Source organism: Anastrepha ludens, chromosome 2 (genome assembly GCF_028408465.1).
Source record: "Anastrepha ludens isolate Willacy chromosome 2, idAnaLude1.1, whole genome shotgun sequence".
Lineage (NCBI taxonomy): Eukaryota > Metazoa > Arthropoda > Insecta > Diptera > Tephritidae > Anastrepha > Anastrepha ludens.
The window spans coordinates 6,040,428-6,328,785 of record NC_071498.1 but is presented as its reverse complement, the minus strand read 5'-3'; the positions used below and the strand labels follow the sequence as shown (position 1 = coordinate 6,328,785).

Sequence of the window (288,358 nt, the reverse complement as noted above, 5' to 3'; positions counted from 1 at the left end):
TTAGTATCTTGTCGAGATGCATTTTCAGTGGTTATCTGACTGATTGCATGCATCATGAGATTCAGGTATAAATAACTTCAGACACTATGATTAGAAATAGATTTCAGAAAATTCAACGCATGGCACTTATATGTATCAGCGGCGCTCTTAGAACTACACCGGCGCTCTGACGCTCTGAGTACTCTTTTCATTTTGGTTGGTCACGCTGCTGCTCGGCTTGCACAACTAATCAAAGACGCGATTTAGGTTTTAGGTACTTGGCCATTATACTTGGTCTTGATCTAACAGTGCAATCTTGTTAACTATTGCTTGACTGAACTATTTTTAGTAGGTTATTTAGCACTAGAATTCCAGCTAGACGTGCCTGGGTTGGCAATACATCTGTCGGAAAAACTGCTTATGGTTCTATACTGGTGTCTAAAAGCTTGACGATGAAATCTCTTCTCGCCAACTTAACCACTTTTGGAGCAGAATCAACTTTACTTGGCTTTTGGTTAATCCAAATTCATCCCCTTTCACAAAAATTAATTCAGTTTTCTTTTGATGCACACTCTTCATTCCACGTTCAGATATACCTTCACCTGGGTTGGGTCGTTCAACACTCAAATCCAATGGAACCTTAGCAGAATCTTCTGAGGAAATTATTTCTCTTGGTAGGCTACAATAATTCTTTGCTTACTGAAGGATGGAGAAGCCTCATCGTTTTTATTTCATTATCATCATTCATTGTGTGTTTATGCTTGAGTTTTTTGTTGCATGGTGTTGTTTGTACTGAGCCAAGTCATATGAACCAAAGAGATGTTCGAGCATCTTACTTTCATCAACTGGAAAGAGACCAGTTGACTTCAAGCCTTGAACAATGTTGCCCACTTTCCAAACCTGTCCCAGTACTGCTGAACATTTTTTTTTCAAAAGAGAAGACTCCCATCCCATTTTCGTTTTACCAAGAGTTTGTCCCACTCTGTCCTCATTGCGCCACCCACACACCACCACGAGTTCATCGGTAAGGTGGGAAGGAAAAGGTAGGAAATTTAAGGAACTCCACATTGTTCAAGGTTGCTTGCTCAATGACTCGAGTACTCATGTGGCTCACATGTCCCTCAAGAAATGCTCTGAAACAAATGTTCATAATCACCAGTGAGATCGATATCTGCCTAAATTGATCGAAACCTTGATAAGGTATTAATAACTCAATGACAGATGGTTGAGAACATCATCTTGCTTGAATTTCCTGTGATGACGCAGTCACAAAATTGTACAGACAACCGAATTGAATTTTACTTTCCGTAGATATGAACTTTGATAATAAGTGGAATAGCGTAATTAGTGTTGTCAAACTGGCGGAACATAGCTGATTGTTATTAGTGCAGGGATGTGCCATTACAGGGTTGCCAATATTCGACGGACCCATCTGGCAACCCTGTATCTTTTGACAGAGACGTCAGATCGCTTAATGACATACCGCGTCTAGCAGATTTTCATCATGGAACAGTACACGCCACGCGAGCCCTCCCAAATTGTTGAAATTTACATTCAACAAAAGAAATCAATTGTGAAAACTCAACGTGCGTATAAAAAATTAAACAATGTGAAAAGTGCGCCTTCTAAGAACACCATTCAACGTTTGTACGAAAGGTTTTCGACTGGTGATGCTCTTTCTAATCCAAAGAGGCCAAATCAAGACCGACCAAGGCGTCGCCAAGGACATCCCCAAATCGCCGCTCTCAGCAGTTGGGCATTGTTCGGACCACTTTACAACGAATTATCCGCATTGACTTGCATTTATTCCCGTATAAGATTCAATTGACGCAAAGATTGTTGCCTGCGGACAAGCCTCGTCGATTGGAATGGGCACAAAATGCCATTGAAATCCGTCGGGTCCGTCGAATATGGGTAACCCTATACATTTGAATACTTTTTGGTTCCCACACTGCTCATAGGAGCGTTTATTCGAAATTACCCTATGTTCGTATTTACCTAATTGAAGAAAAAAAATTAAATCTGTTATAATACTCAAAACAAATTACTTAAAAAAACAAAAACAGATATATTTTTGTGTATCAAATTTAATATGTTTGGTTTCAGCTCTACGTAGTGGTCAAATATCTTTGCCTTTCCTTTTTATGTGGTCAGTGGGTGCGTATGTACACTTATTAATTGCAGTTAAAAATATTAACATGAAAAACGAAATTTTTATATTACTCATCGTCTTTTAAAAGTACTTAAAAATAAAATAAATAAAAATATAATTCAGCCGCTAAATAGTCATAGCAACTTTCTCAAGAGCGCCATCGCTTCAAAACAATTCGGCTACCGCCCATTTTTATACCTTTGTACGAGGTATGGCTGATAAGCTTGCGGCCTAAATTACTTCATGAATGAAAAGTTTGATTTCTTATTTTATATTTTTAAATATGAATATGCGTTTAAAAATAAGTTTACAGATTTTTTTTTAATGGTTTTCTACGGCCTCCTTCACTTATCTGTCGCTCGAAAATCTTCGAACCAGTAACACTTTACATAAATGTAAGAAACAGAAAAATGCCTTCACACCATATGGTAAACGTAATTGGCTCCACTAAAAGCATGCTTCCTCCTCTCTTGGACTCTTGATTTTCAACCCCAGGACTGCTTCCACATTGCTTCGAGGTAGAGCTCCAAGATGGCGACTTCAGTAGGACACATTCGCTTATATACCCCGCGTCTAGGGTCACCTGTTTTGAAAAACATACAGTTAATGCTCTTCGCTTCTTTTTCGGATAATATCCTGAACAAAATTTGCAACGGCCAATCATCATTTCCTCGATTATTTTTTCAGGTGTACATACACCAACAGTTCGTTGAATAGCTGTTCTATCTGTGTACCACTTCTTGCATTTGAAGGAGATAAGCTCCGCGTTACCGTACTCAATACCTAAATAAATGCATTTTGGTAGATTCACCATTCCCCTTCCCCACAAGTACTAGCGAAAGAACCCGTGTCCGGACGAAAACTGTGTGAGTTAATAGCTAATTTCCCCGTGCTCTCTTTTTACCCACTTTTTTAAATCGGATATTAGTCTTGCTGTTCATCTATCGTACCGTTCAGAGTTCCATCTCGCCTACCAAAGTTTGAACATTTGAATTCTAATGCCAGGGTAGCATGATCCTGGAATTCCTGAGATTTTTGCCTCACATATTCGCTTGCTCTCTTTTGCTAGATCTGTAGGGATGGTTCCGCTGATAACTAAAACCGCTGCTTCTGATACTGTTCTGTCTGAAGAAGCCCGAGAGCGCCGGCATATCACTCTTAGCGCATCTGCCATATTTCGCAACCGAATAGAAAATCGAGTTGTGCCCAGTAAGTTTGTCTTGAGCCTAGTTGAATTTCTAAATATTTAGCCACTCTTTTTGTTGATAAAGTGGCACCAAGTACTTGCATATCAATTTGTAATGGAATACGTCTGTTGGTTAGAAGGACTATTCCTATTTGAATCGTGGTCGGTTTTAATTTGTAGTTCCATAGGCATATCCGTACTCGTTACCTCATTTAACTTTCTTTTGGCTTCCGCATCATTTTGGATGATTATTACAGCTGCAATGATGTCTGCATATCCAAATAGATGGTATCTTTATTTGAAGAATTGCATCGCAGCTTATGTTCCAAACTTCAAGTCCAAGTATTGATCCTTGGTCTGCAGCCACTGCTATTTGTTTCGTCTTGTATATTTCGCGGGTTTCATATAAGAGCACGCAACTGCTTAGATAGGTGCGAGTAATCTTCAATAGATTATTTGGGATGTTGAATTTTGTCTTTAATGCTTCAATTATGCCGCCCCATCTTGAACTGTTTAAAGCATTTCTAATTTCCAGTGTGGCTAGTAATGCTAAACGTTTGGGGTATCGATTACCTGCGTGAGTATGTTCTACGCTAGCTATTATGTCTAGCTATGCCTGTCAAACAGACCACCACTGTTCTCTACTGATTCTCTAAGCCTACGATTTATCAGTGTCACAAGGAGCTTTCCTGCGTTATCCAGCTTACATAGCGGCCTACAAGTGGACGCTAATGTTGCAGTTGTAATTACGCTAATAAAGTAGTAGCAGCTTATCAAGCCAACGCTTTGGTCTTATTTTTACAGTCAGGTCTGAAGATCACGCAGTACGTTTCCGATTTTGGTTGACATTTTCAAACAGCCCGGGCGTATGCGCAACGGAAATCTCTTCGATGTTCAATGCTTGAAAATGTTCCTGCTTGAGCTTGAGTTCATCGAGCCAATTTAAGTAATACAATGCTTCAGTTATTTTGGCATTTTTGTTAGTACATTTGATCTATTGAGAAACTAACAAATTTCTAGTAAGTATGGATTAGCAAACCCAGTATCCCTAGCGCTCTATCTCGTAGGCTCTATGATATTCATGTGACCTTGCAGAAACAGCACTTCGCTAGACAACTGGCCACTTGTCTTCTGTACTACGCCTGTCTTACATATCTGAGCCATTAGCCTCTTGCGCTTGATACTAACTTCCAAAAGCCGATGAGTGTATCGTCTAACGAGCTCTTGCTTGGAATAATTTCTATTAAAGCTTTTAGCAGAGTGTGTTTCCTAAATGGAAATAGTCGCAATATTTAAATGAATATAAATAAAATTAATAATATTTTAAAGAACTAATAATTTTTTATAGTAATTGTAAGAATTAATTTTTTAAAACAACCAAGAATGTACAATGCAAAATATTTCTTACATTCCCATACAGCTTCACTGTGTTCTTTTTCCGTTTCGCGCATACCTGTCATTTCGTTGAGGCCACTGTTTTGTCTGCTAACGTTGGTGTGTTAGCTAAGGCAGTCCTTCCGCTTGTTGGGTATTGAGAGATATTATTATAATATTTTGTAGAATTTCTTCTGCAATGCCCAGCCGAAATTTTCAAAATGAATAATTCGTAGAATTTGGAATTCGTTTTGCTCTTCGAAAAGCAAAAACAAGATGTTTTTACACTTAATTCACCAGGCCTACATTGTACGTTATTGTTAGTCTAGAGCAGATAACAAGTCAGCTTGCATTGCACGCCTTTCCAGAGCAAGAACTTAAATTAGCAAAGTATTTGCCATGCAATGTAATTTATTTAGACAAGCAGTCAGTAAATAAAAATTTGTCGTTATCTTAGAAAGTGTCAATTAAACAGGGTTCGGCACTTGCAGAGTAACCAATTAAAAGGCCATAAATTTAGTTTGGAAAATTACTTTTCTTAACTATGACCTTGAGGCGATCCAGAAACGAGTCGCAAGCTGCCCGAGTGTGACTTGGAGGTATTTTCGCCCACTCGCGGACAATGGTTTTTTTCAGCGCCTCGAGACTGGTGAATCTTTTAGTTTGGACTTTACTCTCCAAAATTGTCCATAGAGAATAATTCGTCGGATTCACGTCTGGTGAATTTGACAGCCATTGTGTGGACATCATGAAGTTCGGAACGTTGTTTTTTAGCTATTCTGGGTTCTCTCGAGCTGCGTGAGACGTTGCCGAGCCTTGTCGAAACGTCCGTGGTCTGCCACCGAAATATTTGTCTGCCCACGGCTTCAAAGCAACCTCCAGAATACTTTCCCGATAATATTTCGCATTTGCCTTGACGCCAGGCCCGATGAAAACGATTGGAGAGCGCCCATCTACGGTTACAGCGGAATAAACCATTACCTGTGGCGGGTGCTGCCTCCTGGTGGCCAATCGATGACTCAAATTCTCGTATGAATGATCGGTCAAATAAACCCTATCGTTGTGGGAGTTTAAAAATTGCGAATGCTACGGTCAGATAGTTTCAGTTCTTTCGCCATGTGATTGTCACTTCGTCGGGGATTTCGCTCAAGTCGCTTCTTTGATGACCATATCCCTGACGTTTCGGAATGCTACCAGTGTCATTGTCACGAGTAATGGTTAGGTAAACAAAAATGTTATTTACTTTAAGGTACTCGAACTCACGAATAATCGCTGGGTGTGATTTTCCACTATTACATTTGAAATCCATTACTGATTTTTTGTCTTTCGCCTTTACTCTCGGCAAAATGCTTCCGGGTGCTTGTGAACAATACTCTAGGCTGTCAATTAGTCTACTAACAGACATCTTATGCCCGTGCAGAAGCTGTGCAAGTGGTCTGAAGTTGATAATACTTCGAGTGCCGAACCCTGTAATATTTGACGCCGACTTTTTCACTTTTTTCCTGGGTAACCTTTTTCCCCTCTCTGTTCAGTGCATCGAGTCCTTCGTGAGCTGCGTGTTAAACTTACGAAAAAGGCGTTTCGTAACTGGTTCCAATGGGATTGAAAATTTTTTCTAGTCACTTTAACACAACACTTTCAAAACTCTTCAATCATCGCAACTTGTCAAGCAGTGTGAGCATTCAGGGTGCCCATAGTACAATCATTTTTTGTAGTTTTTTTTTAAATATCTTCCGTTCATTGTTTGCTAGTTTGTGGTTCTTACGCTATCTGCCACAATTTCATTCTTCGATCGGCTAGTCCTAATTTTTCGACATTTTTGAGTTTTATCTACCGACACGGTTGGGGATAATCTCCATAGGCCTCTCTTCTTAATATAAAGTAGCAGAGCCCACTTTTTTACGAACTGCAAATAGAGGTACAGTAATAAAGGTCTTCAAGCACCGTTCATATTTGTGCAAACAATTTTTCGAGCATATCTCCCTTCACAACGAGGAAGTTATTTACTGCGCGACTGCTCCAAATTGCGTGCACTTCCGGTTTTCAATTCTATAGTTTTGTTGTTTGTTCTAGAAGTATTTTATTAATACTTGGGATGAGTAACGCGCATTCAGTGTTATTAGTAACGCTAGGCACCTTAAATTGTGGACTTATCGTGCGCTCCTCGTCCATACAGGCTTAATTACTTTTGCATTTAACCGCAAGCAACAAAAAATTTATATTACATACAATTTTTATTTCGCTTCACAACATTCACCGCTGTACGCACACATATTTATATTTTTCTTGAACAACTTTAGCGCCATTATTTCTTCTGTAATTTTTGCGTGCGCAACAATCCGAGGCACACAAAATTACGAAAAAGTAGAAAAAGGGAACGTAGAAAAGTAAAAAAAAAAACAGCGTACGCGTTTGGAGGGTACCATTTATCATGGCGCTGTTTTAATTCAATATTTTCTGCGGTTGGTCTAAACTCTGTACCCCCTTGCCGCCTGCATTACTCTCTCTTCAGCATAGCAGCTTATATGACCGCTTTTAATTTTTCTGCAATTTATCCCGCCACATTTTTTCCACCTCACTTTCCTCTTTTTATGCTGCGTGTTTGCTTTTTGCGTTTAAATTTAAAATAGTCCAAGTCGTTAAGGTTTACTCGCAGGCGAGAGTGCGAAGAAAGCAGCGCAACAACAGCAATCATAAAAACACCTAAATAAGGAATAAACGCTCACAATTTATTTCCTCATGACCGCCCGCTGGTCCGTAAGTCAGTTGCAGCTGCAACATTAACTGCGCCGAAGGTGGAGTGAAAATAATAAGAATAAAAGTATAAAAATTAAAAGAAAAAAAAAATGTGGGAAAGTGTAAGCACAGAAACGCAGCAGCGTAAAAGCGAAAAGCGGAAAGGCAAAGTACGCGTAGAAGTGAACATTTAATGATTTTTTAAGTGGTATTGATATTAACAGGACCCCGGCGTAGCTGCCGCGCCCCTGTGTAAATAAAACCTTACAGGTAAACGCACCGTAAACGAGTAACGGTAATAATAAAAAGTGTTGCCAACAATAGCAAACAGCCCCGTGAGCTGCAACTTATCAAATAGCAACAACAAAATTTATGTATTTAACTTTTATCGCGTAGTTGATACTTACAAAGCGGTACACCCTTTTGTCTACAAATTTATATGGCTCTCACTATTTTTGTTGTTGCTGGTAATCATACTATATTGTGTTAACATATTGTGGGGTCGTAAATGCTATTGAGGTGTTGCATAAAAAATTTAATGAACACAACTGGACGTGCGTGCCCGCAATGGTAGTAAAATTCTTTGGGAATTTGCGATCAAGTTTCGCTTGTGAGTCAGTGAAAGTATATATAATTTTAAAGTAACATGGGTTAAAGCAACAAAGGGTTCTAAACAAATTAAAAACTTTTGAGTAATGGTCTTTGCTTTTATACATTTTCATATTTTTTTCGTAGCTGGTAGGGGGCGTATGAGTGACTTCTACTTCAAAACGTGCACATTCAGCTTGCACTTCATGCTAAGCGTTAAATGGAACGCTTGCATGGAGCTCCAGATTTATTGAAGACAATGCGAGCAATAAATGTTGGGCCTGAAATTTCCGGATATTATAATAATAATATAGGACTATGAATAAGTTCGTGCGGTTTTTTTTCGAAATTTGAAACTTTATTGACGTAAAATGGTTACAAATTTAATATTCAAAATATTGTCCATCGCTTACTACTACTTTTTCCCATCTTTCTGGCAATTCACGGATTCCCTTTGTGAAAAATTCGGTCGGTTTTGCCGCAATCCACGAATCGATCCATTTTTTGACTTCATCGTAATTACGGAAGTGCTGGTCAGCCAGGCCATGTTGCATCGATCGGAAGAGATAGTAATCGGATGGCGCAAGGTCTGGACTATACGGCGGGTGGGGTAGGACATCCCATTTGAGCGTTTCTAAGTATGTTTTGACCACTTGTGCAACATGTGGCCGAGCATTGTCATGTTGCAAAATAACTTTGTCGTGTCTATCGGCGTATTGCGGCCGTTTTTCTCGCAGTGCTCGGCTCAAACGCATCAATTGTCGTCGGTAGACATCCCCCGTAATCGTTTCATTCGGTTTCAGTAGCTCATAATACACAACACCCAGCTGGTCCCACCAGATACACAGCATAACCTTCAGGCCATGAATATTCTGCGCCGACGTCGATGTTGAAGCATGGCCAGGGTATCCATACGTTGCCCGACGTTTTGGATTGTCGTAATGGACCCACTTTTCATCGCCAGTCACAATTCGATGCAAAAAACCCTTTCTTTTGTGCCGTTGAAGCAGTTGTTCGCATGCCATAAAACGGCGTTCAACGTCTCTTGGCTTCAATTCATACGGCACCCAATGGCCTACCTTTCGGATCATTCCCATGGCTTTTAAACGTTTGGAAATGGTTGATTGATCAACTCCCAAAGTTTTTGCAACCTCTTCTTGCGTTTGAGCCGGATCTTGATCGAGCAGTTCCTCCAATTCGGTATCCATGAACTTTGGCGGCGCACCCTCGCGTTCTTCGTCTTCCAAGCCAAAATCACCACTTTTAAAGCGTGCAAACCACTTCTGGCACGTTCGCTCAGATAGAGCATGCTCACCATAAACTTCCACCAAGATACGATGACTTTCGGCTGCTTTTTTCTTCATATTAAAATAATGAAGAAGAATTCCCCGCAAAAACACATTATTTGGCACGAAATTCGACATTTTCAAGTGTGGTAAAAATATTGTTGTTTACGCTTCAAATAAAAAACTTATACTGACGTTTGTGCCTTACGACAGTAGCTCTCCAATGAATGTTTGGAAATGTGGATCGATGGAATAATAATCAAGTTACGCCATCTGTTGTAAAACCGCACGAACTTATTCATAGTCCTAGATAGTAGTACCGGGATTATTTTAATGTAGTTTCGGGATATTTTTAAGGCAGTCTCGGAATGTTTTGTATGTAGTTTCAGAATATTTTTTATGTAGTCTTCGGTAATTTTAAGTATGGTCTTGGGATATATTATTCCCGGCACATTTTTAATAAGAACCCGACATTTCGGGATTCTCACGCAAAATATTAGGTGGGCAACTAAGTTCTCGCTGTTTTTTTGATGAAAATACAACTTTTTTCTGAAAAAATGGTTACAAGTGAGTCATTGAAAGTTTTGCCCATCGCTGGCTACAATTTTTCCCATCTTTCTGGTACATCGCGTATACCGTCGCGCTAAAACTGTTCATCTTTTGAGGTTATCCACGGATCAAGATGTTCTGATGTCTTCATACGAACTGAACTTCTGGTCAGCTAGACCATGTGCCATCGATGGGAATAGATGATAATCGGGCGGCGCAATATCTGGAGAATATGGCGAGTGGGGTAGGATTTCCATTTCAGTGTTTCCAGGTAGATTTTAACAGGTTTGGCAACGTGAGGCCGAGCGTTGTCATGCTGTAGAATAACTTGTTCATGTCTCAACGCGTGTTGCGGCCGCTTCTCGCACAGCGCTCGGCTCAATCGCATCAATTGAAGTCAATACCGATCCCCAGTGATGGTTTCGCCCGACTTTAACAGTTCATAACAAACAACGCCAACTTGGTCCCACCAAATACATAGCATAACCTTCGCAGCGTAAATATTCGACCGAGGCGACGATGTAGAAGCATGACCGGGCAGTCCCCATGACTGTTTCTCTTTTAATTGGTGTAATGAATCCATTTTTCATCACCCGTCAAGATGCAATGAAGTAGTTGTTCACAGGCAAGGAAACGACGTTTCACATCCCTTGGTTTTAACTCATAAGGAACCTCAGTCCGCTGTTTCTGAATCATTCCCAAAGCAAGCAATTGCTTGGAAATGGATGACCGGGTAACTCCTAATACTGAAGCAAGCTCTTCTTGCGTTTGACCTAGATTCTCATTGAGCAATGCCTCCAATTCAGTGTCTTCGAAGGTTTTTTGCCTTCCTTCACGCGGACGGTCGTCAACATTAAAATCACCGTTTTTGAAGCGACGGAACAGATCACGGAACGTTGTTTCACTTAAAGCAGCATCTCCATAAACTGTTTGTAGCTCTCGATGCGCTTCAGCCGCCGTTTTTTTCAAATGGAAGAGGAAAATAAACACTTCCCGCAAATGACGATTATTCGGCACAAAATTAGACATTTTCACAAAGCCAAAAGTATATGACACCAAAATAAAATCACTAATGTGTCGAAGCAGTTTGTTTACCATATGCCTAAGCTTGGTTTATGACGTTTAGGTTATGTTAGAATCAGCGGGAACTTTGTTGCACACCTAATATATGAAAAACAAACCTAAAGAGCTTTCGCCAAACAAAAGTTTTAAATCAGCGCGATTTTTAACCACTGGAAGTTTTAACTTAATTATGCCAAATCGCAATGGGCTAGAAAACTGCATATTTAATTTTGTTGTAATTCATTATTAATAAATTCACACTTTAGACAGGAACTGGCGAAATTTTAGTTTTTGAAAATAAGGAATGACCTTTTTTATTAAAATTGAAAAGTTCAATGGGTTATAAAACTGCATATTTGATTTTGTTTTGGTTGTTTTTTAATTAAGATTAAAAAATTCAAAATTTAGACGAGAAGCTGCGGAATTTAAGGTTTTATTAGTGAATGAAAGTAAAGAACGACATTTTTTTAATTCAAATTAAATAATTCAATGGGTTGTGAGACTGCATATTAGATTTTGTTTTGTTTTTTAATTCAAATTAGATAATTCACTATTTTGACCAGAAGTGACGAAATTGTGAACCATAGTGAAAGAAAAAAAGTCTAAGAACAAAATTTTAGTTCGAAAAAATTGTTCTATTAAAAATAATCATCATTCGCTCAGTTATATTCGACACTATATTGAAGTACTGAAATGTATAGAAACGGATACTCACCTGCCCCACTTCATCACTTCCGTTTGGGGGGAATATTTATTACTACCTCTCCTGTGAGAAAATTCCCCTACTGAATATTACAACAGGCAGGCTTTGTATCATCCTTTTCGTGTAAATGTTTATGCATGTGGCAATTTCGGCCCACATTGTCATACGCCATAAAATCTCATTATATTTCCGCTCAACAGTAAGACCCTCAACATTTACTTTTTAGTTAATACTTTGCGTTTCTCAATGCCAGTAAAAATGTGAGTTTGTTATTTTTATCCGAAAGTTAGCAAACAAAGCTCTTCCGTAATATGGGATGTTTCCAGCAAACGAACAAATCGTCAGAGAAATCATAAATACTTTAATTTAATTTTTTTTTTTTTATTTATTCACAACTGAACTTTCTTAACTTACAGTTCCTTTAGAGATTATGGAATTAGAAAGTCAATAAAACATATCATCTTTCGCTCACATGCAAACTCACACCAAACACCTAACCGCGCTTACGAATCCCCAGCGATTTCTTTCACTTGACATTCCCCTTTCCCAGCGCCATCCTCCTTGCACCGCTGCCACTTGAAATCGCGTGCTAAGCCAATAATAATTAAAACCAATGCAATGGTTGTTGAAAACTTTGCCAAGTTTGTGTCTTCGCATGCGCCACTGGTTTTGTTGTACACATTGTCCTGTACATACGTACATACTTATTTATATAGTCGGCGTTCGAAATCTCTGCGTTGTGGGCGCGCGAAAATTGAAATGAATTAGAAACACTTCTGGTGAACATTTGCCAACGGCTTCGTCAGCAATCGCCCGCGTACCAAAAAGTAAATTGCCAGCAATCAAGCACAATCATCATCATCATCGCCACCAACACCACCAACGCGACCAGCACAATTACAATCATCATTATTATCATCACTATCTACATCAACGTTACAGATGGTTTTCGTAAATTACGTAGCGTGGGCGCTGAAGTACCGGGTCACTTGTACACAGCCACGTATACGAACGACATTCAACTGCATTGTGTAGAGTTGCCACAATGTACCAAAAACAAAAAACAAAAATTAAAAATGTTAGTGTGTACGCAAAACTTTTCTTCAAAAACAACTTTTCCAATATACGTACATACATACATTCATACATACATACACACACATTTTTTTACTTTTACGCTTGCCTTTTGCTTTTTCCTCTGTCATTGCTCTTTTTATTAGAACGTGATATTTACTCACTAGCCGATTTTATACTGTACGCGAAAGTTCGTCCTGCAGGACAATCCATGCACATTCAGCTGCTACAAGACGAGTTAGTCTGATGTCGGATGTGTAGTGAAAAGTTTTTGCTGCAACCTTGTTAGTTGCAGAGTTTGTGAAAATGTATTTATGTTTGGAACCGTGAGACTTTGCAGAAGGCGAGCAAGTAAGTAGAAGTATTTTTTGCAATAATTAACAATATTAAGTCAATAAGAGATTTGATATTTGTATTCAGTAGGATAACATAACTTGAACAATGATATTATTTACTTTGTGTGACGGCTACACGTACGATTAGATAAGAGAAAGAAGATAGCTCCATCACTATGCACTACTATTTTTTTAGACTAATAAAAATGTTCAGGAAAACAAGTAAACTATTAGCAGTAAATATAAATAAATACAATATATCATGTATATATTTTTCTGTGGTTCCAAAGTGTAACATAGGCCCCTCAATACGCACCTCCGTGAGCACTCGCTTGAAAAAGTCCTTTGAAAAAATGTAATATACAATAATTTTTTAATTGAAAAATTAAACAAAAAATAAAAACTTGTCCGTCTTATTCTTACAAACCTTATTGAGCTTTATTTTATGATCAGAATTTAGTCCAGATAACACGGAGAATTGAAATAGGCATCCCAATGATCTTTCGGCTTTTACGAGTATGACCAGCCATCGCCGCTTCAGTTTAATTGCCCTACTTCTATTACGCAATGACCACACCAACTTTTGCCAATGTGAAGTGAATTATATTATTGTTATATATGTATAAGTAGTAATAGTAGTAGTAATAATTCTTTATTTATTTATAAATATTTCATCTTACATTACAATAATTTTTACAATAATTCGTTTAAATATATATATACATAAAGAAAAAAATAATAAATTTGTGGTAATAACAATGTTGTCTGTCACAACTCAAAAATTAATCAAAAATTGAACTCTGCAGTAAGAAAATTTCTATAGCGTAAGGCTGAGTATATAAAGCAAGTTAGTCTTTTCCAATTGTGGCCATTAAGTATATCTATTAGTTCTGCTTCATTTAGCTTCGCTGCGTTTAGGTATTTTATTCTGATCTCCTTCAGTACCGGACATCTTCCTAAGAAGTGCTGCATATTTTCTTCCTCGTTTAAATTGCAGAGGGTGCATATTTTCTGAGCATTTCCATACGTAGTTGCATTTAGCTTCAGCAAACCACATCTTGCTTTGAAAATTGTCGTAATATCAGCTAGCCGCATATCTTCTTTAATATATGATTCCCCTTTTGAGTAGTCTAAATGTTTATAAATTCGCTTCGCGCTTGATTGTGCTTTTTGCCTTGCCATGTTGATATCTTTTACTTTCATTATGGTAAGAAATTGCACACAGCGATCTTGCCAGTCTATAGAGGTGATGTTTTCTTCAAACTTCAGACCGAACTCCATTCCCATGTCGTTCAGATGCTTAAGCCAAAACACATTTTTATTTAAGATGCCTTGTGTTAGTTTGTGTGGGAGTCTGTTGCAATTATATTTATAAATAGTTTTCCAGATATACTTCATGTGTAACTCTAAAGAATACATGTGGCTATCTTCTATATTAGTTTCTAATGTTATTGCATAATTTGGAGTGAACTCGGGTAGTTTGAGGATTCTTTTAATAAAGGAACGTTGAAGTTTATTTACCTCATCGAATAAGGCATATATCCAAACTAGCGCTGCGTAGGTTTAGATCGCTCTGCATACCGCTTGGAACAGCTTCCATTTTGATTTTAATGAAATGAATGGCTTCGCTAAAAAATCGTTCCATGTGCAATTAATACTAGCTTTTGCTGAAGTATTTCTGGCTTCTAAGTGTTTGCCGAATGCCATTTTGGGTGTGAGAATGACACCAAGATATTTATATTCGGCCACCAATTTAATTTCTTTACCTTGGTACCACCATTTTTCAGCCTGGGAAAGTCGTCCACCTCTTCTAAAGACCATCATCTCCGATTTATTTGGGTTTACTTCCATATTCCATTAAGCGCAGTATTTCTCCAGGTTATTAATCATGGATTGCATGACTTTAGGGTTATCCGCTAGGAGAACAATATCATCGGCATAAAGGAGAAGACGTATATTCATGCCCTCAACCAATAGTCCACCTTCTAAATAGTCGAGCAAATCGTTTAGATATAAAATGAACAATAATGGCGACAACAGACATCCTTGTTTCACACCAGTGCAGGTTTCAAAATAGTCGGATACTTCTTTTCCCGTCCAAACCGCACATCTAGTATTACCGTAAATATTTTCTATGAGGTTCGTTATTTTGCTAGATATTCCCATCTGTCGAAGTTTATAAATCATCGGTCTCCTCGGCACCCTGTCGAACGCCGCCTTGAAATCAATAAAATATGCGTAAACTTTTTGATTTTCATGAAACTTTAGATGTACAATAGACACAAGATTATAAATGTTATCTACAGTTGAATATTTTCTTCTAAAGCCGGCTTGGAATTCTGTGAGCACGTTGTTTTTTTCTACCCAATTTGCAAGTCTTGCGTTTATCAATCCCATTAACACCTTTGCGATAGAATTCATAAACGATATTCCCCGATAGTTACTGGCTGCATTTACATCTCCCTTCTTAAAAATTGGGAAAATTATCGTTTTTTCAAAAGTTTCATCGATTCTTCCGATCTCAAAAATTATGTTGTATACCTTTGTTAACTCCAACTTAAATTCTGGCGAAGCAAACTTTAGCAGCTCATAAGGTATTCTATCTTCTCCTGGCGCTTTATTGATTTTAGCATTTTCAATGGTTTTTTCAACTTCCATAAATGTTATATCTTTATCGAGATATTCATCTTTACATAGCGCAGCTGCGTAACAAATGTCTTTTGTTAATTGCGGTTGGTTTAGTAGACTTTGAAAATAGTATTTAAAATCGTTCGCAGTGATATTTGTACCAACTTGAAATTACTTTCCTCTTATATCCTTCGCTAAACTCCACCATTCTTTTGCATTTGCAGTTTTGTTGATTCGTTTTTCAATTTTTTCGTAATATTCTTTCTTTGCTTTTTCACACGCATTTCTATAAAATTTATTTGCTTGTAGATATTTTTGCTTATCGTCTTCAATGTTAGATTTTCTAAAGTCATTCAGATATTTGAAGGATAGCTCCCTAGCCTTAAAACATTTGAAATTGAACCATGCTTTTTTAAAAGTGATTTTAATATTTCTGGCAGGTGACTGTGGCACTGACATTTTTATTACGTTGGCAAGCTTCTTCAGATCCATTATTTCTCCTCCATTTTTAAACTTATTTAGGTATTGGTTTAGTTTTAATTGATAATTTATCTTATCTTTTCCTTTAAGCACTACTTTCGGCAATAAGTTGATGTTTTCCAATTCGTTTAGTACCATATTTGTTTTTAATATTAATTTAATTGGCATGTGGTCAGACCATACCTTTGATTCAACTTCGAATCTTTCAATGTATTTCAACCCTTCTTGGGAAACTGCGCGTATATCGTTTACGGAATTACCAACTGCACTTATGTAAGTCAAATTACCTTCCTCATCACCAGCTGTTCTGCCATTCAATATAATTAGACCATAGTCTTCACAGAAATCCATAAAATTTTTGCCTCTATTATTTAATACCGCGTCTCTTGAGCTCCTTTTCCCAGTATCTGCTGAGAATGTAGCTGTGTACAAGTCTTCGATATTTTGTTGTATATTTTCAACTCTAACATTTAGATCTCCCATAACGACTGATATCTTCTCTGTGTTTTCCTTGAAAAATTCCTTAACAACCTCAATTTCTTCGTGCCAAGCTGCTCCTCTTATATAGAGTTGTATAAATGTGATTATGCCATCCTTTACGTGGAATCTTATCACATCTACTCCATTTTCGGCTTTGAAACTATGTCGTATGCCCTTTTTTTGCAACTCTTTTTTGACTCCATACACGCAACCTCCAGACGCTCTTCCAAATTTGCTGCTACGACTTGCTGGTTTCCAGTAAGTGTCAAAATATGGGAAATATTTCTTTGCTTGATTTATTTTCTCTTCGGTTAGGTGGGTCTCTATAAGTTCAAAAACGTCATGCTTTTTAACGTAGTCGAAAAACGCAGGGAAGATATATTTGTTTTCAAGGCCATTGCCATTAAAGGAAATAATACAATATTAATTTTAATTTGTGCACATTTTAAATTATTTTCAATTCTAATACTTTTAAGGTTATTTTTGTTAATCATTTTGCTATGACAGACGTTTTCTAATTTTTTGAAATAATTTTACTTAACAATATATTATAATCTATTTTAACGTTCTGAAGTCTGTTTTCATATAGAAGTTGCAATGTAATATTTGCATCTTCCATGCCACATACCAGCTTTTTATCTTTATTCCATCTCAACCATTTGTTTGCTACTTTCATCCTATCATCTCGGACGCCAATTTGATGTTTAGAGGAAATCGCCATAATATCCTTTTTCAACTGCATCATAACTTTCTTGTCTTGTTGCCGCTCTAAATTAAGATCTCTTTCTACATAGATTGTTGTACCCGCAAGCTTACTTGATTTTTTGAAAATATCTCCGATATCCTTTTCTGGTCCGATTTCTGCCAGCACCGTCATTTTTCCATTTCGCTCGTAGATTTTCTTTGTCGATTTGACAATTGATGCGTCGTTTATCTGTAGTACTTCCTTGCACACTTTATCAACTCCCTCCTTGGTCGATGTACTTACAGTTAGGCCTTTGAAAATTAAATTTTGTTTTTTGATATGGTCTTCCAACTGGGCGAGTCTTATTTTATCCATATTCTTTTCAGCTTTAATTTTTTCGATCTCCTGCGATAAATATTCATTTTGTTTATTCAGCTCCGCAACATCACTACTTAATTCATTTAATTTTTCAAGCATCTCATTGTTACTCTCTTTGATTATAAGCTTAAGAGTTTCTACATCCAAATCACCAACTTTTTGGGTACTCATTTTGTGCATTTTAGGGGTTTGGTTTTTAGTGTCCATTGGGGACAGCTGGTCAGCTTTTCTTTTCTCCAGGATGCTAAGTTGCGCCTTCTACCTTTATAGGATGGTATTTCACCTCCTTTAGCTAATACACCAACCAAGAAATAGTTTTGGGGTGATGTCCTTCCGCCAGATGTCGCTTCACCTTCCAATTGTCTGAACACTCATTTATCTAATGCACTAACCAAAAAATTGTTTCAGTATTTGATCCTTCCGCTAGACGTCGCTTCTCCTTCCAGTTACTAGGACACTGATCCGCGCGAAGAAGTGAACAAAAGGAACACCAAAAGAAACACCACCAGGCTAATCTGCTTATTTCCCAATTCCAACTCAGTCGTACAAACGTTTCGCCTTACAACTGCAATCACCAACAGTACTACTTCCGCTAAAATGCCAACGCTTCTTTATATCTCAGAATATCCGTGGTAAATCAAGTCTTTTAAAAGAGCGCACAAGTTACACGACTGTCACCATGCAGAGTTGCCAAACTTTATATAATATATATATATACTAGGTTGTTCAATAAGTTTTGTGGTTCGATAAGAAAAACTCAATTATATGGTTTGAAAAATTCTTTAGTATTCAGTATAGTCTCCCTGAACATTAACACACTTCTTCCAACGAGATTCGAATTTATGAATTACATCCCTGAGATGAGAGTCTAGAAGGGCTGCAAAATACGCTTCAGCAGCTATTAGGACCTCATCATTTGACGAAAAACGCTTCCGATGCATGAATTCTTTTTAGCCATTATCAAAATGCTCTTGTGACACAGTGCATTGTCCTGATTAAAAAAATTGTTTTCTCTTACAAACTGAGTCTTTTTGACGAATTTTTTCCTTCACCTTGTCTAAAGGGTTGCAAGAATATTCAACATTTATCGTTTTGCTAAAACTCCTTCTGCGTCCCAAAAAACTGATGTTAACACCTTTTTGGCCGATTTCTGTACATAACTTCGTGCCGCATCACTCTTTAGCCTCTAGTATTGATTTAGGATCATGGTGGTAGACCCAAGTCTCATCCGTAGTGATGAATTGACGCACAAAATCGACTTTATCCATTCCAAAGTGCACTAAATACTGCTGCAAAAGTCGAATATGAATGCGTTTTTGTCCCACTATTAGTAAATACGGCACTCACTGTGCACCCAAATATCTGAAGCCCAATACTTCAGTCAAAATATTGCTTGCATCACAAACGATAGATTTAATTAAAGAAGTGCAAACGTCTTGAATATTCTAGTATATCAAACCATTTTCTTGACAAACTATAGGTATGTATATGAGCTCGGAAAATCAAACACAATATTCAACTGCTTAGCAAAGCACTTCAAAGAAAATGATAACCTTTTCCTTTCTGCCCACTCATAGGTTGTTTTTGAAGATGTGCAATTGACTCAATCTGTGTATTTCCAACTGACAAAATAGCGGTATCGTCTGAAAACGTTGCTGTGATGCAGTTCTGATGTATAGGCAAATCGCTTGTGAAAATTAGGTAAAGGGTGGGGCCCCAAAACACTACCCTGTGGGTTACCAAGTTTAATTTCTTTCACATCAAAATACGTGTCATCGTGAATCGGATTCGCTCAATGCTAGCCCAAAAATTAGTCACGGTGCGAGCGGAGCAGGATTTGCTGGTGCCATCCGGCGTTAATAGAGGTTGCCCCCAAGGCGGTGTGGTGTCTCCATAGCTTTAATGCATGGTGACTGATCCTCTACTCACCACCTTAGATGATGCTGGAGTCTATACACAAGCATATGTGGACGACGTTGCTTGTTTGTTAACGGGCCCTTCGCTTATGAACATCTGAAGAAAAGTTCAGAAAACTCTGGATATGATTGACACTTGGTGATGTGCTAATGGTCTATCGGCAAAACCCACCAAGACTAGTATTGTCCTCTTTACCAGAAGGAGGAAGCTGGATGAACTCGTTCTGCCTAAGCTAAAAGGAGTCACAATCCAGCTATCTAAAAAAATCAAATATCTTGGAGTAATCCACTTTCTCTGTGAATGCACTGCCCTATGGAAGGACAAAATGTTAACCCTGGGCAAACCGCTGTTCGAGAGTATCGATGTGAACAACCTAATAGGTTCTTAAACCGGACAGACTGAATACAGTCATCCCGTAAGTAACTGGTAAACAAGTTGGTAACGAGGATGTGGCAACAAAATGGTCCGGAAGCGCTAGTTGGAAGAATCACCACACAAACCAACCAACCAATCCTGGATAGTAAACTTCATACGTTGAAACAAAGACATCCAAAGCACTGACAGCCTTCTGGCGGTGCAAGGGTGTCTTTGGAAAAACGTGGGTGAGCTTTGTTGTGAAAAACAGGTGGAGAGGCAGAGTCAAATTGCGCTCCTGGCCTTAGACAGCCCTCCAACCACTTCAAGGGTAGTCGAGTCCTGTAAATCCAGGCTAAACTATTGTATATCGGTAGATATAATAACCGGATGCTAACAGGGGTTCCGGGATAGGTGGGTATCGTGGGAACGCGACCTCTAACTCCTTAGCTAGGATGGGCTTTGAGGCCAACTTCTACAAGCGAGCTTGGCAGGCTGACAGAGTCTGCAGATGGTCTAAACTGATGTTACCTGTCATGTCCGACCGACTGTCGCAAACCCTCCTGTCATTAAGCAGAAAGGACTGCAAGCAACGGGTTGGACTGATGACGGGCGGGAAATAGACGGGAAAAGGTATGCATCTCAGACAGTGTACTCTGCGCCCAGCTTGTGAAGAAGAGGATGAGACAGCAGACCAATTTCTGTGCATCTGCCTGGCCTTCGCTCAAATCGGGCTTGAGGTCTTTGGCACGGATGTGTTAAGAAGGACCAACTTAGCTCCTTGGCACCACAAGATCAACTCAGATTTCTTCGGTAATGGTTTTGATAAAATGGGTATCAGTGATATATGTAGGCAGATTAAGTGAAGAAGAAAAAAATCGAACTATTGATTTAAGCATCTGCAATTAACCAAAAATAAGATTTGTGACGAACGCTCTTAGCAACTGAAGAGGTTTTTGAAATATTCAAAATTTGTGTGCTTGAGTTGTTACTAGTTCCTGCGTATGCAAAAGTGCTTAGATTTTCAAGACGAATATTTCAAAAGGCAACAAAGCGGGAACTTTTTTGGTTACCCACACATATGCGATACATATGTACTCTACGTTGCTATACAAATATACGCTCATATATATCTAGGCATTAGTAAATTTTTGTCACACCTGAAACCTTAATTTCAACAAATGTCCTTGCTGGTACAAAAGCATAAGTCCCAAAGTGGGAAAATTGATTAATGTAGGCAGATTTCTGCGCCAGAATATTAAAAACACTTACAAATAAATTCATATTTGTAAACCCGCACTCGTTTGTGGGTATTTATAGCTTTCATAATAAGTGTGAATGATTGCGCTACTTGAAAGCACGAAGGTATGAGTTTGCCAAGAGACACAAAGCCCGGCAAACGTACGCTAACACCATGAAGACTGAGTGAAAGGAGGCTGAACTTTCCTTCCAATGACTTTAATTTTAGCTGCAGCGGGTAGATTGGGAAGTAGAGAGTGTTGAACGCTCATTTTGATATTGTCACAGTATGGCTAAGACGCTATATGTAATTATCTTCATATAAAGGGTGATTAATTTAGAGCTATCGGATTTTAAATAGAAATAAAGCAATGAAAATTCAAAGTGTTTGAGTAATCTTTATTATTTTTATGGGTAATCTGTAATATTTATTTATTAAAGATAATTCCTTTGAAATGTTGGCCGTAACTGCGCCGTAATTCGGTCATTCCTAAACACAAATTTTCAATGACTCGCTGGAGGACTTCGGTCGGTATCTCGTGAACAACTTTAGTAATACCTTAATCGAAGTTGGTTTATCCAAGAAGCATATGAAATTTCCATATGCCCACATACAAAGGTGTGTTATCACGTGATTTTGGTGGCCAACCTACCAGTTCAAGATGAGAGATGAATTGCTCACCAAAACCATGATGCAAACAAATATTGTCGAGATCAAAACGGCGCAATAGTGTTCGTCATTTACTGCTACATTGGCGCTAGCCTCGTTTTTGAAGAAATATGGGCCGATGATTCCTCCAGTCCATGGGCCACACCAAACGATTGTTTTCAATGGATGTACTGGTTATTCTTGAATAGCTTAGGGTTGCTCTTCAGCCCGAATATGGCAATATTTGCTTATTGACGTGACCCCTAAGCCAAAAATGGGCCTCATAAATATATAAAGTTCAAGTCCCGGAATGCGGATCTTCATCAAGTTTTTCAAGAGCCCAACGACCGAAATTATGACGCTTTAGAAGAACGGCTGGCTTCAAGTCTTTGACTAGCTGTATTTTATACGCTTTCAAACCGCGATTATTATGTAAAATCTCCCAAGTAGTATCAAAAGACACGCCAAGTTATTGAGATCGGCGCCGATCCATGATTCGCGGCCTTAAGCAAACTCTCCTTTACAGCCACAATATTCTCTTCACTTCGGGATGTACGAGCTGTAGTCGGTTGTGTATCCTCCAATTATGTAAAATTCTTCTCAATTTTGCCGATAATTAGCCGAGTAGTGCGGTAGGACGGTTATGCACCTATACACCATAAGTTGGCCTGAGCGCGCGATTAACACTTTTCATAGAGCGTCGAGTTTCGTAATACAATTATACGATTTTTAAAAGTTGTTGAGATGAAAATCTTTCGATGATTAAATGAAAAGACTTACGTATTTAATTTGAAAGTAGTCACACTGTGCTTATGCTTACACACTTCTTAGTGTGCCTGGCGGATCACAAAATTTTCAACTTAAGGTGAAAGTAAAAGAAGGGCGAAGCAGCTGTTCTATCTTATGTGGTAGTATCACAATGGGTCCGCAGGCTGCCCATATTCAGCATGTAGATCAGCAGTGCACTTAACTTAACCTAATGCAATACAAGGTAACCGCAGCTGAGTTCCACCTTCACATGAAAGAAATTTCCGTGGGAAATTTGATGGATGCGTAATAGCTCTGATAACTCAATTCGAGACTACCTACAGAAGCACACAAAGTTACACTCATACGTAGCAAATATTATATTTATTATTCACCACTTATGTGTATGTATATGTGTGCATGCATGTAGCTTGGACTGGAAAATACGACTACGTACGATGCCCACGACATAGAAGCGAAAACGCAATTCATTTACCTTTAGAACTTAATTACAAATAGAATTGCGCTGAAAAGGTGTACACATGTACATGTGTATGTATGTATAAAAACAAAAAAATATAATCCTTACTTAAAATTCTAAATTTTCATTCTGCTTTTCTCGTTCACCTGCTTTTTTGTTTTTTTTGTGTTTTCCACAAATTTTATGTGAAAATGTCCTCCAGAAAATGTCATAATAAATAAAATATAAGCCAAGGCATAGACAAAGCCAATGCGACAGTAACTAAGGCTGTAAAGTATGCACATTCATGCATACACACATTCGTGTATAGATATACATACACACATACATATATACATATATATACAAAAACATTCTTAGCTATGCAAGAAGACACAGACGACAAAGCCGATTCACTTTTGGCCCGAGGTCCGATTTCGAAACTGCTCGGCTGAGTGAAGCTTTCATCGCCGAACCAGACACACCAGCAACGTACAGTGTGGAGGAGGATCAAAAGCGAGCAAATGCTTACACGTTCATGGGACAGCATGTAAGTATGTATGTAACAAGCAACTGGCCCACATGAAGGTGTACTTCTTCAGAGCTGAAATGTGGTGTACTAAAAACCATAAGTTGTAAATTATAAATATAAATGCCCAAGTCTCAAGCACACCCCTCCAGGCGCTCAGTGACTTACACACAAATACCATACCAAAAGTGCTCCCATCAAGTGGCATGAAGTGTGAGTCATTAGGAAACATACGCCATTAGCTTTGACAGCACAGGCTTAGTGTGTCATTGAAAAGATGTTGAAAGCAAGAAACGTTGCGAATACTTCGCTGTCCCTCTTCCTTAATCTCACTCACTCACCGCATATCCCAAGCGTATGCATTACCTGAGGTTGCTGAAACCTACTGCAGAAAGGGACTTTTTTGGTTACTTTTATTATTATTGTTGTTTGTTTAATGTGCTTTTTGGCAGGTCGTTGCGGTTGAGGTAAGTTTGTTGGACGATGTGATATAATGACTTTGAGGTATTTTGAACCATTTAAGCAGTCTGTAAATAACTTTTGAGGTTAGCGGTTAGTTAGTAAAACCTAGGTAAATAAATAAATCGGATCATGAACTAAAAGTAATATTTTATTTGACATTTTTTTAAGAGTGCAGCAAAATTAGTTATTAAGTATATAGTAGGACTATGAATAAGTTCGTTACGGTTTTACAACAGATGGCGTAACTTGATTATTATTCCATCGATCCACATTTCCAAACATTCATTGGAGAGCTACTGTCGTAAGGCACAAACGTCAGTATACGTTTTTTATTTGAAGCGTAAACAACAATATTTTTACCACACTTGAAAATGTCGAATTTCGTGCCAAATAATGTGTTTTTGCGGGGAATTCTTCTTCATTATTTTAATATGAAGAAAAAAGCAGCCGAAAGTCATCGTATCTTGGTGGAAGTTTATGGTGAGCATGCTCTATCTGAGCGAACGTGCCAGAAGTGGTTTGCACGCTTTAAAAGTGGTGATTTTGGCTTGGAAGACGAAGAACGCGAGGGTGCGCCGCCAAAGTTCATGGATACCGAATTGGAGGAATTGCTCGATCAAGATCCGGCTCAAACGCAAGAAGAGGTTGCAAAAACTTTGGGAGTTGATCAATCAACCATTTCCAAACGTTTAAAAGCCATGGGAATGATCCGAAAGGTAGGCCATTGGGTGCCGTATGAATTGAAGCCAAGAGACGTTGAACGCCGTTTTATGGCATGCGAACAACTGCTTCAACGGCACAAAAGAAAGGGTTTTTTGCATCGAATTGTGACTGGCGATGAAAAGTGGGTCCATTACGACAATCCAAAACGTCGGGCAACGTATGGATACCCTGGCCATGCTTCAACATCGACGTCGGCGCAGAATATTCATGGCCTGAAGGTTATGCTGTGTATCTGGTGGGACCAGCTGGGTGTTGTGTATTATGAGCTACTGAAACCGAATGAAACGATTACGGGGGATGTCTACCGACGACAATTGATGCGTTTGAGCCGAGCACTGCGAGAAAAACGGCCGCAATACGCCGATAGACACGACAAAGTTATTTTGCAACATGACAATGCTCGGCCACATGTTGCACAAGTGGTCAAAACATACTTAGAAACGCTCAAATGGGATGTCCTACCCCACCCGCCGTATAGTCCAGACCTTGCGCCATCCGATTACTATCTCTTCCGATCGATGCAACATGGCCTGGCTGACCAGCACTTCCGTAATTACGATGAAGTCAAAAAATGGATCGATTCGTGGATTGCGGCAAAACCGATCGAATTTTTCACAAAGGGAATCCGTGAATTGCCAGAAAGATGGGAAAAAGTAGTAGTAAGCGATGGACAATATTTTGAATATTAAATTTGTAACCATTTTACGTCAATAAAGTTTCAAATTTCGAAAAAAAACCGCACGAACTTATTCATAGTCCTATTATTATCTACTATCTATCATCTATTGCATAGGACTATAGATTTTATAAAATATGTGACCTGCATAAATGATAGTAAATAGTTATCTATTATCTATCATCTATTATCTATAGGGCAATGGGGGGTGGGCACAAAACAAGAGGTCATGATGGAAAAAGAATAATGAGATGGCGCCTATCGTGGTGCCATCGCTTTGCGCTCAGCGAATTTGACAATGAGTTACGTCGTTTAAACACCAGTATGGCCAGATGGCCATTTTCGTAACTTGATTTAGGATTTCTTTTTTGTTATTTAGTCTCGGAGTTTTAGCTCTTTCTTCATGATATTTTTCTAGCCTGTTCTAATTAAAAGTAATGTTTATAATTTTGTAAAATACACCTTTTTTTTAATTAGTTCAATAATTCACTCAGTTTTATTTCGCTTTACTTTTTTTAACATCTGGTCACATTGCCCGCAATTGCAGTTGTTGTTGGTGTTCTTCTGCTTTCAGATCTGTCTCTGTCTACTGCAGTGTTGCCTAGCTTTCGATATAAAAACGCACTAAAATGCCCATGAAAATGAAACACCTAATTTTTTATGAATTACTTAAAGAACTTTGTATGCGTGACAAATTGTCTATAAAATGTGCGTTTTTTAAAATAAATGTGTTATAGTTATGTACAATTTAATTTATGATTTTTTTTGTTCACAGAACGACTTTTTTGCTATATTTGAGGTTAACCCTCTAGTACCCAAATTTTATTTTTGAATGAAAAAAATTGCTTTGGGTGGGGATTATGGTAAAATTATAGGTTCTTTATCAAGAAAGTGAAATTTTGTTCCTTGATCCGATTATATAGGGATAAAACCTTACCCCGCCTGCAGGCGGCTTTGGGAAAGAACGCCAAAAAAAATCTAAATGAAAAACTTGCAAATTCAGTGTATTACGTACTTTTATTGAACAAAACAGAAAGTTTTTAACAGAAATCAATACAAAACAAACAGTCGGTCTTATTTCAAATAGTTTTAGAAAAATGTCTACAAAAGAAAGGCATGCTTTTGGGCATAAATAGTCAGTTGGTGCAAATTATTTATGGTAAAAATTGTGAAAGCAGTCCTTTTGCTGGGAAAAACAAAGATTCCGATTCCATTTTCGGCACACGATTTGAGTTTCGGAGGTGCAGCCAGGATATTCACACCTTTTTTTACCGGTGCGTGATAAAAACTTTGCAAAATGTCCAACTCCGTCGTAGCGAACGTCGTCAGGAGGTAAGTAAGCTTTTCTTCCAGTAAATTTTACTTGAGGAGTTTGTCATGGACGACCTGGAGCTCTTGGTATTGAAGAATATTGTTGTTTGCATAGTACGTATGCGATCTCTGCCCGGAAGTTCGGCAGTTGGTACTGCCTAGCATGCGTGTCAATCTTGTTAATTCTTCTGAACAAAACATAAGCGTTTATCATGGCCATATCAAGCAGGTGATTAAAAAGTCGGTTTGTGTACTTATTGCTCTTTACCGGAATCTTATATCGCCCAATTAGTCCATCCATGAGGTCGACGCCCCCCATATATGACTATTATATTCACGGACTACATTGGGGCAATCGACATCAACAAATTTTTTTCCTGAGCGGACGAACCGCGACACCTTATTTATAACATTTGTTTCATTCTGGAAGGGCTTTTCGCCTGCGTAACTCGATGCGAGTCACACTATTTTATTGTCCTTCCAAACTGATAAAGAAATGTTAATATAACTCCTAAAGCAGATCCACAAAATTCAGTTGAATATCCACGGGGTTGTTTCCTGAGATCAAGATCTGTCGGAAGTTTGCAATTCGGAATTCGATTTGAACGAATAGTTCCCAGCGAATGTATTCCGCGTGATTTTAGATAAACCAGAAGTGGCAGTGACGTGTAATAGTTGTCGAAATATGTTATATGGTTTTTAAAATGTGGAATATTACGGGAAAATCGGACCACCACATTCGCTGATGCCCCAAGATCTGGTGTATCAGTCAGAACAGCATTGTCTCCTGCGCCGCAATATATTTCGAAGTTATAACAAAATCCGAAGGAGTCACACAAAACGAAAGTTTTATACCCCATTTATGTGGTTTATCTGGCAGATATTGTCGAAGGAAAGTCCTCATCTTCGGTGCGCACATTTGTTCATCGTCACATAAACGTTGAGTCATCGGAATGGACTGAAACCTGTTATTGAAATGATCAACGAGACATAAATTGACAACATGTACATAAATTGACACACACTTCTGATTCCAGCATAGAATCTGACAAATTTACCGCCCTGTTAATCACTTCGTCAATTCCAGTGTCGATAGGTAATTTTGCATCGTCCACATTTTCGTATAAAAGATCTTCGAAATCTTCTTCGAAAACAGACGTGGACTGTATCATCGTCGATTTCTAGTAAATCCAAAAATGTTGCAATATCTTCATCATTGAGGGATGATAATTTAGACTTTTGTCGTTGATCCATTTCTAAAAAACCAAAACTTTAAGCTTAGCCCCCTCTAAAAATATCAAAATTTCAAACTTACCGCATAATGTTATTTATTCCGAGTTATCCCAGGACCGCCTCTAGACGGGCTGTCTTCAAAGGTTTATAAAATACAGGAAACACTTTTTTTTTTGTTATTATTTTTAACGTTCGTATTTTGAACACAACCAGCAACACTATGATAATTTTTATTATAAGCTAAATACACTTCTAATATTTTTATTTAATTTTTAAAATACACCACTTTTGCAGAATAATTAATTTGACCGCTTTTCACTATTTTCCGACTTCAAATGACTATGACGGCTGATTAAAAAACAAGACGCTGCTGCAAATGCACCAGCAATAATTTTGGGACTTTCTGGAATTAGAAAGAGTTTAAAAAGTAACGAAATGGTATTTTAAAAGGGAATAAGCGTGAAATAAACTTAGACCGTCTACAGGCGGTCTTGGGTACTAGAGGGTTAAGTAACAAGATAAGGTACTCTTTTTGTAAAAATGTCGTTATGGTTTCTTCAATATTTTCTGGTATTTTGTTGTTTATTTTAACTATGAATATACCTCTTGATGCCCTATGCCCCACTAAGAATTGATGACCGGAAGAAACGATTACACCTCTCTGGTTTTAATTCGCATTCAGTAAATCCAAACGCTTTTTAAAATGTGTCAAACGGTTTTCAATGTTAAGCAGAGTTGAGAGAGGGACATTTAATATTCTTGCATAACCTTAAAACAAACAAAGAATTAAATTTGCACTTTCAAAATATCAAATTTTGTAAGAACCAACAAATTTTCAATAGCTTTTAAATCTTCACAAAGTGAACTTTTTTAACATTCTTTTGTTTAATAATAAAGTTTTTTTAACTTTTAGTTTCGGTAGCTTTAAATTAAAAATAAGAAACAAACACCAAATTAAAGATTTTTGCAATAAAAAAGCACTAAATTTATTGCGAAGAGCAAGTGCTTGGCTCTACTGCACTACTTGGTAAAAGTGACGTCACGCACTCTCTGATGGGCACAATCTTGTTTCTATCATTCTTGACAAAAGGTCTTGTAAGTGACACGCGGCCACAGTGAACACTGAAGCATTTCTAGCTCTCTTTGATGCTGATTCAATGCCGCACATTAGTGGTGACGCTGGCTCCCTTGCCAGGACCATGATGCAGCGTATTGCCAAAAGCTGTGACGCATCGGCGCCCCGTGTAGGCTACGCTTAAGACAATGACCTGTATGTTGGTGGATAACAGAAATCCCAGAGCTCAGACAAACCTGCTTCCGAAATAGAAGAAGATACACTAGGAGCCAGGCTAAACACAGAAGCAGAACCCGAAGCTGATGACTTCAGCCAATTCCGAAAGGCGCTGAAACAAGTAATCATCGCTAGTAAAAACGCAAAATGGGAGGAACTTTGAAGGGATCTAAATAGCAATCCTTAGGGACTGGGCTATAAAATTGTAATGGGGAAACTAAACGGCAAATCTTCACAGCCTCACGTCTAAACAGTGACGTTATCAGCAAAATAGTAGATAGACTGATTCCCACATACCTTTTGCTGTATGCGGACCGAGACCCCAAGGTGACAAGATGCTGCTACCCTTCACCGAGGAAGAGCGTAAAATCGCAGTAAGAAGCCGTAAAAGCTCCAGGCTCAAACAGTATCCCAGCTGAAGTTCTTAAGCTTGTGTGTGAGAGCCGACCAAACGTAATGCAATGCTCAAAGCATCTTCTCCAGGCTATAGGAAATACAGGAGCTGACGTTGATCAGTAAGAATAAAGGCGACCCAACGCAACCGTCAGCCTGGAGTACGCTTTGTGTGCTGGACAGCGCCGGGAAATTGCTTGAGAATGTCATACAGCGCAGGCTTGCCGATTGGACGATTGTCAGCAAAGCAATACAACTTCCGACGCGATAAATCAACGCTTGACGCAAGATAGAAGGTGATAAGCAGCGCAGACTGTGCTGATCGCAGGCGCCACTACCCGAACCGCATCACCGTTCTGGCAACGCTTGACATGCAAAACTCCTTTAACAGCTTACGTTTGTTAAACATTATGAAAGCACTATGAGAAAGGTATCAAATACCTGCATACGTACTAAGAATTCTCCAGAACTATCTGAGTGCGCGTGAGCTGCTGTAGGACAGAACAGATGTTCAGGAAATAAAAGCGTTAGTGTCTGGCGCAGCCCAAGAATCTATTCTCGGCCCTGATCTCTGAAGTCTAAGCTACGACGAAATCTTCAGGTATAGCGGACGATATAGCGGCGGTCATACCAGCACGGCACACTGAGGATACTATTAACTATTACTTATGTAAGTGTAAACAGGTCACCGTAAATTGTTACCATTTTACAATTACTATTTTACATTTAAGATAAATGGTTTCAGATTTCTGCGATTCGAGTTCTAAAGTATTTATCTTTAAGCCTCGTTTGAGTTTGGTTAGCTTCCAAGCTACGATATAAAATGTAGGAAGATAGGACACGTTTGGTGGCGCTATAATTGTGACTTATAATAAAATTGTTTTTGTGAAATTATAGAGGTCCACATATTATTTTGGTGGTGTAGAAAAATTAAGAAAAATATTTTTTTCGTACAAACATTTTTTGACATTTAATTAAAAATTATTACTTCTTGCTAATATAAAAATGCATTAAAGTTTCCTGTCCTCAGTAATATAGTATATCTATGAGTAATGAATAATCTTACATCTTGAGTACTCAACTTTCCATTAAACTTTGGTTTTCTCCTTTCTTTCGGTTGAAAAAAGATTTTGCTTAAGTGGTCAAAGATGTGTTGTACGGTGTAACAGCATTTGTAGTTTATTAACTTCCCAGATTCACTGGGCGTTTATGCGCTAAAAAAGTTTCTATTTGTTTGTAGATGTGCATAAAAAACGTCCTTTGATAGCAAAAAATAAATTCATTTTGACTTGTGAAAGACTGAAGAGTAACGAAAAGTATATTTCTTATATCTCAATTGCAACATTTTTAATACAAAATACATTAGTCAATCATAACCCACCCACTTTCATATAAGTTTTAAAACATACTTAAATATTTATTAATAAACTCAAATTCGTTCTATGTCAATAAATGTCTCTTCATGCACTGACAGGCATTCACAGAGTCTGTGAGCTGCCATGCGGGAAACTTTGCCGATATCAAATTAATATACGACGCGAGTCTCTTATTTCGCATATTGTTGTTGGTATAGTAACGTAAATAGCCTGTGTTGGTCGTCATCCTCTAATTCAAAGCCTCTTCTTTCTTGTCAGGTTCTTTTCCTTCTACTTCTCCTTCCCCGCCTTGCGTGGTATCACATCGGAAGATTTTTAAATATTTGTCCAAGTGGGCCGCTCACAAGGACAGGCACTTATCCTAACCTAACCTGGCGTACCCATTCAGCAGCTAATCTCAACAACAGCTTCTCGGTAAACAAAATTAGTTCATGATTTCCCTGCAGGGTCTGACTTAATTTCAATTTACAACAATAATAAATAACAAGCAGCAAATGTAGCAATTTGATACCAAGAAATACTTACCAATACTTAAGATTCTCTATAAATTCAAAGACGGCTTGACGATCACACACACACTACCACGCCTATAAACATACATAGATGCATTGTTGTGTATGTGTTGGTGTGCTTAACTTTTGTGGGCTGTTTCAGTGTGGTTTTGTCGTTAAGTAGTTTTCGTTGAATAGTTTAATGGTTTTGAAAATGCTCTCGAAATGTTATACGCTCCGTTTACGCTGCAACGCCCACAAAGCAGACCCTCTTCAGGCCATATCCTTTCCTACGAGTGTTTTTGCTGTTAGTGTGATTGTTTTCATAGCTATTTATTGTTGTTGTATTTGTATTTGCGCTTGTTTTCCGAAAATTGAATAACATTTGTGGCAAACAAGTTTGCCAGCGGCAGAGGCGGCGGTTAGACGGGACGTATGCTGCCAATTTGGACGCCGGTACGACTTAAGTAAGTAAGTTCAGTTCGTAAACGGTAGGCGCCTAGAAACAAATATGTGTAGGTATTTATTGAAGTGTGTGCGTGTATGTGTGTTGGCATGTGGTTACTTTCGGGGCGCCGAAAACTTTCGATAATCACCGGTTTTTTATAAATGAATGAGTGCGTGTAGGTGGCTGCCGATGAGCTGGGCCTATTCATTTATTTGATTGAATTTAATGAGAAAGTTTAAAAGTAAAACTTTTTAATGGTTTTGTAAAATTATAAATACTTGAACGTTTACATGCGAAAGTTTGTGTGCGGAAGTGAGTTAGTGCAAAGTAAATGTTTCAAATGGGCAAAATCTAACTTTTTTCATATGCTTTTACTTTTGTGTTCCTTGTTTTGTGCAACCAAACCCAAAAAACGAAAGAAAAAAAAACCGGAAAATATTCTACGTTACTGTCAGTCAATTTTCTTGCTACTCCATATACCATTCCTATTCGTGTTCATTAACCACTTAACTTAAAGTTTTAGGCCTAAACACAATTAGTTACAATACATAAATACGTGAAGGAACCTACACAGCCACAAACTACTAATGCCGACATTGAGCCACTAACCAACAAATTTGCATAACCCTAAAGATCAATACAGTTAACCGAAGAAGCAAAGAATAACCGACTGTTCGGGGCAGTATGAGTGCAGTGTTCGGGCAGTTTTGCCTAAACTGGAGTAAATCCTAAACTAACCCTGCTATTCTTCACTAGTAGACTTGGCAATTTCAAGGCGAAAAAATGTTCAGCTCTTAGTTTTTTTCTGTTGTGTTAAACCACTTTATTGGCTGCACAAAGGCTTGCCTTGCATAAACTAAAGAGTTTAGTGGAGATATGCATGTATTTTTATGTGTAGTCATACATAGTCTCACTCGGCAGTGCCAACATTCATTTAGGCCCATAATCGATGCGGTAAACTCAATGAAAAACGCATGAAATGCGCACACAAAGAAAGAAAACGCACACAAAAAAAAGACTCAGTGAGCGAAGATATCCAGAAGTAAGTTCCAGCACATAAAATGCCAAGTCAGCCAGTCAGCTTGAGAAAAAACGTGCTTCTGTGCTTTTGAAGAGTTCAGCAAATTAAATTGCATATCTATGTACATAATAGCACACATACACACGTACTCACACCAAAGCATAAAAAAGTGTGCATAGCTTCATGCATAGCACACGAGTGAATTTTCAGCCAGAGAATGTTGTACGCCCAACTGAAATATGTTGTATGGTGCAAGCGTGAAGGCGTGTAAGAGACAGTAAGCGTGCGTAATGGACAGAAGGAGTACAAAAGTAACAGGAGGAAGTTATTGGCATATTATCGTATAATTTGTTCACAGGTTTTCGCAAGGAGCTTCAAAGACTATACAGCTCTTCTTCACTCTACGTGCTAAGAAGAAGGCCTAAATTTCACGATTTGTAGAAATATAGAAATTTATCATAAGAAGGCTTATTTGATTTATATTGGTGTTTGCCAATATATATATATATATAATTAACGCGCACATCCGTTTTGGGTGTTTGGCCGATCTCCTCCTCCTGTTTGCGGCGTGCGTCTTGATGTTGTTCCACAAATGGAGAGACATACAGTTTTAAGCCGACCCTGAATGGCAAATATTTTTCATGAGGAGATTTTTCTTGGCAGAAATACACTCGGAGTTTGCCGTTGCCTGCCGAGGGGCGACCGCTATTGGAAAACACTTTTTCTTCATTTTGGTGTTTCACAGAGATTCGAACCTACGTTCTCTCCGAATTCCGAATGGTAGTCACACACCATTCGGCTACATAGACATAGTGCAGCGAATAAGCATCCATTGACTGGGTCATTACATCCGAATGGATACAAAGTTTCCGGCTCCGAAAGTATTCGATTCGGTACCAGCTGCTGATAGCAGAGGAAGAAGAAGACCTCCTCTTTGTTGGAAAGATCAAGCGGAGAAGGACTTGGCTTCACTTGGAGTTTCCAACTGGCATCGGTTTGCACAAGAAAGAAACGACCAAACTCGACCAAAATCGCGTAAGAGGTTATCGCGCCAATTAAGAAGCAGAAGATACCAAAAGGAAGGAGAATATGAGATCTGGGTGAACTCATTACGAATGCTTAGCGAGTTTCGGCCGTAATTTGTTCTATTGTTATTTCCACCAAAACGGGTAGGAATTGCGAAGTTATCTTCTTGGAACATTACAGTTAAATTTTTCCAAAAGGGCAGCACAGTCCCTTTATAATGCCATAGACAAACGAGAAGCGAGGTTCTAGAGGTTTGAGGTTTAAAAGAAGTGAACGAGCATACTCGAGATGAGATTAGATAAGATTAGATTATATTTGTGGGCGGTTGGACAAGTCCAAGCACACAGTCAAGAGATCATTGTACTACACTCGGATAGAACTCAGTAGAAAGAATAAAGATAGGAAAGATAAAATATGGCTGGTAAGACGGAAAAATTTGCTTGAAGTCACTTTTCCACAAATCTCTTAGATTGATTAATGAATCTTAAGAGATCCGGAAGAGGAAGAGTATGAACTTTATCCACACTCAGTATATCGCAATCCAGTATCCTAAGTCTGATTCGTGAAAACGCCGGACAGCTACGGAGAAAATGCTCTACCTACCAACGTCCTCCATGGAAAGAATTAACACCTAGAAATGGTTCAGGGCCTAGTGGTATACTTGCAGAGCCTTGATTAGCCAATTTATCAGCTAACGCGTTTCCTGTAATACCACAATGTGCAGACACCCAAACAAGACTAAATTTGTTGTGTTTTGCAACACTGTTCAGTTTCGTCTTACATTCATCGACCAATTTCGAAGATCAGCGTGGGCTTTCAGTGCAGCTTGATTGTCGCTACAAATTCCAATACTGTTGCCCCACTACTTTTTTTCAATTAGCCAGTACGCCACATTCAAGATGGTATAGACTTCCGTAAGGAATACCGTGGCCATCTGTCCAGTGGCATAGGAGTTCTTAGTGTGTTCGTCTAAGTGCCATCCAGATCTGCTACCATCACTAGTTTTGGATCTGTCGGAAAGTGTGCTGATATTCCGTTAATAGGTTCTCTGGACTTAACCATTGTTCTATCGCCGGTCTTGGACCTCATGTCTTGCCAAAGGTTCTCTTACACTGCCAGAAGACTTTTAATGTTCGCGAGACCTTCTGCTCGCCGTGCCTCTTTCAGGTAAGCTTATTATCTAGTATAACTCCTAAGTATTTAACCTCAGCAGACAATTGCAGTGCTACCCCTTTCAATGTAGGTAGTAACATGCCTTCCATATTGCGTTTCCTAGATGACAACGTACAAAAGAGGTATAAAGCAATTTTAATGTGCATGAGTCTGAGAACTCCATGCTATTTTGTTGAAAGAAACTAATCATCGCTTAGGATTTAGAAACGATAATTTTTTTACTGGAAAGTGAAATTTACACCTGTTGGCCACTCTCTCGAATTTCTAGAACAAAATCGTAAGGCTTTTTCCGCTTAAGTCTCCAGCGTTGCTCATCTGGGTTGGCAAGTGGCCATGCCTCAGGGTTGGTATGTTTCTCGAGCCTCTTCGTATGAGCTGAAGCATTTTTTAACAGCTTCAGATACCAAAGAAATCATAATGAAATGAAAAAAAAAATAATATACTAAATATTTATACAAATTTAGTTCGCGAAATTAGACATTCACTTTCTCGATAATAAGTCGCAATAGCTTGTTATTGACGGCAGTCCTAGCATAAATATTGGCTATGCTTTTGTTTTTTTGATATATTTTTTATTTATTTGCCTATCTAATACATATAAGATTTGTACTAAGCGTTATGTGTTTTTATTTCATTATTAAACAGTTTTGTGTTTTCTAATTTATTTTATAAAAACAATTATTTAATATACATTTCCAGTCTCTCGCTGCATACTAAGAGCTTTTTGCAAGTGTTTTAAAGCAGTTATAAGCGCTTAGAATTTTATTCTTCGTTCGCAGTTTACAGTGCCCAACTAATGACCATACAAATTTCTATTAAATACCGATTACTTCCCCCAACTTATAGGATTATCATTCCCACTTCTGCAAAATAATATTAGAATTGAAATTGTAAGTCACGTAATTTTCTGCTTTATTTTTATTTATTTTTTAAAGAGGAGAAGGCAGCGAAAACTTGCTCCTCATTTGTGTGAGACGTGGGCCCGAGCTGAAAGCCCTGCCCATGTCGTCGGTAGCTGCAAAGTGTGTTTTATATGTGTATACATATGTGCTTTTTAAAGTACACACATATAATAGAACGCACACTTGCACTCACTATGTGTAGGTATATGTGTATACTTGTATTCCACACTTTCTATGTATTATTCATTTTCACATTTTTTCACACTTTCGCACGTTTCCATTATATGATTAACCCTGCAGCGAAAACTTTAACTATTGAAATGAATTTCTGCTTCAGAACTAGTATAATTTTGCCAATTTTGAACCACTTGACTACTCATGTGGCAAGTGGCGGTATTGGTCCTTAGAGTTTTGATAGTGTCAATGCAAAAGAGCGCACGTACGAGGATAGCTGAAAAATCGCACTACTCTCGCATGATGACTTTTGCGTCGTGTAAAGAATGCGTTGCTGACACAATCGGTTTATCATCGAAGTAGGTTTGCAATATCAAGAGCAGTTTTCAAGTGCATCTGAAATGAAAGCCCAAACTAAGCAGCTAATTTTGACTGAGATTTGTTGAGTTATTTTAGCATATCAGTCCGATTTTCTTTTGATTATTAAGGATAAGTAAGACTTTAACAACGATAAAAGACGGCAAATGAGCCTAATGGAATTCGCATTAAAGCGTTAAAGGAAACAATACGGTCAACTTCGAGCAATTTTTCGGACTTATATACAGCATGCCTTACCGAGGGAAAGTTCCCAGCGAGATGGAAAATGCAACGTCTGGTGCTCCTGCTTAAACCGAGTAAGCAACCCGACCTAGCTTTATCTAACGCATGCCGGACACAATGGGGAAGGCACTTGAACGCATTATCTGCATCGAGGGTGTCAGGTCCACCTACAAGGCTCGACAGGTCTCTCTGACAACCGATTCGGCTGCCGCAAAGCTAGATCTCCGGTCGATAAAATAAGAGCTGTGGTAGAAATAGCAGAAAGGGCTATAAGTGCGGGAAGATGTGCAAGAAAGTCTTGCGCTGTGGTTACCTTATGTGTTGAAAATGCTTCTAACCCGGCAAAATGGTATATCGTCGTCACTGCCCTTAAAGGCTTAAACGTACCAACCAACCTTGCCCGCTTATTCCGCATTATTATTTAGTACTACTTTTGAACTATCGGCTTGGGGGGGTTAGTAGACATTAACTAGAGCACAGTTGTGCAAAATTTACCAGCTGTTTATATAAAAGCTGAGAAATGCTAACCACTCATAGTACTAGCTGCACTAGAATCGCGCCAACTGGGTACTGGTAGCTTTCCCGGCGGGGATGTGCATGTGCGTGCGCGGCTGACAGTGTGACGATGGCTTAACATGGAAAGGCTCATAAAAAATATGCTCCTGTTTTTAACTTTTTTCGCGTCCCCCATGGCACATTTACGTGGCTTGCACATGTACATACACATGTAAAAAAATGTAAGTGTGTGTATGTGTAACCGTTCACTTACGCAGCTACGTAAAAATGCTGAAAAAGTTTGCGTTTTCGGGCGTAACACAAACTCAAATATTCGACATGGCGAACAGCAAAAAATCTCATGTCACTCACTTGTGCCTGGCGTATACATACGTACACATATGCATATGCGAGAATGTCACACACACACACAAGTGCGGGAGTGTATGCACGAGTATATAAGCAGATGTGTATGGTGAAAGTATGCGAAAGCTTGCATAGCAACGGAAGACTGTAAAGTAAAATGGCATAACTTTCGGCAACTGAAATAGGCAATTCGGGTATTTGGGTGCACTTTGTCAGCATAAAAGCCGGAAGGATGCGACTATGCAAAGTTGCACTTTGACGAGCTGTTGTTGACTAAATGTGCTCACACAATGAGTTTGAAAATGTTCATTTCTGCTACGAGGTATTCAAAAGTTTTTACTTCGCTCCGTTTGTTGTTGTTTTTGTATTTGGTTTCTTTGAAAGCGGCAAAGTTGTGCAATTTCCACCATTTTTCGCATTGATATCGCAATTGCCTTGAGCTATTCTTGCCTTGAATATATTTTGTTAATTTTCGAGGCTTGCAATTTCAGACTTGCTTACAAGAAGTTTGTTTATTTAAAACAACTGCTTGGTTAAGTGTGGAAATGAGAACGAAATTAGATACGCCCGCTGACGCTGATGATGCCGAAGTGGGCGTAGTAGCACTGACGGCTCCAAGATGGAATAGGGAGTCGGAGCAGGAGTTTTTAATAAATTAGCCAATTCATCTATTTTCTTAAAACTACCGAATACTGCTAGTGTTTTTCGGACAAAAGCCTTTGCGCCCCTGCATACATGCAAAATGCTGAGGAATCGTGGAGGCGCGGGAGGTATTACATTTTTGTTTTTGAGAGTCAAGCCGCGATCAATGCTCTGACGACGCCATGGTACGGATTCAGATCACGTCCTGTAAGGAGGAGATCAAGACTCTTGGGTGAGCAGGCAACATTTTTCTGATCTGGGTTCCAGGACATAGGAACATAGGGGGAAATTAGATTGCTGATGAGCTTGCCAAGAAAGACAGAATTGGCCTCAGAGGCCACCTACCCTGTCATCTGCATCCCCCTGACTGTTGTTAAAGGGGAATTGCGCGACTGATTTCTAAAGGAAGCGCAGAAAAGATAGAGCTGCATTATTTCGTGTGATATTTCGCAAGCCTTTTGGTCCCATTATAATAGACGTAAAACTCAGCAAGTCAGCAAGTCCTGGAGACCCCGTAACTGTGTTTACCGGTCATTGAACGGTGGTCACATGGAAAAGATTGGTTTACCATTTAACTCCCATTGCAGAAGTTGTGTGGACCTTTCAAAGAGGGTTCTTTTCTCTATAAATGCCCGGATTTGGCAGCTAGACGGTTAGGGTCACTGGGTGCTCTTTTCTCCGGCAGCCCGTGGCAAGGTACAAACATAAATCCAATCAATCTGTTGGAGGTCTTATAATGGCATCAAAACGACACTTAAGTGCTACTTGGGTAGTGCCAGAGTGGTACTTCAACCATTTCACCTACCTACCTGGTAATACTAGAGGAGAATTGAATGACCATCAAACCACTGTAGATGAATCCTCATGATGGAAGTAATCGCCATCAAACGTTTAACTGGCTCTCAGCGATTTTGAAGGAATCAAATGCTTTGCTGATGTAACCAGATTTATGACAGCAGTTGGTTTACAACAGAGGTCGGCAAAAACTGAAATTGTAATATTAATATTATTTGTTGAGATATTGGTGTGGTTAGGTAGTGAAATAAACATATAAATATAAACTATTAATTATATTTATTTATTAATATTAATAAAGAGCGCGTGCGGGCGCTTGCTCTTTACTAGCCGGGTGCTCGATCCAATCTAATCTGTCTCAACGGCAACGACAAGCGGGCAAGCAGAGTGACGCTATCCCCACTTACTCACTTCATACATATATACATATATAGATAGATAAGCGCAGAACGCAACTGCGCAACTTGTATGTATAACATATGATGTATCAATATAATATATAATATATACCGTATAATATAAATGTATATACCTTACACATTCTCGACAGTAGATATTGGTGATATAGAACGAAATCAACGCAGCCTTTGCTCGTGTTACTTCTGTCTGAACACCAACGACTTTTAGGACGAGCGTAAAAATGCGTGTGAAATGAGCGCTGAATTATGCTGCGGAATGACCAATGACATGGAGCCGAAGTTACTTTACAATTTTGCTACGGATGGCCAAATCTTGTAACTTATCAGCCTTTGACGAATCTAGGATTCTCGTCTCAATGAGCCTTCTTGTCCATGAGTTCAACTACCTAGCCTATCAATTTATCAAATTTATTTGTATTGCCGAAACTGCTTACAGCCTGCGACAAAAGATAGCGCACCAACATTTAGACTAATTTTGACATTTTTTCGTTCCCTTTTAATTTTCATTATTTTTTATATGCAAAAGTATAACTCACTGCACGCTAACAAAAACTATATAAATCCAATTTTCAAACTTTACGCAAAAATTAAAAAAAATCCAGAAACTTTTCATCCGGACTCCGCTGTTTTAATTGAATTTTGAACTGAAATTTTTAAAAAACATTTTTTGGGACACGGTTTTATAGGTCCTAATTTTTGTTTGTAATAATTTTTTTTATGGCACTGCATGCTGATGATGTCGCGCTGTTATCTGAGGAAGCGGGTGCCTTACAAAATGAGTTCTCACAGTTGGCTGAAGTCCTGAAATTAACTGGCTTATGCATAAGCAAAAATCAAACAGAGGACGTCATTTTCGCATTTAATAATTCAGATTTCATATTGTTACCGAAGAGGTAGCCGCAGCTGGAACTTCAAACATCTTGGATCCATTGTAAGCAATGATGGGTTGGGCTTCGGCCATAACAAAAATGAACAAAATAAGCAACAAACGCATCAGGAGAGAAATTGAAGGAAAATCGGAACTGGTATGTGCGCATCATGACAAGACCAGATCAGCATGCAACAAAGAAATTGGTAATTCAGCCTCTTTCATCAATGCGACGTGGCAGAGCCTTTACATCCAGGCTAAGCACTATTAAAAATTAATTCCAGCGGAATGAGTCAACGATGGGACAACTCAAGAACGTTCAACCTGGCGATTGCGTACGAGGAAGGCCAACCCTAAATAAGGGACCATGACGAGGAAAAAGAGAAAACGCCATGCATTAGTACGAAGGTTGCCTTTTGTATTTTGCGCCTTTGCAATACTACGGATAATAAGCTGTATTTCGATATTTTTATCGAAAAGTTTGGTATTTTTTGGTTTTATTATATTTAAACTTAGGGCGCCAAAAAGTTCATCTCGCCCTAACAATGAAATTCTTTTCTTCTTAATTGGCGCTATAACCGCTTACGCGATTTTGCCTGAGTTTAACAAAGCGCGCCAGTCGTTTCTTTCTCGTGCTAACCGACACCAATTGGACATACCAAGTGAACCCAAGTCCTTCTCCACCTGATCTTCCCAACACAGAGAAGGCCTTCCTCTTCCTCTGCTACCACCAGCTGGTACCGCATCGAATACTTTCAAAGCCGGAGCGTTGGGATCCATTCGGACGACATGACCTAGCCAACATAGCCGCTGGATCTTTATTCGCTGCGCTATGTCTATGTCATCGTAAAGCTCATACAGCTCATCGTTCCATCGTCTGCGATATTCGCCGTTGCCAAGGTGCAAAGGTCCAAAAATCTTACGCAGAATCTTTCTCTCGAACACTCCAAATGTCGCTTCATTGGATGTTGTCATCGTCCACGCTTCTGCGCCATACGTTAGGACGGGCGTGATGAGAGTCTTGTAGAGTGTTAGTTTTGTTCGTCGATAGAGGACTTTATTGCTCAGTTGCCTACTTAGTCCAAAGTAGGACTTGTTGGCAAGAAAGATTCTACGTTGGATTTCAAGGCTGACATTGTTATCGGTGTTAATGCTGGTTCCTAATAAACAAACCTCGTTTTGTCCCCGTTCACCACCAGACCTATTCGCTTTGCCTCTTTATCCAGTTTGGAAAAGGAAAAACTAGAAGCGCGGTTGATGTCCATATCATCGGCATACGCCAAACAATTTTAAGTTCTGCGGCTAGTACGATCCTCTCCAACAACAGGTTAAAGAATTCACACGACAGCGAGTCACCCTGTCTGAAACCTCGTTTGGTATCAAACGGCTCGGAGAGGTCCTTCCCAATTCTGACGGCGCTGCTGGTGCTGAGCAACGTAATCTTGCATAGCCGTATTAGTTTTGCGGGTATACAAAATTCGGACATCGCGGCATACAGGAAACTCCTTTTCGTTTCTGTCGAATGCAGCTTTGAAATCGACGAAAACATGGTGTGTGTCGATTCTCCGTAGGTCTTTTCTAAGATTTGGCGTATTGTAAATATTTGGTCGATGGTAGACTTTCCAGGTCTAAAGCCACACTGATAAGGTCCAATCAGTTGGTTGACACAATACGCTCGCTAGAACCTTATAGGCGATATTTAGAAGACTTATCCCGCGGTAATTGGCACAGATTGCAGGATCCCCCTTCTTATGGATTGGGCAGAACACACTTAAATTCCAATCGGCAGGCATGCTTTCATCCGACCATATTTTGCATAGGAGCTGATCCATGCACCCTACCAGCTCCTCGCCGCCATGTTTGAATAGCTCAGCCAGCAGTCCGTCGGCGCCCGCGGCTTTGTTGTTCTTTAGCCGCGTTATCGCTATTCTCACCTCGTCATGATCGGGTAGCGGAACGACAATTCCGTCGTCGTCGATTGGGGTATCGGGATCTTCACATTCTCTGTGACATGCGCAGCTATCACTGTTTAACAGGTTCGAGAAGTGTTGTCTCCATAATTTAAGATTGCTCTGAATGTCAGTCACCAGTTCGCCGTCTTTGTTCTTACAGGAAAAAATAAATGAAATTAACTCCTGAAAATTTGTGTTCGATGATTTATTACGCTTTTCGTATTTTGATATTACAGCTAGTCATCATGCATAGCACTACAGCTCAGCGTGACCCTTAACTTTCTTCACAATATTTATCCATGCATCCCGGTCCATCGCCATACTAGGGTAGTTGGTCGCATCTGTGCTTCTTAGATGGTCCTCAACGTCGCCTAACCATCTTTTTCGCGGTCGTCACCTTCTCTGTTCTCCATAAATACGTTCATAAAAAACGTTGCGAGGTATTTTTTATCTGACATTCTACAAACGGGTCCCAGCCATCGTGTGCTCTGTGATTTAACAAACCGCAAGACATTTTCCCCTTGTAGGCATTCCTCTTCCATTTTCTTTTCGAAATCGACCCAGTACTCTCCTTAGTATTCTTCTTTCCAATATCCTTAATTGATTAATTGTATTAGCTTTCAATGTCCACCTTTCACACGCATACGTTGCCTCTGATCGAATTCGTTTTCCTACAGCCCAACGTGGACAAACGGCCTGCATACGGTCTTGAATAGCAATCGCTATCTAGTAAGTAAACAAAGTTCATCTATGCCATCATAACAGATCACGAATCTTGAATATTTGCATACGAACCAGAGAAAACATCAATCGACATTATAGATATTTCAAACGAGTTTAGTCCAACAAAAGTTACTTGCGGAAGAAGCACCTCAAAAGAAATGTTCGCCTGTTTTTCAGGCAAATTTGGTTATGGGTTATCCAGAGAAACTTAAAATAGTCAGTTCTAAGTGATGCACAACCGTTTTCTGGCCAGTAGTTTTCGGAGAATTAAGGAAAACCAACCGCGGAACACGAAACATCCCTCACCAAGCCAATACGAGCTCTCACGTATCGGCTCCCACAAGAGAATTTGTGAACACTTAAAAATGTGGAATTAATAGGTCATCCGCCTTACAACCCTGAGGTGGCACCGAATGATTTCTTTTTGTCCACGAACATCAAAAGCAAAAAGCACTGTGAACATTTCTCAAGGCCTGAATGTGGTGTGTTAAAAATACGTACTCCAGCTTGCCTGTATGTATGTATGTGTGAAAATTCATACATATTTCATGTCGTGCTGGCATTTAAAGAGATACTTGCAGCGCCGACTACTTTTTGGCGGCAAGTAGACTAACACAAGTAAGTACTCGAAAGGGTAACCAAGATAAGTACCCTTAAAGTATACTTGCCAATTACACAGCATTAAAGCAAACAAAGTGCCAGCAGACGCACGTATGGAGCACGAATGTGAGCTGCTGAGCTACCCACGTGCAGCACCGGAGAGAGAGCGCAAAACGCAATTACAGCAACCATAATAACAAAGCTTGTTGATGACAATGTTGTTAGTGACTATACAATTTGTTGTTTTTGTGGATGCTATTGTTATTTGCGTTTTGCTTTTTCTTTTTTTTTTTTTTGTTTTTCGTAGTGAATGCTGATGGCGAGTGACGGCTAGTACTGTTGTGTTAATTGCCATTGGATGCTTGTATAGTGGCGAATGCTGCTGGAGAAATGGTGCAGAACATTGCTGGCAGCCTGAATGTATGCTAGCATATGCATATAACTGCATACCTGCCACACTGCCCTTCATGCATGCATACTCTCAGACATATGTACCATGTGTGTGTAGCATTGTGCGTGGCTACGTCAGCTTTCCTTATACCCAACTTGCATGCTTGTAGCTAATTGGATGCTCTTTTCTCTACTTTTTATCTTTTTTAATACTCTACAAATAGTCTGTTCCGAAATCTCGAACCAACACTTGTATCGTTGGCTACGTACATCCGATCTTGAGTGGAGAGCGAACAATGCATGCATGCGAATGGATGTGGGTATGTATGTATGTAGGTAGGCATGTAATTAGATTGGCTAGTGAGGCGCTCAACGGATATTAAGTCGATTTTACTTTGCACTCCAACTCCCAAAACTGGTTGAGGTACCTGGAATGCTTCGCACGGGCCTAATAGCTTGAGGGAATTTGATTGTGTTGCTCCTATTTATGCGAACGAAATTAAATATCTGAGGGTGTGTATGTGCGTACGTAATTCATTCATGCCCAGCAAGGAAAACTAGCGAACTAGTGAAACAAATGTCCGGTTCATACTATTCCACGAACTGCAAAAACACTGAATCTGCTAACTCCTGAATGGTACCTCAATAGGTGAGACCACGGTAATGGCTGGAAAATAAGCATATTTTCGAGCAAATTTGTCTAGCACGGCAATGAAATAAATACAAATTCTGATAAAACTTCCGCTTTGTGGGTGACTTTTTCCTTCATGGAAAGCATTTTGAGATTTTCATTCCATAAAGGTGAATTCATAGAAGAAGCTGAAGACGATTCCTAAATCGGTCGTGTATGGTAAAGGTGGTTTGAAGATCGGAAGGAGCACTGAAATATGCGTTTTAGTTACAATGGAGTCTCCACGAGGAAGATAATAAAATAGCCATTAATGAACAGTTGCTCTGTTTTCGCTTTATTGGAGAATTCTTTGCGTCTTTTTAAAAAGAAGTATGAAATTTAACTAGGGTTATCGCATGCACAGGGCGACGAGCAGGAATGAGATTTCAAAAAACTTGTCGGATTTCGATGAGATGTGACGAAAATCGCACAGTTGACGATAGAGTATATAAGAATATGTATGATTTAGGGTGGTTCGCAAAAAAATGAAGTAGTGAAGATCAAAAGAAAATTTAATTAAATATACCTAAATATCAGTTAGATTCTTAATGCTAAATGAAATACTGTAAAATTTGTATTAATCCAATTGAATTTAATATTTATTGTTTGTTATTTTAATTCAACGCCTGGGAGTGGAATGAAATATGTGATTTCCATTGAGGCAGCTCCAACCCAGTGAGTAAAAAACACACAAAATGTGACTCATAGAATTTTCCCTAAATATATGAGGGTTGTCACTTGAATTTCTGGCATAGTAATGGAAAAACGGCGCACTCGCGTATCGGCACCCACGTCACTGTTGACAGTTATAATTTTGAGGTTGTAAAAGACTTCGTCTATTTAGGAACCAGCATTAACACCGATAACAATGTCAGCCTTGAAATCCAACGTAGAATCTCTCTTGCCAACAAGTGCTACTTTGGACTAAGTAGGCAATTGAGTAGTAAAGTCCTCTCTCGACGAACAAAACTAACACTCTACAAGACTCTCATCATGCCCGTCCTAACGTATGGCGCAGAAGCGTGGGCGATGACAACATCCGATGAAGCGACGCTTGGAGTGTTCGAGAGAAAGATTCTGCGTAAGATTTTTGGACCTTTGCACGTTGGCAACAGCGAATATCGCAGACGATGGAACGATGAGCTGTATGAGCTTTACGACGGCATAGACATAGCGCAGCGAATAAAGATCCAGCGGCTACGTTGGCTAGGTCATGTCGTCCGAATGGATACAAACGCTCCGGCTTTGAAAGTATTCGATGCGGTACCAGCTGGTGGTAGCAGAGGAAGAGGGCGGCCTCCTCTGCGTTGGAAAGATCAGGTGGAGAAGGACTTGGCTTCACTTGGTGTGTCCAACTGGCGCCGGTTAGCACGAGAAAGAAACGACTGGCGCGCTTTGTTAAACTCGGCCAAAATCGCGTAAGCGGTTATAGCGCCAATTAAGAAGAAGAAGAATGGAAAAATGAAAATAAGTGGTTGAAAACGGTTTTGTTATTTTTCGTAATATTCTTTATGATGCTTAATGCACTTTTCCATTCATTCCCGTTGCATTTCCAGAGTATTTCTTAAAATATTTTTGAAGTGAAACTTCTTAAGCGTCGATGGGCGAGCGAGAATGGAGAGTAAAATTTCAAGGCCATGCAACGCTTTATATATATATTATATTATAGATACACTTTAGGCTATTTTTCCTGAGCTTTTCCTTGTGGTTGCTAATTTCTAGTGAGAAATAACATAGCCTACTTTTTGGCGCTTGTTTGTTGGTGCAAACTTGTAGGAAAATATTTTTGGTACCAACTTTTTCGCGTTTCCTGGCTGGTGCTTGTGCGTACTATAAAGTGCTATCCATTCCGGGGTCGGATTTATTGGTAATTTGTGGCGTGGCTGCGGTTCTGGAATCGCTGCGTTTGTGCGGGTGTAAAACGCTCGGAGTAGTGCGCGTTGTTGCCACGGTTTGTGTCCGGCGCTAACCTACACCGGTCAAAAAAAATTATAGAAATGTTCAAAAGAATCGAAGAACTCGAAAAACTCTACTATAATGTTCAAAGTTGAATAGAATCTCAAAATTAAAAAAATTTTTTGAAAGTTTTCCAAACTTACTTTTATTATACTCAAGCCTAGCAAAAATCACATTTTTAGAAAAATTGTTGACAACGTCCAAAATATTGGGTTTACTTCACATGAAATCACTGAAATGGATCAAGGATAAGGCCTCAATCTCACGGTACATAGCATGACGATCCGGTTCAATTATTTCGCGCAGAGCATTGATATTTTGTGGCACAGCAACTGGTTTTAGACGACCATTTCGGAATTCTTGTGTGAACGAACAACGACTATGAGAAAATTCATTGTACCAGTTTTTGCTAAATGATGGTGTCTGCTGTTGTAGTTGTTTTTGTTGTTTTATCAGCTTACTAAACCTTGTCAGTGAGAAGTACTCTCCGGTCGTCTTCGCCTAACTCATCTAGACCCGGAAAACGTGCTATTTCGACAGGTTTGGTTAAGAGCACGAGGAATATTAAGTGAGTAGGTTAGATGGGTCAAGTGGTGAATATCGTGCGGTGCTTGTTCGCCTTGCTTTGTGAATTCAGGTCCATAATTGGGAAAAATAATCGTGCGAAAAAGTAAATTCACAGTTGAACTCCATTTTTTACCAATTTTAATTTTTAAAGTCACTGTAAACTACTTGAATATGGCTCACACATCAAAACGTTCCGAGTGCGTTTATAGTAAAATATGTCGAACTTTAGGTGCCGCCTGACAAAGCTAAAAGTACCCAAGGCCAGAAATATGAATACCAATGCTTGTTTAATATGTCATTGGAAGAAAAGTAATTTTTATTGAAAATTTGGTAAAATTTTATAAACAGCATAAATATATTTTGATATTCATAACCACCATAATGTACTTTTATACGGAAACTAATATTTTTATTTCATACTAATGCGGTTTTATAAAAAAATTTAATTTTTTTTCAAAGTTAACAGGAACACTTAGTGGACCACCTAATGTGATTTTCTATATGACATAATTTTTTTTAAATTCACTGCTGACTTTCAAATATGGATGGGTTGTCTAATAAAAAATAAACTCAACTCAATGGGCTCTGCCATCGACTAAGGAGAAAACAATCTGCAGGCCCCTCAGTACATCCTACTCTTTGGTCCATGGTTGCTTTCTTGTCTATGTACGAGGTGTGTTCAAAAAGTATCGCGAATTTTGAATTTTCGCAGGTTACATACATTCGCAGGTTACGTATAGTCTCTCATTCATGCCGACGAGTTCAGCCATTTCGAATGTTCAGTTAATTGTTGACAGCTGCTTTGCTTGCACGTGTTTCGACTCGTCTTCGATTTTTACCTATTCAAAAAGATGGATCAAAGAGCCTGTATCAAATTTTGTGTGAAAAACGAAATTAAGTGCGCGGATGCATTCCGAATGTTGACTGTATCATACGGAGAAGCTACTTTGTACCAAAGCAATGTTTATCGGTGGTACAGAATGTTCTCGACGAAAAGCGTGCCGGACGTCCGAGCACTTCAACAACAGACGAAAAAATTGATGAAGTGAAGAAATTGGGATTGGAAATTGTTGAGGAATTAGATATATTGATTTGCTCGTGCCATACGATTTTTTTCAAGGATTTGGGCATGAGACGGGTCGCCGCAAAATTCGTACCAAAACTGCTCAAATTCGACCAAAAGCGATATCGCATGAACATTGCTAGTGAGATGTTGGACTCTGTCCGCGACGACCCAAATTTGCACCAGAGGGCCATAACTGGTGACGAATCGTGGGTTTTTGGTAAACCAAAGCTCAATCATCTCAACGGAAGTTGTCGTATGAACCAAGACCGAAAAAAGCGCGCCAAGTTCGGTCGAATGTAAAAAGTTTTGCTTACCGTTTTCTTCGATTGCAGGGGAGTTGTGCATCATGGGTTCTCGCCACAGAGTGAAACGGTCAATGAGGAATATTACCTGCAAGTTATGCGTAATTTCCGCGAAGCAATCCGCCATCCGCCAGAAGCGCCCGGATTTGTGGAAGAACAAAAATTGGCTCTTGCATCACGATAACCCTCCTGCTCACACATCGTTGCGTGTGCACGACTTTTTGGCTAAAAACAACACATTAATGATGCCACAGCCACCGTATTCCTCAGATCTGGGCCCCTGTGACTTTTTTTTGCTCTCGAAACTGAAGAGGCCCATGAAGGGACGACGCTACGGTACGATTGGCGAGATAAAGACGGCATCGAAGAAGGAGCTGAACAAGATTAAAAAAAAATGATTTTTGAAGTGCTTCGAAGATTTGAAAAAACGTTGGCACAAGTGTATAATATCTCAAGGGGATTACTTTGAAGGGGACAAAATAGATATTAATGAATAAATGAATAATTTTTTGAAAAAACACTAAATTCGCGATAATTTTTGAGCCCACCTCGTATGTATTATCTATCCCTGTTATGCGCCAGTCTATGGGCGTTCAGATTAGTGCAGAATTACAACGTTTAATTCCCTAGCAGAAGTAATTAGATTCGAGTAGCACAAAACTAAAAAGGAAAACAGAAACGAGAAGGATAATGAAGTCTAAACAAAAAGGCACAATAGAGCGGATTCTAACTACAAAAGTGAAGAACAAACTGAGCAAAATAAAAGCAAGGAAAGTGGAAAATGTGTGCATAAATACACACACACACACGCAAGCATGCATGCTTTCTATGTCTATAAGTACCATCTTAACTCAATTATTTTTTAACAGCCAACTGCCACTGCTTAACTGCCTACGACTCCTTTTCTGCACACGCCCACATACCGACATACTTACATCACCACTTTAAATTGTCTCGATTTAAGGTATAGGAAAGCCTGCTGAATTGAAGGCAAAGCATATGTGTAGTGAAGGGTACTTCCATATGTACATCACACCCACACATGTTAAAGGAGCAAGCAATCTGTGGGAGTGACTACAAACAACTACTGCTGTCTCTGTCCGGTGGCAAATCTAATTTTCATAACCGTATTTGATTTTTCTCTCAGCTTTAAAAAAATTTAAACGAATTTTGTCGTGACAAGCAGGCTAGTGAAAATCATTTTCTCTCTCAATTTTATACCTTTGTTCACCTTCAGTTTCATTAAATCTTTTAGTTGAGTTCAGGTACATCTTTTCTGCTTTATTTAGCTATGGTGTCATGGTATGTGTCTGTGTGTGGGTGCGCGTGTTGCTACCCATTTGACGCTGCGCTTTTTGTTCTAATTCTTTTTTTTTCAATTTTTTCTTCCTCAATTTTCCACTGCTGTGCTTTTCATTTCGCGCTTTTGAAGTTTTTGCATATTTTTGCTTTTACTTTCTTAGCTGATTTTGCTGCACAGTGACATAATTTGAATTAAATACTTAAGAGGAAATTATCTAGATAGTGTTGGGAGTGCAAAAAAAGACCTTGTATAGAGAGAGAGCCCGGAAAAGGTGAATGCGTACAGTTTAGTGACCACGAAGAAAATGTGGTTCAATACTCCATTTGTGGTAATGGTAGCATTCGCCGAAATTCTTCTTCTACTTGATTGGCACGATAACCACTTACGCAAGTGAAGCCAAGTCCTTCTCCATCTGATCTCCCCAACGCAAAGGAGGCTAACTCTTTCTCTGCTACCATGAGCTGCAACCGCATTGAATTCTTTCAGAGCCGGAGCGTTTGTAACCATTTGGACGACATGACCCAGCCAACGAGCCAGCCGCTGGATCTCTATTCGCTGCGCTATATCTATGTCGTCATGAAATTCATTCAGTTCATTGTTCCATCGCCGACGATACACGCCATCGCCAACGTAGACAGAAAAAAAATCTGCTGCAGAATCTGCGTCGAAATTATGTCTATGAAATTATTTATTACTATTTTTCGCAAACCTTAACTTTGCTGTTGTATTCCAAAATGTATTGGGTCGTAGTAGTGTTGAAGAATAAATCGAAGTTAGGGTGATTAATTTTGCGCCACTTTGTACGACCGGATGCGATGTACTTAACGTGAGGTATGGCTTATTACAGGCATCTGGCGGAAACGGTAGGCTCTTCTTATTTTACTCCATATTTCATACACGTACACTAGACCCTGTTTTTACCGTAAGAGCCATGGCATATTCAAAAACAGTACTAGGGATTTTCCCTTAGTTAAGCTTATTTACGGATATTCATAGTTCCGCGACAGGTACAAAATTCACTAAAACTTTTTGTATAAAAAAAATAATTGGTACTTACACTTCTGTAAGGTATTTGCCCGAGCTCCTCCTCCTATTTGTGGCGTGCGTCTTGATGTTGCTCTGAATGGCAAAGATGTTTTATGAGGAGCTTTTTCATCACAGAAATACATTCCGAGGCTTGCCATTACCTGACAAGGGGCGGAAAATTAGAAAAATCTTTTCTTCAATTTTGTTATTTCATATATGGTGATTCAAACCTACGTATTGTCGAATTGTAGTCACAAATATTATACAAATATTCAGGTAAATAGCAAATTTTTCCTTTTATTGCTTTCCCGGAAAATTTTGACAACCCTTCCGCCTGCAGATCAATGTTCAGAATAGCTGTTTCTACATTATTCCTTCTGGCCGTTGCATTTGTGTCCTGAAACCAATTGTTGTTCCAATTTCCTCTCTAACCTACTTTTCTATCAAAATTAAAAATGTATTATTATTTAAAAAGGAGCGAAAGTTTTCTCAATTTTTTGTAACTTTTTTATACCAAAAAGTACTTTAAAGTTTTGCCAATTATACCGCTCCGTTTTGAGATTAGGTATCGAGGTCTAAAACTGTTATTAAAGGCAATGCCAAAGTTAATGATTTCCAGTGCCCCTCAAGTAAAAGTAATTTATTACATTTTTCGCCACCACGCGTCACTGTCATTTCTCCACCGTGTTCGTCGCCACTTCTACTGTTGCGCTTTTCATAAATTTTGCATACGCTTGCATTATCTCGACAGCAGTGAATGTCAACTGCATAAATTCAGGCGCATTAATGTCACCGCCACTGAAACCAGTGGCCTAGTTTCCATCGCCAACGTCCCCGCTAACGCATTCGCTATTTATGTAGGTGAGCAAGAGCAGATGAAAGCGAGTGAGCTGCAGCGATGGCAAGAACGCCATACCAAATGTGGTCGTACCAGCTGGTACTGGCTAATGTAGGTGTGCGTATGTTCGTATTTGTGTGAATAAAGTGTAGGTATGGTTGTGTGTGTGTTGATTTGTGCAACTTCTTTGCCGTACCATGACATTTCGTTCACCATCAACGCAGCGAGGCATTGCTGCCATTGCCCTGATTTGAAGTTGAACACAAATATTAATAAAAACGCATACCGACACATATGTAAAATACCCTGCTGTAAAAAAATAACTATCGCTATAAAGGATGAAAAAACTGTTAACTAAGTACTGTAATTGTAAAAAAATAGCAAATTTTCATCAAATGCACACACCGACTATTTCATTACATTGTTAGTTGAGAGCAAAAATTCATAAGGGTGGGAAATATAATAAGCCTAGATCAAGATGTAGTAAAAATGGGTGACCACCTCCCTGACGCTGCCGTCTTTGCGCTCGTTTTAATAAAATATCATTTAATGCCATAAATCAATTATTAACGGTTTAGTAAGTAGTGGTGCGTGAGATCTGACACTCCCTCGCAAAAATTGCATTTAAGGAGAATGGAGAAACAAGAGAAAAATACGTTGTTCTGAGAACAAAGTACTTAAGAAGCACGAAAAGTAGTTAACTAAAAGTGGACTTTTTTAGTAAAAAAAAGAAAAAAAAATGACTAAGCGTATTTGCTGGTATTTCCCTATTTTATTTGAAATACTAAGTGCATAATTTATGTCACCCAAACCAACTATTAATATAAATAAAATCCAAAACCACTTATAAAATAAAAAACGCTCCACTGAATTCTTTAAACTAAAATTCAAAATTTCTAGTAAAGACGCGTAGGGCTTTTAATTGCAGTATTTCGAGATCGATTTTACGCTTTGCCTATTTTACGCGATGCTTCTGCTTTTTAGTTGACATCATTCGCTCTTGCACTACCTCCAGTCTGCCCAATTTTGAATACAAACTTTTCATATCAAAATTTGGTTGGGGGTACCCTTTTTTCCCCGCTGATCTACTTCGTGGAGCTATGGGCAACAGAAGTGTATGCTGACGTCGAAGAGCTATAACAAGAGTTTACTTCCTCGTCAGTGCCTCATTGCCACTTATATTATTTCCGTAGTTTTGTGTTTGCGTAGTTCAGGAACTTCCTGCTGGTACATTTTCAATTTCCTCTAGGCAAACTTCATGTCCAGCTGCCTCGATAATCATCTCTTCACTGCAGCCAAGTAGCAACTGTCATGGCTGCACCTCTGGTTGAAAAATGGAAAACGTGTTTCCCATTGCAATTGTTTTCTTGAAATATAGTCCAACAATTGCAGCCCGGCCCTGCCGACTCACATTTTGTACTTATCGGTAAACCACACATGAGCGCCCGGTTTCAAAAATATTCCATTATTTCTCCACGCTGAGCGGCCACTGATGACCACCTTGAAATTCCTCGAAAATTCTAGTTTCTTTTCATCCCGTCATAGGCCGTTAGGCGCGTAGACTTTAGGATTGAACTTAGAATGCTTTCCAGCCCTGCAAGGTTATCCTCTTTAAAATGAAATATATTAGGACGCACTAGCTGCCGACCGTTTAGCTATGAGGTGGAGTGGAAAGAGTCTAGTGACCATTCTTAAATACAGCGGCTGGTTCGCATTGCTCCCATTACATTCAGATAGGCTATTCTATACACATTGTTAAGTGTTATCTGAGTCTTAATTTGGTCTACTTTTGGCCACCGTACCAAAGAGGCGTAGATGATAATTAGCACTATTATTGTCTTGTAAGACCATGCCATCATCTTTGGCCGTAACCCCATATTTAACCGTAAAACTTTTGGCACGTGTATGTTGCTCTCAAAGCTTTATTTGTGATGTACGATGAAAGGTTTTTTCTAGGTCGAAGTTTTATCAAGGATTACTCCCAATACTTCATATCTCCAGATAGAGTAAAGTTTGTGTCCCTAGTTTTAAGGCCCCAAAACCTAGCCTCTTTAAAGGGTACCAAACATGTTTTGTTCGGATTTGTCGAATGTTTATCTATTATGTTCCTAAATCAAATAGCAAAATTTATCACCCATCGGACTTATTATTATACTTTTTGCAAACGGCGTCCACCCATAGCCATATTTGACACTTGTGAACTGGGCAGCTGGCGTACAAAACAGACAAGCGATGGAGCGCGAAAAGGTTTAAATAAATATTTCCATCACTCAAAATCATATTTTTTACATTTAGTAAAAAAGTTTTCAAAAACAAAATTGGATTATTAATTTTGCGCCACTTAGTAGTAACATTGATTGCCCTCTATTGTTGGAATTTATAAAATTGTATGTATCTGTAAAAAATCTTCGGCAGTACTTTGTACTTTCTGTCGATTTTTGTTAATTATGCTTGGAATGAAGCACTCAATAGATACTTAATTGAGTTTATTGCAACATAAAGGAATACCTGTACCCATTTTTCCTTAACCCTCGAGAACACGCGCCTCACTTCATGTAAGAATGTAACTTTTTAATGGATTACGATTTTTAAACATTTCCTTTTTAACATAGTTTTAATACCAAGTAATTTTTTTGCAATTATGTGTTTATTTAAGAAATTCACACTGTAAAATTATATAGATTCATTCAATCAGGACATAACCAAAAATTTTACATTCATACTTTAGTATATTAACAAAAAAACTCCTTGTAACAAAATAAATAAATAAAAGACAAGAATCAGTCTTCGGTAAGATTGACATTTACGTTGCTTTCGAAGCAAGATGGGCACATATACTTAACGTGTTCCGTGCGAAGTAAATTTCACATAAAGTGCAGCCTTTTTTCGAACGTCTGTTTTTACTCCTGGGGCAAAGCTCGCAAAAGCCCGGTTTTAGGTGTTGGCTTTCAGGTTCTTTTGCTAGTACAATGCGATCCATAGTATTTCTTAAATCACGAGGTAAAGTTTTTATGACCTGCCGATTAGAAATATGTGGCTTTATTAGCTCCAGGGCAATTTCCTTTAGAAACGTCCTCCTCTGGGTTAAATTGCCTGTATTTGATTTGTAAATTACTTGTGCGTTTATGGCAGTAATGTCAATAAGCGTGAGAAAGAGGCGCATTGGCCACCTGCAGGTTATTCTGGAAACTGAATATGTGCCTTTCATTTGATCAACAGTGTCTACACCCCCTTTCGTCTGGTTGTAAAAGGTTATTACTTCGGGTTTGTTCTCAGATGTTTCATCATTAGCTTGGCCATCGGCATGAAGTGATGATAGCATAAGTACAACTTTTTTCTTTTTTTTCACTGGAACGTAAGAGACAAGAACCTTGTTTTCGGCAAATGCAGTCATTGTATGTGGTTGCGGCCTTCCTTTTGCTGAAATAAATTGAGGTGGAATTTCCTTTTTATTTTTTCTTATTGTATCCCCAATGGTCGTTTCTATATTGTTTGTATAGTTCATCTGCTAAAGGTATTGAAGTAAAATAATTATCCATGGTAATATTTCTGCCACTATTCAGAATTGGGGCAGCAACCCTTTTCACAACCCGACGTTTTCAACAAAAAAGATAAATCAAGAAATACTTACATTGTTTCTCGCGCAATGAGCAAAATGCCGCTCTTAAAAATCAACCGTCTGCCTACACGTCCGATCGTGCACTAATCGAAAGAAATGCTCGTCAAAGTACGATGCACAACTACTAGCGAAGATACTCACCACAATTAGTGCCAGAATTACATAGAACATAAAAATTTCGCGAAATGAAAAATTGCTTGAGCAAAATGCTCATAGCGCGTCTTCTCGAGGGTTAAGGCTCTTCTGTTTTAAAAATCTATTATAAAAATCTAGTGTTTCTGATTTTTTAAATTTTTTTAATATAAAATGGAGGTAGTCATTAGAACTTATTGTTTCATTGACTTAATAAAGAAGGACATAGTTAGGCAGAGTTCGCCTACTACAGAACTTTCAATTATTGAATTATTAGAGCAACTTTTAAGAAATGGAAATTAAATGGTGCGCTAATCGTAGGCCTACTTACTAAAGGGATTAAAAAGGAAATAATGTCTAAACACTCTCTGAATTTTGCTGCTACGTCACTCAGTTTGCTGTATAACGTAATAAAACATTTTGATCCCTTTCTTCTCGAAGCCAAATTTTCCAAACCGACTTTGTTGAGTCAGATCTTCACCGGTTTACTTTACAATTTAGCTGTATTGTGACAACTGCTTTTTGCGCATGAATACGGAATTATAGTTTGTGTTTATAATAAATTTGTATTTTTTGTTCCGGAAGTTTTAAACTAAAGTTAGTAAGCACCCGTTTTGCAATATCAATATATCAAATCCAAACTTAGGGATGCGCTATGGAATAAAAGGATGGAATATATTATATATATTTACATGGAAAAGATAATACGTTTTTGTGAAAAATTACAGATCCGGCCGTGTACCCTTTTAATCCCTTTTACATTGCCGTGAAGAATATTATTTACACTTCTTCCGAACTTTTGTTTACTTCACTGTGCCGCTGAAAAAACTGAAATATGCTTATTTTTGACGCTGCTAGAAAACTGCTTGGCATTAATTTATTCACAGTTTAATTTCCTACTTGGTGCCGTGTGCGTATGTTTTTGTGTGTAGGGGACTATACATGCAGCCAAATCATATTAAAAATGAATCAGATTGTGGAGCAAGGGGCAGCAGCACCACTCCAACTCTCCGACTAACGAGAATCAGCAAATGCATTTGTTGTTGGTGTTCACTCAATCACTGAACAGCACTGACTGAGTGATTGGCTGCTTTTCGATGTGGTTGTTGTCGTTTTGCTCTCACTGCTGCAGCAGAAATACCCACTTTTCTTATTTTTGTTGTTACTTCTATTGGTATTATCACATGTACATGTTTTTGTAGTAGTCTGCAGTTGTGGACTGACTGACTGGTTGTTGGTTAAAGATTAAATTGGCGCTCCGTTGCTGCTCGAATGTAATCAAGCGAATATTGTTATTCTGACCCACAAATTGTGAATGGATAATTCTCTGCTGAATAAAGAGTAATGTCATTGTGTGCAAATTATATAATAGATATACAAATTGTATGTAGTTGCGGTGTGTGTGAATGCTCTTCACTGCACAGCTTTCTTAGTGTAGGTAAATGTGTATCTCGGTATCAATGGCAGCAAGAATTAGAGTTATATAGTAATAAGTTATCGACCGTGCATGAGTGGAATTATGTAGATAAATACACATACATACAAATGTACATACGCAAGAATGTTCGTAAATATGTGCAAGCGCAAGTAGATAAATATGTTTGAAATTAGACGAGTTAGAATTTGAATCAGAGATTCAATTACTCTTTATGAATATTTCAGTCTTAATTCATTTAAAATAGAATTCATGTTAAGGTCATTTCAGATACACATAGATATTTAGTGCGCATTAACCACATAAGTGAATGCATTTATTCCCAAACAGTGTCCCTTTTGTGAACTCGTAATCATAAGTAGTCAGAGCTGCTTCTCTTTGTTCCTTGCAGCATTCGGCAGTCCTTAAATTTTTCAAAAAACATACGCCGTTGAAATTGGTTCTCAAAAAGGTGGCATCGGCTCAGTACGGCAACAAACAGTCATATAAAATTATGAACATTGTTATTTGAAAAATTTAAAATAGCGCGTGATCAGTTAAATATCATTGAACCAAGTAAGATACCAAAAACGGTTGCTAGTACAACTGAGAAAATGTCTGGAGGTGGATGGCTTAGAAGCTAAAGCGAAGTTCGGTTTTGTGAATTTTAGTAAAAGTGATTCCGATAGGAATGTGATTTTCATTTTCAATTTTATTAAATACACTTCTCCCGAGGGACGACCGCTATTACAAACCACTTTTTCTTAATTTTGGTGTTTCACCGAGATTCGAGCCCACGTACTCTCCGAATTCTGAATGGTAGTCACGCACCAACTCATTGGGCTAAGGCGGTCGAATAGTGCTTGAAGAGCTTAAAAGAAATATGTGATATTATCAAGATACATCAGTGAATTTATCGAATTTAAGTACCTGCACCTACAATATTTCATATGATTTTATTTGGTGCAAATATATTTTGTGTCAAAAATAAATATTTTGTACATAAGCCAAAAAAAGCATTGCCACGTAGCAGAAGGCGATAGTTTTTACTAGAAGTTTTTTTATAATACATAGTTGAGTAATAATAGTTGGATTTCAAAAATGTTCCCTTTGTTTTTGGCACACTACACTAGTCAACATTCGAATGTTCTAATGAATTCCAAGAGCTAAGCAATTTTAATGAATTATTTCACCTCATTTACGGTAATTTATTCTAATCAAGAAAAAATTGTAACTGGGATTTTCGAAATATTAGTTGCAAAAAGTACATAGTATTAGCTGCTTTTTTTAGAAAAATTTCTCTTATTTTATTAGATTACACTAGTCAACCAAGAAAGTATGTTTATGTACCCAGAAGCTAAGAACTACTAGATGTTTTTTCACACAAAAATGGAAAGTTACACAAGTCAACCCAACATATTTTTCTTTGCCAATAGATTACACTAGTCAACCAAGGAATTAATTTTATTTACCAAGAAACTAAGAATTATTAGTTTTTTTTACTCCACCTTGTATTTGGTAGTTACACTAGTCAACGAAAAATATTTTTTTTTGCACATAGGTACTGTATGTACGTACCTCTTTTTATTAGATCATCTTTAATAATAACCACAAAAATTTTAACTGGGATTTCTGAAATATGAGTTGAAAAAAGTACATAGTATTAGTTGCTTTTAGAAAAATTCTCGTTTTTTTATTAGATTACACAAGTCAACCAAGAAATTATTTTTGGTACCCAAAAATTAAGATATATTAGATGTTTTTTCTTACACGAAAGTGGAAAGTAACACTAGTCAACCCAAATGTTTTTTGTTTGCACCTAGAAGCAAAGAAATAATATTTGCTTCTTGGTAATTCCTCCTTACTTTTTTATAAATTACCAAATTAAACATAAAAGGATTCATTTTTTGTGACTAGAAATTAAAAAATTCTATATTATTTGTAAAAGCTAAATATAAGTATTTTAGTTGCTTTAAGAAAGATTCCACATTTTTTTATTAGATAACGCTAGTCAACCAAGAAACTTTTTTTAAGCACCTATAAACTAAGAATTATTAGACGTTTTTTGTTTTATATCCACCTTGTATTTGGGAAGCAACACAAGTCAACCCAAAAAAAAAAATTGTTTGCGCTTAGGAATTCAGAAAGATTAGTTGTAAAAGGAAAACATTGTTATTTGCTTTTTGAAAATATTCTAGTAAATTACTAGAGTCAACCCTAAAATTTATTTTGTGTACCCATAAACTAAGAAATATACGATTTTTTTAAATTAGAATGGAAGTAAGAAATCTTAGTTGTAAATGGAAAACAGTATTAGTTGCTGTTACACTTACACTGCTTACTGTTACATTGGTTGCAATTACACTAGTAAACCTTAAAATTATTTTTTTAATCAGACACTAAGATATATTTCTTTTATATTCTACCTCGTACATGGAAAGTTACACTAACTTAACCTACACTAGTCAACCAAAATAATTTTTTTGCTAGGAAAAAAGAAACATCTGCTCTGAAACGAAATTTTGGTTGCCTTAAGAAAAATTCCATCTTCTTCTTAGAAATTACACTAATCAATCAGGAAACTATTTTTATGTGCCCAGAACTTAAAAGTTATTAGATTTTTTGTTTGAAATTCCACCCCGAAAGTCACATTAGTCAACTTATAATAGATATTTTTGTTTGCGCTTGGGAAATAAGAAAAAAAATTGCCTTTAGAAAATAACATCTTATTTGCTTTTTGCTTCCTGAAAGACTCCAATATGTTTTTGGTTATTTATTTTTAGTGAATTTTACTAGTCAACTAATAAAAAATTGTGTGTACTTATAAAATAAGAAGTATGGGAAATTCCGCTTTTTAAAAAGTTTCTGTCAATTGCACTAGTGAAAAATCTTTTTTATTTTTGTTTAAGAACTAAGAAAAGTTAGTTACTTCATAAAAAATGTCCACTTATTTTTGGGCAAATACACTTGTCTACAAAAGCTTTTTTTTGCTTATGGACTAGGAAAACTTAGTTCTTTGTACAAAGATTCCACCACAGTTTTGGTAAATTACACTTATAAAAAAAATATTTATTCATAATTTATTTATTTATCAAAAACAAATAAAAATATTCATTATTATTGAGTATTTCCTATGGCGGCCGCCGTAGCCGAATGGCTTGATGCGTGACTCCTATTCGGAACTCACAGAGACAATGTAGGTTCGAATCTCTATGAAACACCAAAATTAAGAAAAACATTTTTCTAATAGCGGTCACCCCTCGGCAGGCAATGGCAAACCTCCGAGCGTATTTTTGCCATGAAAAAGCTCCCCATAAAAATATCTGCCGTTCGGAGTCGGCTTGAAACTGTAGGTCCCTCCATTTGTGAAACAACATCAAGACGTACACCACAAATAGGAGGAGGAGCTCGGCCAAACACCCAAAAAGTGTGTACGTGCCAATTGTATATATATATATATATATATATATATAATATATATATATATATACATATATATCGCGTTTTGGTGTTTCATATATATATATATATATATATATATATATATATATATATATATATCTCCTATGGTTCAATGGAAGAACAAAAGGGCAGTATATAGCTATACATATTTGAGATAAATATACATATTTAAGATAAATACAATTTTTGCTACAATGCTACAGCTTCTTGTGAGCCTTGGCCTGCTGAACAGTACACCTCCATGCTGCTCTATCCATTGCCGCTTCCTTCCTGTTCCAGGTCTGCTTTCACTTCATCTATCCACCTCGATCTTGGTCTTCCTCTTGCTTTATTTGTGTCTGAATTCGTCTCCACAATTTTCCTTCGTGCTCTGGAACTGTCCACTCTCATAACGTGGCTTAGCCATTGTATTCGTTGCGCTTTAATGTAACGTAGAACATTTTCACCATTAGTAAATTCGTTCAGTTCATCAATCCATTGTATAAGCCATTCGCCTTGTGTAAATTTGACTGCGCCAAATAACGGGTTTTCCAATAAGAGGTGTTATTTTTATATTCAAAGAAAAATGTTATTTTTTATTGTAAATGACCGGATGTTTATTTCATTATAAAGAGGAAGGTGTCCCGCTAATAGTGGAAAATAACATCAGGCAAATGAGCAACACGACCATGGTCACGAAATTTTCTATAACGGAATTGCAAAGTGCGTCACGAATTCCATCTTTAAGGTCTTGAATCGACCCTTGGGTGATGGCGTAGACCTTCTCTTTCACGTGGCTCCAAAGAAAAAAGTCACAAGGTGTTAAATCACAAGATGTCGGTGACCAATTGTGATCACCTCTTCGAGAGATAACACGGTTCGGAAACTTTTCCCGTAAAAGATAAATGGTTTCGTTGCTTGTGTGGTACGTAGCGCCGTCTTGTTGAAAATAAACGTTGTCCAGATCAATACCATCCCATTCCGGTCATAAAAAATCGTTAACCATCTCTCGATAGCGCAATCCATTCACCTGTAACACTTGTTTTTAGAAAACCCATTATTTTGGTGAGAACTCTTCTTTCAAATGTTTCAGTCGAACTACGGTTTTATATATCTAGCTATAGTGTCAGCTTGCAGGATCTGTTAAGGAGTTTTGATCTGAAAATTTTTGTAAGTACGCTCTATTACCTGCTTAAATTCGTTGAACTTAAATTTGGAATTCGAATAACCCTACAAAAAAAAATTAAATCACTCTAATCAAAGTTCACGCTTTGTTCATTTTTGCCTCACTTGGAAAATTTGCAGCAATGCATTAATGCAGCTTCACTCCTATATAGAGATATGTTAAGTTTATTAAAATGTTTTGTGGAAAACTTTTACGACAAATCATTTACCGTAGCAATCCAAAGTGTCGTTGTTGTTTTCATACCAAATTCTGGCCATATTTATTTAGGTCAACATTTTAGTCTTCCCTTGAAAAGTTTTCTCATAATTTAATATGCGAATATACACATACGAATAAACTCATACTATAATGCCTTTTATATTAAATGTCATAAAAATTATCGTATTTGCTAGGACACGCTTTCTCTATTTACTGCGAATTTTCCACATTCAATATGTGTGCATGCATGTGCATATTTACATATGCGCCATATGTGTGTGTCAAGAGCAAATATTTGTGAAAATGCGCATTATCATAAAGACACTAAAGCATATAACAGAGTAATTAAATATTTAATCAAGTAATAAATTATTAAAAAGTGAAGAGCAAAAAAGTGTATAATAAATTCATGAGCACCATTACCAAGCATCGAGTTTCCTTACATACCTATCCATCCAGTTGTGTGCGAGGAGTATAGAGACGTATGGTTTACTGGCAAAGCTGAAAAATTTAAAATTCAGCATAATATTAAACACATAATCAACGTGCACAAAGCACTCCGGCTCAGAAATTCACCGATTTTGGATCGGTGCACCTCTCATGAATTACACACATATGTGAGGTACATACAAATGGCACGTATGAACGCGAGAGTTGCGCGAGAGGTACGTACGAGTAGTATTACAATAAAGGACGACTCATTGACAGGCAAAACTTAACATTCCTATTATTAAATTCTCCATATTTTAACTGTGTAATATTATCTTGAACAAAAGGTATTTTGAGAACTATTATAAGATATTGCAAAAGTCGTCCTAGATGGCTAAGCAGTGCTAAGTATGGAAAATGGGAAGAAAGTATAACAATCCCAATTCTTCTGTTTCGTAGATCTCACAAAAGCATGTGGCCTTAGGCAGACAAAAAGAGCACATCAGCATAATTGCAACTATCGCCGATCTGTATACAAACGATGCAACGTACATGAAATGAAATGGGCAATTAAGTACGAATCTACAAATTGCCACTGGTATTATTCGAGACGACTGTTTGAGTCCCAATTTGTGAATCAAACAGGGGAATAAACATAATTTGTTATGCAAACGACGCCTTGCTTATCTCAGATTGTGAAGATAATTTATCATACAAAGGCTACTTTTTGAATTTGGAAAAATATCAAGTAAGAACAATAAGATTGTTTGCGTATCAAAGACTAAATCACTGCCTATATCGCGTCATCCATTACGATGTAAGCTTGCTGCATATGACCAAAGTATTAAACAAAATATGGAGTTTAATTACTTGGGAGCAAAGATCACATCTTCAAAAATCGTGATTGATGAAGTTCAAAGTAAGGGCCACAAAGCAGCTCGAGTCTCTGGTTATTTACGAGTCGTCATATGGCGAAACAAAGTAATGAGGGCAAAAAGCTTAGTTAGGCTTTATAAAATTTCCGTTCGACAACTAATGACGTATGCTACTGAGACGCACGCAGTCATAACGGCTTCAGAACGTATTATCTTAACTACCGAAATGCAAACTCTTAGAGCTATAACCGGTCATACTCAACGAGATCCTATAAGAAATGAAAGCATAAGAGATATATATGTAGGTATATACTCGATATGATAAAACAGAGCCGCAAAAGCAGACAAGATTGGAAGCAACATGTCCTCAGTATGACAGACGATCGCATGGCAAAATTGATGATAACGGGGAAAACAAAATCTACACGTCCGCGAGGAAGACCACTAAAAATATGGAAAGAGTGCTGGGCATCGGCATCAACATCATTCATAACACTGATTTTTCTATTGCATATTAATATGTAATATGCCTGTAGGTAAGGCTGCGGAAATAGCATTCGCAAGGACATCAAGCAACTCCAAAATAACTATATACGTTGACAGCCAAGCTGCGATAAAGTATGATAATAAACTCAAAGGAATTTCATCTAAATATGTTCTAAAAGGCAGGGAAGCCATAGAGAGATTAGCCGCAGGCAGACGGTTGCATATCTATTGGGTACCCGGACATAAGGGCATAGCAGGAAACGAAATTGTAGATGAGATTGCCAAAAGCGTTGTTTACAGGCAATTCGAACAAGAAAACGACATACTGAAACCTTTGAATACGGTATACAAAGCCATCGCTGCGGACATGAAAACACGTATAGACAGAAGTTGGAATAATCTAGTCACTTGCAGAACCGCGAAAATCAGGTGCACACAGGATGCAGATAAATACGCTAGATTCGTACTCACCCTGTCTAGAAAGGAAAGCAGAACTATCGTAGGTATGCTGACTGGCCACAATTTGATAGCGGCGCACGCATACATGATCGGAATTACAAACAACGATAGCTGCAGATTTTGCAATGAACTAGAAGAGAGGGAAACTCTTGAACACCTTTTTTGTTCTTGATCTGCTAGAACCAGATTGAAATGCTTACGTATTACAAGATGTCTACTACAAAGAAACGTAAAGGTCTAGCTCCATCTGGGTGCACTAAGGATCAATAGGTCTATGTGATGGCTTTCAGCCAGCCAAGTCAACCTAACCTAACCTAATATGTACATATAAACGCTTTGTTAGAAACAGGATAATAATCCTAAATAAAGATGAAGAAGATGACTAGATTCCGAAGATTACTGAATCACTTAAACATAACTTGGACACTAAATTAAATAGACAGTTAAATTGATAAATAATAAAATTCAATGAGTTACTTATACAAATTGCTTGACTACGCAAACTCGAGAACAAGATTTACAGAAAACATGTTAAACCCTTCAAATGCTCTGTAAGAGGGGCGAAATTGAGGAAATTGGATCAGATAACTTCAATATTAAATGGATCATGAGAGAAAAGTACTCCATTATGGACATTGAAGCTTAATTGGCCGAGTAGATCTGAACAGACATTGGTCGCGGAAATTATATTTTGGTTATTTATTTACCCTATGAATAGAAAGTACCGGGAAAGTTCAAATAAAACAAAACAGGGTTAACTTTCAGGCAAATTTATTTTATCTCTTTTAGAATATGGCCCGTCTGAAGCAACACACATGTGCCAACGTTAAACCCAGTCCTCCATGCACCCCTGGTAGGCCGACGAAGGGATGCCCTTCAGCTCCTTCGTCGCATTCTCTTTGATCTCCTCTATCGGATGAGATCTCCTTCCACGAAGTGATAACTTCAACTTGGGAAACAAAAAGAAGTCGCACGGGGCCATATCAGGTGAACACGGTGCTTACACAATAGTATTTACTTGGTGTTTGGTTAAATAATCCAGCACAATTTGGGCTCGGTGCGATGACGCGTTATCATCATGCAAAATCCAAGAATTGTTTGCCCACATTTCCGGCCGTTTGCGACGCACAGCATCTCTCAAATGCTTCAAAATGGATAAGTAATATCCTTTATTGATTTTCTGACCCGATGGAAAGTACTCATGGTGCACTAAGCCTTGGCTATCAAAGAAAACTGTTTTCACGGTCAGCCCAGTACTTTTTGATCATAGGGTATTTATTTGTTTACGAGTATATCAGTAGTACAGGATAAGACTTAAATCTTTGTATACTACTTCAACATTATTTTATCCAACTTGAATGACTTTAACATGGAAATTTCTTAATACAACTGCTCATTAACAAATCAATCCAATACATGTAACTTAACAATATAATAATAAGATACGGCTTTGATGGTAGAAAAAAACAGTATAGATTAACCAAAAAAGCGTAGTTGCTGGAGAATAAAAGTAAAATTAAATTAAATTGAATATAAGCATTGAGATTTCAACGAGTCGTCTGGCTTCAAGTGATAAAACATTGATACGCATGCCCCGAGCCATATAGGGTGGCAAGTGACTATGAACATGAAGTTGTTGAAGATCAAAACGCACAAACTTGCGCTGAACTCCTTCACTTCTTAGATAATGGTATTCAAGAGGACGAAAGCATACTCCAACTCTGAATGGACTTGGTACATTCCTGGTTAATTTAGTATATGGCATGATGCCCAAAACTCTACAGTTTTCAAGATATTTGTTATTCGTACGTACGTCCACCCCTTTTTAGCGTTAGTTCAAAGGTCAAGTTTTTCTGATTTTTGTTAAGGGGTATGCCAATTAATAAAAATCATGAATAAAATTTTAAGTAAATCTGTACAGTTAAAAATAGCTGCTTGATAAAGTTTAGAATTTACGATGTTTCACTATTTCCTACTTCACATAATTAAAAAATTATTTTAGAAACTAGTACTAGGTTTCACAATAAGTTTTGCGGATCGATAAGAGACGACGTTGCTACTGGCCTAATTTTTTTTTGTCATTTTGGTACAATGTTCATATGAACGTAGGTGAAAGTTTCATTTCAATCTGTCAATGCATTCTTAGTTTACAAGCCATTTAGAAGCGACATGTCAGAGTATTTTCCAAAATGGAAAAAATTAAGTATCGCGCAGTGATTGAATTTTTTTTCTGGGAGGTATAAAAGTACGAACGAATGTGGAAAATTTATAGGCATTTTTCGGCATCAATTAGTACAGTAGAAAGATTGGTTGCTGAGAGTATTGGGTTTCAGCATTCGCTAACAATAGAACAAAAACGCATACAAATACTCAGCAACGACTTACTCAGCAACATCTAGAGCGTTTTCGAAAGGATAAAGTGGATTTTGTGCATCGATTCATTACTATGGATGAGACTTGCGTCTATCATCAAGATCCTTTATCAAAACTAGAGCCTGAAGAGTGATGCGAAACGAGTATCCGAAACGAGTATCCAGAATTTGGCTAAGAAGGTGTCAACGTCAGTTTTTTGGGATGCAAAAGAAACGCAAACTTGCAAATGAAGGAAAAAATTCGTAAGAAAAAACCCACTTTGCAAAAGAAAAAAATTACTTTTCATCAAGGCAATGCACCGTGTCTCAAGATCATTTTGGCGATAACTAAAATCCATTAAGTAAAGTTCGAATTATTGGAGCATCCACCGTATTTCCCAGATTTGGCCTCTAGGGACTTCCATATGTTTCCAGACGTAAAAAAGTGCAAGCGTGGAAAGCGGTTTTCTTCAAATGATGAGGTCATAATAGCTGTGAAAGCTGTGCAGCCCTATCAGATTCTTACTTTATGGATGGAGCTCATATGTTGGAATCTCGATGAAACAAGTGTATTGATGTTCAGAGGGACTATACTGAATAATAAAGTGTACATATTCCAAACCATAAAAATTTGTTTTTTTATCGAATCGCAAAACTTTTTGCACGTCCTAGTATGTCTATTTAGCCCACAATAATTTATTATATTCATTGGTTTAATAAATAAATCTAAAAAAATCTAGAAACAAAAGACAAAAATAGCACAGATCTTCTAGCTTCTAATGGCCTGAGATTAGTTACAAGTAAGCGACTACTGTAGGGTGGTATAGACTCCGAAAATTTTAATTGGTCTCAAGAAATTTGTCTGCTTATTAGTAACTTGGAAACTTAATGGCGAGGCCTCCAAATGTCGTAAAAATTAATAAATCATGTCGTTTGAACAGAAAAAGCTGAGATATTTTTTTCAACAAAATTATCTCCCTCAGTTGTGCTTCCACTGGTTGAATTTGTGTGGTCAAGTGACAAATGTGTAATAATGAATTCTTATGGCAGGTGTGAAGTTACTGCACCTCCCTCCTAACATATTTATATTTGTTAGCACCTACGTCAAATGTTGTTGTACAGGTTAACAAATGACATACAAATAAAGAGCAGCTACATAATAACAATTTGCTTTGCTTGTACTAAATGGAAATTTTCACCAGTGGAAGGCGAGTAAGTTGAGGCCGGCTGACGTACACCTAAACTCAAACATAGGCAGGCACACTTACACCTACATACATATATGCAACTACAAAAAGTTACGTTAGAAAATGCGTTTGTTCCAACAGACATGTAATCTGTTGTGTAATGTCTTTAGTTGTGTCAACTTTCGTTTAAGTAAAGACTAAATAATTCTACAAGTGAAAGTTTTGAAATAACATTAAGATAAATTTCCCCGGGGAAGCAGCGGAACAAAGCAAAGTTGCGGCACCGGCTGGTACACTCGTGGATACATATTTGTACAAAGTATTTATATAGCCCAAGGAAAACGTGACATATTCGTGAGAGGAATGTGGGTGAAAACGAGCGTATATAGGCTGAAATCTGCAGAGAAACAGTAGCAGTAACAAAAACAAAACCAAGCACGCAAAAGGATGTCAACACTTAACGTTATGGGAATTCGATGTACTTCTAAACGGAGAGTGTAGGGTGAAAAGTGAATGAAAGCAATGCTCAAGCCTATAGCCACATGCGGCTTAGAAACAAGCAGAGACAATCTTATCACTTCTAACTGCTTTCGTGCATACATATGTCTGCACAAATACACACTCGTACCTACTCAGTGATGACGAGTTGTAAATAAAATGTATGCAGTGTAAGTAGTGACAAATTCATATCTGAAACTGGTGCCTACTGAGATCTCATACTTGGCTTGGCGTAATTTTTGAAAATTTGTTCTACATAAATTAAATTTAAAATGAAAATTAAATGGAAAAATTTAAATTACTTAGAAAAGTTACACTCTAGTTCATCACTCTTTTTCTTTCACTGAACTTTGAAATCCCTTCGAAAGCTTGTAGCTGCTCACATTGTCAGTAGAAAAATCATATAAAACCAAGCAAGTTTGGTTGCTCTGCAGGCTATAGCTGTGAGTTGATAATGTCAGTGATTTTCAGTTCAATCCGTTTTACATTTGATTTCCTCAAACTGCTCTTATTTGCTTTTTCAATGCTAGCTAAAATATTTTCAAAGGATTTTTTGGTAGACAAGAATTTAAATTGGTCCAAAGAATTTGGTAAAAGATTATTGTTAGAGATCTGTGCTGCTTAATTACTTTGATTTGCTTGCGCAACTTTAAATTTAATGAAATAGTAAAAAATAGTAAAAATTCGAGCTTAAAAAGATCGGGCATAATAAACGTACATAAGTTAAGAGAAGTGAGAAGTTTGACATCTTATGCAATGCTAAGTTTCTTACAACATTTTATACTATGTTCTGTTAATTAGTGTGTTATGCATTATGTTATATTCACTTTTGCTTTGTTATATTAAGTTATGCTGCAGTAAGTTATGTTGTGCTATGTTGTATTATGCTATATTATGCTATGTTATGTTGCCATGTTATAATTTTTATATTATTTTAAGTTATTTTGCTATCAAATTCAACTTTGTTGTGTGTTCTGCTATGTAATGTTATGCTATGTTATGTTATGATATGTAATTTTATATAGCAATATGTTATGCTATGCTATGTTTCTTACAATACGTTATGTTATGTCAGCATATTTAATGTATAGTTATGTAATGTTATGTGCTGTTATATTATATTATCACTTATTGAAATCGAGCGTTTGCTCCTGCAAAAAAAAATTGAGGCAAATCACTTTATAAATTCTTCTACAACCAAAATTTCCTACTGGGTTTTACGGTTTTGTGTGCACTAATGCGTAAGTGTTGAAATAGTTGAAGCGCAAATGGGAGTATCAAAAATTTACAACGTCCCAAACCCTAAAAAGGTAGTAATAGTAGGGCAGCCGGAAGGAACTTGAAAGGATTAGTTATATTTTCATAGTATGATTTTAAATGGCCTGCGGTTATGGTTACTATGCGTTTTGCTACTTGGCACTTTATAACTTAATAAATATTTAGTGTTTATGCCAGTAAATTAAAATATCCGTAAATATTTATTTTTTGCTTACAACTATTTGTTAAATAGAATGGGTGAGGTGGAAGACATTAGCATTTTGTAAACATACATTTATTTATATTTCCAGCTTACTTTTTAATGGTTATACAAAATTTATGGGTACAACTAAATTTCTAGATATGCCATTTTTTATATCGTAGCCGAAAACAAAAAGATTGAGGGTTAGCCTGGTTTTAATGATCATTAAATATCTGCGAACTAAGCAGGAATTGGAATTGGACTTTCACGTTTTAAAAATATTTGAGTGCTTCAGCCTACTTCGCCCATTTTGCATTATTTATGTACTTTTTAAGTGTAGATTGGCGGAGGAGTCTTTTACGAGGAGCTCCCCATCAGACTCAAATTCAGGCTACCGGACCACTGCAGTGTGTTCCAGGCAGAGGTAGCCGCAATTAAGGAGGCAGCTGATTGGCTGCTCAAATGCGTATTAACGGTCAAGAAAGTAAATATTTACTCCGACAGCCAAGCGGCAATAAGGGCCCTCGGGTCTATGACGGTGCATTCGGAATCGGTCAAGGAATGCTTGACCTCGCTTTCGACTGCGTCCGAATTCTTTAACATCAGCCTCATCGGGGTTCCTGGTCACAGCGACATTGCTGGAAACTGTGAGGCAGATGAGCTGGCCAGACAAGGGACATGCGAAGTGATTTCCCCGCGAAGGGAGAGAATTGGGATCCCCCTGACTACCTGCGGTCTGCTTCTGGAAAGATGGGCATTGCACCAACTCAGCGAGCGCTGGGCAAGTACACAAACGTGTAAGGTCGCGAAATCCTTCTGGCCACGTGTGGACCGGAGGCGCTCGGGCGAGCTTCTGAGGCTGACAAAATCTCAGCTCTCTAATCTCGTGGGTTGTCTCACAGCACACAATGCGCGAGGAATGCATGCTGTGAGACTTTGAATCACCTCGAGTCCTTTTTGCGCTGGATGTATGGAGGATGAGGTGGAACCATCTCAGCACCTTCTCCTTAGCTGCCCTGCTCTGGCGGGTCTAAGATCTAGGCATCATGGCTCCTACTTCTTTGCCACGCCTGCTGATATAGCTGGCGCTGACATTAAAACCCTGATGAATTTCATCAGCAGCATAAAGCGATCGACGCAAACATAGTCATCGTTCGTAATCCGCACGGTCCTAACCATCCCAGCACCATCTCTCCCCGCCCTCTCCCTGTATCCCATCGGTCTTTCTCTCCCGCCTCGCCCCTTCATAATGGCATCTTCGTCCAAGTGTGCCCATTCCCTGGGCAACCATATCAACCTAACCTAACCTAAGTGTAGATTTAGCAGGCGTTTTGATTTTTCGAAAATAATTTTTTTTTACATTTTTTGGCAAGAAATGCTAGGATTGCAATTTTTATGTTCTATTTTAATATAATATTACCTCAATTTATTCCGACGAAAAGCGACTCATTATCATAACTTAATGAAAAAACTTCTGGCCTGCTACTGATGTCACTTTAGCTGTCAAAGTAATATGAAAGTTCAAATTCCAAAATGTAAGTTGAAATATTCTACACATCAACACACTAATACTGCCAAGAAGATTTAATTTCGGCTGATGGTAGCTGGTGTATGCATCGCTTAGCGGGGCAACGCGTAAAAAGTGTTTGATATAAAAAAAAAAATGTACAAAAAGACGAATAAACAAGTCTGTGATAGACCCATTTAGACGTGTAGTGCAGAGATGCAAGGTTAAGCTACAAAGAAGAAAATATAGGAGGTGTGTTCAAAAAGTCAATCGTAGCGTAGTGTCGTCCCTTCATGAACCTCTTTAGTTTCAGGAACAAGAAAAAGTCACAGGGGCCAGATCTAGGGAATACGGTGGCTGTGGCATCATTAGTGTGTTGTTTCTGGCCCAAAAGTCGCGCACAAGCAACAATGTGTGAGCAGGGGGGTTATCGTGATGCAAGAGCCAATTTTTGTTCTTCCACAAATCCGGGCGTTTGTGGCGGATTGTTTCGTGCGAATTGCGGGCAATATTCCTTATTGACCGTTTTACCCTGTGGCAAGAGCTCATGATGCACAACTCCCCTGCAATCGAAGAAAACGGTAAGCAAAACTTTTACATTCGACCGAACTTGGCGCGCTTTTTTTGGTCTTGGTTCGTGCGGCAACTTCCACTGAAATGATTGAACTTTGGTTTCCACGTCATAACCATAAACCCACGATTCGTCACGACTTGTCACCCTCTGCAGCAAATTTGGGTAGTGGCGGACAGAGTCAAACATCTCATTAGCAATGTTCAAGCGATGCTGCTTTTGGTCGAAATTGAGCAGTTTTGGTACGAATTTTGCGGCGATCCGTCTCATGCCCAAATCATTAAAAAAATCTAATGGTATGAGCCAATCGATACGTCTAGATCCTCAGCAACTTCTATAACGGTGATTCGACGATTGGCCAATACCATTTTCTTCACTTCATCAATTTTTTCGGCCGTTGTTGAAGTGCTCGGGCGTCCAGCACGTATTTCGTCGTTCAAACCTTCTCGGCCTTCCGAGAACATTTTGTACCATCGATAAACTTTGCTTTGTTTCAAAGTAGCTTCTCCGAAATGACACAATCAACATTCGGAATGCATCCGCGCACTTAATTTCGTTTTTCACACAAAATTTGAGCAGGTTCTCTTATCCATCTTTTTGAATAGGCAAAAATCGAAGACGAGCCAACACGCGTGCAAGCAAAGCAGCTGTCAACAATTACCTGAACTTTCGAAATGGCTGAACTCGTCGGCATGAGTGAGAGACATGAGTACCAACATATCGCCACAATAAAATCGAAATTTGAATATACGTAACCTGCGAAAAATTAAAATTCGCGATACTTTTTGAACACACCTCGTATGCTACGCACTTGAGAAATTAAAATTTTACGATCCATCGAAGAAAGAACTCGTCTAGATTGCCTAAGAAATGAGGCATTAAGGGAGGACACGAAACTCGAAAGGACCATGTAACAAGGGCACCCAGTGATCGAATGGGGATTGCTAAAAATTATATTATAAACTGAACGGAAGACGTACAACGGGAAAAAATCTAAAAGGATGGAAGTATAACTGAGTATCTACGTCAATTGAAGACACTCAAAGAAATTTTCTTTTTTTTATCTCATTTTTATTTTCTCGTGAAATGAAATGTAATTTATGATTGTCAGAAGAAAAATAGCCCAGGAGCCAATAATAAAAGACAAAGAAGAAGAAGAAAACTTTTTATTAAGATAAAACACACTTTCGACTGGTTTTTCAATTTTTGGTATTTTCTAAATAACTCCCTTTGCGCTTGAATGTAACAATCAAATACTCCAAACAAATTTTGTTGCCAAATATTTTAATACTTTAGTATTTAATTCTTAAAATATTTCCCTATTGAGCAAAAATTTATGCACTTAAAACCAGTGAACCTACAACATTTTGTGACTCCTAACAATGCAGTCACTTACCGCCTGAATAGGTTTAATAATAAATCACAAACAATTTATGATTTACAAAGATTTGCGAAGCCAACGCGTAATCAATCATAGAATCCCTTTAGGACCGCCATGTAAATAGGCAAGCAAATCCTGTTTACCTTGCGCAACAAAAGCACAACCATTTATTATTAAACAAACACTTAATGTTTATTCTTACCTTTCCATTTATTGAATGTTTCTTTTTTCCCTTCTTCTCTATCTCTTTGCAGATAAATTCGGTGCGCAAATAAGCAAATGAACCATAACAATAAATCGTAGCTCCTTAGAGAATGTTAACACGATAAACCAGAAGTAAAGTGAGTGCAGAAAAGAGGAGGGACGGCAGGAAAGAAGGCAGAACAAATAAAAATAGAAGTCGGCAAACAAAGTGAAACGCAACCAAGCGACAAAAAAGAATTGAAAATAAAGGGGAGATGACCGAAAAGTGCAAAGAAGGCAGGCTAGAAGAGGTAGTGTTGAAGGGGCAAAGTGCACATTAGGATGTTTGGAGAAAGCAGGAGTCACAGTCTAATCCTCGAGGGCCAAGAATATTTATCGATAATCGCAGCAAGAAAATCTACATTAGCTACGCAAATGAACTGGAAAGGGCAAAGAGTGCAGTAAAAGCAATAAAAACAAAAGCAGAAAACAAAAACGGTAGCTGAACTAGCAACAGCAAATAAAGTGTAACAAATCGGGACCAAAGGGCGGGAAACAAGCAGTAAAAATAAGCAACTGAAGTAAATAAAAGCCAACAATTTGAGCATTTGAAGCAAAACAAAAGACGAAGACAATAAAAGTGGCAAAGTGGCTATGCAAAAGCGGCAAAGTGGCAATCTAACCAGCTCGCAATACAACTTCAAGTCAGTTGTTTGTTGTACGAGCCAGTATTGAGTGTAGTTTCGCAAGGGGTGTGAATGCCAAATGGTTATAAACTGTTTTACTCAAACACACATAAATCGTTTTTCGAAAACAAAAACTTTTTCAAGCCTCTAAAGTGCCACTGAAAATTCATAAAACAATCGTAAAACAGACAGCCTTTAACGCCATTGAACCGAAAAGCGGAGCAGGTCTTACGGCCCATTCGGCTCAATAAAAACAAAAACAAAGAAATATTTATACAAAATATTTTATTTAAGTATTTTGTTATTATTTGCGCATACTTTAAATTTTTATTACATATTTTTTATGGGTGTCGCGGCGCGGACGCGGAGTCGCCATTTATGAAAGGAAGTGACACAAATTCAAAGTGACGCAAGTGAAATGAAAGCAAAAATGTGAGCACACACATACAAATAACGCAAGCACATATTCATACATATATAAGCGCAATACAGTTATAGTTATATGTAGCGTGTGCCATTACCATTGCGGGTGCGGCTGACTGCTAGAAAAATATCTAAACTGACACTGGCAGAATGACACGCCGAAGAAAGGCTGACAATCATTATTCTTTTCGTAAACCCGCCAACACCGCTCATACCCGTCAAACGCCAATGCATGCGCTTTGTCGCAATTATTGTTGTTGCAATAGCAGGGCGAATTTGTTGCGACGGCTGCAGTGAGCGCAAGGCGCCAAGTCAAATTGTAGTGAAGTGCGAGGAAGTGCCGAGATTTCCGCGTGCATAGACAACAGTTTTAGAGCAAAAATCCGCAATGCGAATAAAGCGAAATGCAATTGCCAAACACCCCAAATGGCGGCCAGTGAGTGCACTGCTGCTGAAGTAGAAAGTCCAAAAAGCGGTAACCAAAGGTGCGTTGAAGTTGACTGCATAAGTAATTGCGGTGTGACAGCCAGCGCTCTAGTGAGTGAGCGAGTGAGATCTTGAGTGACGGACAAAGTTTTTAAATTGCGAAAAGCGGTAATAGGAGCAATACTTGCCACACTCGCAATTCTACAGCAATATCATTTACCACAGTAACAAATCTTCGCAGCAACTTTTGTAGTTCAGCGCAAGCAGGTTAGTGGCAGTGCTAAGCCAGCGCCAACACAAACTGCAACGCCAGCAATAGCGACAGCAACAGCATGCATTCAAGACAGCCAGACGTACGCGCGCCAATGTGGCAACAGCTGCTGGCAGCTGTCATTTTCTCCCTGCTTAGCATAGTAGGTAAGTGAAAAGTGCATGAAGAATATATTAATGAATTTGTAATTTGCAAGTGGGAGTATGAAAGCTTTAGAAACCGGTGCAGCATCTGTGAAAGGTAGCTAACAACTCGAATGGCATTTAAATTCCTTGCTGTTTCATTGCTATACACACACACACTCACTAAGATATATACATATATACGCAGTAGTGAAAAGTGCAACTACTCAAAAAATATTCTACTTTATGAATTGGTAGCGAACTAGTTGTAAAATAACCAATTAGAGGTCTATGCAAAATAAACAGTATGAAATGAAACTACTCAGAAAACATTTTATTTCATAAACTGGTATTTTATAGAAGAATTCTTACTAGTTCGATTGTAACTAAATGCAGACTAGTTGGAAATGTCCAACGATACATTAAAAACATAGTAAAAGTCAAACTATTCAGCAAAAATTCTACTCTATGGTTAGGTATTTGATAGAAGATTTCATACTAGTTCGATTGTAACTAGAAGCGAACTAGTTGGCAAATAACCAATGACATAGGAAAACCATCAGTGAAAACTCAAACTATTCAGAAAAAACTGTTACTTTATAGAAGAATTCATAATAAATCGAAGGCAACTAGAATTCAACTATATTAGTTCAAAAGTAACTACAATGTAATTAGTTAACAAATTTCCAATTAGAGTTATATGCAGAATAAGTATTCTTCTACTATGCCCGTTGTTTTTGTTGTTGTTAAGTTTTTAGATAGTATTAATTTTATTTGAATTTGCTTTCAAAAGTTTCAAAATAAACGAAATTCTGAGATATGTGTAATTTTTAAAAACACAACCACTTTAAGCAGAAAAATGTAAATACAAGTAAACCTTATATACAATAAATTAAATCATGATAAAATATTTACTTACCTTTTCAACTCGTCTAAAAATGGTGAGTTCGGCTACAAATTAGACTAGAATCTTTTGTGTTTATTATAAACTAGTCAAGTAACTGGTATACGACTGATGCAGCGGTTTACTACTACGCTAATTGGTATAAAGCTGAAGCAGATGATCAGCATTTTATGAACTGGTATTATGATGGGCACAACATTTGTGGCACAACATCAAGACGCACACCACAAATAGGAGGAGGAGCTAGGCCAAACACCCAAAAAGGGTGTACGTGCCAATTATATATATACATATATTATATTATGATGGAAGAACTTAACCAGTTCGAAAGTGAATTGTACCAGTTGCATATGCACCAATTAGAGGTGTAGCCAAAAACTCAAATTTTCTTCTGTTATTTAATATCATTAGGAGTGCTCCGAACGTTGAAACCGTCAAAAATAAAGATTAGACGTAGCGAAATTTTGATGGAGTCAATCAGCACCTTCTTTCTCCCTTATCGCCTAATTCAGCAACGAGCGCAATATTGAGGCAGTGGCTAACTAGTTCGATAAATGGTGCGATGAGGTTGTATAGGTCACCAATTTTAAAAACAGTGAAAACAGAAAACTGGGAGTGAATTGATGGTAAAGTAGTTTGAAGTACTTCGAAAAGTAGTAGATTTCACTGTGGGGTAAGCACCAAAAGTTTGAAAAAACAGAATCTGCTAAGACAGCTGAGCTACTTTTTACGCTACTTTGCAGTGTCAAAATGGCATAAATTACAGAATAGATTTGAAGCGAAAAAAGTTTATGTTTATTTATGAGTGTGCAATGAAGCTGTCACTTTGTATTTCTTGGCAGGAAAAAAATCAGGCACAGGTATGAATATTACAGTTAGTTGTGAAGTAGTTGAGGCGATGATAAGACAAATTTTAAATGAGCAAACTTGGGATCAATTTAGTTCTGCAGTTCGGATGAGTTTTATTTTACTTCTAGAAAATGAAAAAAGTTTTGAAGAATTGGTTAAATTTATGTGCTGTATTTGATTTTTTTAATTGCATAATTTACACTGCCAGCTCATCATTCAATAGATGCCTTCACAAAACTACAATATAAAAACCAGATTTCAATTTGACGGATATTTTTAAAGTCTGACTTGTACGAGGTCACAAAATTCATCACCGACTTTGACAATTTTTTTTTTTTTGTTTTTTTTCTTTGAATTTTTTTTATAAAAGTATACCTTCAAAGTGTAACAAAAAGTGCAAAAATCGAATTTTATAATGAAATTTTATAATTTCCGTCGAAATATACTTTTATAAAACATGAAGGAAAATTCATAGAAACGAAAAAAAGGAGGAGGAAGATAGTCAAAATTGTTCAAATTGTTAATATAAAAAAAGTTATTGTTCAAAAAAAAAAAAAGTATTTTATATTCGAGTTTGTTGTATCGCCTTCAACTTGGCTCCCATATACCACATTTTATGGGGGCGCATTCAAAGATAAATATTACGCTAGCCCTTTGGAGGTGATTCAAAAGTTCAACCATATAGTCGAACTTGCCATTGATGAGAAAAGTGCCGAAACTAGCGAAAATACACCCAAAAATAGGTAGAAAAAATGGGTTACTGAAAAGCAAAAAAAAAACAAAAAACACAAAAAAAAAACACAAAAAAAACACACAAAAATAAAATAAAGCACTGTATATCAAGTGTACTCGTAATGGCAAGTTTTATTCCCTCATGATAGAAAAATCATTGAAATATATTTTGCTGGTTATATTATTTATAGGTAATGGTAATGGAATGTTTTTTTTTCCAAAGTACATATCGGACAATCACTATATGGAGAAAATGTACAAGACTCCCAAGAAAAAAAAACTGTCAAAAATCAACGCGAGTTTTGAGCCACTTATTATATCATGGATAGAAAAACTCAATTCACAAATTTATGTGCTATGGGCAACCCTTACTGCTCGAAACTTTTTTAAATTAATTTACACAAAGTCCAACACTTGCATTTATTTGGTTTTTATGGAAAGATTATTGAAATTAAATAGGAAGCAAATAAGTTGTCACAATTTGTCAATAAGTTTCTGTGCTATTTTAACGCACTGCTTGTAAGCGGGGTGCTTGCATATTTATAAGGCAGATGATCCTCTCTGGCTTCCTTGCACCGTATGCAAAAAATGGTTATATTAAAACATTTCAAAAGAAATTTTTTACAAACGTCAGTAAAAAATTTACGAGTTTGATTTTCTTGAGAAAGTATTTCCTTTAGACTTGATAATTTTGCTTGTTTTCTTTTTTGGTGGTGTATTTTTGAAATTCTCAAGCCTTTAAGATTCCATCCAAAAACATAAAATTTCACTTGAGTCGTAAAAGGTTTGGGAAAATGGAACGAATTTTTTTAAAGTAAAATGTAGAGCCCATATTATTTTTTCATATAATTTTTTTATGGAAATGTTAAAATACCAAATAGGTCCAGTGGTGTAATCTTCTTCGGTTTGCTGTAAAGGGTGGCTAAATTTCAAGGGCCGATGTTGAATGTGACCGCACTTACACGTCAACGACACCATTGGACTTATTTCTTTGAAGTTATTTGAAAGAACAGGTGTACGTTAATACGCCAGCAACAATTCAAGAGCTAAAGGATGAGATAATTCGGCACATTAACGGCATAGAACCTAAATTATGCCTCAGCGTCATCGAAAATTTGGACCATCGGATGGAGGTGTGCCGCCGAGGCCGCGGCGACTGTTTGGCCAATATTTTGTTCCATACGCAATTGAGCCATACCAGTATTATCATAATAAAGAGAAGTGACAAGACTAGAAGCTTTCTCCCATGAATATTGTAGAAGTTGCAAAGATCAGGACGAGGAAGAAACAGTTGAGCACTTCCTTTGTAATTTTCCAGCCTTAGCTAATATCAGAGCAAATTTTCTAGGTAGACAGTTTTTCAATTCTTTTACGGAACTGTTCGGCATGGTAATTGGACCAAACCTGCGCTTCATAAGAGCCACAAAATGGTTTCATGAAGAATAATCGATGAGGTTCCCGTTACGCACAGTGATATCACAGCGGTCCTGTAAATTCTAAGTGAGGTGGTGGTACACAGCGGCTGCGGCCATAACCTAATCAAACCTATTACCACAGCTGAGCTCTTTTGGTCCCCACTGGCTTAAGGGGTTGGTAAATATTTTTTTATTTTAAAAATTTACATGTATCTATTTAATTTTATTAACTCTTATATTCCAAGAAATGTTGAAGACAATCAAACTGTATGCCATTCTTACAAATCAGATTAGTATACACATGAGTGTCTCCTGTTAGGGACTTTTGGGATTCTCACCACATTTAAAAAATGACTAGTTTCTTTGAAGTCCATTCCAAAATTTAAGCAAAATCGGGGTTCCAAGGAATCATAACTTTTTGCTACATTTAATTCGAAATGGCTGTACAAAGCTTTCAAATTTTATATTGAGGTATTTCGAGGAATAGATCGCTGGTGCATTGTTCAACGGTATATGTCACCAAAAACAAAAAACAAAGTTCTGCGCGCACGATTTCACACAAAGTATACAGCCAACTTTTCATTTGTGACAATTCTTTCAAACTTCATTGACAAAGTTTCCCGAAGACCAGTATTCTAATAGACGCACTTTACAACAAATCCTCAAGAATAGTCCGCTAATGCAATTGTCGCCCAAATCAAAATATCAACAGCCACAGCCTTGGCCTCAGCTCCCCACTTATGAAGCCGCCATTGTAGTGGTAGTAAATGCATAAACATACGACTAAGTATTTATGTAATATTTCTGTCTGTGCAGTCCTCTCCCCGCCCACCACTACCTTTATGGTAAGCCAGCCAATGTAGCGCTAATTGCTGTTGCCCCGTTGGAGGAAAACACATAAAACAAAGTCAAAAGCGAATGCCCACACCACGTGTTCGACAGTGTTGACGCATTGTGGAATGCTAAATCGTGCACATTGTCGAGATTTATTGGCCGGACAAGCGAAAGTTGCACTGAGCACGGCTGAGCTGAGCCGAAAGGGACTGGTGGCAGCTTTGCTACAATGGACAATACGGCAGGAAATCGCTGTGCATACATAACCTTTAGCGTGTCAACATTTTTCACAATGGCCTGCCTCTTCGTTCTACATATTTTATGGGCTGTGAAGTGTTGCCGTCGAAGTGGATGTGGGGCAGCGGTTAGGGTTGTTGAAAAACGAAAACAGGCATTCGAATTTTTATGAGCGCTGTCAGAATAGCAATTTGGTGTTGTTGTGAGCAGTGCATTAGAAGTTCAGCCAAATGTGATTCTTTACAAAATTGCAAAACGTTTAAATGTTACTAATACGCCATGTGCGCCAATTTATTTTCTAAATACTCAAATGGGGAGTTTTATGAGCTGTCGGTGCACTTGTGGTGTTTCATTTATTTTTTGAGCTTACAATGATGGCAAATACTTGTTTGGTATTGGATTTAAATTTATTGCCGTAAATCCAAAGTAGAATGAATAACAGTGGGTTCTTTAATATTGCGACGTAAAAGAATTAGAGTAACGCCTGTGATAACATAAGTCTACTAAATGCGTTCCATTTTATTCAAAGTGCTTACTTTTTATTCTTATGTTTTTTGGAATTTGCATATTTGATTATTGTAGGCTTTAATTTGAGTATAAGTTGAATGCCATATTTTCGGGAAATGTTGGGGTGGGTAGGTAGAAATGTAGAAGTGGCAGTCGGTCTTCAAACCAACTCACTTAGACCGCTCTAATACTCCTCATTAAATCATTTTATCTTAAGTGCAAATCTATTCATCTGGCTGAAACTTATAGTCCTAAGCTCATCAATATTATTCAAGTATCCAATCCTAGTGGCGTGTCACATGAGCCCGTAAATGTTGGAGAGACGGCACCAAAATAAAATTTTATAAGCGCTTTTACACACATTTTTTATTATTTAATTTATGTCGTATGCCCTCTTGGCCACTTACAGTCTATTGACAATTCTGTGCCTAACTCCGAGAATCAATGTTAGACAAAAATTATTCTTACATAATTTAGAAGTAGAGGTAATTTTACAATTTTACAGTAAAAATAATTCAGGAATATTACAAATTTAGTGTAATATGAAAATATATCAAAGACAAAACATTTTTAGATGAAATTCTGTTCCCTTAAGACTCTATAAATTCGAGTATTTATGGCATAACCACTACTATTGTAACTTTAAAAAAAGAGGTTATCTATAAAGTCGGTTTACTGACGATAGTTTAACGTGACAACGTCATTAGAAAATACTGATGTAATGGTTGCAATTTTCAAAACAAAATTTTAATTTTATTTGTTTGATAGATATTTTGTATGGATATAGACAAGGAGGTAAATGGAATTGCAATGGAATAGGTCAAGTTTCATTTACACAAACGTGAAAAATGACGAAACATTTATCAAATTCATGAAATATATCTTCAATTTCCATTGTGCATCAGACGTTAATTAGTCAACAACACTAAGAGGCAACATTATCGATTTGCCTTTTTCAAGACACTTTACACTCGAAACACTCCCTTTCATTTCCTACTTTTTCTATCATCGTCATATTTTCAACAGAGAAATGGTTCATTACCATGCACACAGGAAGAAGGCATGTGCAAATATACAAATATGTGAATTTATATACAAATGCGCATATACATACATATATATGCGCACACAAGTAGGAGAGAGCCAGATGTCGAGCGTTGCCGAACGCGGGGGCCGATTGTGCCTCTCTTGCAGTTCAAGTAAGGTAACGACGCATTTCTTGGTGCGTGCAGCCGGCTACATCGAATTATAAGACGTTATCACGTCAAAAGTTAGAAAAAGTTTTTCAAATAGTGGCCGCTCCTCGACAGGCAATGACAACCCTTCGTGTGTATTCGCACTATTAAAAAGCTCTTCATAAAAAATCATTTACCATTCGGAGTTGGCTTAAACCTGTAGATCGCTCTATTTGTAGAACAACTTCGAGATGAACGCCACAAAGAGAAGAAAAAGCTTTGCTAAATACCTAGCAGAAGTGACGCAGCAATTATTTTTGTTTTATCAAATATAGGATAGACTTTTACAACTTTTATCGGTATGGCCACAGACCCGGTATATTGTATTGCCAGCGTCAAAAGAAGGTGTACGCCACATATTGACAAGTTTTGACTATTTGCTTATTCATTTTTCCATTTCTATTATTTTTTTTATAAAACTATAGTTTATACTACAGCAAAACCCATGTAACGTAAAGCTTCAAATTTTGTTCAAAATCTATAGAAATTCGACGAATTCTCATCAAAATATCAAATATTTTAATCAGACTTTGTGGAAACATTTCTAATAAGCAGCTTTGTAGTCCATTGAAATTGAAAATTACGTTGATTTTTGAATTCTTTATTTGTTTTGCTGACGGTGTTGGGTGTTTTCTCCTATATATAGAAAAAATCGAGCATTCTTCCATAAAAAACTGCTTACTACATTAGCAGCACAGCGTTGAAAATATGACGTCACTCCAGATTTTTCCGCAAATGCAATTACAAACAACAACTTTTTTCCTACTTCTTGATCCTTTTAAACTGGTTCATGGTCGAAGCACTTTTTCATACCTTTTCGCTTTATAGCCGGAGCTCACAACAGCACTCATCCATTCATCACTTCAAGTGCTATCCATATCACTCATACGCAGCGTACAACCATACAACTGAAAACAATCAGCAGCTAAAGTCATGCTTTAGAGCATTTGCGTGGAAAGAAAATGAAGCGTAATGAGTACAAATACTTAATTTTCGCCATAATTATATGGCACATGGCAAGGCAAACGAAAGAAGACATGCCCGTACGTAAATTGTGGGTAGCATGCAAAAAGTAAAGCGAATAAAAAACTACTTAGTTGTAGGTAGTTCTTCAAGCGCACCTCAACGTTGCCGGCAGTCTTGGTAATATAAATAAACGATTTAACTTAAATTTGCACAATTAACTGCAATTTATTTCAATTAGGTCAACAGGAAAGCCGTATTTGAAAAAAGAAAGAAAAAAAAACATTACAAACTGCGCATTCATACAAGCACAACACACACACACACACACACGTAAGTATGTAAGCTGGAAAATGGCTCAAAATAACCAAATAAAACCCCATAAAATAACACAAATGCAGATTCAAACGAAAGTAACTAAAAGCACATAAAAAAACGGTAAAGAATGGTTAAGAAATGAAGAAATATGTAATGGCGCGAGAGAGCGAGAAAGAACCAAAAAAAAAAAACAAAGGAATCAAATATGCGCCAATAAATCAATTTTGCAAGCAATTTCGAGTATTTTACATGGTTCAAGTGAATGCCAGCCCGAAAGAACGGAATATTGCAAAAGAGTCAGAGAGCAGTATTCAATATGACTAAGACAAAGTGGAAAAAAATACACGTACGTACATGAAAAAGAAGAACGCCGCGAAGGCAGCTGAAAGAGGCATGCCAGCCAACCGATAAGCCAATATGCTTAAATACATGTGCCTTAGCAGTTGTAGTACTTCATATTGTATGCTTCTACATATTTAGTGATACTATAAGCTTTGTATGTCAGGTGCGCCATGGCGTATGATTGGGCGCTGCCAATGCTAAGCAGGCGCTGCCATGCTTTTGTGCACGCTGCCTTATATGCACGTGTGTGTGAAAGGTAGGTGCACTGCCGAAGATATAGCTAACAAATTTGTTTGTAAAAACTCACATAAAAAGTCAAGCGCATATGCTTATTTTTGTATGCATATTTCTCCAAATCCTCTAGTTGAACATAAAATTCGACTGAATTCGTAATGGATTTTTGCTTACGAAAATATTTCGTACTTACTTTTATTTGATATAGCACATATCTGGTGCCTTGTAGCTATTTTTTCATAGTTTGCTTTATTCTTTTTATTTTTGATTCTGATGCCGAACTTTTATTATGCGAAGCATTGGTTGGCTTACCATTTGCCTTTTGTTGTTGTCATTCTTATGTGATTTATGTTTTACTTCATTTAGCATAGAAGCTAAGATGTTTATTTTGTTTTTGCTTTGCTTGCAAATAACAGTTTAGATGTGTATATTTGCTTGTTGGTAGTTGAGCAGAAATTCATGTGGTCAAATGTTGGTTTTCTCAAGACGAATTTTCATGTTGCAATAACTTATAATTTAGATGTATATGGCAGATAATTTTGTTTATTCACTGGTATCTTTTAAATACGGTACTTGAAGTTATTGCATATTTTAGAAACTCTCAACTGATGGCCGTCGCGAATCACATTTAGGTGAAAACGCCTGCTATGCATCACTTAATTATCTTTGGGTCTTCGTTTTCATTGCAATAGGCTATGTCAGTAACTTCAAGTCCCTACATATACCAAAGGATTTTCAGAAAAAAAATTTATTGCTAATATTAAAATTCGACATGGGTCTTTACTATATAACTAACCGCTCAACCACGTTCAGTCTTTCCAGAGAAAACTTTGAAGTTTTAAAACGGATGCTTCTACTTTTTGATTGGCGTGATAACCTCTTCCGCGATTTTGGCTTTGTTTAATAAAGCGCGTGAGTCGTTTCTTTCGTGTGCTTGTTCTTTCCAACGCAGAGGAGGGGTAGTCGAAATTTTCATAAAATTTAATTTTTTTTGCACTTTCTCAAAGTATAATGTCTTAAAAATATGGTGTGAAAGTTTGAAGTGAATCGGACAAATACTTTTCGAGTTATTCAACAATTAACAAGGGGCGCTCGGGCGCTCCGGAGCGTTCGAGATAAAGTAGCAAAATTGTAAATGCATTTTTTTTTAAAAGGTTTGGATCAGGCACTAGATTATCTATTATATATATATATATATATAATTGGCGCGTACACCTTTCTTGGGTGTTTGGCCGAGCTCCTCCTCCTATTTGTGGTGTACGTCTTGATGTTGTTTCACAAATGGAGGGACCTACAGTTTCAAGCCGATTCCGAACAGCAGATATTTTTATGAGGAGCTTTTTCATGGCAGAAATACACTCGGAGGTGCTATTGCCTGCCGAGGGGCGACCGCTATTAGAAAAATGTTTTTCTTAATTTTGGTATTTCACCGAGTTTCGAACCGATGTTCTCTATGTGAATTGCGAATGGTAGTCACGCACCAACCCATTCGGCTACGACGGCCGCCCATCTATTAATAAAACTAATTTCTCTTGTCCAATTGATTTAAGATGAATCTCTAAGGAAGTGAGGTACGAGGTACTTCTGGAGAAACGGGCTCCACACAAACAGGGATACTTTTTACAATTATTAATTTTTTTTTAAATTCAATTGAAGTCGAAACATGATGTATTAATGCTATGATTTTTTTTTGCAAAGTAAAGCAATTGATTTGAAATTATTCAAATCATCCTTCGGGCCTTTGATTACCCCTAACCCCTTAAGAAATAGTATTGCTGAAAACTTAAATGCCTCGAATAGCTGCCAACCTGAGCAAGTAAACATCAGGGTAAGCTCTCCAAAAGAGTATAGGATACAAGATCTTCAAATGTGTCCATTCAAATTATTCCATTCAATATTCCAAACACAGTCAAGTCACAACATTTTCACTACTGCCAAAAGTCGTAGCTGCTCTGCGTACATATGTACATTAATAGCTGAAGAGCTGCGCTCCCAAATTACTTTAAGCATTCGTCGACAAGCTTTTAAGCATTGCAACGGTAGGTAGGTGGGGTGGTTGTCATAAAGACTCACTTAGACCTTTCGCAGGTCCATTGTGATACCACTGGAGCTTATCCTTACTTTACGTGTTCCTTTTCAAACCATCCGGTAGCTTTAATAAACGGGCAGAGCTTCGTTAGTTTTAGATGGGCTATGTCCGCTACATCGGTTTGAAATGCTGTATCAAGAGTGCGCAGCCTTCTCATAGCTAGGCTTTCACACTCACATAAAAGGTGTCTGACTGTTTTTCTTCTTCTGTATTAAGACAGCTTCTACAGAAATCGAGGTACGGGAGTCTTAACCTTCTAGCGTGGCTGCCTATTAAACAATGACCAGTTAATACACCTATCATTTTTCTTATAGCTTCTCTGTTAAATCTTAGCAAGATCTTCGATCGACCGCTGTTCCAATTCGGCCATGTTTGTCTGCTTAGTTCGCATGTTGTGAGGTTTTGCCAGCTTGTATTTACCTTTTTGATGGTTTCTTTGTCTATAGGTAAGTAATTTACAAGTGGCTATGGGCATAGGTATCAGCGCCTTATCCGGTTCGAAATCCGCCTTGCAGTTTCCTGCAATATTCCTGTGGCCTGGCACCCAGATAAGGTGCACCTTGTAGCACTTAGATACGTCATTTAGTAGTTTAAAACATTCTAGAACTGTTTTTGACGAATGCGTTTTTGATTCAAGCGCTCTTATTGCCGCTTGACTGTCCGAGTAAATGAAGACTTCATTTGTGGATAATACTCTCGTTTTTATTTCTGTAAGTCCTTCTTTTATGGCAGTGACTTCCGCCTAAAATACACTGCAATGGTCAGGTAGGCGAAATGATTGGCATACTCCGAGTTTATCGGAGTAAACCCCTCCACCTACTTTGTTGTGCAGTTTTGAGCCATCTGTGTAAATGTTTAAATCATTTTTCTTAACAATAAGCCCGTTATCCCATTCCTCTTTGGAAGGAAATACTTTGACAAAGGATTTATTTAAATTGATGTTCTTGGTCTTACAGAAATCCGTTGTGCCAGGAATGCAGGGGAAATTTTTCTAAAATTGAATAGTGTCCTCTTTGGTTCGTTCTGAGTAGGTCGATTTCTCTTAGTCTGAGAGTTGCTTTGGCAGCTGTTTGCTTACCGAATTGCTCTAATATTAAAATATTAAGCACAATATTTAGTGCATCTGTGGGTGTGGTGCAAAGACTGGCCATTCTTTGAACATGTACCATGGTTCTTTTATATATATATATATATATATATATATATACAATATATATAAATATATATATTGTGATGTTCTACCGAGATTCGAACCAACGGTCTCTCTGTGAATTCCGAATGGTAGTCACGCACCAACCCATTCGGCTACGGCGGCCGCCCGTGGTTCTTTTAATGTATAATTTCTCTAAAGCCGGCCACCATACTAATATGCCGTATGTTAGGATTGGTCTGACAATTGCTGTGTTAAGCCAATATACGATAGATGAGGAGAGACCCCAACTTAGTCCTATTAGCTGTTTACAAGAGTATAGTGCTATTGTCGCCTTTTTTACTCTATCTTCGACATTTGCCTTCCAAATTAGTTTTCGGTCTAGTATTAGACCAAAGTAGCGGGTATCATCACTAAATGACGGTGCCGTTCCACCTAGAGTCGGGGGGGCTATATTTGGAATTTTATGTTTCCTGGTATATAGGATGAGTTCAGTTTTATTGGGGTTGACGCTTAGCACCTTTGCTTTTGATCAGTTTTCAACCAACATTTAGTAAATCGTGCGTGACTTCTCTAAGTGTATTGAGAAATTTCCCTCTTATTACCATTGCAACGACGTGTTGTCCTCTCTCCTTGTCTTCTGCTGTCATTTCTTAATGTAGTCAGGTCTTCTGACCACCAGGGCGACTTTTTCTTCCCCTTATACAATACTTAATTATAGGGCACGCCTTATTTAGCGCAGTTCTACAAACCTCCGTAAGGATTTGTACGTGTTCGTTCAGTGATTCTCTATCTTCAATAGTTATATTTCGGTACTTTGGAAGCCTTTCCTTAAGTTCCCGTTTATATATGTGCCAATTGGTCTTTTTCAAGTTCCTGTTGACAGGCAAATTTTAAATCTATATAGCGATGATCGGAGTAAGAGTGTTCGTTAAGAGCCCTCCACTGCGTCATGTTTCCGTAGAGGGTGTGACATGCTAGCGTATTATCAAGAACTTCTTGTCTACTGCGCGTAATAAATGTGGGTTCGTTGCCTTTGTTACACACTAAAAGCTTACTACATATAATATAATTAAAGAGAGACTCACCACGTTCGTTTGTATCCGAGCTCCCCCATACGGTATGGTGGGCATTGGCGTCACCTCCTAGAACTAGTTCGCGGTTGTGTGCTTTGCAGTCTTCCACAAGGTTTCTTATCAGCGGCGACGGCAGTGGACCTGTGTCGTTTCCGGCAAAATAAAACGAGGTTAGCCAGATGTTGCTTCCGCTCACTTCCCAGCTAACCATCGTAGTATCTGCGTTACTGAAATTTTGAATCATAAATATATTAAGATGTGTTTTTGCAATTATGCATGCTCTTTTAGTACCTTTACAATTGGTCTTATATACCTTGTGACCTGATGTCCTCAAGCCGCAGATTTCGCCATTCCGTACCCAGGGTTCCTGGGTGAGGACTACATCAGGCTGATCTTCTGCCAGACGATCCAGGAGGGCAAGGAAGGCTTCCTTACAGTGGTGTAGGTTTATCTGAACAAGATGTATCAGCTGTTAGCGTTATGTCTGGATCTTCTTTATTTTCGCATAAAAGTTCCCTTTCGGAATACGTACGCTGTTGTACGGAATACTTACTCTCCCGTTCGAAGTACAACCTGCCTAAGCCCATTTCTGAGCCTGAAGAGGCGTATTCCTCTTCGGTGGGATGGTCGTCTTCGCTCATTGGCTCTGTTTCGCTCATGGGCTCTAGTTCGCTCATGGGCTTTGTACTTCTATTCGTGGTGAGGAACTCTATTGCTTCCGTATCAGTTTTGTAGATGTGAAGATTTACTTTTACAAAACCGTATCTCAATTGCCCATCCCATTTCGCTAACGGTTCAATTGACTTTTCTGTCGAGAGCAGGAGAGCCTGCATGGGGGCGCGCTTCTGTTCTTACGATTCTTCCACGCTGTTCTTGTTGCTTAGTGTTTAACATACCTCCACTCCTGCGTTGGGATATCCGGATTGCAGACCCGAATGAGCTTCATTATCTCTACTGGGTCTCCGGCAGTTGAAGGTAATCAGACCCTTGGTCGCCACTAGCTTGGCATTTGGGTACACTTCGCCGACTTTGGAAATGGCCTCTTTGTGCAGCTGAACTCATCTCTCATCGTCGCACGCTATTATTTTTATCTGGCCTTGATGCCAGCCTAAATCTTCGCACGCAGGCGGGGGGCCGGGGTTCTCCAGAATAACCTTCAGTGGCCCTTTCGTTAGCTCGGCCTCGATCCATTTCCATTGGGCCTTGGGGATCATACCTTCATGATGGTTCTCGTCCAGAACTCCTATGATAATGCGGTCTTTTGCAACCTCCGCAAATGATCTTCAGGGCGTCACGCCCATTGTTTTATGCCTTTTTGCGCTTGGCTTATTTTATTCCAAGGACCGTTGTCGTTTTGGAGCAGATTGTACTGGTTTGAAGTCGGGGTTGAAATCAAGAATGATCGCTTTCGCTCTTCCAATCACTTCTTTCAACTCCTGTGACATTTTGCTTTCCTTTAGGTGAGTTTCGTACACCCTCCTTAGGGGCCTAGCTGCGTTTCTGCAATCCTGGTAGTTCGCTTTCGCTGGGTCTACCACCCTCACAAGCGGCCATCCTTCGGCACCGGAGCTAGCAGTAACAGTGCTTCCGGTCGGGACTGTTTTTGGGGGGCTGAATCGCAGTTGACTGCCGGGCTAGTGCACCTTTACTTGTACTTGGACCTGTGCCCAGTACTGATTGTGTAGCTCCTGGCGTCGCTTTCGCTGTGGCGGTCGCTATTTGCTTCGATCGACTTATTTATTAAGCGACCGTTGCTCTTATTGCGGAACTGATTGTTCCTATAGGTCTGTTAGAAGGAGGACCGATCTCCTTTTTTTTGTTTATTTTTGGATTGTCACTTTGCATTTTTGGACCCACGAGTGTCGGAGAAAGGATGTCCACCCGTGCATAGCTCCGAACTACACGGGTAAAGCTAGTTATTACGGAGGGCGCCAGGTATCCGTAAGCTCCGTTCGAGACTTGGTTATTTGTTGGAAGGGCCCCAAGCCTGACAGATTCTCGGCACGGGTCGCATCACACTTTAATCCAGCCCTTCACCCCCGACCACGTTAAGAGTACTTTGAGTAGTGCTGTACTATTGAGGAGTATCGAAACCAACCCATAGTACCCTTAACTTAGCTAAGTACCTCCTGAAAATAGGAAAACTGTGGTACTTATTACCAACCGGCACCCATTGCAACGGTAAATGAAAATAATTAAAACAAAAAGTTTAAAATGTAAACGCCATAATCTTTCTTTTCTCTCAGAGTTAATTGAAATAAAAAATAATAACTTTCTTCCTTTGTGTGTCGTACAAAGTAAAAAAAGGCAATAAAAAATATGAAAGATAATGTGAATAGTTTTTTGCTGCCGTTTTGAATTGGACTATTTTCATTTTTAGCATTTTGGCTTTCCACAACTGCTTCAAATTTGGTAAAACAAAGTGCAAGTTTTAAGTGGTTAAAGAAAGGAGTTGATTCGAAGGAATTGTCTTTGCCTACGTATCTTGTAGTCTTCTCCTATTTAAACGTTCAATTTTTAAAAACTGCAAACGGTCCACTAGGAATTCATTTTTATATGGAACTAGCGTACCCTCGTCCGCTTCGCTAGGCGATAAATTCAATGATTTGCTGAAAGAGAATAAAATTAATACGAAACAAAGCAAATTCTTTGATACAATTTCATTCGAACTTTATTGTAACACTTTTTCTTAGACAACGTTTTTGGTTTTTCCATCTTTCGCGTAAATGAATAATGACGATGGCTTGCCTACTCGTGAGCAAGCTACATATGTACATACAATTGTCCATGAGAAAAAATTGGGTATTCTAAATTAATACCGCACATTTGTAAAGACTGTCCTTTTGCCTTATTAATTGTCATAGCGAAGGCAAGGTGAATAGGGAACTGCAAACGTTTGAAATCCAATGGTAAATCCGTCGGAATCAGTGGAATTCTGGGTATCAAAACGCCTTCTCCTTTGTACTTCCTTTTCAAAATTGTTGCTTCGATAACGTTACCCATTAGCTTCTTCACAGCGAGTCTGGTACCGTTGCAACGTCGTGGCACATTAATGTTGCGCAATATAATAATCGGTGCTCCAATTTTTAATCCTAAATTATGAGGTGGTAGGCCTGGCAAATCGAGTGAGTTTAAGAATTCAGTTGGATAATTTACGACATCATCTTGATCAGTAATAGTGTCCATTGACTTACTTATATGCAACTATGTCACCAGGTATTTGATCCAAAATAACTACATTTATATCTTTCGCTGTGCCAATCATGGTTTTTGTAATGTTGAACTATGTTTGGAAATACACTCTGTATCAATGAATCTTTAGACTGTGCAAAAGTACAGAAATTGTTAGGCAACGTAATCATTCCTGTTAGATCGACAGACATTTGGCCATTTCCGATTTTCAGTAATTGGTGTGAAAATTCAGCAGCTGACGGATCGTTCTGTAATTGAACACGTACGTTTGTAGCAAGTGTAAGCGTGTTTACATGTCTCCATAAATACGATGATTTTATGCTTGCATTGATTTCATCTGCAGCCATAGATTTTGGGATCACAGGTAATGTTTGCCTGAAATCTCTAGCCAATAAAATCATGGTACCTCCAAAAACTGTTTGGCTTCCTCGTAGATCTTTCAAAGTTCTATCAAGTGCTTCCAATGGTTTCTTGTGTGCCATAGTACACTCGTCCCATACGATGAGCTTACATACTTTAAGAACTTTTGCCATTCAGCTCATACGACGACGTTGCACTGTGTGGTAGCAAAAACGGATGGCTTGTGACCTAGTAGAATAGCGCGGATGGCTATAAAAAGTGTTTTAGTCTTAGCTTAAATTTGTATCTAATTTACTGTTTTTATTTATTCTCATTCATTGGTAACTAGCAATGGGAAGATGTTGCTCATACGCCCCTTACCAGTAAGCCTCTTTATTTTGTGAAATATTGCAATTATCACTTACATACATTACTATTAATATAGAAATTTAATGGAAGAGTACTTGTGCATAGAATAATATAAGCTGTGGTCTGGGTACATAGATACGCATACACCTGCGCTCAAACAAATAGCAGTGCGTTCGACACATTGCAATATTTATATTTACTTTTTTATTTAATTTTTTTCTTTTTATATACAACAAAATCCCTACTGCCACTGCTCCAAAACTTAAAAAAATTCAGCAAGTTTTTATCAAAAATTTAAACTTTGTATTTAAAATTCCTAGTAATTTTGGGTATGCAATTTTGTAACCCATTAAATTTTGGTGAAGTGCAAGCTTAAAGTTGTTCAAAATTTGTGTGGATTTTTAGTTTTTAAATAATTTTGTTTTGTTGACAGAGTTATGCATTATACATAGGTATTCCATATAAGAAATCCTCGGAATTTTTTGTATGGGGAAAGTTTCCAAGACCGGGAGCAGAAGAATTAAAAAAAACAACACGATTTTTAAGCCATCTGAAACATTAACTTCATTATATTAAAATTCCATGAGCTATAAAACTGCAAGCTTAGATTTTTTCTAGAAATTTTGAAATAACAATTAAGGAATTTCAATGAAAATTTTTGGAATTTTATACTAAGTTTCAAACTTCAAACGCACAACTCCACAATAGCGGTACAGTCGAATTACAATAGCAGCGCGCTGACTGCATTACACACCTAGCGGTAGGGTATTTTCATTGTTCTCAATGTTCCGCAAATCAGTAGGCTATGCAAAAATGGGTGCATAAAAAATGTAAAAATGTGGCACAACAAATATCACGCCACCAGTCATAATGAGCGGCTGCGAAAGATCACAGCCTTGCTGTTCTTTTTTGTTTTCACCACTCAATTTTCTTCGTCATGGCTTATCTATTACAATGTTGATGACTGGAAATTAACTTCCCTTACGCCTATATTTAAGAGTGGAAATAAAAACTATGTTCGCAATTACAGACCGATTTCGAAGCTATCGTCTCTCTCAAAACTTTTTGAAATAACTGTGAATGATAAGTTATGCATGATTTCCTCGCAAGTCGCTCTACTGTCACTAATTTGTCTATTTTCAATGATAACTGCGTTTCAGCCTTCCAGAACTGATCTGAAGTTGACATAATTTGTCGAAGCTTGCGTCATGGGGTATACACTCCACGTGTTTGTCGTAGATCAAATCATATTTGTCCAGTAGGCACTGCGTTGTAGCCGTTGATAATTTGGCATCTCGTACATTTATTGCGTCCTCTGGTGTCCCGCAGTGAAGTAGTCTAGGACCTCGCCTCTTTATTTTCTTTATTAACGATATTTGTTCATGCTTTTCATTTCCTGATCGCTTGTTGTATCCTGATAATCTTAAAATATTTGCGGTGATTAACAGTGTTAGTGACTCTGAGAAGTTGCAATCCGACTTACACAATGTCCGGAACTGGTGCTATTTAAACCGTTTGTCACTAAATATTAGCCAATGCTTTCACGTAAAATATGCTAAATCAAACAATACTTTGCATACTTCGTATAATATTGCTGGCTTACCTTTGCAATCCGTTGAGGAAATTAAAGACTTAGGCGTTATTTTCGACTCTAAGCTGAATTTCACCAGCCATGTTAACCACGTCATAACACGATCATATGCGATGCTAGCATTCGTTCGCCGAAATTGTTCTGCATTTACCAACCCACACACTCTCAAAACATTGTATTGTGCTTTTGTTAGATCAAGATTAGAGTATGCCGCTATTATTTGGAGACCGTACCAAATAGGTCTGTCTAATCGGATTGAGAGAGTTCAGAAAGTCTTTCTTCGTTTTGCGCTCCGTTCTTTAAACTTTTCTGAACCTGTACCATCGTACCGCTCTCGATGTTTATTAATTGACTTAAAACCACTTGATAGCAGACGATCTATTCTATCGTGCTCATTTATTATTCGTATCATTTCTGGATCTATTGATTGCCCTTCCCTTTTAAGTAAAATTCAATTTGATATTCCTAGTAAGAAACTTCGAAACCTTTAAAATTGGCTTCTTGATAACCAACTACGGGGTGAATGCTCCGATTCCTAGGGCATGTGCATATTTAAATTTGTTTTTCAATTCTTCTGGAGCTGATTTGACATGACCGTATGTCATCTTTGTCAACCATCTTTAATCGGTTTTTCCTTAGTAATTACTAAACTATTGTACATTAGCTTAACATAGTCTGTAAGAATGTATCCATTCAAAGACAAATAAATAAACAAATAAATAAACTATTTCGAAAACATTCATTTTTCGCCTAATAACGTAACTCACCAGCGATTTCAAATTAATTTAGTGGTCCAGATTTTGTTATAATAGTATAGTATAGTATAATGTTATAATAGAGTTAAAATAAAACTTTTTTTTAAGTATCTAATATTTGTGGCTAGAAAAGGGCTCTAGCACTAATACTTTGAGTTATATGGTTTTTGTTGTTTTATAGGCTATAAAAAGTTAAAAATTGTCTAAATTTTGCAATTTATCGCGCTGTTATTATTGTGACCACATGTGTATGTACGTATATATTTCTTCTCTCACTACTCGCAAGTATCTCGAAGACTAGAACTGAATTTTACTTTTCAGTTTTGCTTCTGCTTTTACTCGGATTCTTGACTATGCTGACGCGGTTCGTTACCAAAATCGATAAACCATTTCGGCTACATAAAACCTATCTTAAATGCGCATACAAATTTTACAAATTCGCAGCTTTTGAGGCATAAAAGATTTTCACTAATACAGACATATGTACGTATGTAGAAAATAGTAGTTGCGTAGTTTTACACACTCGTGCGCTGTAAAATACTCCTAAAGCACTCTTATTTGCTAAGTGATTATGTTAAAATATGAACAGCGCAATCCTCGCATTCCACGCACAAAAGGAAAATAGTAGTAAAAGGGAAAGAGAAAACGGAAAATGAGTAAAGTAAATTTTAAATGAATTCTGGGGGAAATTCCTTCAAAAAACTCGATCAGCAAATTTCCTTTCATACACAAATATTTCCATTTTTATATACACAATGAATGCGTATTCGAAAAATAACGAAAAACGTGAACAACTAAAGGTTGGCGAGCAAAAAGGGGATACATTTGTACGTGTGTATGTATGTATGTGTTGTTGAAGGAAAAGAGTAGAGCAAATGTGAAGCAATGCAAAGTAAACAAACGAGGAATAACAATGGCATCAAAAATACATCTAGACTATGAAAGAAACAACAATTTGTATATCAATAAATAAAAACAATAAAAAACCAAACAAAAAACAATAAACTGCGATGGCCCATGTAGAGAAAATAGTACATTTTCGGAAAATATTCGAAAAATACAGAAAGCTTATTTGTATAACAGTATGTGAATACTAACACAAATATGATGCCATTCCAATTGTGCTGCGTATGTGTAGACACACATGCATATGCATGGGAATGTGTGTGCCATTTCGTAGATATGCAGAGTAGTGAAAATTGAATGGAAAAAGTCTGTATAAAATGGTGATTTTATTTTTATTACCATAATTTATATGGGCTGCCAATGTAGAAAATAAATACGTGAAAGACAAGTAAAAATAAAAGCAGGAAAATAGCTGGCGTTGCATTCGAAGCATTTTTACACATTGTAGTGCGGCAGTCGTGTGTGCCCCTTGCCATGCCAATGGAGGTAGGTGGAGCTTTAACGGTGTAACACATAATGCGCACTTTAAGAGCACTTAAGTGCTGCAATTGTGGAGATTTTTACGGTTTCCTCGACTACCAGTGCAGCTGGGAGCTGAGTGATGCCAAATAGAGCCACTTAAAGGAGCTGGCCATCGAAGAAGTGGCGCGATTTTAAGTTGATATTTTATTTACTTTTATTGGGTAATAAGTGCATTAGGTGAAGTGTTGATGTGATTCCTTTAAGGTGTTTGTGCAGCAGATTTAACTGCGCAATCTTAAAAGAAAATTAGTTTCAATAAATACTAAAACTATAGCATCGCAGTCTCGCTTTCTACTATAATGGAGGAAAAGTGCCGCCAACAGAAGCCGAATATTGTCAGAAGTGTATGAATGAAGAACTTCTTCCTTAAAAATGAGCTTGTTTTGCCTTTTTTACATAAGAGGAAAATTTTAAACAGAACACAAGAAATAGCTTGGCGAAGCAAAAAAGTTTGTAGATGAAGATTTAGAGGCATCACTCAGCAACTTTGGAGATTTTACTAGTACAACGCGCAAGAATAGCTTGCGTAAAGAACATAAGCAATGATTTTCAAGCCATTAAAAGTAGTCAGACTCAACTGATAACAAATTGAATGGGCGCATATAACTTGAGGAGAAAGAAAAATGCTTCTTGAACCTCGCCAAAAAGTAGTTTCTGCTTCGAGTGGTACCTGCATAGCAAAACCTTATGTATTACAACAACCTCAAGCTGTATGTGGCGCCCAACCAATCCAGCACAGGGACTATGAAGCGAAATATTTTTGGTCCGAAGGTGATTTTGTATATGTTTTAATCTATATATGGGCTCTTCAATCACTACCAGTGCGATATCATCGGCGTATCCCACTATGGTTGTATTAGCGGGCATTTCGATTTTAAGAATGCCATCATACATAGCATTCCATAGTGTTGGTCCACGAACAGATCCTTGCGGTACTCCACCTGACACGCTGTAGCTCTTTGGGCCCTCCTCTGTATCATACTGCAGTGCTCTCTAGTTTAAGAAGCTGCGGATGATTCTATTAAGATACTTTGGTACCGAGAAGCTGCAGGGTGCATTCAAAATATTTGCCCAATTGGTGGTAGAGATAGAGATAGAAATGGAGATAAAGATGGTGATAGAAATAGAAATGGAGATAGAGATGGAGACAGGGATAGAGATAGAGGTAGAGTTCTCTGTCTCACATCAAGCGAGCAAAATGTATAAGCACTTTGTCTCCGAATCCCATCAGCGACTGTCTTACAGTAAGTGGTTTTTGGGTCAACGTCTGACTCTGAATGAGCGTCTGTATATGCATGGGTTTGGTGAACTATACAAAAAGCCGATACAGTGATAGAGATACACATATAGACAGAGATAGAGATAGAGAGCAAAACAAATTCAAGGGCGCGCATAGCTGGACCCCAGATAACACTGACAACTTAGCATTTTCGACGTTTGGAGGAAATATGGATCAGAAAAAGAAGGCCCGAGTTGAACAAAGATTCACTTGGGTAAGGATAAAGGGAATTTACATATTCAGCGGCTATGACCCTTCCAGCCTGAGCGTCGAAGCAAGCGGAAAATACCCGTTGCTAAGAGCTGGTGACTTTTACGCATGGTCAACGTCTTCAGGTAGCGTTCGCAACAACAGAAAAATCCTTCTGCAAGGTCTGACACCACTCGACCTCGAGCTACTTAATGAATCGGGTCATACGAGTACACATACGAAAAGTGCAAAGTCAGATCAATCATTTATCTTAGCTCTGCACATAGGGAAATCGCACGTCCGACAAAGTGGTCTCTAAGCGATGCATGCATGCAAATTATGTTTTTCCTTACTGGAATAACATTTTTAAAAAAGACGTGCTTCAGTTGAAGACGGAGTAAAAACTAAACTTTATTCTATAAATTCCCTTATTTATATCTTTACAATTTGTTTACTTAAATCTATGTGTTTCACAATGATGGTTTGGCATTGCATCAGCCTGGTCAAAGAAGATATCAATTTCATTTTCAATTAATTTTTATTACGCAGCAGCATAATGCTGAGCTGGCGGATTTGTAATATGCAAAATATGTTTTCTCAATTGTGTTTACATTTAGCATTGTAATGGGGTAAGTGGTCTGCCGTTAACTCCCCCTTCTCTAAAATGAATCGCCCTCGATTCAACGATTTCTTTTGATAGAATATTTATTTTATTTTGCAACTCAAAATATAATTTTTCTTGATTTCTTTGGAACTTTTCTTGCTTTTTCATTTGTATAAACAATATCAATTTATGAACTGTATATGCTATTATTGCCAGTGACATGAAGGTCAATAATGACATTGATTTGGGATTTTCAATATACGAATTTCCAATTTTTTCTAAGAAATTTATGTTAGTGAACTTTCGTGTCGTCATTTGAGTTTACAAATTCAAGTATTTCATAATTTTTAAAATGATTTTGTTTTATAAATTTTACAATTTTTCCTGTGGGGTTTTCATATGTTTTGTTATCTATATTCACACTTGTATTAAAAGTTATTAAATATGTACCATTTATTACAATTTTATTAACTGTATGTTTCCCTGAAACTAATATAGCCCCATCTCTTATTTTATCTATTTGTTTATTATTTTCTTTGATTTTAGTGCAATTAGCTGGCTTTTTATTTAACAAATTTATAAAACATGTATTTTGTAATTTTTGCTTACAAAAAATATTACTTATTTCAATTTTACATTCTTCAATAGATATAAATGTGTTATTACATAATGCTACTTCATTCTCAATTATTAATTTCCCATCATTTTGTGATATTGGTCTGGTTTCAAATAACGTACAAATATTATTTATTTTGGGATATTTAATATACAATATAATTAGATCTGATTTTTGTATGATTTTAAATGTTGAAACGTCTAATAAGTCTGTCAAGGTTACTGCTTGTAATTCGTTCTGAATTATTTCTCTTGTTTCATCTGTATGAAGTATATGTGAGTTTAATATTCCTCCTTTTGCTAATGTAATAGTTTGCAAAATATTTTGTAGTTCATATATTATCATTTTAATTCTCTGTTTACGTATTATTCTTTCATGCGAAATTCCTGTGATACTGTTTACTAAATTCGTTAAACGTCGTATTTCCTTAAATATTTCAGAATTTGTCGTTAGTTGTTTATTGCTATTTTCAATTAAATCATTAATTTTATTTGAAATAAAAATGTAGTCGTCATGGTCAGGTGTGCCTGCTATCCACTTCCATACTGTACCTATTTCATTAATTCCTCTCTTTGTTCTAGTTTTTTCCAATTGAATTAAAGAAGATTCTATAATTTGGAGTTCTGATTCTATTTCTAGAAAGTCCGATGTAGAATAAGAATGTTTTTCTTTTTCTTGTAAAAAATATAATTTTTCTTCATTATATAAAGTTTCATAATATGTTAAATTTGTAACATGGAAAATGCTTCCAAACGATTCGTATAGCAATGCTTGTTCATTCTGTATTAAAATATATTCGTCGTTTGAGTAATTGATTATGTCCGCCTGGATGAGAGTAATAAAAGGTATGAAAAAATACCCCAAGTACATTTCCTATAAAATAGTATAAAAAAATTTTAACTTTTAATGTTATCCTTATGTATTATTCTGTTTCTGTTATTAATTACTACCTTATTTGCTAAGTTCTCTTTTACTTGTTGTCTCTTATATCTGGGCTTTAACTTATTTCTTTCACCTACAATTTTTTCATATATTACCTGACCAGAGTGGTATTCCTTATTTAATCTATTTTTGTTATGAATCGCAAGCATTTTCTTTTGCGCCTGCTCAAGAGTATCATGTAATTTTTCATGATCTATTTTATTATGAAAAATATCTGTTGGTCGGAATTTTGTAACGGAATGTATTATAATATTATATTGTTGTGCAGCTCTTAGAACTGTTTCTAAATCACTTACTATGTTGTATTCCTCTTTTATACATCTAGCTATCTCTATTATCGTAGAATGAACTCTTTCAATTTGTCCATTAGTAATACTATGCCTTGGATTGCAAAAATATATTTCAATATTTAATCTCTGCATTAACGATTTGAATTGAGGTGTTGTAAAACTTGGCTCATTATCTAACGTTATTCGTTTCACATCTGGGAAAGTTTGAAGAATTTCTAAAACCTTTTCCTCAATATTAGATTTGTCTTCTATATTTTTTAATATTAAAAATTTTGAATAAGCATCAATACATGTGATAAACTTCAACCCCTGAGCATAAAAAATATCTAGGTGAAGCTGCTCTCCCTCTTTTTCTGGAATTGGAGCCTCTTTTATTGGAATTTTTTTCGGATGTCGATCATATTTGTTCCTATTGCACGTTATGCAATTGCGTACATATTCCTTCATTTTCTTTCTCATTTCTGGCCAATAGTATAGTTTTTCTGTTATGGGTTTGCTCAATTATACCTGCTTGATCTTCCCTATTGGGAATGTCCATAGGAAATAGCTTAGTATATACAAATTTATTTTGAAATGTTTCTTTTAGAGGTCGCCGTATCTCATACAAATCCTCTACTGTGCAGTGTATTGCTGTTACCAATTTAGGTTTTATGTATTCTTTTAAAATAGTAAGTAGATTCTCAACTGTATCATATTCAATCAAATGTCTTTTTCTTCCAAAAATTTCTATCATTTCATGTATAGTGAACCTATTTTTACATAATATAATTTGTTGTTTAAATTGATTTACAGGTTTGTATGTTTCCTGTATTTGATCATTTTCGCTACTTTCCGCTGAATGTTCTGATTCACTTGACAAATTGTTTATTTCAAGGCGTGATAATGCATCAGCCACAACATTCGTTTTGCCTGGCCTATATACAAATTTTGGAGAAAACTCCTCAATTAAAGCATGCCATCTTTTCATTTTAGAATTCGGGTTGCGCGTAGATAATGCAAATGTTAACGGTTGATGATCCGTGTGAATTTCAAGATTAGTTACTCCATAAAGATAATTACGAAGATTCTTCAGTGCCCATACAATCGCAAACAACTCTTTTTCATTTGTAGCATAATTTCTTTCTGTCTTATTAAGAGTTTTGGAAACAAAAGTAATGGGTTTATTTTCTTGAGAAAGGACTGCGCCTATTGCAACATTCGATGCGTCAGTAGTTAACACAAACTTTTTTGAATAATCTGGTTGCGTCAATTCCATTGCTGATGCTAAACTTTTCTTTAGCTTTTTAAAAGAAGATATCCCTGCTTCATCAATTTTCACTCAGCCATTTTCTGCGGATAAGTATTTTGTCAATGGCTTTTCAATCGTTGCATAATCTTTAATGAATTTCCGGTAATAACCGGTAACACCTAAAAACCCCCTTAATTCCCGTAAACTTTTGGGTAGCGGGTAATTAAGCATTAATTCAATTTTATTTGGATCTGTTTTAATTGTATTTTGAGCTATAATGTAACCCAAAAATTCTATTTCAGTTCTGAAAAATTTAGATTTTTCAAGAGAAATTTTCATATTAGCGCTTCTTAGTATTTCAATTATCATTTGCAAATCCTTCATATGTTGCTCTAAACTTCCTGAGAAAATTATTATATCATTCATATATACATGACATGTTTTTCCTATTTGATCACGCAATATATTGTCCATTGCTCTTTGAAATATTCTGGGAGCATTTTTTAGACCGAAAGGCATTCTTAAAAATTCATATTTTCCGTTATTAACGGAAAAAGCTGTTTTTTCTATGTCATTTTCCGACATTAAAATCTGGTGAAAACCTGACTCCAAATCAATGCTTGAAAAGTATCTTGATTTCCCTAAATTTGACAAAATTATATTCGTATCCGGGATGGGATAGCGATCGGGAATAGTATGAGCATTCAATTTTTTGTAATCTATCACCATTCTAAATTTTGGTGAACCGTCGTCGTTAGTACCTTTTTTTGATACCACCCAAATGGGTGAATTATAAGGACTTTTACTAGGCCTTACAATATTTTCATTCAATAATCTTCCAATTTCTTTATTTACGAAAGAATTCACAGACAGAGGATATGGGTACTGTTTACTCCATATCGGCTTTTCATTTTCTGTTCGTATTTCCGCTCTTACATCTGTTCTAAACGGAAACCTTGTATCAATATTTGCGTGTTTTTCCACTATTCTCTGCTTTATTAAAATTCTAAATTCCTCAAGGTTTTTACCCTGATTTCTCCTTTCTGGAGTTTTATAAGCCCTTACTAAGTGAGAGTCTTCACTGTTTTCATCAAAACTTTCATTGACTGCCTGATCTGAACCTTTTTCAGTTTTCATGGAATAGTTATCCCTTATATTACCTGAATATTCATCAGCTATTGCTTTAGGATCTTCAGGTGCCAAAGACAAACATTTATATGGCATTCTTTTACCTGTAAATCCCTCGGTATATGCTGTAGAAATTTTCTGATCCACAGTGTTTATTTTATAATTAATTTTTTTATTATTTTTTCTTTTCTTATTGCCGGTATTTTCTTCGGCGGGCGCCTTAGGATCCTTTTGTCCCAAGGGGTTAAAATTTTCTTTTTTCTCATTTTTATTTTCATACTTTTCTTTTTTGTTGCAGGTACTATCATCTGCTGGCGCCTTAGGACCTTTTTGTCCCAAGGGGTTAACATTTTCTTTTTTCTCTGAGTTTACTCTTTCTTTATGGATGTTAATATTCATACTTTCATCCACCTTTTCGTTCTCATATTTTGTTTTGTAAATTATTTTGTTGCTACGTATATCGATACGTGCTTCTATTTTCTTTAAAAAATTATATCCTAAAAGGATGTCCGAATCCAAATTATCTATTTCATAGAATACTTGTCGAACTCCGAATAAATTTATTATATGGTAATATTTTATAATAGAATAACCATTTACAGTTCTCACTCTTTTATAAATGGCTAATTCATTTCTATTTTGATATACTCCCTGCTTAATATAACAAGAAGTTGCTCCGGTATCTACCAGTGCTTTCAATCCTTTATTGAGTTTTTTATCATAAACTATGATGTAGGGGAGGTCGTTCCCCTTTTCCCTAAAAAATGTTCTTCATTTAAATTGTTTATTTTAGGAGTTTTTCCTTGCGGTCGAAAGCTATTATTACTTTCTCTTCGTCTCTCGAAGCCTTGCATATGTTGGTTCTGAGGCCCTGAACTTTGTTGAGTAGTATTTAACCCATTGCCTGAACTACTTGTCTGGGGTTTGTTATTCTGATTAAAATATCTGCCACCTTGTTGACCAAAAGGGTTGTAATTCTTATTGTATGACCTGGAGACAGATGGATCTACGTCCATTGGTTCTGGTTTTGGTACGTTATTCCTTGTTGGGAACCTCAAATTATTATTGGGATAATTTGTTGTCCTAGCTCTGCTTCTTTCATTTGCAAAATTTTTAGCAAATAATGCCCTTTGGTTGTTTGATTCTAGTTCCTGTGCTTTTGCCAAAGCATCAGGCAAATCCTGAGGATTGAGAGAAAATATTATGTCTCTTAAAGGTGCATTGAGACCAGTTACAAATATTCTTAAGGCATGATCCCTATTATTTTTATTAAGTTCTTTGGCTATATCGGATGAGCTACTATGAGTCATTATTGTTTTATTTATGAGTAAGGTCAATTTTCTATTGACCAAATTATAATACTCGACAACTGTCATTGATCCCTGGCGTAAGACACTCAGTTCCTGTTCTATAATGTGTATCGGCCGTTTGTCTGAATAAGCAAAATCTAATCGCGCAATTATTGCATCAAAATTCAACACCGTACCATGATTGGTGAGCGTGTCATTCGCATCTTGTGTGATCTTGTTTCGCAAAATAGTAAGGGCTGCAAAGTATCTTCTACTTTTCCTTATATACAGGCTCATAGCATTATGTGCTGCCTCCCTCCAACTAACGTAAGAATTTAATTTCCCTGAAAAATCTGGAAGGCATTTAACAACATCAAGAGATTCTTGGCACTGTATATTTTCGTCAATAGACTCAGTCACATAATCCGTCACCCTACGAGTATCTATCTCAACTTGAGATCGTAATCGTTCAACTTCCTGCCTTAAATTTATTGTGCTCTCCGCAATCAATTTTGTAATTAAATCAACTGTTAAGTCAGCCATTTTTATATCTTATTCTTTTGTTCACTTTTCTTAAAATTTTTCTTAAATAATATAGGGCACTTTTCAATTTTATGATCCCCACTACATTAAATCAACTGTTATATTAAATCAGCCATTCCTATATTTTATTAATATATTTTGAATACTTTTTATTCTTTTGTTCACTTTTCTTAAAATTTTTCTTAAATAATATAGGGCACTTTTCAATTTTATGATCCCCACTACAATATTCACAATATAATAATTTTGAATATTTTATTTCACTGGGAGTATTCCCCATTTACTTATTATATGTATATGGTATAACTTACATATATCATTTTTTATCTTCGGTGCATTTGTGTCTCCTCTTCTGCGAAGAACGTGCTGCGCCAGGAAAATGCTCGCTACAAGGAGCGCTGCCAAATCGGGCAAAAATGTCTTGTCGTTTCTATCACGGGGAGTTGCTGCAAAAGCTGCAAGCCAAGCCGCTGCTGGTGTTAATGGCAAAATTGTTGCTGTTATTGTTCTTTGCTATTGAGTCGCTGTTGGTAACTTCGCTGAAGCTGCTTAGTTGAACCGGAGCTCGATGCCTGCACTGCGATCACTTTTAAACGCTCTGGAAGTGGAGAACAAGGCCCTTTACGTTGGGTGCCAATTATGTTTTTCCTTACTGGAATAACATTTTTAAAAAAGACGTGCTTCAGTTGAAGACGGAGTAAAAACTAAACTTTATTCTATAAATTCCCTTATTTATATCTTTACAATTTGTTTACTTAAATCTATGTATTTCACAATGATGGTTTGGCATTGTATCAGCCTGGTCAAAGAAGATATCAATTTCATTTTCAATTAATTTTTATTACGCAGCAGCATAATGCTGAGCTGGCGGATTTGTAAGATGCAAAATATGTTTTCTCAATTGTGTTTACATTTAGCATTGTAATGGGGTAAGTGGTCTGCCGTTAACTTGCATAGTGACCATCATGCCATCCTCCTTAACATTGTCGACCAGAGTAAGCCCCGTTCACAGACGATCCAGAAGGCCTAACAACGGGGATGGAGGAAACAGAAGACTAATGAATCCATCTTTAGTAAGGTATGGGACGAAGCGAAGTTAGCTCAAGCTACAGCTGCACCTTTGGCTGTCCAGATGATCGCGAAGGGATCGTTGGGCAAATCCAATCTGTCACTACTGGGAAACAGTATGCAAGCTGTCCGGTTTGTAAGGCAAAGAGTTTGTGTATTAAGGGTAGTAATAAGTAAAGAAGCCTTAACTCTAACTAAAATGTTTTACTGCGTGAGTTTGGTTACTTAATAATCACACCTCCTAAACAAATTTTTTGAGTTAGAACAAATACACGTACACACCAACATCCTTTACGCTGAGCTACAAAGGATTCCGTGGCTGTGAAAAATGGCGTCCGCCAATTTTTTGTGCGGAAGTAATGCAACATTAAAATAATAAAGAAAACGAGAAAACAAAAAAGTGCAATGAAAAAATATTCTGCAAACAGTTTTTTAAAAGAATAAAATTGAAGTTGAAAAAATTTAACAGGAAGTTGCGCGCAATAGAATAGGGTCTTCAGCACAGTGGAAATGCAAATAAGCAGCAATAAAAATACGAAGAGTAATTTGTATGCGCATTTACAAAACAAGAAAACGCAAAAAATAAATAAAATAAAGCAAGTGCTGATAAAAAAATACAACGAACAAATTCGCTTGCAGCGCACATAAAATGTTAGCGCCGGCCAAGGGTGTTCAGGGTGGACACAAGTTGGTATTTGTGCGACCAAACTGAAAAACTATTTTATCAGCACGCCAGACTCCCGCTACCACGCAGAAGTACGACACCAGCAGTTAGGAAGAGCGATACGAACGACATGAGCTTGACAGCTTTTATCCAACCCAAACCAGTTAAAAGTTATGCTTCCGCTGGCTTATCTGTCATAGCTGTCGTTTCAATAGGTATGACCACTTAAATTTATTCAACCACCACCCATTTGGCGCGTTTCGAATGGTCCGCTCATTGCAATCGATCATTTGGCGCTTACCTCACTCTCGGCTCTTGCAATACGTGCAACGTTTTTTTTTTATTGAATTGAAATGCCATTTGCAGATGCGAACCACTCACTGCCCTTCACTCGCTCTTTGTACATAGCCAGCGTGTCCGAAAAATCCATTTAAATCTTGTTTTTTACACTTCTCTCAATATCTCGCATTGCACTTCAAGTTTGGCGCTCCTTTGTTTGAAAGCGATTTTATGGACGTGAAACAAATTTCAATTTGCGCTTTCTCGCCACCAAGCGTGACTTATTCAGCCATCCAATTGCAGTGTACAATAGAAGCTCGAAGTAAGCGAATATTTTTATACCAAACACTCAAATGATGCCCTTCAACTACGAAGTACCTGTGTGGATGAACCATATATTGTTTACAATACATACAGTGTGCGATAAAATACGTGCGTATTTGTACTTTTTTTTATGGTTGGGAAAATTAATTATTTTTATTTGCTGTAAATTTTGGCCAGTGATTTGCGAATTTCGTAGCACCAGGAAGCAACACTAAACCATACGAGTTTGAGAGTACAAACATTTTTGTAGAACAAAAATATAGTCTAGTTTTTCTGAATATTTACAGCGCATCCAAATTTTCCAGTTTTGGCCATCGAAATTCTTGCTTTACATGCAAAAAGTGCTAGAAATACTATCGTCGATGTTTTATGATGGAATTTCACGAGAATATTTTGTCTGGAGTTTTTTAACGCAATAACTTCTAATATTTTAGAGACAAATTTAGCTCGTGTATTAAAAAAAATTTGATAAAGGACTTTTAAATAGGATTTAAATATGCTACGAAAACATTTGTTCGAAGATTACAGTGGGGGTTATTGAAAAAGCAGGAACCACCAATAGAAACAGTGACCATCAATTTGGGTTAGATACAAACATTCGACTGTCCAACAAATTCACCTAGTCACGCATAAAATATTATCTGACCTTGACAATAAGAAGTTTTGCATTGGAGTTTATCTTGACATAGAAAAGGCATTCGAAAAGGTCTGGCACAATGGTATTTTCTGGAAGTTAGAACGGGGACTGCAAAAATCTATTTTCAAATTGTAAAAAGTTATATTACTGAACAATACTTCTATGCCAAAGTCAATGGTAGTAGCTCAACACCAAGGAAGATATGAGCCAGAATTCCCAAAGACAGGGTACTAGGCCCACTGTTGTATGCAGTTTTTACACGTTATATCCCACCACCCGAAGGGAAACATGCGATGCTAGCTACTTTTGCTGACGACACAGTCCTGCTTACTTCCAGTAAAAGTATTTCCACTGGCGCAAATGATATACAAACGTCTCTAGACACTATTAGCACATATTTCAAGGAGTGGAATATTAAAATAAATGAACTTAAGACACAGCAAGTAATATATACAACAAGACGAAATTTTACTAGCCACAAAATTAAGATAAACGGTTCGGACATCCCCCGAAATAATACAGTAAACTATTTAGGTACGCAATTGGACGAAAAAATTACATAGAAGCAACACATAAAAAATAAAGAAAAGACACAAATGAACTTGAAATTGAAACAACTATATTCGTTGTTAAATAAAAATTCGAAATTATCAATAAACAACAAAATTGTTATGTTCTATCTCCAATATGGACATATGAACTACAACAGTGGGGTACAGCAAAAAAATACCAAGCTAAACACTATTCATGCATCAATCAAAAATACTACGGCTAATAGTAAATGCACCTTGTATATCACTAATAAAGACATTCACCAAGATTTCATGGTCCCAGCTGTTGAACGGCAAATAAAGACAACAACAAGAAACACACAATAACAATGAAATTAATTTGCTACCAAGAAAAGAACTGACATCAAAAAGGAGACTGCAAAGAAATTGACCTATCGACAAGTTATAAACATAGAAAATAAGTAAATAATATTCATATTTTTTTTCTTTTTATAGCCCTCATTTATTTTATACATCTGTCCATTGACATTAAGTATGTTGTTTAACAATTTGCTCAGGATTTATTTGTTTTTCAATTTGAAACGTTTATTAACAAAAAATGGTTACAATTTTTATCTTCAAAATAGTAGCCATCGCTAGTGACACATTTTTCCCATCTCTCAGGCAATTTCTGTATGCCGTGCCAAAAAAATTGGCTGTCTTTGGGAGCAAACAAATCATCGAGCCATTTTTTGGCTTCTTCGTGAGAATTGAAGCGCTGCTCGGAAAGTGCATGGCCCATCGATGCAAACAAGTGTTGATGGGAAGGTGCCAAGTCTGGTGAGTAAGCCGCATGAACCAGCGGTTCCCAATCGTACGCCTCCACCAATTCCCGGGTCGCTCTTATTCGATGTGGCGGTGCATTGTCATCAAGAAAAATTACTTTGTGACGCCTATCGGCATATTCTGGGCGTTTTCGGTGTATAGCGCCGTTAAAATCTGCCAATTGTTGTTGGTAGCGTACACCGTCAACTGTTTCACCTGTACCAAATCATACCACGCTGATCCCAGAAAACACACAGCATTGCCTTGCGACCGAAACGATTTGGTTTGGCAAATAAAGAAAACTGGAGAAATACACCCATTTTTCATCACCCGTAACGATTCGATGCAAAAATACTTCTTTTTGAACCGGGAAAGCAGCATTTCACAAGTGGTTTTTCGGTTCTCTTGCTGCCTTTCAGTCAGTTCATGCGGCACCCATCTTCCGACCTTTAAAATCATTCCCATGCCTTTCAAACGTTTGGATATGGTTTTTTTGGGTCACTACCAACTGCTCTGTCTTTATTTCTTGCGTTTGGCCATCATTTGCATCCAACAATGTTTGCAATTCGGCGTCCTCAAACTTTTTCGGTGGCCGGCCACGGTCCTCGTTCTCCACGCTAAAACCACCACTTCCGAATTTTTCAAACCACCTGAAGCACTGTGCCCTACTTAGAGCATGCCCACCATAAGCATTTGATGAGCTTGAGAAGCGTTTTTCTTCAGTTGGTAAAAGAAAATCAACGATGTCCGCAAATCGTAGTTTGAAGGCACGAAATTCGACATTTTCAAGAGCGACAAAAATGCATTGTTGTATGAAACGTAACTAACAATGAACTGAATATTGTCGACAGATGGCAGGCGAAAAAAAACAAGATATTTAGGAAGGTATAAAAATACTGCTAGCGACATCTATGGACTAATAGCTGAAAGTCATTTCATAGATATCTCAGGTAGATACATCGCTTAATGGCCAGTGTCAAAAGCGATACAATTAAAATAAACGAAATAATATAGAATTAATTAAAGTTTCACTTTACATGATTACAATTTCCATATACGCCATCTAATATAAATCGTTAGAGTGATAATGGTCTCCTAACAAAACTCAACCCTTCATCATTAATAAGAAGTATGGAAATCTTAGTTTTAAGATAAATATATAAATACACTGAAAAAAAAATTCAAGAAGGCAATAGTGCGAATTAAAAGAGCGTCTTAACAAAAGTGTCCTTGCCGACGCAATGATTTTAAAGATATGGTAAGTTATTCTTTTCTAAACTTTTGGTTATTACTATTATATTATTACAAACATGAATTTAGCATCCTCCATTTGCCGTATATTGGCTTCTGAGATATTGAATCTTTCAAGATATTCCATTGAAATAGGGCGCCAAAAAAATCCTCTTCATTCTATATTATCAATTGAAGTGGTTAGAATTTTATCAATGGCATTTTTTGGCATTCAACATTCTCTGATGACTTGCCAAACCTTAGTGAACAGGAATCAGAAATCAACACAGTGTGCCATTCTCAGCTGTCAAATCATAGTTATTGGTATCAATAGATCTCATGCAGCTAAAAAAACACCCGATGCATATCAGCATGCTCTCCGAATGCCTTACGAGCACAACGCGTTTTGACAAAGTCAGCAATTTTATTTGCTGTCACGCCTGTGAAGGTGTTTCTGACAGAATAGAGCGTATTTGCGTTTCCTCCGGCGACACCGCATGCCATTTACCGTCCACTATTCGCCACCCACCACCCATCACAATTCATCAATTGCAATTGAAAGCTGTACATATTTTTTAATTCTGCTTCTTCTGCGCTGTTATCGCTCTTGTCGCTCTTATCACTATTGTAGTTCTTCTGCTGCTGTTCCTGTTCCCGCCGTTGCCACTGCCGCTGCTGCTAGAGTCACTTAGTGTCCATATATCATCTCTGGAACTTTTTGACATTTACAGTGAATGCGCTCATGCGAGCAGCGTTCAGAGGTCGCCATGAGCTATGCGGAACACAACGTCTGCCCATTGACTTCTGCGTCGCTGCAGCACTCATCTGGTCTGCCATTCAACAACACCATTCATCTCTCCTACTAAATTATCATATTTTGCTCCTTTTGTTCTTGTTGCAAATATAACAAACACAACTTCCGACCAATGTCATATTTTATGCATGAAAATGTTTGACACAACTCTCAATACCTTCCCTTTTTATGTAGTTGCGAATATGCAACATACCAGAACCAGTACACATCATTCAAAATATATTATTTTCCACACCTTTTTGTGTGCTATTTATCCCGCCAAGAGATAATTCCAAAGGGTACATACATATGCACACACACATATTTTGTCTGGTGATAAATGGTTTTGATGGGTTTTCATTGCTGGCTGTCAATAGCTTTCTCTTTATACATTACATTGTTGCTCAAGCCATCCTCCGCTTAGACAACTCGACTCAATTTTTATATTCGCCTGCGTAGTTCATAAGCATCCGTGCGCTTCTCAAAACATACGAGTATCTGCTGATACAGCAGGTCTGACAGGTGTACAAAAGCAACCGTCACTCTTCTGGAAATAACTTCATTTATGTCGAAAGTTCGGTATGCGGGAGGCGGGTATGGACGGATGGCTTGACTTTGTGCTAGTACACCACGAGGTTCTGCTATTTTTCATGTTACATGTGCTGTCTTATTTACTGTCATATTTCATTTCGTATTTGAGTGATGACCAGTAAAGAGGTGGGTAAATGCAAAAGATTTGGGGTTGGGTGGTAAACGTTGGGTGACATTTTTCCCCTTAAATACGTTTGCCACGAAGGTTTTAATAAAAAAAAAAAATATATATATATATACGTTTACATATATACGATGTATACATATATACGATATATATATATATATATACGATAAATTTTGAATAAGTAAATTTTTATAAACAAAAATAGTATAATCGAGTTTCTTCAATATGTGTTTGTTTAGCACAGCCCCACAGCTGTATGACATAAGGTCAGATGTGAACAGCACAAAAAGTGTAGGTCCCAGAACCAGTTAGAACTTGCTCCGGTGCTGCCTGAATGTCGTTCTTCACTTACTTCCCATCAACTTCCCCGTTATTTCCACTGCTACTCAAACTGCAAAGAGGCTAAAGTAGGTTGGTCTTTGGAGACAGTTTCTCAAGGGAAATGGTAGCATTTTTAGGCAGTTAACACCGTATTTCTCTGAACTCCATCCAAAACCCCCAATCCACAATTTGGGCCTCCCTCTGGCAGGCCCTCGCAGGTCAATCCTTTTAAATAGACAGGACTGAAAGGAGGGAAAAATCTGTACCGAGGCTGTTACCTCTGCCTTCACTGACAGCTCCAAGCCAATTAATATATTTCCTTACTGCCGAATACTGCTAGTGTATTTCAGGCAGAAGTCTTTGTAATACTACAGGCATGCAAAATGCATAGGTTTACCATTTAATACCCATTGACCAATTCTAGAAGCTGTGGGAACCTTCCAGGTAAGCAGGCTGTTGAGCACTTCGTCTATAAATGCCTCAGCCAGTGCACTGCTAAATCTCATCAACCTTCTCCATTACATGAACAGCTCTGGTTTACTGTAGATATCTGCCTGTTAGAGGTCTCATAATGGTATCAAAACGGCGCTTCCGTGCTACTCGGGGAGTGCTAGACTGGTACTTAATCATTTCACCTACTTACCTATAACTCCAAAGACATTTCTTTGTGGACCCCAGCATTTATTGGCGTAAGGTTTGAATAAGTGCCATTGCGCTTGATCGTGAAGCTTTTAAGTTATTTATTGTTTAGATACGAAGTTATAATGTGTGTGGATATGGAGTAGGTAGTACACTATGACCAAAAAGTACAGGGAAGGTGATGTTAACTGTTTTTTTTTTCGATTGCCAAGACGTAGTGCACCAGAGAACCTTCCATCGGGCCATACAGTCAATAAAGAATATTATTCATCCATTTTGAAGCGTTTGAAAGATGTTCTACGTCGCAAACGGCCAACAATTCTTGGATTTTGCATGATAAAAACGCGCCATCGCACCGAGCCCAAATTGTGCTGGATTACTTGATCAAACACCCAGTAAATACCATCGAGCAAGCACCGTGTTCGCCTGACATGGCCTCATGCGACTTTTTTTTCTTTCCCAAGTTGAAGTTATCACTTCGTGGACGGAGATTCAAGGAGATCAAAGAGAATGCGTCGAAGGAGCTGAAGGCCATCCCTTCGTCGGCCTACCAGGGGTGCACGGAGGACTGGGTTTAACGTTGACACACGTGTGTTGCTTCAGACGGGCCATATTTTAAAGGAGATAAAATAAATTTGCCTGAAAGTTAACCCTGTTTTGTTTTATTTAAACTTTCCCGGTACTTTCTATTCATAGGGTATGTATAACTTTTAGGCTTCGACCGCCCCTTAGGTTATATAAATCCAGTAGTTTGTCCATTCCTCAATTACTACTACATTCATACTTTTACTTTCACTAGTAAATCCCATTTTCATCTGATTTTATAATCACCGGTTTGGGCCACTATTGTTGAAGTTTGTGCATTTTTGCATAATAAATTTTGTGTACTACTTCTCCAACTGTTGAACAGAAAAATGAGCCTGTTTCGTCAGTTGTAACAAACTTTGCTGAGTCTGGAATTCTATGCGTCCCTTTTCGGTAATTTGATTTGCGACTTTTATTTGCATTTCACATTTTGAATTCAGTTTTAATTTTCTATGTATTATAAAAAATGCTCACCCAAATCCCTTCGACACCTACGCCACACGCCCAAACTGCTGTCGTAACACTAGTGTACATATGTAAATTTTTACTCCTTTTGAAATTTGCAAAATGAATAAAGTTCTGTCCGCCCTAAAACCAAATTCTAATTCCCATCTCTTTCAACAAATTCCACACATATTTTCTCAAACATAAAATGCAAATGTAATTTCCAACTTCTATGAATTGTCGCTATTTTTACGCTACAATGCGGCCTGAAATCGCCTCTAGCCACTGACACATTTTTATTGTTGCAGGACGAGAGTGTCAAATGATGGAACAAACGTGTCCATCAAAAATCCACATGTCGGCCACATTACACAGCGGTTTCCAGATGTCGGTTGGGCTGTTGGTTTTAGGTTTTAGGTTTTTGGTTGTCGGTTGATGGTTTTGGGGTTTATAGTTGTAGATTTTCCGGCACTTCCTGCACGACTACCGACACACATACGTGCTCGTGTGCGAATATGTTCTTGTCCAGCCGTTCATTAAAGTTGTATGCGTCCACGTTTGCGTTGCTTTTGGATGATGGCTCGACATGTTGGTCAACAGCAGTGCCAAAAAACACCGAACTGCATAATGCCATCAATAGCCAGCGTATTTTAGCATTCCGCTGCAAACTACTACCACCAACTCACGTTTTTATTGCTTTGAGATTTTCGTACAACGCTCAGTTAACGAGATCCCACACACATTGGCGGAGGCGAAGGCATAGCGAGGGCGGTGAGTGCGTTGAAAGTTGCAATGCAGCGCAATTTCGGATGCAGATTATCCCTGGTCTGTTGGTGAAAATCCAATTAGCAACTGACAATGAACGGATGAAGTGTTATTGCAGCAAAGCTTCTGAACGGGTGATGTCATCAATTTGTGCGAATTGTGATTTTTATGCTATTCTTATGTAATCACTTAGCGCTGCATAAATCTCACTGTTAAATGCTGATTAATAACATGCGCAATTAAATGGAATACAATGAATTGTTGGAATGTTGGAATGTAGGAAAAGCTGATTATTTAATGGGAATAAACAGGGTTGCCGGGAGAGTCGTCCTAGTTACTTAAGGGCATTACTTAAGGACGTTACTTAAGGGAATTACTATTTAATTTGCTTATTTAACATGCATGCATATTCTGGTGATTACTTGCATATTATAAGACTAATGCAGTTGAATAGACACAGCAGTAGTCCGACATAAGGAAACATCCATTCCAAGCACTACCCGTTTGGTATTTGCCACAATTTAAACCATGGAAAGAAAACTCCTAAAATTGTAAATTAAAGAAAAAAATAAGAATGTGTAATATGAATAGGAGCGATCATGTAAATAACGAATTGTAATGACTAAACATTTTTAACTATGAATTTTTTTGTTTTAGTTACGTATTTTTTAATTTTTTCCTTCTTATAAAATTTTGCTCTATACTAGTTAAGCCCGCAATCTGCCTACGGATTACCACTTTAATTTAATTTTATTAATTTTATTTGAATAGCTTAAGGTGTTTTCAAAAGAGACGCCTAGGTGTCAGTAGTGAGTAATTCCTAGACGGTACCTTTTTTATATCATCTTCGACATTTCTCAAGTAGATAAATGTACAATTTCCATTTATTTATTTATTTAATGTCAAAATTCAGAACAGACATTTAAGATATACATTTCAGAACGAAAATACAAATTTACAATATTTAATATTAAACAGTGTAGAAAACTTAGACTAACAACATAAGAATCCATTAAATTGCTAAAAATATATAGAAGTTATTAAAAAAATTAATACTTAAGAAACTAAAATAACAAATATATATGTGATATTGTGACATTTTTCAATATTAAGAAATAGACGATTCATAAGGCACCAGGAAAATAAATTATTCAACTCGGACTGTAGGCGGCTGAATCACTAGAATTTCTTATTTCAGCGAACACTTGTAGATCATCAGTATAGGAGAAGGAAAAACACGAACAAATATCATTAATAAACAAAACAAATAACAAAGGTCCTACCCTGACGTACACCAGAGGGGGCAATGTACTGTTTCGAAGAAACTCCATCGATAACTACAGTGCAGCATCCCTTTATTAAATAGGACCGAATCCAATTGAGGATAGTATAATGAAAACCGAGACAAGCCAATTTAATTACTAAAATCGAATGGGAGATTTTATCAAAGGCTTTAGAGAAATCCGTGTATATCGCGTCAGTTTGGAAACCATTCTGGAAGCCTGCGTGGCAATCATCAGAAAAAACGGATAAGTTAGATAACGTAGACCATGCTGACGAGGACTAATTAGATGCTTAACGCTGAAATATAACTTGTCTTTAACAACGCATTCAAAAAGTTTAGATACAGCAGATAATTTTGAAATTGGTCTGTTATTTACAATATCGCTTTTATTACCGCTTTTGAAAGTAGGACTGACTGAAGTCAGCTTCCAATCAGCGATAAATATTCCTTCAGCCAAGGATTTGTTAAAAATTAGTTTAAGAGGTTGCACCAAAGAGCGACAATTTTTAAACAAAGTTACAGAAAGCCCATCTACATCCGAATGAGCAGAGTTTTTAATTTCCATTTCATTTCCATACAAAAATTTTGTTTTAATGTTGGGTAGTAGGAAACCCGCACCGAAGAGTCGTACAAGCTTTGGGGGGCTACTTTGGCATTTAAAGTTTAAAGACCTCCCGAAGTATGCAGCGTCTGTCTCAGAGGTATTGCTATTGAGTACTTGGTGACTTTATCTGTGGAGCTCACCAGATCTTCCTTAGGCTTGTAACTTATGGATGTGCTCAAAGTTCTTCGAGCTACAGATATAAAAACATGAATTTGAACCCGCGAGGACTTGAGTCTTCAACTAGTAACTACTGAAATTTAGAAAATCTACCTGTAGAATATTCTGGCCGAACACCATCAGCAACGCCGCGCTGAATGAATGAGGAACCCATCTTATAGCAAATCAAATGCGGAAAGTGCCACCAGATAGCATCACCAGAATGGCACTGCATTGGAGCCCGCAAGGAAGCAGCATGCACGTCGGATTTGGAGGTACATAATTTTTGTTTATAGGGAAAGAGTTTCACAAGTGAAACTTAAGAAGTCCTATGTTCCATTCGGAACAAAATGGATTGGTGATGATGATGATGAAATCTCTAAGAGCTACTTTGCCAAAGACAAATTTTGGGCAAAAGTACGATCAGTTGATTGAAAATATTGTAATATGGCGTATACCTCCTTCGTGTGGTATTCCTTCTACAATTTGTAGTGTGATGTTGTTCCACAAGTGGAGGGACTTACAGTTTTATCTAGCCTCCGAGCTGGAGATAATTTTTTTGCGGAGCTTTTTCTTGGCAGAAATACATTCGGATGTTTGCCAGTGCAACCAGGAGACGACCGATATTAGAAAAAACCTTTTTTATCATTTTGATGTTTCGTTACCACAGCAAACTTTGAACCCGGGCACTACCGAATATTAGTCAGACACAAATCCACTCGGTTACGGTGGGTGTGGTGGTACATATAAAAAACTTCAAATATAATTTCTGTTCTCTGACTTCTATAGTAGAATTTAGCGTGACATTTTTTTAATAGACTTTAACCCTCTAACTCGCACCTAAATGGGTGTCAGAAAACCTTAAAAGAGCTATAATGAAAATCAAAATATGTTAAAATATTCCATGAAAATTTTAAGCAGGGAACCTTTTGCAATTGCAGAAGATGATTATAATGGGTGGTTAAGTTTCAAGAGCCGGCGTTGATTTTAAATATATTAAAATACAATTTTTTAAAGAAATTATTATCATTTCTCTTTATTATAATAATACTGGTATAGCTCAATTACATATGAAATAAAATATTGGCCAAAAGCCGCCACGGCCTCGGCGGCACACCTCCATACGGTAGTTAAAATTTTCGATGACGCTGTGCCATAATTGAGGTTCTATGCCGTTAGTGTGCCGAATCATCTCATCCTTTAGCTCTTGAATTGTTGCTGGCTTATCGGCGTACACCTTTTCTTTCAAATAACCTCAAAGAAGATAGTAGTCTGAATCTTACTGAACCGTCTTAAAGATCACCACGAAACAACTATTAGGTCTTGTCAGGTAGACTTTCGTGGCGCCTTTTCATGCGCAGATTAATTTAAGTCTAAACTACACCTTTTGTTCGTTGACTTCGAAAAAGCCTTTATAGCGTCAAGCGTGAATGCTTATGGACAGCTTTGTGGAGAAGGGCTATCCCAGAAAAACTCGTAGCTCTTATTAAAGAAAACCAATATAACACAAACTGCCGCTCCCCAAAGGTGTGTTGTCAAAGACTCCTCGAGTTGACACTGGGATGCGCCAAGTGGGTATCCTATCCCTAATTCTTTTTCTTCTAGTTATCGGAGATGTCATGACCTCTACTTTTTCTGTTGGAGATCGACGAGACATTTAATGAAAGCTTGACAACACCATGCTGAGGTACCTGGCCTATGCCGATGACATCTGTTTACTGTCACTCAAGCTTTCTGATCTTAAAGCTATGACAAAGATCCTGCATTAGCAACTTCGTTCAACTTGACTAAAGATGAATGTCGCTGAAGCCAAAACCATGCATCTCAACAGTACCACCTCGAAGTCCCGGATGTTGACGAGAGCAGTTCGAGTGCGTGCAGAAGTTTTGTTACTTTGGGAGCACTGTTGACGCTAGTGGAGTCTCTGGTATAGATGATGACCAAAGAGTATGCAAATCAAAGCCTACATTCGATATTCTCGCCCCTCCATGACAAAACAACAGCTTAAGCGTTAATACCAAATTAAGAATATTCGATTAGTGCGTTAAAATCCCTCCAAACTTTCACCAACCGCTGCCTCTGTTGAATACTATGAGTCTTCTGGCTCCGAAAAATAAGCTACCCCCATTTGCTTAGAGTAACCGTTCAGGTCGAAATTGTCTATGAAGTGCCAAGAAGGAAATGGCGATAAATTAGCCACACATTTTGAAAGGATGAAGGCAACTTGGACAAACATTTGTTTAGGTGGAACTCGTTCCAAAGCGTAGAGCGCGATTTTGGACGATATAACCTGGCGAAGATCAACTGAATCCAAAATGGCAACTGTCGGCGTATCATGGAGAAAATTGAGGATCATAACGCAAAACCGCATCCGATGGGCGCCCTTTGCTCCACTAGGAGTTAAAGAAAAACATACGTATGTATATAATTCTAGCAATGGTATCCATTTTTTGAAACGTATTTAGGTCGAAATTATTTCTCTCATAACAACTTCCGACATTTGTTTCAATTTGCAACTTTTTTCGACAATTACATAATATGTGCCCTGTTTCGCATATGATGGCGGTGCACTTAGTACCTAATCATCGGATTGGTGACAACTATAAAATAAAAAGTAAATATGTTTAAGAAATTACGGATTAAAAATGTTTTTTAAACTTTTTAAGAAATAAAATAAACTCCAGGTAATCGAAATCTTATCCATTTCCATGACTTTCTTTAAAATACTTTCAATCTTCAAAGTTTTTACCAAACGAAATTTAGTCATAAATAAAATTTATTTCAAGTTGCACTCACCGCAATTGCTAAAACTCCATCTGAAATCACGCGTATCCCCACATCCAAGAGTTATAACAGTAACTATATAAACGACATTTCTGTTGACAAAAGGAGAATTGTAAACGAAGTAAAATTGCCATCTCACTTCCACCCGTAAGGCGATTAATGGCAAGAGCGTCAAAAACTGGTAATGATGGCGATGCAGTCGATTTTCGATTGTGACTGAAGCAACACTTAAACCGAAATGAGAGGCGCCGTGCTCAACATCATATACGCACCCACAAACACACATACAGATGTAGAGAGTCATTATCGGATAAAATGCGAGCACTCTACAATAAAACAAGCACGGCGACGGTGACGACCAGAGCAGAACAGCCATTACAATAATAATAACAGCAGCTGTAACAATAATCATAATGACTGCAAGACCATCAACGACGGCACTAACAACAATGTTGGTAAATAACAATAAGAACAATGACTTAATGGTAACAAGAATGGCCGTTGTAAAGCGATGCGGTATTGTATGCAAAAGAGAAAAAAATATTACTACTTTAACAAGAACGATGATTACTTAGTGGAATAATGAGAAATATATATCGAAATTCTGTTCTTTTCGATTTTAATTAAAAAAAAGTAATACTCATGTAAATCTTTTGAGAATTCGCAGAGGTTTGTAAAGAAGTAAGGATATTGGGGGAAATATTTGAAAGAGTCGTGTTCTATTCTAGAAGTGAAGGGCTTCATGAGGGCTACAAACTTAAGGGGTGATTCTGTTTGGTCCATTAAGCCCTTGTGTTCTTTGCGCTTCAATCTTTTTCTCTAATTAGTTGGATTAAGGCCCTCGACTCATTTGAAATGGATTTTTAGGTGTTTCTATAAAACGAAAAGAGATTTTTTACTTTCGTTTTAAAATTTTTTTTTGGCCATACGAGGTTCGTTCAAAAAGATGTCAGCGTTCCAAAAATGTTTAAATCGTTAAAGTAGAACAATTACTAAAATTTATTGAGGAAATTGGGCTTAGAAAAATACTCTGAATCTATAAGGGCGGCAAAACAGATAATTCAGGTCGCAGTGGTAAATCCGCTCATAATAATGAAAATAACAAAAATCGATTAGTCATGGAAATCAATAATTTCAGAATGAATTCTAAGATCATCTGTATATATCGGGTGCTTTTTTAAGAGCTTGAGAACTTAAACTGATAATACAAAACTGAAATATTCTTGGAATAATTTTTTAGTATAATGCGGCAGATAATTGTATGACATTTATTTTTTGAATATGACATCCCAAATATGTCCGCTAAGGCTACGAGTTCGATAGCCCATTCGATCAGTCCAATTTCCAACTACTTTTTTCAATAAATCTGAACAAAATTTTAATAAATCTAACTGAGTCCAATCAGCAAAAATGCGACACAAACAATGGTCATTTGGCTTTAATTCTTCCACCAGCTATATTTTATAGTCACCCAATCCAAGATTCGAAGGGCAAAGGCCAACAAGTTGAGTACGGTGACAAATTGATATCTCGGTCTCTTCTTCAACAGCTCTATGAACTTAGAGAAGATATTTATTTTTTTAAAATAAAATTTCACAATTTGGTGTTAAACGATTCATGATGACTTGCCAAACCTTATTGAACGAAAGTGTCAACAATTTGCCATTCTCAGCTGTCAATTTTTTTCGATATCAATAGTTCTGATACAGCTAAAAAACTGAAGATAGAAAAATACCGGCAAAAACAAAGCAGAAATGTCATGAAGAATAAAGGTCCCAAGATGTTGCCTTGAGGTGCTCCAGAACTACGAATAAATTGCTTCGAAAAACTGCATCCATAAAAAACATTCTGCTGCTCTTATACAACTTCGTGAAACCTGAAATATTAGACGCAATGGATCTTGCATCTACAAAATCGTGTTGATTTGAACAAATTAAATCTTTCACACTAAAATAAAGATTTTCTTTTATAATACAATCAAATAGCTTATTCACGCAATATAATATCGCGTTTCTTAAATCAACTGCGTTTCTGCGTTTCCAATCATCAGCGAAGATGCCTTTAGATAATGACTTATCAGGTCTAACAGGCCTCTGCTCCTACTGGCCTTCATTTTGTAATATGATTATTTATAATTATATTTTAAGTAAATAAATAAATAAACAAAAAAATAGCGTAAAATGCTTCACCAGCGAGGCACAACTTTTAATAGATTTATGGACAGCCCGAGATTATTAAATCAAAAATCTCTCGCACCTCTTTCCTTCAGACTCATGGGCCGGCCACAGTATAAAATATTGTAATAACAAAGATTACGCAATAAAAATGCATAAAATGGAGCACCTCAAGGCGCCAATGCATGTAAGACTTAATGTTGGGTATTTGGCAAAGATGGTTTAGCAAATTTCGTTCCGACGACCTGAGAGTCCAAGAAAGTGATCGATCTGGACGACCATCCAAGATCTACAATATAATGATGTTTTGCGATACATATTGAAAAATAAGCCATATTTAATTTAAGAAGAGTTTAACTGCCACAGCTTGGCGTCATCATACAACTTTTGGGGATCACAATAAAAAAAAAAGCTCGATGACTCACTAGCTAGATGTTTTTTTTTTAATATAATTAAAAGAAAACCAGAACTTTCCCTCCAACAAAATATAATTCATATGTGAATTCAAAGACTTCTTCAAAAACATTTTTTGAGATGTGTCGACTTGAAAAACATTTTCAAAAATTTACGCCTTCAGATCTTTTTTTTATGAAAATTTGTTTTTTTTTTATATGTGGAAAAGAGGGAGCTCTTATCCTGATATGGTTAAATACTGCTAAAGTCAATTATAATCCAAAAAAAAACAAGGAAATTAATTTTTTACATTCAAGTATTCCAGAGTTTCCATGTAAAGTTGCAGTTCCTCTGCTTATAAATGGGGATTAAAATTAAAATGAAGACCTCATTCCCGCTATCAACATTTTACGTTAACTTTTGTTCGCTTGTGAAAAGCCAAAATGCTAAAAGTGAAAATAATACCAACTCCAACTTTGAAACGGCGGTAAAAAAACACTCACCTTTTTTTCATTATTTTTACCTTTTGCGACATACAAACAAAGAAAGTTATTATTTTTTATTTCAATTAACTCTGAGAGAAAAGAAAGATTATGGCGTTTTCATTTAAATCACTTTGCTTCAATTAGTTTCATTTACCGTTGCAATGCTTAAAGACTTGACGGAAAATGCTTAAAGCAATTTGAAAGCTGCAAAACGTCAGAGGTAGTCGCGCAGTGAGGCAGCGCAGCCAGGATGAGGTCAGCTCATAGGTCAGAATACAGGATGCGACTTTTGGCAGCAATGAAAATGAAACTATGAAACTTGCACAACCAGAAAAATAAGCAAAAATTTAACGAATTGAAGGTGCCAAGGGAAATGAAAGAAGCTCACTTTCGCACAGGCAAAGGCGGAGGCAGAAGCAGAAGCTGTGGCTGTAGCTAAAGCAAAATTGTGCAGAAAAGTTGTGGCAAACTTTTGTGCAAACAAACGTAGCTGTGTTGTAAATTACAATTTAGGTCAGTTTTGGCAACAAAAAATATATTTCGTAGAAAAAATAATAGTAACAACAATTCAGAATTTATTATTATACAACGGAAGCCAAACAAAGCATGCCGCCAGGCAGTTAAGCAGGCAAGCAGGCAGGCAGACAAGCAAGCAGAAAGTTAAGTGAAGGAGCGCCAAAGGAGTGGTGGGCAAGTGGTGAAAGTGCAATAGCAGTAACATCAGTTTAGTGGACAATACGAGTAGCTGGGAATGTGAGTGCACAATAACTGGAAAGTAAGTGGGGAGATAAGAGGCTTTGGTTGTTTTTCTGTTGAAACTGTTGCTGCTGGCTGCCTGGACGACAGTTTAGTTGAGCTTGTGGTCGCTTTGCTGCTGCTACATGAAATAAATAAGTTCACAAGTTTAAATTTCCTTTAACATAATTTATTTATGATATTGTCATAGTCACCAGCGACACGCACTCAATGGATGCGGGGCTAGCAAAAGAGTGACCAACTGCGCGAACAAACAAAAAAAAAAAAACAAAAATTAAGTAAGAAAAACTAAGCACAAAATATTCAAAACATAAACTTTGTGTAGCAAACTTTATGCTGCCAGTTGGCTGTGGTGAGGCAGTTAACTTTTTAATTTCGAAAACAATGAAACAGTGTTAAAAATATTAACAAAAAAAAAATAATAACTTCTACTGCGATTTTTAAGCGTGGTAGCAGGCAGGCCAGCACAAGTCCTGAAAACAGCATCAGCTAACTACAAGTAATATTTTTCCTTCATATACTCGTATATTGTCTGTGTAAAAGGCTTGAAGCACGAAAGCTAACTCCGCAATCTTTCTTACATACATACAGTGGCGAGCACAATTGCGTGCCTTGTTGTTTTTTTTTTAATATTTAGGTATTAAAAACTAGTTTTATGATTAAAAATTCCAATCATTCTTTGACCAAAACCAAATACATCAAACTTTCAAACCTTATGTTGAGTGTTTTTTTACCTATGTACATCAGAACTATCGGTTTCGAAAACTATGGGTTGAGAGCTGAATGGCAAACTTTGTTCACATTTCTGTTCAGGCAGGTTTGTCAAGCACAAAAAAATCCTTTGTACTTCTTTGCAATTTGTACAAAATAATATTTTTTTTGTGCTTGCCAAACCTTCCTGAACAGAAATCTTTCCAATTTTTTGTACAAAAGGATGATTTTTGGTGCTTCTTGGGCTACCGAAAAGTTTTCGACGCAGTAAAACATGATAAGCTGTTTGAAATTTTCCAGACACTGGATAAGGGCAAAAAAGAAATCCATTGCACAAAAAATCTTTACTGGAATCTGGCAGCAGCAGTAAAAGGCATCAAGTTAAACGTGAGTAAAACTAAGTTCTTGGTATCAAAAGAGTAAGGGAGTTTAAGTATCTAAGTTGCCGATTAAATAAAAACAGGGATTTCTCCTCAGAAATTAAGACAAGGATAGAAATAGCACGGAGGTCGTTTTGTAAGTACAAAAAATCTTTGTCAGTCATGACTTTATCTTCAATCTTAAAATGCGCTTTGTCGAATGTTATGTTTGGTCAATAAAATAAAGGCCTCTGATATGAACAGGCAGGAAGCATTTGAAATGTGACTCTTCAGACGAATATTGAAAATTCCCTAGACTGTTCATGTTTTTAACAATGAAGTATTATTACGGATACAAAGAGACCGAGAGCTTCTAAAAAGTATTAAATAGAGAAAAACAGAGTACCTCGGCAAAATGAGAATCTGAAACATCACCTATTGCAACATTTTTTAGAAGAAAAAGACGTTGTCTGTAAAGTCGGTTTACTGACGATATTTTAACGTGATAACGTCATAAGAAAATACTAGAAATGGTTCATTACCATGCACACAGGAAGAAGGCATATGCAAATACAAATATGTGAATTTATATACATATGCTCACTCAAGTAGGAGAGAGCCAGATGTCGACCGTTGCCGAACGCGGGGGCCGATTGTGCCTCTTCGTCGTTCGTTCCGCGCTCTCGCTTGCAGTTCAAGCAAGGTAAGGTCGCATAAGCAAGATAACGACGCATTTTTTGGTGCGTGCAGCCGGCTAAATCGAATTAGAAGACGTTATCACGTCAAAAATAGAAGCTAAACGTAGCATTGGAAGAAAACAAATGGCTTGGAGGTGAAATTTATTGTATAATACGTCATTAAATAGGTATCGAGGGATTTGGAGAGCTATAAAATGCTGCAAGACAGGGAGATGCATAAAAATCATTGTAAGTTTGATTCACATAGTTTTGATTAAAAATAAGCAATGTTAAAAAAACTGTGTTTAAATTGAACTTGAAAAACATTGCAAACTACAACGCAATAAGAAAAAAAAATCATCATTCACTCACTTATGCACACCACTGTACATACTTTTTGAGCAGTTGCTGGCGTAAAAATCTGCGCCACTAACCAGCAGTTAGATCAGACAATTACATATTTGTAGTAGTTACGTGCAATTGTGCATAGGTATGTGTGCGCTGTCTGTGTGATTCAGGCATGCTGCCAGTCGGCGTGTCAGCTACTGCAACTCTGTTTTCGCTTTAACTTCACGTCACTTTCCCCAGCCACTTCATTCGTTTGCGGCAAAACTTGGTATGGACCCCAATGCATCAGCTCCAATCAACTCAAAGGCAATGGAGACGAGTTTGTTTCTCTCCATTTTTAGTTGATTTCTAGTTGTCTGCCAAGTGGCGTGGTAAATTTATGGTCTGCTTGAACCTGGACGACTGGGAGCCTGAGTGCATAAGTACTTGTGAAATATTGTATTTGCTCGCTCAGTCTTTCAGTCATTTGTTTCTACTCAGTGGTACACAATTCCAATTTATTTTCGCTGCAGTGTCAGTTTCCTATATACGAAATGCATTTTTTGCAAAAGAGTATAAATAAGTTCTTTGTTTTTTTTTAACTACTACTCGTATATAAGACACTGATTAATTTTTCTTTCATGCAAAATAGCCCGTGGGTGGCTAATATTTAATGCTTAAAAAATTAGAGCGACTGAGGGCCTGTTGTAGAGAAAAGAAGTAGACGCGTGGATAATTTCTTTGAAATTTGGAGGGAGCTTGATTTATTAAATATTTATTTGCATGAATGACTTATTCAGTGATTGTTTTTATAGGCAGGTTGTGCAATAAGTTTCGCGGTTCGATAAGAGAGGGCGTTGCTAGTAACCATAATTTTTGTTTGTTATGTTGTTTCACCCTTAAGTGAAGTTTCATTTCAATCTGGCAATTCATTCTTTCTTTACAAAACATTTAGTATAGGCATTTCACAGTATTTTCTACAATGGAAAAAATCAAGTGTTGTGCAATAATTGAGCTTTTATTTTTGGAAGGTTTAAAGGCGAAGGAAATTTATGAACGAATGTTGAAGGTGTATAAGGACTTTTTGCCATCAATAGAAAGATGGGTTGCTGAATTTAAAAGTGGTTATATAAGCCTTGAAAACGATCCACGTCAAATATGTCTAAAAACAGCAACAACACCAGAAATCGTGGAAGAAATGGAGGATATCGTATTGGAGAATCATCGAGTGACTGGAAGAGATTTAGTAGAAGCACGAGGCATCTCATTGGGCGGTGTAAGTAACATTTTCACTGAAGTATTGCGTATCAGAAAGCGGTGTGCCGCAGTAGATGGGTGCAGCATTTGGTAACAATGGAGCAAAAACACATTCAAAAGCGACCATCTCAGGAGCATTTTGTGGGTTTTCGAAAGGATAAAGTGGATTTTGTGCATCGATTCATTACTATCAATGAGATTTGGGTCTATCACCATGATGTCAAATCCAAACAAGAAGCTAAAGAGTGGTGGAAGCCTGGTCCCTCAACTCCGAAACTAGTTCGTGCCCATAAATCGGCCAAGAAAGTGCTAGTGGCAGTTTTTGGGATGCGAAAGGAATTTTGTTTGTGGATTACTTGCAAACTGGTAAAATAATAAATTCTGAATATTATTGCAACCTTTTAGAGCAGCTGAAGGAAAAAATTCGTGAAAAAAGTACCAGTTTGCAAAAGAAACTAAATATTTTTCATTAGGACAATGCACCGCATCACAAGAGCTTTTTGACAATGGCTAATATCCATTAATTAAAGTTAGAATTGTTGGAGCATCCACCGTATTCACCAGATTTGGCCTCTAGTGACTTCCATCAGTTCCCAGACCTAAAAAAGTGCATTCGTGGAAAGCTGTGGCAGCGTATTTAGCAGGCCTAACAGATTTGCTCTTCAGGTATGGAGCTCATAAACTCGAATCGCGTTGGAAGAAGTGTATATCTATGACTGGACTCGTAAAACTGGCATCTAGACCATTTATTAGGTTTCTGGCCGAGCTGGAGCTCCAATTTGTGTTGTGCGCCTTAATGTTACTCCAAAAATTGAGGAAGAGGGAGCGTTGGCGTAATGTTAATGCAGTGGATAGATGCCTGAAATTAAAAATAAATTTATAAGATTTTTAAAAGTTTTTTTCGACTTCATGCTTTTACAATTTTTTTCTTTTAAAATTGAAAAAAAAAAGAAATGTGTGTTTACTTTGTTAGTTGGCATTTAATCCAAAATCCTGTACACAAAAAACCCGTTAAGCTGGCGTTTAGCATCTGCTTAGGTAAGCATATACTCATAAGGCTTTGAAACGCACCTATAAAATTCCACCTGTACATATTTGCTAGGGTGGTCCATAAAAATTTCGAAGTACTCAATGTGTAATAATGACAATCTAGAGTTATTTTCATCTTGACTAAGAAAATTCGTGTATTTCTTATATTGAAATCGGTTGAGTCTTAGTGATGCCGAAGAGAGTAGAGCCCAAGCAGTTTCTCATGCAATTGATTACGAGGGCAAGTTGTTGATTTTTCACAAATTTGATATACAATCGCTCGGAACTAATACTTTTCTAGAGGCGAACGATATTTTTCGTTATCAAACCACGAAATATTGGAAAGATTTGTTAAGAAAAATAATATATATATATATATTATATGCCAACATTTTTTTCAGAATCGCAAAGCAGGCCGAAAAATGGATAAGAATAGGTGTTATCTTCTAAAATGTATAAGTAATGAAACACGGGGCTTAGTTTTGTTTTCGTATTACCCTGCTATACATGTTTTTATTTCGCCTGCTGTGCAAACAAACTGCCCAGCTTAGAAGTTACAGAGTCGGTCTTAGCCTAAAACTACATGCGCAAAAGCTAAACTCTTAACCTCTAGGAACCCTAAGCGTCGCAAGCATCGCTGCTGCTAATTTTGCTTTCTGGAACGGCTTACTGTAGTTGTTGTTATTGTCACTCGCTACCCTGGCGACATAGCGGCAGCACTTCCCACACCGTAGGATTGAGTAAGCGGATTGTGCTGTTGTTGTCCTCAAATTTGTTGTCGTAAATTCAAGTAAGTCTCTCTGTTATTTGGAAATGTTCCATAACTTATATTCATAAATTTTCTTTAACTTTTAATTGAATGTAGAACAATTCAGGGGAGTGTTCTGATAAACTTTTAACGCTTAACTTTTTTGTTGGACCACCCTAATATATATTTGTGTATACATAAATGGGATGGGTATATAGGTAAAACCCGTGTACACACACGCTCATGCACTAACATCATTTCCGCTAATGGGTGGCAACTATGTGACTATGAGCGCATATGCATACACATGCACGTATGGGTGCAAGTAATCTTGGAGCTGTCACTATGTAACTATGTAATCGTAATACTTTAGCACACGTACCCGCAAGATAACAAAAAAGTTAAGGCATTACAGCACGTAATTTTTTCATGTACGTCATTAAATCCTTTCTAACAACCATAAAATCCGCAAAACAGAATTTTACATGCGACTAACAAATTGTGCCACTTGCAGCGTTCACCGCAGCAGCACACCCCCAACAACGTCACATGGCACGAGCAACAACAAAGCCATGAAATACAAAACAGCAAATATGTACGTAGTGGAAGCGAAAGCAGCAGCAAGAAAAAACAAAAGGGTGGCCGCTGACAACCTGGCGGCAACAAACCCGCGAACGGCACAATTTGGCGGCCGCGGAGCAACAGCACATCAACCAACGCAAGAACATATAAACAAGTCACCGCGTGTTTCGGTGTACATGTGTGCATATATGTTTGCGTGTGTGAGAGTGTTCGCTGAGGGAAGGCCTTGGAAATTTTATTTCCTTGAAGGAATTTACGACGGCAATGTTAAAAGCAGCCACGTACGCGCAGGATATGAGCAGGGATATGCCAACACTTACATGACAATTCAGTTTGGGTAACTCAAAAATGAGGTGGCGATGAGCAAGAAACATTTTCTTTTATACCTCGCAAGGTAAAAAAGGAGGAAAACTATGAGCGTAAGAAATGAAATGCGACGTTAAGTTGCAGCACCGCATTTATGTTTCAACAGAGATTTATGCCCCTTAAATGGAACTTAAGTTGACTGGATAAATGAAGCAACATTTTTTTAGTGTAAATATTTAAAGTGAAAGTAAAAAAAAAAATGAGGTACTTGGTTAAAACAATCTTGCAAATTGTTAAACATAAGATTCGAAACAACCGGTTCGGAAACGTCAAATAACCAAAATATAGAAAAGGTTTTTTCTAATAGCGATCGCACCTCGAAAGTTTGGTTAATGTTAGACAGGTTGCTTTGCCCAATGTGATACGAGGGGTGCCTTTTATATTTCGGGATTAGAGAACAAAAACAAATTTTAATCATCGAAAATCACTTTATTGTTTTTCAAAATATTCTCCATGAAGATCTATACACTTTTGCATGCGTTTGAACCAATTGTCGAAGCACTTTTGTCACTCTGAATGAGGTACCTCCAAAACATGCACTCTGAATGCCACAACCGCTTCTTCAGATGACGAAAAACGTTGACCTCTCAGTTTGTTTTTTACGTACGGGAATAAAAAGAAGTCATTCGGTGTCAAGTCAGGACTATACGGCGGATGACCCATTAATTCCCATTAAACGGGCTACCATTTGCTTGGAAGTGCTTCGTGCGCGAACAACTTTTGTTGGATTTGGCTCATCTTGAAACACCCATACAGTCGACTGCTGTTTACTTTCGGGTTCATACGCGTAAATCCATGATTCAATACCTGTTACGATGTCACAGACGTGTTTCGAAGCCCCGCGATCGTATTTTTTGAGCATTTCCTTCGACCAATCGACACGAGCTTTTTTTGAGCGATTGACAAATTTTGTGGGATCCAACGCGAACAAATTTTTTTGACAGTCAAATGTTTATGCAATATTGAATGTATGCTGGTCCCACTAATGCCTAAGATTGTCTCAATGTCACGATAGGTCACATGACGATCTTGCAATATCAGTTCGCGCACAACATCAATGGTTTTCAGAACAACAACTGATTTTGGACGACCTTCACGAAATTCGTCTTGGAATGAACTACGACCACGATTGAATTCACCGTACCATCGATAAACACTGGTCCTTAATGGAGCTTCATCGCCACAAAATGAATTAAGTTCATCCATGCAATGTTGCTGAGTTAATCCACGTCGAAAGTTGTAAAAAATAATCGCAGGAAAATGTTCACGATTTAATTCCATTTTTGGACCGACATGAATCTTTTAAGTTACTGTAAACAACACAAATAGCGCTGTGCCAAAAAATGTCAAACTTTGTGATACAGCTGTCAGTTGCCAGATTGCAACACCAGGGTTGCCAAATCCTGCCAAATAAAAGGCACCCCTCGTACCAGCATTTGATTTTCATCCCCTAACAAAGTTGCTTAAACCTCTTTGATATTAAGCGGTAACTAGTCCCTCCAGTGAGACATTTTGCAAATTTCTCAGGTCTTCAAAAGGCCTTTGTCGATATCACAGATGAGGCAATCTAACGAAGAAACCAGAACTGAAATCAGTTGACTTAAGAAGTCAATTGGCGATTGTTACGGGAACTTTTTGATTAAGGGAGGGACAAAAAAAGCACATTAAAGAATAAAAATTAAAAGATTATATCATAGGTATTCCTCTTTGAATTTCTTGAGAATTTTTATTGACTTGATGAAGGTTTTGTGTAAAAAGACCCAAATAGAAGATCAAAAGGCCCACTATGAGAGAAAATAATGAGTCCAAACTATATGTAAAAAATTAGGTTTGATTTCATGGGTCCGAACATTATATTATGTTTAATTCAGATTGCTACTTTAAACAATATTTATAATTTTTTGGCCAATATAAGAAAACTTAATGGGTTGAACCATTTAGGGGTTTCGATATACTTGTCGGACTCCATTGTTACGCAAAGAAATATACACCCCTGACCTTCAACTTGTCGCACAGTTCTCGTGCATCCCTCGGCAATCTTCTCCACCGAAAAACTTTCATAAGTGCATCAGCCAATTTTTTTCTTCTGAAGAATTAAAAAAAAAATTTAAAAAAATTAATGATTGTTGTTTCAATCCAGTTTATTTCACTAACTACTACAAAGAAAATAATGACGGATTTTATGTTTCAAAGTTAATTCCTCTAAATGTTGTCCGTTAGTTTGGATATACTTTTGGAATCTGGCCCCCGTATTTTGTGAAACGGCTTATCAGTTTGTTAGGGAAGAGATCTGGAAGTATCGTCATGGTCTCTCTCGCTGTGTGTGGCGTGGAGCCATTTTGTTGGAGCCGTGTGTATGTACTGAAGGAAGGATGTTCTCTCAATATTAGTGGAAAATAATCGCTCGGCATGCGGCGATAAGTGCCCCCGTTCACTGAATTTGCTTGCCCTCGGCGAATAAAAATGTATTGTTCGACCGCTTAATAATGCACACCAAACAATATCTTTGGGACTGTGAAGTGGCATTCTGCATTTAAAGGCAATTTGCTTACTTACACTTCCATTTAAATGGAAATGGGCTTCATCACTCCAAAAGATAGTCTTTACCATACGTAATCGCTCCCATAATGTTGCGCTGAAATTTTTACGCAAACTGTAATCGTTAGGCTTAAGCGCTTGCACGATTTGAATTTTGAAGGAGTGAAGTTTAAAATCCTTCCTCAGTGCTACATACCCAAAAAGGGAAGTACCAGGGCTGTATCTTGCGCGTGTATATCCTGAAGCTCCTATTGTTAAAAGTGAAACAGGAAGAGTGAAGAGGGATAATCGTTTTACGTAGTAACAAAATCCTATTTCCTTTTTGTTATAATTTATTAATAAAGTTACAACGGTAATTGGAATACTGAAAATTTGTCACCCGAAAATATTATTAAAAAGAATGAAACCTCATCTATTATTATTTGAAATTTCTTTGCTTAACAATACCGATTCTTGCATTTTTGTTATTGAGCAGCCCATGCCCTTCCAAACGCAAAAACCTTGATCATTTTTGAGCTAATTTATTTTTTTGTTTACTTTCGGCTCACAAAAAAAAAACAAAAACAAAATTTAAAATAAAAATTAAAAAAAATATATTTTTTTAATGTAGCTTTACATAATATACGTACAAACAATAACTAAACCATCAGTACGCACAAAATATTATTAATTAAGCTCAAAAGTGAGTGTGCTTATGAAAATTTATTTAAAATCATTTCCCTATACTTGAGACAGCAGGATAAATATTTATACAAAGCTCTATAATCACAGTCATTTAAGATACTTACAATATTAGATAGATCTAACGGCTTTCCCTCAAAATGCTCTAAACGAAAGATGCCTATGACGTGTTGAATATTTTCGGAATCACCCAAGTTACAAACTGTGCAGGCGGTAGGAAGTGCATTCTTAAATGGTCTCGCATTTAAATTAAAAATACTTCCTCTTGCACGAAAAATTAAGCCAATAGCGTAGGCAGAAAAATAGTTAGCATACAAATCGTGTGATTCCGATTTAAGAGCAGAGTCCAGAAAAGTCGAACGTTTTTATTCTTGAGATTGTCTAAACACGAAGGTATGAACGCAGACAAAGGCTCAGAAGTAAAAGTACTAATAGGTTCCATATTTAATATTAGCGAGATATCCTTCCACCCACTTCCACAGTCTCCTCAGCAAGGATGCGGGAAAGCCTGTGACGTGGCATAATAAAACACCGCTAAACAAAGTACACAAGTGCTCGGAGTGCATGTAGATATTACGGAACCAAATCGATTTGGATATGAACCATATAATTCGGAATATTTGGCAGCAAAAAAATAATATATTTTTTTAATAAGGAAACGTAGAAGCCTCTCAACTGATCGACCTTCAGGGCGCATCATACATTTTTAGTTTATTTGGAATGCAGATTCGAGGATTATTAATATATCTAAGACAATATGCATTGGGCGCGGTTTTAGAATCTGCAAGGTTCAGGTTCAAGCGATTCGCATAAGAGAGTTTGTATTTATATATATATATATATTTGTATATTTTATATTTGCTAACAATCTCGATATTGTCGTCGCCAAACTTCTAATAATAAAAAGAAGTAATTCTGCTACACTCCCTGAACACCCTGCATTTCGACTTGTTTAAATTTACTTTAAGGCCCCATTGATTGCTATAACCGCGGATTGCATCGGAATTCATTCGGAGACTCGGCAAAAAGCACTAAGTCATCGGCGTACATTAAACGTTTGAAACGAAAATTAGCCACTTTAAGGGGACAGATACCTGTAAACGGCCATATTTTCCCTGATTTTCATTAAAACTATATAAAATTAAGAAGTCAATATATTTTTTTCAAAATTGGCATACGGTTTACTTATATGTAAATTAAAATAATATAATTTGTTTTTTTATTTTAATCATTAAAAATGGCGGATGTACACGCAATTCTTCCAGGAAGGTCGCAGCGGGGCTTTTGAATCGGCGGGCATTGTAGCATCGGCGTCAGTGACCTGAATACAAAAAAATCAAAAAATTGTTTTTTTATTAATATCATAATTTTTATATGAATTAAAAAAAAAAACGGGGAAAAAAACTCGCAGAATAAAATGCTTAAAAAAATGAGTTTTGGAACGAATTTTCCTACTACCTTTTTAATATACTATTTTATTTTTTCGAAAAATTTTCGAAATTGTAAATTCACATAGAAAGTAATATCATAAAAAAGATGTGTGCAAAATTTCAGGGAGATCGGTCAATACCTTTTTGAAGTATCGTGTACGCCAATGAGAAAAATATAGTTTTGAGAAAAACGCGTTTAAAGTTTGAGTACATGAAAATTCCTCTCCCAGCGCTCGAACGCAAAGAATAGAGTCGTCACGGTTGACGATCTATAATATAAGAAATGCTTAAATTTACGTTCTAAAAAGATTTGACATATTCTTAAAGGATTATATTAACATTTTATGGAAAAACCCCAAATTTTTTTTTTCAAAATTTTACAGATATTTGGCCCCCTTATTCCACCAGGTAGGAAATCGTTTAAATCATTGAAATACAGAGAGAACAAGGTTGGGCTTAGGAGACAACCTTGTCTTACCCTTTGATTTGTGTAAAAAAGGGGGAAGGTTCGTAATGGACATTTTCGTTAATGTCTATTTTTTAACTTTTTTGTAATACTCATGACATAAATTGTTTACACTTTACAATTTTTTCATATCCTGCACGTTTAAAATTCAATTTCGCCCGCATGTGCTGTGAAGTTAATGAACTGTCAACCGCAATTCATTTGCATGCGTAGCTATGAGCTGCACAGAAAAAGCGCAAAATGTTGCAACTAATTTGTCAACACATAGAAATGCCACTGGAAATGTAAAAACCACTTTATAACTGTATGGGTCTGTAGCAAATTTTTTTTGTTTTTTTTGCCTTTTTCTGAAGACTACGCAGTAAATGAGCTGCTAATGTGCCACGTGGTTACATTTGCATGTTCACCTATGTACCGATGTATGTATGTATGTATACACATTGCGGGCCATTGACTTAATTTCTTTGTACACATGTTGCACGTGCTGTGGTCACTGTGGTCGCGCCATTTAGCTTCATTTGCGGTTGAATCTGTCTTTTTCCAAATTTTGCAATATTCGTAAATTAAATAAATACCAATGTGTGCGTAGGTGTGTATGTTCGATAGTAATTTCTGTTTGTTTGTTTTTAGCTCTTTTTTCTTTTTTCCGACTGCGCAAATACTCGTAACTGACCACATGGCACCGCATTGTTGGTGATGTCGCATTTAAGTGACATTTTGTGGCTTAGCCGCAAATGATTAGAAACTATTTAGCGCTACTCAGCCTACAATTACACCTGTCGTTTTGAAAACAATTTAGCACTTTTTGTTAGGTAAATGGAGTTGTTTTTTTATGGTTTTTTTTTAGAAAAATAGGTAAATAGAAGTATTTTCTGGCACCAAATGCTATTTCGACACTGAACCCTATTCGAAATCTGAGCAGCCAGCGAATAAATGCAAACGAATCTTCTACGATGGTCATCTGAAAGTGCGTGAAAAGTCAGTGAGATGGCGCATCGAGGTTTATGTTTAGTTAGTAGCCTCTCTTGGAAAACCACAAACCAAGTTTCAGCCAAATCGGTATATTTCTTTGTGTTTGGCACAACGCACCAGCTCACGCCCCAGCAGTCGTGCCTTTTATTGGCGAATGCACTCAGGTGTGGCGGAAATCTGAATGCAATTTATTAGCGATGTGTTTTTAACCCTAGAAGGGTACGGTTAAATTGTAGGCGCTTATAGGTACCGATGAGTAAATTTTACTCACTTCAGAATTTTTACGTTATTGTCTGATTTATTTTGTAAAATAGTAGTTTTAAATGAAAAAAATTTAAAGCCAGCATATAATATAAGTGTAACTTTTTATTATATTGTAATATGTAAAATAAGCAAAAATAATACAATACTTTATTATTGATTTTTGACGATTATGAATACATAAAAATTGTTTTTCAAGCACATTCAGGGCACTTTTTTTGTGCATGTTCAACGCAAATAGCTAATCCACAATTGCAATAAGTGGTGGTGTATCTACGTTTGGTATAACTACAAAAATTACAGTACTTTCTTGGCCCTTTTTGGTATTCTCCGGCACTATGGGCCTCTTGGCTTGCGCCTACATTATTCTGAATGGATTTTTTCAACGCCAAGCTCATGTTTGTATTAGTTGCTAATCTTTTACTTTGAAATCCTTCCGTTAACTCCTTGTGTAGAGATAACATAAAATTAAGTCGGGATTCTGTCTTTTGCCCACGGCTACACATGTTGTGCGCGTAAATGATGTATGCGTTTATTGCAGCTATGCTCATCATATTTTGGAAAAATGCTAGAGGCCACCTTCTGGTTTTCCTGCCATGGTTAATGTTTTGGCACATCTGGTCAAAACTGTCAACTCCTCCTTTTGTTGAGTTGTACACATGCACTATTTCTGGTTTTCCAGTCGTCTCATGAATACTACCCGTACTGTGCATACTAGACCCCAATAATACAAGTTTATTATTATTGGGCTTGTATGATACAACTGTCAAATCCTCATGAAATATAAACAATGAAGTGGCATCCAACATATACTTTGTTCCGCTATCACAAGACAAGACAATTTTGATGTCATACTTGTTGGGTTTAGAGGAAATATACATCCTAAATGGTCATTTGCCTCTAAATCCAACTAGTTGCTCATCAATGGTTATATAGCTTCCAGTTATAGTTCACTCTGCAATTGTTTAGAAGTTTGTCCCAGATAGAAGAAACTGGAGCTAGTTTGGTCATTTCTCTTCTAGCAGTTCTTGTTTCTTTGTCATCGAACCTTAGACAATTTCGGATAAATTTAAACCTTCTTTCAGGCATGGTTGCCTTCTTTCAGGCGTGGTTCCCCACAGTAGGTAGTGTCAAACATCATATGTGTTGCCAAGTGATTATCTTTGAGAGCAGCGGACAAGACTAACAAACCAAGAAATGCTTCAAGTTCGTCCATTTCTAAATTTGACAAAACCGCGTGAGATTTGTCGTTATAGTTCTCCCTTTGAATGTTTATTTCTTTATTTGTATAAACCAAAATCTCTTCCAATATGTCTGCGGTAAAAAACGAATTTTTTGCATTTGCTGTTGGGCCAGGGCGAATGTGAACAATATTTTTTGAGGGAGTTTTTTGACCTAGCGCAGCAACAGGTTCCTTACTCCAAAAAAAGTTCCATCTTTTCCGATCAGATTGTTGGTACTAAGTGTAATAATTGTAATTACCTCTTCTGTTTCACGAGTTTCTTGGGCAGCTGATCTTTCATTTCTTCTCCCCTCAATAAGTTTCTGTTTTTTACGTTTGCTGTTTCCAGGTGTTTTCTCCCTTTCTTCCTTTCCAGCTTCTTCTGCATTTATGATTCCCTGTATCAAATTTTCTTCGACATCATTTAATTCTTCCGGTTCTGGTTGATATTCCGGATCTGCAACACTGCCCCAAGAATCCTCATCAAAGTTACAAAGCTCCAACTCCAAATTGTCTTCTTCCTCAGATTCTAGTTCAAGTATTGCATCCAAACTATTTTGTTCTGATAGCCCGCGACCTGCCATTCGTATGCTCTGTAGTTTTCTTTACGGTAACGTAATACAAAACATAAACATAATTGTCATAATTCAGCACAAAATGTATTTTTTAGACACGTAGTAAGTTACTGATAAATAAATTTGACTCACACAATTTAGTACGTAAAGGGTACCGATGAGTAAATTTTACTCACTAACTTTTTTTAAATTGTCCACAAGCGCGATAAATCAAGCAACACCATTCAATGCTTGCGGCAGCCGACTAATGACAGAGTGGGCCAAGCACTGCTAGTGGCTTGACTTTCAGTGTGGCCAACCTGCAGATTTACGAACAAATCTATTCCTTATGTGAGTAAATTTTACTCACAGTACCCTTCTAGGGTTAAACGTAGGTCATGAAAACAACTATTTTGCTCTTTTCCATGAAAAGTTACTCAATAAAATTAATAATCAAGCAATGAAGTTCCACACATCTAGCGTACGCTGCTGAAAAATGAACATTGCATAATAGTAAAACTAAGATTTCCAAAATTTGTGATTATGTTTTTGAAATCAACGCCCCAAAATTAGCTGGCTTACAAATTTTCGGAGTTTTATCTTTAAAGGGCAAGTGTCAAGAAAGTAAATAAATAGTAGACTCCGAATGCCTGACTTCACTTTCGATCGCATTCGAATTCTTCGATGTAAGACTAATCTGGGTACCAATGTACCATAGCGACATTGTGGGAAACTGTGAGACCAATTAGCTGGCCAGAGAAGTGACCTGCGAGATAGTTTCCCCGCGAAAGAAGAGGATTGGGTTCATCTGCGATTTACTGCTGGAAAGGTGGGCTTCGCATCAATTCAACGAGCGCTGGGCAAGTACACAAACTTGTAAGGTCGCGAAATCCTTCTGGCCCCATGTGGATCGGAGGCGTTCGAGAGATCTTCTGAGGTTGACAAAATCTCAGCTCTCGTATTTCGGGGGACAATATGCGCGAGGTCTGCTTGCTGTCCTATTTGCGTCAGCTGTGTGAAAGATGAATTGGAATCATCTCAACACATTCTCCTTAGCTGTGCTGCTCCCGCGGGGCTAAGATTAATGCATCTTGTTTCTCACAGGCAGGCGTAGCAAGCTGATAAAACAAGTTTTTATATTAAAAACTTGCTGAACTTTATCAGCAACTTGAAGCGGTCAACACAACCATAACACAGTCATCGATCGTAATCCACAAATACTTAACACCCTCCTTCGCCCTACCCCCTCTTTTCATCCTTTTCTTCACCCTACATTCTTTGCAGTGGAAGGATGAATTTGATTTCTTCAAAGAATGAATTTGATTTCTTCGTCCAAGCGTTCTCATTCTCTGGGTAACCACTCTAACCTGACCTAGCTTCAAAGGTTGAGTTTGCATTGAAAGGGCACGTAGGGAATTTGCAACTTGTTCTCATTCTGCATTTAAGCATACCTGTATTTGACTGGAAAAAAGAAATTGCAACAGGGCAATGTCGCCTAGTAATAAAGTTCAAAGATGCTGTCATCTTAAAACTGGAGCTGTTAGAAAAAAGCAACGATAGATTCGAAAGCAGTAGAAACACAAAAACAAATCTTATACAACAAAAGAAAAACGCGATTTTTTTTTACCTGTGCAATGACTATCTGTCACCAGTAGCTTATTTCCTCTTAAATTGCCCCAAGATTCCTCCCCGGGTGCTGAGCGCACAAATACCAAGTAAAGTACAGAATGAGCCAAAGTGATTTGTCAGACAATCTACTTGCTTGTAGCATTTGTTGTCAAACAACAACAAGCCCAGCAAAAACAACGTACAGTTTTAAGTTAAAAAGGCAAAAAATGTACGGAATAAAATCAAATACTTTCTTCATTGGCCAAGAGGTGGAGAGAACATGATTTTTGACGCAATCAATTCACAAACTTTTCTCCTATTCCCTTGTGCCTGCTTTCTTTATTTTATTTTTGACAATATGCAAGTTTGTTAGTGCTACTTTTCTTCTATTGATTTCCGTTTTGATTTTTTCTTCCGCCGTTTCGGTGATGCTGGTTCATGTTGAATTTTGAATGTATGCGTGGTGTGTATAAGACTTAAACGTATATGTACCCTGTAGTGAAACACTAAACTGGTCAGAAAAATACTAGTCCACACTTAGTATTTTCCGAACGATATCGAACTAGTCCGAAAAAGACAAGATTTGTACCGATTACAAAACAATTTATTCATGATTATTTTATTGGAATTCTGTTTTTTTTTTAATTTTATTTGGGTATGCTATGAATCATTTGTATATTAAGTAGACAACTGAAAATATCGGCACTTCGCCAACAAAAATATGTTTAATACTATTGGGAAAAATAAAGAAATATACTATTTATTTTACTTCAAATCTTTTGGTTCGATAACATGTAATAAAAAATGCTTTTGGAAAATACCAATTTTGAAAAAAAAGGTGGCGCAAAATTAATCACCCTATCGGGAAGTTTATAATTTTTGAAAATTACGACAATGGTCAATCATATTTCACAGTAAAGAATTATTCAAAAACAGAATTGGATGATTAATTTTGTGCCACTTGTAATTGCGATAAATTCAAGATTTCCTTCACTCTAACCATTTTTTTAATTAATATAGTAAACAAAATATTCGAAAGCTAAACTATTACTTACCAATACTTGCAAAAAAAACTAATACACGCACGAAAAAATTATAAGACCAAGAAGATTATGATGATATCTACTAAAGCAATAATAGAAAAATGGCCCAATTAATCCAACGACCAAAAGCGTTTACTTTTAATCTAAAAGTTTACAACTTAAGTTATTATAAATAAATAATTGCCGCGTACACTTCTGTTAGGTGTTTGGCCGAGCTTAAGTTATTACGTTAAATTATTATACTATAGCGGCTTTTGATCACTTTATCTCATTCTCATATGCTGCGCAGCAAAGTTTTGCTTGAATTTGAGGAAGCACAAATTTTAGCATCGAGAGAGAGACCTTAAAATGCGAAAAATTGCTTCAAAATTAAAAAGAAGCAGAACTGGGATTTCGCACTACTTCCATTAAAAGAAATGTATGGATGTACCAAAAGAAGTGGCAGGAAACCAAAACTTAGCGCTAGAACCAAATAAATAAATAATGAATCAAATGGTGCTGCTGAAATTAAACACACCCTCAATTTGAAAATTATGTACTACCCGTCGTGTGCAACAAATTTTGCAAGCGGGTTCTAGTCGACACGACACAAACAGGGAAGATTGACATTTGCAGAAAAGTATATATTTTGGAAAGATGAAAAGTGCTTTTTTCGATAAAAAATTCAAGCTGGACTGATCGGATGATTTCTAAATGCATGGGCATGATAAACGAAAGAAAATGGAGAAGTAAATGCCTTGTTCTTTCGGAGAGGGTTCTGTCATGGTTTGGACAGCCACTAGTGCCAAAGGCAAACCGCCTATATGTGGCATATCCAAAAAATGGATAGTGTCATGCACACAGAACTTCGCGATGAAACACATGCTATTTTTGATACTCTTGATGAGGAGCGGGTTTTCTAGCATATCAACGCAACTGCTCATGCTGCCAAAGCAACAAAAGAGTTTTTGGCAGCGAAAAAAATACCAATTTTAGAATAGCCTGCCTGTAGCTCTGACCTAAAAATGACATTTGTTTATGTTAAAGTAAAATAAATCCATTATTTTGCCGGTAGATGGCTGTAGTGATCGATCAAACAACTTAAAGTTTACGCTCGTCGTCAAGGTGATATCTCGTACTAAAAAAGAGGTTACAGACAATAGTTTAAAGTGACAACGTCATAAGAAAATACTGATGCAATTTTCAAAACAAAATTTTAATTTTATTTGTTTGATAGATATTTTGTATGGATATAGAGAAGAAGGTAAATGGAATCGCAATGGAATTGATCAAGTTACATTTACACAAAGGAGAAAAATGACGAAACATTTATCAAATTTATTTCGCAGTTAACCGATATATTTCAGCAGACCAACACGGCTTCATGAAACGTAGATCTACTGTTTCAAATCTTGCTGTATTCTCTGAATATTGTATATCATCGTTTAAAAAAAACTTAAGTTTATGCTGTTTACACAGACTTTTCAAAAGCATTTGATAAGGTTAATCACAGGGTTTTAATTTCGAAATTGAGTGCTATAGGATTCCATTCCACTCTTTTAAAAGGGATTAAATCCTATCTCTCCTCTCGGAAATGTGTTCCTAATGTTGATGGAGCGTCATCTATTTCTTTTATTGCGTCCTCTGGTGTACCTCAGGGAAGTATATGGGTCCCTTACTTTTTATACTTTTTATTAATGACATTTTTAGTTGTTTTAATAACGCAAATTTTCTCTTGTATGCCGATGATTTAAAGATATACTCGGGGATTGCAAGTACAGTGGATTCTTTTTACCTTGAATCTGATTTAGACAACGTTGTTGCTTGGTGTAAAAGGAATAGGTTAGATTTAAATATAAGCAAGTGTTTTTATATTTCTTATTCTAAATCTTGCAGTCTTATACCCACTTCCTATCACATTTGTGGTCCTAGTTTATCCAATTGCAGTGAAATTACTGATCTTGGTGTGGAACTTGATTCTAAATTCTCTTTTCAAAAACATTTAAAACACAGCATTTCAAAGTATTATTCCGTACTTGCATTTATTCGACGTTGTAGTTCGGACTTTGTTGATCCATATACTCTAAAGTAGTTATATACGTCTCTGGTGCGGTCGAAGTTGGAATACGACGTCTTTATTTGGAGACCATATTAGGCGTGTCATATTAGTAGGCTTGAACGTGTCCAGAAAGCTTTTCTGCGTTATACTGTGCATTCTTTAAATTTCACTGATCCAATTCCATCCTATAAAACTCGGTGCTTGCTACTACTTTCCTTTTCGATTTGATAAATTGGGTTATTGACTCCCCATCGCTACTCGAGAAAATCAATTTCAATATTCCTTAGCGAAGTTTACGGAATCTTGATTTTTTCTGGTTAGGGATGGTAAGAACTAATTATGCTTCCAATGCTCCGATTTCTAGAACTCTGGGTGATTTTAATTCGCCTTTAAATCATACTGGCGTGGATTTTTCTTCCACAAAGAAACACTTCAAATTGGTTCTAAATGAATTGTTGAACTAAATTCTTAGTATTATCTAATAATCTTCCTCTGCAAATTATAAGAAATGTTATCTTTTTCTTTCACTCATTACAATGTAGCGAGTTAATTATAAGTTTAGTTTTACTTTGATTAATTTATTTAGCATTAATCTGTTTCCATAGTCTGTAAGAAATCACATATTTTTTAGACTATTAATTCATTAAAAAAATAAATAAAAATAAATAAATTCATGAAAGATATGTTCAATTTCGATTGTGCATCAGACGTCAATAAGTCAACAATACTAAGAGGCACCATCATCGATTTGACTTTTTCAAGACACATTACACTCGAAACACTCCACTTTCCTATCATTTTAATCATATCCAAATTAATAATCCTCATAAAGAAATGGTTCATTACCATGCATACAGGAAGAAGGCATATGCAAATACAAATATGTGAATTTATATACATATGCGCATATACATACATACATATATATGCTCACTCAAGTAGGAGAGAGCCAGATGTCGAACGTTGCCGTACGCGGGGCCGATTGTGCCTCTTTGTCCTTCGTTCCGCGCTCTCGCTTGCAGTTCAAGCAAGGTAAAGACGCATGAGCAAGATAATGCATCATTTTTTGGTGCGTGCAGCCGGCTACATCGAATTATAAGACGTTATTATTAGTCAAAATTCGTTTGCTGTTTTTTGTTTGTTCCATTCAGTTGTGAGTTACAGGGTTTTAAACAATGGAAGTCAACAAAGGGAAACGTTTGCTACATTTAAATGTTTTTCGTTGATAAAGGCGAGCATGCAAGCCAGGCCGCCGAAATTGTGAATAGTGTTTATAGTGGCGATATTGCAAAAGATATTACGCAATTTTGGTTGCGTTGATTCCATTCAGGCATTTCTGATGTTAAAGAAAAAGTCGATAATGTCAATAAAACCACAGAAATAATCAAAGTTGACCGGTACTTTAGTAGTCGTAGCATAGCTCAGGAGTTAATGATCGACCATAAAACAAAAATAATGGACTTTTTATCAAATCATATCAGTTAGTATTATAAAATCTGGGGCTGCTAAACAAAACTGTTTAATATTTTAAATTTATTTAAGAAATAGGTTTTTATCGTATATTCGTGAATTTTATTTATTTTTTATTACCCTTTTTAATATCAAACTATTAATTTTGTTTCTTAATTGGACTATTATTTTTTAGCTATTTTGAACTAGTGTGAGACTAGTATATTTTTGAGCGAAATCCGTCAATTGACACGTCCCTGGCATCGCCATTAAAAAATACCTGCTGCTTATATAGAAAAGAGAAAAGGAAAGCTTGATCTGCGCCTCGTACTAGTTTCGAGGTAGTTAACAACTACTACATTTGACTACAGGGTATTTGCATATATTTGTGTATTTCAGCCTTTCATTCTGGCAAATACAATAAAAATGTAACGAAATTGAGTTGATGCCATCTGATGTGGCCCTGCGTGCCTTCGGCGAAATGACATGACAGCAGATGGGTGGATGTGTTTGTAAACCGAGCGAGCTTCGATATTCATAAGCTTCTATATAAGCGTGTAAATATGTATATATTACAGACTTAAAGCAGCGATGGAAGGCAGTGCTGTTGTTGCTTTAGCCATCAGCAATTGATGTTGCTATTTTTATTTTTATTTTTTGTTTTGTTTTTTGTATTTGTTTTGCTTAGATGATATGAGAACGAGATTGGATTTGATGTGACGTAAACACAACAGGACGTACGCAAACAAGTACACTTACACACGCGCAATTGCACACACACACGCGCACGCATGTGCTATAAAATAAGAGGGCGCTGGTAATCAATGCGGCCTTGTCTTTGTATTGACGCACTATTGATTGCCCGAACCTGCCTCCCTGCCTCCCTCTCTCCTCCTCCGCTATTTGCCAACACATCTATACGCTTTGTGCAAAGCATCATTGTTGGTTGCCATGCCTGCCGGCACACTTTTGGCGCTTGTTTTGCCACAACATGGCTAATGGTGTTTGGTAACACGCCTAATGATATGCAAATTTCCTGAGCGAAGCTATTGTGTAAACAAATGTCGAATGGGCGGCGCGTCCACGGTGGTGGGCGCACATTGACTGAAAGCAGGCGGTCGCCGGTTGCAGGACGGACATTGTTAGCACCGTGTCAGCGCCAGCGCTGATTAATCATTTGCTCATGTCGGCTCACTGATTCTGCTTTTCTGGCGCTTTGTCTTTGCTTTAACTTCGTTTGAAAAGCTTTGGCGCCTGGAAGTTTATAGTGTCATTTCACGTCCTCTCGGCAAATGTGCAATTTTCACTTAACATCTTTTTATTTTGTCGCCTTTCACTTTCGGCGGAATTTCAATTTCACCACGCCCTCACTCAAGTGAAATAACTCAAACTGTCCGCCTTACGTGCGTACGTACACCTACATATATGCATGCCCATGTGTAGGTGCATATGAACTTACTGGTAACGTTGTAGTCAATTAGTGAATGCTTTAAATCACGTGCGTACTATTCGTGAAAATTTGTTTTGCTTTTGCGCACTAGTATAGAAGGATATTATGGCTTTACTCATATAATTTCCGAACGCAATGGAAGTATGTATCAACAATTTATGACCCTTTTGAGCTATCCAAAAAGGGCATAATAGTTTAATTGAAGCAGTAACTCGCAGGAGTATTGCAGGCTCAATTAGTGGAGGATTAAATTTCATAAGAAGAAAACAATTTAAAAAATTCGTGACTAAAACAAGAAAACAAAAAAATTTAAACTTTGTATTCATTTCAGTATTAGTTATAAAAGTTCTTAATATAATATTTTCCTTACAATTTTTAATTTTTTTTTTTTACTTTTCGATTACTTAAATTACGTCAGATACTGAAAAGGCAATGACCGCAATCAATGTTTCAATGTGTTGGCCTACTTGCTGAGTACATTCAATTCTATTATTCTTAGACTTTTTTTTTTTGGATAGATTAACAACATTAGCTTATAAATACTTAGTGAAAAATCGTTTTTCAAAACTTCATCTGGCGCTCATTTCTAATTTTTTAATGATTTTTTGTTAATTCATATACCCTTTAACTAAAAACAAAAAAAATGAAACCACTGAACTTTCATTTAAACAAAATATAAATATTTTTTTAACCGTTGGTAGACACGCCGTTTTTTTACGTAAGCGACATACTGGGGTAAATTTCATTCCATAACCTTTTTTTCTCAAATAAAGTTAAAGTTTTTATTTACGTTTTTTTTTAAGTATTTAGGTGAAATATATTTAAGGGCTTAGGGGTAGTCAGAATTTTCGAAAAATTGGATTGGTTTTTTGCATTTTCTGAAAGCATAATATCTTAAAAATATTGTATGAAAATTTGAAGTGAATCCGTCAAATACTTTTCGAGTTATTCCTCGAATAACAAAGGGCGCTCGGGCGCTCCGGAGCATTCGAGAGCAAGTAGCTGGATGCTGCACGTATGAAAGTCTACATAAATCGATAGCAAACATTTAAATGCATTTTTCTCCAAACTATGTTTTTTGAACTGGTGACCACTATAAGCTAAAAACAACTTAGTAGCTTTCAATAAAATTTATACTGCTTTTGAAAAACATAAAAAACTCGTACCTGGTCGAAGGATTTTTTTTTCAAAAATTTTGATTTTTTTTCAGGAAAATCTGAAAGATATTTCCTGAAGCCACCTTCTTCTTCTTATTCTTTTATTATAGGTTTTCCCGGTTTTTCTTAACACAATACATAGTTATAAATTACAAAGTATTATTAAAATTCAAAATGCCGAATTGTTATTGTCCTTCCGCTGATGTTGAAACCCAGCTTTCGCGCCATCTCTTTGGTGGTCTTCCAGGTCCAGCGCGAACTGTATGGTATTATATATAGTCCCTCGCTATTCGGATAATTCTGTCGTCACCAGCTCTACAAACCTGATCATTCCAAGCTCGTCACTACGTCATTAACGCCAGTTTCGCCACGAATGCCCTCGTTTCTAATGCAGTCTAGACGTGTTTTTCCTACGAAGGATCGTTGAACTTGCATTTCAGTTGTACGCAGTAGCTGTTTTGTTTTTGCGTTTTCAGCTCGTGCTTTAGCTCCATAGGTCAGGATTGGTCTTATTACAGTATTGTATATACGCGTCTTGCTTTCATTGGTCATATATTTGTTCCACCATACAACATCCCTAATGCAACCTGCAATATGTGCGCCCTGCATACATCTCTCTCTGAATTCTTTAATAATGTCGCGGTCACTGGATATGTCTATCAATAGGTATTTAAATTTCATAACTTGCTCTATCATCGTCCTCTCTATTTCAAGTTTGCATCTGATCGCATTCTTGGCAACTACTAAACTTTTTGTTTTTTCTCTGTAGACCTCTATATTAAACTGTTTGGCTGTAACTACAAACTTATGTAGTAATCTTTGCAAATTGTCTTCAGAGTCCGCAATTAATATGGCATCATCTGCATAACATAAAATTGGTATGCACATGTTATTAAGACGATATCCATCTAATGACTTGACTTCTTTTATTATTTGGGCCATTATTGTATTGAAGAGTATTGGGCTCAGCGAGTCTCCTTGTTGTACTCCGCTTGCACATGGAACTTCGTTACGTTACGAATGGTAATCACGCACCAACCCATTCGGCTACGACGGCCGCCATCATTAACTTCATCTAAATTAACCTCTGTACGGGACGCCTTCCACTCGGCATTGCTAATAGGATTCATTTTTACTGTTTCTTGTATTTTCATTTTTCTATTACGTAGCAGTCTCCACATCTGGCTGGAATATCATCATAAACGCACCTTTTATGACAGTTTTCAATTTAGGGAACAGAAAATAGTCGCATGTTGCAAAAATTCACGAACACTTTTGGTTTTGTGAGGTGGTGCATTATCAGGCAATAAAAACAGTTGTTTCCCCTCTGGATATTCGGGTCTTACACTAACAATTCTTGACCACAAATGATGTAAAACTTGTAAATAGTATTCTCCATTAATAGTTTGATCTTCTGCAAGAAATTCCTTGTGTACAATACCCTTGGAATCGTAGAACGTGATCAACATTGTTTTGATTCTTGACTTCTGACTTCTTTGCTTTTGGCTCCCCTTTCGTCTTCCATTCTGCAGATTGACGCTTAGTTTCAGAGTCATATTTGAAGCACCATGTTTCGTCACCAGTTATGATCGAATCAAGAAAATCTGGATCGTTTTCAGCTGTTGAAATGATGTCGTTACAATGCTCTACACGAGCGATTTTTTGATCTTCATTTAATTGGTGTGGAACAAAGCGTGCACAAACCTTTCTTTTACCCAAATCGTCAGTCAAAATTTTCCAAATAGTACCAGATGAATTTAATTCTTCAGCCAACATTCTTACAGTGGAATTTCCGTCAACAGCAATGAATTCGTGGAATTTTTCCACCAATTCAGCACGATTACTTGCTTTTGGACGACCAGGTCTTTCATCATCATTCAAATCTTCACGACCATTTTTAAATCGTTTACACCAATTATATACATTTGAACGAGCTAAACAATCATCACCATAAACTTTTTGCATCAATTCGTACGTCTCACTAAATGTTTTTCCAAGTTTAACACAGAATTTAATATTTGCTCTTTGCTCCATTGTATTTTTACGACACAAGCACGAAACATACTGTCAATAAAAGGCGCGTAACTTTTTAACCTGTCAAACGATTTACATGAAATTGGCTGCGGTTGAAAGCTGACGCTTGTACCTTTTCAATATGATCAAAGTTTAATAGATAGCTCTACGTGTTTCATGACTTAAATAAAAAGATCTGTTATTTATTGAACATACTGTGTATTTCTATCAGCAATATATTTGTCCTTATTCTCCTTTGTTTTCGTTGCCTTATAGTTAATATTGCTTTGATCAGGCAAAAGATGATATATTAATAAAACTAATTTCTCTTGTCCGATTGATTTTAAATGAATTTCCAAGGACTTGTGATGATCACCGCAAGGGTCTTCTGGAGAAACGGGCTCCACATAAACAGCGAAAACTTTTACAATTATTATTTTTTTTTTTGTTTTTTGAAATTTTTCGAAAGTCAAAACATGATGTATTAATGCTATTTTGTATTTTTATAAAACAAAGCAATTGAGTAGCAAAAAAACAAAACTTACTGAAAATCATCATTTTTTGGGCCTCTGACTACCCCTAATCCCTTAAAATTAATTGTATAATTTATTCAAAGGCATCAGATACTAACATACTGGTTTTTACTGGTATGAAAAAGTTTTTAGTGGCATTGGACCAATCCGCTTGTATTTTAGAAAATGTTGTTTTGCCCTACGCCAAAGGCAATATGCCTCAGAAGTGGTTGTTCCAGCAAGATTCAACCTAAAATACACAAGTAAATTTGCTAAGGAGTGATTTCGAGTCAAGGGAGTTAGAGTCAAGTCGTGAGCTGCTCAGTCGCTTGACCTCAAATCTATAAGAAAAAGATATAAAAAAAGTGTTGTCGATTAGGCCATCAAACTCCAGAGATCTATGGAACGCAGTCCTGTCCACGGATATGCAAAGCAAAAACTACAAATAAAATGGTTATTCAACTAAATATTAGGAAAACTTGCGCAAATATCTAGTAATAATTATTTAAATATTGTTTTATTATTTGACTCACTGAGCCTTGTGTTGCACTACTATTATTTCTAGCAGTGAAACAGTGAGATTTGGTATTTAAATATGTATTTATTTTTTTGCAACTTTCTTAATATTACAATAATAAAAAAATTAACTGTATGGCGAGACTGAATAAAATTATTTTTTTTTGTTCAATCTTTTTTTTCAACTTTTTTTTGATGTTGAGATCACTCCAATTTTTTTGAACTCAACTGTAAGTTACAATATCTTTAAGTACCTCGAACGACTTTCCCGTCGACCTTATATAGTAAACAGTCAGCATGTTTAGAAGTACCTCGTTCATCGCTGCCGTTCTTAGCTCGTAGTCCTCCTGTTGGGTATGAAGATTCATATTTACGAAATTTTCGTTCGCAAACTGTCTTCACTGGCAACAAATCTCTAATGCACAGACATTTTCATTGTTTTTCTGACTCCAACTTTTTTCGTGGATAATTCATACTTCTCCATCTCTCTACTAAAAATTTTGCCCATTCCATTTTGAAACCAACTGGTTTATTTTAAACTTAAATAATAGTTTAGACTTTTTGAAAAAATTTCCAGTTAGTCCCAGAGTCAAGCAAAGGTTATACAAAATGCGCCATTGACTGCATTTATTTTTATCGGTAACACAGGTGTAGAAAATTCATCGTAACATAAGAGATGCAGGCAACTCATAACCTTCCCTGAGAAGGTTCACGGACGGATTGTTCAGCCATCTGCACAGATGTGGCATTTGCTCCACTGACTCCTGTCGTTTCTGTAACCAAACCCCGGAAACTCCAACATACCTTCTCATCGAATATGATACCACATACGAGACGATAGTTTAGACATCTCGACTGGATACGGCCGGAAGAAAGTTTCTTACGCTTAGCCCCATCCAGCTGCATCTGAGGTTTGTTGAGAGAGTGATGAGTAGAAGGCACACAGGATCGTGCGGTCGAAGTACAAACCCCATTTCTGTTTAACGTTCAGAAGGGGTTAAACACATTTTTCTCCAAATCATTTTCTAATTCAACTGAGAGGTACTTATTATTACTAGCTTCGCAGTTACGTAATACTAGCACATAAATAATATTTATTTTAAACTGTATTATTAACAAAAAATATTTAATTATTTATTATAATTATTTTTTTTATTATGAAGTGAGTAGTTAACTTTTCTGACCAAATGTCTAACCTTTTTCCAAAAATTCACTAATTCACAATTTAAATATTTTCTTACAGAGTCAACCAATCATCATATAAAGATAATGTAAAATTATTTTTCATTGTGCCAAGCCATACACCTAACGAAAAATCTGTATACCCCTGAAGTAGTTTTAAATTAAGTATGAAACTTCGTATATTGGCCTTGTTTCCGCAATTTTGCATCAGAATTCTAAAGAAAAGATTTTTTGTTTTAATATATGAATAGTTACGCCTTAAATAAACTCTCCTGGCATGCCAGTAATTTTTCCATACCTCCAAAATTAATACCTTCTTAACTACAGGGCAATGCTACTAACAAAATTTTTAGCTTAGCTTTACCATACATTGGCATTCGTTATATCTTTTTAGCGGATACTTCCCTGGTATCATTAAAACAAGAAATAATTATAATATAATTAAAAAAAGTAAAATCCTACTTTAGGTTCTTATTCTCCCCTCTACTAGATTTGAATAACTACTCCAAAGTGTGTAAATAATTATTTATTTATGTGCTACTTCTTTCCAATTTTAAGGGGCAACCACGGAAGTCGAAATGCGCACCTCTAGTCTCAGCATAATTTTTTCAGTTCCATTTTTTCTACTTAAATATAAAGTAGAGTATTTCCACCATTTCTTTTCTTGTGTTGTTGGTTTTTATGATCTTAAAATGTCACCTTGGTAAAACTTTTAAAATATAAATTTAAGCTGAGCTCCAGCTGCGCCAACGATTACTCCAAATTTGCAAAGGTATATCTGTAAAGTCACATGTGTCTGTGATTATGTATGTGTGCAACATGCACAGCTTACTGCCATCAAGTTTTTTAGTCATTTTTTACGTTTTCCTTGGCACTTACTGCCTGCAGATTTCCCTCAAAATTAATTTAAAACAAAAATTGAGATGAATTTAAAGCAATCTTTTTTTCACGGCGACGCCTATCAAATATTTGTGTACACATATTTTTTTTTACATACGCTCCACTCCCCATTATAGGGATTAATGTGTGTGCGTTCACTTAAGTTCGTTAAAAATTGACAAATAGGCTCAGCAGGAGGTGCACTTGCGCGAGACCAAGCCACTGAGAGCGTTTTCCGCAGGCAAACAAGTCTGAATGGCATTTGTGAGCGACTATTTAAGTGAGTAAAAGTTTGATGCTGGTAAAGGTAGTTGCTTGCGTGTTGACATTGACTTACATGGTCTAAAATAGAATTTCACAAATGTTTTCTAGGGTATCTGCCACTGAGATAAGTTTTGGGGGAGTTTTCAAATATTAGCCTGGAAATAGGGAAAAGAATGAATATTTTGAGAATATTTTCCAATCAGAAATGTTTTCTATATATCTGTCGTCTCTTACACTCAGGAAGCTCACATCAAAATTGAGGTGATGGCATACCTTTTAATCAGAGTACCGAATCAGTTTACTAGCATTACCGACTTTAGGTTACATCTCGTTCGGTTATGCAGAACTTAAGTGGATAGCGAATTGAATCAGCTCCCGATACTCTTTATTTATATTTCTCGGCATCGAAATATTGCAGGGATTAACCTTAGGGAGTTTCCATCAGTTTCCAACACTTCAACAAAAAAAAACATAAAAATAAATTAAAAAATAAAAAAACAAAAATAAAAAAACTATTAGTAAAGCTATCTACTCCCCTGATTAGGCTGCAGAAAAGCTAAATTCCTTGGTGCGTTAATGGCCCTCAAAAAGTATCCCTTAATCCCTGATACTAAATGTGCGAAGCTCGTTTCTGTACTTAAGTACACTGATCTTTCGGTTTCATGACTAAAACCTGAATATCTTCTTCAATGACACTTTAAAGGTGGCGTGGGCAATACTTTCACTATTTTCAACTACGCTAGTTAGTTTTAACTCTGAACTTAGAACTGGTAGAAAATGTGCGTATTTCTAGTTGACCGCTTCAATTATTTTGAGGGAACTATGAACAGTTTAAAGTTAATTATATTGTAGCACTTTATTTTGATCAAACTTGAATTGGGGGTGGCAAAATATTTAAGGGGTAACACCACTGTAGAAATTTCAAAAAATTGATTTTTTTTTTATAAGCTTAAAAAATTCTTTGAACCTTTTAAAATACAGAATCAAAAGTTTTATACGTTACCGAAGTTTATTTCACAAATATTTTAAGCTTTCAACCAAGCGTTAGTGACTGCTACCTAACAACTTCGCCAAATTTCCAAACTTTAAGCGCGTTTTTCTCAAAACACGTTTTCTGAAATTGGCACGCAGCATAACTCAAACAATTTTAAATATTTTTAATCAGGGTTTTCACTACGTCTGTATAATAACCTTCTTAAGAGAAGAGCGTAGGGGATTTTCGATAGATTAACTTAAACGATTGTTATAATTATTTAAGTCCCGTGTTTTTAGTCCAAAATAGAGTTTTTTCCTTCAAATGCTTGCTAATTCCACAAAAATAAATATTTTTTAAATCCCCTACGTGTTTCTCTAGTTATTCTTATCTAGATTAAGAAAAAAAATGTTTCTTTGTTCCAGATTAAAATTTGCACCCTCTGTGCTGCATGCCGCGGAGCTCCTTCATGAGAAACGTATTACAAAAATGTCTCCAATGCCGCCATTTTGTAAAATTTTTCGATCAAACTCTGTAGTTTTGTATTTTAGTATATAAGTAATAACTTCCCCAAACAGAGTGATTGTTTTCCTTTTTCTTCTATACAAAAAAATTCTTTAAAAATCGGGTTTATTTTACGCGTGTACAGAGGTGTTACCCCTTAATACTGAATATACACTGAATGCAATGCCCTTCTTTGCCTTAGGGTTAGGACAGGTTACAGTCATTGACACTGCTTGCAGGAGTGCACAGGTGGCCCACTTAGGCTTTGGGGCCAATTATGATACCACTAGCTTGGACGAAAGTTCGCCATCTAACTCTCAATGTGGGGAAACCATTTCGTCGATCGATAGCAGAAGAAGTTTTCAAAGCTCTCCACTTCCTCCTATAACTGCGAAAAAAGTAATTTCCCATTAGGAAGTACTTCCTTGTCTATCTTCTGTTGGCTAGCGCGATATAGACCGACCTAAAGGGAATAAATGGATGCTCACATATTGGGCTGAATTGACCGATATCAGCTCAATTCCCTACCTAGTCAGCTTATTTGTGATACAATTCCAAGGAATGTCTCTGTGTTCAGTAACCCATATAGCTAAACTAAGGAGGAAGGACCTGGTACTGAGACTAGTGGGTGTAATCACAGGGCACAACACCTGTGGTCACCATGAGAATAATTGGCAGAGCATTTTCTCTGGAGCTGTCGAGCGGTTTCTAGAACCAGACTTGGACGGTTGGGTTTCGTTGTACTGGATATGGATAAAGTTCGTACTATTCCTCTTCGGGATCTCTTGAGGCTCATCAATGAATCTCAAACCAATTTTCCGTCTTACCATCCATATTGTATCTATCCTGTCTCTGTATTCTTTCTACTGTAATCTGTTCGGGTGCAGTACAATGGTCTTCCTGACTGAGTCCTTGGGCTTGTCTAACCCTCGAAAAACCTAATATACTGTAATCTAATCTAGTCTAACCCATACAGCGTTCGTGGAGCACTGTTTAGCCGGCTGATCTGTCTGGAAGTAACCCCTATTAGGTTTTTGTTTCTATCATTTCAAAGATTCGCGCTAAAGAATTTAGAATTAACTTGCAAAAAGATATGCACAAATACACTCATACACGATCGCCGCCACTTACTACTAGAGGCCTAGTACTCTTCCGTAATAGACTAGTTCCACGCGTAACTAGTTCCAAACTAGTCTCTGCAATTCCCCGCGAGAAGAATAAATGCGTGTACTACTGTGCGAGTGCCACGGTGCTATGAAGTACACTTTTATTTATGAGATTTACCAACACAAAAAACAGATTACAACAACTCTTACTCTCTTTTAAAAGAGTCGACATTACTGACTAAAGGTGATGTATACAATTTAATTAATTCGCCTTTCACTGCGGCTTACCTTGACATTTTCAATATAAATTCAAATTTTCCAAATTAATATGCATTTATACGCATAAATAAAACATATCCGCATCTGCATGTGTGCATACGTATATATGTATGTATGTGTGTTGAATATAAATTAAGCGAAAATATAACAAAAAATAAGCGTAAAAAATGCACCGAGTCGTCCAAGAGCCGCCGAAGTCAGGGTAATTATTATTCCGATATTGAAATTGATTGCTTTGACATCAATGGTTGTTTAATAATAAAAACGGAAAAAAGTAAAAAAAAGTGGCGACTGTGTCAGCATATTCATTGAATTTATGTTTTTGCTTAAATCACGCTTTTTCATGTAGATATATACCATATTTTATCAGTGGACAATGGCGGTGTACCTACCTATACTTACGTCAATTGTCAACATCAGCTAGCCCTTCGGACGGCCATTGAACGCGTCACTGCTGCCAGACAATGGCCGTTATAGCTGTCTACGCCTCTTTGCAAAAAATTTCCTCCATTTTTCAGCATTCAGAGCTCAGCATTTGTATTTTCTTTTTTTGTTTTTACGCATCGAAGGTTATACTCTTTTGTTCAATATTTCGTTGAACAAATGGAATTGCCCACTTTGTGTTGCCGCTTTTTAGGCGTTCATGCGTGCGAGGGCACTAAAAAGCACAATATTAAATATGTAGTTGATTTTGTGTTTAGTTCTGTTAAAAATCGTCAAATAATAAAATATTACGAGCAGAGCGCAGTAAAATATTGCATTTTTCCTTATTCATGTTCCTTGCAATAAATTTTGAAACTAAAAGTGGTTTGAAATAAGGTTTCTGCTTCAGAAACATCCGCATATACGCACAGAGAATACTGGCTGGCAGCTCTTGGCCGATTCTAAATCCGGGTCGTTCCGGTAACGTAGATCCAACTGGCCTTAGAAGGAAACCGCAGCTGTAGAGTTTTGTGGCTCCCCTTGAAATTGAAATTTTAAAAAGTTGAGCCAAGGAGCACCCAGAGAATGGTAGCTCCTAAAACACTCAAGCTAAAAAGCCCATTGTATTCGAAGCTCAGGAGAGTAAAACGGTAGATAGTCAAGGAGGAAAGGAGAGAAGTGACAAAGAGAAAGGGCTAGGATAGAATAGAGACATAGCGCATTGTATTCGAAGCTCTGGAAAGTAAGACGATAGATAGTGAAGGAGGAAAGAAGAGAAGGGACAAGGATAGAATAGAGACGTAGAAGTAGCTAGACCTGTGAGAATATTCCAGATTCTTTGGTAAATCTGAAAATATCCTCCAGTTTGCGAGAACGAATTTTACTCATTCTCATGACATCGGAACCCAAAATTCGTGGCCTTGCTCTAGCAAATACAGGACACTCACAGAGGAAAGCTCAGTACTATCTGCCTCCTCCAAGCAAGTCAGGCAAATCGGTCACCCCTTACCAGGGTATTGCCTACGAGGTATGCGCGCTGTGAGACTTATCATTACTTCCAGTTTTTCTTGCAGAAGCGTTCTGCGGGATGAGATGGAATCATCTCAACACTTTTTAATTAGCCTGTTCTCGCAGGGCGTTGATTTAGGCGTTTCGGCTCTCAGGCTAATATTAACCATTTGCTGAATTTCATCTGTAGTATGTAGTGCTACACAGAACCGCCATTAAGAAATTGAGCGGCTCTAAAATGTCTAAAGGAATGCAGATGGAATCTCCTGCACTGATCTAAACGCCGCTGCTATATTTTTCAGACGAATGTACTGGCGTATAGTATAAAGGCGATTGTATCAAATAGAATTTCATATGAAAATGTGCTTTAAAACGGGAAAGTTACTGGTTGCAAAAATACCGCTTTACATCTTTTGGAATTGGGGACAATTGCCACAAAGTGATAGAAGTAAACAAAGTGGCAGATGAGATTGACAGTAATATCATGGCCCTGACGTTCAACCAACAGAGTAACATATTACGAACTCTAAAACACTTAAAACCCCGATCAAAAAGTTCCCGGAACAGCAGCCAGGTGATGCTCTAAGTCAACAGACCAGAGTTTCGTTTGTTTTAGGTTGCCGCATCTGTGATTAACATTTCATCACAAATCTTGTTATTGAAATAATGATGGTGTGACGCAGATTTAGTCCGATATTGTCATATACTTTTAGGGTTAGTTTGCAACTAGTTTCCTTTTCTTAAACGGAGGACACCACTATTTGAGAACTAGTTTTTGGCTGAAAGACGCCATTGGTTATGGGGACTTACGTGCTTATATGTATGTACACATATATATTTATATTTAGGTACATTTTTCAGAAAATTAATTTAGTAAAAGCTGCACTGTTCACCAGTCCTTGGCATAAACTAGCGCTCAAAATAAAATACTGAATAACTGTCAAATTAAATTATTACTACTGTGACAAAAAATCTGCAATGCAACACAACTGCATTTGCCTGTGGCGAGCATCAGTACTAATATTGACCTTTCATCTGCTCACATACACACACACACATATTCATTTGAGTGCGCATTTCGCAAAAAGTGTCGCCAACGTGTCGCCCAATTAAAATGACGCTTGAATTGCACAAAAATCAAATGTCTGTACGCTACACTCAACAATTTAATTGGACTTTTTATAGCCACCTGATAGCTGCCTCCATTTTTCATGTATGCGTACAACGCACTCTCGTTAAAGAAACGCATCCATAAATATTTGCTCTTGTTTTTTGTTTCAAGTAATTTATTTGGCTTGAGAAGCGAACGAAGTTACAATTTTTTCGGAAAATACTGCAAAACAAATTTTTTCATGGGAAAAATCTTTGATGTGGAAGTCGAGAATATATAAATCAAGGAAAAAAATTTAACTTTCAGAAAGGAAAACAAGCACGAAAAATCTAAAAATTCCAATATCGATTTAAAATGTGTGCACAGAAGCTCTTCAAAATATATTTACTATACACTTAGCGAAATAATGATAGGGTCAATTATGAAATAGTATTTCTCGCCTACATGCAGCAAAAATCAATAACACTATAAACATAGCCTTATTGAAAAACAGTAAAAGTTTAGTTTATTAAAAAATTATATTGAACTGAGATATTTCAATAATGGGGCGTGGAAAGCAGCTAACAGAAAAAGAATGCAGAGAAGTGCTGCCTTATTATGAAAGTGGGTTATCAGCACGTAAAATATGGTAGCTGAGAATATGAGTAGACACAAAAATGAAGTGCTTCATTATTTAAAATGAGGTGAAAATTATTAAAAGAAGAAAACCTTTTACAGAAAACCAATACTTTCTCAACGAGACATAAGAAAAATACTTCGGCTTGCCATGCATAAAAGGCACAACCCGTCGAAAATTCGGCAGTCACACACAAAGTCGTAAAGCACACAAAGTTTCTGTGAGATGTATTCAGCAAATTTTAAAAGCAGACGACCACTCTAAGTACGTTAATCGCATTCCTAAGCCAATGCCGACAATGCGCCATAAAGAAGCGAGGCTTAAATTTGCAGAAAAATACCAGTTTTGGGAGGAGAAGCGGCAAAAGGTGATTTTCTGATAAGAAGAAATTTTGTCTTAATGGTCCCGACAATTATAAAAAATCCTGCACGACAAGCGGAAAGGTAAAGGCATGCGAATGACTTGTAACTGCGGGGGCGGTTCGATAACGATTTGGGTCGCTATTGGATATCAAATCCGAATTTGCGTTATTTCTACAAAAATGAGTGCCGAAAAATACATAGAGATTTTGGATGAAATCCTTATTGATTCCGGAGATGAAATAAGTGATCCCAAATGCATTTTTTAACAGGATAACGCAGCAGTTGACAGCTCAAAAAGAACTAAGAAGGTGACACTTTGCCAGTGTTAATACACTTAAAGATGTAACTCAAATTGAATGAGTCGAACTGATCAAAACACCATCAGAAAGCTGCCTGATTCAATCCCACGATGACTGCAGCAAGTCAGAATTAGAAAGGTTCATCTACAAAATATTGAAATGCTGACGTTAATTTTAAACGGTTGATTTTTATAAACTATGTTAATTTCTTGTATTTGGCCCTATAATTATTTCGTTTCGTGAAATTTTTTTGTCAATTTTTATTGTTTAATTACGCACTTTAATTAGTTTTTAGTTACATCAAAAAACTAAGCTATACTGTATATTAAAAACAAAAAAAACAAAAAAAATTAGGCATTAAAAAATATGAATTTTTCGTTGTCTATATTTGGCGCTATCATAATTTCGTTAAGTTCATATGTACTGGGTCTCTTACATTCAACGGACCATGTGTTTTTTAATCAAAGAAAAACACATATTTTTTTATGTTGACGATAATAGTAATTTTATTTGGTTCAAGTAGATTTGTTGACATTACTTTTTGAATATGATTTCTCTCAAATGGCTGCCTTGAGCCTGTACGGCGTATTGTGCCCGTTTTGCAGGATAGGCCTGCGTGGCGCGTACTGTTCCATCGTAAAAATGTGCTTGGACTGACGCTTCCAACGCAGTATGTCATTAAGCGTCGAATATGGGCAACCCTGTACGTACTTGGCTTAGTCACCGCAGTTGTTTACTAGTTCTTGGCATCTTCGAACACAACTTTAACTTATTTCTAAGATATTTTTATTCCACAAGATAGTCTCCTCAAAACCTTTTCAAATTTGAATTAAATTAGCTTGCTGTACGAATTATCTTTAGGGTGCGACCAGAGTGAGCGCTGAAAGCCGAGCCGAGATTGTCAGTGCGATAAAGATTGTCAGTGCGATAAAACTGATTACATACAAGTCAATACAAATAAGCTTGTGTATAACACAGTGAACGCCGACAAGAGCAGAGAGCAAAGCCGATGAGTGCGAGAAAACAGTTTCAAAGCGTTTTGCGCGCTTTTTTGTATTGTTGATGTTTACTTTTTAGAGTGCAGTTGTGTTTTTTAATGGTTTAAAAATAAACAAAAATGGTTATCGATCAAATAATAAGTGAAATTTTTTCCCGGCCTGCTTTGTGGGACCAAAAAAACATTACCTCAGAGTCACTATCAATCTTTCGCAAGAAGTTACTGGCACCTTAATAAAATTTGTCCAGTTTTTGTTTAGTTTCACACCTATCTTGTCCAGAATGTAATCAAATATTTCAATTTTCATTCGGGTATATTGTTGAAATTTAGCTGGATATTTTCTTAAATCATTATATAAATGATGAAATTCACCAAATTCATTCCTTTTTAGTGTAATTGGATGTTTTCCAAACTCTTTTGTGTTAATAATTGCATTAATCACACTAGGAGAAGCAAAATACTCGTCATCAGATGAATCCATTACCGTGTACAGCAATTTTATAAACACAAATGAACAACAAAATTAAATGACATAAGAGCAAAACACATGGAATAAACAGAATTTCAGCGCTGTTTCTCGCATTCACTGTGTTATATACAAATTTTCTTCTCGCATGAAAATAAGCGTCAATAAGCTCGGCTCGGCTCCGCTCGGCATCAGCGCTCACTCTGCTCGCACCCTTATTTGCCTTGGCTACATTGGGCACCTCAAAATTTAATTTTTTTTGTTGAATCAAAAAAAAAGTAAAAAAAAAATTATGTTATAATTGGAGTGTAAGTATGTCGATCTGATGCAATACGTCAAAAGTAGCCTCTACTTATTACCATCGATTATGAGAATTATTTCAAGGAAGAGTCATCCCGGCCGAATCTGTACACCTCTTCACGCCATGCCCCTGTCCATACCATAGAAAGTTTAGCTTCTAAGTTTGTTATCGTTAGTTTACCTGCATTTTCGCTACTACACCGATTTTCCCACTTCCTTGGCGTTCGCGTCTACGTCTTTCCCTGCTCGATTTTATTTGTATAAATTTGTAAGTTTGTGGGCTAAATAATTGAGTATTACTTGAAATTCATTTATATAGGTGACTAAATTTTGAATTCGCTAACAATAGACGGCAATTAATTTCAATTCATATCAGGGAAAGTGTATTTGTGTATGTTTATTAGGTTTGCCGGTGATGGTTAAATTACTTAACTTTGAGCTAATTAGCTTTATTTATGAGAATGCAATCAATATGCAAATACAAGCACGCAATAAATGTGTGAATGTTCTATACAAAGGAACTTAACCCGATACAAGACCCTTATGAATGAACACTACGCATTCAGGGGAACCAGTAAGTGCTCGAAAAGGAAATGGGAAACCATACATAATAAACTTAAATTTATTGCACCGATGGAGTTGAAAAGGTCAAAATGTGGATGATGTGAGAAGCTTCCACGTAAATTTTGTTCAAAAGAAAAGCCAGTACGTTAAATATCTGTGGCACAGGAACTTTTCAATGTTTGTTTCCTATTTAACTTTAATATTTTTTATGTAAATGTAGTGCAAGTATAAACTTTTACGAATTAAAAAAAAAATTAAAAAATTTTCATGAGAAATGCAAATTAAAAAAAAGGAATTAGTGAAATTTCGAGTACGCAATTTTATAACCCATTGAGTTATAGTGAAATAAAGTGCACCTTTCAAGAAGCTCAAAAATCGCGTTGACTTATGAATTTTTTTCTTAAAAAAATTTCCATGACAGTTTTAAATTTTTAAAATGAATTTTTAATGAAATTTAAGTACGCAGTTTTATAATCCATTCAAATAAGGTCGAATAAAGTGTACGTGATGAAAATTTTTTCTTTTTTTTAAAAAAAATGTTCATGAAAATTTAAAATTTTTTGAATGAGTTTTTAATGAAATTTGAGTACGCAGTTCTATAACCCATTCAAATTTCGTCAAATAAGGGGCAAGTTAAAAGTAGGTTAAAGAAAGCGTTGACTTATGACAATTGTTTTTTTTTTTTTAATTTCATAAAAATTTTAAATTTAACGAATTTTGAATGAAATTTTGAGAACGCAGTTTTATAGCCCATGAAATTTCGATCTAAAAAAGTTCTACTTTTAAGTGGTTCAAAAATCGATTCAGAATTAGTTTTTTTTTTTTCGACCTTCTCAAGCATTTTCTTGCATATAGAAAAAATTTTCGAGCATCCGTCTTACGCAGCCACCACTCATGCCACTTCATTGCCGTCTGAGCAGCGTATGGTTGAAAAAGCACAAGAGTACAATGTGAATTTTGCTAAATATTTAGTTTTCATTTACACAACAGAGAGTTCCTGAAGACGACTTCTAATTCTGGGCAAAATACCGAGAAATAAATCAGAGTAAAATTTCATTTGCTGTTTTATTACTTAACCGGTCTTTAGCTTATAAAATAAATACACGAAAACATAAAAGTAGTTGATGTGAAAACTTGTAAAAGATATATTCGCGTTGTTGTTATTTAAACATCATAATTGATGCCACATACATTTTTGGAAAATACTGCTAAAGTGGCTGTGCTTGGCTGAATTGAAGTATTGGTCGCTCTGGTAACGTCGGAGAAACGGAAGCATTACACGACTTTCCCTTTCATATTGCTTTTGATGATAATAGAAATGTAATAAAAGTGGAGTATGAACTCAAGGAGGCATTTAATTTAGTTTTAAAATTCTTTTGAAAGAGAAGAAAGTGAACACCAAAACGGCTGAAAACGTCGTAGCCAGTTCTGTGTTTATGTAATATATTTATACGAGGTGTCTTCAGAAAGTATCGCGAATTTTGAATTTTGGCAGGTTACGTGTATTCGAATTTAAATTGTGCGCAGATACATTCCGAATGTTGACTGTATCATACGGAGAAGCTACTTTGTACCAAAGCAATGTTTATCGGTGGTACAGAATGTTATCGACGAAAAGCGTGCCGGACGTCCGAGCACTTCAACAACAGACGAAAAAATTGATGAAGTGAAGAAATTGGGATTGGAAATTGTTGAGGAATTAGATATATTGATTTGCTCGTGTCATACGATTTTTTTCAAGGATTTGGGCACGAGACGGGTCGCCGTAAAATTCGTACCAAAACTGCTCAATTTCGACCAAAAGTGTTATCGCATGAACATTGCTAGTGAGATGTTGGACTCTGTCCGCGCCGACCCAAATTTGCACCGGAGGATCATAACTGGTGACGAATCGTGGGTTTTTGGTTATGACGTCGAAACCAAAGCTCAATCATCTCAATGGAAGTTGCCGAATAAACCAAGACCGAAAAAAGCGCGCCAAGTTCGGTCGAATGTAAAAGTTTTGCTTACCGTTTTCTTCGATTGCAGGGGAGTTGTGCATCATGGGTTCTCGCCACAGAGTGAAACGGTCAATAAGGAATATTACCCGTAATTTGCGCGAAGCAGTCCGCCAGAAATGCCCGGATTTGTGGAAGAACAAAAATTGGCTCTTGCATCACGATAACGCCCCTGCTCACGTATCGTTGCTTGTGCGCGACTCTTTGGCCAAAAACAACACACTAAGGATGCCACAGCCACCGTATTCCTCAGATCTGGCCCCCTGTGACTTTAATGTATACCTTATTAAAATTTCAGATAATTCAGATAGCAGTTTTCATTTTTTTCTCACAGCGCAAATAAAGAGTAAAAAAAACGTTAATATTTTCTGGCATAAAAATTAATTTTCGAAAGCATTCGGAAAAATTTTTCTTGAGGGGAGAACGTTAACGACTATCAAAGTGCTAACAGCTTTGGCCTCTTTGCAAAGGTTTTTCACATCCAAACCTTAAAAATTTATCACTAATTTATACTGAAATCTGTTTTCTTAACCTTAGAAGCAATTGTGGATCATATGTAGCCAAAAATATCAAACCCTGTTACTGTAAGCAAGCATCTCAAATCACTTGGCTTCCGACTGCTACTCGTAATAATTGATGGTAGTCCGCTTTTAATTATTATTATTTTATATTTATTACAATAAAACTTTACTTCAACACTAAACGTAGGCTGAAAGCTTACTGAAGGCCGTGTTGTAATAAAATCTTGTAGCCTACAAGCCAATATATGGGGAAAGTCCTCCTCACCAAGTGGCTAAGCGGAAGAGAGGTGGTTTACAACGATATTAGCGTTTATTTTCGTGTTATAAATTAATTTCAGCGAGTACGTGGAAATGTGTACTTACCATTATTTTGGTCTCTACTCATATGTAAAGTGTGAATGTGTGCATGCAGAATGAGTGCAGAGTATTTTATCGCTCTTTGCAAACTGCTGCGATAAAAATGTTATTTGCGGTAAAGTGTGGCATTGACAGCCAATCATGACTGGGAACTTTGATGAATAACGGCAATTTTTGGTTTTGGGTTGCATAATTAAAAAGTCAAAAACTTAATGATGCGGTCTCTCAACAACACTCCACACAGACACACATACACATATTCACTTGTACACGCGTTTATAAGCAAATCCTTCAATTGCCTTTGTTATTATACTTTTTCATACAATTTTTCTTTCCTTCTCTGTTTGCTCTCTTTACAGTACCCCTCCATGCCGAAGTCGTTGATTTGACACCACAATATATCGCTTCCCACTCCGTCTCAGTTAGCAGTAGCAGCTCCGCGGCGGGTGGCACGTCAGCGTTGGCGGTAGCGCCGTCATCGGCAGCGGGCTTGATGGGCACTGCCTTCGTGGAACCCTACTTGGATGGTTATGCCACAACAAATGTGACCGCACAGATCGGCACGCACGCGTATTTGCCATGCCGGGTAAGTGTGGGAGTCAATTATAGAATAGCAAATGCCTTGTTGGTTGCTCATACGCCTGGGGGCGCTCATTTCCTCGAATGCCAACGCAAATTCCGTAGCTTTTCTTTGCGGAGATTGAAGGAATTTTTCACTACGCATTTGCATTTTACTTTTTAATGTGTTTTTTACTCATTTCGCTTTATTTTATGTCTTCTTTGTATAATTTTAGAAGCCAGCGCGTGCCGGTTCGCGTGTTACCTGTCTTCTTTGTACACGTTTAATAATTTATTTTGTTGTTGTTTTTTTTTAATGCAGCATTATCCTTACATTCTGAGTAAATCTATTTATTTTTATTTGGCTTTCCTTTGCCTTCTTTGTGTCTATTTGCTCCTGTTGCGTGTGTCCAAATAGGTCGAAAATATATTTCCAATATACGCCGCATTAAATTTTATTGCTGAAAATGGCTGCAAGTTAATATTTATGGCAATAAATAAAGGCATATATCTCATGTTAAGTGACAGCTTGAACGGTACAAACTAAACATAGGATGGCTCTCATGGGCGTGTTGTATATTTCTTTCTAATCACACTCACGTCAGTAAGCTTTTGACAGCAAGCGAAAGGCCTTATGTCTGCCATTTCCGTTATGCAAAGCTGTGTGATTGACGGCGAAATGAGAGATACTACATTTTTGCGCTTTCATGAGTGTATTGAGAAAATTTTTAGTAGGAAAAATAATAAATCGTTGAATTTTGGGGCGACCTAAATATAATATATAGATTTATTTATGGATATATACGAGGGTTGTTTGACAAAAACCGTGCAAAAGTAAAAACTACTTAATTGTTTGGGACAAATCTCTTTTTTATTTTTGGACATAGGCTCCTCTCAGGCTTTTACACTTCGTCCAATGCTGTTCTAGCGATGCCTTCCGAATAATAGGGTTTGCCCAAGTATGAAAAATTGCCACTCGTTTCTGCAATCATCTCCTCATTTGAATAAAATATTTTTCCCGACAGCGATTTCAGCAAATTGGGGGGCAAATGGTTATATGAGGGACCCTAGGGAGCCAAGCTTGGAAGATGAGGGGATGTGAAACGAGTTGGAACCCTATTTCCATTAATTTTGCGACCATAACTGCTAAGGCGTGAGCTGGTGCATTACCGTAATGGAAAAGTGATCTTGAAAATCACTCGACTTCCTCGATTCACACTAGTACTCAACGCGAAGAAAGACGAGTACATACATATACCGATCTTGGTGGAACTTGGTGAGCATTCTTCCAAGAGTTGCTGCTAACTAAACATAATCTCGATATGCGCCAGTACCGCCCTCTCTAACTTTGCATTCACTTTTCAAGCGACCCGGATATTTTATAATTTTGCTATCCCGAAATTTCAGGATTACCCTAACGACTTCCCGAAATTTTCGGGACTAGATTTTCATTATTTTGTAACAAGAGTATACTTCTCTCATAAAAAAAAATCTCCTCATAAAAAATATCTGCCATTTCGAGTCGGATTCAAACAGGAGGTTCCTCCCCTTGCGAAACAACATCAACCCGCACACCACAAATAGGAGGAGGAGCTCGGGCAAACACTTAAGGGGGTAGTATGGTTAATTCGGTGTAAAACAAGCATATTTTTCGAAATTTTTTTTGTCGACACAGTTGATTTATTCAAAATTTTAAAATTACTTCATTATAAAGTCATATTTAAAGAATATTGTGTGAAATTTTCATTGATTTTTATGAAGAAATGAGTTGGTGGCAGCGAATCTTCGCGGACGTCTCATAAAAAAGTTTGTCTCTCAGAACTCATTACTGGATCAACTAAAATCAAAAAACCAAATTGATTTCATCAGCTAATAAAGTTTCGCAGGTAACAACGTCGATTTTTTTTTTTGTTTTTTTTTTTAAATTTTTTAAAGCGCTTTGAAGTCAAGACACTGATTTTTCATAAAAAAAACTTGAAAACTTTGTTGTTTTAAAATATGACAAAATTAAAAAAAAAAAAAAACTCGACGTCATTACCTCGTGAATAAAGTAAAGAAACAAAAAAACCAAATTTGAAAAGAATCGGTGCAGTAGATATGAATCTACAGTGGACACCGACCGTAAAAGAGGCAAGTGTGAGAAAAACGCGTTTAAAGATTTTCGGCAGCGTGAAATCCGGTTGGAGAGGTAGATACTTAATCCTTTGTGTCTTTGTCAATTTTACTCTAATTCACTTCAAACTTTCACACAATAATCTTAAGATGTTATAGAATAATTTAAAAAAAAAAAAAAAAAAAAAAAAAAAAAAAAAAAAAAAAAAAAATACCATACTACCCCCTTAACAGAAGTGTACGTGCCAATTATTAATTTTATTTTTTTTAACTAATTTTTTATGATGTCAACGAATTTATGCAACAAAATCTAATTTTTATTCGTTTACAGACGGTTTCAACTTACCAATGCCTACCACTAATTACATTTAACAGAATCACAGAGCTTAAATTACAGCGGAAAAAATAAATAAACGCAAAAGCTAACCTTGCAATTAGAAATGATGTCAAGCGTTTAGATTGCCAAGGTGACTCGTTTAGCATTGTAATGTGATATATTGAGTGATGCTCAGCATTACCCTCAGTCGGTGAAATTGCAGAAACCATAAGCAAAATAGTCTCAGCTCAAGTGGAACTGAGCTTTTTATACCCAATGCATGTGCTGAGCGATTTAATTTCATTCTTATGATTCAAAATATGAGAAATAAAAGATGCTAAAATTGCTACTATTGAAATCCACGTAATCCTGAGTAGTTTTCAGGAGAGCAATTTTGTGCTTAATATGTTCCTTGCTGGTAAATATGTGGAAATTCGCGAATTTTTATACAATTTCAATCAGCTGGCTATGACTGAAGCACTAGAATAACTTATAAAGTGGTTAACCTAAAGCGTAAGCTGATTGCATACCGTGCATTAAGACCATTGCATTACGTTTTCTCCAGAGGAATAGGAGTCTTCGCGAAAGTCCTCTAGATAAGTCTCATATGCACAGGTTTGGGTTACACTCTTCCCTATTATCGATCTGCCACTCTTTCCAAGCCAATAATTTATATTGAGTGGATATCGCTGGGCAAAAAGTAAATGGATTTTGTATTTATTTATTTGTTCAGACATGTCTAACAAAAATTCAAAACAGACATTTAAGAGATTAATTAATAACTACAATACAAGTCCTTTAAAATATTTTAAAAATTAAATTTAAAATTTAATTACGAAAATAAGACATAATTTAAATTTCAATAAAATATATGTGATTGGAAATTGAACTTGACCGAATTAGTAAAATATGAAATAATGTAAATAGTATATAAAACTAAAGTAACAAACATTTTCGAAGTATTAGTTTGATTTGTTACATAGAAAGTATTTTTTTAATTGCATTTGCTATAAGTGTTTGGCCCCCGAAATGTCGAAATCCAGGTTCAAGGTGCGTTCGAACTGCACCACTCCTAATTCACTATATATTTTTCTATTAAACCCAACGCGAAATATCTTAAAACAACGAAAACTTCCACAAGGAACATTAAACTGTATTCTTTCTAGTAGAACCGGGCAGTCAATTTCGCCATTCGCAACGAGATCAAGAATATATGATACTGCCTGAAGAGTACCTCCCTCACTTAATAGAAACAGACTAATCACTCCTGTTTTTGAAGTTTAGAAAATGTGGTTTTATGTAATTTTTAATATTAAGAAAGAAACGATTCATAAGACACCTGGAAAATAAATTATTCTGCTCAGAGTGCAGCATGGCTGAAACACTAGAATTTCTTATTTCAACATAAACTTTTAGGTCATAGAGAAGAAATTTAGCAAAGGGAAAACCCGAACAGATATCATTAATAAACAAAACATAAGAAAGGCTCTCAAATTCTACTCTGAGGTACACCAGAGGTGACGATAAACTGTTTCGAGGAAAACCTATCGACAACTACTGTGCAGTTCCCCTTTATTAAATAAGATCAAATCTAGTCAAGGAAGGTCGCATGAAAACCAAGACACGCCAAATCAGTTACTAAAACTGTATGTAGATTTTATCGAAGGCTTGCGAGAAGTCCATGTTGATGAAGTCAATTTGGAGTTCACTCAGGAAGCTTGTACGACATGGAAGCATTGTAGGCGCATATACTAGATAATTTATATCCAGCAACTTCAAAATCATGCTGGCTACGACTAGTCAAACGTTTTACGCTTAAATATGACAACATACAGGTAACAGGCAGATAATCCAGAAATTGGTATGTAATTCGCTCTTATTGCCGCTTTTGTAAATTGGAGTGATTGCAGTCTGCTTGCAATCACCGATTTATTAAAAATTAGTTTGAATGGCTCACCATAGAGCGACTATTTTTATGTAATGTTCCTGAAAGGCATCGGAAAAGGAATTTTAATATTTAACAATACCGAAGTCAGCAGTAGAAAACATTAAACTTGAGAATGGGTGCAAAATATTCTTGATGAAGATCGTTATCAGTAACAAAATTATATGATAAGAAATCAGCAAATAAGTTGGCTGCAACATTGACAGAAGAAGCAGTAACGTCCTTATAAAAAACAGAGGCCTTCTTTATTGATTTTTCGCATTGGCAAGGTATCTGTGAAATTATTAGAGTTCAGTTTGCGACAAATACTAATTCGCATGGGTTGTCCAATGAATTTCGATTTTGACTCTGAATGATTTCATCTATTTGCGTTATGATCAGGGCACGGTATATTGAGTTACAAGCATAGAAATAAAAATTTCCGCCTTTCGGTAGACAAGATTTCCACTAAAAGAAAATCGCTCAATAACAAGACTTCTTCCTTAGTAATCGTTGAACTATTCAAGGATTGTGCTTTTTCCAAGCCCATATAATCTCGCGGGCTAAAGAAATTTTTGCTTCGCTCCACCTCGAAGTGCATTGAAGTAGCAAAACACGTAAAGGAAAAAACCATAGGTTCTGGGATAATCTTTCCAAGCCCGAGCTTTTTTTGTCTACAAAGTGCTAACGGGTAGGCAGTTTTAGAACTTCCCCCTCCATAGTGTAAATCAAAAATTGTAAAATATTTTCTGGTAGTTATTCTAAACAGAAAGTTTTTCTGGAAAAGAAATGTCGACGAACGCGAAAGAAAAGCGATTAAATCGCAAAAATAGAGTGATAAATGCCTAGCACTACGGCCGTAGATAGTAAAGATCTATTCTCATCTTTATTTTGTTAATCCTCTAAATCATATCTCCTCAACATAGAAAAGACGCAATAAAATTTTTATATCAAACAATAGTAGTCTGCTCTACAAAGGAAATGAAATTGCCGATGAATTGGTCAACTACTGATCAGCGGTTACCCCACGGGAATCAAAGCCCATAATCGGAATCAGTCCTACAGGAATCATGAATTTGATGAGGGATTATGTATGCAATTTACATAAAGAGCGATGATCTAGAACGCTGCAGAACTTAAGAGTGTATTGTGGCAAGCCCGAACAGAAAACTGTCAAACTTTCTTCCAAAATTTAGAAGAAAAGGTGTTCCGTTGATGGTCGGTATTATTACAAAATACAATACATGGGGTCAGAATATGACCACCACTGGAATCATTGAGAAACTACTGGAATCATCGAGGGGCCCGTTAGCAGTGAACATTTTCTCTGCGACTTTCCTGCCATTGTCAGGGCAAGGCTACGAATTTTGAGTTCCGTCAATGAGTAATATTCGTTCTCTCAAACTGGTGGATATTTTCAGATTTGTTGCAGCATCTGGGAAATTATGACAGGATTAGTCATCTTTTATCTGTCTCTATTCTATCTCTTTCTCTCCGTCCCTTCTCTCCTTTCCTCCTTGGCAACCAACCCTTTTACTTTCCAGAGCGTCGAATACAATGGGCTTTATAGGCTGAGCGTTTTTCAAATTTCGATTTTCATTTTTCTGCTCTACAACTCAGGTGGTGCTATAGACACCCCTGAATATTTTATCTACTAATTCAAATATATCGCAAATGGTATATATCATATAGTACCTTTAAGTTTAAGGCATCAAAGAGACCGTCATCCATAGGTCAAATCCCACATGCTTCCATCTCGTAAATAATAGAAATTAAAAGTAGCGGGCTATTAAAGCTCGGAGGTAAGGTTTCGCCACAATTCCTATGTTTACCTCCCTGATAGAAGCAAGTATATATGGGAACCTTATCCAAGTCTAAGCGATGAATTATTTCAATCTTAACAGGCCGATCAAAAGTCGATTGTGGACTGTGGATCTAGCGTTTTTTTCAACAACTTTCATCAAGAGAAGTTTACAGATTTTCTGATAACTATTAAATTTATACAGCCAATATCTAAGTCATTAATGGGATCACAAATCTGGTAAGCACTCGCAGTCTCGATGTACTATTAACAAAAAACTTGAAGAAAGAAGAACCAGAAAGTGATGCTATCAGGGAAGTATTATCAAGGTGATATTTGTCGCAAGGCCGCCAGGGTAGGAAAACAGCTCAATAGCTATGTAAGTGTAAATCCAGCATAGTTGAAGAGGGCGAAAAATATATTCAGTGATTCCTATGCAAATGTCACTTCTTCGAGGATCTGCGCAGTTTAAGTACAGCTTCGCTTGAGAAGGTCGATTGAATCATCCATTAAATTATTAAAAAAGTGGCATAAGTTCATACATGAAGCCATTTTTTCAGAGCACCACAAAGTGCTTCTAAACTAACCGAAAAAACTTAACAGAAAATATTTACTTATCCATATTAAAAGGATGGTTTCGAAATGTTCCTTTGCCATTGCATTGGGTATAAAAAGTATTTAAAGTGCAAAGAGAAAGTGGAAATTTATTGTACAAAAAGAAAAAAAAAACAAAAGCTTAAATGTAATTTTGTTGCTGTTAAAAGTAATGAAATACCTAACTAAAGAAAATGGGTGGAGAGAGGAATGTAAAATAACTATTTGGCTAAGGAGGTTTGATCAAAGTAAGCCAGATAAAAGTAAAGAATGGGCGGATTACAGCGATGGGTGGTGCAATGGTGGTGAGACCCGACTGACAAGTCAAACAAATTTAATTAGGCAGAAGTGGCCTTCACGTGGCAGGTGCGACGTCAAAGCGCGAATGCCATTGGTAATTACACGCAAAGTGTGTGCAGGTGTGTGTGTATGTATGTGAGTGTGTTCTTGTGTTGTTGCAATGTAGAAAATTAATAAGGCAAGCTTCAAGCGTTCGGATTACCTGGCACCACGGCGATGAGTTTCATAATTACAAAAGATTATTGTCGCGTATTATTGGAATAAATTCACCAGTAGGCCACAGTACAACAACAAAATGTGTATGATTTACTTGTATATGTATTTTATTCGCTCGTTGACTCGCGAAATGTAAATAATTGAATTTCTAAGAAAATATGCTTGCTGCCTTGTGAATGGCTTATTGTTGCACTACAAGACTTGTTTGATAAGTTCGTGCAAAAATAAAAACTACTTAATTGTCCAACGCTGCTCTAGTTTGTTGAGGCCTACCAAATAATAGGATTTGTCCAGCCTGAAAAATAGCCACTCGCTTCTGCAATTCCTCGATTGAGGAGATGGGGTGGTTATATAGCGCGCTTTACGAATAACGGGTGGACAAAAAGCATCTTAGAGTGGAAACCACAAGAAGCGAAGAAGAAAATTGGAAGTCTAACCACAAGATGGAGTGATGAAAATAATAATATACAACAGCACAAGTTAGAGAAAATCGGAAATCAATGTAGTAGACGCAAACGGCTGGATGCTGATGATGAATAGAAGTTTAACATACAACCATATCCAGACCGTAATTGAACCAAAGCTACGCGGGTCTTACGAGGCAGCTGAAGCTCTTCGTCTGCGATGGATGGTGGTGGGTCTCCGATGACGGCAACCAAGGTTCGGGAGTTTATGAAGGTTTTCATAAAAACTTGAAGGGAAGTGGCACAGTCTCCAGCAAGTACCTGTGGGGATGGTACTTGCGGTAGCAACTCAGATAGCAACTCAGTAGCTTACAAGCCTTCGTCCAATGACTTTGTCTGTGCACTCATCAGTCAACTTGGTACCAGGTCTCTCTAGTTCGTGGGCTCTGCAGTTTCCCTCGTTGTTGCAATGGCCAGAAACTCATGTTGCTTTTGAGTTACTTTTGACTGAGCTATCTCATTAAGCGATAACAGGGATTAGTAATAAGAGAGTAGTCACCATATTAAACATGCTATTTTGAATTTGACCACAGATTGTGATTCACCTTTTTCACAACTTCCTAAAATCTTCGCAGAAAAGCAGAAAATCTTATGGATCTGCAGGCCGCGTGTCATTTCTGATACTGACCAACTGGAGTCAACCAAGGAACTAACCATCATGCGCAGATGTTTTGGTTGGATGGGACATACACTGCCCAGTCCGGAGGGCTGTCCTTTTTGATATCCGCAAGGCCCAAGAAACTGTAGTAGATCAAATATCTCCTGACGACGTATGATAGATGCCAACCTAATGTACTCCAATACTAGCAGGAATAATCTTAAAAACTTGTTAACAACCGTAGCGACTTCAACAACTTTGGTTCGGCCCTACGCTTTACCCGGAATTAAAGAATATTTTGTTAATTTGGGGAGAAATAAATTCATTATTTTCTCGGTAGATGGTTGAAGGAAGCTGTATCTTGTAAAGTACGGATCAAACAATTTAAAGTTTAGACACGCTGACAAGGTGATATTTCGCGCTAAAAAATAAAGTGTGATTTTTTAAGAGCTATAGGAAAATTTTTCAAAAAAACACACGAAAAATTCAGAAATATGCATGCAATTTTTATTTAAACCGATAGTACAGTCCATATAATTTAATGTTTGAAGATTATTTCATGCAAATGTTGACCGCGACTGCGCTTCAAATGGTCCATCCGCTTAGTCCAATTTTACTCTTCATACTCTTCCCAATGTTTCGGCCGGTATCTCATATATAAATGCTTTAATGTTGTCTTCCAATGCGTTAATTGAAGCAGACTTGTCTGAATAGACATGAGCTTTAACATAGCCCCACAAAAAATAATCTAAAAGCGTTATATCGCACAATCTGGGTCGCCAATTGACAGGTCCCGAACGTGAAATAAAATGTTCACCGAATTCGCCTCTCAACAAGTCCATTGTTACGCGGGCTGTGTGGCATGTGGCACCGTCTTGCTGAAACCACATATCATGCAAGTCAAGCTCTTGCATTTTGGGCAAAAAAAAGTTGGATATCATTTCACGGTAGCGCTCACCATTCACAGTTACGTTACGATTCGCAGCATCTTTGAAGAAGTACGGTCCAATGATACCTCCAGCCCATAAACCGCATCAAACTGTGGCCTTTCCTTGATGCATTGGTAGCTCTTGTAATTCTTCTGGCTGGTATTCACGCCAAAATCGAGAATTCGCTTATTTACCAACCCATTAATCTAAAAATGAGCTTCGTCGCTGAACCCAATTTTTCGATAGAAAAGTGGATCTTAACCTTTCTTAACAGAACACGAATTTTTATAATAAAATTCAATGATTTGCAAGCGTTGTTCGTTTGTAAGACGATTCATGGTTAAATTATAGACCAAACTGAAGATGTTTGACAGTGAAACAAAACACGAAACGTGCGTCAGCTGCCTAAACGAACTGTTTAAAAAGATAATAGCTAAAAAATCACCCTTTACTTTTGCTGTTTGTCTGCTTCATTCATTAAGTCTTAATGCATATTATTCAAAATTTTTCCATTCTCTTCTCGTGTTCGGCAAGTCGTTAAAGGGTTAAAATTTAAATTTATTTTATTAAAGGAAATTTGCTCGAATATTCAGTATTTTTTTACCACGGGAATGGGGTTAGAACGTACAGAGCGGGAAAAATGTTGGATTTAAACCCCTTGTCGTGTCATTTAGCTCGACGAAACTCGGGCCCAAGTGTTACACGTCAATGCGTGGTGATCTGTTTACTGGTGCGCGAGATGATGTAACTCTGGTGGCGTAGAAACTAACATGCAATCACGACCCAGACTCGTGATGTTTGCGTTTGGCCCGACGATCTATTCACGATCCTGGCTCGTAATATTCATGTTTGGGCAAAAGGGCTAAAGAAGGCAGTGTGGAATAAACTAATTTCTAAAATATCTGTTTAATTTCGCTTCTTCAAAATTTTAGCTCGATTCCAATGAATTCATTTCAACACCATTTTGTGTTTATCGTCAATGTGACCAAAGCTCTTTGACCTCAATGCGCCAATATCCAAATTAGTTTCGTATCCTTTCTCAACATCGCATTCAAGCACCTCCAAGTTTCTTGGCCAACTATTCATTACCAAATAACAACCACCAAAACCTTAAATGTCAAATTGGTATTCAGGTCAGCCAACTATGGCTCTCAGCACATTTTCAGCATAAAAGCATCGCCTTTGTAGCCAAAAACTCATTTGCATTTAACGCAAAACTCTACCATCTGCCGCCTAAATCCACAGCGGTGTTAATTTTCGGGGAATGGTTATTGTGTATGCTTTGTCTGTCTGTCGCACGGAGACACCGACTTAATTAATGAAATTTGTAGCAGCTAACGGCTGCTACCTCCAGTTGCTAACAATATTCCATTCACTATTGTCAGCCGTACAGAGTTCGGCAGCGTAGCAGATGATTTGCATATCCTTTTGTTCGCGTAATTGGAGTGTCATGCCAAAAATAAGTGCATACAACCTGGAGATTTGTTTCGTGGAAGGCATCTCTTTCGATGCTAGCATTAATGAAATCAATTCGATTTTCAAAAAGTTCTTAATTAAAACATGAGTTTCAATTTGTCGAAATTCGTGTAGATTTTACTGCTAGAAGGAGTGAGTTTCTTTATTGTTAGTTATTGGGCTTAAGTGAGGGATATGTGGTGCAGAGGATGGTAAATTTGTTTCTGGAAAGTATTAAGTGCTCCACGAGGATTTCTAAATGGCAGTTAGTAAGTAAGTAAGCGCAATTAAAAACAGTAAAATGTTTATAAATTTGGTAAAAAAAAATTTAATTTGAATTTTGATGATTTTAAATGGTTTGCTTTTTAATTTAATACGTCAAATTAGGTACGAAAAGACCTTCGCACTTCTTATTTGGGAAAGTTGCTGGCATATACGACTACATAAAAAAATCTGTGATAGGATAAAAAGGAAAAATCGCATGTTTTGTCTATCAGCTATTGTCTATTGTCCCACCCATTCCATCTTAATGTCGAATGCCTGAATATGGCCGAGCTAGAAACTACAGGGTGTACAATCTAGCGTTTTCAATTAGGACTACAGATCTTTTGGCTTTGACATCGGAAATAACCTTCGTAAAGTGACAGAAATTATGTTTGTGGTTAGATATTAGAAATGGGGAAAATTATTATGCGAAGTATCGTAATTTTTTAAGATAAACCTAATCTGGGAGCCAGGTCACAAAATTTCGAAGGCAATTGCAAGCCAGATGAGCTCACAAGGAAAGGTACAACAGTAAAGATTATCTGTACTGATTCACATAATGTACTAATACCGCTTCACATTATTAATAGAGAGACACTCCATGAAAGCTGCTATTGCCCGTTGGAGACAATCACCCTTTTGCCAAAGAAGTAGCCAAACTTGGCCAGAATGGAACCAAGGCCGCACAAAATCGCTACTGAATCTAAGAAAACAGGATATGAGAAACACGATAGGGGTGCTAACAGGGCATTGTCTAATTGGAAGCCATGCAAATATAGTATAGTAGACTGGGGTACTACATAATGACTTTTGTCGAAGTTGTCAAGATATTGAAGAAGAGGAAAACGTGGAGCACCTTCTGAGTACATGCCATTTTCTAGAAAAAAGCTTTCTACGCTCGGACTCACCTTTTCACAGCATTGAAGAGGTCTCTCAAATAGGGTTGCTGAAGTTAACAAAATTCATTAAATCCACAAGTTGGTATAGAAAAGACTCAGACACAACCACCTAACCTAACCTTACCTGAATATTACACATTTACGAATATTATTTGGGTTGGGAGACATTAAAATCTTATACACAGCCATTTCATATTAAATTTAATAAAAAGTGGAGGTCGATTTTGCTCAAATTAAGCAGATGGGATAAATTCATGCTCAACTTGACGGACATGAATTTAAAAAAAAATTGTGGTCAGACAATGGCAAACGTCCGATTGTATTTCTACCATCTCTTTAAAAAAAACTATCTGCTGTTCGGAGTTTTGTCAAAGTAGGTCCCTCCATTTGCGGAAAAACTTCAAGACGTAGATCACAAATAGGAAGAGGAGCTTCTCCAAACACCCATAAAGGGTGTATGTGCCACATATAATATATATTGTATTTTTAAAAAAAGGTTCTAAAGCCTTGTACAAAGTGACGCAAAATTAATCAGCAAAACGCAAGATTTATAATGGCGTCGTACGTCAATCACATCTGATACTTGTGAACTGGACAGCGAGTGTGTAGAGGTAAAAATAAAGATTTCTATCAGTCATCATAATATTTTTTCATTTAGTAAAAATTTATTTAAAAACCAAGTTGGGTGATTAATTTTACGCTAGAAATTTCATCACACAAAAATTTTTTTTATTACAAAAAATGTATTTTGATTTGTTTTCTTATCCGACTTTCATAAATGGGGCATTAAGGGAATGGCTATAAATCACATAGTGTTGAAGGTTGATTACCTTTAATGATTTAAACCTATACTCTTAATTTAAAAAATTCTATTTCATATCTCCAAGACTTTTTGGAACTGAACTATAGGCATTAAAAATGGTAGCATTAAATATGGAAAAATAATTAAGATATTTTCCCATGTGGAGCATAACAGACTTCATAAATCGTGACCGCTTCAAAATACAATGCCAAAACAAAAAAAAATATATAAAATTGCTGGCATCATTTTACCTTCTTTTCTTAAACATTAACTAGCAGCTTTAATTCAGTAGCTAGTGCTACTTTTCCAAGTTAATCTTTTTTTTATAGTTCCCAAAATCGAGGCAGCTGAATTTGGTCACAATAGGACGACTCTGCGTTGGTTTCATAAAGGGCAGTAATGCGTAACTTGAACACCAATCTTGAGACGCGGTGTGGGTGGGCCATATAGCGTTTGCTTTTTGAACCACCTATTTTTTTGAGAATGACAACACAAATGACATGGCAAATGTATTCATAATTTACTAAAGGTTTGACATTTGGGGCGAAATGGGACGCAATACGCTTGAACAAAATTGGGAAATATTGAAAACCTGTTTCCAAAGTGGTGAGTATTCATCTTCTTTTCTGATTTTCACATCGGTGGCTAGGTCAATAAGCAAAATTGTTGGATTTGGGGCTGAGGAAATCCACACGTTACTGTAGAGAAGCAAATGCATCCACAACGGGTCACTGTTTGGTGCGGTTTTTGGTCTGGCGACGTCATCGGGCCATTTTTTTTCGAAATTGAGCGAGGAGCCGCGGTTACAGTAAATGGCGAGCGTTACCGTGACATGCTCAACGAGTTGTTTCCAGAAATTGAAGAGGATGACATGGACGACATTTGGTTTCAACAGGACGGTGCAACTTGTCACACTGCCAAAGTTACACTCGAACTTTTGGCTCCCGTTTTTGAAAACCGAATAATCAGCCGAAATTCCGATATCAATTGGCCGCCTCGGAGCTGTGATTTAAGCCCGTTGGACTATTTTTTGTGGGGAGCCGTTAAGGACAAATGCTATGCAAACCATCCAGAGACGATTGATGCTTTAAAACACGAAATCGAAGTTGCCATTCATGAAATTGAAGCCCAAACAATTGAAAAAGTGCTTAAAAATTGGGTTGATCGAATGACCTACTGTAAAGCCAGTCGTGGCAGTCATTTGAACGATATTATTTTCATTCATCAATTACAATGTTCAATCTTCAAAATAAAAAAAAAGTTTGAAAAAATATTAATTCGTTTTTTTTTATAGCCGATTCAAAAAGCAAGTTTTACATGGCCCAAGGTTTTGCCCTATATAGGTATAACCTCTTACTGTCCATCTTTCTACTTGAATCGTTCAATCGGTGAAACTATTACCTCAAGTCACCTCAGAAAGTGGGAAACCCCAGTGGAAGGAAAAGGAACAAAAGAATTGGGGGATCTGGCTCTCCTAGGGGGGACTGGCCCTAAGACTGGCAGTTTTATACCAGTATTAATTGTCGGGAATCCATAAGTGGAAGCAATGGTCTGCACACGCCTGTAGTACTAATGATGAAGGGATGATGAGGCCGACTCTCCTTACATTCGATGTCTTGCGAAGCACTAACGTCAATTGGCGGCCTTGAATCTGCTATTTGGCTACATTCGACTAGTTTTTGTGAGAACACCGTTAAGAATAAATATTACCTCAGCCTTCCAGAAGTGATTTAGGTGTTGATACATGAAATCAAAATGGTCACTGCTCAGATAAGTGAAATAACGCGAAAATAGATTTTTTCTATCAGATGCAGGTGGCAAAAGCGCTCAGCTGATGTCCAATATCTTCAAGCTGAGTTGTCGTTTTTTTTTAGCATAAAACAATATAAAAAATACTATAACTCAAATTGTCAATGCAACCTTTGTTTTTCGTACATTCGCCAATAAAAAAAAAGTGGTTCGAATACAACTCAAATGATTTCCCGGCTGGCATCAAAATCTTAAATGTAGTCGCTACGACTGGATATCACTGAGAATACTTGGAACCAGTTATGACAAAAGCATCAAAAGCTCATATTGAATGTATCAAATTATGCCAAGAAAAATTATCGTGTGCTGGAGTCCAAAAGTTGATCGGAGTATGTGAACTGGTGTCCTCCAGCTACCATCAAACATATTTTAGTTTGCTTAACTAATTTTAATTCAAAATCCAACATTTGTATAATTCGATGTTAAGCAGTCGAAATTGTGCCACTTCTGTGCATGCAAATCTATTTTAATTACGCCACTTTACAATTGTACCAGAGTTGTAATACTCGTATTGGACACACTTGTGTGCAGTTGTAGTTTCGCAATCCCTTTTCATAGTATTTAATTTCACACCACGCGCCACATTGCCGACCCGCTCTAGTCGATATTGAATATTCATTCATTTATTCGATAGTCTAACGTCGATTAGTATTATCCAAATTAACAATTTCAACCACTTTTGCAGCCGCTAATTAGACAAAGTAATTAGAATGGTGAAGTGGTTCTACCAAAGTTAGGCACAAACAACACTGAAACCAAATACTCCGCAGCAGTAGGCAGTGTACTCGTATGTGTGGCTGCAACAACAATTAGGCATATTTAATTTAAGGCTTGCCACAATTACAAGCGTTCAGCAAATAACAGTTAGTGTATGGTGAGAGTATAATGAGGAGAGTGGGGTCAAGCTGGAGACATGAAGCTGTAGAGATTGTTTAATTGCATAATGAGCACGAATATGGGAATGAGCAGTAGTTTTGCGTAGATGCTTAAATATGTATCTATGTATATGCATGTGAGTGAAATCTTAGTATCTTGCAGGAAAATCAAATGGTTTGAGACTATTGAGTTTCCAGTGAATTTTGAGTTAATTTAAAATTAAGAGAAAAAAGAGTCAGAAAATATTGGATTTCTCTTCTAGTAAAGGCACACCAAGATGAGTTTAATTTAAGAGTTATGTTAGAGTCTGAAATATGACGCTTTTCTGAGTTCACAGATTAATTCGAATTAATCTAGAAGTGTTTCCTAGATATCAGTAGTGAATAATTCCTAGCCGGTACCCTTTTTTATGTCATCTTTGATATTTGTCACGTAGACAGATGATCGATTTTTAGACGACAGAACAACGCATTAAAACTAAAAAACAATATTTCGCAATTTTTTTAATAGAAATAATGTCAGAATAGGTCGACAATCCTACCAATGGACCAATGTGCCACTGCGTGAAGCAGCCCCAAACCATACGGCTATCACTGCTATGCTTGAACGTTTGCTTTACTTGACGCTTTTTATGCGGTCGTTACTGCTTACTATCGGACTGAAAGCGGACCATATAACTCATCAGACCATATCACCCTTTTCCAGTCATCAGTACTCCAGTCTTTGTGCTTTTTGCAGAGTCTCAACCTCGCTTTCTCGTTTTTGTCAGATATTGCTGGCTATTGTGGCTTGATGCCGGCCTTCAACCCGATTTTTTTCAGCGCTCTGCATACTGCCCTCTCACTAACGAAACACTTCTACTGGTTTCTTTTGGTGTCTTAATTACTTGATGAGTCAATAAGTGCTCCATTACTTGCCCATCTCTGTCTGAAAGTAGATTTGGGCGCCTTTTGGTAACCTTTGGAGTCGTTCCTATTCCGTCGTTTGAGAACATTAAGTACAGTTTGATGGCAAATTTTCAAGTGTTGTGCTGTTTCCTTTGATGAGCGACCATTTTTTGTCAATAAAACATTTTCATCTTCAACCTTTCAACAAAGCTTCCACATAGCCCCCAGCATTCGACGTGACGCCCCGTGGGCCATATGGTACGGAGGCGACATTGTGCTAGTGAGCAAAGATACAAATGATATTCAATCCATACTCAATCAGTGGCAAAACAACCTCGAGTCGCATGGGCTAAAATTAAGCAGGAAAAAGATAGAGGTTATGCGCTGCGAGCTTTCCACCAACTCAACAACAACAAGTTTAACACAAATTTTGTTGGACGGCGGCCCACTAAATGAGGTTCTCAAGTTCAAATACTTGGGCTCCATTATAACAAATGCTGAAAAGTTAGTGAAGACGTGCAAATATATAAAACCCCGTGCATGCCACTTTGTTATATGGAGCTGAATGCTGGCCTATAAGAAGACACACGAAAGAAAACTTCGAACGGCAGAAATGAAAATGTTGAGATGGTCAGTCTCGGTCACAATGCTGGACAAAGAGCCCGATTGAGCAAAAAATAGAGAGTCGTCTTCGTTGGTATGGGCATGTCCAGAGGAACCCTGAATCAGATACACCAGAAAATATGTCGCCGCGGAGCCGTGGAAGTCAGGTCAGCTGAAACGTGCCAACTTAAACAACGCGAAGCATCTGGAGATTACGTACTTGCAGAGCTGACGCCAAGTGAAATGGGATAAAAGCAAAGAGGAAGAGGATAAATCTAGTCAGGAAATAGTACATTTTAGCAGTAGAAAAATGATGACAAGGATAACGGTATTAAGAATAAAGCGTTACTGACAAATTTTACCACGTGCAAAATTGGCTTAATACATTTTTTTGTTATTTTTGCAATATTCTCTTTCTTGTTAAATATTTCGTACGCTTCAATTAATATTTCTTGATACACGAAGCAATTAACTTGAAAATTTAGTAACTTTTATTATTTTTTTTTATTTAGCTCTACAGCAATCAAAATGGAAGCGAAAAAAAAAATTGTAAATCACATTCTGAACATAGGTAGTTCAAATCGTCCAACAAATACATATCCTTGAAATTTTTGAGCACTGCGTCACCTTGTTACTTAAAACTCTACTCCACACATCAAAATTATTTGCTCTTTCTTTACTTGCTGACTCTCAGAAGTGTGCTACCTTAACACATATTACACAGCTCGAAATTTGATTCATAAACCCAGCGCGCTTTTCCTGCAGGGTGTTTCTTTGGTTGAAGTGAGAAGTGGTGAAGGCGCACTCAGTTGCGCGCTGAGTGCCGTTTAAGCAGTTAATTACATTTCCATGTCGGTTTCAGTGCATTTTTTTTCGCATTCATTCGTAAAGTGCGTTGCATGAATTTAGGCTTAAGCGAGCGCAAGTGCTTAGGGGATTTTAGAAATGAGGGTTTTCGCATCTGTGTTATTCGGCCGGTAAAAGTAGGAGTTATATATTTTAAAAGTATAATTGCAGCAGACTCGCCAAAGGCATGCGCAAATATTATTATTTTTCTTTTTTTTTTGCATTTCAAATCACACAAATTACCGCAATTTAATGCGCTTGACTGATCAAATGCTTGATTTTTTTGGATTAATTTCACCTCATTAATGTATATTTGATTGCCGCGCTTATGAGGTGGGCGGCCAATTTAATATAACTTAGCGCCCCCCACTCAGCGCTTCGAATGGCAGGTTTAATCTCTCATTGTTGGTCATTTCATTGCGCTATCTGATTTTGCTCTGAGCAAATCACTGCTATGCTCGTTGACAAATTATGCAAAACCCGAAGCCAATAATTTACTCAAGCGTCTGATGTGCAAAACATGTGTCAAAGTTGAATTGAGCCGAAGGAGATTAACCTGAATTTATTGTTGGCATGGCAAGAACAACTTCAGGGGCGGAGCTTTGATGTAAATTATGGGTTCGCTAGCAGCAAATAATGAACCGATACAAGTTCCCCTCTTGGCTTTTGATCTTTATGCCTCTATGCCAACCAAGCATAACAGTTAGTGCACGTTATGCGGCTATTGTAGTTGTTGTTGTGGGTGTGTGAATTATAGCATATGCAACAGCACCTGCAATCATTTACAAACAACACGCAATAACCCGGAAAACACATAGGCATACGCATAAGCGTGTAAAAGGGTGGTCTGAAAGTTTGTTCGCTTTTTTATGCCACTACGCGCTTCAAGTCCTTTATACAGAAGCCTTTTCATCAGCTGTCCTTTTCTCGCCGGACTAAGATTCATAAATTCTGCAGCTCTCACTTTTTGATATACCTGCGGATATAGCAGATTTAAGTTTCACACACCAGGGAAATTTCATCAACAGCCTGAAGTGGTTTTATATATAAGTACAATATATAAATGGGTTTAAATACTTTTTGGGTGTTCGCCTGAGCTCCTCCTCATATTTGTGGCGTGGGTCTTGTTGTTGTTCCACTAATGGCGGGACTTACAGTTTTAAGCCGACTCCAAACGACAGTAGTTTTTTTTTATGAGAAGCTTTTTCGAGGCAGATATACTCTCAGATGTTTGCTATTGCCTGCCGAGGGGCGGACCGCTATTAGAAACTTGTTCTACCATTTTTGTGTTTCATGCACGGAGATTCGAACCTACGCGTTTCCGAATATCACTCCCGTATGAACCCGCTTGAGTACGGCAGCCGCCTGAAGTGGTTAACACAATTGTAACTAGCCACAGTGTGGTCGCCATCCTTCTGTAATACAAAAACCGTTATTTCCTTTATCTTCTTGCTCGGTACACTGTTTTTCCTCTGTATGGTACCACAATGTACGAATTTTCTCCATTTTTCTCCATTTGTGGAACAACATCAAGACGCACACCACAAATGGAGCTTGACCAAACACCTAACAGAAGTGTACGCGCTAATTATTTTTTTTTTTTTTAATCTTATGATGCCAAAAATGTAGGTAGTTCCCATCCGAGGCTTTGTTTTCGTTATCATTGGGGAGGGTGGCGGATCCCAAACCCAACGCACAACCAGATATTCTTGATTTTTTCGCCTTCTCCCATTAGCTCGCTCTCGAAAAGGTGTTCGGGAGCTACCCAGAGGATACCTTGGCGCAGCCCGGAAGTTCTGAGCTGCTTGGACCATGAGCAGAAGAATCGTCCTAGCCACTCTCAAGTGAATGGCACCAGGGACTTTCCCCACTTGCGTGGTCTTCTGCATATGGAACCATTCTCCGATGAGGCGTCACTTGGAGTGTTTGAGAGAAAGATTCAGCGTAAGAGTTTTGGACCTTTGCAGGTGACGACGATTACGACACTCGTGAATAGAACAATGAGTTGTATGAGCTTTGTGACGACATAGACATGCGCTTCATTTGCTGTGTCCAACGAAACGACTGGCACGCTTTGTTGAACTCTGCCAATATCGCGTAAGCGGTTGTCGTGCTAATTAAGAAGAAGAAGATCTTATGCCACTAGCAATTTAGAGTCAATTAGTTTTTTGTGTAATGAAAAAAGTTAGGTTAGTTAAGTTAGTTCAACGGGCAAGTAGAGAAAATTCTCTCTTTCGTACATTTTCTGATTACACCTGAGCGTTTGAGTGGAAAATAATGCAGACTCTGATAGCGTTGAATTCAAAAAGTATCAAAAAGTATACTGTTATTTGAACCACCCTTTACACAGAAAGCCACTATTGATATACTTGTAACTTATACGGCTCTACATATCAACCATTTAATTAAGCGTGCAGTGAACTTTCAATCACATAACGGTATACTAAGGCCTGTGTGGAAGTATAAGTATTGTGGGCGTAGTTGTTTAGTAGCTGCGGAGTGCAAGTGAATTTATGCATTTGGCCCTAACATACAAACATATTTTCATGCTCGCATGAAAAAATATACACCCACTATATAATAAAGGCGTTGGTGAGTGACTACCCAGGTAGTGTCCAAGTTCGAAGCTCCCGTCATCAAAATCAAATGATAGAAAAACCTTTTTCTAATGGTTGTCGGCCCTCGCCTGGCAATGGAAAACCTCGGACTGAATTTCTGCCACGAAAAAACTTCACATAGAAACAACCATCTGCCGCTCGATTGCGACTGTAGATTCCTCCACTTGTGAAATTGGAGTGGTTGGCATGCCTCAAGTAACACCAAAGCGCCGTTTTGAAATAATTATGAGACCTCTAACAGGCAGATATATACAGCAAGGAGAGCTGTGTATTTGCGGAGTAGAAAGCTACACTGTCCACTGTTTTAATGGAGTTTAGAGTCAAGTATCACTCCGGGATACAAACTTCCGATGAAAGCCGGAGAACGTATTATTTAATTTGGGAAGTCTGAAGTATGACGGTTTAAATTTTCTGGTAAATAGTACCAGCTTTTTTTCTCCGTTTTGTCGGAGTTGATTTTGTGGCCGCTACTGGCAGCCCAGCGACTGAGTACAGCCAGTGATCTTTCCAAAATCTCAGCCATGACTGTGGAAAATGGTCCCCATACCATTAGGATGACGTTGCCGGCGTAAGCTACTATCTTAACCTCACCCTTATTTAGCATTATCAGAACTTCGTCAATAGCAAATAGTCAAAGGAGAGGCGAAAGAACATCACCCTGCGGCGTCCGTCTGTGCACGAATCAAGTGACCTTAGCCACTCCTGCCACCGCTAAACTTTGTTGCAGTCATGCACGGATGAGATCCAGAGATAGATAGGTATTTCCATCACTAGTCTATCTAGCACAGTGACCATTTACTCCACTCTAACGTGATTTAAAGCTCCCTCTATATCTATGAAGGCATCCAGAGATTTTTCCACAGTCCCCACGCATGCTGCGCTGAAGATAATTCGGACTCGATGTGCTCTCAGATTTCATAATCGATCAATTTTTTAAAAGCCTTTAAGATAAATGAGGTGAGACTTATGGATCTAAAATCCTTGGTAGAATCATGACGCTTCCTCCCTGCCTAGGGTGTGAAAATAATCCTCGCATCACAGACAAGCCCTTGTCAAATAACACGAGCACCACAAATATGTAGAAGGAGGAGCTCGGCCAAACACCCAAAAAGGTTGTAAGCGCCAATTATATATTCTACATGCATAATTCTTCATCTTATTTCTGGCGTGCGTCCTGATGTTGCTCTACAAATGGCTGGGCCTACAGTTTAAAGCTGACTCCGAAAGGCAAATGAATTTTAGGACATAAAGGATTTTCCAATAAGAGGTGTTATTTTGATATTGAAAGAAAAATGCTATTTTTTAATATAAATGATCGGATTTCATTATAAAGAGGAAGGTCTGCCGTTAATAGAGGAAAATAACATCAGGAAAATTACCACCACGACCACGCTTACAGGACAATATCCTTTTCATGAAATTTTCTATAACCGAATTGCAAAGTGGCTCGATAGCCTCACGAATTCCATCTTTGAGGTCTTGAATCGACCCAGGGCTGTTGGCGTAGACCTTCTCTTTCACGTGGCCCCAAAGAAAAAAGTTACAAGGTGTTAAGTTCCAAGACCTTGGTGGCCAATTGTGATCACCTCTTCAAGAGATAACACGGTCCGGAAACTTCTCCTTGCGTAGCACGTAGCGCTGTCTTGTTAAAAATAAACGTTGTCCAGATCAATACCATCCAATTCCGGCCATAAAAAATCGTTAATCATCTCTCGGCAGCGCAATCCATTCATTCATAACACCTGTTATTGGAAAACCCTACACAAACTTACATATATAATTTTGTGTGGAAGTTGTAACCCATAGAAATTTCAAATTTCATTTGCATTTATATGTGGAATAATTTACGCCTTTTTTATTATTTCCAGGTGAAGCAGCTCGGCAACAAATCAGTGTCATGGGTGCGAGTTCGTGATGGTCATATACTCACCGTTGACAGGTAATTAAAGTCATGGGACCGTTATGATTGTATAAAAAAAATTTGACATGAATAAAAATAGAAAATACTAACTTGATTTTATCCATATGTTTGTGAATATGAAAAAAAATAATTTGTGATTATGTGTGAAAAATTTTTTTCGTGTTTTTTTAAATATTGTGATTGACAACCCTTTATACGACGAAATATTTATTTGAAAATAATATTTTATGGTGAGTGCACTTTGTTTCCTTTTTCGTAGCCTTACTGATAAAAATGTCTGTTTTTGCATTAAACCTCTAACTAATTAACTTCCAATAGATTCCTATTTTGATCAACTATTTTTTATTTATTCTCAAGAACTCAAGAAAAAATTACTTGATGATTTGGAAAAATACCACTCCTTTGAAGCAATGGCTTGGGAAGTGTTATGGGAACTCCGCTCCATTAGCAACAACAATAAAATGATGGTTTGATGACTTCAAATGAGGTCCTAGAGACACCGATGAACGTCCAAATGAGGCGTTAAAAATAAAAAATAAAAACACAAAATTGTTTGGAATAATTGAAAAGAAAAAAATGCGTGAGTTAACTGACATCATCATGAGTTAACTACGTACATTCGACTTTAAGATATGTTCGCGGTTTTAGCAATATAGCAGTTTTAGTTTGTTTGTGAGAGGCATAAATAAGACAAGTATTTTGTGTTCGGCGATTTTCTGCTATCGAAATCAAAGAAGTTGCATCAAATTTTGTATAAAAAATGGAATTAAGTGCTCAAAAGTCTTTACTTAAACTGTTGACACTGGCATACAGTGAGAGTACTCTGAGTCAAAAACATGTTTGCAAGTGGTACAAGCTTTTCACAGAAGGTCGCGAAGAAGTGAATAATGGCGCTCGTTCTGGACGCCCGAGCACGTCAACAAACGATGAAAAGGTTGAGAAAGTGAAGAAAATTGTTATGGAGAATCGTCGAATCACAATTAGAGAAGTTGCCGAGGATGTCAGTATATCGGTTGGTTCATGCCATACACTCTGTTCGGAAATTTTGAGCATGAAGCGTGTGGCAACGAAGTTCGTTCCAAAATTGATGAATTCTGACTAAAAACAACGTCGCATGAGCATCGCTCAGGAATTGTTGAAAGACGTCAACGATGATGCAGATTTGCTTAAAAGGGTCGCAACTGGTGACGAATCATGGGTGTATGGTTATGACATCGAAACCAAAGCCTAATCGTCCCAATGGAAGAATCCAGGAGAGCCAAGACCAAAACCAAAAAAGACCAAAAAACACACGCCAAGTTTGATCAAGTGTCAAGGTTTTGCTCAATGTTTTCATCGATTACCATGGCGTAGTGCTTCAGGAGTTGTTACCACAAGGTCGTACGGTAAATAAAAAGTTTAACCTTGAAGTTATGCGATTATGAGTTATGAGTGTTTTGCGACGATTGAAGAGATAAAACCCGAATTGCTGCGAGAGCTCAAGGGCATACCAACAAGTGTATATCAGAACTGCTTCGAGGATTGAAAAAAAAAACGCTGGCACAAGTGTATTATATCTGGAAGGGGCTAGGTAGGTAGGTAGGGTGGTTGTCATAAAGACACACTTAGACCTTTCGCAGGTCTATTGTGATACCACTGGAGCTTATCCTTACCCTACGTGTTCCTTTTCAAACCATCCGGTAGCTTTAATAAATGAGCAGAGCTTCGTTAGCTTTAGATGGGCTATGTCCGCTACATCGGTTAGAAATGCTGTATCAAGAGTGCGCAGCCTTCTCATAGCTAGGCTTTCACACTCACATAAAAGGTGTCTGACTGTTTCTCTTCTTCTGTATTAAGACAGCTTCTACAGAAATCGAGGTACGGGAGTCTTAACCTTCTAGCGTGGCTGCCTATTAAACAATGACCAGTTAATACACCTATCATTTTTCTTATAGCTTCTCTGTTAAATCTTAGCAAGATCTTCGATCGACCGCTGTTCCAGTTCGGCTATGTTTGTCCGCTACATCGCATGTTGTGAGGTTTTGCCAGCTTGTATTTACCTTTTTGATAGTTTCCCTGTCTATAAGTAATTTACAAGTGGCTATGGGTATAAGCGCCTTATATATTTTGAAAAAAAAAAAATGAAAATTCACCTTACATCTACACCTACACCTCGTACATCAATTGAACTTCGAATTGCGCCGACATCCACCGTATTCGCTCTCAAATTTGGCTCCCAGCGACTACTGGCCGTTCACAAACCTAAAAAACTGCTCGCAGGAAAGAAATTTCGCTCAAGTGAAAAGGTTATAGCTGAAACTGAGGCCTATTTTGAGGCAAAGGAAAAACCGTTCTACAAAAGTGGTACTGAAATGTTAGAGCGGCGCTGAAATAATTGCAATGTTCTTCATGGAAATTATTTTGAACAAAAAAGGTGTTTTCTTTGTTAAGCCCGGGACTTTTCAGCCCATGTGCTAGGCGTCTTCTATTCGCTACTTTTCTACTCACAATGTTTGAGCACTGCTCAATTGCCGGAAAAGGTGACAGCACCAATAAAGTACATTCCCCATCAGCCCCTTTAATATGGTGATACGTCATAAAACTAGGATAACTTAAAGCCGTTAAATGCTGCTAATACTCTTCTAAAATTAGACAAGTTTCATTAAACCGCGCTCATACAGGGCAACTTTTAACTTGTGGAATAGTGGGAGACGAGGAGAAAAGATACTCACTGAGGCTCTATTGCCCGAACACGAGCAATTTGGATTGTGGTCTCGTTCTTCTTAACGTCGTTAGTGGCTGCAAAATAAAAACAAAAACATATACTAACAATTCGATGGGTCGTGTCTAAAGGCAGTCGTACAAATACTAATAAGGTGCTTCTGAGCAAATGCCATATTTGGCAGCACTGGAGCAGTGAAAGAGCTCGGTGTGATTATTTATGTTAATAGATTCATCTATTCGCCACTCGCTAACGCTTGACAAATCGAATACGCCTTATAATTCTTTCTGCAAACAATACAGGAAACTGGAACAACAGACGATTCAGGTCCATTTACACACCGTGATGACCAATGATTCCACTTTCCAAGGGAAAAAAACATTTTTTTTTCCCATATACAAAAAAATGTTGGCAAAAACTCAATACACTTTGAATGCTATTATGTGTCAAAATTTTCAAAAATAACTTTTTATTCACAAAAAATAATAAATTTAGTTTATTTTATGCCAAATATATGAAATAAAATTTTGTTTGCCAACTGTCTCAATTTGGATGATTTTGACCCGCAAACTCTTTATATGGAGTGCGTTGTGGATTTTTGTTGAAGGGTTAAATAAACACATTACTAACTTCCACCTACGTGTAATGGTGTTACTACGAGTATGAGGAATTTTTATATATAATTCATTTCACTTACGGTACATTTGCGTTGGTAAATATTAGTGTTTATTTTGAAAATCTGCACATGTAAATATAAGGAAATTAGGATGGCTCAATAGGCGCAGGACCAAAAATGCGACTACAGTGAAATAAAATCTGTTGGTTATAGGTATATAAATTTACATGGAGCTCAAGGGAAATGAAACGTTTTCAAAAATTTTGATATAATATAGAAACTATGTAGTCTAAGTCTCGGCCTCGGTAGTCTAGCCTAAGTGCACTAGCCTGCCATCCCAGATGTTGTGGGTTCCAATCCGATGTAAGGCACGGTCCTCGCACTTTTCCAAATTTACCTACTTTCCCTGTTTCTAAAAAAAAAATGTCATTCCTCAAACCCCAAAAACTTATCCTTTCTATCCTTTACATCTTTACTCCCGCAGAATAGTCAGGGCATTATTTGCATTGTGGCTGCTAAAACAAGCAAAAAGGAAGAAAAGCACACAGTTACATATTGCATCAAGTGGCGCCAGCTAGAGGAAGCGGGCAGCCGCGGTAATAGCGCAGACACACGACTTTAGCGAAGTCCTCAACCATCTGCGTAATCCTTCTGCCAAAAAAATGAGGCACACAGATGGCGCTTCAAGTACTAAGAAGGCGTTGATCCTAAGCAACTACAGGTGGGAATTGCCACTACTTAGAACTGATAGCGGCAGGCTAATCAGCTACCCTTCTCAGAAATCAAATAGATTAACGAAACCAACGCGAGGCCCTATACTCCTGAGTGGAGTGAAAGTAAAATTGCCGATAAGACCGTAAACGTATTTTGCAAAACAAATTATTATTATTTTTTAAAACTTAATAGAACTAGTTTTATTAACCAATGATTTTCTAAACAGTATTGAAGAAAACAAGAAAAAGAAAAAATTAAAAAAGGATTTTTCTCATTAGTTTGGCCTTTAAGAAACCTATCCGACCTAATGTATTGTACACACAACACATACATACATATATGAGCACATTGCAACTGAAGCTATTGGTGGCACAAGGGCAAAAGGGGCAATATACACATGAGATAGATAACGGTAGCTAAGAAAACAATTTAGGAAGATTCATAGTGGGCGAAAAATCAGCAGCACACAAAAGCAGCAACAAGAAGAAGGACAAGGACGCCAGCACACACATGCATGCGCTCATCTTTATTTACTCACACAGAGATACGAAGAAGCTTTCTCAAACTGACAGTTGGATTGGACAAACAGTTGTGTTGAACAAACAGACAACACAGCACAGACAAACAAACCAACGAATGAACAATACAGCGAAGGACAGGACAGATGCGCAAGCAGACAATGTGAGCTAAACTTGAGACAATCAACTGACAGCGGAAGTAAATTGCAGCCTTGAAGTTGCAACATGTGGCAACAAAAACATGTGTGTGTGCGGAAAAGAGGGGAATTTGATGAGCGGAAAACAGGGATTTTGAGAAGACAGCAGAAGGCCAGTCTGCACTATACACACACATGCACATACATGCATACTCATATGTCACAAGAATGTGTGGCAAGACATTTGCAGCGTATAATATTGTCGGTCGACTACGCAGCTTGCTCGCTTATCGTTTTCAACTGTTTGCACTACTCGCATTTTTCTTCCATTGTTGGCTATTGTTTGCTATGGTATTGAATGTGCGCTCATGTGGATGTATATAATTGTGTGTGTGTGTGTATCACATGCTGTTTGTATTGGGCAGATGTCAGATCCAAGCAAACATGCATTGTACATACATACACACACACACACGCTCACACACGGATATGCCTGTAATCGCATGCTATGCGCCCCACTCACATTTGTCCAGTTATTTGGTCGTAATGTGAAAAGTTCATTGGTTCTTGTTGCACTACGCGCATCCATTTCACAGTAATGTGAGTAGTTGAAAAATAAAATATTGAAAACTTGAAGAATCCTGAAATTGGCTAGATGCACTGAAACGTACACCGGCACTCTGTGCATCTGTGTGTGCGCGCATTTCTCCACTCTCGCGCAAGCAAACCCACTTATCTACGGGCACTCACTCATTCAGCATTTCCGGTAGCGTCTGCCAGCATCATATTCCGATGCGCGTGTGTGTTTTGAACTAAGTTTTTCTTCTTTTAACTGCGCGGTGACACATCGGCTGCCAGTTGGATATGAGTTAGTATAGGAAAAAGAGAAGCAGGGGCATAAGCAATTTTATTTGAAGCAGTTGACTCAAGTATTGACATCTTTTTATTTTATTTTTCATTCACTCGACATCAGATTGCAAAGGATTGTTGCACGCAGACTTTGCACGTGAAATATAAAGCGTGGTTTTAATTTGACAGAATTTTCCAGAAATTGATTTGTTCTATGCATTTGTGATTTATAGTTACAGAGTATACGAATATATCAACATACTGGTACATATTTGATCAAATTCTAAAACAAAACCAAAAAAAAATATAAAAATGTAAAAAAATTTGAAATTAAGAAAAATAAAAAATTACTCAAAATTGTTTGTGCATTGGGCAGAAATTGTGAAAGAAGTATTTGTATGCGTGTAGACGCTTCCTAGACGTCAATGGGTAAAAATCTGCTAGCGGTACATTATCATTCAAATTGATGTAGGCATCTGCATGTAGAAGAGATTTACCACGCACTTTTTAACCCGCTGTCCATCGCCCTTCATTTAAAAAAAAAGTTAAAATTGCAACTTCTTCTATGATTTCACTTACGGGTCAATCTATCGCTCCACACGATGCTAGGCATATTTATTTATTTTCAATAAAAGTCCATAAAGTACAAAGGTGCTTACTGACTAAAACGATAACGTAAAGATAAGTACATTTTTGGGTACAGAAAAATCAAGATATCAAATAGAATTCGATATACATATCGCTGAGTTCTCGAAACGAACGCGCTCATTATTTCTTGCGTAATTCATACTGAGGGTATTAAGAAAAAAAGTTAAATTGAAATGAGTTGATGATTGCAGTAATGCGGAGCAATCGATTTCACCACTTACCTAACCATGCACAAAAGACGAGGAACGAATAGGCCTTCTGCTTTTGAGGGACTTAAGTTTAATCACTGCAGAAATTTAAGGAAGCAAGGACATATTTAAAGAAAACCAAAAGATATACAGGATTTGATTGAAAAGTAATGAGCCTTATTTTTTTTAAGCAGTTTTATTAAACCTTTTTTCTTGTACAACTAGTATTCTTCAAAATAGGACCCTTGAGCGTCAATACACCGCTGGTAGCGGTCCTTTCACTGCAGGAAACATTTTTTAAACTCATCCGCCGGAATCGCGTTCAATTGGGCTGTCACAGTTTTTTGGATCGCCTCGATGGAGTCGAAACGCCTCCCCTTCAGCTTTCTTTTCAGGCTCACATTGTAATAAGTTAAATTTAACTCTTCACTGATCTCACCTAGCCTAGCACGACGGTCAATGTTCAAAAATTCACGAACTCGGATCACATCTTCGTCTGTTTGCGTCGGACAGAGATTGGTCCCCGTAGCCTCCTTTAGTAGCCCAATGGTTTCGGTACTCGTTTTGTTTAGCTTTACGCAAAATTTGAATGAGTAACGTTGCTCCAACGATCGCTGCATTTTCGCTACTGCGAAATCCTAACACACTTTTAAAACAGCTTTCACGCGCGGAGCGATGTTGACTGCACCGCTGTTGCCAGCGAACTGGGACCGGTTTCTAGTGGAAGGGGAAGGTCCAACGATCATTTCCCCCCACCAGCCGATTCGGTTGATCGCTTGGCAGACGCTCCGTGTAAGAAGGCTCATTATTTTTCAATCAAACCCTGTATAGAGTAATTTGAGAGTGCAGGGATTTGTAAAAGTAAACCCATTTAGAAGAACAGAGTCCAACGTAACTCTGATTTAGATATGATAAGATTTTACTGAATAAAAAAGCAGCATAAAGATTACTCCAAGATCATCGACCTCGTCAAGAAACTAAAGGGGAATACAAGAGATATTGATTAAAGTTCGTACTACGTTAAGTAGTTTGGCGACCGTCGATTGGAAATACTTATTGACATTGGGATGTAGGTGCGATCCACAACATCATAAGTGCAATCTATTGAACCCTTGAAGCATATTCAGAACTCTTAAAGGAAGGAAAACTTTTAGGCCGTTCACGTAAATAAAGTATCCAGAAAATGAAACGAAAACGAAAAGGACAAAGGGTTAAGGCTCTTACTTTCTTGAGGCGCGCCAGATGCAAAAAAGCGAATAGAAGAAACCTCCGCAATTTAGACCTCGCAGCAAATAGGAATTCAGCCACTTCAGAAATATCGAGTGGATTTTATTATTATTTTTTTTGTGGATTAGATGTAAAAAAAATACAAAATACATAAATAAAAAATGTTGACAATTATAAAATTATTTAAAAGTAAAACAAAATTCATTAAATCGACTAATATTAGTACTCTAAGGCTGACAACTGCAGGTTGATCGATTGCAACGCGCAGTGGCGGTAGAGGGCGTTCGAAATCGAAACTCAATAATGAAATTTTGCTCACCACAAAAATTCGGTAATGGCAATGGTTGTAGGGGTTAAGCTGAGGCCTTTATGCACTTCCACCAGACTTATCTCTGCCCCTAGTGCTTAATTATAACTGATTAGTATTGCTAGGAATCGGACCAGCTTCTTTCGTGAATTCGTGAATTTTCCCCCCTAAAAATATTTTTTTTAATAAAAAAGCCACAATATTTTTTTTACTTAATATATAGGATATTTCCAAGTTTTATAGATATAAAAATAAAGAACGCAAACACCAAATATTTAAAAAAACTTGTTGTAATTTTTACTAAAAAAAGTCATGAATTTTATTTTATAATAAAAAATATGGAGAACTTCGCATAGAAAACATTTATCTTGTTATCCTTTTGACTGACAATTATATGACTTTAAATTCAAAAAACATAAAAAGATAATCAAAACTTTCTTCATATTACAGCGATTTCGAAATAGGATTAGGCCTTAAAACAAGGCCTACATTCAATCACGAAATTTTGCCTCTCCATAAAAATTAAAGAAAAAGTTTTAAGTTCTCGTTTGAGCACAATTTAGAAAATGAAAAAATAAACAAAAAAAATTTAATTAAAAAATAAAATTTCGTCACTTTCGTTTGTTAAATTTTTGTATTTTTAGTTTTATATATATATTTTTTCTTATTTTTGATTTAAATATTCTAAAAAATTCTTACAGAGAACTTTTAAAAAAATTTGTTTTTCAATTTCGACTACAAAAAGTCACGATTTTTGCTTCTAATTCCTTACTAAGAGACAAAGAAAAATTTCTACAGAAAACATTTGTCTTGGTTTCTCTTGGATTGACAATTTAAATTTCTTTTTTTTGATTTTTCCTATTAAGTCACGATTTTGTTTTTTAATTTTGCACTAAAATATACGAAAAAATTCCATTTTTTACTAAAAAATGTGGAAAAATTCCCATAGAAAAAATAAAGTTCAGAAAAAAATGTTTTGCCCTAAAGTATTAAAAATTGGTTTATACGGCGATTTAAAAGTGGGTTTAAGCTTCAAAAATAGTTCCTTATACAGTTTTATGCTAAAGCCTGCCAAACTAAAGCCAAAAAAAAACAAAAATTCGATGTATTCCTCGGCGCTATAAGTACTACTACGCCCAAGTTGAATACTCGAAGAAGGCAGCCAAGAACAGGTGTGCTCTTTATGCATCCAATACATCCTCGAATGCATTAGCAAGCAATCGAATGGTTGAAAATGTTGATAAAACCTTGAAAATCGGCATGTAGCCCCCACTTATTCCGAGAATTATCAAATAGTCAGAAAAGTGTTTGGAAACATTTACATAACTAATGGAAAAGGCAAAAGAGATACGAGTATAGTATAAATCTGCTGAGGCTTTTCAAAAGCTTTATCACATTTTATATGAATGCATGGCAATACTACCAAGGTGGTGTAGGGTTTTTCTGCCTAGTGCAGGACATTAACAAAGCATTTGTTCTGAAATTTCTGTATCCATTTCACAGAATCGACAGACGATGGTCTCAGAGAGACCAAAGGATAGCCATTACTACGAGTGTTAATTTTATCGCTGAAATAATGCAAACAAATTTTGAGAACTTCCAACTTCACCCAATATTTCAAAATAGTCAATAGCACTTGAAAGAGCTTCAAACGTACTTGAGTAGATATTAAGTAACTGTACTTAAAAATTAGTTAAGTTGTGACAAATATTTTTCAGCTCAACAGTTTTTCTGGAGTTTATTTAAGACTTCTGAAATCCGCTTAACTGCTTTGAAGTTCAGTCGATATTTTCTGAAGCACATTTGTCTCTTCTAAAGTATATTTTAAAATTTTTGTAGTGCCATTGAAAAATATTTATTTATGCCCTCGAATTTACTAAAAGTATGCCAATTTGGATTTCCCTGTAGGGAACGTATGTATGGGCATACAACAAGCTCTTACCAGGCCACATAAGCCACTACGTACAAGTAAATGGATATGTATGTAAATGACCATCGAGGTAATGAAAATCTGTTGGTGCGAAAACTTTGCCATTGGCCAACATTTTATTAGAATATTCAGCTGCCACCCACTAAGCACTCACACTTGCCATTACAAAATTAAAGCTCCCACAAAATTAAAGTTAAATGTATGCGTACTTGCTTAGTGACACTGGATGTGCCACACATACAAAAATACGTACTACACACACATATTTACATATATATGGCCGTCCGTGTGATGTGCGCAACATTCGCCTGTGGTGGCTTGTGGCTTTATGAAGGTAAATAATACAATACAATTTCGAAATCCAACTGAAAACTGAAAATCTTATCTACTTTTCAAGTTGTCCAAAATGTATGCAGCAGCAATTTCGTCTAACCAAACATCCTTTGCACAGGTGAGGAGTGCCGAGAAAACAAGAGAGAGATTCAAGGTGAATAAGTCGAGAATTCGAGTTTCTAAAAATGCTTTGGGCCAAAAATCTGCATAACATACAATGGGAAAACTTGAATGCAGCAAACGAAGTTGAGATGTCCTTGTTCGGTGGTGTTTCATAATGTTTTGTTGTATACGCCAATGACAACGACAACGACAGCGTTAGCACAAATAATAACAACTCGGCATGTTCGGACATGTAGAATAACACTAACAAGCCGACAGCATCAACTTTTGCCCACTGGCTATTCTAGATTCACCAAGCAGATTCACCAGATTCGTTGTTCACATTGCATATGAAAATACTTTGTGTAAATGGTTTTCTCTTGGCCTACATACACACACGCACATACACGAATACCAAGATGCATTGCACGTGGATTGTCCATTGCACACATTCATACTTGCATACATGCACACATACTATACATACATATGGATTTAAATACTTATATGGGTCACCTTCGACTTTTGTCAGGATTTCGGTTTGAATTTTCTCAGTTCTTGTGGAATGCAGTAATTTTTTGGCTCTGCTTTACGAATTTATATTTATTCGGTTGTTTGGAAGTGCAAGTACATATGTACGTGGAGTAAGTCAAATTAATCTTTCTTTTAATTGCTTTGAGGTTTTCATACAAACACAAAGAGTGTAGGTACTACGTCGGTGTGTTCGAAGAGTTGCAACATAGCGAAAAGTTGAAACAAAGGAAATCCCACTTAAGCCCCTATTTAGCTGCAGCTTTTGGCATAAAATTGTGGAAACTTGAGTTTTGGAAGTAAATGAAGCAATTGGCAGTATTCATATTTCAAAAAACAATTTACAGTTTTGCGAATAGGGTGGAAAGTAAAGCAGAGCTTTAAAGGCGGCGGCTTAGCTCAAAAGCTAGAGCGAATCAGCAGTCACAGATCCATGTAAAATATTTAAAAATAACTGTGGAGTTGAAAGGCGCTGGAGAGCAATGCAATAACTATAAGTAAATTTAACTGATATAAGGTGGCGCAAAATCATCAAATTTTGTTTTTGAATAGTTTTTTTACTAAATAAAAAAAATATTTTGTGTGGAAAATTTTTATTTATCGCAAATACAAGGTGGCACAAAATTAGTCACACAATTCTGTTTTTGAATAATTTTTACTAAATAAAAAAACTAACTTTGAGTGATGGAAATCGTATTTATTGCAAATACAAGGTGGCGCAAAATTAATCATCCAATTAAATTTTTCGGAAATTTTTTACTGCCAATTTCTTTTTTTGAATAATTGTTTACTAAGAGTAAAGCCATGTCAAGTGATCCTCGAAAATTTCACTAAGTCATGGATTTTAGGGCAAGATGTCTCGTTGTGTAGTCAAGGTCTTGTTAACACTGTTCTATAAATATTTCGCGTAAATTCCAATTTTAGCAATTGTTATTAACAATCAAAGTTTTAAGCAAGATTAAATTGAAAAATTAATTACTCCAAAACTACAATAGATAATGACGTGAAATTTTGCATACCATTCAAGTATTGTCTGTACTATTTTTCAAGTGATAATAACTCTTTTTATTGTGACAAATAGATAAATAAATAATAACTTTTTGTAATCAGTTGCATTTTTTCATGCTTTCTTCACGCTGTTAAACAATCGGATTTACGCATAATTGTGCGGAAAACGCTTACCTTTATTAATCTGAAAATAGAATCTTGTAATTTTACTCCATTTCCGAGATATTGACTGTTTTGTAACTTGATGCGCTCGACCGTGGCATTATTGCCATCGGCTGATCGGTCGCGCGGCGGCTTGAGGAACGCATCAACTGAAGCAGCATACAACTAATTTCATTAAAATAATTATATTGTATTAAAAGTCCGAAAGATTCCAACTATAGTACATTTTAACCATAATATGACAGTTGTATTTACTTTTTTTACTTTTATTTGCTGATAGTATTTTCAAACAAAGAATCGTCTTTTGAAAAAATTCGACTTTGAATACAGTATTCTATATTAGTATATTTTTCTCAACAAAATATGCCGCTTGAATTTTCGGTAAAAAATCATGTTTAAGGACTGCAGATAAATCGGCACCAAGTGTTTATACAAACTTTGCTGCTTTCTCTCTTTCTTGCACAATATCGCATCTGTAATGTAAATATTCTTAATCATGCACGATGTACTATAATGAAAATGCAGATTTTTTTAGTTAGCCACTTCCCACAAAGTGCTTTTGAACGCCTCATAAAGATTTACAAAACACCCTTCATGGGCACGCGGAATTTTTTGAATTACGCATTACAGGTCAGTGTTCACCCATTGACTGTATGTGATTTGTTTAACTTCATTTTCGGTCAAAGTTTGTTTAATGTGTTCCATGACTGCTGATACTCCGGGACATGCTTTGCAATCACGCAAAAAACAATGGGGCGTCGAATTTTCGCAGGCACACTGTTTTATCAAATCGCCCATATTCTCCTTGAAATTTACTTTACATGTTTTTAATTCATGCCTGATTCCATAAATTTTCAAAGCCACATTCTGATGCGTTTTACACACGCAAACATTGTGCGTCCCACTTTGCCCAGCGACTATGCATTCGCGAGGCCGAAGTTCTTTGAATTTTGATAGACCAATTAATGTCTCAAGGTTTTCTATTCTAAATGGTTCGTGTAGATCATTCAGATTAAAAAGTAACAACCTTTTTTGTTCTTTTGTTTTTTTACCTTTATTAAAAACAGTTTTGCAGTCTTTTACTCCTGGTAGCAGTCTACTTGAATAATCAGACAAGTAGAAATTACGCACTTTTTCGACAGTCAAGTCTGACATTTTTTCCCACGCTTTTTAGCTGGCACAGATGCAAAGTCATTTTTTCTTCTCAATTTTTTAGATTTCCATGCCATTCTTTTTGAAACAGAAAATGTATCGCACATTTCCAATTGTCTGGAATTGTTGTGAGAATTTGAATTTTATAATTGATACTGTTCTTTTTAAGCAAAGCGTCTTTAATATTTTTCACAAAAGCTGAGTATGGATTTTCTGTTTTTCTCTGATTTTTTAATTGTGTCGAAATCAGTCAACAGGCAATAAATCCTGTGCGAGCATGTTCAACCGTGCACGCTGCTTCAGTTTGCGCGGTCCCTCAAGCCGCCGTGCGACCGAGCAGCCGATGGCAGCAATGCCACGGTCGAGCGCATCAAGTTACAAAACAGTCAATATCTCGGAAATGGAGTAAAATTACAAGATTCTATTTTCAGATTAATAAAGGTAAGCGTTTTCCGCACAATTATGCGTAAATCCGATTGTTTAACAGCGTGAAGAAAGCATGAAAAAATGCAACTGATTACAAAAAGTTATTATTTATTTATCTATTTGTCACAATAAAAAGAGTTATTATCACTTGAAAAATAGTGCAGACAATACTTGAATGGTATGCAAAATTTCACGTCATTATCTATTGTAGTTTTGGAGTAATTATTTTTTCAATTTAATCTTGCTTAAAACTTTGATTGTTAATAACAATTGCTAAAATTGGAATTTACGCGAAATATTTATAGAACAGTGTTAACAAGACCTTGACTACACAACGAGACATCTTGCCCTAAAATCCATGACTTAGTGAAATTTTCGAGGATCACTTGACATGGCTTTACTCCTAAATAAAAAAGAAATTGTTTTGGGTAATGCAAATATCTATTTTGACCTGTACGTGTTCCATTGCTGGTCTGTTTGTACACTGCAACTGTCAAGTTCAAGTGTCAAATATGATTGACGTACGACGCCATTAGCAAAAGTTAAAAATCTTCCGATACAAGACAGACACTATTTGCAACCATATATTCTGGATCCGACGCTGGCGTGTCTAGTTTTGATCCGCGGGTGGTCTTTTATTTTCCGCCAACTGTGTATAACTGCGGGGTTTTCCCAAACATACCGCCCGGGGACACATCCGATGGGAGATCTGCAACAGGGATAAATTTTAATAATATTAAAATACATTTCGATAGAGTGATTAATTTTGCACCAGATTGTTGTAAGATTGTCGCCGCCATGTCCATAGTCGAATAGGTTGATGTGTGACTACCATTCGGAAGTAAACAGGTTCGAATGTCCTTGCATGAAACTCCAAATAATATAAAAAGTATTTTTTAATAGCGTTTGGCCTTCGGCAGGCCCTGCCATTTGGAGGCGCCTAAAGCTGTAGGTCCCTCCATTTGTGGAACAACATCAAGACGCTCACCATAAATAGGAAGACGAGCTCGGCCAAACTCTCAATAAAGGGCAAAATCGCTAAGTATACCATACGAGTAAAAAAAAAAATTTTGTTTTCTGAATTTTGACAGTAAAACTTTCTAAATTTTTCGATTTTTTTTTTTTGTTCAATCAATATTTAAACTCTGCTGTAAGAACTTCTCTATAGGGTAAGACTGTTTATATAAACCAAGCTAGTATTTTCCAATTGTGGCCATTAAGTATATCTATTACTTCTGCTTCATTTAGCTTTGCTGCGTTCAGGCATCTTGTTCTAATTTCCTTCAGTCCCGGACATCCTCCTTAGAAGTGCTGCATACCTTCTTCTTCATTTGAACTGCAAAGGGTACACATTTCTGAGCATTTCCTTACGTAGTTCCATTTAGCTTTAGTAAATCACATCTTGCTTTGAACATTTTTGTAATGTTTTTATAACCTAAAACGTAATGTTTTTTATAACCTAAACGTTTTATAACCTGAAAATCAAAATTTTAATTTTGACTAGTCGTCATTTTCTTTAATACATTTTCTACAGTTTTAAGCCGACTCCGAACGGTTGGTTTTTTATTAGGAGCTTTTTAGGGTAAAAATACATTCGGAGGTTTCCATTGGCTGCTGAGGGGTGGCTGCTATTAAGTTAATTCCTTTCATTGCCCACTAAACACGCAGCATATTTTTTAATGGTAATGGGAAAAGTGCTTACATGCTGGTCCAACTAGATGATTGCCATAACTTCCTCAATATTTCGATTATTAGCCTACCAGAATGAAATCACTGGACTCACTGCTTTGCTAATAAATTCGATGCCCGTCAGATTCCGGTCCAAAATGATGATTTGGATAGCTTTATCAACATTTCTAACGATTAGATGGTTTGCTATTGAATTTTGTTTTGTAGTTCATAAAGTATCCATTCGAGCCCATAAAAAGCCCACGTTTTTTTGGCTGTCCGATTTGGCTTTTCACTTCAGTTGTAGTATATTGCACAATGTATCGAATTTATCTTTTTACCTCCACTTTGAAACATTCTAGCACAAGACGAGCTTCAACTAAGATGTGAGTGTAGTATGACCCGATTATGTTATGTACATATACGACGGGAGATGTGTTAACTGAAACCATTTTACGAAAAACGCTTAACATTGTTTACAGCAGATACTAAGATAGCATTGCCTAAAAATATCGTCCATGACTACCATAACCCGCTCTTTGGATTTATTTTGATTAGGTCGCAGGGATTTTCCCATTTACCAACAATAATTTCCAACACCTGCATCACCATCCAAGAAGTTAATTGAGATTTTCCTGAATCAACTTAGTGTACGCAATGGTAAATAGGCGCAAAAGTAAACAAGAATCCTTCATTTTTAATCAAAATTGCGAGATAGCAGCCAATCAAAAAAGAAAAGTGTTGGTACTTGCATGCCGAGCACAGGGTTTTTGATATATTCCTACATAGAGCAAATCGCAGCACATGTAAATGTGGCAATGAGACTCCTTTTCAATATAATTCGTGCTTGGAATTAAGAGTATTTGCAAACGAATGCTTAGATGAGCAAACTTTGATGTATTGATTCAGAATTAGAAGCGAAGGCATAAAAACACCTGAGTTGTTACAAGCTAGAAACCCTGTAGGGAAATCAACTCATATGGAACTGGTGGGCTAAAGGTCAAAGGTAAAATGCGCTATGACTAGTTTCGGTTACTTCTCTTGTATCAAACATGAAATTGATGAGTTTTAAAAATCGGTTTTCTAGGTAGAGTCTCCATTTCTATATTACTTTTTTAATAGGTCGGAAGTAGTACTAAATTCGACAGTTGTAAACGAGTATGCCGTACATTCCAATTTCATGCATACATTTTTATAAAAATACTGGTTATACACACTACAACAAAAAATATATAACGCGAAGTTTCAAACTTTCCACAACATTTTTCAAAGTTTTTCAAAATTTCAGCAAACCGTTCAACTCTTTAAATAGAATTTTCATATTAATATATATTTGGTTGGTTTTTAGTACTTGTTTTTTTTTTGTCTGCTGAGGGTACTAAACTATTTCTTCCATATAAAAAAACTCAAGTAAGTGCTTTTATTGAGAATAAACCGTAGAAGTAAGAAATACTAGCGGCTAGGGTAAATACACTAAGGTACTTTTTTTGTAGTAAAATATTCAGACGCTAAGACTTTTCAGCTTTCGGCATAAGGAAAGAAATCTAACGTAAGAATAAAATATGTTAAAGGATTTAAAAAAGGAAATAGATAACTGGGACAAAACTAATATCAAGGGGACCCGGTGGTCTAGAAACTTTAAAACATCGACATTTTGTTTTTTTAAATATTTCCAAAGTATAGTAAAGGGTTTTCAACTAAGAGGTGTTATTTTGATATTCACCGAAAAATGATATTTTTTAATATAAATAATCGGATGTTTATTTCATTATAAAGAGGAAGGTATGCCATTAGTAGTTTAAAATAACATCAGGCAAATAACCACCACGAGCCCGCTTACAGGACAATATCCCTTTCATGAAATTTTCCATAAGCGATCGGCAAAGTGGCTGCCCTATGTCCTCGAAAGCCTCACGAATTCCAGCTTTAAGGTTTTGAATCGACCCTGGACTCTTGGGATAGACCTTCTCTTTCACGTGCCCCCAAAGAAAAAAGTCATGAGGTGTTAAATCACAAGATCTCGGTGGCCAATTCTGATCACATCTTCGAGAGATAACGCGGTCCGGAAACTTTTCCCGTAAAAGATTAATGGTTTCGTTGCTTGTGTGGCACGTAGCGCCGTCTTGTTGAAAATAAACGTTATCCAGATCAATACCATCAAATTCCGCCCATAAAAAATTGTTAATCATCTCTCAATAGCGCAATCCATTCACCTGTAACATCTGTTATTGGAAAACCCTATATCATAAGAATAAACTGTCAAATTTTGATACGGATATATATTGCTTCTACATCCCAATAACTAGGCGCGCTCCTGTTCCTCATACTTTAAACTCATTTATCTTGAAAGGACTTTTTTTGGCCGGGTGTTGTCAAACAAAAAACTATTGAACCGATTCGTCTGAAATTTTACTATGTTGTTCACAACATCAGTGGTTATCAGTGGAATCATATTATTATTTGAATTTTTTTTATTTAAAAACTACAAAAAAAACCCGATTTTTAGAGTGTGCAATTCAAAAGCACGATATTGTGTCAATTGTTTTTTTATTCTAGTACGGGGCATAGCTATAGTCATACTGATTATCAATTTTGTTAGTTTTTGTGTTTCGGATAAATAGAAGAGCCAAGAGTAACACCGTCCAGGTGCAACTTTTCAGGAGGGTCAAAAAAAATTATTTTTTTCATATTTGTATGTAAAATAAGTTAAATAAAAAGCCTAAAAAATTAAAATATCGTTTTTAATTTTTTTTATTGTAAAAAAAACTCTTGAAAGTACCCTAAATTTTCGAGCTCTAGATCAACGTGACTGTAACTGATACTAGTCGTCGTGACACCGAATTTACAAAACACTGAAGGACACTAAAATCGATTTTTGCCCAGTCCTCTTGAATAGCTTTTCTAAGGTGCAATAGGCTATTAAACTGGCGTCCTTCCACCTTCATAAACTTGCTTGCTAAGAATGCTCAGGAGGTTCGCCATTGGATTTAGGTCTGCACTAACTGCAGACCATTTCAGCACAGGTATATTTTTCGACGCAATAAACTCCTTTGTATGCTTAGCTCTGTGGATTGGGGCATTGCCCTGTTAATACGTCCAAGACCCACCGTGAAGTACTTCGGCAAAACTCAATAAAGGTGATTCCAGATTTCTACTTAATTTTCTACGCCCATCTTATGCGACATAAAAGAAATTGTGGTTTTGCCACGGTAGCTAAAAGCTCCACGCCAGGTAATGAAAGAGCCACCGTGGAAGCTTCGAAAGTTGCGCATTTGTCGGGGTTCATTGTTTACATTGACAGCCAATCATATTATCTTTCTCTTACAATCTTATTGGTATTTTTATTTCGATATATTGTTAGCGGTATTTTGCGAACTAAGAATCCCGATTCACTCTAAGCTGGAACACTAGAGCGTTTTTTGGTACATAATTGCGTTCCTCTTCGCATAGCGTCCTAACAAGTTCTTTTCCTCGCATGGAATTTTTTTATTTACTAATAGAAATTATGAAATAGGTATAACAATATTTCGCAATTGCCATAACAAGAAATAAAATCTTTACAAATCCCTTTATCCCTGATAACTGTTTCCTTCAAAAAACTCAAAATTCAAGCAAAACTCAACGTAAACTTCAAGCATTGAGTAAGAAATAATGCCAGCACTGGCACCCCACATACAAAATAGGTTTTGTTCGAGCTTATGACTTTATGTTGTTACTTACTCAATGCTTCTAGTAAAAGCCAAAATATTATACTTTAAAACTGCCGCTAGTTCGTGCACACATTTAAATACATTATAAGGCTCGAAAACATAATCCAACTATTTTAGAAGAAAAATTATGAAGCTGTGGTTAAGGTGTACCTTTGAGAAAGAAAACTATAAGCTAAAGGGCGTTTTTTTTAGAGGTTAGGCTTTCAAGTTGGCACTACTTTTTTCGTAGATGGTGTTTTTGACAGCTGTCACTTGATTTATGCTCAGTTTGGTTTGCCATTTCATAATGAATAGATTTACACCTGAACAACGATTACAAATCGTGCAAATTTATTATGAAAATAATGGTTCGGTTCGCATCGCGCGCTGCGTCCCATATTCGGTCGACATAATCGTCCATCAGAGTCACTAATTCAATTAACCATGGATCGGTTTCGCACCACGTTTGTTCTAGTGGATAATACGCATCCTCAGAGACGTCGTACAGTGCGCACCGAAGAGACGCTATTGCTGCTGTGGAGCAGAGTATCGAAGAAGACCCGAATGAGTCCATGCGCCACCGCGCGCAGCAATTGGAGATGTGCCCATCCACTTTATGGAAGATTTTGTGGAAGGATCTTGGTTTGCGGGCTTACAAAATCCAACTCGTGCAAGAATTGAAGCCGAATGACCATCAAGCGCGTCGCACGTTCGGTGAATGGGCCCAAAACGAGATGGCCACCGATCCCGATTTTCACAAGAAAATTTTGTTCAGCGATGAAGCTCACTTTTGGTTGAATGGGTATGTCAATAAGCAAAATTGTCGCATTTGGAGTGAACATAATCCACAAGCCATTGCTGAGACACCGTTACATCCTCAAAAAGTCACTGTTTGGTGTGCTCTATGGGCAGAGGGAATCATTGGTCCATATTTCTTTAAAAATGAAGCCGGCCATAATGTTACAGTCAATGGAGAGCGCTATAGAGCCATGATTAATGACTTTTTCGTGCCTGAATTGGACGATGTTGATGTGGACGAGCTTTGGTTCCAACAAGACGGCGCTACATGCCATACAGCCAACGCAACAATCGATTTATTGAAGGAAACTTTTGGTGAGCGCATTATCTCGCGCCGTGGACCTGTGGCGTGGCCTCCAAGATCGTGCGATATAACACCGCTGGACTATTTCTTGTGGGGCTATGTGAAGTCGCTTGACTACGCAGATAAGCCCGAGACGATTGACGTCTTGGAAGAGAATATTCGGCGCGTTATTGCTGGCATACGGCCCCAATTGCTGCAAAAAGTGGTCGAAAATTGGGCCTCTCGGCTGGAATTTATTCGAGCCAGCCGCGGCAGCCACTTGCCCAAAATCATTTTTAAAACATAATGGCAAACCCTTGTCTTTATAATAAAGCTAAATTCTTGGCCATAACATTAAATTATATACGTTTTATTTCATCTTGAAAACCTAACCTATAAAAAAAACACCCAAAAAAGCACAGGCTGCTGCTGCTGTTAGAGGGAGAGAGGATCCTAATTTTAATTCATGCAAATTTTAATAATTTCTTTGTATTATTTATTTAATGAAATGTGGTAATTTTAAATATATAAATTTTTTTTTTTTAGTTATAAAAAGTTGAATGCTCTGCCCCTAATTCCAAAAATATGAATGCGCGTTTTTTCCAATTTCGAGTTAATGGACTGGCTTGATAAACCTTTGGATGTGCCATGTTACATCAAAACCCTGACTACCATGCGTTCGAGAAAATCACACAAATTGTTTATATCAGAAACGAAGCTTTCCAATTTTCAGAAGCAATAAACTTTGAAACTGAGCCTACCAAAGTTCTTATTTTTGTACATTCATATGTCAGGGATAAGAGGGGGAATATGATACAATAACTTTACTTCAAAAAACCAACTCATCTTTCAATGCTTCAACTCCAACTTAACAATTCTTCAAGTTAATATAAACTCTTTTCAAGTTAATAGAACTTAATGCCGGAATATCAGACGATGCTGCAGTCGTAATTGTCAAACTCTTAAGACACGAAACAGCTGCCGCTGCTCGCTACTCCCAACATAAATATAAGTAGCAAGCTGGATCTCAATTGTCACCATTGCACTAGTTCTCAGCCGGAAATTCCATTAATTAGTTCTGGTTTTCTCTACAGGGAACGTGTGAGCAAGCACGTGTGTAATTTGGCGGAAATGCTAAAATGCAAACACACGGCTTTGGCAAATTACATTTATTCGTTTTTTGTTTTTCACTAAAGCGCGAACCGTAAAACACACATAAACTCGCAACAACAATTGCCGATATAAACGTTGCAAATAAATAGGTTTAAAATCGTGTGTGTAAAATAAAAGAATTTGGGCTATGAGTCGCAGCACTTGCCCGGCAGCAAATGGTGGGGCTTTCGAGCATGTCCGGATTAACGACTGTTTTGCATATGCTGCCACTTATACACACAAACACATATGTACAATATGTACATACAATGGCTTGACTGCCCCCTGAGCAGTTACTTCTCTGTCGGAAATTACCAGGAGGTTGGGGATTGGAGAATTTATTTCATGATTGGATAGCTGCAGTGGCATTTGGTGCATTTAATGTCAAAACTACGACAGCGCGCTCACACTAAACTGCCCCTGTAACTGCCAAAAAGCGGTAGCATGAACACCAGCTCTCTGCAGGGTGCTCAGCACTAATGGCAATAAACAGCAAATGTGCGCTGGCCTCAGACGTATGCCAATACACTGGCGGATGAGCGAATCCGGTACGGGGGATTGGCTTTGAACTCTGCAGAGGGTTCGTAAGTGTTGACTATGAAATTAGAATATCTATTAACTCTACATAGTAGATTTTTAGCTAATTTGAAATAAACGCACTAATGAAAATTAATTGTGAATGGCTCATCCAAGCAGCTGATCAAATCAGGTATCGCATTGGCGTGCCTACACAGCTAAACTTTGAATTTGCTTAATTTTTAAATGGAACTAAAGAATTTTTAAAATTACTGCACAGGTGGATAATTAGGTGCATGCAACGTTCTAATCCCTTTGAAAATAAAAGAGTCATTACTCTGGAGGCTGCTGGAAACGATATCAAAATTAATGCGTTCAAGTAAAAATGGTATGGAGGTCTTTAAATTCGGAGCTTAAACGAAGGATAAGCACAAGCATTGAGCTCAAATCATTATGAAACAAAAATTTATAAAAAATTGCCTGGACTTGGAACAGGAAACATGCAAATGCGTCTTCATATTTACATATAGGCGGTTTAGGTTAGACCAGACAAAAATGTTGTTACAATCTGAATGAGGCTTGAGAGAATTGGATGGATTTTAGACTGTTGTAAGAACTTTCAAGTCATGGACATAAAGTTATAGTTCGCACGCAGTAAACCCCGGGTTTAAACTAGACCTCTTTCCCCTTTAATAACTTTATATAAATATATGAATCACTTTTAAAATTACTCACAGTGCAACGAAATAAAAGAAAAAAAAGTTTGTGTTCATTTTCTTAATCCATTTGATTGACAGATGTCGCCAAAGTCAAGATGAAGAGAAAATCAACAGCTTCTCACAAGCATCCGAGCTGAATTGCAGAAAAAAAATCGATTTAAAACAAACAAAAAATTAAAATAAAATCAAAATAATCGTCGTTACTATCGGCAAAGAACTTAATATTTTCGATTACAAAGCAAGGTTAGGTTAGGTAGTGATGGTTGCCCACACAGTGGGCCCACTTGGACGAGAGAAGTTTGGTTCATCCTTTGCAAGAAAGGAAAAAGAGGTGAAGGAAAAAGGATGAAAGGGAAAGGGATGGGGAGGGTTGAGTGTTTGCGGGGTTACAAAGGAAAAAAAGAAAAAGAAAACGAAACATTCGTCGTCCCTATCGGTAAAGAACTTAACTAAATCAATTTCACAAGTCTCTCAGGAGGCCATTTTTTACCATCAAAAAAATTGGCAAATGTTTGGAAATTTGATAATCTGAGCAGTTCTGGGCTATAAAGCGAAGATGGTAGAATCTCCTATTTAAGCTCTCGTAACTTCTTACTTAAGGCAAGACATTGCCTTAAAAGGACACAACACTTTGCTAGTAATCAATACTGACCGCTTCTAGTCACCTGTTTGCCTGAATTTGATCAGTTATTGACAGTAAAGGTCCGAGTTGAGTATGAGTTTATACCTTCGGTTATACCTACACCTCGGGTCTAGCTAGAACCCAATGCATTTACATGAATTTGAATCCGAACGCGACAAAACTACCGCTTTCTGAATATTATTGTGTGTTATACCCCATAGATATAGATTTACCATGAAAAAAAAAAAACAGGTATAATAGTCAAAATGTATCATATCACATATATTTCCATACATTTTGTATGCCAGATCCGAGGTGTACAACCAAAGGTGCAACTTTTTAAATCCTTTTTTTTCATTCTGTTCGAGGATCCAGTTAAAATAGTTGTATTCATACATCGATAGAAAATTTAATTTTAGGAAGCTACCTAGAAGCACAAGGCGTAAGCTATAAAAGAAATATGTTAAATTCACGTACAAAGTCAAAAAAGGTCTAGCCAGAACCGGGTGTCTAACGGAGGGTTAAAGTACCATTGACATGGATGAAAATTGTTCAGTCATCAAATAATAGTTTTGAAACAATACCTCACATTTTTGGATTTCTTTTTCATCAAACAATATTATGCAAAAAACTTAAAGCTAAACTTATTTTTCGCTTTTTTTATTGCAAACGCAAAATTTTCAATTCCACCCCTCGAAGCAGCCACAGTTATGCACCCTAGTATTTGCTTGCAATTGTACATACAATAAACCAAATGTTAATAGAACATTTGCCAGGTTCTTTCCTACCCCAGCTAGATGCAATCGCGACCCCTCCTATCGTCTCGTAGTGTTTGATGGGGTTCTAACCAGTTTAACGCCAGCTGAGATTAAACCTTTTGCCCTCATAAAACTTGAGATTTTATGACTTTTGTCGTTTCCTGCTTACAAGTTGTTCAGCACGACAACATCGCACAACAACTACAGCACCAATATCAGCAATAACAATAACAACAACGAAATAAGCCAGTTTTTGCCACTCATATGCTACCTCAATTGACTTGCAATTTCTTTCAGTTTGCCTGCAATTTTTGTTGCTGGAGTTTCTTATCTATGCACATACGAGTATATTTGCTGTTGCCACAACAAAGGGCAACAATACCCCTAGGAAAGTGGTAGCAACAAAACAGAAATACTTCGCATGTTTTCTTCGGTTGATGTTACGGTTTCTTTGACTGCTGGCACCCTTACTTTTGCATTTCTATTTCATTTCTTGGTTTTGTGCTAGCATTTTGCTCGCTCATCCGTTCTTGTCCTCTTTCGAAATCCCTGAACAATTTTTATAGTCATTGCTGAACTTTTGCAATGTTAAAATGAAAAGCGCACAGAAACATTCCTTGATTTTTCAAACAAGTTTTGCCGAAATATTTCCTCTTTTTCTTTAGTTTCATGCATTTCTAGTTACATATAGATGAATGTGCGAGAGTGTGTATGTGTTTATGTGTGTTCATCCCCAATTTGTTTTTGTGTACGAAATAAATTGTGAACTTCGGTGACAAGAAAACATGAATGTGCATTATATAATTTTTATTTCTTTTTTAGAAGCATAAAAAGTTTGTATAGAACAAAACATTTCAAGTAAGAAATTGTTCATTTAGTTGCACATTCGCACTTAAATGTATGTACAGATATAGCTCCAAATATTTTGAATTATTATACAGGGTGTGTTGTTGCCGACTTCATCTTCTTCTTTTTCTGGTACTCACTCCCGCCAGCGCCTCCTTGTGCGATTTTTGGCAATGTACTTTAATTAGTTCCAGCTCTTCCCGATGCTCTCAACCTCCTTTCGACTGTTTGCCTCCAAGTTTACCTTGGTCTACCAAGACTAGCATTCGCACAGGGACTCCACTCTAGTGAATTTTCCGGGTTTGTGTATAGTACCACGAATCCACCTAAATGTTTAGCATTTTATGAGCACTTCGACGGACTGTATTTGCACTTTATTTAGCGACAGACTAGAAAAGAGTTACATTCTGGTTAAATACAAAATTTTTACATTCTGTGTTTCACGCGAAAGATATCTAAAAGTTTCGTCCCTAGGATAGGCATTTATTTTTATTTTGCATCACTACGAAGGTGTGTCTAAACAATATCAGATCGTTTGATGTACAAAATTAGATCTATTCGGATGCCACAAAAATTATTTACAAAATAACATTCAAAATGACTGTTTTTTTTTCTAACCGCCTAAGAGGAGCAAGCAAAGAAACAAATTCCCTTTCGTCATGAAATTATCCACAGAATGTAAGCTTAAGGTGTTTGTAGTCGTTAAAAAACACCCTTTAATCCCATAAGTAGTTGTAAAAGTTTTTCTTACACACCTGTACGAGTATGTACATATAAAATTCCAAATTAGTTCAAGGTGATAAAATCACATAATCACGAAATTTATGCTTACACAAGCATACTTTTGAGGGCACAATGCGTTTTTGGATTCTGTGAAGGATATGTATGTTAAAATATTTGATTATACTAATATAGTGAGTGAAACAACTGTTAAACTTTTAATGGGAAAACAATGCAAAGATATTCATTTGAGAGAAGATGTATATTTGCGTAGAAGGAATGACTGCCTGTGAGAAAATAATCGGAACCATTTGTAGTTCTAAGGCCAGATATGTAAGTGGCTTATTTGATCCAAAACTTTTTATGATGGATTCCAACATCATTGCGCTATTAGTTTCGTAGAGCTACAATATTTAAACGTGGCATTTTACAGAGCAACTCAATAAGTTCGGAGCTGAATTGTGGACGCTAATTAAAGCAGCCAAAGCTAAACTGCAAATCTTTGAAAGAAAAATGAAAGAACACAGTGAGTGTAGCATAATATTGTACGATGAACTTTGTTAGACCACTTTTTCAATGATGATAATGTTATGGGTTTCATCAAAGGGCAGCGGTTAAGATGGCTGGGATAAGGAATTGGAATAAAAATTGCAAGTAATCGAGATGTATGTAGGGCGAATGTGCAGATGATAAAAGCTCACAAAGAGCTTTAGAGCCAAAAGATGATGATGATTTTTATTTATTTATTTATTTATTAAGCCAATGAATATCATAGATCCATATAGACTAAGTGGACATATTTTAAGGTTAATAGGCATAAAAAAGGAAGTACAAATAACCTATTAATAATAAATATTCAAAAACTAAGTTATTCAATTAAATTATTAATAATAAATATTCGAAGATTTTAATAGGTGATCTTTCGAAAATGATAAATCTATCTCAACAAATTTAGAGATTTCATTAAACTCAATTTCGGGCATAAAGTGATTTTGAAAAATCAACATAGAAGAACTCCAACCTATGGAGAGCTCTAGTCGGAATATTAAAGAAAATGCTTTCAAGAAGCACCGGACAGTCAACAGCACCACAGATTAAGTCAAAATTCTCTAGCTCTGAAAAGAATTTAAGTTGACCAATAAACACCGCGCTTCATATGTAGGGAGAGGATTCAAAAATCGTAAATTACGCAACCCGAAATGTAAGAATACTTTTTGGATTAGGTTCAATTCTAGCAGCATGGCGCCTATAACACTGGTATCAAATGAAGGATAGATACTCAAGTTTAGAACGCACAAGCGCTGTACACAAAATCTTCAGCGTATAAGGGTCGGCGAAATCGGAGCTATGACGCCTAACAAAAGCAAGCACACACAACCGCCGTAGCCGAATGGCTTGGTGCGTGACTTCCATTTGGAAAGGCAGTGGTTCGAACTCCGGCCACGAAACACCAATTGATAGAAAAAGTTTTATTCTAATGGCGATCGCCCCTCGGTAGGCAACGGCAAATCTACGAGTGTATTTCTTGATTTAAATTTTTGTGGAAAACATGAGGACGCACACCCCAAGTACGAGGAGCAACTTGACTTAACAAAGGGTGTAAGCACCAATTAGAATATATATACGAGGGCCGTTTGAAAAATCCGTGCGAAAATAAAAATTGGGTCAAACTTTTTTTATTTTTCGATAGTCTCCTTTTAGACTTATAGACTTCGTCCAACGCTTTTTTAGTTTACTAATCCCTTCGGCATAACAGGATTTGTCCAAGCCTGAAAAATAGCCTTTCGTAATAGCCTCTTCGTTTGAATAAAATCGAAACGAACTGGAACCCTGTTTCCATTAATTCTCTGATACCACCTCCTCCTCCTTAACAGCAGATTGACTTCAGTTTGAAAAAAAAGATAAATTATAAGAAATTATCTGCAACTACAAGGCATTCTTAGTTATTCCCGTTGCCTCAATGGTGGCAGTACCAAACCACTTCTACTATAGTGAAAATACAGTGGCACTACTTACATCTGTAATGCCTACTGTGATTGCAACTGCCCAGTATCAGGATTTCGTTGTGCTTGCTGAGTCAGCATAAGCCTCTGAATGAAGCTTGCCTCAACACACTCGAATGATTCCTTCGGTATATCGCTTTTGAGCAAATTGGGTTCTCAGTATTTGATCAGCAGGCATTTAGTTTTATTATACTGCGATGCTGTTGTCTGATGCTTCTTATTCTGATATATTTCCTTTTAAGGAAAAATTAATATCGAGTGATGGTTGCGAATGCTCACAAACTTCCTCTGGGACACTTCGAAAAATGATATTTGCCACCTCGTCTTTTTCCGCAGTGGAGCAGTGCGCAATGGTATTAAACTTAGTTTTGCTACAAGTTCCTGACTATCGAGGGTGAACTCAGAGGCAAGTTACGGTGCTCCAATTTAAATTTGTATTTCTTTAGCTTTATTCGACTTAACATGCCTGACATAGAACGTGTGAACACAGCACTAGGTCCCTCATCAATGTAGACCGGACTTCCATTAGTACATTGATTGGCATATCACCGGGAACTAATAACCTCTGTCCTAGCTGTAGAAACTAGAAGTAGGTGGGAAGGGTTGAACTCTGACTGTCTAAACTCTTACTTTTGTATGTTTCACCAATATGGGCAAACAAGAGGCAATTGCCCATCATATGAGCCACATGCAGACTTGGCGCTAATACTTATTGCTCCCTCTCAGATGACGGAATCTATGTAATTATGGGAGTTATGCCTGTCGACCCTTTCGCGGTTGAGATGGTTTGGCTATATAGCACCATTGGGCAGAGGCCGTGAGCGCAGCTAAAAACGAAGAAAGACTATAGAATAGCAAATACGATGGGAGCAATCCGAGAAAGGTCAGTGAACTTTTAAACAACACGAAGAAATAGATTTTTGTATCCCCAGTTGATTGCTGGACACAGATGATTCAAAGTATACTTACACAGGTTCCACCTTAATAACGTTCCGTACTGCCGCAATGCCCTCGATAATACGAAGTGATGAGGCATATCCTTTTTCAATGCACGTGGTTCAATAATGAGCGAAATATGTTTGAGAAAGCGTTTTGCGAAAACATAACTGCGTCAAATCTTATCCCACATATGGGTGAAATCAGGACGCGGAATATGTCCGTAGATGCGTTGAAAGGGTTCATAAATGTATGTAATGTAAAGCAAAAAATCGGACTTGGACATAATGACAATAACAGATGATGGAGTAATAATATACTAACAATGGTCTCCAGATGCACCACTTAACGAGATTCCGGTAGGACATTCTGTCGAAAATGTGTGGGGGCTTACAGTTTAAGTTTCACACCGCGGCTTCGGCCAGAGACTTTTGATGCTTCCCCTCCTCCACCCAGCATTAAAAAACTCGTACTTTCTTTGATGTGTAGCAGACTTGGAACCGGCAGTCAACCACAATATTTAGTCGTTTATTAGAAAGACGAACTGATTTCACCAATTAGTAATTAAAGGCAGACACTTGAGCGCAAACTGGTAGTACCACAATGGGTATGCTGGTCTAAATTAGCTCTTTTACTTCCTCGTGAAAAGGGGAAACCACCGCAATCTAATCTAAACTAGCCTTATTCAAGAGCATTCAGCAGTTTAATAGAAGCACCTTCCCTCCCGAATATATCGGGTTTTTATCCCTATGTCGGAGTGCTGGTATTAATCTCGGGGGCATTTAACATTTTGGGAGGAGATCATGGGAACCCTTGTCGGTATTTTTATGGTATGTGGATCTTGTGAAACATATCTATTTACCAAGCCGCTTGCTCCGAAGAATATTTATTATTTTTAATCAGTAAAAGTCCTTTTTACCAATTTTTGTTTAAAAAACTCCAAATAAATTGAAGCAAGTACTTAATCCAATATCCAAAACTAAACAAAATCAAATAAATATTTTCTCTATCTTCTTTTGTGTATTTGCAGAGCCGTTTTCATCGCAGATCAAAGATTTCTGGCGCTCAAGCAACCGGATAAATTCTGGACGTTGCAAATAAAATACGTCCAGGCACGAGATGCGGGCGCCTACGAATGTCAAGTGTCAACAGAGCCAAAAGTTAGCGCCCGAGTGCACTTACAAGTGGTTGGTAAGTTACAAAGAACTTTCATTTCGGTTCAGTTGTAGGAGCAGCCAGCAGGCAGCAACATCAGCAGCGAAAACTTGTCCAATTAAAGAAAGGAAAACCAAAAAGACAGTTCAAGTTTAAGTCGTTTCGAAGCAAGGGAGTTGCGTTGCTTTGAAAGAGGTTAAGTGTGTTGCATATACAACAACCTATACACACGCACGGGCGCACAAACACACACTCACACATGTTCCTGTTCATGTGGCAAGCCGCGCTGGTGCTCCTATTTGCACTTGCCACAGGCGATTTATTGTTGCGTTCGTTGAATATTTTCCCATGTTCGCTGGCTTTTATTTACCAACGCATGTACGATCTTATTTGCACACATCTATGTGCAGTTGTGCTTAGAATTACCACGCAGAAGAATCCACTACCGCGCTGTTATGCGTCTAGTTATTTGAGGACCATTCACAGTTCGCGTATCTTCTTTTTCTATGTCGGCAACTGACGAGTTTAACACCGATATACTTGGAGACATCAATACCACTTTTCATCTCTTTCTCGATGTGAGGGAGGTAACATAAAGTACAGAAGAAAAATCAATCAATATTCGAGTCTTCAAATATATTTTAGAATTTTGAAAGTTTCAAAAAAACTTTGCTTGATTAAATTAATTATCTTTAATCCTTGCCTAATATCCGCACGAAGTAAACCCCACCGATACAGCTATCAGCTATGCAGCGGCTATCGCAATTTTGAGGAGTAGTGGCTTAACCACCAAGTGATCCGAGGCTGGAATCTTGGAATTTATATTTTTCCGCACTTCCTTTCATTTTATCTAAAGACGCTTTTGTTTTTGATCTTTACTTTTCAGCTTCTCCTTCTTCTTGATTGGCTCGATAACCAGTTATTTCTTTCTCGTGCTAACCGGCACCAGTTGGACACACTAAGTGAAGCCAACTCCTCCCCCACCTGATCTTTCCAACGCAAAGGAGGCCTTCCTCTTCCTCTGCTACCGCTATCTAGTTTCGCATCGAATACTTTCAGAGCCGGAGCGTTTTTATTCATTCGGACGACATGACCCAGCCAATGTGCCCATTGGATTTCCATTCGTTGTGCTATGTCTAAGACGGCGTAAAGCTCAAACAGCTCACCGTTCCATCGGCTGCCATATTTGCCGTCGCAAACGTGCGAACGCCCAAAAGATTTACGCATAATCTTCCTCTCAAACACGCATCATCGGATATTGACATCGTCCCTACTTCTGCGCCATACGTTAAGGCAGGTATGATGAGAGCCTTATAAAGTATTAGTTTGTTTGTCGAGAGAGATGGATAGATGACGCTCAAGGGAATTTCTAAAGGTAATAAAGCCGCAGCTCTCTAGTTTTGTGGGTACCTTTAGCGGATATTATGTAATGGGTATCCCCGCAGTGCAACTTTGTATTGCTTCGAGTCCTTTCTGCAGCAGCTGTCTAAGGGTTGAGCTGAAACCATCTCAGCACTTTCTTTCTAGTTATCCTGCTCTCATCGATCTGAGATATAAACTCCTTGGCTCTCACTTTTTTGCAACACTTGCGGTGGTAGCTGGTTCAGATATTTCATCAGTAGCTTGAAGCGGTTAACGTTAACGTAATTCAATCAGTGGTCGGTCAGTATCCTCCCTTCGCCCTCACTTCTTTTCCCCCTCTTTTTAATCAGTACGGTATCACAGGCAAGCGGTCGCCGTAGCTGAATGGGTTGGTGCGTGATTACCATTCGGAATTCACAGAGAGATCGTTGGTTCGAATCTCGGTGAAAGCAAAATTAATAAAAACATTTTTCTAATAGCGGTCGCCCCTCGGCAGGCAATGGCACACCTCCGAGTGTATTTCTGCCATTAAAAAGCTCCTCATAAAAATATCTGCCGTTCGGAGTCGGCTTGAAACTCTAGGTCCCTCCATTTGTGGAACAACATCAACACGCACACCACAAATAGGAGGAGAAGCTCGGCCAAGCACCTAACAGAAGTGTACGCGCCAATTATTTATTTTTTATTTTTATCACAAAGCATGAATTAGATCACAAAACAAGTGGGTTCTTGCATGGGCAACCATTTAACTGAACCTAACTAAGCATTGGACTAAGTAGGCAATTTAGTAGTAAGGTCCTCTCTCGACGAATAAAACTATCACTTTATGAGGCTCTCATTATGCCCGTGTTAACGTTTGGCGCGAAAGCTTGGACGTTAAAAATATCCCTTGAGGCATCCCTTGGGGGGTTTGGAACAAAGATTCTCCGGAAGATTATTGGACCTTTGCACGTTGGTAACGGCGAGTATCCCAGGTGATGGAGCAATGAACGGGATGAGCCTTATGATGACATAAACATCTTGCCGCATTGCTTGGCTCACCCACTCTCTCCAACTATTCACCCTTCTTTGTGATTACGTACCCAATCCCCAGTATTATCCCAAAATAAGTTATTTTCGCTCATGTCTGGAGAAAGTTCGTTTTACGGTAGGGTACATTTTCCCGCTACTTCGTCATATGTGCAGCGCGCAAGCCAAAACTCACATACAAACAAGAATTTACTTGCACACATAGGCACACACACACGTCATTGCGGTTCTTTGTATTTAAATTTACTTTCAGAATTGCATTTAAATTGCGGCTAAAATGCATTGAAAAAGTCAAAGTCCAACTTCCTTACGGCCATGGCAAAGGAACTTTTGCATAGCCAAAAGCTTTTAACAAGAAAACTTTTCGCCACTCAACGGTTAGGGACAGAATTTAATGGAAAATACGAAAATGTCTTATTTAGTTCAACTTTTGCACACCATTGAACGATTCATACATTAACGCATATGTATATGTAAATATGAGGGTGTGTATGTATGGGTGCGCCTCGGCTCAAGCGCAAGACTTAATTTTGCATGAAAAAGCAATAACAACAGAATAAAGTGTCCAACAACGTAAAAAATACTTCCAATTTCAGCTTCCAACTAAAATTTGGCCATGTGTGAAAAGTGTAATTGTTGAATGCTTCAAAAGTTTTCTGAAAAATTTCTTCACCAATGCCTGAAGTCACCCCACCGCCAGCACTTATTTTGAAAATTGACTTTTAGTGGTTTTCCAAATAATTTAGTATTTATTTGAATAAAAGTTTGCATGCGCCCCAGTCGGAAATTATATTCTTTAGTCAATACTTCAGGAATTTGGCAAAAGTTAAATGGAAGGTGGTGCAAAAAGTATTTGAATAGGCTAAAACTTGTTTTACTTGGCTCTTATATAACTTTTTTGTTGTTGTTACTTTACACTTCCGTGAATAGGAAAAACTGCGGAGTAATTTGCGAAGTAATTTGTCAGTGGTTTTAACTTAGCCTTGATTTCAGTACACTTCTCCGAACCATGTGGCACTTACTACTCAAGCAAATCGTCATCTGATTGGCCAAATTAAAGAGGCGTTCAGAACTCAGCTGGAAACTTTCTGGAAAATCTGGTCACATAGGAGTCCTGTAATACTACTTTAAGGTCGATTTGAAAACTAGCATCGTGTTTCTACATTTTTCGGTCACTTCTTCCAATAATTTTGGTCATAGATTTGAACATGTTGCCGTACAAAAATCAAATGGTTCAACAGCTGGTGTTTGCCAACTGTGAAAGCTGAGTGCCGTACGGTTAGAGCTTTGTATATTTTAATGGCTGTTGAAGCTGTCTAGCGAGAAATTGATGATGAGCGACGAGGAGCTTTTCCAACTCTCTGGACACGTAAATAAATGAAATTTTCGATTGTGGACAACATACGAACTCTCATTCTCTCCTTGCTGTTTACTCAGACCATCTGATTGGGTCATACTTTTCTTTAGATTACAAGGAAGCGCGGTGAGCGAGTTTTCAATATCAAAATTGCTTGAGTTCGAGTTAGAAGATAGCTGGTTCCCGAGCGAAAGTATCACCGCTCGTCCAATGCGAGATATCATGCAGATATCGCCCGTTTGATTTCTTCATTAGAGAATTTTTATTAGACTGATTTTTGATTGGCCCGATCTGACTTGATATTGCCCAATCTAGCAAACTCAAAGTACTTCCTGTGGGATTGCTCAAGGTACAGATTTCGCCCAGAAACCGTCAATCTGATACCGAACACCTTCTTGTTCGTAAAATTCTGATAAATAGAAGCCAACGCGAAAACTGAGCCAATAACCCATAAACCTTCAGTCTAAGCAGCTAAAACTCGGCAAAGGTGGAATACTGGTATACTATTCAGATGGTTCTAGATTCAGTTCTGTAGAAAAATAACACAAAATTTAAGTTGGATTAGGTTGAAATTACTCCTGCTGAAACCAGTGTTACATTTAGACCATAATTAGAATCATATCGTGACATTTTTGTAAACACAATTTTACTAATTCGTTTTTCTGAACTAACCAGTGGCTCTAAATATATTCATCTCTTCTTCTTCTCAATTGGCGCGATAACCGCAATTTTGGCCGAGTTTAACAAAGCGCGTTAGTCGTTTCTTTCTTGTGCTAACCGGCGCCAGTTGGACACACCAAGTGAATCCAAGTCCTTCTCCACCTGATCTTTCATGCGCTGCGCAATGTATATGTCACCGTAAAGCTCATACTGCTCATCGTTCCATCGCCTGCGATATTCGCCGTTGCCAACGTGCAAAGGTCCAAAAATCTTGCGCAGAATCTTTCCTCAAACACTCCAAGCGTCGCTCCATCGGATGTTGTCATCGTCCAAGCTTCTGCGCCATACGTTAGGACGGGCATGATGAGAGTCTTGTAGAGTGGTAGAGTGTAGAGTTTTATTCATCGAGAGAGAATTTTACTCCTCATTTGCCTACTTAGTCCAAAGTATCCTTTGTTAGGGCCTATGATGTCAATATATCTTCATCATTTACCTTAAAACAATATCCACTACCTCACTTAGAATGGCTAAAAATTTTGCGCTCAAATACCGAAGTATACTTTTGCGGTTTATTACCAACAACGATATGAATATCAAGTGTGATCAATTTAGGGGTATCGAATGTTTAATTGAAATAAAACAATGAAAATTCAACATGATTGGACAATCTTTATTATTTTTTTGTAGAACCATTCATGGCATTTACATTTTAAGAACAATCTGCGCCGTATGAATGACTCATTGGAGGGCTTCGGTGGGTATCTCTTCAATAATTTTAGTAATGTTGGCTTCCAATACCTCAATCGAAACTGTTTTATGCACAAAGCATTTCGACTTTACATGCCTCCACAAATAAAAGTCCAAAGGTGTGATATCTCCCGATCTTGATAGACAATCCACTGGTCCGAGACGAGAGATAAATTGCTTACCGAAACAATAGCAAACGACGCAGTAAGTCCATTGATTCACGAGCTGTATGGAAAGTAGTATTGTTGAAACCAAATGATGCGGCGGTCATGAGCTTTAATTTCCGACTTCAAAAAGTCGTTTACCATGGCGCGGTGGCACCCACTATTCACTGTTACATTAACGCCAGCGTCGACTTTTTTTTTACAGAACGTTTATTTTCATAATACAATTAAGGCGCAAGTCTTTCCATGATGAAATATCAATAAATACTACAAAAAATATATATGTGGTTTGACAGTAGTCACACGTGACCTGTAAACAAACCCCTTTGTATTCCGATCGCCCCATTTCAGTAATATTTGCCGCCTGCAGATGGCGGGTACTTCAGTTTAAAAAGCATTGCAGACATTTAACCACTACCATGCCATTTACTCGTAGATCTTTCATGGCAATTGTTTTGATCTATTCTACATTCTAGAAAATAAAAAATATTTTATCTTAGCGAATTTCTCAATGAAAAGAAAAAGAGAGGAGAGAGAGTTAAGTAGCGTGTTGATCGTTTGGTAGCAGCTTTAGAGACTTACTTCCAATCATTCATGAAAGGAACTACTTATTTTTGCTTTGAGTATTTTAAGCAGTTGCGAAAGCTGAATGGTTTGGTGCGTGACTAGCATTCAAATGATAGAAAAGTTTATTTTTTTCTAACAGCGGTCACCTACAGGGTACTTTCTTCTCGTACAATGCTGATATTAGAGACTCAACCGTGTCGCTTATTTGATATCAAAGCAATAGAGAAGGAATATTCATGTAAGCACACTTACATACGTGCATACACGTGCATATATTTGCAAACGAAATAAATGAACCGGAAGAAATGTACCTTAAATGATATAAACGGAATTATTTACCTAGTTCAGTTGAGCAAATGAGGAAAGAAGAGCAGAAAACAGCAACGATTCCAACTGGTTCAAGCTGATCAAAAGTAAAGCTCGTTGGGGAGGGTTGAACCGAATTGTGAAAATAATAAAAATAAGAATCACAAACATATGCACATTTACAGGGTAAAGCAATCGAGCGGAATCAAAAGATTTGTAAACAAAAAATGTGCAGATTATGAAACGTGGAAAGGGCAATTCTGATCGAGGAAACAAGTTAATAAATGTAAATTACGAGTCACGAGCAGGTGTTTGTCCAAAAGGGTGCATTAGTAGTGATTTCTGTCCCTGGAACCAACTTAAATTGTCAATTTTTTTTTAATTAAAGTAATTACAACTAACACACGCGGCCATAAACGCTTAGCGGTTACCGCCCCAATCAAGAAGAAGAAGAATTACAACTAAATTTTCATTCCTATTGTTATTGTGCGTAGAATGGAATTGTGGATGATCGGAAAGTTTTTCCTAGCGCTCATGCAATAATGAAACTTAACTTAAATCCAGTAGAAATAATATTGAAACAAGGGACTCATTTCTCCTTTGCAAACTTCACATATGTTTTTATGAGTCTTGGCAGTTCACCGAGGAAGAGCAAATGTAGCTCGTCCGTTTTCAATATTTACCGACCCAAAAATATACCATCTAAGTCTCGCGAAAACTAGACCATGGCAGAGAAAATGCTCTGTATTATTCACATCCTCTATGACCTTATGTTCGAACTTGGAACTCTAGGAATTATTGATTATGATGGTCCTCATCCTCCAAGCAAAATGCACACAGTGGATTATCGTGATCATGGATTGCGCTAAGTAACTAATTTTATAAGGGCTCCCAGCCTATTTCTCCTCTGCTGGGAAGAAATTTTCGTGGTACGTCTTTTCAGCAAACTCTTGGTTGTTTTGAAGGTTTCAATACTGCACCAATGAGTCTAATGAGATTTACTACTTAGAGTCTTGACTACCCGACAGTTACCGTAATGGTTTGCTTCCTAAAATTTGCTTCGGCACAATTGGACACTTGAAAAGACCAGTTTCTTGACGTGAATATCACAGTGTCTCGACATTCACATAAGTTCAAGCTCATTCAGCCTTGCAACGGAGTTTAGCCTATTAGACTATTAGGTTGGTTAAGTTCATCGCGTTTTGTTGATGCCTTTCCGCCAAAAATGCCTGATTTGGTGTCAAAGAAGTTGTTGAGCCAGTTTCTTATCGAAGTAACGCCCTTCATACGCGGAAAATATGGTAATCGGTCGATGCAATGTCCGAAAAATACGGCGGCTGCTGAAGGATCTCTCATTCGAACTCTAGAAGGGCGGCCTTGATGGCTTATGCAACATGGTAAATCGGTAAATCGCAGTTCATTCTTTCCGCCAATTCACGACACCGCTCCCCATCAAAAGTGATTTGAGACGTTCTCCGAATTCCAAAGACCTTCCACTGCAGGACGTGTCATCGACGTCGAAGTGGTCATTTTTGAACTTTGCAAACCATTTCCGTGCTGTAGACTCGCCTGTGACATCTTCTCCATACTCGTCGCAAATGCCCTGTGCTGGTTGATTTGTTGGTTTAAATGGAGATTCTTCCAGAATCGAACTGGCGCTTCCGCACCATTTTGTTGCCACATCCTCATTACCAACTTGTTATTTACAGCATGACTATATCCAGTCTGCTCGGTTCAGGTACCTTATCAGGTTGCAGGTTGACATTTAAGCCAGACAGCTGTTCAAGACTGTCGAACAGCGGTTTGCCCAGGGTTAACATTTTGTTCTTCCGTAGGCCAGGGCATTCGCAGAGGAAATAAAAGATTGTTTCCTTTTCCCCCGGCTGTTTGCAACTGTGACAGTATGTGTTGTGAGCGATGCCCATTTTGCCTGCTTGTTCCCCCACAGACCAAAAGCCAATTATCACTGTCGTTAGTCTCCAGCCGTCCCGCCGTTTCATATTTATCAATGTTGACGATTGCTTAAGGTTGTAGGTGGGCCATAACGTTCTGCAAATTTTACATTTCGTCTGGTCTTTCCATCTACAATCCGCGATTCGAGGGTATTGTTGGGATATTATATTCTTGCCAGTTCATCCGCTTTTTCATTACTTTCATTGCTCCGATGTCCCGGGACCCAGATTAAGGTAACTTTATTGTTTACGCTCAATGTGGCAAGGCTAGTCCTGCTTTGTTCCACCAGTTTAGAGGTTGTTGTCGCCGAATCCAGTGCCTGGATTGCAGCTTGGCTATCCGAAAGAATAGCGATATTGCCCTTAAAAGAGGGATCTGCGAAAATATTTATTTTTGTCTCCTGGATATTCCATTTCTAAGCCTCAAAACTAATAAAAAATTAAACAACTCAAAAATATAAATAACATGGTTTTGTTGAGCAGAAAAAGTTCTATTGAATGAATATTTACCCTTTGCCAAACACCAAACAAATCGTTGTAAAATAAAAGAAAATATAAAAACGCTATGAACACAAAGAAGGTAATGCACGATTTTACGAGCTCTAGCAATAGCTTAAATATTACGCATATCTTAGAATTAATAGATTTTGTTATAACTACAAAGGTGATAAGGAAACTAGATTTTCAGCGTAAATCTTCACGCTTACAGGTTTCTGGACATTTTAATTTTCAATTTTCAAAAATAAAACTCATACCCGGCATTTGTAAATAAAATTTACAGCTTTCATTTCATCAAAAATCATTTTTTGTCCTTCCACATTTACCAATGTTCTTTGAATTTTTTTCAAAATATTTCTCAAATGCGTGCCCTCCGGCTTCAATCTATTCAAAAAGAGTACCTCAGAGTACCATAATAATTTCAGTTTTGGCAAAAAAAATCAAAAACAAAAGCACACACAATTCTCTACGTGATTTCTACAAACAGAAACAGACAGTGCAGGAGCGCTGGACAAATATTTGATGAAGTCAAAAGTTCTCAGCGATTTCTGCTGGATTTCCTTAGTGAGCCCATATCGCACATTCATCGAAAGAGAGCATACGGCTTCAAAAAAAGTTCTCTACATGTTTTGTATTTGGTGAAGCCAGTTGTTAGAAGCTGAGTTAAATAAGTACAGTACAGGAACCTGTTGACAAGTTTGGCAACTTATTTTAAGAAATCATTTTCGACTTTTATCATTCTTATATGAAATATAGTTCATTTAGGTGCCGTAGACAAATGGGTTTGTGGGTGACTAGCATTTGGAAGAGCACAGGTATAAGACTCCAATTGATAGAAAAAATTGTATTTAACAACGGTCGTCCCTCGGCAGGCATTGGCAAACCTCCGGGTATATTTCAGCCATGAAAAATCATCTGCCATTCAGAAGCGGCTTAAAACTGTAGGTGCTTCCATTTCTGAAAAACATTAAGACGTACACCACAAATTGGAGAAGGAGCTCGGCCTCGGTGACCGAATGTTGTCGCCAAGGAGTATGCCCCATAATTAGCGCTAATAGGGTTCATATCTCAATCCTCCTCTGTGTGAAAAGGAATTTTGCTATCACCCTGTCAGGTCTTTTCAGATAATTTTGATTGTTTTGTAAGTGATTGATTTGAAAGTTTTGTAGAGCCTTATGACAGAAAAAAGGAATGTAAAAATAAAAATATTTTGAAGTTCAGTTTGATAGCTAATTGCACTATAAAAATTGCAAAGTTCGCATTCTGATATAAAAAATTTGTGTGATTTCCTTGACCGCAGGGCACTCAGAGCAGATCCAAAGGTTAATAAAGTCAGTCCATTAACTCTTCTTCTTCTTCTTGTTCCACATTATTTGGGACTGTGTACTTTTTTATAACAGCATTAGGTTCTAGATTGGAGTCCAGCACTCATACCATCTTCTTGGGTCCACCTAGCAGTCACGGCATATTCGGTATTTCTAGCATTTCTGCTTTTGCAAGTCGCCCGTCAGCCATTCTTTTGACATGGCGACCCCACTCTTTGCGATATCGTAGGCTCCACTTAGTTACATCTTCATTTTGGCATATGCGCCCCATCTCTTGGTTTTGCTGGTGATCGAGTGTAGTGCATCCTGATACAGTAAGTAGAGTTTGCATCTCTGTATTGTTCGTAATTCACTGGGTTGCGAAAGTGTCAATTTAAGTTTCTACACAGGTAATAATTGGTCCGCCGCACGTTTTATAAATTCTGATTTTAGTTCCTTAACTCAAAATTGGAAAATTTGCACATTGGCGATTCTGGCATAAGTGGGACGATAAAATAACAAAAGCCACAAGATTAAAATCGAGTTTGTTAAAGCAGAATATTGAACACCCATCGAAAAATCAGTCTTCGAAATAATTAACTTATTTAGGGCTAAACCTGCCCACTGCTTAAGGCCAAAAAATTCAATATAGCAAATTAAGTTGCACACTTAGAACCTGCCAAATGTTTGGTATGGCACGTGTGAACATTCCATGATACCAATGAAGAAAGGTGATGTCCATAACGGTTATGGTTATGGTTACATATAGTCCAGAATAAAGGGTCGTTCAAAAGAGACGCCTAGCTGTCAGTAGTGAGTAATTCCTATGCGGTACCTTTTTAATGTCATATTCGTCTTTTGTAAAGTGGACGGATATACAACGTTTTATGGTAGAAAACGGGTTAGAATTATTGAAACTTATGACAATGGCGGACCTTTAAGAACAACAAATCACAAAATTCGAGACGTTTTTCGGTGGAAATAATCGTTAGAATGAGTCAAAAATTCAAAGGTTGGCGAAAAACTTTCAAGAAACTGGTTATATCGAGTATATAAAAACGATAGGCAATCCAAAAACTGGGCATTCTATATAAACGTTTGCTGTAGTACAAAGTGTGGCTGAACATCCTTCAACTTTGTTACTTCGAGGTTCTAAGTTAGAAAGCATGGATTAATCGACTCTTTGGCGGATTTCCCCTATTGTGGGGGTTCCAGTCAGATTTTCCCTATAGCCGACATAGTTCTTAAGAGCCGTATTTTGAATAAAATTAATGAAAACCGAAAGAATCTACATTTTTGCATGTTTTAATTTGAAACAACAGCGAGGCTCGTCATTTGAAAGCCCCTTTACGATATACCGTACTTCTACGCATTGCTGCGGAAGCATACATTTGAGGGTTTATAGATATATGTATGTGTTTACAGGTATACATATATGAAAGTGTATATGCACCTGTCCATGCAGATGTGGACACTAGTTAAATGTGACGCACACAAATTCATTTAAAACCATTCGCTACAGCAGAACAAAGCGGCATATATGAGAAGCTTTTAACGTTGTCGGGCAGATTCTAGCTGGTGAGAGTCTTGCTTTACTACACTGCCGCACACAAACGCATACACAGCGGGAGATTAGCCCAAAAATTATTGCTTGGTACAGAAAATGCTACGAAGAAGGCTATGGGGAACAGCTGGAAGTGACAATGAAAAAAAACTTGAGATGTAATAATATGAAGAAACAGGAATAGAATATGCAACGCCAACAATCCACCAGTACCTGAAAGTGCCAAGTAGAGCAGACAAACTAATTTAGAGTTTAACTATATTAGTTTTCTCAAACTTAAAAGCCTTGCAACTATTTGAACCAAGCGCTTGTCAAAATTAAAATAAAAACACTGTACTTCAATTTTAATAATTTGGCGAAATAACCAATCTATTTGTAGTATTGCGATCCAATTTTTTTGATTTGAGAATTTAAAGACTTTACCAATTGCCCACATAGTGAAGAACAAGAGCGGATGAGATAAGAGGATGCTTGATAAGCCCAAATTCGTGCCACATTCTGACCAACTTTCATTTGAATTTCCGCTTTCAATTCACCACTCCTCTGCTCGTTAAAGAATTTCGCTGCTCGTTAAGTGAAAAATGTGTACGTGAAAGCAACAATAGCTTAGCGATTATCAAGCGACTTTGCTTATAGCTGCTTAGCTTACAATATATGTATATGGGGCACTGAACAAAAAATCTGTTTTTGTAATAAATTAATCAGTGGTTAAATCTTTATAGCATTGAGCAGAATCTTTATAGCATAAGGGCAGAAAGCAAAAGTAAGAATAAAACACCTTAAAGGATTTATTTCGGTCTTTTGTAGTCAAAATTTCAAGGGTGCAATAGGCAATAGATATCTGGGACAAAACTAGTATTTAACGTCATTTTAATAAATCAGTATAAAATTATGTTTAATAGCTTGTATGCCCTCCGTTAATTATTGTAACTGATACTATTATTGTAACTCAGTCGTCGTGGAACCGAATTTACGAGTGACTGAAGGGTACTAAAACCGATTTTTGCCCATTCCTCTGTTTACTCCATTTATTCCGGACTGTCTAGTTACCTTACAAGTGGTATCCGTAGTCTATCTACTGCGCGGTGTAGACCGAATTGAACCCTAGCTTGCTTAAGTATCCTTAAGGGATGCTCACATACCAATTTAATTTAATCTAGTATAAGATCAGTTTTCTTCCTTGTCAGTTCATATGCAATGCAATTTTCGGGAATGTCTCTATGTCCAGGGATCCTGACAACGTTCGTTGTGCACTGCTTAGTTGGTTAACTTAGATTATCTCTATATTCATTTGCTACTTTAGACGAAGTATTATTGCATTGTAGATTGACTATCGGAGGAGATAGTGATCGGCTGTGCTGCGACGTGTGAGTCTCCGATGCACAACGCAGCCTCTTTTATAGCTATTAACTGAGCTTGAAAGACGCTCCAGTAGTATTTTTGCCGTAAGCTTCAATTCATGTGTAGCACTTCTGAGTGGACGCCACTCCCAACCCTATAATATAGTCTGGAGCTATCATTGTAGATAGCCTCAATGTCTTTCCAGTAAACTTAGATTGAAGCCGTCAACGTCATCCCATTCAATTTCCTGGGATTCGTATGGACAGTTTTTTTGAAAACAGTGAAATTTCAAATGCCTATATCTGAATTATTTCCTTGGTAAATATGCCTCAAATCTGTTTACGTTGCAAATATCTATGGGGAGAAGGTCCAGTAGAGAGTTAAGGATGCATGTGTAGCTGCGAGGCAGCAAGTCGTGCATGCTTTATGCCGGTATGGCAGTATTGATGGGAGTTTGCTCTTCACGTACGGCATGCTGAAGAAAAATTCCACTATTTGAGTAATCAATTCCAAATTAGTTAATTTTTCCTACAGGGTAGTTGAGTAACGCAACTGCAATATGGATTATTTCCCTAAAATCTCTCCCATATCTACAAAGGACGAATTTTTGCCAACTTTTTGATGTTTTCTATGCAGGTATTTACATACATATATACGAGTATGTGTATATGTCTAGAGTACGCAAATTAATTTTGAGGATAATAGGAGGCATGGAAAAGAATACCAGCTACATGCAAGTCCATATATATATGTATATATTAATGTGCGTATGTATGTGAATAGTTGGAAAAGGGATTTGTGTTCATGCGGTGTGCCACCTACCAGCAAAATGGCACAATGAGAGCTGAAGTAATAATTTTGGTACAAAAAATATGCAAATATGATAATGACAACAGGCTGTGTGACACTGAATAGCAATGCCGCCCAAATGGTTATAAAGACAATACGGCAATTCAATTTGTTTGTCGGAAATGTGAAGTGATTATGCGGATTATATCGAACAGCACAAGTTTTTACAAACATATTTCCAAGACACGTACGCTTAAGGGGAGAGAAAGAGGTGAAAATATTTCAAATTGATTTTTAGTTCAAGCCCAAGTGTGTGATGAGTGCTTTCGATTGCATACCGAAGTTCAGCAAAAGGTTGCGAGTTTGTGTGAAGCCAGCGAGTATTTAAATAGTTTTTTTGGGCAAATGTGCGCCAGTTTTTATGCAGCGCTGTAATGGTTGAAAAATTTCACCACCACATACGAGTATACACACACTATTGTCCTTTTGTAGTCTCCTCGCAGTGAAGCACCGAATTAGTAAAAAAATACTCGTTTACAACTGACACAACAAATTACGAACTTAAAAAACAAAAAATAAATTTTACCAGAAAAAATTTAAAATTTAAGAATACGTTTCTATTTATATATATTTTTTAAATTTTTATAGAAACTACCGGAATTTTCAGTTCTTAGACCAACAAAATACTTTTATAAAAATCAAAGTAAGGGAAAATGTTCTTCTTAAACCGACACTTACTTGTCTCGCCAGTCTAAGAAAAAATACTTTCACAAAAAAATTAAAATTTTGTATTGATGAATTTCCAGACTAAAATCTAACTAGTACGAAAAAGACTAGATTTGTACCCATTGCAAAACGATTTATTCATGCCTGTTTTATTTGAATTCAGCCTTTTATTTAACTTGTTTGGATATGTGTGAACCATTAAAACGAGTATATACTCAATTATACAGGATCAATAGTAGGTGTTATTTTGGAATGGATTGCGCTATCGAGAAATGATTAACGATTTTTTCGTCTGGACAACGCTTATTTTCTACAAGACGGCGCTACGTGCCACACAAGCAACATTGATCTTTTACGGGAAAAGTTTCCGGATCGTGTTTTCTCTCGAGGAGGTGATCACAATTGGCCTCCGAGATCTTGTGACTTTTTTCTTTGGGGCCACGTGAAAGAGAAGGTCTACCCCAATATCCCAGGGTCGATTCAAGACCTCAAAGATGGAATTCCTGAGGCTATCGAGGACATAGGGCAGCCACTTTGCAATTCGGTTATGGAAAATTTCATGAAGAGGATATTGTCCTGTAAACGTGGTCGTGGTGGTCATTTGCCTGGCGTTATTTTCCACTATTAACGGCATACTTTATTAAAAAATAGCATTTTTCTTTGAATATCAAAATAACACTTCTTACTGGAAAACCCTTTATTTATTTTTCCTTTCTATCTTTTTTATTTCTATCAATACTTGGAAAATTGAAAACTAACACAATTAGCAAATCTAAGGCTGCCCGATAAAACTGTGTAAAATTTTAAATTTATTTAATAAAAGGGGTTTTATTACGTATTGAGAAATTGATTTAATGTTTATAAATTCTTTAATTTCCATTTTTAATCCCAAATTATTGGTTTTGGTCCATAATTGGTCGAGTATTTTTTGTTTATTTTGAACTAGTGTGAGACTGGGATATTTATGATCGCAAACTGAAAATCAACATCTCGTAGAATATCGCCATTTTCTGCATGGCTCTGCTGTTTGTATGAAAAAACAAAAACATTTGCCTGGCTAGTTGCGTCTGCGATTTATCACATAGTTGAGAAGTAATTCACAACTACCAAATTTGACTACAGGGCAGCTATATATATGTATATATACACGTATATGCATATGTATTTAGGGATGTAGGTATGTATGTATATATTCGCGCATATGGAGCACAGCAAACCCAATTCGAGGATGCTCCAACTGCAGATTGACAAAAGGACTATTAACGTGCATAGGGGGATTGATATATACATACATACATACATGCATACATACATATGTACACACATGTAAACTAAATATGATCAATGTTGTTGTTGTGCGCACGTCGCCTCAGCGCATCCGTATTCACACTTCCGTCTCCGGTTGCTACGTGCTAATGCCACATCTGCTATTTCCAGATGAGACTCCGTTTCCCCGGTCGCAACAGCTGCACATCGAAACCTTAACACCAACTGATTTCCTCTGCCAAGCTGAAAATGTGAAATCTTTGAAATCTTCATCTATTTTTATTTCTCTCAATTGAGTTACTCGCCCCATATTCGATAAAAGTGTGTATGGGTGAAAAAAGCTAAAAATCCACACATGTAGCACCTCATTGAGCGTGTGGCCGCGTGTGTGACAGTGCTTGTGTGTGCACGTGTACGTGTCGTACGTGCCTGGCAACTGTTAATTTAGTTTATTGCTTTACATTCAATTGTCATTAGAGTGGCAAGCTGGTGCTACTACACCTGCTTATATTTTTTTCTCAAAATTATTTTCTTTATCACTTGGACCTTCACTGACTTTCTTTTGCATTATTGATATATACACACACATACATATTTATGTACATTTTTTTCCTGTTCTCTATTTACTTTTAGTGCCCCGCACAGAAATCGTAGGCGGGCCAGATCGTTTGGTCAAAGCTGGCAGCACTGTGGTGCTGCGCTGCATCGTTCGTGGCGCCCTCGAACCGCCCACCTTTATTATGTGGTTCCACAGTACGGAGCAAATAAACGGCGACTCGCGTCGGTATCGCACACAAGTCGATCGGAATTTACCCGAGACCGAAGGTGATGCTCACAGTACGGTAAGTGAAGCAAATTCAATTCACTTCTACTTAAGCAATTTTTTTCCAATCAAGTTTTGGACAGGTACATAAAATACTTTCAAATATGTATATTAGAGTGCCGCACCAAAAAAATTGAGTTTTCACCAGCAGAATTCTAAAATCTATTATATTTTAAGACGACCGATTTCAAAATATTTCGAAAATTTTTACTTTTTAAATGAAATTACAATAATTTTTAAAAATTTGTTTATTTATATCTACGCAGGTGATAGAAAAGTTATTTTATAAAAGGTCTGCATATGAATGTTATTAACGTATTCAACAAAACAGATATTTGGTATTTAAATGTATAAAAAAATACCTATCCATGATGCCTCAGAAGTCTAAATCGATCGGAAGATTTCCTCAAGCCTACCCAAGAACGTCAAAGTAACACATCGTGCGATTGGGGAACGCTTGGACTTTACTTCCACTAACATACTTAAATTCCAGATTGGATGAATATCTGAACATGAAAAATATTTTCTCGCGTGGTTTCCCCTACGGTGCTGTGAATTCGTTTGGCTTACAGTTGTAAAAAATTCAAGCTGCGTTGTTGTAGTCAATAGGCTTGAAGCTATACCGTAACTTGCGATTAAGTTTTAGAAAAAAATTCTATTCAGAAATCTATTCTCTTCATAGAAAGTAAGGCTTTAAGGTAACTAAAAAAAGCTTGATCTTAGTAAATAATGGAATTTTTCCAAAAAAATAGGGAAATTTTAAAATATAAAGAATTTTATAAAAATTTAATTAAATTTTAATTTTTTACCCTCCTTTGGGTCACCGGGTCTGGCCAAAGTGACTTTCTCGACTTTTGAGGTGAGTTTATATATATATATTATATATATATAATATATTAATTGGCGCGTACACCCTGTTTGGTGTTTGGCCGAGCTCCTCCTTCTATTTGTGGTGTGCGTCTTGATGTTGTTCCACAAATGGAGGGACCTACAGTTTCAAGCCGACTCCGAACGGCAGATATTTTTATGAGGAGCTTTTTCATGGCAGAAATACACTCGGAGGTTTGCCATTGCCAGCCGAGAGGCAGCCGCTATTAGAAAAATGTTTTTTTCTTAATTTTGGTGTTTTCACCGAGATTCGACCCGACGTTCTTTCTGTGAATTCCGAATGGTAGTCGCGCACCAACCCATTCGGCTACGGCGGAGGTGAGTTTAACATATTAATAATGTAGCTAACGACATGAGCTTCCAGGTAGCTTCCAAGATTATCTCTTTTCCAAATTTTTCTCTTTTACCTGTTTCTAAAACAAACAAAAAATTTCTTTCCTCAAACCCAAAAACTATCCTTTCCATTCTTAGTACCACACAATAGTCAGCGTATTATTTGCGTTGTGTCTGCTAAAAACAAGCAAAATTAGTAGGATTGCATCATCGCTGCCAGCAAGAAGAATCCGGCTATCGCGGTAATAGTGCAGACACACGAAATTTAGCGAAGTCCTCAACTATCTGTGCGATCCAGTATGAAGGCGTTTTTCCTAATCAACGACAGGTGGACATTCCCACTACTTAGCACTGGTAGCGCCAGGCAAGAAATCAAATAGATAAACGAAACCAACGCAGGGCAAATCTTGTCGAGGCCCTATGCTCCCGAGAGGAGTGAACAGGGGAAAAAACTGACAAAAAAATGTCTCGGCAACTACTCAATATTAGAATCATGACACTGTTTTAAAAGTTAGAGCTTCATTTCAATAGAAATCAAAAAAAAAAATCAGAAACGTCGAATATAGAAAAACCAGTTGAATTTTTACGGAAACATTTACAAAACTCAAATATTTTAAATAATTAAAAGTTAAAAAAAAATATATACATATTTTTTTTTTATTTCTTATGGGAAAGTATGGAAATATTTGTTCTTAGACCGACAAAATACTTTCATGAAAAACCAAAGTTGTAAATCCCAATAGCTCGACAACCACTCAATATTTCTATCATGACATTTCTCTTGTCCAAGACATTTAGATACAATTTTAAAGGAAAAATGCCAAGCTGTCATTTGGACATAACTAAAAAAACTAAAAATTTCTAAATTTTATAAAAAAAATTTACCACAAAAAAATTTACAAATAACAATTTTTTTTGTATTTTTTATGGGAAAGTACGTAAAATGTTTGTTATTGGACTGATTATTACTTGTCTTTCACAAACAAATTAAAATCTCTTTTATCTCTATACCTCGGCAACCACTCAGTATTTCTCTTATGAGTTTTTTCTCTTTATTGAATGATAGATACATTTTAAAGGAAAAATCCAAAGCTTTCATTTGAACGTAACTAAACAAATTTAAAATATCTAAATTTTACACAGAAATAATTAAATCAACTTTTTTTAATTTCCCAACGGAAACTATGGAAAATATTTTGTCTGAGACCATTACTTGATTTACACTTCACAGAAAAAAAGACTTTCGAAAAAGTAAAAATTTTAAATCCTTGTCCCAAGCTTCATACCTATAAAAAATATGAATGATTAAATTAAAATAAATTCAATTTTTAACAAAAAAGAAATTGAAACATTTAAACATTGAAAAACTTTAAATACATATAACTAACAAACAATCAAAAATGTTTAACTTAGAAAAAAGGAAAACAAAATTTCAAAATATAAAATATCGAACATTAAAAATAATAGTATTTTTATAAAGAAAATTATAGTAATTTAAAATATTAAACTTTTTTCTTAATTTTTTTATAAGTTTTTATAGAAAAGTACGCAAAATGTTTTTTCTTATACTCACAATTATTTGACCTTCAATTCTGAGAAAAGAGTACTTTTACAAAATTTTGAATGTCGGGAACCACTTAGTATTTTTCCCCCTTCACTTGCACATTTTATTATGAGGTATAGTAAAAGATCTTCACAAAATTTTCCAAAAATTGAATCGATGGAGTTCTTAGACAGTAGTTCCTTAACTAAGAAATATTTACGTATAAGGCTTCGAAAGCAAATTTATTTTTGTTGCGTGCTTTGTGTATAAATTTTAAATTGTTTCCATGAGAATGCAATGTTTCGAGCTTTTTTCCAAAAACAAATTTTAAAATAATTGTTAAAGTTTTTAATATTTTTTTAAATCCTTCAATATTTCTTCTCAATAATTTGAAAAAATGTTCCTACATTTTTGTTTCTTAATTACAACACCTTTTCAAAGTCGTCCAGGATTAAACGAAATGTGCTAAATAAAAGCTGAGCAGTGGCTTTATTTTGACTGCCCACTGGAAGTACCCATACAAAGTCGGCGTTGCGACAATTGCAATAACAATTATCAGCATTTCTGAAACTTTTATTTCGCACGTCTACTTGCCGTTTACTTGTTCAATGGCAATAACATCAAAAACATTCCTCACGTTCAACAATGGGCTGCCTTGTCGCATACGGGTGTAACCAAGACAGTCTGGCCGCCTGGCGGCATCGTCTGCTCCGCAACTGCAATATTTAATAAACGAATAAATAACTTATAACTACTTATGCGTGTTTGCCTTTGTATTTTGCTTAAGTTTATTGCATTTTCTGTATCCGCAGTTATTTCATATTTCCTAATTGGCTGCCAAAGCTAACGTTGAGAGTTGTGTTCATGTTTCACAGCACCAACATTTTGTTAACAATAAATTCAGATTAGCATAAATACTCTTAAGGCGCGGCAACAGGCAAGGAACAGATGGCTACGCATTTTCACCAGGCCGAAGTGCAAACAAAATAGAAGAAATTGGCTATAAATTTAAATAAATAAATGATGAGCAATAGATTTATTGCTGCTCCTTGTTGATCAAAAGATTCGCAATTTTTTTTATTTTTGGTAATCCAATGATTGCCCGACTGGCACTCAATTGGTACGCATGGCGTACGGATCATTTTTGTTTCGAGGCTGGACCAAGCAAGGCAGGAGTTTTTTAAGCATTGAGATATAGAACAGTCCAACTACAGAAGAAATTTATCAGTTGAATAAAATGTTAGAGACTTACAAATTCGAATCTATTAAAGGCGGTATCGGTAGATCAGCTAAGTTGTTTTTTTTTTTCTTTCGCCGTGTCCATGTGGCTGTGACAATCAAACGTACAAAACGTTGTTGCGTTGAATGCGCCTTCAGACATACCGTCGCCCATAATTTATTATTTCTTTATAACTGTCTTGCTTTACACTGTTGGGTATAACTTCATTTGTAGTATAACAAAAGTGAATTTAAATTATCCATAATTCACAATGCGTCGTTTAAAATGTTCGTGAAAAGTCATAGAGATGGCACTACTGTCGCATATCGAAGTTATATTTAGTTAGTAGCATCCCTTGGAAGAACACACACCAAGTTTCAGTCAGATCGGTATATTTCTTTGTACTTGGTATTCGAGGAAGTCGAGGGATTTACAAACAAGTTATTTTCCATCACGAAATCGCTCAAGCTCACGCTTTAGTAGTTGTGGTGGCAAAATTAATAGAAATAATGTTCCAACTCGTTTCACATCCCTCCAATTCTCAAGACTTAGCTCCCTCAAATCCCTCGGACTACTATTTGCTCCCCAATTTGAAGAAATAGCTGGAGCGAAAAAGATTTTATTCAAACAAGGAGGTGTTTGCAGAAACGAGTGCCTATTTTTCAGTCTTGGACAAATTTGGATGGGATCAACAAACTAGAACTGAGTTAGACGAAGTGTGTAAGCCTAAAAGGGGACTATGTTGAGAAATAAAATAAAGGCAATTAAGTAATTTTCATTTTTCGGTAGACTTTTCAAACCACCCTCTTACAAGTAATTTCGTACCAACGATTTCATCGGCTCAAGAGTTTTGGCAACTATTTGGATTTTCTATAAATCTTATTTGAAAAAATCATAGATAATTCAAAATATCACGTTTTTATATAATCTTATTTCATATTAATTTCTTATCCTCCATTTTTCTTCCACACGCAACAACTACAACAACAACAAAAACGATTTGGCCTATATCATGGATTGGTGGCACACATCCACCGGCTTTGACCCTGGATACTGTATTTGGCACGTTGGCCACGTCGCTTTTCAATTCTGCCTCGCCATTTCTGACGCCGGCACTGACACTGACACTTTGCTTCGTTGGTATTCAACTGACAAATGCAGACCGGCTCATTAATCATTGAATCAGCGAAAAAACGAGATAATGGCAATTACACATGTAGCCCGTCAAATAGCCCCAGTGTGACTGTGATGCTCAACGTTATAAATGGTAAGTACGAAGGAGACTGATAGTGGAATAAGAAGAAGCAGAAAACTTAGTTTGCAAGAGCAAAAAAGTTAAACAAACAAATTTAAATGTAAATCGCAAATATTTCACGTCGAAAAACCAGTTAAATCTCTTGCAAGCGTTTTGGCAGTGTTGTTTATTTTTTTATTTAATTTTTTTTTTTTTTTTGGCTTCTGCGCGTGTTTTCATGCTTTTTATAGGACGCATTTCGGAATGTTGGTGTTTTCTTGCAGCCACTGGGGAGTGCAGATTTAGCACTGGCTTTTAGGGAAACAAGTTTATGCAGATTTTTTAACTCCAGCACGTTTACTTTCTGCCACCACTTGGATTTTCGCTAGATTGACTGCCTCCTCTTTGCTCTAAAATTGTAATTCACAGCACCAACTCAAGCATTCATAAAGGCCGCATTCAACTCTTTAGTCTGAGCAGTCTTTGCCTGTGTTTATTGTTGTTTATCTGGTGAACTCAAATCGGACACTGAGTGTATGGTAGTCTAATTTTCGAGTATTTTTCTGAATATTTTTTTAAGTATTTGGTTGTGCTTTTGATAAAATTTTTGCAGTAAAATAAAAATATTGAGTTTTGAAGCTTTTGAATTCGAATTTTGCAGCTTTTTATTTTAAATAATAGGACTATGAATAAGTTCGTGCGGTTTTACAACAGATGGCGTAACTTGATTATTATTCCATCGATCCACATTTCCAAACATTCATTGGAGAGCTACTGTCGTAAGGCACAAACGTCAGTATAAGTTTTTTATTTGAAGCGTAAACAACAATATTTTTACCACACTTGAAAATGTCGAATTTCGTGCCAAATAATGTGTTTTTGCGGGGAATTCTTCTTCATTATTTTAATATGAAGAAAAAAGCAGCCGAAAGTCATCGTATCTTGGTGGAAGTTTATGGTGAGCATGCTCTATCTGAGCGAACGTGCCAGAAGTGGTTTGCACGCTTTAAAAGTGGTGATTTTGGCTTGGAAGACGAAGAACGCGAGGGTGCGCCGCCAAAGTTCATGGATACCGAATTGGAGGAATTGCTCGATCAAGATCCGGCTCAAACGCAAGAAGAGGTTGCAAAAACTTTGGGAGTTGATCAATCAACCATTTCCAAACGTTTAAAAGCCATGGGAATGATCCGAAAGGTAGGCCATTGGGTGCCGTATGAATTGAAGCCAAGAGACGTTGAACGCCGTTTTATGGCATGCGAACAACTGCTTCAACGGCACAAAAGAAAGGGTTTTTTGCATCGAATTGTGACTGGCGATGAAAAGTGGGTCCATTACGACAATCCAAAACGTCGGGCAACGTATGGATACCCTGGCCATGCTTCAACATCGACGTCGGCGCAGAATATTCATGGCCTGAAGGTTATGCTGTGTATCTGGTGGGACCAGCTGGGTGTTGTGTATTATGAGCTACTGAAACCGAATGAAACGATTACGGGGGATGTCTACCGACGACAATTGATGCGTTTGAGCCGAGCACTGCGAGAAAAACGGCCGCAATACGCCGATAGACACGACAAAGTTATTTTGCAACATGACAATGCTCGGCCACATGTTGCACAAGTGGTCAAAACATACTTAGAAACGCTCAAATGGGATGTCCTACCCCACCCGCCGTATAGTCCAGACCTTGCGCCATCCGATTACTATCTCTTCCGATCGATGCAACATGGCCTGGCTGACCAACACTTCCGTAATTACGATGAAGTCAAAAAATGGATCGATTCGTGGATTGCGGCAAAACCGACCGAATTTTTCACAAAGGGAATCCGTGAATTGCCAGAAAGATGGGAAAAAGTAGTAGTAAGCGATGGACAATATTTTGAATATTAAATTTGTAACCATTTTACGTCAATAAAGTTTCAAATTTCGAAAAAAACCGCACGAACTTGTTCATAGTCCTATTAATAGGACTATGAATAAGTTTGAAATTTGAAACTTTATTGACGTAAAATGGTTACAAATTTAATATTCAAAATATTGTCCATCGCTTACTACTACTTTTTCCCATCTTTCTGGCAATTCACGGATTCCCTTTGTGAAAAATTCGGTCGGTTTTGCCGCAATCCACGAATCGATCCATTTTTTGACTTCATCGTAATTACGGAAGTGCTGGTCAGCCAGGCCATGTTGCATCGATCGGAAGAGATAGTAATCGGATGGCGCAAGGTCTGGACTATACGGCGGGTGGGGTAGGACATCCCATTTGAGCGTTTCTAAGTATGTTTTGACCACTTGTGCAACATGTGGCCGAGCATTGTCATGTTGCAAAATAACTTTGTCGTGTCTATCGGCGTATTGCGGCCGTTTTTCTCGCAGTGCTCGGCTCAAACGCATCAATTGTCGTCGGTAGACATCCCCCGTAATCGTTTCATTCGGTTTCAGTAGCTCATAATACACAACACCCAGCTGGTCCCACCAGATACACAGCATAACCTTCAGGCCATGAATATTCTGCGCCGACGTCGATGTTGAAGCATGGCCAGGGTATCCATACGTTGCCCGACGTTTTGGATTGTCGTAATGGACCCACTTTTCATCGCCAGTCACAATTCGATGCAAAAAACCCTTTCTTTTGTGCCGTTGAAGCAGTTGTTCGCATGCCATAAAACGGCGTTCAACGTCTCTTGGCTTCAATTCATACGGCACCCAATGGCCTACCTTTCGGATCATTCCCATGGCTTTTAAACGTTTGGAAATGGTTGATTGATCAACTCCCAAAGTTTTTGCAACCTCTTCTTGCGTTTGAGCCGGATCTTGATCGAGCAATTCCTCCAATTCGGTATCCATGAACTTTGGCGGCGCACCCTCGCGTTCTTCGTCTTCCAAGCCAAAATCACCACTTTTAAAGCGTGCAAACCACTTCTGGCACGTTCGCTCAGATAGAGCATGCTCACCATAAACTTCCACCAAGATACGATGACTTTCGGCTGCTTTTTTCTTCATATTAAAATAATGAAGAAGAATTCCCCGCAAAAACACATTATTTGGCACGAAATTCGACATTTTCAAGTGTGGTAAAAATATTGTTGTTTACGCTTCAAATAAAAAACTTATACTGACGTTTGTGCCTTACGACAGTAGCTCTCCAATGAATGTTTGGAAATGTGGATCGGTGGAATAATAATCAAGTTACGCCATCTATTGTAAAACCGCACGAACTTATTCATAGTCCTATTATATAAAAATGCAAGAAAAAACTGAATCCAAAATTTAGGACTACAGTTTTTTTCTGCAACAACAACTTTCTTCCTTAAATGCCAAACGAGGCCAGTCCTGTGGGCAGACCAGGAAGTCCAACGCAGGGTTAAAAAAAATGTCCTCAGTTATCATTCATTCACGGTAGGTACAGGCAGCAGAGGTGCCCAGCAGCGACTGCGCTGTCGGTAATGGGCACAAAGGGCGTTGCATATGTAGAGTCGCTCGTATGAGCAATACAAAATTGAGAGAATATTTTAAGATTTCTCTACTTTAATTTGTTTTTATTTTATTTTATAACAAACAAAAATCGAGGGCTCTATTTTAAATCCGGTTGGTATCTTCCTCCTCTGGCAAACGCCTTCGAAAAATCTATATAAAGGCGATTTATTTGGAATCTTTTTGGCTTGGACTTACTTGGCCTTTTGGCGACAACTAACAGAATTCACTAAAAGCAGGTTTGGTATCCTACCTGTACCTTTTATATTTACTTCGGTGGGTAGGTGAAATGGTTGAAGTACCACTCTGACACTCCCCAAGCAGAACTAAGGCGCCGTCTTGATACCATTTTGAGCCCTCCAACGGGCAGATATCTACAGAAACCCAGAGCTGTTAATGCAATGAAGAAGATTGATGGAATTTAGGTCGGCACATTGCCAAAGGCTGCCCAAGGAAGGAGCACCTTAATCGTCTAGCTGCCAAGCCCGGATACCTACAGAAAAAGTGATCAACAGACTCCTTCTCTGAAAGGTCCTCACAGCTTCTGCAATGGGGATCAAATAGTAAATCTGTCGTTTTTTCGTGAGTTCCGATCATCCAATGACCGGTAAATACAGTTACGAGTTTGGAAATTGAAAGGCGTGGAGTCCCCAGAACTTCCTCGGTCTTACGTCTATTTCCTGAGAAATAATTTGTGTAATTCCGCTTTAACAGCAGTCAAAGCGATACAGATAACCGGGTAGGAGATCTTTAAGACCAATTTTGTCGGATCCTTCCTGTCGAGCTCATCAGCCACCGTAGCCTAATGGCTTCGGGCGTAACTACTGTGGTCGACTCTCGGCAGGCAATGACAAACATCCGAGGACATTTCTACCATAAAAAAGCTCCTCATAAAAATATCTGCCGTTCGAAGTCGGCTCAAAACTGTATGTCTCTTTATTTAAGGAACAACATCAAGACGCACGCCAGAAATAGGAGGAGGAGCTCGTTCGAACATCCAAAAGGATGTAAGCGCCAGTTATATATTTATATAAGCTCATCAACAATTTGGTCTCCGTCTATGTTTCTGTGTCCTGAAACCCATATCAAAGAAATGTTACTTAAACACCCAAGAGATTTCATTTTCTCTTTATAGGAGTTGACTAGTTTGGATCTGCATCATAGCGTTGTCAGAGCCTTGATTGCGGCTTGACTATCGGAAAAAGTGTTAATATCTCCCTCGTTCCTACGTTTTTAAAGAATTTTGCATGCCTGCAGGAAGCCTTCTCTTCACTCTCTTCATCTTTGTGAATTTTTCTCTACTGTGCTTACCCATACAATTTTGTGACACTCATATCTCTACTACCGTTTGAAGTTGAAACTAAAAAAAATTTGTAATTGAAATGACAAGACTGTATGGCTTATCGTTTCATTTTCCATTAATAAACGAATTAAATCGCTTAGTACCAGGTCGTCTAGCCCACGGGGTATGCGCTGGAAACCTCATCCCTGTGTTCCTTTATGCTTTAAAATCTTTATGGCATTAATCAACAGTTTAATATTGAATCCTTTTGATTTCGCCTTGCATTCGACTTCCTGCTAACAAGTTTACTCAGCTGTACAATCACTTTAATTGAATCCTTCGTCAATTCAGATGAACAGCGCATCCGCTTGTGTATATTTGCGTTTGCTTGCGATATCCTTTTATGTTTTGCCTCGTTATTTTTATTATTCCTACGCTTTTTTTTATACGCTACTACGTCGTCATATTGTTAATTCTGTGATAATATTCGCGCAATTTATTTCCACACTTTCTCCCTGCAACCTCCTGCCACTGTGCGCTTGTCGTTTGCAGTGGAGTGCTTTTGCCTGAAGTTAAAAAGAAAATTCCACATCACAGTAATGGCAATTTGGCGCGTATTATACGAACGCGATGAAGGATATGACAACATGTCCTGAGGTTATGTTGCCACCAATACCTTCCACACCACTGAAGCGTCTACACACACATCCACATAAATAGGTATTTGCGCTCCTAAGAAACACTAAAGTTCTAGCTGCTAGACGGCTACGAATGGCTGTTGTTGCCATCACGTCGGTGTTGTTGTTCTGCTGTGCTGTTCTGCAAAGAATGCACAAACATTTGCGCTTAAATTACGAACTTGTTTGCATGAAGCACATTAATGATTAATTCTTTGCATTCATTACAGCATAGCGGACGTTAGCTAAGGCGCTGGTAATGGCAGTGGCTTTGGGCAATTTTACTTTGATAAGCAAACACACACACGCACACGCCTACGTGCATACCTATTTACTATTTTTACTCACTATGTAAAGACTTTAATAAAAGTAGTGTGCACCAGGGATCACCATCAAAATCTGTACTCGTACGAAACTATTGACAAGCGTCTGCGCTGTGGGTCGACGAGCTCCAATGCTTCAGGCTGAAAACTGTAACGATCTCGGAAAATATTTACGCTTGATGAAAGCAAGCAAACATAAAAGCCAGATTAAGCCCATTATACGGAGTGAGGGCCAAGTGGGGGGCAAATGGTGAGAGGGATTAAATGTACTATATGTGCTTACGTATACATGCATATCTATATAGACACATACATACATAAATTAGAATAACTATGCATATGTATGTATGTGTATGTCGCAGAAGCGTTGACGCGATAGCTTATATTCGTTACTGAGAGCTGTGTATGTTCGAGTCTTATATTTGCTCGAACACTTCCGCCTCTCAATTTTCTTTCAGGTAAATGCAAAGTTGTGATTGTTCAGCTTAAGTAGAGTGTTGTGGGGAGTATTTATAGGTGTTTATAGAGAAAAGAAGGGGAGAGGAGAGGAGAGGAAGAGAAGCCTCTAAGCGATGGTTGTATGAGTAATTACGCCTTTCCTGGAATACATAAATATATTATACTATAACGCAAAATTTGGTTTTTTTCTCTGGATATGGAACCAAACTAATTTTTTGTAAGAGATTAAGTCACAAGTAAAAAAGAAATTTCTTCGATTTTCGAAGTTACCAACCATTTCTTCAAATTAGGGAACCAATAGTACTCCGAGGAATCTGAGAGAGTCAAGTCTGCAGTAGGGGGATGTGAAACGAGCTAGAACTATATTTCTATTAACTTTGCGACCACGACTGTGAGCCGGCAGTTAAATCTCCACTCGAAATTCTTTTCGTCCATTTTTTGCAAATCTTTCAACTTTCTCGTTTCAAATGAAAGCCAAACACAAATAAATATACCGCTCTGGCTGAAACTTGGTGACTGTTCTTCCAAGAGATGCTACCAAAAAAACTCAACCTCGATGCGCGCGAGTAGTGCCACCTCTCTGACTTTGCACGAACTTTTCAAACGATCCTCGTATTTTTACTTCGTTCATCGGTTTTAGTGTGTTTACTAATCAACATTTTTCTTTTTGATGTATCCCTCTCCCATCGACTTTTATATACTGCAGCCAGAGCCCAACCATTCAAGGGAAATTTTGTTCGCACCTCTGAAAGGGGGTCGTTTTTGGTGTCTTGTGTGCTTGAAAACTCTCTTAAGTGTTAGCTTTTTTTTATCTATATTTCCTCTAGCTGTTTGAACAGTGAATTTATTTTTGTTGTTTTTTTTTTATTATATAAAATTTTTTTGTTTTGGTTTTCACTCAATCGGCAAGCTTATCTGCTTCACTAAGTTTGCTGGTTGCCTATGTTTTGTCATTGGTACGTGAGTTCGTTTTTTTCACTGTACACTGCGCTAGTTGTTCGTGCATTTACAGTATAAAATCGATGAGTTAACTAGAAAAGGTACTTCTCTTCAACTGCTTAGTAATGGAAAGGCCATTGGGGTACCTATGGCAACGAGCAACGGAGATGAAGGCACATGCGTAATACCGAGGTTACTGTGGCCGCAAATAAATAAGAAAAAGACAAAGGCACTGCTTAGCCTTTCAAGAGAGGATATCTAGAAGGTCGTGGCTTCTATAACCGGTCATTGGCTATTCAGCAGACATTCCTTGAAACTAGTAGCTTTCTCCCATGAATATGATAGAAGTTATAGAGATGAGGAAGAGAAAAAAATAGTTGAGCACTTCATTTGCAATTGACCATCCTTAGCTGAAAGTAGGCCAAACTTTCTAGGTAGACACTTTTTAAATTCTCTTACGGAACTGTCCGGTGTGGTGATGGGGCCAATCCTGCAATTCATAAGAGTCACAAAATAATTTCGCGAAGAAAACTAAATGAGGTTCCCGCGTCCCACAGTGGTATCACAGACCAGTAAGTTCTAAGTGAGTTGGTTATACAGTCCGACAGCCACCATCACCTAACCTAACTTAGTGCATTTACAGGTATTTAGATAGGTCAGCTTTAGCATGACAAGAACGGCGAAGAGTCTTTTATATAGAAAAACGTTTTGATTTTCTTGTTACTTTGTTGAACTCACTTTCCATTCAACGAAACTTTGTAAATGAGCTACTAGCGGGTTTATCGCTTATCAGCGTGCCGTTAACCCGCAATGCTCTTACTTTGTTTCCATATTTTGCTAATTAAAGCTTTTAGTATGTAAATACATACCAAGCCACTATATCTGCGATAGTTTTATAAAAAGGAGATATGAATAGTTTTTGCTTTAAACAGGTTTGTTCCGTACTATGTGGCATTGTATGTACATTAGGGTGAGCAGGTGAAGGAAAAAACTACATTGGCAGATATGCGAGGGCTAAGATTTTAGCTTAAAAAATAAAATACATTTCTGCTGTGGGGCCTATTTCTTAAAAGGATACATAAAAGTGAGCGTCGGCAAAGGAAGGCGGCACTGCCTATAGATGTGAAATATTTAATGAACCATTATATTGAGAATATAAGACAAATTGCATTGAAATTTTGTATGAGCGTTCAACTAACACGGATACACATATTAGGCTAACTGAAGATAAATGTACAGAAAGAGGTGTGATGCCGCCCTTATGCTTGCAATTTATTTATTTATTTATTTATTTATTTATTTATTTATTGTCTTTGAATGGATACATTCTTACAGACTATATTAAGCTAATGTACAATAGTTTATTAGTTACTAAGAAAAGAACGATTTAAGATGATTGACTAAGATGCCATACGGCCATGTAAAATCAGCACCAGAAGAATTGAAAAACATATTTAAATCTGAACATGCCCTAGGAATCGGAGCATTCATCCCATAGTTGGTTCTCGAGAAGCCAATTTTAAAGGTTTCGTACTGTCGGAGCCTCATATTGGGTATATTAAATTGAATTTTACTTAAGAGGGAAGGACAATCAATAGATCCAGAAATAATACGAATAATAAATGAGCACGATAGAATAGACCGTCTGCTATCAAGTGGTTTTAAGTCAATTAGTAAACATCGAGAGCGGTACGATGGTACAGGTTCAGAAAAGTTTAAAGATCGGAGCGCAAAACGAAGAAAGACTTTCTGCACTCTCTCAATCCGATTAGACAGACCTATTTGGTACGGTCTCCAAATAATAGCGGCATACTCTAATCTTGATCTAACAAAAGCACAATACAATGTTTTGAGAGTGTGTGGGTTGGTAAATGAAGAACAATTTCGGCGAACGAATGCTAGTATCGCATATGATCGTGTTATGACGTGGTTAACATGGCTGGTGAAATTCAGCTTAGAGTCGAAAATAACGCCTAAGTCTTTAATTTCCTCAACGGATTGCAAAGGTAAGCCAGCAATATTATACGAAGTATGCAAAGTGTTGTTTGATTTAGCATATTTTACGTGAAAGCATTTGCTAATATTTAGTGACAGATGGTTTAAATAGCACCAGTTCCGGACATTGTGCAAGTCGGTTTGCAACTTTTCAGAGTCCCTAACACTGTTAATCACCGCAAATATTTTAAGATCATCAGCATACAACAAGTGTTCTGCAAATGAAAAGCAAGAACCAATATCGTTAATAAAGAGTATAAAGAGGAGGGGTCCTAGAATACTTCCCTGTGGGACACCGGAGGATGCAATAAATGCACGGGATGTCGTATTATCGACGGCTACAACGCAGTGTCTGTTGGACAAATATGATTTGATCCAAGACAAAATTTATAATCAGCTACAGTTTTTGTGATCGCCACCGTAGCCAGGTTCGGAGCCACGGGCACGAAACACCAAGTATAAGAAAAAGCGTTTTTTCATAGCGGTCATCCGTGGCAGGGCAACCTTCGAGTGTATTTCTGCCACGAAAAAGACCCTCATAAAAAATTATTCGCCGTACGGAGGCAGCATAAAACTCTTGGTCCATTCATTTGAGGAAAAATATGAAAACTGGAGTATCAACCCAATATTCAACATATTTGAAGCAACACACATGTGCCAACGTTTAACCCAGTCCTCTATGAACCCCTGGTAGGCTGACGAAGAGATGGCCTTCAGCTCCTTCGTCACATTCTCTTTGATCTCCTCTGTCAGCTGAAATCTTCTTCCACGAAGTGCTAACTTCAACTAGGGAAACGCAACGAAGTCGCACGGTGCCATATCAGGGGAATACGGTGCTTGCAAGATGGTATTTACTTGGTGTTTGGTTAAATAATCTAGCACAATTTGGACCCGGTGCGATGGCGGGTTATTATCATGCAAAATCCAAGAATTGTTTTCCCACATTTCTGGCCGTTTGCGACGTACAGCATCTCTCAAACGCTTCAAAATGGATAAATAATATTCTTTATAGACTGTCTGTAGCCATAAGTCCCAACATATATTAATTTGGTGCGCTGAAATTTCTAAATTACGAACTTACAGCAAATCAAATTGGAATGAGTCTATACAAGGCGCGCGGCAGATCCGTTTCATTCAGTGAGCCAGTTATGATAAAAAAAGTAGTGACTGCAACATTTGCCTATTTATGAAAAAATTTACGGTTATCAACTTTCTCTGATGCTCTTCCAATTATACAAATATCTACTGAGTTTCACACTGATATCAAAAAGATAATAACGAATCCCAATTTATATTGTCACATAAGAGACTAATGTGAAGGCCCTTAAGGGGCTTAATTATAACTGTAGTCTGATATCATCATCATCATTCCTTGGTCTCCGCTGCGAACCATAGAGCAAAATTAAAATTTTTCCATTTTGTGCGATTCCCGGATATATTTTTCACTTGCTGCCAGGTAGGGCCGTGGAGACAGTATTCGGGCCCCGGGGGAAACTTGAGATGCGGGCCCCTTCAATTTTTTTTTCTTTATCAACATGATATAACATTTAAACATTGCAAAACTCATTGATAAAATTGTTGATAGAATTAATTATGAAATATTGATTAAAATGAATTTTAGAAAACTCTTCAGCAGATCTGAAATAAAAAAACGCAGCTGAAAAAAGTTAAAATTTTTTATTCATTTTGTGAGCCTTACAAATATTTGAAAATGACTGCCACGATGCTTAGAATTTTGCTTTTCTTGCTTTAGCTGAGGCAAAAGCTCTTATAATATCATCGAAGTCGAGTTTCCTTGCTAACTCAGATTCCAAATACAAAGTTGCCAATCCTGTTACTCGACTCTTAGTTGAACAAGAACGATGGTAGTCTTTGATCCTTGATAAAGCGCTGAACGATCTTTCGGCGCCGGCAACCGATACTGGCAGGGTGCAGAATATTCGCAAAGCAATGCAGATGTTCGGGAACAGAGTATTCAAGTTTTTAGCTGTGATGGCATTCAACAAGTCGAACGGAGGCATACAACATTCCGAATTTCCAGTAAAATTCGCCTTGTACACACTCTTCAAGTGACACATCTCAATTGAGATTTCTTCCGACATATCAGAAGGGTATTTTTTAGCAAAATTAAGAGCTGCTGTCTGAAGTTCTGCTTTTTCAATTTTAGGAAATAGCCACAGGAATGAGAAAATGTTGTTTATGTTTTTAATTGCAGTAAACCGATTTTCAATACCAGTGATAACTGAGTCCATGATGACGAGAAATGTGTTCCTCTTGAAATCAATTTCTTCGGCGGTCATATTTTCCGCTGAATTATCAGGTTCTTCATCATTACCTTTCTTCTTTCGGCTTGCTGGCAATGTTGATGAAGTGTTTGGCAAACATTTTGCAACAGTTTGACATTCTTTTAAAATCCATCCCCATTGGCTGCGTAACAATTGTAGATCTGCTACTAGGCATTCATGATTCTTTACCTCGACGTCAATCGTTGCTTCTTTTCTTTGTAAAATCAAACTGACGTAGTTTATTGCTGTGATAATCTTGAACCATATGGAAGACATTAAGACACATTCAAATTTACGTATGCACTTAATAATTCCATCGACATCGCGTTTCGTTTCTACGGTGAGATTAAGTCCTGTCACTTTTGTAAGAGCTTTCCTCGGTCCAGGTAGATTTTGAGCAAACACTTTGACAGCATCAATTCGAGCAGACCATCTTGTATCCGATAAGCGGTGAAGTGAAGTTGGTACACATTCTTTCAAAATATCCCATCGTATCGTACTACTACTGCATATGTTGAAACATTTTTGAACGGCTCCAAAAAAAGTCTGTGACGGAACTCTGGTAGAAGTATTATTTACTATATTAATATATTTCAAGCAGGAAATTTCTTGGAATCTCCGGGCCCGGGGGAAAAAGTACCCCAACAAAAATTATTATTCTTATTATTATTTATAAGAAAAAAAATATAGATATTAAACCTAATTAAATATAGAAGTGCAAGCTACAATGGCCATCGACTCTGATTATAAGTTCTTAGCTTTAAAATTACGTTTTATTACGCAAGTTACGTTCTACTACAATAAAAAAATATAATTTCTCAAAAGGAACACCTAGCAATTTTCGTTACTGATTAGTAATGAAATGTTTTTGCCTAAAACTCTTTAAAACTAAGCAAATGCTGGATGCCGGACACAATATTGGGCATATTGCTTTCGGACTTCGGGTAAAAAGATGGTGGTGAGTTATTTGCGTATGCTCGATCCTTAGAAGTGTGAAAATAGTTTCTAGTAGACGAGTGATATTTCTGGGGTAGAGAAGTTTATCGCGAGTCAGGTTAATGTTTGAGTATGGATACTGGTAATTTTTCCAGTGTGTGAGTCTCTTTTGATAGGGGTGGTGTCTTAACATTTTCAGGACGTTATAGTCGTGTGTCTCATATTGAAAAGTAGGTGCTAAACGAAAGTGTTCTCTGTCATCTATCATCAGGAATGCCGACATGACTGGGTGCCTACCCAGAGCAAATAATTTTGTTTCCTATATTTAATACAAAGGTCACGGATTTTGACTAATATTATTGTGCTGTTACGTACGCTTCAAACTGCATTTAAGGAGGAAAATATTGGAATATTTAAAAAAATTTCCCTTTACTTGAATGGCATATTTTAGCGCTTTGTGGATAGCAAAGATATCGGCTGTAAATACGGAAGTGTGTGGAGTAAACGTTCGAGGAGGTAAATGCAAAGGTAGTATTTGTTGCTTTCGAAACGTCAGTAAAATAGGAATTAAAAAAAAATGTACAAGTTTTCATTATGAGTGTTGCATTTTTTTTTAAAGTGTGCAGAGATGTATTAATTATAAATTCCCTTATCAACCACCCGGGTTGCATATTGATTGTCTTCACTTACTGGCAAATGGTGGAGATGCTCACATACCAGTTCGACTTAATCACTTCCCTCACTTTACCAACATTTTCGACGACTAATCTAGCAAAAGAAACCGTCAGAAACACCTCTTTCCTATTGCATTCAATACTACATCGGATTCATAAACAGCATAAACTTTTTAGCTGCCTACTCTAACCTTCGCCTTGGTCATAGTAAAACTGAGTAGTGTATCGAATAGTAAAACTGAGTAGTGTATCGAATTCTTACCTTTGAATCGCCGTCTATTACCTATGAACTCAGGCAATAAACAGATCGCAAAATACGGCTCACTAAAAAGCCGCTCCAGCAAAAAATATTCAGACCTCTCAATATCACTTAAAATATCTTTGTTCATTTCATATAAGAAAAAAAAGTAATTACAGCGCAACTTCTTTGCAAAAGTATAATTCATCGATTTTCAACTCTGATGATCCTGATTGGCAATATTACCTTTTAAAGGTTCTCCCTAATGCATGCGCGTGGTGCATAAAGAACTCCTTTTGGTTTCTGCCGAATAGCAGCAATGATTGCAAAACATATGCAGTGCATACATATGTAATTAAATGCATACGTGTGTTGGTGTGAGCGCTTGTAAATTTTTATTTTATTTTGACATACAACTTCTTGAAATTCCGCTTGAGTATGCAGCTATTCAAGTATCAAAAACGCTGAATGCTACCACAACTGTTGAGATAATTGCACTAAGAAGCGAATGAAAGAATGAGTGAGTGGATGAATGAATGAACGAGTGAATGAATGAAAACGCTTAACGGCAAAGAGCAGTGTAGTGGCTGAAAATTGCCGGAGAAAAACCAGCTAACTACGAAGTTCTTGACATGTTTGCTTGGGCAGAAAAATAAATGAGCTACATATAAAAATAAATGTCGAATTGCAGAGAGGTAAAAAATCACAACTAATTAACAACCCACAACAGAGCTACTTATACGTGCACGCCCAGCGCATGCTACTCATGGCATCAAATGCCAGTCAATTTGAACTAAATATTTGCGCATGCATACGCGCTCTTATTACTTAGTATATACACACACACCAATATGCTTGCGTGTGTGCCCACATTTGTATGCTGTTCATAAATTATGCACACTATTCAACGTTAATTTCATTGCAAATACCAATTGAAAAGAATAATTGCAAATGCTTTACTTCAATTAATAAATTTTCCACAACATTTGCTTTGATTTTCCCTATTCATTCTTGAGCATCGTTGTCGACATCGTTGACTGCAGTGCTAAGTGCACTAAACAGTTTTACGCTCCTGTCGCATACCCACCTTATTGCCGGATAAATCCAAGCGACGACTTCGAAGTTCGTTTGTTTCGAGGTCTGGTGGAGGGTTACTCATACGCCGCGCTGAACCTGTGGGCGAGCGAAAGCAAATATCTTACAAGGTCGTATGGCTTAATTTATGCCATGCCGCAAGTCGCATGTAAGATGGCTTACATGCTTCGCGCTCCATGCGCCATGTGCTGTAGGCGTTGCCCGATCTAGGCAATTGGCAAAAGGAGTTGGCTGCTGCTCTCATTCGCTGAAATGTTGTGCATAACTTAATTCACGTATGTGCAGTTAACCGCAACTAAGTTTTTCTGAGTCTATAAGTATATGAACAAATTTTTTCTTTTAATTCCTTTTTCTTCTGCTATTGCTGCTGGCATATTTTGCTTAGTTCTGCTCTCACAGCAGCAGAAGTGAGTTTTTACCGTTTCACTTCAAACTAAAATTTTCTAATTAAAAGGGGATTGTTAAGAAAGTAGCACAGCATTTTAGGGCATGAGCTGTGCGCTGCAGTTAAGCTTCCTTCATGTGAGCTACAACTGAAGGTGCACAAATGCAGTTGCCTAAGAGGGAATTTTCAGCTAAGTAAGTCATTTGAATTGTTCAAATGAAACACATTCGAGAAGTTGGAGTGAAGGCATAAGTTAGGTGGAGTCAAACTGGTCGGTCAAGAGAATATTTCTCATAAACTGAGAGCATCCTTAGTATTTCTAGACATATTTATTTACGAACATTTAATAGTAATTTTATTAATCAGGAGCAATTTCAAGGAACATTGCAATTTTCTGGAAGGATTGGAGTAGTATTTTCGATGCTTTGTCGATGGTAGACTCTAATTCTCGTGGGTATTCTTGCCCGAGTAGCCTGTGCAAGAGCACGGCGAGTGCAGGGCATATTCGTTATTAATAAAATTGACTACGGCATTTGTCAACCTAAACACTTTGGACAAATATTTAAAAATAACAACCAAATTTCTACTTTAATTTTTGAATAATCTTCCATTCTCGCACTGCTATCTGCAACAAAACGAAGCTACGAGTGTAGAAAAATGTAATCATGGCTTAAATCTTTCAAATAATAATTTCAAAAACAAAATAACCATCTACTGAACTGATGTGATGCTGGATATTGATACAAAAAAAATTGTTTCAACATCTAAGCTGGTCGATTAATGTATGTAAGGCTCGATTCAGACCGAACTTTACATACCCCGCACGTTTTAGTAAAATTATATTTGCGCCTGATGTTAATGAAAATTGTAGCTCGTAACATCAGACATGGGAATTTCGTCTTCACATATAAAAAATGGGTGTGGTTTTTAGCCGATCTCAGTAATATTTATGTTGGATCTAAAAGAAGTGGGAGCAATACCGGTACCAAGTTTGGGCAAATATTATTAAGCCGTAATCGAAACTAATCGTTATATATTAGTTACTAGGCGATACCTAGGCGATTAAAAGATCGTTACTAGTCAGTTAATAGGTAATTACTAAGTGTTTACTAGGCGACTACTTAGCAATTACAAGGTGGTTACTAGGCGCGTTACTATGTAACGGGTGATTTTTTAGCTATTATCTTTTTAAAAAGTTGGTTTAAACAGCCGACGCACGTTTCGTGTTTTGTTTCACTGTCAAACATCTTCAGTTTGGTCTATAATTTAACCATGAATCATCTTACAAACGAACAACGCTTGCAAATCATTGAATTTTATTATAAAAATGCGTGTTCTGTTAAGAAAGTTTAAGATCCACTTTTTTATCGAAAAATTGTGTTCAGCGACGAAGCTCATTTTTGGATCAATGGGTACGCAAATAAGCAGAACTGTCGATTTTGGTGTGAAGATCAGCCAGAAGAATTGCAAGAGCTTCCAATGTATCCAGAAAAGGTCACAGTTTGGTGCGGTTTATGGGCTGGAGGTATCATTGGACCGTACTTCTTCAAAGATAGTGCGAATCGTAACGTAACTGTGAATGGTAAGCGCTACCCTGAAATTATATCCAACTTTTTTTTGCCCAAAATGCAAGAGCTGGACTTGCATGGCATGTGGTTTCAGCAAGACGGTGCCACATGCCACAAAGTACGCGTAACAATGGACTTGTTGAGAGGCGAATTCGGTGAACGTTTTATTTCACGTTCGGGACCTGTCAATTAGCCACCCAGATCGTGCGAAATAACGCCTTTAGATTATTTTTTTTGGGCTATGTTAAAGCTCATGTCTCTTCAGACAAGTCTGCTTCAATTAACGCATTGGAAGACAACATTAAAGCATTTATATGTGAGATACCGGCCGCAACATTGGAAAGAGTTTGCCAAAATTGGACTAAGCGAATGCACCATTTGAAGCACAGTCGCGGTCAACATTTGCATGAAATAATCTTCAAACATTAAATTATATGGACTGTACTATCTGAATTGTACGTGTGTATTTTTGAAAAACTTTCCAATAGCTCTTAAAAAATCACCCTTTACGATACGGGTTGATATACGGCTTACAATACGGGCTACTAGGTGGGTTGTCAATCGGATTACTAGGCGGGTTACTAGACGCGGGTTACTAAGTGGTTTACTAGACGAGTTACTAGGCAGGTTAATAACTAGGTGGATTACTAGGTGGGTTAATGGGTGGATTACTAGGTGGGTTGTTAGATGGGTTACTAGATGGGTTACTAGGTGGGTTACTAAGCGGATTACTAGATAGATTACTAAACGGCTTGCTAGACTGGTTATCAGGTGGGTCACTAGCTGGGTTACTGGACGCTATAATCAGTCCGGATCGGAGTCGTTACACCCGCGCACATTTTAATAAAATTTAATTTGGGCTGGCTATCAATTCTTGAAATCAAACAAACTTATAGATATTGATTACAGCTTCTGACAATATATGGATTACGGAAGTTTGGGCTTAACAAATAGAAAGTGGGCATGGTTTTATCCGATCTCAATAACATTTGTGTGGGATCTAAATGAGACGGGCAACAACTCGTGCACAAAGTTTGGGTAAGTTTTATAAAGTCGTTATACAAACGTGTGTAATTTTGCAAAAAAGCTGCAGTAGTTCCATTACTTTTTCAAAATTTCGTAGTTTCAAATGCGCTACATTTATTCTCTTGGGTACATTTGTTTTTGTGGAAATTACCATTATGTGGGAATTAAGAGTGGTTCGGTTACGTTAAATGATTGCTTATTCGGGGGCTCTTTCGGACAAATATACCAAAAGTCGTCACTTATAAGAAAAAAAGGTAGAAAAACAGAAAGGAAAGGATAGAAGGGAAGGAGGATTTATTGGGTAGTCGCAAAAGTCTTTTCGTATTTTGTCAAGAGATGTCGTTGGAGTCATCTATCTCCAGTGCTACCAATCACATTGTGTCATATCATATGGTGTTAGAAAGGTGACATTTTAAGCTTCATTTAATCAAAAAAAAAAATAAATTCGGAGAAGTTGAAAAAAAGTTATAGCGGTTCAAAAATGAGTAAAAATAATGAAGAAATTCGCTTTGGGAATTTTGAACTTTTTGTGTAAAAAAACAACAACAAGTCAACAAGTCACCAATGAAATTTGTGAAGTTTACGTAGACGATGCTGTATCAGTGCGTGTAACGTAACAATGGTTCGCTCGCTTCCGTTCTGGAAATTTCAATGTGAAAGATGCACCTCGCTCCGGTTGACCAATCGTTGAAGAAGTCGATGAAATTATGGAAAAGATTGACCAGGACCGTCACATAAGCAGCCATGACATCGCCAAGGCACTAAACATTCATCATCAAACGGTTTTGAACCATTTAAAAAAGGCTGGTTACAAAAAGAAGCTCGATGTTTGGGTACCACATGAATTGTCTGTGAAAAATTGAATTGACCGAATTAGCATCTGTGATTCTTTGCTGAAACGAAATGAAATCGAACCGTTTCTGAAACGAATGGTAACTGGAGACGAAAATTGGATCAAATACGACAATAATGTGTGAAAAAGATCATGGCGCAAGGGTGGTGAAGCTCAACAAATGGTCGCAAAGCCAGGATTAACGCCTCGAAAGGTTATGCTGTGTGTTTGGTAGGATTAGAAAGGAATCATCCACTATGAGCTGCTCCAGCCTGCTCGAACGATTGATTCTACACTTTACTGTCAACAACTTATGAGATTGAATCAAGCAATCGCAAAAAAACGGCCAGAACTGATCAGCAGAAAGGGCGCCGTCTTCCATCAGGACAACGCTAGGTCACACACATCTTTGATGACTCGGCATAAACTAGGAGAGCTTGGCTGGGAAGTCCTGATGCATCCACCATATAGCCCTGACCTTGCACCATCGGACTACCATTTGTGTCGGTCAATGCAGAACTCCCTTAATGGAGTAAAGTTGGCTTCAAGAGAAGCCTGTGAAAATTACTTGTCGCAGTTTTTCGCCGAGAAACCACAAAAGTTTTACACTGCTGGAATAATGTCTCTAGAAGAAAAGTGGCAAAAGGTGGTCGACCAAAATGGTACATATTTGGTTTAATAAAGTTCATTATAAATATAAAAAAAAAGTTGAAGTTTGATTAGAAATACGAAAAGGCTTTTTCGAGTACCCAATATTATGGACTATTTATGGTAGTGCTTCATACTTATATGCGAACCTACCAAGCTATTCCTGTAACTAGGAACCCAAATCGGCATTAGTTTGAAGTATTGGGATGTGATCGACCGAGCAGTTCAGCATACTCCGATTAATTTCGAGTGCTCCAGGATCGAATAGCGTGCCCTAATTGTACAAAAATTATTCACTACTAATATAAAGTTGTGACTTTTGAAATACAATTTAGATACTAAAATGAAAAATAAAGTAAAGACAGTAAATAAATAAGAATAGAAGCACCTTTTTGTAATGGAAACAAGTAATGACTATCATGATGATGACTACCCCGCATTTAAAGATTTAATAGTAAATTATTTCATTTTTGCAAATTTAACGCTGAATTTAAAAATTGTACCTTCGAAACATTATGTGATTTTTCAAATGTTGCTTCATTGTATGTCCAGATAAGCTATTTCTGTGTCGATTTTAGTTTGTTGACGTTTTACTACACTCCACATGCACACACGTATAAAATGTGCGCACTACTACATATGTGGATATTCAGTCGAAGTTAAGGTAATTATAAAGAGTCCATTTACGTTGCCAGTTTTGTGTCCGCTTTTTTGTTTTAATGGTGAGCCAATTTTAATTTTTTTCCACCATACAACACAAACAATGGTACAATGGTTGGAGAGCTAAGAGAAAACGAAATTGCCAGCAATTACTGTTAATTAGCGACGAATTGAGCTGGTAATGAACGAAGCAAACAGTTTTTGCTCTGCGCTCTTACTTTTTTCTATGGCAGTTATCTTCCACTCCTGTTGTTTTTCCGACTACTTTTCATGCTATCGTTTATTCAGTTGGTTGCTGTTTGTTTTTGTTATAAGAAGGAACCAATTAACGAACAGAGTTTAATTTCACCAATATCGGTGGACTATTTGCAGTCAAAAAGAAGCACACAATAAACCAAAGTCTCATTTAGAACTGAAACTGGCATACATAGTATTATTTTCCGAATCGAGAGTAGGTTATCTGAAATATCAAATAGAAATTTAATTAGTTCTAATGTCTAACCTGTGCCCGCACATTTCGAATTTGGTTCAGCGCATTTATTGTAATTTGCGTATCAGCATTTTTGCTATTTAGAAAAGTTGCAAATATTTCAAATGGTTAGCCTAAATATAAATAATTGATTTGATTTCACCTCTCATTTGCATATGTTCAGTTGCATACTCATATAATTACATAGGCCGTGTAAAATTAGTCAATCTGTGCGTAGCCTCTGCCCTCCTCAAATCACCGTCATGCGTTGATCTGCCAGTTTGGTTTATGAATTTGCATTTATAATCAGTATTTCAGCATTAATTTATCGCATTTCATCTGAAATTCATTAGTTTTTAGCTGAGTGACGCTAACCACGTCGTTAGCTGTCAATTTCACCGTTAAAATGTAACGACCACCAATATTTATTTAATGGATTCCCATTGCGCATTCCCACATTTCATTATACGGATACATTTTCAATTAAACAAAATTACTCATTTGATTGCAGAATTTTTCACAAATTTATGAGCAAAATATAAATTCGAAAATATTTATATGTTTTGCGAAATATTTTGATACTTAAAACTGGGTTGAGTGGTTTGCAATAAACCAGACTGACATTTTTTCTGGCATTCTACTTTTCATATTTATCATCAGAATTTTTTTTTAACATTTAATATATCTTAGGCAAGTCAAGCAATAAGGCTACCAGCCTCATAATAAATATCTTTGAGGGCTACAACTTTCAATTGCCAAAGTATTTTATGAAATAAAATGCAAAATTTGGATTGTTATTATACATTTTTGTATCTACACAACTATGAGAAGCTGTATACCTCATTTCCTTCGGTTATTGAAATTATATTATAAGAGCTATATTTTCCTTCAAACAACTTGTCTACCTCCAGTTTGCCTCATCACAGCTAACTCAGATACATTCTTCTTCTTTCTTCTCTCGCTCACAGGTGAATCGTCCGCATCAGCCGTCACTTCGTCTGCTCCTGTACGAAAAACGTACACCGCCTGCATACTGGCCATGCTGTTCAGTGTTATAATAATTGGAGGGCAAAGCACATGACATGTTAAATTACAAAAACAGCAAAAACGGCATAAGCTAGCGCAACCAAACAGCCAACAAAAAGAACATGAAAAACAAAAATTGGAACAAAATGAATCAATACGATTTGCAAGTGTGCAAGAGGCAAGGGCAATGGGCGAATGGCACGCGAAGAGAAATTTATGTCAACAACAGTCTACTCAGCTAGAAAGCGTTATTAAGTTGGCAACTTCAACATCAACAGCAGCTGCAACACCAGTCGTAGTTAGAAGAAGCAAAGCAGTTCGGCAAACAAAAACGAAAACACATTTCCCTTTAATCATGTAAGTTTATATAGACAACCGTATCCATAGGCATTAGAGACAACAACAACACATGGAAGATGAGTAGAATATTAAGCAAAAACAACAAACATAAACAAGAATAACAAACCAAAAAAAGAAAGCACAACAACACGACCACCCTACGTCAACAAACAAAAACGTGTCAGGTTAGCGTCTAAGCTGTAGTTGAAGTGTAGGCTGTAAACTGAAAGTTAAAAGCCCACAAAGCATCGAATAATAAAGTAGGGTAGCCAACCAAGGAGCATCAGCAAAACATGCCAGTAACATAAGCAGGAAATAAGCAGCAACATACGTAACAATTGAATACGCACACCTACACAAATTAACAAACGTGGTGACAACTGGTATGTAATGCAACTGCGTACATAGAGCCACGTACACACAAATGTGGGATGTCAGTATAGGGATCCTCGGTGTTATTGTACAATATGTAAAAAAAAAAAATAACGGGATTCCGAAATCCCGAAATTTCTCATACGATATGATATCGCAAAATGTTTAAAGTACCGAAAATCCCCATATTTTATTTTTTGAAGTGGAAATTTTTTATCTTTTTTAAGTTTAAATATGAGAGTATTTTGGAATTAAATGTTCTTGAAAGTGAATTAACCTTCATCAAAAAAGAAAATTTTCAGGTATTAAAGACTCCAATTCCGACAGCAACAGTCAAGCTGCGTTGAAGGCTCTGGAGAACGCGAAGCAAGCCCCAAAAATTGTTTAAGAGTATATGAAGGAGCTTTATTCTGTTGCAAGACGGAATAACTTTGTATTTACTTATGTATGGATTTCCGGGCGCATGGTGTTCAAGGGAATGTAATTTCCGATGATTTAGCATACTGCGGGTGAGCGGTTACCCCACAGAGATCAGAGCCAATAATCGAAATCAGCTCATGAATTTGATCAGATATATATGCAATTTACATAAAAAGCGATGCTGTAGAACACTGCAGAGCTGCAAAGTGTTTTGTGAAAGCCCGATCAAAAAACTGTCGAATCTTCTTCCATAAATTGGAAGAAAATACATTCGGTTGATGGTCGGTATTATTACAGGACACAACCCATGGGGTCAGCATATGACCACCTTTGGATTCATTGCGAAGCCGATTTAGCTGTCTTGCTTAGAGGAGACGAATAGCACTGATCATTTGCTCTGCGACAGCTCCGCTTTCGCTAGAGCAAAGACGTGAATTTTGGATTCCGAAGTCATGGGAATGAGCAAAATTCGTGCTCTCAAACTGGAGAATATTTTAAGACTTACCAAAGAATCTGGAAAGTTCTCACAGTACTATCTATCTCTGTCTCTGATTCTCTGCTATCTCTTTCTTTCTGGTACTTCTCTTTTATTCGGCGTTATTATCCACCCTTTTACTTTCCGTAGCTTTAAATACAATAGACCTCTTAACCTGGGTGTTTTAGGGATTACTAATTTATCTGTGCTTCTTGGCTCGTCTTTTTCAAATTTCATTTCCTGCTCGTTCTATGAATTCCATTTTTGGTTTTGTTATTTTGAAGTAGATTACTAAAATTCGAAAGCTATTTATTATTAGTTTATTTATATCACTATATGCTATTGAATGGTTTAGTATAAATAGTAGTCTTTATAAAAATTGTGCATGCTTTTTAATTTTTTACTAACTAAAAAATTTAAGTTCCGGGACTAATCCTGAAACCTCGGGATTACACTAAAAATAGCACGGGATCCCGCGATCCACACCTACCACTACTAATATTAGCATCCCAAAGGCTCAGGAACACCTGAGGGCACGTGCGTGTGTGTAATTTTGTCACTGACACCCAACCGATTACACTCCACAACAACCAAGCTAAAACACCACTGACTGAAAACTAGTGAAATACTCACACACACACACAAGCACACAAACAAAAGAAAAACAAAGTGGAATAGCAACACAGCTCTAAGCATGGCATTTGCAGAAGTTAACTATGCTAAGCGTAAAATGTAATTCTATGTAACAGTAAATGTAAGTATATACAATTAAGTACATACGTGTCCATGTATGCATCACAATAGGCCAACTTATAAGTGCATATGTATGCGTATGTGTTCAGTATTGGGATAACTAAATAATTTCGAGCGGAGTGTGCGGCAAGGCGGATTTCCGAAGGAAACTGGCATTGCAACATCTGCCGCATTTTTGTATATGATTACATTGTATTGCATTTAACTTGAATTGCATATGTATATGTAAATTTAGTTTTATAGATTTTCTATGCAGTAAACCCTGTGCTAAATTTAAAATATTAACGTAGAAGGAAGAAAGTAGATATAAAAATAAAAATGAAAATATATATAAAGGAAAAAATTAAGTATAAAAATAAAAATAAATATAAAAAATAGAAATAAATATACAGAACAAAAATAGAAATAAAGCATTAGAATAAAAAATAAAACATAAAAAAACAAAAAAAATTAAAAAACTAAACAGAAATTAGCTAATAAAAAATTAACTGTAATTCGTATTTCAAACTGTATGTAAAAATTGCAAGGTATCACACACGCGCGCATCAAATAATTAAGAAGAGTAGCATATTGCGATGCCAGAGTAAATACATAAAATAATAGGTCTATTTATAAGTTCGTGCGGTTTTACAACAGATGGCGTAACTTGATTATTATTCCATCGATCCACATTTCCAAACATTCATTGGAGAGCTACTGTCGTAAGGCACAAACGTCAGTATAAGTTTTTTATTTGAAGCGTAAACAACAATATTTTTACCACACTTGAAAATGTCGAATTTCGTGCCAAATAATGTGTTTTTGCGGGGAATTCTTCTTCATTATTTTAATATGAAGAAAAAAGCAGCCGAAAGTCATCGTATCTTGGTGGAAGTTTATGGTGAGCATGCTCTATCTGAGCGAACGTGCCAGAAGTGGTTTGCACGCTTTAAAAGTGGTGATTTTGGCTTGGAAGACGAAGAACGCGAGGGTGCGCCGCCAAAGTTCATGGATACCGAATTGGAGGAATTGCTCGATCAAGATCCGGCTCAAACGCAAGAAGAGGTTGCAAAAACTTTGGGAGTTGATCAATCAACCATTTCCAAACGTTTAAAAGCCATGGGAATGATCCGAAAGGTAGGCCATTGGGTGCCGTATGAATTGAAGCCAAGAGACGTTGAACGCCGTTTTATGGCATGCGAACAACTGCTTCAACGGCACAAAAGAAAGGGTTTTTTGCATCGAATTGTGACTGGCGATGAAAAGTGGGTCCATTACGACAATCCAAAACGTCGGGCAACGTATGGATACCCTGGCCATGCTTCAACATCGACGTCGGCGCAGAATATTCATGGCCTGAAGGTTATGCTGTGTATCTGGTGGGACCAGCTGGGTGTTGTGTATTATGAGCTACTGAAACCGAATGAAACGATTACGGGGGATGTCTACCGACGACAATTGATGCGTTTGAGCCGAGCACTGCGAGAAAAACGGCCGCAATACGCCGATAGACACGACAAAGTTATTTTGCAACATGACAATGCTCGGCCACATGTTGCACAAGTGGTCAAAACATACTTAGAAACGCTCAAATGGGATGTCCTACCCCACCCGCCGTATAGTCCAGACCTTGCGCCATCCGATTACTATCTCTTCCGATCGATGCAACATGGCCTGGCTGACCAGCACTTCCGTAATTACGATGAAGTCAAAAAATGGATCGATTCGTGGATTGCGGCAAAACCGACCGAATTTTTCACAAAGGGAATCCGTGAATTGCCAGAAAGATGGGAAAAAGTAGTAGTAAGCGATGGACAATATTTTGAATATTAAATTTGTAGCCATTTTACGTCAATAAAGTTTCAAATTTCGAAAAAAAACCGCACGAACTTATTCATAGTCCTATAGTACCACTTTATTCAAATAAATATAAATATCAAAATTTACTACAAGCTAAAAAAAAAAAACAAAAAACAAAAAAACTTGAATATAAAAAATTCATATATTAGCAAATAAGCGAAGGAAATAAATAGAAGTAGAAAACAAAAAAATTCAACGTTGGCATATAAATACATTTTATTGACTTTACGGTAGCCTTCGCCAGTTATGTAAATATGCAAAACTTTTAATGAAAAAGCTACAATATATTACAACAATAAAAGTAATATATGTATGTAAAATAGTACTGTTTATACTCTACCTACAATTGACTCGTTCTCCGCATTGTAATGAATCTCTCTATCTCTCTCTACCTATCTAACTCTCTTACCTACAAGGACCAACACGAAGTCCTGGTTGAATGCAAAAATAAAATAAAGTTATGCATAAATAAGCAAATATGAATATTGGCTACTATTTTGTTTCGTTGAGATTTCTGTCAAGGCATATTTCTTTTAATAATAGAGATTAGGAAATATTTTGCTCTTCTTCTCTGTTCATTACTGCTAAGTAATTTGCATTAGCTCTAGAGCGGCTTTTCTACTCATTCCAACAACCTGCATATGTTAGTCAGACCGATATTGGCATACCGTTCGATAGTTTGGATCCTACGCACTGCGAAATATACACAACACAGACACAATCCATTCAAAAATGATTTTAAATTTTACTTTATGCGATTTTGATGGCACCTGTTAGAAGACTTTCCCCCTATAATAATTGTCTAAAGCTGATCTACCTTTCCACACTTGGTATCATAGATTTAAAAAACATTTTCGTGACAAATTTTAACTTTAGTGCTCTCTTAACCTAGTTTTTTCGTGTAAAACAAATTACGATCTTAATGAACCATTGCGATAAATATGCCAAGATTCAAACTGTTATTCTAGCATTTTTTATATACTAGTCTCGCTTGGTCTCTAAATGACTGACGTTGCTATACCTCTATTTTTTTTTTTCAGTTGGTACATTTTTGTTCAGCTGCAGAACAGTTTTAGATATCGACGCTAAGAAGCTCTTGATCCAGCGCCCAAATAAAAAGGATGTTTCATGCGTACTACGCTATGTCGTGTCGCTTGAGCGGAATAAGAGCCACCAATTTGGTTTATTATTACACTGTATAGCATTTCTCTGTTTTTTATGTTTTTTCGCGATATGTTTTGTTTTAATTAGCTGATCGCGGAAAAGATAGGTGTAAACCCCATTGCAGAGAAGGTTTCGTTGTACACTTTCACTGTAAATGTCCGGGTTTGGCAGAAAGACGATTAAGGTCACTGGTCCAAAGCCTGCGGCAGTGCGCCTACCCAAATCCCATCAACCTCCATTGCATGAACAGCTCTAGATGGTTGTAAATATCTGACTATTGAAGGTCTCATAATGATATCAAAACGGCGCTTTATTGCTACTTGATCTAAATACCTCATCGCGGGGAAGTTTTGAAAATTAAATGTAATTGATTTCAATACAAATATCTTTACCAAAGGTCACAAAAGATTAACAAAATGTTTTTCTTGTAGTTTTCGCGCACATGGAGTGTTAATCTATGATTTAGTTTTACTAAAAATAGAAAGCAAAAATATGGAAAGCATACACTTTTCAACTGGGGTTTCGACTAAGAAGGTCATAAAATCAGATGTAATATTCGAAATGTTCACTACTTTCCTAATAAATTGCTATTGGAGGTTCAAGGTTCAATAATTAAATTCTGAATAAGTTATTTGACGAAACTTTTCTCTTTGAGATGCTCAGTGCAAAATTAATTTGATGGCTAAACCACCAGCGAGATAATCAATTTAACCTAGTAATACACATTTCTTTTAAATGTACCAATTTCCTTCATACCGCCAAGTATTTTTCTTCGAACAAAACTGTCGTAATTTAAGAATTTTTTGATTGAAAATTGCAAAGCTTTCATTAGTTGAGTGAAAAAGTCATACAAAAAAGCAGTGAAAGTACTGAGGGAGTTTATTGTTTTTTTTTAACTCTTTTTTTTTTTTGATGACGAGAGTAAAATTAGCAATTGCCGCTTCTTTATAATGTAATTGTAAAAGTTTATTAATTCCTTACGAATTTGTGCAATTAAGAACCAATCAAACAAGAATCAACACAACCCACAATAGCTACAATGGCATCCCCAAATTAGCTCTCTGGCGTCTAAGTTATAGACAGACCCATCTAGAACAGCAGTTTGTAGAATTGAGAGAGAGATTGTATTGGTGAGCGTAGAATAATTGTGTTAGTGATATATGAAAATACAATGTGGTGCAAAATTAATCTTCCAATTTGGTTTTTTTTTTTAATTTTTTCCAAGATTTTGTGAGATGAAATTCTTTATTATGACCTTTAATGGAAAGATACGGCTGACTTACGACGTCATTTGTAAAAAATATAAATCCTTCGATAGGCTGATTCATTTTGCGCCACCTTGCAACGACACAACCTAAGCACATCTTGCTTTCTTACTGTTTGAATGGCAACTGATAAGCAGAGAGTAAAATTGTGTGTGATAAGCGCACTGCTCGAGGAACAAACTTAGCCGACCACTGGGTTGGACATTAGAATTTAGTAAAGGACCACTACATTTTTTAACGATCTTTTTTGTTTGTTTTTTTTTTTTTCATTGGAGAATGTAAATCTTGCCAGTGAAAATGGAACACAATTTTATTTAAATGACTTCTACGGCTGCCTTTATAGGAGTCATTTCTACCAATCTGAATTCTTTGTATATTTTCATGACTAACTTTCGGCACTTATCTCATCAATGGTAGCTTTGATTAAAAATTTAGATTCTAGAAACGGAGCCTGCCGTAGCTGAAAGGGCTGCGTGACCACCACTGCGAAGTGCGTAGGTTCGAATGTGCGGGCATGAAACACCAAATGATGGAACAATTTCTACTAACAAAGGCCGCCTTTTGCCGGGCAAACCTGCGAGTATATTCCTGGCCTCAAAAAGCTTCTCATAAAAAAAACATCTGCCTTTCGCTGGCGTCATAAAATTGTAGGTCACTTCATTTGTGAAACAATACCACAAATAGGCAGAGCAGTTTGAGAAGCCTGCCAGAAATGGTGTAAACGCCAATTTTATAAATTTTAGTTAAGCCACTTAACTTTTTTTGTAACCTATATTTAAATGACACACAACTGTATTTTGACGTAAAACCGTACTCGTCTGCACCGTTTTAACGGCAGCTTCGTGCTTTTTATGAATTCTATCGTCTTATTTATTAAATTTTGTTGAAAGAGTTTTGTTTTGTATCGATGGTTTTACATTTTTTTAGTGTGTTTTGTTTTAATTTGTTAATTAAATTTCGTTTGATTTTGTACATGTTTTTTCTTGCGCTAACCATTCGCAGCAACTTAGGCTTGCGCATCAGCGGGTTAATGAATTCACCAGCAGTGCCGAAGTTCAGAATAAGTTAAGCACCTTCTGAAGTCATAATTTGTTTGCAATTCTCAACAATGCAAACAAACCAGAATAACCACAGCTATTTAACCAATTAAGCAAGCGCTTGTCTGTGTGAGGCTTAAGCAAACGTGCGTATGTGGTAGGCACACCAGCATACGCCTGCTTGCGAGATGCAATTAGACGATAATAGCGGCAAGTTGGTGTATGCTGTGCACATGTGTGTGTGAACTGTACTTATATGATATTTGTGCAGCTGGTGCACTGAATTCGCAAACACAAACAAATAACTGAATGCGCCTAATATTCGCCTAACATTTGTCGGATGTCAAGCGTTTTGTGGTTCCAAAATATATATTTGAAATATTCTAAAGAGTGACGCAGGCCAAAGCATTGGTGTGCAATAGTCAGACGTTTCCATGAATCCACGCTTCTATAAATTTTGCCTTTTGTTTTCCAGCATAAATACTAAGACAATTTAGATGCCTGGATATTTGCTAATACTTATATAAAATACGTAAATAATTACTTGTTTGAAAATTCATTTGCAATGGCAATTTCATTTACGAAAATGTTCAAGTGGAATACAAAAGAAAATGAACCAGTACATGAACAGAACTAACCTACATATTTGGCGCAAAAAAAAGTACTTAAGTAAAGCAGGAAATTTAATGAAAATAATCAATATGGATTTTGTAAAATAACTCTCTAAAAACTCTTTGTCAAAACTTTTTAAATGATAGTATTGAATTATTATTTAACACTAAAAAGACCAAAGCCGTCAATTTGACGGCATCACGATTTCATTCTTAAATATTTTGCAAAATATGTTTTTGTTAATTTTCATATTTTATGACTTTTCCTAATTTGTTATTGTTTGCTCAAATAACTATAGAAAACTTTTAGTATATATGTGGTTTATGAAATTCCTTTAGAAATACCTAATAAGACCGCATACCGTCAATTTGACGGCAGCGATAATAGTAGAAAACAATGCTTCCTACGAACTAAGTATCCGTTTAATTTCAAATTTGAATTCTGTGAAATTTGTTATTGCCTTGCTTGTTTACATTAAACTTAGTCGTTGTTATGCAGACCGACAGAAATTGTTGTTGCATTCAATGCAAACCGACAAAATTGAGAGCGAGAAAGAGAGCCAAACAGGTGTTCAATTGGAATCGGAGAAATGGGAAGAAGAGAGTAAAAAACTAAAAAATGAGAAAAACGCATTCAGTAGTCGTTGGTGTTTTTTAGTGGGCAGTCGGGATTTCGTATTTAAATTCTGTGTAAGTTCTTATTGCTTGGCTTCTTTTCCATACACTGTAAACGTTGGTATATTTTAGTGGGTTATAAAAATGCATCGCTGTCTCACTACTTCCCAAATACAACAAGAATTGTCGCGATTGTGTGATACACAAGAAGATGTATCAGGTGATGAGAGTTTTGACGATTTATCAATGAATCTCTCTGAAAACCTTGATGCAGAATTTCAGCCGGAGCAGGTCACTTCTTCATCAGACGACTCCGAAGCAGATTTCCCTGATACAGGTAACACTTTTACTGTAAATTTGCGCAGAGGTCGAGGGGTTTCTCGTAGATCAATTAGTGGCGGACGAACAGGGCGCGGTGGACGTTCATCTAGGACAACTTCGGGGCCAGAAGTCGGTATACTACAGATAGCAAGTGACGGCACAGAATGGACTTGTATTTCGCCGAACGCTTTTGAAGTAGGACGTTGCAGTCAGCAAAATATACTTAGAGAAATCTCAGGACCCACTCCATACGCCAAGCGATATATTGAAAATGACAAACCAATTTCTGCGTGGAGGCTATTGATTGATGAGTACATTCTTCGACGTATAAAAGAATGTACTGAAAAGGAAGCACATGACAAGAGTCAAAATGAAACTTGGAACTTATCTCTAGACGAACTAGATGCCTTTATTGCTTTGATTTATGCTCGTGGAGCCTACAACATGAGCCACCTTGATTTGAATATCTTGTGGTCTCAAGATTGGGGGCCACCCGTTTTCAATAAGACTATGAGTAAAAATAGATACAAGGAAATCATGGAATACTTACGATTTGATATGAAAAGCACGCGTTCTGTTCGTTTAGCTAATGATAAATTTGCAATGATTTCTGACATATGGAAGAAATTTATAGATAATTGTCAAATGTGTTACATTCCTGGAGAAAATTTGACAGTCGATGAGCAGTTGTTTCCATCAAAAACTCGCTGTCCATTTTTACAATATATTGCAAACAAACCGGATAAATTTGGCATAAAGTTCTGGCTGCTGGTGGATGTCGAGAGTATGTATCTATGTGGTGGATTCCCTTATCTAGGAAAAGACGAAAACCGTCCGAACGATATTTCATTACCCGAACATGTGGTTTTGAAACTATATTAGTACAACCCTATTTCAAAAAAGGGCGAAACGTTACCACTGATAACTTTTTCACGTCGATAAATCTGGCTAAAAAACTAATGGTCGAAAAAACTAGTATTGTTGGATACAATACAAGACGAGAAGTACCACCAATTTGTAAAAATATTCGTACCACACGATATGAATCGTTTATACTGAAATCAGAGACTAATACAACTCTTACTGTCTATCAAGGAAAACCAGGAAAAAATGTTATTATTTTGAGTACGAGACAGAAAAATTTTATAATGAAACGAAGTTTGGTGTTGACATCATTGACCAAATGGCACGAAAGTACACCGTAAGAGCTGGAACACGAAGATGGCCCGTTCATGTTTTTTACAATATACTTGATTTAGCAGCTATAAACTCATGGATTCTGTACCGAAAAGTTACGGGAATAAATATTTCTCGGCATGATTTTATCTTACAATTAGTGAACGATCTACGTGCAGAGTATTTGAAAAAAAGAACTACTTCAGCTACGACTCAAAGGCAAGAAAGTAATTTTGAAACAAGTGAACAATCTACTACAAACAGTAAGAGGCGGCAATGTCAAGTCAATCATAATTGTAAAAAAAAAAGAACGTGTGAAAACTGCACAATATGTAAAAAAGCTGTTTGTGGTAAATGTATAAAAGATTTAAAACAAAATATTATTTGTTACAAATGTTACTCGACTTAAGTGCTATCCTTAATTTGTAACTACTAATAAAAATAAAATTTTAAATATTTTTGTTTAATTTCAAAGCGAAATATACAATAATTTCATGTGCATTCTGATTGAATCTCTAATACCGTCAAATTGACGGCTGCGGTCTTTGAAGGTATAGTTAGATACGCGACCCTTCTAGTGTTAAGTTACTTACTCGTGTAAAGGTATACAAGAACCCGTTTAGTCATGGGCTGGTGCATGCTTTCTTGCCTATGAATGAAATGTAGGGAAATTGTGGAATGCACGAAAATATTAAACCCAAAAGTGGGTAAATTGTAGTGCAATACAAAACTAAATAATAAGCACGGAAAGTGTGATTCAATAGCGGCATAAGAATTTCCTTTTTAAGTTAAAAAATAACCCTAAAATTTCTAATGATCTGGTAATGCCAAAACATCTTGCAAGATTTACATTTTTATGAAGCTGCTGTTCACGAACAAACAACGTTTGAACGTTTTCAAAAGCTTCTAACGAAATTCTGGGTCTATTGATGTGAAGTTAGGTCAGTAAAGACGATTGCTTAATATAACCACCAGAGGGCGTATGTGTGGCGTAATATCTCTACATCTTGTGAAATCCAGGGTATTTATTTGTAAGTTAAAGAACCTTTTGTCCTGGTAGGTCGGTTGGTTGGTTTTTGTGTTGATTCTTCCAGAATCCAACTAGCGCTTCCGCACCATTTTGTTGCCACATCCTCGTTACCAACTTGTTTACGATTTATTTACAACAAGAATATATCCAGTCTGTGCGGTTCAGGACTCTCGAACAGCGGATTACCCAGGGTTAAAATTTTGCTCTTCCATAGGGCAGGGCATTCGCAGAGGAAATGGAAGATTGTTTTCTTTTTCTCCGGTTGTGACAGTATGTGTTGTGAGGGATGCCCATTTTGGCTGCTTGCTCCCCCACAGATCAAGAGCCAGTTATGACTGTCGTTGGTCTCCAGGCGCTCCGTCGTTTCATGTTTATCATGTTGACGACTGCTTAAGGTTGTAGGTGGGCGATAACGTCTGCTAATTTTACATTTCGTCTGGTCTCTCCATCAACAATCCGCAATTCTGAGGTATTTTAGGGAAATTGCACTCTTGACTGCACCTAATGGTGTGAAGACCGATTCTGCAAGAGTGCCAGTTCATCCGCTTTTTCATTACCTTAAATGGTCCGATGTCCCAGGATCCAGATTAAGGTAACTTTATTTTTTACGCTCAATGTGGTAAGGCTAGTCCTGCTTTTTTTTACCAGTTTGAAAATTGTTGTCGCCGAATCCAGTGCCTGGATTGCAGTTTGAGTTTGGTTATCCGAAAGAATAGCGATATTGCCCTTAAAATAGGGATCTGTGATTAGTAGCCGATGTAGTCAGTCCTCTTCGAGGTATACTGGGCTTGTCGCAGTAATGGACTGGCATGACCATGAGTTTTTCCTTCCAGCGACTCGCTTCATTTAACCTAAATGCACTCATTGTTGCCATTTTCTTCCTTTTGTCCTTAATTTACAAAAAAAATAATAGCCAACTTGCCTAGAAACAAACAACAAATTTCAACTTAACATTTCATTTATCACACAAAACCAAACACTATAATTTTAATCTTACACTAATCAGCTGTTCCTCCCGATCTCAACTAGCTGGTTCGCTCTCGCATGGGTCATTCATAAGTTACTTTTTGCGCAACTGGTTGACCAACCGCTACCTGAGACCGGTCATGGCTTTTGACCCTTCCCTTCCCTTGTGCAAGTCGTAATATTGAGATCATCGCAAATTAATTAGTCTCATTACAGTGTCTCTTATGAAATTGGAGTATTCTGTCGCAGCAGAACGTGCGACGGACAATCGTAGGAGCGTCGTAGCATATGCGACTGGTGTGTGTTAACTTGTTTGTAAGCTAAGAACTACGCACAGCATGCTCCGATTTGCACAGAGTCTTTCGTATTTTGAAGGCAGTCCCTCCCGGAAGGTTTTCTCTGACATAAATTGCAGTAAAGAGAAGTGTTTACACGACAAAGTGTGTTAAAAAATCATAAAAATAAAAACCAAACTGCAACAAAACAAAAATGAAGCGGCCGACTGCGGTATTATTTTACCTAAGTAAGACTTTGAAATGTTCACTGTGCTCTTGCTGTATCACTTATTTCCAATACTATTAAAATTTTGTTAACAAAAGAGAAATTTTTCAAAAAGAAAAGTTTTTTCGAAAATTTTTTCTTGTTCGCTTATTAGGTGGGGGAGGAAAATTTCATTTCCATTTTTTTTTTAGTTTTTTACATGTGCAAAGTGGCACAAAAGTAGTCATCTAATTTTATTATTGTGTAATCTTTTTACTAAATATAAACAAATGATTTTGAGTAATGGAAATGTTTATTTTGGCCTTTATTCGCTCCACTGCTTCACATAGATTAGCGCGCCTCAAGTTTGACGTCCAAATCACCAGAACGGAATCGTTGTAGTCTTAACTTTGGTATTGCAATTCAGACTGTGGTGGGTAGATTGCCTAACTGTCTTGCCGTTAATAGTGGAAATTAACATCAGGCAAATGACCACCACGACCACGCTAACAGAACAATATTCTTTTCATAAAATGTTCCATTTTCCATTCCGAATTGCAAAGTGGCTGCTCTATGTCCTCGGTAGCCTCACGAATTCCCTCTTTGAGGTCTTGAATAGATGCCCCGGAAACTTTTCCCGTGAAAGATCAATGGTTTCGTTGCTTGTGTGGCACGTAGCTCCGTTGCCTAGATCAATACCAACCAATTCCGGCCATAAAAAATTGTTAATCATCTCTCGATAGCGCAATCAATTCACCAATAACACCTGTTATTGGAAAACACTTTAGTACAATCATCTTATCTTATTTTTGAATATTTTTTTTTTTTGTAGTAAAAAAAAAATATTGTGACTAATAGTAATTTTTTTTTTTACCAATACGCGCTCTTGGCGTCTTTGTTTGTATGATGCAGCTGTCTAGTTCACAAATGCCAAATATGATTAACGCACGACGCCATTTGCAAAAATTATCCGATATGCTGATTAATTTTGCGTCACCTTGTCTTATCTTATTGTTCTTGTTGTTGAAGTGGTTGAGCATTTCTACTGAAATATCCTTATTAGCGACTGGCGCTGTTTTGATACCACTGTTCTGGTATGATGCTTTGTTCTTTTTTTGTTGTATTATCTTATTGCAAAATCTTTATTTTATTGGAGTTTTTTTAAGAATCTGGTTGGGAGCGAATTTAACTTTGCAATTTAAACAGCAAATTTGCTTGAGCTCTCTTATAAATACTCGGCCGGGTATGCAGCAGTTGCCGTAAAGGCTGAAAATCGAAAAATGGTCATAGCTCTATACCTCTAATCTAAACCCTTCTGTTGAGTATATCATGAGGTCAATCCGTTTATTGGTTGCCAAGATATAGCGATTTGAGAACACAAAACATGCCCCGATATGTTGCAGTTGACATGAAGGTTAAAATGATAGAAAAAATTTGATGAATAAGTAGCCTTTGCACTGACCATAAATAAAGCAAAAGGTCAGAGGCTTAACGGAGCAAAATTTTATTACTCGAACCTCTGTTTTAGCATAAGCAATTATATTAAATTTTTCCACAAGTTCATAGACTCTATGATCCTTAGGTTAAAGGATTAAACAAATATATTTTTTTTCTGGATAGTTTTCTTATATTTCAAACATGAGAAGAAGTTTACATTATCCACTGTGAAAACCAAAAATTATAAATTAAAATATTTGTGTAAAAAACCGATTAGTATAGATTTAAGTCACACGGGAATATAAAATCAAAATAATTTAAAATAATATATTAAAAAAGAGCAAAAAGCAAAAACAACAAATAATTCCAATATTCTCGTAATGCTGTTAAAGACTGTCTGTTTTTAGGTGCCACAGATTAAAAGCAGTTGCCTATGCAGGTAAAACGTTACGCGCAAGAGTTAGCGTCAAAATCCATATGGGTTTCGGGTTCATTTTCCACTCTGAAATATTGAAGCACCAAAAACTTTAAGTCTTTAACACGCTTATGAAAAATCTGTGGAATACTGCAATATACAATACAATATATAAATATAAAGTTTAACTACATATATATGTATGTATGTAGTCATTAATAGTAAGCTAAAAACTTTCAAATATTGTAAATACTAAGTTAAATAAACACAATACCTATTACGACATGCCACAATGTCATACCAATGTCATGATCGATCATAAGCTATAAATAGAGTCAAATAAATTAAATTAATATAAATACATAAATGTATGGTATGTATGTAAAATTCCAATGAAACATTCAATACATTAAATTAATAAATAAAACAATTAAATTGAATCAATACAAAATGGGACTTGTGATTTTTTCCTTCTACTTAGAAAGGTTGAAGATGGCGTCAAACTATGGAAACACATAGCTGGTATTTACAAAGGTAAGCCAAAGCACTTATGTATAAGAAAATATTTTATAAGAAAATATTTATATTTAGAAGTATTGTTTGTCATTTGCCGCACTCCTTCTCAACTTTCGGGTAGCGCATGAATTGCTCTTCCTTCGAGACGTTGCATGAATCTACCCATTATTTACATACCTCCTCGTGAGGCTGAAAATGCTGACCAGCCAAAGCAATCATAAAACCAAAAAGCCGCATGTGAAGTACTTCCAAAGGTGCAGGCCCAATGCAGGCTGCATTTGCTTGCTTGGTTTCCATAACTGTCAAAAATGATTGGAAGAATACTCAGATATATGAAATGGGACCAATTGGCAGCTTTGCCTGAAGCACTTGAAGTACGGCACAACTCCCACTTCGAGGCACCCTACATTGAAGAAAATTCGTGGCGGGAACTAAAGTTGACTCTGGAAAATTTGTTTGAAAAACGGCTTCATGACTGAATTATTCGTAAATTTTTCGAGATGAATCGTTAGTAAACGGGTCTGTAGCGGATTGAATTTGATCTGTATGTGAAAAAAAATATGTACAATATTCACAAAACTACTGACCTATGATACAAGTGTGGCCCATCACCAAACAATGAAATCTGGCAAAATGCTCTGGGAATTTTTTAATACCACGGGCACACCACCTTGGATAAATAAAAATTCCAAACGCCACTCAGAGAAAGGCCAAAAAGGTGTGCTTGCTTGTAACATATGACTCCATCTATCTAAATACAAGGTGGCGCAAAATTAATCACCCGCATCGAAAGATTCATAATTTTTGCAAATGGCGTTGTGCGTCAGCCTTAGTTGGCACTTGTGAACTAGACAGCTGCAATATACAGACAGACAAGCAATGGAGCACAAATAAATATTTTCATCACTCGAAATATTTTCGAAGTGAAACTTCTTAAGCGTCGATGGACGAACGAGAATGGAGAGTAAAATTTCAAGTCCATGTAACGTTTTGGGCATTTTCGTTCCGCAAGAGAGAAAAAAGATGCAACGTAGAGGAAAAGGAGAGAGAAAGCTATACTTTATATATATCTTAGATACACTTTACACTATTTTTCCCGAGTTTTTCCTTGTGGTTGCTAATTTCTGGTGAGAAATAACACTGCCTATTTTTTGGCGCTTGTTTGTTGGTGCTTGCTGTTTGGGGCTTTTTTTGGTCACAATTTGTTTAGTGACTACTTTTTGGCGCTTATTTCCATTTCCTGGCTAGTGCTTGTGCATACTATAAAGTGCTATCCATTCGGGCGTCGGATTTATTGGTATTGCCTTGCGGTAATTTGTGCCGTTGCTGCGGTCCTGGAATGGCTGCGTTTGTGCGGGTGATAAACGCTCGGAGCAGTGCGCGTTGTTGCTACGGTTTGTGTCCGGCGTTTACCTACACCGGTCGACCCTTTTCCGTTTTTTGTACATTTTGTCTATTTGTGTTCTCTGCAAATGTTGTGAATTTATTTAGATATATATTCTTTCTCCCTCTCTCTCTCTCTCTCTCTCATTCTCTCTCGGGTCTCTCCCTCTTTCTTTGTCTGCCTTGAAAGTTTTACTTCTGTTATGTGTACTACGCTACACGCACTTTTTTATTTTTTTATGTTTTTTAATAAAAATAAGTTATTCGAAAACCAAATTCTATCATTAATATTGCGCCACTTTGTTCTTAAAAAGCATACAGAAATATTTTCACCGAAACACTAAAATTTGGTGACTAAAAAGATGTCGCTGAGGATGTACCACTTAAAAAATGATTCTGACCGAAGGCTAAGGTATGGATACTTATATTTATTATAATTCCTATAAAATTCTTTTCAGCTCATGTTGCCTTAACATAGGTACTGATCTGTGTTGCACTCAAAATTTGTCTCTCTAATTCAGTTTTTACCTACAGGGCATTGCTTATGAGTCTGTAGAATTTGTGCATTTTGTTGTTACTGCTCGTGACAACAAAGGCGAGTCAAAGCTTTTTTATTTTCTACATTCGTAGCATATCCTGCGGCGTCATTTGTGTTTCTTGTGAACATTCTGTACAACAGTAATTTGTATGAGTGTACAAGCACGCGTTTGTCCGTTTACATATTCAGGGTAATTGGCATTTATTGCCAATGACACGCACAAATTTATTCAAAGGTGTGTGTGTGTGTCGCTCCAATCAAGAGGAGAGGGTGAGTGTGTATATGTTAAGGCAAAGAGAATGTTTTGTACATGAATTCATATATATACATAACAGATGGTTTTATTTGTAATTTTTATTTTCGATTGGCATATTTGTTAACCTAATTGTCAAAGTCAACACGCATTTCTGGTATTTCTGTTCAGTATTGGTACTCTAGTATTTTTATCCTCCCAAAGGAGGGAGGTCTTATTTGCTTTATTTTCCATCAGAGTCAATTAGCGTGGATTAAAATCATCGCATGATTTTGTAAGGATAAATTTATAGCATAAGTGGTTACCAATCATTGATTGTTTGAATCAACCATATTTTAATAGGTTGTTAGGCACTAGAATTCCAGCTAGATGTGAGTGAGTTAACAATATACCTGGTTGGAAAATCTGCTTATGTTTCTTTACTAATGACTCAAAGCTTTAACGATAAAGATGGGATAGGATAAGATGTCAAAAATAAGCGTTTTGGCTCGTCTTCCTTATTAGTGTAGCGTGTTTTAGTCTGAAACTCTCGTTATTAATGGGGTATCTGGTTAAACAAAAAATGTGACTACCTTTAGAGAAATCCACATTTATTCTAGTAGTCAAGCGGCGATAAATCTGTTGGTGGCATTGCCACTAACTCGAACAATGGCAAATATCAGGTATATTTAACAAGATAGCGAAATATTTCCGCATCCATTTGATATGGGAGTTATAAGACAGATGAATTAATGAGGGAGGGCACTATCACTCGCCTCCCTCTACACAAGTAGCATTGACACTTCAGCCAACCCGAAAGGGTTGAAAGTCGCTACAAAAAGAATTTGGCAGAAATCGAACGTCAAGTGCTACTCAATTTCTCCAGGAAAAATGTCTCTTATTTTGATTGCTAGTCACTGTTTCCTGGGCCGACATACTCAAGGATTCAATGTACCTAAATTCGATTATTTCAGAAGCATCCTCCGTCAGCCAGACATCTTCCCTGTCGCTGGTGTGCTTGCCACACACTTAGGTTTAAAGATCGACAGTCACTTCTACCTTCCTACCTACCTACCTACCTTCCTACTTACGAGCCAGACGACTCACCGGGCACACCACTTTCTAACTTCGCACTTCATCTCATTCGAAACGCACGTTTAGCTGACACTGGGATGTAATTTTTTTTAATTTTTGTGATGTCGGGGTTTTCGGGATTTCGTTATTATAATCACAGGATTTTAGGAACAGTTCTGAGATTTAAGCATTCATTATTTTGCAATAAGGGTAAGACTTCGTCAGAAAATATGAGATTTGCAAGTGGTCTTTCGATTTCTGTGAAACTATGGGAAATATTAGTTCTAGGTAAGATACATTCGAGCCTAAAAGGATTTTGAAAAATTTTCAAAATTGAGTCATCTACGCCATGTTGAAAATCGGGACCGTGTTGTTTTCAAAAATCAATATTTCTTGAACCGTTGGATGGATTTCAATGCAGTTTACAGACAATATAGAAACAAATAAGTAGTTTAAATTAGTATTATGTTAAAAAAAAATTTCGAAATTTTGACCAAAAAAAAGTCAAAAAAATTTGTTGAATCAATTTTAGTTGATTTGGCCAGTTTTTTAGATTTTCTGTTATACACGTAACGATTCCTTATGATTTAACCTTTATTTTGAAAAAAAAATTTTATGGTGTCTATAATAGTTCTCGAGATATTGCGATTTTAGTGGAAGCGCGCACGCACGGTTTAGGTAACAGGTGTGCAATGCGCGCTGCGTTATGTGTTCCTGTATGAAGTGACTGGAGCAGACTGCAGGTCTGTGCGCGTTTTTCTACTCCCGCGCTGCGTAACCGCGAACTTCACGGTGCGCGCTTCCACTAAAATCGCAATATCTCGAGAACTGTTATAGACACCATAAAATTTTTTTTTTCAAAATAAAGGTTAAATCATAAGGAATCGTTACGTGTATAACAGAAAATCTAAAAAACTGGCCAAATCAACTAAAAATTGATTCAAAAAATTTTTTTGACTTTTTTTTGGTCAAAATTTCGAAATTTTTTTTTAACATAATACTAATTTAAACTACTTATTTGTTTCTATATTGTCTGTAAATTGCATTGAAATCCATCCAACGGTTCAAGAAATATTGATTTTTGAAAACAACACGGTCCCGATTTTCAACATGGCGTAGATGACTCAATTTTGAAAATTTTTCAAAATCCTTTTAGGCTCGAATGTATCTTACCTAGAACTAATATTTCCCAAAGTTTCAAAGAAATCGAAAGACCACTTGCAAATCTCATATTTTCTGACGGAGTCTTACCCATAACTTAACTGGAAAAAAATTGCAAGTTTGTATATAGTTTGAGAAGCTCTCCTCTCATACAATAAATAAATAGGTTTTAAAAATACGCTTGCAATTGCAATGAAAATGTTTTCATTGATAATAAAACAAAAGATAGTAGTTAAATTTAGAGTTATTAGTCCGTAGATACATTTATAGATGAAGTAACTTAAGGTTTGTCTAACAACGCTCGATGCAAAAAAATTTACAAAGGAAGTAGAAGACTCCTAACACCACGTTCACCGTCAGTCGGGTCTAAGTTAACGGAACGACCCGGATTTATATTCGGCCAAGGACTGTAACTTCAGCAGCTTTCTCCGCACATGTATGGGGAATGTTTATGCTGCTACAATAACACAACAAAAACATCCCACACCAGTTAGTGGGTAACAAAATCTGTGTAATCTGTTTTAAACTTAAAATGATAAAGTCAGAACTTAATTGCAATATTTACTTATACTCGTAAGTATATAATTCTACGGGCATTACGAAGACGTGATACAGGAATTTCGCTTTACCCAGAACTCATTTCATTTAAGGTTTGAAATTCATCAGCACCATCTGAGGAGAATCAAACCAAATATGTTCATTCTTTTTCTAGATTTTTGGCAGAGCAATAGGAATGAGAAAATATGTCACTGAATGTAAGAAATATACTGAAAAACAACAGACTAAAACTAATTTACAGCATTTGATGAAGTTTTATTTGATGAATATTTAAATGTCTGTCATTTGACGAGTTGAGCGTTGACTCAAAAAAAAAACAAAGAAAAACAGTCGATTTCCAGCAAAAAAAAGTGTTGTAATCGGAATGTTGCTTTTTTTGCTATCAAAGATGATTTTTCTGTCTCCATTTCGCATACTTTGTAATCAATTAATAATCCCGAAATTGGTAAGTGTCCCCAACATTTGATTGATGATTTTTCGGTAGTAATTTCTTCCAAAATATGTTGATTTTTCTGTGTACATTTCATATACTAAGTAAAGTAAAGGCTTTAACATGGAAACGCTTAGGGGCTGGACTGAGAGTAGGGGACACGCTATAAATCCCGTAAAAATTTAAATAATTCTCTTCACAGGGAAACATAGGATTCCTATTATCTTCCCGCTGGAAATCAAATTTTTATGCAGACGGTTCCAAGCTAGACGATAAAGTTGGCTATGGAGTATTTTCGAAAGAATTAGGACTGTAACTATGCGTTCGACTACGAGACTACTACAGCGTCTATCAGGCAGAGGTTCTAGCTATAAAACAAACGACTATAAATATATGTATTCTCGGATAGCCAGGCGGCCATTAAATCAATGAATGCGGCTAAAGTTGCACAGGAATGCCGGCCAGCCCTAAATAATATTAGCGTCGTATTCAAAGTCAGCCTTATTTGGGTTCCGGGCACAGAGATATTGAGGGAAACTGTAAAGCTGATGAGCTAGCCAGAAAAGGTACTGCTCTTCAACTGCTCCGTGATAAAAGTACCATTGGAATACCTTTGGCCACGAGCAAACTAATAATAAAAAACAGCATTATACAAGAGGCCAACAAGTCATGGAGAGATGAAGGTACATGTGTAACAGCTACGCTACTATGGCCGCAAATAAGCAAAAAAGGGACAAAGGAATTGCTTAGCCTCTCAAGAGAAGATATCTCGAAGGCCGTGGCTTGTGTCACCGGCCACTGGCTATTTGACAGGCATTCTTTGAGGCTAGGAGTATTCTCCCTTGAATATTGCAGAAGTTGTAGAGAGGAGGAAGAGATAGAAACTGTCGAGCCCTTCCTTGCAATTGTCCAGCATTAGCTAAAATGAGAGCAGGTAGTCTAGGTAAACACCTTTTCAATTCTCTTACGGAACTGTCTGGCGCGGGGATTAGACCAATCCTGCGCTTCATAAGAGCCTCAAAATGGTTTCATGAAAATAACCAAACAAGGTTCCCGTGTCGCACAGTGGTATCACAACGGAGCTGTAAGGTCTAAGTGACTTTTCCATATGGACCGACTACCACCATAATCTAACCTAACCTAAAGTAAAAGTATCATACATAAAATGGAGACAGAACAATAATAAACAAAAGCAAAAAAATTCGGGATTCTGACCAATTCCGGGTTAATATTGTATGCAAATATACGGAATCATAATATTTTCTAGATAGTGATGGTTAGAAGTGATTGTGTCTCCAATGCTCCGATTTCTAGAACTTTGAGAGAATTTGATTCGCCAACAAAGACCCACTTCAAATTGATACAAAATGAATTGTTGAGCTAAATTCTTAGTATTATCTAATATTCTTACTCTATAAAATAAAAGGAGTGTTACCTTGTTTTATTAATCATTACAATGAAACTAGTAAGTTTAATTTATTTTTTATTGAATTATTTAGCATTAATCTGTTTTTCATAGTCTATAAGTAATACTGCATTTTTTAGACTATTAAATGAATAAACAAATGTATATAGATGGTCATGCATAGCTACAAGCAAATTCATTAAAGTGCTTTAAGACCGAATGGTTCAATTATTTAATGGAATGAAAAATATAATTATGCAGCTGCATACTACTTATATACGTAAATACTTAAAATTACAATAACGAATAGTTACTACCAGCGCAGTGTGTACAACCTTGAGCAGCCTAAGCTTTTTCACCAACTTCTGCATGTCACCAAATATCACAGTGCAAGTGGAAGGAGTACCGAAGCTCACACTGCTTCTGAAAGACAGATGGTTTTTATGATGCCAGCTTTTTCCCACAGCAAATATGCACCCAAAGGTGACCCACTTTTATGAAATAATTGCCTCTTAATGTGTATTTCACAAGTATTTGCACTGGTCGAGCCATGCTTGCAATTTTGTCTCATTGATCCAGCTCTTGACTATGCCTACAAACAAGCCGAGCCACGCACGCTCAAATATTATATATAGATTATTCTAATGAGGATACTTGTGGTAGCAGTTATGCATTATAAGTAATTGCACATTCGTAGCTGTCATATGTAATTTTATTAAATATACAATTTTCGCAATGACACTTCTGGTCTTGGCACAACTACATACAAGCTCCAAGGCTCTATGACTTCGTCTTTTGTCTGAGAAACTCAAGTTGTATGAGTGTGTATGGTATGTATGTATATGTGTAGTTACAACTAACATTTGTCAATCATTTGTTCCAGCTGTACTTAGCTGTAGTGAGCTTTTACATAAATGATTTTCGTAATTACGTGTTTACATTAACAAATTAACTATGAAGCGATATGTCGAAACGACAACATCTGTTTAGTTATTTATTTGTAGTTTCTCTGTTGTAATTTTATTTTATTTCTGCGCAAAATAGCAGGCATACCACTGAATAAATATGTACGGAAATAACGAGAGGGAAGTCTTAGAGTAAATTTCATACTGGATCCATATCCAGGATTTTCAGAACCAGCAGGTGGTGTGGAGTTGTTTTGAAAAGAAACGATTTAAAGTCCCAAAGTGTATAAAGAGGTTGTTGAATTTCAGGTGAGTCTAGATTGCCTGGGAAGAACGAAACAACAGCTTTGTAAGACATCAAAATTATTCTGTCTTTACCTTTAAAAGTCTGAGAGAAATACTCTAAAACCATGCAGGACAAATAAAAGATATTTCAAGTCGCAGTGCCAAATCCTCACATAATAATTACAATAATAAGTTCATTACATATAAATATCTCGAATATGAAATTACAATCTGCAAAGATTAACAAGCTCAGAAAATATCATGAAGAATTAGTATAGGATGGGTGGAAAGCTCAACGATATTTGTAATAGCGATTTGCCTATATGACTTAAAAGAAAGGTTTGTAATCAGTGAGATCTGTCTGTTATAACACAAGGCTGCGAAACGTTCATTCCTATCAAGGGTACTGTTCAGAATTTGCGCACAGCAATGAAAAGATCGGTGCTGGGCGTAAAGAGGAGATTAAGAGTTTCAAATGCAGTGCTAAAACAGAAATCAAAAGCTATCGAAGTAATCGAAAGAGTCACCAAAACAAAATGGAGATTGGCTGACTACAAAGAGAATCCTAGAATGGAGACTACGGGAAGACAAAAGGAATACTGGAAGACCACATACAAGATTGAGCATCAAATAATGGATAACATCAAAATAAAAACAACAATTAAGATGAAAATAGCACAAGATAGAGAAAATTGGAAATCAATAGAGGAGGTGTATATTCAACAGTAGACGCAAACAGCTGGATAATGATAACAATGGTAATGATTCATGCCCATATGTATCAACATTCAAATGGCCTGCTCAACTTGGCTGACGGTGCTTCTATCGATCGGTCCAATTTTTGATTACTCTGACTAATGTTGGCACCAAGCAAGTGGTTGACTCACCCAAAGTGCTGGACTTGTTGGCATATACTGAGAATTTCACGAAAGCTCACACAAAATGATTAGAAGGTCTTGAATCGCATGATCTTGGCGCAAATTGAAGGATGCTCGCCGTGAGATGGTCATCGTCAAATTTCTCTTTCATAACATCCAGGGCTATGTCGCTTGTATGGAATGTAGCGCCAGCTTGAACTATGGTATATCGATGTTGTAGAACTCTAGCCACAGAATGCCAGTTAACATTTAGCTTTACACTAGGGCTTTCAACTATAATGGATTATCTCTCTCCGCTTGGAAAGAGCAGCAAAAACTCTGTTGATGTCGTCAAGCCATAAACCGCATCTGGCAGTGAATCTTTGTAGATGGATTAATGCGTGGTCAAACCCTTTCGGATTATGGATGAGCCTTGTCGAAGAAGATGAATTTTTCCCAAAATCCACAACTGAATCGAAATATCGATAATATTTTACAATAATTTCAAAACGTGTTCATTCTAAAGTCAAAAAATTGGAACATTAATAAATGCTTTTTACGAAAACCGGCGAAGACTTCTTAAATGTCAATCTCTTTCAAAAAGTGTAATTATAGTGTATAGTAATGTAGTTTTCATTAATCCTTCTTCTTTGCACGCTGGCCAAATGTCACTGAGCCGCAAGTTACGCGTATTATTTTACCTGCTAACTTCGGTGAGTCCTTTTTCTTAGATAATAGGAGGCTAATAGCGGAAATAAGAAAGATTAGTTCGGTTTATTGTCACATTAAATTCAAATATTGTGTCACCAAAAACAACAAAAAATGATTGGGGCCTAGTTTGATTCTAGTTGTAGACTAATTGGAAACTAATTGGCAAGCAGTACTAGTTTGAGCCCAGTTGGAGACTAGTTTGAGACCAGTTGGAGTATAGTTTGTAATCAGTAGAAAACTATTCTACTACCAGTTGGCAACCAGTTGCAATCTAGCTGGAGCCTAGTTGGGGCAAATTAATTTTATTGTATGTGCGCACCTGCATTATTTTTTAAAGACCAAAAGCAACCGCAGCATCTGCCCAATAAAACCCACCAGCTATTATTTGAGCCACAGGCAAAACAACCTACAAGGCATACGAGTATCTACAAGAAAAAAAACTGATTTATTAAAAATATCAACAAACATTTTCGCGATTACACGAGAGATAAAGAAATAAAGGCGTGAGTTGAAAGGTAAGCGCTTAACAAAGCGTTCGGATAATTAAAGAAAACTATATTTCACTGGACTCCCTTTGTTATTATTTATGTTCGCTGTGGCTCAATTATAATGAAATCCGATAAATAAGGTAAAAAAAAAAAAAAATAAAAACAAGTAAGGAAGGCTAAGTTCGGCTCGCATCAAACTTTATATATCCAAGCATATTTTAGTAAAATTTGATTTGGGCTGCTAGTAATTTTCGCAAGCAAACGAGCTCATACCGGACGAAAATTTGGTCTTAGAATATAAAAAGTGGGTGTGATTGTTATACAAGGCCAGTAATAATTATGTGGGATCTAAATGAAGTGCATCAGATCAAGCTGAGGTCTATGCTTTAAACAAAGCAGTTGAGTTATCGTTGGTATTTATCCCCCTCGACACTCGCACAAACATCTTTAACGATACCCAAGCTTAAAACATTAATGGCTGTAATGATTAGCTCAGAATAAATGCACCACTGTAGAACCAAAATGGACGAGCTCTGCGAGAATATACACGCACCCGCTTGCCTAGGATGAGTACGTCGAACATGTTGCCTCACTCTCAGTTTTGAAGACAGAACTTGGCGAGAAACTAACTCTGGAAGCACAGCCTATATGGGAAGCCTCCACTTCCCACAGGATTGCCAAAATAATGCTACGAACTTGCAACACGAAAAAAACCGTCTTTATTTTATCACTCCCAAGAAAGAAATGTAAAATAATGATTGAAGTACTGACGGGATAACGTCTGACTCCATATCACGTAGTTAAAATGGGATTGGTCCCGAACGACACGTGCAACTTATGCGAAGAAGAAAGGGGTACGTTAGAACACCTCCTTTGCCACTGCCCTGCTTAACAAGGAAGATATACCTCACCTAATCTTAATTATGTGGGCAGCAATACGCGAACGTATTTTATTAATCGTTATCGAGATACGCCCATTTACTTAAAAGTGTGTGTGGGACTGTCGTTTTTCTAAAATTTCATTAGCATGTAATTTCTTTTCGTATGTTCATTATTTGTACCACATTTGAGTATGTTTTTCCTCTTATTCTAGTTTTATTTTAGGCAATATTTGCTTTCTTTACACTTTCTTCCATACATGCAAATAAGCACATAAGCTTATAATTATTATATTATCAAAGTTTAACATATCACACATTTTTCTACTATAATATACACTGAATTATATATTAATGACATAGTTAATGTTAATTTTCTATTGAAGTTGATATCCAGCACGGCGCTCCTCTTTTTGGAGGCCTGCCTGGATATCGTCTTCCAACTGGTATAACATCCAGTCACGTGCAATTTAAATCAGGTTTTCGCGCATGCGCGCCGTATGGAACTTATAGATTTTATAACATCGGTTTTGTTAAGCTTTCTATGTCCTTATGTAACGTAATGTCATTTTGTTTTCCCCGCTATAGTCTTTAATGTGAGCATTTCCGCAGTGCGTAGCAATTGTTTTGCCATTGAATTTTCCGCTCGGGTTTCGGCGCCGTATGCACGTATGGGTCTTAAAATCGTCATATATATTTATCTTCCTATACAATATTTCGGCCGCTCGATACCTCAATGCCCAAATATTTGAAACATATTATTTGTCTATGTTTCTAATGTTTCGGTTATTCCCCAGTTGGTTCTTTAGATGTTACTATGTATTTTTTTTTCAGATACTTTAGATACTTCCATGTTGCATTTCATACTCGATGTTATGAAGGGATGTAGAAGTCTGCCGATTATATTCGCAGTCTGATATTGGGTATGGGAATAAGTTTCCGTCCTTTCGTAGCCAAAGTTACGAATTATTTAAACAATGAAATAATGCAATGGCATACAAAGTGTGTGCCATTGGAAGCTACAACTTTACTCCATCTTTCAGGTAGCATACGGATTCCTCTGACGAAAAAATTGAGTTCTTTTGACTTGATCCATTCATTGAGTCTAAACACGGGCTGACTGGGGAATACGGCGGGTGGGGCAAGATTTCATAATTCAGTCCCTCCAAATATTTTTGGACCGATTAAGCAACTCTTTAGAGATATCATAAAGAGTTCGACATGCATCTTCATCCAAAAATTGTTGTAAATACTAGGACTATGAATAAGTTCGTGCGGTTTTTTCCGAAATTTTAAACTTTATTGACGTAAAATGGTTACAAATTTAATATTCAAAATATTGTCCATCGCTTACTACTACTTTTTCCCATCTTTCTGGCAATTCACGGATTCCCTTTGTGAAAAATTCGGTCGGTTTTGCCGCAATCCACGAATCGATCCATTTTTTGACTTCATCGTAATTACGGAAGTGCTGGTCAGCCAGGCCATGTTGCATCGATCGGAAGAGATAGTAATCGGATGGCGCAAGGTCTGGACTATACGGCGGGTGGGGTAGGACATCCCATTTGAGCGTTTCTAAGTATGTTTTGACCACTTGTGCAACATGTGGCCGAGCATTGTCATGTTGCAAAATAACTTTGTCGTGTCTATCGGCGTATTGCGGCCGTTTTTCTCGCAGTGCTCGGCTCAAACGCATCAATTGTCGTCGGTAGACATCCCCCGTAATCGTTTCATTCGGTTTCAGTAGCTCATAATACACAACACCCAGCTGGTCCCACCAGATACACAGCATAACCTTCAGGCCATGAATATTCTGCGCCGACGTCGATGTTGAAGCATGGCCAGGGTATCCATACGTTGCCCGACGTTTTGGATTGTCGTAATGGACCCACTTTTCATCGCCAGTCACAATTCGATGCAAAAAACCCTTTCTTTTGTGCCGTTGAAGCAGTTGTTCGCATGCCATAAAACGGCGTTCAACGTCTCTTGGCTTCAATTCATACGGCACCCAATGGCCTACCTTTCGGATCATTCCCATGGCTTTTAAACGTTTGGAAATGGTTGATTGATCAACTCCCAAAGTTTTTGCAACCTCTTCTTGCGTTTGAGCCGGATCTTGATCGAGCAATTCCTCCAATTCGGTATCCATGAACTTTGGCGGCGCACCCTCGCGTTCTTCGTCTTCCTAGCCAAAATCACCACTTTTAAAGCGTGCAAACCACTTCTGGCACGTTCGCTCAGATAGAGCATGCTCACCATAAACTTCCACCAAGATACGATGACTTTCGGCTGCTTTTTTCTTCATATTAAAATAATGAAGAAGAATTCCCCGCAAAAACACATTATTTGGCACGAAATTCGACATTTTCAAGTGTGGTAAAAATATTGTTGTTTACGCTTCAAATAAAAAACTTATATTGACGTTTGTGCCTTACGACAGTAGCTCTCCAATGAATGTTTGGAAATGTGGATCGATGGAATAATAATCAAGTTACGCCATCTGTTGTAAAACCGCACGAACTTATTCATAGTCCTATTAGTTGAGTATCTTCGAATTTTTTCGGTGCCCCTTCCCGATCTTTATCACTCACGACGAAATTGCTAATTTGGAAGTATCGAAACCATTCTTTACAAGTTGTATTTGATGGAGCGTGATTACCCTAAATATTGGTCATATACGACACGTTTCAGCGTCACTTTTCCTTAAAAGGTAATGAAGAAGCAGACTTCCTACAAATGCTGTTTTCGGAATGAGCGTAGACTTTTTTGACGTCTGATAAAAGAGGATCTTTACGCTTCAAACGAATGTCAACTACTGCGATCGAGACCTCACATATACAACTTCAAATCACCAGTACATCACTAGAGCGAACACAAAAATAGTATCATCAGCGACAACCCTTTTGCGAGGGCGAAATCTTATTCCATACCCATTATTACAACAGCATTGTCACCATAGCAAATAATTGTTATATAATTTGTAACCTTGATATTAGTTACCTCCAAAATCATTTTATCCATGATAACATTAAATAATTGTAGTCTTAAAGAATCCCCCTACTATATCCCTGTTGCAGAATCTATGCTTTTATTAATTTTGCAGAGCACCGTGACTTTTGTTGTATAATCGGTATTAAGGTCGCTAATAGTTTGGAAAATCTGTCGGAAAGCCTGTTTTTCTTTTAATACTTCTAATACATCTTCCAGCCTGAATCGATCCAGAGCGTTTCTAAGTCGACAAAACAAAGATGGGTAGTCAAACTCAATGGATTTTTCATAATTTACTGCAGTATTCACCAAATGTTGTTGATCTAATATAATGGACGTCATGCTGTTCTTTTGGTGCTTTTCAATATGGATCTAACTTCAATGATACGATTTTTGTAAAAAGTTTTTGAGCGGAGGGTAAGAGTATTATGCCGCTTTCTTTCGCATTTCTATTTATTTCATTAGATGTTATATTTTCGTTATCAGTTTCATATTTCAATCGAAGGGGAGTTGCAGTCGCGTAGGAGATGAAAACCTTGAAATATATATCTCGATTTGATGTATTTTAACAATTTCATTTACTTTCAACTTTCTATTTCTTAAAACCATTTTCCATTGACTTAGCGAAGCCTTCTCAGTAAGACTCTTTTATTTTTCTTATCCTTTAATTTATTGCATTTCTTTGGGTGTGGCTATTGACTAATTTGGCCCATTTTCAATACCAAACTTCTTCTGATTAAGAGTTGTATGTGTGCCAAGTTTCAATGCAATGTATTAGTTCTTAGCTTGAGTTACCGTGCTCATCATTTCTAAACGTGTAAAAGAATGCAGGAGGTTGCTCTCGCTTATCCAACTACAAAACACACCACTTTTTTCGGTTCCCAGCGACTCTGGAGTGGAGGGAAATGAAGGAGTAGATGTATATGCAAGCATGAGCGGACGAGCTTGACCTTCAGCTCGTGATAGAAATTATAAGCATTCCTCTAAACGAACTATAACTGGAATGATCGATGCGCGTAATCGCGGAAACCAATACTAGGTGGCCTCTGACTACTGTAGGGTCTCCAAAGCGTTCTGGCCAAAACTGAATTTTAAAGTACCTCACAATGTAAAGTTGTGCACTTCAAAGAATCCGTGCCAAATATCTTGGCGATTATTTCTTTGAGGACGTAGGAAATGGTTTAAGGGGTCCCGGAAAGCTAGAGCTAGAAAATTTAGGGTATTTTCAAGAATTTTTTTACAATAAAAAATATAAAAAATTATATTTTAGTTTTTTATGCTTTTTATTTATATAATTTTTTTTACATAGAAAAATTAAAAAAAAAAGTTTTTAATTTTAATAACTTTATTAATGGCGCAGAAGTTGACCCTCCCGAAAAATTGGACTTGGGCGGGGCTGTCCATTTCGATTTTTCTATTTATCTAAAACACAAAAACGAAAAAATTATTATTATAGAATAAAAAAAAAAAATTGACAAAATGGTGCGCTTTTGAATTTGACACTCTAAGAATTGGGTTTTTCAGTTTTTTAATCAAAAAAATACAAAATAGTTCAAATAATAAATGATTCTAGTACAGGCGATAGCTGTTGATGTTGCGAACAACACATTAAAATTTCAGACGATTCGATTGAATTGTTTTTTGCTTTTCTTTGAAAACACCAGGCCGAAAAAAGTCGTTTCGAGATAAATGAGTTTAAAGTTTGAGGTACAGGAGCGCGCCGACCACTCTCTACCCAGTTAATGTGCTGTAGAAGCTATAATATTTGGAGTTTCCGCATGAAAATTTCACAGTATATTCTTAAGACTCTATACTTTTGAAATATCGAAAAAACAAAAATCCGTTTTTTTGAAATTTCTAGACCACCGAGTCCCCTTAATCAGCATAGTTAGGGAATGGAAATCAAATGCAGGTATCACAATGAGCCTTAGGGCCACCGAGTGTCTTGCCTT

At 37.2% G+C, this 288,358-nt stretch overlaps 1 protein-coding gene across 1 annotated transcript; it reads left to right on the top strand.

Moving 5' to 3' along the window:
- The first annotated feature begins 73,299 nt into the window (after positions 1–73,299).
- LOC128862579 (zwei Ig domain protein zig-8) lies at positions 73,300–260,054 on the top strand. Its single transcript, XM_054101301.1, has 7 exons — positions 73,300–75,176; positions 162,773–162,999; positions 185,153–185,223; positions 214,495–214,655; positions 230,885–231,093; positions 236,219–236,324; positions 257,225–260,054. Exons 1-7 carry the CDS (start codon positions 75,092–75,094, stop codon positions 257,335–257,337), a joined length of 972 nt encoding a protein of 323 aa, XP_053957276.1. The 5' UTR covers positions 73,300–75,091; the 3' UTR covers positions 257,338–260,054.
- The last annotated feature ends 28,304 nt before the right edge of the window (positions 260,055–288,358 follow it).

Excerpts from the sequence above, each read along its gene's own strand:
- LOC128862579 (XM_054101301.1), top strand. The coding sequence starts at position 75,092 with ATGCATTCAAGACAGCCAGACGTACGCGCGCCAATGTGGCAACAGCTG. Across the intron at positions 214,656-230,884 it reads AGTGCACTTACAAGTGGTTG|TGCCCCGCACAGAAATCGTA; the intron begins GTAAGTTACAAA and ends ATTTACTTTTAG. Across the intron at positions 231,094-236,218 it reads AAGGTGATGCTCACAGTACG|ACCGGCTCATTAATCATTGA; the intron begins GTAAGTGAAGCA and ends TGACAAATGCAG.